This window comes from Melanerpes formicivorus, unplaced genomic scaffold, assembly GCF_026170545.1.
Source record: "Melanerpes formicivorus ecotype bairdi unplaced genomic scaffold, bMelFor1.0.p_v2 SCAF_29, whole genome shotgun sequence".
Taxonomy (NCBI): domain Eukaryota; kingdom Metazoa; phylum Chordata; class Aves; order Piciformes; family Picidae; genus Melanerpes; species Melanerpes formicivorus.
The window spans coordinates 9,731,791-10,010,407 of record NW_027142381.1 but is presented as its reverse complement, the minus strand read 5'-3'; the positions used below and the strand labels follow the sequence as shown (position 1 = coordinate 10,010,407).

General features: G+C 55.7%; 3 protein-coding genes across 8 annotated transcripts; 2 read left to right on the top strand and 1 right to left on the bottom strand.

The window, feature by feature from the left end:
* The first annotated feature begins 100,747 nt into the window (after positions 1–100,747).
* LHX1 (LIM homeobox 1) lies at positions 100,748–107,425 on the top strand. Its single transcript, XM_068154981.1, has 5 exons — positions 100,748–102,028; positions 103,273–103,499; positions 103,938–104,215; positions 104,887–105,052; positions 105,498–107,425. The coding sequence occupies exons 1-5, from the start codon at positions 101,859–101,861 to the stop codon at positions 105,875–105,877; spliced, it is 1,221 nt and encodes a 406-aa protein (XP_068011082.1). The 5' UTR covers positions 100,748–101,858; the 3' UTR covers positions 105,878–107,425.
* Positions 107,426–114,592: 7,167 nt separating this feature from the next.
* On the top strand, positions 114,593–162,312 carry AATF (apoptosis antagonizing transcription factor). The gene is made up of 12 exons (XM_068154980.1): positions 114,593–114,688; positions 116,844–117,032; positions 117,602–118,018; positions 118,649–118,786; positions 133,416–133,530; positions 133,814–134,018; positions 134,698–134,862; positions 135,618–135,701; positions 149,240–149,307; positions 150,705–150,785; positions 152,745–152,816; positions 159,992–162,312. The coding sequence occupies exons 1-12, from the start codon at positions 114,604–114,606 to the stop codon at positions 160,050–160,052; spliced, it is 1,680 nt and encodes a 559-aa protein (XP_068011081.1). The 5' UTR covers positions 114,593–114,603; the 3' UTR covers positions 160,053–162,312.
* Positions 162,313–164,859: 2,547 nt separating this feature from the next.
* Positions 164,860–270,539, bottom strand: ACACA (acetyl-CoA carboxylase alpha). Of its 6 annotated transcripts, none has more exons than XM_068154963.1 (56): positions 270,412–270,539; positions 266,860–266,969; positions 265,190–265,442; positions 257,325–257,457; positions 256,460–256,598; positions 255,854–255,963; positions 255,340–255,421; positions 254,634–254,732; positions 253,676–253,782; positions 252,887–252,997; positions 252,190–252,399; positions 250,812–250,982; positions 248,753–248,914; positions 248,349–248,512; positions 247,403–247,553; positions 246,874–246,977; positions 246,358–246,439; positions 245,122–245,267; positions 243,946–244,096; positions 242,665–242,799; positions 242,389–242,535; positions 241,707–241,895; positions 241,058–241,158; positions 240,441–240,529; positions 239,618–239,742; positions 235,685–235,798; positions 234,060–234,173; positions 233,290–233,379; positions 232,705–232,823; positions 225,420–225,443; positions 222,796–222,939; positions 221,530–221,626; positions 220,238–220,345; positions 217,003–217,059; positions 216,633–216,677; positions 214,369–214,410; positions 213,596–213,811; positions 212,879–213,034; positions 212,023–212,226; positions 211,481–211,636; positions 210,763–210,909; positions 200,914–201,183; positions 200,499–200,596; positions 199,863–199,983; positions 199,311–199,421; positions 190,230–190,373; positions 189,756–189,876; positions 187,344–187,440; positions 184,872–184,968; positions 184,096–184,231; positions 181,452–181,629; positions 180,616–180,728; positions 170,953–171,107; positions 170,148–170,318; positions 167,339–167,475; positions 164,860–166,966 (listed from the first exon to the last, which is right to left on the bottom strand). In XM_068154963.1, the coding sequence occupies exons 3-56, from the start codon at positions 265,414–265,416 to the stop codon at positions 166,840–166,842; spliced, it is 7,044 nt and encodes a 2,347-aa protein (XP_068011064.1). In that variant the 5' UTR covers positions 265,417–265,442; positions 266,860–266,969; positions 270,412–270,539; the 3' UTR covers positions 164,860–166,839. The 6 variants fall into 6 exon arrangements, with proteins under 6 accessions (XP_068011064.1, XP_068011065.1, XP_068011068.1 ...); XM_068154964.1 differs by having other exon boundaries at positions 266,923–266,969; XM_068154967.1 differs by lacking the exon at positions 216,633–216,677.
* Positions 270,540–278,617: the final 8,078 nt, after the last annotated feature.

The window sequence follows — 278,617 nt, the reverse complement described above, 5'->3', positions numbered from 1 at the left end:
CAGCAGTCATATAATGGCCTTTCATCCAATCACTTCTCCACTCGGGATCCGGGCTTGAAATGAGGTTTGTTGAAAACATCATTTCAGGGATTATTGACCACAGCAAAACCTTGTTGTACATGGTCTTTGTGTGTGCTGAAAATAGCAGGAGCTACAAAGGTAATGGCTGGTGTTGTGCCAGGGAGCTGGACACTGCTCCAGGGCTCTGCAGGAGGTGGGAGGCTCCCGGGGGGGAGGACACATTCAGGCTCTCTTCTCCCTCCAGAAGAAGATAGGAGGTGGGGGCTTAGAGCTCCAGCAATGAGGGTCACTGGGAAACAGGCTGCAGCCTGCTTTGGATGGCTTCTGGGTTCAGAGGGTGGGGAGTGCTGTGCTTAGCAAGAGAGGACTCATTTAGCCCAGTTGTGTGACCAGCAGGCATAGTGTGGGGGATGGTTTGGTAGCTTTGGCTTCTCAGCCATGACCTTCTGTGTGTTCAAACGAAGGGGCAAGGACATGCAGGCAGCATAGACATGAGGAGTGGGCTGTGCAGGTTTATCTTTAAGGCTTGGTTGCCCTTCTTGTGCATGTGCAGCCCCTCATGGCTGCAGGCCTTGTATCTGAAGTGCAGAAGTGCAGCTGGATCACCTCGTACCAGGTGCCAAAGAGTTCCAACTCATCCTAGTGAGAAAAGACAAACATGGTCATCATCTGCAAGCACCAGCGTGGGGAGGAGGGAAAGACAAGAAAATACTCTAAGGCTGATCAGGAGAAAAAGAGAGAATTAATCAAACCACATTCCATGGCTGGAAACCTATGGCAGAGGAATTCCAGTGAGGACTGCAGGTTGTGTTTTGACAGGCACAGCAGTTAGGCACTGGAGGCCATGGCCAGGGGCAGGGTAGTGTTCTACCACTCACAGGCTGGTAAATAAAATGGTGAAGGTCTTTGTCAATGCCATTTCTTGGGCAGAAAAGAAAGACGTGGGTGAGCCACAGGAGCTCTGCATATTAAATTCTGAACTCGAGCTCAGCTTGGAGGCCAGCCAAGGAGGAGCTCAGCAGCTCACCACCATTTAAACCCAAGGACCTGGGTTTGGAGCCCCAGCTCTTGGGCTGTCCAACCCCTGCTGCTGCCTTGTGCTCCTTCAGTCGTTCTTTACGCTTGCAAGAGTTCAGGGACTGGGCAGCTCTGGGCTGAAAACAAAGTCCTGATTGAGGAACAAAACAGATCCCAGCAAAGCTGAGCTGGTCATGGAGCACTTGTGACAGAGAGTGGAGCAGCCCTGATGGAAGAATTGATCATCTGCTTGACTAAGGATCAAAGCACCTGAAAGTCGCTCCCCCGGCTGCCGTAGCATGCCCTGGAACGATCAATTCTTCCAAAGCAGTCCTGGCCATTTATATTCCTGACTCCCTTCCCCACTTATTTCAATCTAGCATAAAGCCCTGACAGCTCAGAGGCCTGTGTGACCGTCCTGGAGCAGCCACCATGAACTTCTGGAGTTTTCTAAAGCAAGCTAAAGGGATTTTGACACCCAGCCTCGCCGAGGGCTGAATGGGAATGAGCTTGGCCAAACTCCTGAGCAGCCTGGGAAGCTGCAGCTCTTCTCTTTCTCTTTCACTGTTTAACTTCTGGCACTTGGAGAAGCTCCCTGAGCTCCTGCCTGCTGAGGCCAAGGGGGAAGAGCCTGCCCAGGTGCTCATGTATTTGCATTTGGTCCTGGTGACAGTCTTGTGGAGGGCTGCAGGCTGGGAGGAGGCAGGCTATGCTGTGCTGGGGGACAGCTTTGGACTCCATTGGCCAAAGGGAAAACATCTTCATCCCCTGCAGTGCTCCCAGGGCGGTCAGGTAACAGGAACAGACCATGGGCGCTGGCCAGACTTTGTCAGCTCTGGAGTAACAAACCATGCTTTGTTCATTGCCTCCACGAGGAGATCAGGGAGGAGATAGGGTCCAGCTGTCCAGCCATCTAGGAGACTAATTAGTGCAATTAATTAAGAAGTTGCTTCATGTTTCCCCAGTGTCAGGCGGGGCTCTGAGAGGGTGTGGAGAGCAGGAGGTCATGGGGAAAGCTGAATGTCTGTTGGGGTAGAGCCTCAGTAATTGAGTGACAATAGGCAGGAACTTTGCTGCTGAAGAGTGCTAATTAAAACCTGTTGGGTATGCAGCACGTGCCCCTATACCCCACTGGCACAGCTGGCACCAATCCAGCGAGGAGCAGGCTGCTGCTTGTACACCAGTGAGCCTTTGCCCTTGTACAGGTGCAACGGACGTGCCCAGGAGCTCAGGACCTTAGCTCCACTTTATGGATGGTAATGCTGGAAGGGTTTGGGCTGGAAGAGACCTCCATGGTGTATTAGATGCTCAGGGAGTGCTTCTGTGTGCTTCTCCTCTCGCGTGCGTAGCTGCATGGCTCAGCTCGGTCTCATGGCCCGGGAAGATGCCATGCTCACTGCAGGTCTTCATGGTCTGAGAGGTCTTCTGGGCTCACCGGGCAAGAGAGACAAGGAAATACTAGAGAGAGGATGATGCAGGGACTGGAACATCTGCCTGTGAGGAAAGGCTGAGAGCCCTGGGGCTGCTGAACCTGGAGAAGAGAAGGCTGAGAGGGGACCTTACAAATCTTGTTTAATATCTGAGGGGTGGGGGTCAAGTAAAGGGGCCAGGCTCTTTGCAGTTATGTTCTGGGCAACAGACACAAACTCCAGGGGCTGCAGTGGAGTCCCCTGCACCAGGCAGTTTGGAGCCTCAGCTTGGCAGGCTGCTGTGCCAGCTCATCTCAACCACACCATCACCTAGAAAGGTTGGAGCAGATGATCCCTGGAGTCTCATAGTTTCATAGTTTCATAGTTTCATTCAGGGTTGGAAGGGACCACAAGGATCATCTAGTTCCAACCCCCCTGCCATGGGCAGGGACAGCCCACACTAGATCAGGCTGGACAGAGCCTCATCCAGCCTGCTCTTAAACACCCCCAGGGACGGGGCCTCGACCACCTCCCTGCACAACCCATTCCAGGGTTTCACCACTCTCATGGGGAAGAACCTCCTCCTCACATCCAGCCTGAATCTCCCCACCTCCAGCTTCATTCCATTCCCCCTAGTCCTATCATTACCTGATATCCTGAGAAGTCCTTCCCCAGCCTTCCTGTAGGCCCCCTTCAGATACTGGAAGGCCACAATGAGGTCACCTGGGAGCCTTCTCTTCTGCACACTGAACAGCCCCAACTCCTTCAGTCTGTCCTCATAGGAGAGGTGCTCCAGCCCTCTGATCATCCTTGTGGCCCTTCTCTGGACACCTTCCAGCACCTCCACATCCCTCTTGTAATAGGGGCTCCAGAACTGGAGGCAGTACTCCAGGTGGGGTCTCACCAGGGCTGAGTAGAGGGGGAGGATCACCTCCCTCGACCTGCTAGCCACACTTCTCCTGATGCAGCCCAGGATCTGATTGGCTTTGCGGGCTGCAAGTGCACACTGAGAGCTCATGTTGAGCTTTTTGTCCACCAGCACCCCCAAGTCTCTCCTCAGGGCTACTTTCCAGCCAGTCACTGCCCAGCCTGTATTTGTGCCTGGGATTGCCTCGACCCAGATGCAGGACCCTGCACTTGCTCTTATTGAACTTCATGAGGTTGGCTTGTGCCCACCTCTCCAGCCTGTCAAGGTCCCTCTGGATGGCCTCCCTTCCCTCCAGCGTGCCTGCTGCACCACACAGCTTGGTGTCATCAGCAAACTTGCTGAGGGTGCACTCAATGCCACTGTCCATGTCCCTTCTAACCTGGCACTCTGGGACTCTGAGTGTGGTCCCCCCAGGCTCTGGGCAGCCTGAGCAGACCCAAGGGACCCCAGCAGCCTCCTTGCTTTGCTGCTGTCCCTGCGCTCCTCCTGCTGTCTGCCTGCAGCAGGGAGATCTGTCCCTGGCTGAGAGCTAAGTGACAAAACCTTAACATTTCCTTTCCAAAGCTCAGTGACAAATGTCAGCATTTCCTCTTCAGAGCTCACCCAGCCCCCTTGGCCATCCAGCCATGGCTCCTGGCCAGGCTGCTGCTGGATAGTCTCTGGGCACCGTGGCCGCATGCCCTGGCAGCTCGCACAGCACACCCCGGGGCTGAGCCGAGGCTCCAGCAATGTCCCTCCCTGCAGGGCCTTCCTGGGGCTCCACTGACAAACCTGCTGCATTAGGAGATACTGCCATAAAACTGAATGGCACCCTGTAAACCTGAATCACTCCTCTCCTCCTTGGAGCTGGGAATTGGGTGTTCTGGCTCCTGTCCTGGCTTTATTTCATGCCTGCAATATGCAAGAGACTCCATAAGCTGCTGCTTTATTGTGCTTAAAGCACTGTGAGCAAGGCTGCTGCTGTATAAATACCTGTTTTATGTACTTTGATGATTTCTGTCTCACTCTCTGCTGGGGAACTCCCCTGACTTCCACACAGGGCATTTGGGGTTTACATCTCGCTGGACAGAGCAGGGTTTTGCCCCTTGCTTTTCTGCAGGGAGAGGAGAGATCACAACTGAGATTCTGTGACTTTGTGTCCTGTGATTCTCTGAGCTGCTGCTGCTGTGTAGCTCAGCACAGAGATGAGCCTTTTCCTGTTGCAATCCCAGGATACAGATGTGCAAGAGGCACTTTGCCAGGGCTGTGTACCCATGCCAGGGGGACACCTGCAGTGCTCACACACAGCTCTGCTTAGACCAGTTTTGGCCCTTTCCCTCTCTTGCTGCTTGAGCTACAAGTCAAAAAATAGAGCAGAGAGGACCCAGGGATGGAGACAGCTCTGTGCCTAGGGATGCTTGGGGAAGGTCTTTGCTGATAGAGGTGGCAAACCAGAAACACGCTCTTGACTGGACAAGGGGCAGTGGTTTGAAACTAGAGCAGGGTAGATCTAGGCTGGACATTAGGAGAAAGTTTTTCACTATGAGAGGGGTGAGGCACTGTAACAGATTTTCCAGAGAAGTTATGGACACTGCATCCCTGGAAGCATTAAATACCAGGCTGGATGAGGCTTTGAGCAACTGTGAGGTTGAGGGAGGTTCAGGTTGGATATTAGGAACAATTTCTTCCCAGGAAGGGCTCTCAGGCCCTGGAAGAGGCTGCCCAGGGAGGTGGTGGAGTCATCATCTCTGGAGGGATTTAAAAGAAGTGGATGTGGTGCTGAGGGAGGTGGTTTAGTGGTAATGGCTGAGCAGTAGTGCAGGGGTTCAGTGGTTGGACTTGATCTGAAAGGTCTCTTCCAGCTTCAGCAGTTCTGTGGATCTATGATTCCAGTCTGTCCTAGTGGAAGCTGTCCCTGCTCATGGCAGGGCTTTGGAACTGGATGATCTTTAAGGTCCCTTCCAACCCAAACCACTCTGATTCTTTCTTCCCCCTGCAGACGTGTCTGTTTCCCATCCCTCCCTCCCCACCCTGTGAAATCTCCCACTTTGCCAGACCCCATCCCGCACGGTGGGATGGCTGAGGCTTGGTGGCTTTCCCTGGGGGAGCAGTGGGCTGGGTGGCTCCACAGCAGGTCGATGAAGAAGGCAGAGCAGCTCGGTGGCCCCTGCCCTGCTCCCTGCTGGGCAGCACGGGCAACGGACAGCCACTTCTGCCCAGCTCTGCCCCCTCCCCGGGCTGGGGATTAAGCAGGAAGTGATACAAAAGGCACATATGCTGCTGTGTCCAGTCCTGTCTATTCACATGTGTGTTACTTAGCCTAATAAGGATTAGACTTAATGAATTGGAAGGAGTTAACAATATAAAGAGGCAATAGAAAAGGGCCTAAGTAGTCATAATTCCATTTCATGTAGCTTTGGTGTTGCTCTGCTTTCAGCAATAGGTGTAATCCTCTTTGAAATCAAAGGTGGTACAAAGTATGAATTTAAATTTGACATTTACAGCTCCTGTAAGATTTAGTATTCCAGAAAGGTTTCTCTTCAGCAAGAAGCCCACAGCAGCCCAGCAGACGAGGCACGCCATCTGCTCGCCAGGACCAGCCCTCCACACGGCTCCGACACAGAAGTTCTGCAGCAGTGAGGATTTTCCAGCAGGAGAAGTGCTGAGGCCTGGGGATGGGCAGCATCTGGGAGCTGCACCTCCCACCCTGTGCCTCTGAGCATCCCAGCAGCGCTGGGCTCTGCTTTAACTGGATTAGCTTGCACAGTGCTGTGTGCTGTGGGGTCCTGGGGAGCTGTGGCTGGAGCCTGTGTCTCACTCTGCCCTGCTCCTTGGCTGGGATGTGCCTAGAGCGGCCACAGGCACTCACTCCTTTCTCCCAGCACCATCCCCAGCTGCTCAGGAGCTGCAAGCCTGGCTGATGACACCCACCTCCCATCTCTCCAGGAGCATGATTCCACGGTTCCATGAGGAGCAGCAGCCATATCCCAGTTTCAGTTTGCCTGATGCTGGGTGCCAGTGGGACAAGGCTGCTCCACCGCACGAGCACAGCCCCAAGGATGGGCACTGGGTACTGAGAATCACAGAATGTTAGGGGTTGGAAGAGACCTCCAGAGATCATCCAGTCCAACCCCCTGCCAGAGCAGGGTGGCCCAGGGCAGGGCACACAGGAACACATCCAGGAGGGTCTCAAAAGTCTCCAGAGAAGGAGACTCCACAACCTCTCTGGGCAGCTTGCTGCAGGGCTCCAGCACCTGAGAATGGTGCAGGACTGGCCCTTTTCCCTCACCTCTGCTGAGACAAGCAGTGAAAGTGCCTCTCTGGTGGCCCCTGAGCTGAACTCCAAACACGTCTGTAAATAGAGCTGCATTTTCCCCACTGCTAGACAAGATGTTTGGTTTGATGTGAGCGTGGGAGGTGCTGGCTGGCCCTGCTGGAGGGACCAGCTGGCATCCTGCCCCCAGCTTGTGCCAAATGGAGCTGCCACAGCTGAGGCTGCTTGGTTGCAGCCTGGCTGGGAACACAGCACCTGGTAGCATTGGAGGCACCTTGGCCACGTTTGCCCCATGGGCAGCACTCTGGCTCCTCACACAGCTGATTCTTCTTGTCAGTCAGACAGGAAGCTGCTGGCCCCAGGTCATCCCAAGGTGCTGTGTGCCACAAACACTGCTGCTGAGGAGTGGGTATGAAACCAGCCCAACCAGAAAAAAGCCCCAGGACCCCTGCAGATGCCTTCTGCTGTAAAAGCACAGATTCAGAGAATGGGTTGGGCTGGAAGGGATCTTAAAGAGCATCTGTCTACCGTGGGCAGGGACACCTCCCATTAGCCCAGGCAGCTCAAGGCCTCATCCAGCCTGGCCGTGAGCACCTCCATCGAGGGGGCAACGGATGGAGCTGTCATCACCTGTGTTAAGGGATGCCTGGAATGAACCTGAAGCTGTGGGCCAGGACTTGGCTGAGCCCAGGCAGATGCAGAGCACCAGGCTTTTGTCCTCCAAAATACACAGCAGAAAACATCTCTGACTGCTCTAACAAGCATGGCTCCCATTTAGACCTTCCAGCGTCCAGAGACCTTCCAGGCCGTGCTGTGTGCTCAGACTCAGGACACATCAGGCTCTCCTGGGGAGCAGCAGCCCCAGGGAAGCCCAAACTGGTGGATGGAGAATGAAAAATAAAGTGAGGGAGTTCTGGGGGTCTGATCTGGCAGAGATCAATGGTTTGGGGGTGGCAGCCTCGCCGCTCCTCCCGGTCCCCCCTCTATGGTTTGCATCAGAGCTGTCCTCAAAGATTTCATTCCTGCTTGCTGCTGCCAGCAGACAGGCTGTGTGGAGGTGTCATTTGCTGCCTGTCCCTTCTGTCATTGATTTTTAAGTCGTTAATTAACGCTAGGTGTCAGCCTGGAAGATGAATTCTGGCCTCACTCTCCTTTCCCTTTTGTTTTTTGGATTGTAAATGTTATAGATCTCCCATGATGGAGGGATGAGAGGTCAAAGGACATGAGAGCATCTCTGCATATGTGCACACAGCCCTCCCGGACTGCCCATCTGTATCACTCAATAGCTGGGGACGGGTGGCAGGGGCCCTCCCTTGTGTTGGCTGTGTCACTTGAGATAGAGATGTAGCAGGGCTGGGTGGGTGGGGTGGCTGTGCCTGCTCACACCTGCGTGTGCTGGGTGTAGAGGAATGGGCTTGGGGCAGGGCTGCTTCATTTTGCCATCTCTGGTGTTCCACTGGCAGTGAGAGACTGGGAAGGGTCACCTGTGCAAGACAAGAAAGAGCTTTGCTCCCAGCCATGCTCTTCATGCTCTGTTGGTTGCAGACTGGCTGCACAACACCAGGGAGGGAGGAGGAGGAGAAGGAGGAGGAGGAGGGAGTAGATTTTCTTCTGCAGATGTGTTTGGAGCCCTTCACAGTTGTCAGTAGCTGTGCTCTGTCCCCCTTTAGCAGCAGCTGGAATGGAAGCTGCTGTGGGCTTTCTACAGCACAGCAAGGTGGGATCAGTTTGTCCTTCTTAGGACAGTTGAGTGGAAAAAGTTTGCCATGTCCCCTGGGGCTTGTCCTCTTCTGATGCTGCTGCCATGGCTCCGTGTGCCTGGGAGGAAGAGGAACCCTTGGTCCCATGGTTCACAGACTGATGTGGTCTGGGCCACTTTGCCTTGGTGTCACAGATTTCTGCTCTGTGAGGAGCAGCAGAACTCAGTAGCAATGGTTCATAGAATGGATTTGCTTGGAAGAAAGCTTAAAGATCAAGTCCAACCCCTACCCCAGCACTGCCAGGTCACCACTAAACCATGTCCCTCAGCACCACATCGCCATGGTTTTGAAACCCCTCCAGGGATGGGGACTCCACCACTGCCCTGGGCTTGACAGTTCTTAGGGGCAGAAATGTTTATTGTCCTCCCAGTACCCATTTCAAACTGTGTGTATCTGGAAGTGGGAATCCAGATCACATCCACCATCCTTGTTTTCCTAGTGCTCATGGAGTGGCAGTGCACCCATGTTCTCAGCAGCACACAGGGCTGCTGAGCAGCCTCTCACGCTCTTCCTCCTTCCCCTCTCCACTAACCGTGGCAAGGTCACACGCTGGAGTCCACTGCCTGCTGCCTTCTTCCTCTGGCCTCTTGGGAACACATCTACCCGTGGCAGTAACACAAACAAGGGGTGAGTGGGAGGGGAACCCATGCTGCCCTGGGGAACTTGGCAGTGTTTGACTTGCTGGAGCTGATGGACTGCTTGCTGCTGCTGAAACCTCCACCTCTGGGAGTGCCAATTGCAAATGAGCTTTGGGGAAGGTGCTGCTCAATTTTCCCACGCACGGATCTGAAGCAGCCTGAGCTTGTTTTCCACCTTGGAAGCTGATCCAGCTGCACACACTCTTAATCCACTGTCCCCTCACTCTGTTGTAAATCAATGGGCAGGTCACACACCAACTGTGCTCCTGCACCAGGGTTAAGAGAGTCTCAGACCTGCTGCCTTCAGGTCACTGCAGTGCTGCAGACTGAAGCTTGATGCTATCAGTGGTGGGATTTTGGGGTAAGCTTTGGTTAAGTGGGAGAATATCTTCTGTGGTCAAAAAGGGTTTAGTGGGAGAGGTTTGGGTTGTGTAATTAACCATTAACTGTGTTTTACTCCTTTTTCCTCTTCCCTGGAGGACGCAGTGAGCAGAGAGCTAAGGTCATGGAAAGTCCTGTTTCCACCAGCCCGCTCCTGGCTGTCATTCATCCTCTGCTCTTTGGCAGCCTGAGACTTTTTCTGTAGTTCTGAGAGTTTGTTTTGGTGGTGGTTTGTTTTTTCTCTTCCTGTATGATTTTCCTCCTGAGAATTTCCCACTTTCTGCATATTTTCTACTCCTCTCTCTCTCTCTCTGTGTCACCCTGAAACAGCATGGGAGTAGGGTGATGGGGGACTGGAACAGCTCTGTGATGAGGAAGGCCTGAGAGAATTGGAGCTGTTTGTTTAGTCTGGAGAAGAGCAGCCTGAGGGGGATCTGATCAATGCTGGTTAATACTCAAAGGGTGGGTGGCAGGAGGATGGCACCAGGCTTTGTTCAGTGGTGCCCAGTGCCAGGACAAGGGGCAGTGGGCACAAACTGGCACAGAAGAAGTTTCAGCTGAACATGAGGAGGAACTTCTTTAATGTAAGGCTGCTGGAGCCCTGGAGCTAAAGGGTCAGTCCTGTGAATAAATCTGTACAAGATCAGAGCTTTGCTGCCTCCCAGCACAGAAATACCTCTGGGGACATTGATCTGAGCCACAGGGTGACCCCAGGTACCTAAGTCCCATCCTGCTGTGAGCATCCCTGGCTTGATCTACCCTCCTCTGCTTGCCCCCATTGTGAGCTGCTGTGGAAGAGAGGATTTCTTATGAGGACAGAAAAGAGAGCAGCAAGTTGCTCATTACTTCTTGTAGATAGCCATGAGATCTCCTCTCAGCCTCTTCTCCAGGCTGAACACCTCCAGCTCCCTCAGCAGCTCCTCCCCAGCCCTGTTCTCCAGACCCTTCCCCAGCTTTGTTGCCCTTCTCTGGACCTGCTCTAGCTCTCGATGTCGTTCTTGGAGTAGGGGGGCCCAAAAGTGACCCCAGAGTCTTTTAATGTGCTGCAGGACCAGTTCTTCCCACACAGAGGCTGATTCGGCCCCTTTTACCAGCTCCAGAGTAAATTAAGTGATATAAATAATAATTAACAATAACAAGCCTGGAGATTTAGGAGGGACATGCAGGAGCAGCACTGGAGGGGTGGAAGGGCATCTTTCACAGGCTGTGCTAACGAGGCAGACATTGATTGCAGGGCGTGTGGGACGGACACACTTCCCTCCACAAATGCCTTTTCCAGGGGCTGTGGTGGTGTGGAAGCAGCTCCCTGCCCTTCCTTGTCCTGGCTCTTCTGAACAAGTGTTTTGTTTAAAAATCAGCTGTTAGAGTGCGTGAAGTGATGTAAGCAAACAGCACTTGGGTCGTCTGGAGATCCTTCATGCTGCTGGCTCCTGGCTGCTTTGCATACTGATTTGTAGCTCTGCCTTGGCTGCTGCTGGCACCTGATCTCTCTTGCAAATGAGGCTGCTTTGCCTCAAGGGTTCTCCACCGATTAAGTAATAAATAAATAAGGGTGAAATGAACCCAACCTTGGGCAGGAAGAATTTGGGAGGTTGAAAAAAAACAAAGGGAGAGAAAAGTTGGAGGAGAGGGAGGGATGAAATGGTGATAGGTTTGGTGAATCACAGAACTGTTTTGGTTGGAAGAGACCTTTAAGATCATCAAGGCCAACCTTCAGCCTAAGGCCACCATGGCCTCTAAACCATGTCCCCAGGTGCCATGACTGCACTGTCTCTTGAACACCTGCAGGGATGGGGACTCCACCACCCCCTTGGGCAGCCTGTGCCAGTGCCTGACCACTCTTGCAGGAGACAAGATTTCGCTCGTGTCCAAGCTACCCCTCCCCTGGCACAAATTCAGGCCATTTCCTCTCCTTCTATCTCATACTAGGGAGAGGAGACCAACCCCACCTCACTGCGACCTCCTTTCAGGGAGCTGCAGAGGGAATGGAGAGAAAATGACAGATCACCAGGGTGGATGAGGTTAGAGGGGTTATGTGCTGATGGAGGACTGGTCTGGACTGGTTTGGTGTTTTTCTGGCTCTTCCTTTCTGCCACCCAGAGTTGTGCTGGCAGGAGAGCAGCAGCCTTTCCCCAAGCTGATTTCCCCAATGAATGCTGCTTTTACATCGGGCTTGCAGAAGTTTATTTTTGGAAGCCCGGAGAGGAATCCAGCCCTAAATCCCTCTCTTCTTAAGCTCTCAGATTGCAAGGTCTGGCAGGCCAAGCACGCAGGGTTGTCTGATGCATTAAACCTGACACTCTCTTACCTAATCTCCCTCAGATGGTCCCTGTGATAGCCCTTGAGATAAGCCCTTGGGGCTGGGCTCGCTGCTGCTTTTCTTCCAGCCCTTGCACCTTGGCAGAGCTTGTCCACCGCTGAGAGCAGCAGACACCTTCCCCTGACATGGATGAGCAACCAGGAGCCTTCAGAGCTCCCCCCACATCGTTATTAGAGGGGAGGTGGCACGACACAGTGGGCACAAACTGGAACCCAGGGGGTTTCACTTAAGCTTGAGGGAAAACGTCTTTGGTATGAGGGTGCTGAGCCCTGGAGCAGGCTGCCCACAGAGGTTGTGGAGTCTCCTGCTCTGGAAACTTTTGAAACCCACCTGGGTGTGGCCCTGGGTAACCTGATCCAGGTCTCCAGAGGTCCCTCCCAACCCTCACCCTTCCAGGATTCCATGAAACCCTGGGCTCCTTTCTTTGGGCCTGGGTTCAGGCTTAAGGCATTTTTCATTAAGCCTCAGATCTAAAAGCAGAAGCCAGGCTGTGCCTTCTAGCAAGCTTCTGGTTAAGAGCTCAGAGCTGGAGCCCCCCAGCTTGTCAGGCAGGTGCCTAGAACCAGTTTATGCTGGGATCCAGGAGGCTGTGTAGGAATTTGGATTTTTTCAGCGTTTTGCTGTGTCTGAGACGTGGAAGTCATTGCTTCATCTGGCTCACATGGAAGGAAGCTCAGGCATGGAGCAGGTCCAGTGGTGTATGGTGGCTCATAGACCTCAGCTCCTTCCCCACCTTCCCTGTGCCCATCCCTGTGGCCTTCCTCTCCTCTGTGGCACCTGGCTGTGTCAACTTGGGCTGCAGAAATAAGTGCAAAGGGCTGGCAGTGCTGGCTGTGGTCTGTGCTGGGAAAATAAAAGGAGCCTGAACTCTGTAATATTTTATAGCTACTGCCATAGAGGTGTCAGCCCTGCTGTAGGACAGCACAGTACCTGCTCTATGCGAAGGGTAAGCCAAGGGCAGGCAGGGGAAAAACAGTCCCTGGGTTTCAATATGATCAGACTTCAAGTGTTGTGAGTTGCTAGAACTAATAAAGGGTAAATTCAAAAGGGACTGTGAAAAATGGGGCAATGAACATGGGTGCTGTGTTGATTTATCCAGGGGACACCAGTAGGAGTGGAGGCAGGAGCAGGGAGTGCATTTGAACCCCCAGCCTGGGCTGCCTGAGCCTCTGGACTCAATGGCTGTGCTGGGCAGAGAAGTGCTGGCAGCAGGACAGTGCCTGGCCTGAGTGACAGGCCATGTGCTGGGAGCCAGGCAGCAGACAGGCCTGGCCAAGTGGGGAGGGACACAGCCAGGTTTGCTCCTTGCATGTAAAACTTCCAGCACTTGGCAGGAGCCCAGCAACAATTAATCATCAGGAGCCTTTTGGAAAGCCTCTTCCTAGGAAATAAGGGGACAGAAAACCCCCCTAAATTAAACATAATTTAAACCAGTTGTGTGTCAGTAGGGGAGGTGGTGGGGGAAAGGGAGAGTGGATTTATAACAAATACAGATGACTGGTATGAAAGCAGCAGGCTTGATCCCGGGTAACCCATCTGTGGCACCCCATCTCTCCTGGCATCCCACTTCTGCACAGGGCAGAGCAGGATGGTAGCACCTGGAGGGGGTACCCCTGAAGGCCTGTGGGCATCAAGAGCTGGAGAGCATTCTCCAGGAGACCCCAGCTCCATCACCTCCATCCCTGGGACCTCCATCCTCATCCTTGCTGGAGGAGCAGGGCTCTCACCATGCAGCAGTGAGCAGGAGAAATGCTGCCATGGGGAGGGAGAGCAGGAGGAGGAGATCAGATTTCTAAGCACCCTTGAAACCAAAGCTGCAGTGTTTATAAACTTCCATAAATATTAATTGATATTTAATAAGGTAGGCAAACACAGGGGAAAGTATTGTTTTGGCCAGCTCCTACACAGCGATCCCAGCCGAGCGTGAAAGAGTTTGTGTAACTTTCCTCGCGGGTTAAGAGCAGGTCATGGAAGGTCCTTTTTCCTGGCTGGTATCCCAGCTTTTTAAGCTATAAGGGAACATAGGAGGCTCCTGGGAATCGAACCCAAATACCTGCTGTCTGCAGGGTGAAACCGCCTGGCTGTGCCGAGCCCAGCGCAGCGCCTGGGGCACGGCCAGCGCTGCCCCGCTCCCGGCCCCGGCCGAGGCTTTCCGGGGGGATTAGTCTGGAAAGGGGGTGACTGTTTTGTCAGATGGGAAGTCTGATGAGCTAATCAGGGCCGTTAATTGATATGCTTTCCCACATAGCTTGACAGTTCCAACAGGTGGTGAATAGCCCCTCGCAGCAATCCACATCGGGCTGGCTGCCCGTGCCCAGGCTCCGACTCGTGCAGATGAGAGAGAAACGGGGCAGGGAAAGGGGAAGCTTTGCACTCACCAGGGCTCCTCGATTCCCACCAACCCTACTCTGCAATACAAGTCCCTTCCATGGCTTCTTTCCATAATCTGTGCTACCAAAGGGTGGAGCAAAATTCAAGGGAATGCTGTTCCTCCACGGCTTTCCAGGGGCTTGCTGAGATTTTGCTGCCAGCTCCAAAAAAAAAGAACCATAAAAACTAATTTGCTTTGGTTTGTTCCTCCTTCTCCTCTCCTGCATGGGCTGAGTCCTGGGTCTGCACTGAGACTGGGAGGGAAAAGCAATGTCAGATAGAATGGAGGCGAGGCTGGTGTTAGAAAATTAAGATCTCAGATTTTCTGGCCATAGAGCTGCGCTCAGACTCAATCTCTTAGAGAGCCTGAGCCTGAAGTGTGTTCAGGGGGGGCAGATGCAGGCCTGCTTCTCACCACCTCCTCTCCCTGCAAGGTGGGAATGTTTCTGACCCTGGTGAGGCTGAGCTTCCGAAAGCACTGATCCTGCAGATGTTTGATTACTCTTCTGCACAAGTTCTTTAGAGAAGGCCCCCGCGCTGCTGGCTGGGGTGCAGGGGCTCTGCTGCACGAGAGAGCTCAGCAAACAGACACAGCAGCTCTTGTGGTGCTGGTGATTTCACCCTGCTGCTGGGGTTTGTCCCCTCACAGTGAGGTGGGGGACATGGTGCATTGGCTGCCTGCTGGAACTCCCTGCCCGAGTCTCCTCCAGCCGTGAGAGCAGCCAGGACCCTTCTCCCTCCTCTGGGTAGAATGATTGGAGTGAAGGGGGAATTAGATCTGTTTGAAGACAGCCCTGAGTGTCAGAGCTGCAGATTTCACAGTGTGGGATGAGGTTCTTGTTTGCCTTTCCTTCTTCTTTCCTATTTCCTTTTTCTTTCCTATTTCCATTTTCTTTATTGTTTCGTTTTCCTTCTTCATTCCTGTATTTCCTTTCCCATTCCCTTTTCCTTTCCCGTATTTCCTTTCCCTTTCCTTCCATTGCCTGTTTTTTGGGAGGGAGGCGTGTCCTCATGATTAACTTCTCAGCTGCTGAGCATCACTCCAAGCCTCGGCTCCTTTGCGAAGTGCTCGGCATCCCAAAGCAAGCCCTGACTGCAGAGCTGAACACCGCTGCCGGTATTCAAGTGGCAGACAAAGAGAGCTTGACAAGAGCTGCCTGCCTGTACGAGTTCCCCACTTTTAATTACAACACCCATCGTAGCCAGTGCACAAAACACTTTACCGATGTGTAAAGCTGTAATTAACCAAGCAGGGCCCGCGGGAGGCGGCACGGGGCCGGCGGGGCAGGGTGCTCCCCGCTCCTGCCCGCGGGCCGTGTGCTGCCAGGGGGTTACCTTTGATGCAATGCAGATGGGAACCGAAATGTGGGGATTAATCCTCTCTCTGCAGACTATGCAGAAGTGTGAGCAGGTGGCAGGGGAGGCCAAGCCCTTTCCATTCCCCATGATGTGGCAGTGCTGGTGTCTGCAGCCTCTGGCAGCGTGCTGTGTGACGTGGTTGTGAGATGGAGCAGAGTGAGGCAACTTTTCCTTGGTGTTCAAGCCCATGGTGCCACCTTTATTGGACAAAGGAATTGGGTTATGCTCTAATCTCCACACTTGGAGATGTTTTATTAGTCTAGAAAACACTTCCTTAAAAGTGTCTTTGCTGCCACGAGCAGGGTGTGAAATACCCCTGGGGGGCAAGCTGAGGCCACATTGGCCAGGACTGGCCAGGTAGTGAGGCCAGGCTGGAAGACTTGAGGCTGCTTAACCTGGAAAAGAGAAGACTGAGAGGGCATCTGCTCAATGTCTATAAAGATCTGAGGGGTGGGGGACAAGAAGGGGCCAGGCTCTGTTCAGTGGTGCCCTGTGACAGGACAAGGAGCAGTGGACACAAACTGGCACCCAGAAGGTTCCACCCCAGCATGAGGAGAAACCTTTTTGGTGTGAGGCTGCTGAGCCCTGGAGCAGGCTGCCCACAGAGGTTGTGGAGTCTCCTGTGGAGAGCTTCCAGCCCCACCTGGCTGTGTTCCTGTGTGCCCTGCCCTGGGTGACCCTGCTCTGGCAGGGAGCTTGGACTCGGTGATCTGCAGAGGTCCCTTCCAACCCTCACCCTTCCAGGATTCCATGAAACCCTGGGCTCCTTTCTTTGGGCCTGGGTTCAGGCTTAAGGCGTTTTTCATTAAGCCTCAGATCTAAAAGCAGAAGCCAGGCTGTGCCTTCTAGCAAGCTTCTGATTAAGATCCTAGAGCTGGAGCCCCCCAGCTTGTCAGGCAGGTGCCTAGAACCAGTTTATGCTGGGATCCAGGAGGCTGTGTAGGAATTTGGATTCTTCTACAATGAATAATACAGACATGAAATGTGAGCTCTGCAGCTTCGGGGAAGCAGCTGTGGAGCTGGCCAGGAGGAGAGAGCCATGAGCACAGCACAGCTCCCATTGTCTTGGGAACTTCCTTTGGCACCGGTGTGGGACACACTTCACCGATCCACATCAAAGCTGAGAGGGGAGGAGAGGAATGATGTGGCCAGGGAGTGGCTTCCATCATTTGTAATGCCATGGTGGGCATGTCAGCTGGGAGCTGAACACTCCCAGACCTCAGCAGGCTCGGGATCAAAATATCAGGTTTTGGAGGAAAATGGTTCAAACAACATCAGGTTCACAGGATCACAGCATGGAAGGGGTTGGAAGGGACCTCTGGAGGTCATTGAGTCCAATGCCCCTGCCCAGGTAGGGTCAACTAGAGAGGGTCACACAGGAACACATCCGGGTGGGGCTTGAATGTCTCCAGGCTGGAGGCTCCACCACCTCCCTGGGCAGCCTGCTGCAGGGTTCCAGCAGCCTTACATTAAAGAAGTTCCTCCTCATGTTCAGATGGAACTTCTTCTGTGCCAGTCTGTGCCCACTGCCCCTTCTCCCGGCACTGGGCACCACTGAACAAAGCCTCCTGCCACCCACCCTTTGAGTATTGATCAGCATTGATCAGATCCCACTCAGGCTGCTCTTCTCCAGACTAAACAACAGCTCCAATTCTCTCAGGCCTTCCTCATCACAGAGCTGTTCCAGTCCCCTCAGCATCTTTGCAGCCCTTTGCTGTCCCCTCTGCAGCAAGTCCCTGTCCTTGGACTGGGGAGCCCAGAACTGGACATGGTATCCTGTCACTGGGGCAGAGCAGAGGAGGAGAAGCTCCTTCAAGCTGCTTGCCACACTCTTTCTGATGCATCCCAAGTTGTCCAAACACACCCAGGAAATGTGCTCAGAGGTGCAGGTGGGGTCCTGTTCAGGGCCCGAGCTTTTGTGTTCTTCACGTCCTCACAGCAGAGGTGCCCCCAAGTGCTGTCTCATCTCAGCAGTCAAAGCTCCTGAGCAAGAGGAGCTGCTGTGCTTTGTGGCTCATGCAGATCAGCCACGCTGGCAGGAGAAGCCTCCTTCACCCCAGCCAGCTCCAACCTTTCAAGCCAAGGAAGTCCCTTCCCTGGAGCCAGGCCTTGTGCTGCTGAAACCAGAGCCCTCTGCCCCCAGGCAGGCATCCATCACTACCTGAGGGCTGGGCAAGGGTCACTGAACTTCAAGCAAGGCTGGGACTGGGTGGGAGCTGGGAGAAACTCTCTGGTTTCATCTGAGTTTTGAAACTTCTTTTGGCCATCAAGCTGAGTGTTGTCAAGCTTTGAGGAGGAAAGGTGTGGTGGGAATCTGCTCCATGCTGGGGCTGGACCCAGCTCAGCAGCCTTCTGCTGCCCTCACACCAGTATCTGCCCAAGAGCTCTCCTTGGCTTCAGAGAGCTGGACTGAGAGCTTCTCATCTCTGCTTTTCCTCAAGGTGAGATTAGCCTGGTGATCCTTATCTCTGGAGCTCAGCCTGCTCTGGGTCTCCCCATCTTTAAATCCCCTTCAAAGATCAGTTGTGGTGCCAGGCTGCAGGTTGCTGTGCTCCTCACCAAGCCTGTGCTCTGTGGGGTCCAGAGGGCAGTGGGGATCCTGCTTGTTTGGGAAAGTCAACTTTCTGCTGGGAGACAAATCTATAATCACAATTCCACTGGAGGGACCCATTCTGGGGTGGGGTGTGGCTGTGAGGGAGGGTGTGAGGATAAGTCCATGGGCTGAAGGTTGGCCTCCACGATCAGTGATCTTAAAGGTCTCTTCCAACAGAAACACTTCTGTGATTCCCAGTACCATGCTGACCTCTCCTGTGGTGGAAGCCTGGCTCCTTGTTTCTCTGCTACTCAGCAAACATCATTTAGAGTGCACCTGTGAGGAGAGAAATTGTTCCCCAGAAAGGCTGAGGTTCAGAGGTTCAGAAGATCCCTGTGGTTTAGAGGCTGATCTGCTGTGGTTTGGCAGAGAGGATTATCAGGGGCCTTGCAGAGAGGTTGGCCATGGAGATGTTCCTGCACAGCTCTGAACCTGCTGCCACCTCTACAGGGGGCACGTCCCTGTCTAAACCACAGCCACGTTGCCCTCCTGGGAATGAGCAGGTTTAGCTCTTTCTCTACTTTCCTTGGAGCAGGTCCAGAGAAAGAAAACAAAGCTGGGGAAGGGTCTGGAGAACAGGGCTGGGGAGGAGCAGCTGAGGGAGCTGGAGATGTCCAGCCTGGAGAAGAGGAGACTGAGAGGAGACCTCGTTGCTCTCTGCAGCTCCCTGAGAGGAGGTTGCAGTGAGGTGGGGGTTGGCCTCTTCTCCCTAGTCTCAGATGATAGGATGAGAGGAAATGGCCTGGGATTGTGCCAGGGGAGGCTTAGGTTGGAGATGAGGAAAATTTTCTTTACTGCCAGAGTGGTCAGGGGCTGGCAGAGGCTGCCCAGGGAGGTGGTGGAGTCCCCATCCCTGCAGGTGTTCCAGAGACCTGTGGCCATGGCCCTTGGGGACAGAGCTTGGTGGCCATGGGTGGGCTCTGTGATCTCAGAGACCTTTTCCAAAGCCACTGATTCTGTCATCCTCTGATAATTCAGAAGGGCCTCATTTCTTTCCAGTCCTCAAAGCTTTCCCCCCACTCCCCTGAGCTCTCTGCCTGCCTGGGAGATGCAAGACATCTCCTGCCTGAGCAGTGGCCAACAGGCAGAGAAGCATTTGTTCCTGAGGCTGATATTCCACTACCCAAACACTTCTTCTTCTGTGTTTTTTTTAATAAGGAGAAATGGGTGGAAATTGCAGTGGGCTTAGCAGGCAGGCTCGAGCAGCTGGCTGAGGCAGCTCTCGGTGCTTACATGCAGGAGCTGATCTAATCGTTGTGCTCCAGGAAGCTTTTTGCTGCATTTTAGCACACAAAGCTTTTCGTTTTCTCTTTTGTGGCTTGAGCCGCTATTTAAGAAAGCAAAAATCAATAAACCTTTCCAGCTTTCAATCTTTTGCCCCAAAAGGTGTTTTTTTGGGTAGTGTTTTGTCATTCATAAGCTGTGGCGACAAATCCTTGACATCATTCGTGGCTAATATCGATCAGCTCTTCCGCTGCGCCAGAGGACAAATAGAAATCATTTATCTGTCTGGACTCCAAAACAGCAAAAGACAAAGGGCTCTGCCAGCCACCCATGACAATCAGCAGCTGAAGGTATTAGCAAGGGGTCAAGTTCAGAGGTCAGTGGTCAAACAGGTTGTCATCAGTTTCTCACAGCTATCAGAGTGGAAAAACCCAGCTGGTTCCTATTAGCCAAGCCCCGGGCAGGCTGCTGCTGGCGCTGGGTGCATCTGGGATGCACCCAGGGTGCATCTGCCCCAGGGTGCTGCTGTGGGGAACGAGGCCACTGCTGCTTCCTCCCAGAGGAGGTGTTGCAGGCTTGGGCCTGCTTCTTGCAAATATGAGGTCTTAGCCCCACTCACCCCCAGCCCAGCTCCATTTCTTCCCTTTCACACTGAGGGAAGGCATCAGTTCTGCCTCCCTGTCTTTGTTCCTCTGCATCAGTGCCACCAAATTAGCATTAACAGAGCTTTCCATCAGGCTTAAATGTGATGCTGTATGAACTCAGGCCCCAGAGGGAGAGCTCCTCTTGTCTTATCTCCCCAGAGCTTCGAGGAGGCCACTGCCAGTGCTCTGCCTCTGCCGCACGTGCGAAATCCTCTGGCCCTGGTGTCAATGATGAGCCTTGAGGCTGCGAGCTGGAAGGAGCAGCTAAAGACAAGTGGCTCTCTTTGTATCTGTCTGCAGCTGCAGCCCACACCTCTGCAGCCCTCCTAGCTCCAGGGCTGCCCTGGCTGTTACAGGAAACCCTTGCTCCATGGTTCAGGCAGGACAGTGCGGCCACTGAGAGGAGTCCCTGAGGAAGCCAAAAGGGAAGGAGTGCTTTGAAAGTCACCAGAGAAGAAGTCTCCACAACCTCTCTGCTCCAGGGCTCCAGCACCCTGACAGTGAAGAAGTTTCTCCTTAAGTTCAAGTGAAACCTCCTGGGTTTGTACCTGTTGCCCCTTGTCCTGTCACTGGCCACCACTGGGAAGAGCCCAGTTCCATCCTCATGGCCTTTAGCTGAGCACTGGGAAGATCCTCTCTCAGCCTGCTCTTTTCTGTGCTAAAGAGCCCCGGGTCTCATCCTCTCCTCTAAGGATTCCCCAAGGGCTCTGTCCCCCTCTCCCATCTTCACCTCCCCACAGTTGCTCTCCACGTTTGTGTTTTAAGGGGGTGGCAAGCAGAGATCCAGCTCCTGTTTAACCAGCAGCACCTCAATGGGGAGCTGCTTGGAGGTGATCCTCTCGCAGCCTGGCCAGACACAGGCTGTGGTGCTGGGTTGGTGCCTGGACTCCATGATCTTAGAGGCCAGAACCATTCTGGGGTTCTCTAAGTTCTTTTCTATTCATCAGCAACTAAGTGAAGCCTCAGAGACTTTCTTACAAGGGGCAGCTGGCAGCGTGGTTGCAGGGCTCTCTGCCTTGGAGATGGGAGCTGGAGAAGTGCTTGTGCAAACAGAAATTCCCTCTGGGTAGATGTGCTGGAGCCAGCCTGGCCCCTTCCTGCTGCAGAGCCTGTGGTAAATGTGGCTCTGTGCTTGAATTTCTTCTCACAGATAGAAATTCTCCCTTTTCTTTCCTTTCATTCTATTCTCCCAAGGACACTGTCAAGGTCACCACGAATCCTGATGCTCCAAAGAGTGTATCAGGGATACAAACCCATTTCACCAGGCTATTGTTGTCTGTATCCTCCTGTGCATCCAACTTCATTTCCACTTCAATTTTATCAACCTTCCGCTGGAGACTCAAGGAGATAGGAAACAAGAACTGACACGAATTAGCCCAGAGATTGACTGATAGAGCTCAGCCCAGGGAACCCTGGGTAAAGCCTGCGCTGGGCTCCTTCTCTCTTCCCCTCTCACTTTCTTGTGGTTTGCTTTTTGTTGTTCTTGTTGTTGGGGGGCTATTTTTTTCCCCTTTTTATTTTTATTCCCTTTTTCCTCCCTTCCCCCTCCACCCCCACTTACCCCCTCCCCCCTAAAATTCTCTTTGTCAGTCACCTGCCAGAGATGTCTCCAGTCCAGGCCAGGATGACAGGCAGGGTGGGAAGGTTTTTGATGGAGCAATTTGACAAGGAATACCCAAAGTGGTGTATTAAAGGTGGCAGCAGGAGGCAGAGGCTGCAGGGAGCAGATTGCTTAAAGCAACCCCAGGTACTGAAACCAGCTCCCTCCTCTCAGACTGAATTGCTGCCAGCCCCAGAGGTGCTCAGCCTCTTGCTTTGGGAGGGCTCTGAGAACCTCTTGATGTGCACGGGGTTGCCTGTGATGAGACCTCAGTGTCCCCCTCTGCACCTGCCTTGTGCTTGCAGCCTCTCCCCCCTCACCGTGGGTCTTGGGGGGGCTGGGAAGCCTCCAGGATGAGTGAAGGCAGTGGGAGAGGCTCTCCTTGGTGACACCTGCTGTGGTCACCAGGGTGCTGCGGTGGCTTCTCTTGTGCAGTGCACACAGGCTGTGCAGCAGAGCACCAGCAGTGCTGCTGGTTCTGTCTGTTGGTTGTAGCTGCTCTCAGCAGGGAGGTCCCACCAGAGGCAGGGGAGTTCCACAGCAGCTGGTCAGAGCTCCCAGTGGGGAGCACATGGCTCAAGCACGGTGTGGAGGGAGGATGTGGTTCCCTTGCAGCGCAGAATCCCAGAATCCCATCATGAGGGCTGCTGGAAGGGACCTCTGGAGATCCCCCAGTCCAACCCTCTGCTCCAGCAGGGCAGCCACAGCAGCTTGCCTGGGACCACAATGGCCAGAGGGGGCTGGAATCTCTCCGGAGGAAGAGACTCCACAGCCTCTCTGGGCAGCCTGCTCCGGGGATCTGGAAGTCTTTGAGGCCAGGGACGCTCCACTGCCTGCCCCCTTTGCAAACTTCACCCTCTTCTTCCTCAGAGCAAAGCAGCAGGAAATTTATGCCCTTTGGGTTCAAAAAAGGCTGCTGGAGGAAAAGAGAGAGAGAGAAAGAGAATGAAAATGATTTTAATTTTTTTTTTGGCGTAGAAATGAAGCTGATATTGAAAGTGAGTAAATTTTAATGAAACGGTGCAAAAATGACATCATTTACTCAGAAATCATTAATTTGTCAGCATTAATATTTCAGCTACAACATTGCCTGTCACTCTGTGCCAGCAATGACTGATAAATCTATAAAAGTGTGCTGCTAATTTACTGAATATTTATGTGCAGTGTCATTTGCAGAGCAGGATCTGAATTTATTTCGCTCAGCATTCAGCTGGAGAACATTTTGAGCAAGCCTGAAATGAGCAGCACCAGGCTGGCAAAACTTCCCAAGCCCCTCTGAGAGCGGGGGAGCCCTGGCAGGAGCTGCGCCCTGCCCCTCGGCTCAGCCTGTCCCACGGTGGGACCCCAGTGGGCACCACCTGGGTGGCTTGGGACAGGGCACAGCAGCTGCCAGCCCTGGGGCTGAGATGACTGTGTCACTTGTAGGGCATTTGTCATCTCCAGACCTCCTCTGAGGTGTCAGCTTCTCTGCTCCATCTCCCTGGGGGGACACAGGTGTGCTAGGCAGGAGCCAGCGTTCCCTGAGCAGAGGCTTGGGGGCACCTTGTGTGGCATGGAATCACAGGAGCTGGAAGGGGCATGGAAGATACATGGAATGGTTTGGGTTGGAAAGGCCCTCAAAGATCATCCAGTTCCCATCCCCCTGCCATGAGCCCCCTGCTCAAAGCCTCATCCAGCTGTGCTTTAGTGGCCGTGGTGGTGCTGGGTCAGTGGTTGGACTCAGTGACCTCGGAGGCCAATGCTGTGGCTCTGTGGTTCTGTGTCCTGCTCCCTGCTGGGGATGTCAGACCAGATGACCTTTAAAAGTCGCTTCCAAACCAATGCATGCCATGATTCTTCTCAGGTAGATGGTGGCCCTTCTGCTCAGCTTGGTTCCTGTCTGCCCAGACTCCTCATTTCTGCCCATCTCAGACACCTGCCTCTGTCCAGCTCTCGTGCGTGGCACCAGGCAAAAGCAGTGCAGGAGGCACTGGGGAGACCCTGCAGTTGTAGAACTTTATTGGCTTGCCTAGAGGTGCTGAGCTGGTACAGTAAAAACCTGTCCCAGGAGAGGGGAACTCCTGGTCTTCAGCTTAGCCATTAATAAAAAATGACTTCCTAGGGTGTTAAAGATCTAATTGGTCCAATCAAAAGGCAAATTAATTATGGCTCATTGGAAAGAAATCTCTGTGTGTGTCCTGGCTCCTGTGCAGAGGCTGCACGTAGGAAACACAGAGAGCCAGAGCTCACAGTATCACAGTATAACTTAGGTTGGAGGGATCTTAGTGCTGGCTGGGCAGGAGGAGGCTGAGGGGGGCCTCTACAATGCTCATAAATATCTGAGGGGTGGTGCCACGAAGAGGGGGCCAGGCTCTTCTTAGTGGTGCCCAGGGACAGGACAGGAGATAATGGGCACAAACCAGAGCAGAAGTTCCATTTAAATATGAGGAGGACCTTCTTTACCTTGAGGGTGGCAGAGCCCTGGAGCAGGCTGCCCAGAGAGGCTGTGGAGTCTCTTCTGGAGACTTTTGAGACCCATCTGGATGTGTTCCTGTGTGACCTGCCCTGGGTGATCCTGCTCTGGAAGGCAGGTTTGACTTGATGGTCTCCAGAGGTCCTTTCCAACTCCTACCATTCTCCATTTCTGGATCACCCTCCCTGGAGGTGTCCAAGGCCAGGCTGGATGAGGCCTTGAGCAACCTGGGCTGGTGGAGGTGTCCCTGCCCATGGCAGGGGGCTGGAGCTGGATGAGCTTTGAGGTTCCTTCCAAGCCAATCCATTCTGCGATCCTGTAAGTCTCCTCCTGCAGGGCTTCCCCACCCAGAACCAGAACCACCTTTGTGCTTCAGCCCAGCCTTTGCTCCAATGTTTTTCCTTCCACAAGGTTCCTTGCCTGAAGCTGAAGCAGCCCAAGCGGTGTCTCCTTCCCCCCCAGCTCTGATAGATGCTGCCCTCCCCACGCCCCTCCATCGGTCAGAGGCTGCAACCTCTTCCAGGGGTCCTCTCTTGATGGGGATTCCAGCAGCAAGGCTCCCAGTCCACACCAGCCCAGCCCTCCGCTTCCCCACCCACCACATTAGCCTCTGAATGCTCTCATTATCCCATTACTAATTAGAAACTCGCTCAAATTGGCGCCTGCACTGGAAGAAGGCAAAAGGCAGAGTGCTGAGCATATGGCATCATCTCCTATTAATGAACACTCTAAATTCAACCGCGGGGCAGCTGCTCATTTCTTGCTCCTGACACCCAGGCACGGGGGGAAGCAGGAAAGCAGAAACCTGCTCTTTCTTGCCTTTTTGGTTTACATTGCTCTTTTTTATTTTTATTTTCCCTCTCCCCTTCTTTTTTCCTCTTTTTCCTCCTCCTTTTTCTTTGTTCCTCTCTCTTTTTTCCCCCTTGGTTTTCCTGTGCCCTAAAAGGCACGATCCTGCTGGGGATGCAGCAATGCCTTGGGCTGTTGCTTTGTTTTGTTTGGTTAATTTCTGTGGCCAAAACCAATGCCCTCAAATGCACACACAGAGCTGCAGGAGCCCAGAGCTGGGTTGGACAGGGCACTGCTGTGTCCCCACGGTCCTGCCAAGCTCTGCTGCCAGCCCAACTGCTCTCTGTGAGCTGCTGCAGTGCATTGCTGAGGAGATGTGGTGTGAAAGATGTGCATCTGGAGACAGGCAGAGGGTATCTCCCCAGGCAGGATTTCATTGGGATTCTTTAATGCCATGAAATCTGCAGTCCAGTAAAACAGCAAATCCTTCTGCCTTGCTCTTCCCCAGGCAGAGGAGCTGCCAGGGCTTCAGGTCTCATCAGTTATGTTGTCACTGGGGTTTATAAAAGCACCACTGATATGATGTCAGCTGATTCCTTAATGGGATAATCATTAGCCAAGACCTGAGTAAGGTTTTTTTTGCCATCACTAATTTCACCTCAAGGTGAACAGCAGGCAGAACCCTCCAGGCTGGCTGTGATGTCTGCACTTGCTTCACTCCATCCAATGGCTCCAGGTCCTGCCTCTCCTCCCAGTACAGACCCCGTGCCCTGCACAGCTCTGCCTCTCTGCTGAGACCTCACCTGGAGCACCTCTCCTATGGAGCAGGCTGGGATTGCTGGGGCTGTTCAGCCTGGACAAGAGAAGGCTCCAGGGAGATGTTAGAGCAGCCTTCCAGTACCTGAAGGGGCTCCAGGAAAGCTGAGCAGGGACTTTGGACAAGGGCTGGGAGTGCCAGGATGAGGGACAATGGCTTTGAGCTGGAAGAGGAAAGATTGAGAGTGGAGGAAGAAACTCTTGACACCGAGGGTGGTGAGACACTGGCACAGGTTGCCCAGGGAGGTGGTAAAGGCCCCATCCCTCAAACACTCATGGTCAGGCTTGGGGAAGCTCTGATCAACCTGATCTAGTAGGGGATGTCCCTGCTGACTGCAAAGGGATTGGACTGGATGACCTTTAAAGGTCCCTTCCAATCCAGCCCAAACCATTCAATGGCTCTGTGGTGTTTGTCACAGCAGGGTGTCACAGCATGCAGGCTGTGACCATCACCCCTGTAGAGACTGCAGTGGGTGTCAGAGGGCTTCTGGTTCCCTTGCACACACTCCAACAATCTGCAGCTGCAGCAGCACAGGGGCTGGTGAGTCTGGAGAAGGGCAGCCTGAGGGGGATCTCATCAGTGCTAATCCATACCCAGGAGGATGGCACCAGGCTGTGTTCAGTGGTGCCCAGTGGCAGGACAAGGGAAAAGGGCACAAACTAGAACATAGGAAATTCCATCTGAACATGAGGAGGAAGTTCTTTACTGTGAGGGTGCTGGAGCCCTGGAGCAGGATGCACAGAGAGGTCTCCTCTGGAGTCTCCTCTGGAGTCTCCTCTGGAGACTTTCCAAACCCACCTGGCTGTGCTCCTGTGTGGCCTTCTCTAGGTGACCCTGCTCTGGTAGGGGAGTGGGACTCGATCATCTCCAGAGATCCCTTCCAAGCCCTGCATTCTGTGTCTCTGTGGAAGGGCCACATCTCCATCACAGAGTTTGACCTTTCAGTACAAAAGTTGTGGCTTTCCCACAAAGTGCAGCTTTGAAAATGAATATTTTGCCTCGTGGAGAATCCAATTTTCTGTCAAAAGAGTTTTCATTAAATATTTCCAAGCAGCCCCAGGTCAGTATTGATTTAAACCTGGTACCAGAGAGAGAAGAATGAGGCTTTGTCTCTGCTAAGGCCAGCTTTGCCCACTCAGTACAGCTGCAGTGGAAGTGAGAGGGGTTGGTTAATGGACCCTGAGCCATGCCCCTGCTCCCTCTCGTCCTGCTGCGTCCCCTCCGGCCGGGGCTCGGGACCCCGCCTGGCAGCAGGGCCAAGAGGTCTGCAGAGCTTCACGAAGGGATGCCAAGGAAGGGAGGACTTCTTCTGGGGCTCTGCTCCTGAGAGGTTCATGCTGCTCTGGAGGGGACATGGAAGAAGATCTGCTCTTTGAGCAGCTAGCCATGGGACAAGAGCAAACAGCCCCAGGCTGCACCTGGCTTGGAGACCAGGAACAGTTTCTTGACTTCTGTGATTTTTCCACCTGGGTCTGTGACAAATCCTGTGTGTTGTAAAGGGACAAACCCTTCACATCGATGTTTAGAGGTGCAGGGACAGCTTGCAGAGCTTATCATCCATCTGTTCCCCACATCCAAAGTGACCACCGCTGCGGGTGGGCGCCTGGGGGGTGCTGGGCCAGAGCTGCTCCCCTGGCCGGGTCAGGAGCAGGCTGCTGTCAGGTCGGATGCAGGTGCTGGCTGTAGTGCTCCCCAAAATGGCTTTGGTTTTCTCAACAACGCCTGCAGAATCTCCCTGCCTGAGCAAATATCCCTGCAGGGTAGCACATGCTTTGTAAATAATTTTCATTGTAACCCCTCTTCCTAGCAGGGTGGAGAGCTGAGAGCATTCATCAAGTCTCACATTAAGAAAATCATTTTCTTGTCCCTAATTTGTGCAATAAATAAAGTCCACAATTTCTGGCTCCTGCAGCAAGGAAATGCAAAGATCTCAGATGGGGGGGGTTGACACCAAGGCTCTTCCTGATGGCCTTCCCCTGCTCAGGCTTCCCTGAGACCAGTGGCCAACCAGAAGCATTGGGGCCCAGCATCTTCTGGGCAGTCCAGCATAGGGTGACTTGAAGGAGCTGTAATTGCCAGGAGGGGGATGAAAACCTCCTTTGCTGTGCACCCCAGGTACCAACACTCCCATCCATAGCCTGGAACCAAACATCTTGGCTTGGGCAAAGTGATTCACCCAGCTGCAAGGGCTCTGCCCCTCCTGCCAGTGTGCTCCTGGCCCCAGGTAAAGGTCACTAGGGAACTTGGAGAGGTTTGCTTGTTTGCAGCCTGCACTCCTGACTGACTGCAGAGCTGGAGGGGAGCATGGGGGTTTCAGCCCAAATTACCTCTAGAGATGGAGCCTTGCCTGTCTGCCTTTTCCTTTTGGTGCCATGAAAGGCTCACCCAAAAGCAGCTCCAGCAAAAGCATGACCTTGCTTCTGCCATCTGTCCCCAGGCTTTGCCACAAAACCCAGCAGAGGCAGCACTCCTCTCTGATGGCCTCACTTGCCTCTGGTTCAGGCTGTGCTCTGTACCTTCAGGAGTCACCTTCACTGCTCCTGCCCCTCAGGCTCTGCTACTGAGCAGCTCTGGCCAGGCACGTGGCAAACCCACAGGACAGGGCTCGGTGGCTGGGCAGGGAAAGTGGGGGACAGGGAGGAATTCTGGCATCTAATGAGCTGCCCCTCGGGTGAGCAGAGTCCCAGGTCCCTTCTTATCGATCCTGTATCTGGTTGGAGACCTGGAGGGCAGGTTTGTCAGAGCAGCACGAAGGGAGCAGAGCTCTGTGGCTTTCCCTTGCAGAAATGTAAATCTGTTATTTATATATCTTTTATGGCTGGCATGTTCCTATCCCCAGGCATTCTGCATTGGAATTCACCTCATTGCAAGCCTATTACATGTTCACTAACTATAAACCAGCTGATTTATATTCATTAACCAGTCAGAGGCAGCAGCAGCAGAGTACCCTCAGCACTGGACATGCCTCAGTCGGCGGCACAACTAAATTTCAGCTAATTAAGGTGCCGTAATTGTTGTCCAGTACAAGAGTCTTCAGGGCATTCACTTTGTAAATAATTTTTCACCCCAGCCTTTCCTGCATACTTGGTTGCTGCTCTGCAACTTTGTTCAAGCCATAAATTATTAGGAAATCAGCTCTGCTGCCATTCTGGCTCCATTCCTGCTCCTTCACAGAGTCACAGGATGGGTTAGCTTGGAAGGGACCTTAAAGATCACCCAGTCCCAACCCCCTGCCATGGGCAGGGAGACCTCCACCAGCCCAGGTTGCTCAAGGCCTCATCCAACCCAGCCTTGGACACCTCCAGGGAGAGGACATCCACAGCCTCCCTGGGCAGCCTGCTCCAGTGTCTCCCCACCCTCACTGTACAGAATTTGTTCCTCATCTCCAGTCTCAACCTGCCCTCCTCCAGCTTCACACCATTCTCTCTCATCCTGTCACTCCCAGCCCTTGTAAAAAGTCCCTCCCCAGATCTCCTGTAGCCCCCTTCAGGTACTGGAAGCCTGCTCTAAGGTCTCCCCAGAACCTTCTCTCCTGCAGGTATTCAGGTGCTGGTGGTTCTTTCCCTGTGAAACCTGAGGAGATCCAGGAGAACCTTTTGCAGCATCAGTCTAGAGCAAGCAGGGATGGAGAAATTCCTGTTCCATCTGTCCCAGGCACCTGAGAGCCCCAGGGGTACCCACCGTGGGGACCATCCCTTCTCCTTCCCTCTCTCTAGGGAGGACTGACCCCGCTGTCCGCTCAGACGAGCAGGGCAGGCAGGTCTGGTGGTGCCCTCGAGGCAGCACCAGGCTGTGCAACACCCTGGGAGAGGTCTGTGGGGTATTTAATGGGCCCAGAGCAAGCAGTTGGTAATGAGGAGCTGAGGAGTGATCAGTGTGAGCAAGATCCAAGCCCCTGCTGCTGTGGAGTCTGCGTGCACCAACCGCGGGGCAGTAATGAGGTGGAAGCTGGAGCTGGAGCTGTAATTATGAGCTGCTAGATGCCACTGCAAGGCAGCCTTCAGCTGTCTCCTCTTGCTGCCTGCCTGGGATTTTAATCCTTTTTTGGCTTCCTTTTTTTGCCCCTCTGGGTTAATAGCTGCTTTGGTTTGTTTCCTCAGAAGCTGCTATCTGGAGGGGAGCCCTGGGGAAAGGGGCAGCTCCCACCCCCCACTCACAGACCCAGTGCGCTGAAGCCTGAGATGCAAAGCGGTTTCTTGTCCTTGCTGTCACAGAGTGGTAGGGCTTGGAAGGGATCTCTGGAGATCCCCTGCTGAAACAGGGTCACCCACAGCAGGTTGCCCAGGATCACAGTGTCAGGAGTGTTATGAAAGTCTCCAGAGAAGGAGACTCCAGAGCCTCTCTGGGCAGCCTGCTCTGGAGCTCCAGCACCCTCAAAGGAAAGTTCTTCCTTAAGTTCAAGTGAAACTTGTGTTCCAGTTTGCAGCCATTGCCCCTTGTCCTTCCCTGGCCACCACTGGAAAGAGTTGATGACCTGAGAGGTTTTCTCCACCTGAAACAATTCTGTGGTTTCCAGAGGTCCCTTCCAGCCCCTGCTGTGCTGTGGCTCTGTGACAGCAGCAGGCATCCCTCGTGCCCATCCCCTGTGTTTCAGCAGCGAAGCCTGAGCAAGGGGCAGGATTTTACATGTGCTTAGGCAATGGAGCAGAAGCTGAAGCTCCCCTGGGTACTTCCACCCTCACACCTCAGTCTGTGTTGGAGATGAGGCAGCTTTTGCCTTCTTAGCTGTCCTGTGAGGCAGTAAAGCCTCCCCCACTGAGCCTTCACTGAATGCTGGCAGACACCTTCTGCAGCGTGAGAAGAGGGCACTGTAGCTTCTCCATTTGTCTGCTCGAGTTCCCCACGGATCTGACAGCTCCTCTGCCCAGCTGCAGACACGTGCCAGCCTCTCTGATCATGTTCACAGATTAATAGAAAGATTCAGCTTGGCACTCACTGGAGGAAGCCTTGCGTGGTGCCTCTGACAGCAATTCACTTGTAGCCTCAATCGGATGCTGCATCTCCAGGCCATGCCTATCCCGTGGCCTTTTCCAATTTTTCACTACATTGGTCATGAATAAATCACCAAAACACATCAGATTGCTGAAAATGGAAATACCAGAGGCAGCCCCCACTTCAGCAGCCCGAGAGCATCCCCTTCCTGCAGCAAGCTCTGTACCGCCTTGTCTGCTCATCGCAGCCTGGCCATCATCCCGAGGCTCCTGAATATCTGAGAACCACCAGTGTGCATCCCCCTGCCTCCTCTGCACTTCCATCCCTCCTCATGTGGCTGCTGGCCAAGGAGAGGAGGTTTCTGTGCTCCAGACACGTTGCCAGACAAGCCATCAGTAGTCCCCAGCTGCTCCGGGAGCAGGCTCTGCCCTCTCAGGCATGCGAGGGACCAGCCCTGCTCGTTTGCAGCAGAAAAAGCCACACAACGCTTGGGCTTCCCAGGGCTTCTCCCTGCCCTCAGCAAAATGCACTTTGCACAGGGCAGCTCTGGGTGATGTGACCACAGCAGCCCTGAGCCCTGGGCAGGAGGCTCCTCCAGAGACAGCTGTTGTGTCCCACCACCCACACCTGACTCTAAACCCCATACCTCCATCCACTGAATGGTGTAAGTCACCCCCGCCCCTGGAGGTGTTCAAGAAATGTGTGGACATGGCACGTGGGGACATGGTTGTGTGGCTATGGTGGTCTTAGGCTGGTGCTTGGACCTCTCAGAGGACTTTCCCAGCCAAAACAATTCTGTGATTCTGTGACTTGGAACATGACCCAAAGGAGAAACCTTGGTTATGTCCCAGATTGTGGGACATGGGCAGGGCTGGGGTCTTCTCACCCCGATCTGCCCACTGGGAACGGAGACTCTGCCATGCAGCTGAAGTCCTCTAGCACAGCTATGGCAGAACCACAGAAAAAAGGGACTGCAAACTGGTGTTATGTAGATCATTTCAGGTCAGAATATCACCTAGAACTTCAAAAAAGAGGAAAAACAATAAAAAGTCCAGGTCACCACTCATAAAACAAATCAATGTCTTCAGAATTAGCCTCCTTAATCTTGACACCAATTCCATCCCTGTGAGCTCTGTGCCCTGTGCAGCTTTGTTGGTCTTCTTCATCTGTGCTGTTGTATTAAAACCCCTGCTTAATAAAGTGTCAAATTAAGGCCCAAATTAGTCCCCCCTGGCTCTGCAGCAAACCAGTAAAGTAAAAACCTTTACAAGAGGAGCACAGAGAGACTTTGCCTCACTCTGTCCTTAAGCAGAGCCCAGGGCTCAGGGTTGGGAGTCACATCAGGGTGGAGCAGGATGGCAGTGCAGCCTGCACAGCCCCTGCCCAGGCTGGGCTGAGCTGTGGAGCTCACACAGTGCATGCAGGCTGGCTGCTGGGGACTGCTTCATCCACAGCCACATTTCACACCCTGGGCCTTCTGCTGCTTGCTGTCTCCACAGTGAGCTCTGCACGGTGCCACACCACACGAAGCAGTTTGAAGCCCCAGCTCTCAAAGTGACTTCCAGTTGAGCATGACAAGGATCAAGGGAGGTCCCTGCTGGTAATTGTGTTCCTTGTAGTGTTGCTTGTGGACAACCAGCTTCAGGTTGCTCAGGAACCCTCAAGTAGGCAAGCAGTGATGGAGGGAGACCATGTTAATGCTCTCCTGGGAAGCCTGGAGACTCTCAGCTGCCTGGTCTGGTCTGCCTTGGTGCTGGAGGCTCTCAGGGTTGGTGTCTGGGTGTCTTCCTGAAGATGTGTTCCCAGGCTGTGGTTACAAACCAGTGCTGCTCTGGCACAGGTGCTCTGTGGGACCTCTGTTTGTTGGGTGTGGAGCCAGGCCAGGGTCTGACACCACTGCTGGGGACTGTGTGGGGACGCTCACCTGGCTGGGACAGCCACCTGCTTGTCACCACAGGGGTGGTTTCCTGCCCAGGAGGGGAGTGGGAGAGCTGTGCTCATGTCCCAGCCACTGGATGCTGTCCTCTGGGTCTCCACACAGCAAAGCTACCAGGATCTAATTTTGAGATGAGACATCTCATCTGTCAGAAGGTGGCTGAATTAGAATAACAGGATGGGTTTTTTTTCTTCCCTCCCTTAAAGCAGCCCAAAGTTTTTATCAAGATGCCATTTATCAGCAGCTCTACCAGCCACTAGCAGTAGGCATCCTGCCAATCATTTTATGGAAATAGGGAAGGACTTTAATGTTTGGATGCCCATCTGAATCGACTCTTGTTCATGTCAGCAGATCTGATGTGAAAGCAAAGGTGCCCCCATGCAGCCTAGTTACCATCAGAGCTGTGAGTGTCAGCATTTTAAAGGCAAGGAGCACAGAGCTGAGGGTGGCCAATGTCACTGCTGTAACCTGTTTCAAAGACAGGAGCACCTGCAGGCTCTCCCTGCTCTTTGTCTCTCAAGGATTAGTTCTGCCCCAAGTGCAGCAGCTTGGTTAATCTCTGCAGATAACTCTGGAGATAACTGCTCAGCACCACCTTCTGCTCCTAATAACTTCATCTGCTCAGCTCAGCTGGTTAGTTGCACACACAGCCAACAGCTCTCTAGCCTGGTCTCTAAGCTTGCTCCATTAAGGCAGTGTTGTGATGGAGCAGCTGAAGTTACCATCCTGCTGCAGAGGGGTTTGGTCAGCAACTCTCCCAAACTGCCTGCACTGGCCTGGGGCACAGACACCAGCAGATCCTGCAGGAGCAAGATCCAGGGACAAGCTCCTCACAGAGCATTGTGAGGAGTCTTGAACACAAGTGCTACAAGGAGCTGAGGGAGCTGGGGAAGAGGAGGATGAGGGTGACCTCATTGCTCTCTCAGCCCCCTGAAAGGAGGCTGGAGCCAGGTGGGGAGAGGCCTCTTCTCCCATGGAACAAGTGACAGCACAAGAGGTAAATGGCCTCAAGTTGTACCAGGGGAGGTTTAGGCTGGACATGAGGAACCATTTCTTCCCCAAAAGGGTTGCCAAGCTCTGGCCCAGGTTGCCCAGGGCAGGGATGGGATTCCCTGTCCCTGCAGGGGTTTCAAAGCTGTGGAGATGTGGTGCTGAGGACTGGATCTTTGAGATCTCTTCTGACCAAACCAATTCTGCAATCCTTTGGTTGCTTCCTTGTGTTCATTCTTTCCCTGGTCTCTTTGAGGTGTGCACGGTTTGGAGCAGGGCTTTCTGGCAGTGCCTAACACTACAGTGCCACACAAGCAGAATTTTGTCCTCCTGACTGTTTCCACAACCATCCTGGGGACGCAGAAGGCAGAGCCAGGCTCTGCTGCCAGCCAGGCGTAGGGCTGTGCCTCCCTGGCACCATCCCTCTGCTCCACAGGCATCTCCATTCCCTTCCTGCCCTCTATTTGCATAGCACTTCCATCAGCTTTTGAAGGTCGTGCCGGTTTGGAGGTGACCCTAAGGGGGGGTGGTGGTGGCAGGTGGGCAGCACGCAGAGGCAGGGAGCAGGGTGCAGGCAGCTCAGGCAGCACCGGTGTCCTCTCACGGTGCCGCCGGCACCGCGGCTGCCGGGGCTGTTGACACTAGAAGTGATTAACATGGGCAGGACAGGGAGAGGGAAATAAATAACATCCTAATCTCTGGCACCATCGTGCCTTTGATGAGGACAAAAAATATGAAGACTGGGAGATCAAAATAACTGTATTAGAGCATGAAAAGGGAAATGCTCTTTTAACCGCCGCCGCCGCGCTCTATCTGCTCCCATCTGACACGTGTAATGTGTGTGTAACGCAGGCAGGCATTAGGGCAAAGCTGCTGATTAATTTGCTCTACCCCTTCAGCCCATGTACAGAAACCCTACATTAGCAGAATTAGCATTTTACCTGTCTTTGAAGATCTTTGCTTTGAAATGCACCAAGTGGTGTCGATTTTGTGTCTCTCAGAAGAACAAGAGTTGGGTTTTGTGGAGCTTTCTTCCCCCCTCTCCCCAGCACACCTCCTCCTCCTGCCTGCTCCGTGTGCCTGGCGCAGGCAGAGCTGCTCCAGGTTTTGTCTCTAATTACTGCATCACCACCCTCCAGGGCATTGCTTTAGCCGCGGCCCATATTCACCCCTCTTGACTCGTAATTGCTGTTGAAGCTTCTGAGACCAGAGATCAAAGTACTGGTGTCAGTCCTGTTTCTGTACTAGGTCTCATCCTCAGAGCACCAACTGTACTTGGAGAGAGGACTTGGCTCTGCCTGGTTTTTCCCTTTTCCTCCTCATTGCCAGGAAGTGTGGGGGCATGGAGGAGGAAGGCAGCAAGGAGGCTGCCCAGGCTTCTTCTGGCCATCCCCCCAACCCTGCTTCCCTGGTGGTTTAGTTATTGATTGTAAAAGAGCATCATGCCAACCAAAATCGAGCAGCTGAGTGAGCTGGGGGTGTGTAGTGTGAAGAAGAGGAGGCTGAAGGGAGACCTCATTGCTTTCTGCAGTTGCCTGAAAGGAGGCTGGAGCCAGGTGGGGGTTGGATTCTTCTCCCTAGCCTCAGGTGACAGAAGGAGAGGAAATGACCTGGAATGTGCCAGGGGAGGCTTAGGCAGGAGATGAGGGAAAATGTCTTTGCTGCAAGAGCTGTCAGGGATTGGCACAGGCTGCCCAGGCAGGTGGTGGAGTCCCCAGCCCTGGGGGTGTTCAAGAAATGTATGGCCATGGCACCTGGGGTCAGGCTTTAGCAGCCACGGTGGTGGTGGTTCGATGCTGGACTTGACTCCAGAGAGCTTTCCTGCCTGAAGCAGGTCTGTGACTCCATGTGGAGAAGCAGAGCAGCTCCACTCCCTGCCCACCCCAGCAACTTCTGATGAGTTTCCCTCTCAGAGTCCTCAGAATTGGGAGCGGGAGAAGAACTTTCTAAAGCGGTGCAGGGGCGGCGGAGCGGAACCTATCTGCTCACAACGCAATTAGCAGCACCAACATTTACAAAATATGATTACAAGCACTTGGGGTAAGTGCAGGAAGGATATTAGATAGCAGCGAGGGGTTGAGCTTAATGTGCACTTTTTCCAGAGACTTGCATTTTCTTTGTGCAAATAAAGAGGCCCTAAATTCTCCATAGGCACTAAAATCAATGCAGTGGAACCATGATAACAAACACAGGCTCCACTTTTTGCTACATCCCCCAATTAATTAAGCCTTTCACGGGCATGTAATTAGGAACATTAGCAAGTCATAAAATTGCCGTGAGTCTCTAAATTATGTGCTGGCCCTCAGCAATTTGTTTTTAATTCCTTTTGAAGACAATGGCACTGCGGGGTCCCATAGATCTTCATAGCAGCCTACTGTTTACTTCTTTATGGCTCTATGAAGATCTAACTGTTTTCTACTGCTCCCAGATGCACCCACACCATTTTCTCCTGCGTGTTCATTACCTGAGTTAGATTTAAGGGGAGAGGGCCCCGGCGCGCCCCGCGGCCGCCCCGCCGGCGTCGGCGGAGGAGCGCGGCGAAGGCGCTCCCGGGGAGCCCGGGCCGCGGCCGGCCGGCAGCTGCCACCGCCGATGCGCTGTGGTGTGGGCTGCAGAGGAGCTGCAGAAAGAAATAAATAAAAGGGGAACTGTTCCTAGGGAAGGTTTATTTCCCTGTTACTGTGATTTACTCCTCCTTGATGAGAGCGGCTCCTCGGCAGCGGAGGCGCGGAGCGGCGTTCGTGCGCTCGCAAGGGTCAAGAACGGCAGAAAGAAGCAAATAGAGGCAGCAAATTGGTTCTGCCTGCAAACATCCTGAGGCATTTACAGCTGGAGGGTCACCGTGATGGTACCTGGGCATTGTTCTAATAGCAGGGTGATAGCCTGATGGATACATGGAATGCCAGAACTGGTCTGGTTGGAAGAGAGCTTTCAGGTCCTCCAGTCCAACCCTTACCCCAGCGCTGCCAGGCCAGCACTAAACCATGGCCCTCAGCACCACATCTCCACAGCTCCCAATCCCCTCTGGGAATGAGGACTCCACCACTGCCCTGGGAAGCCCAGGCCAGGGCTTGACAACTGTTTTGAGGAAGAAATTGTTCCTCGAGTCCAACGTCAACCTGCCCTGGTGCAACTTGAGGCCATTTCCTCTTGTCCAGTCACTCCACCTCTGAGCAAGAGCTGTAGAATTGTCTCTGATGGGCAGAGCAAGTTCCCATGCCTGGGAATTAGAGGATCACAGAATGGGTTGGGTTGGAAGGGGCCTTAAAGATCATCCAGTTCCAATTCCCCTATCATGGGGAAGGAGACCTCTCCCTAGACCAGGCTGCTGAAGGCCTCATCCACCCAGTTCCCTGGGGGTTGCAGAAGTAGGAAAAGATCAGGATTTGATGGGCTACCAAAGCCTCTCCATGACCCAAACAGGGGCTCAGGCACAGCTGCTGGTTGTCCCTGCCAGGACTTTGCTGCCAGTGCAGGGACCTTGGGCTTCGCTGGCAGCGCCCAGGGCCGTTCATCACCATCACCTCCCCGTGCCTCAGCTCAGCCCCCAGCCCCTGCTCCAGGTTCATTGGCATGCAGAGTCCAGCAGGAACAGAGGCACAGAGAAGGATTCTGCCTCATCTCTGCAAGTCCAGAAGTGAAGTGGAGTCTGCCTTGTTCCGCGGCCGCAGTCCCCCAGGAGGTGGGGAATGGTTATTAAACAGCCCAGGGAGCAGTGTCTAACCTTGAGTAAGTGTTTGCTTGTTGTCATCCACGATCTAAAGGAAATCCTGGGGAGAATACATGGTGAAGACATATATTATAGCTGGAGCCCTTTATCTCACACATGTGACTCTGCCTATCATGAAGTGCAGGGTTTTATTCTCACTAGTGGGACCAGCCCATCTCCCAGCGCCGCATATATCACGGCCAGCAGCTCTGCTCCTCCTCTGCATTCATACAAATAGCTGCTTAGGACTGATGCCTGGGCCAGATACCACCAGCTCACCTGTCCTTTATCTCAGATATTTGGCATCTAGCTCAAGTTTGCTTTATTTAGAGGCAGGATGCAGCAGCTTTTACATATTAAAGGTGCATTTTAAAGGAGCATTTTCCATTCTAATTTGGGGGAATGGAGCTCCTCAGGGCGCTGGGGAGCGATGTCCACCTGATTTACATCTCCCTTGCTGGAGCGGAGCTGCGGCCGCATATTAGAGTGTAAATAACAGTGATGGATCCAGGTGTCTCCAGCAGATCCATTTCACTTTTGACTGAGGCTTCCAGGAGAGGAGGGGGGATGCAGATCACCTTTAGAGGTGGGAGATCAATCTTCTGAGATGATGTACATGACACAGGAGGCAGCTCCTCCCTTCCCAGGGACTCGGTGCCGGGGTAAGGTTTGCCAAGTTCTGAAGAGGTCACTTCTAGCATCTGAGGGATGATGACTGCTGGTGATTTCCTTCACCTCTGCTCTCCTGGGTGCTCAACACCCAGCACTGCCAGCACGCTCCAGCGTGGTGGTGAATGAGCCCCTCCTGAAGGGTCCCATCCTGGCTGGCTGAGCTGGAAAGGGAATCAGTGAACAGCCAGTAAAAACCACAACTTGTAACTAGGGGCAGGCTAAGTTGCTGTTTCTGTTGTTCCCCTGCCATGGAGGTTTGGCTCTCAGCCACATGCAGTGTGAGAAACACAAATGTGAAGCTCAGGTGTCACAGGAAGGAGATGAAGCTTGCTGTGTGCTGCAGCTTTGGGGGAAGGTTGAAACTGAGCACTCAGCTGTGCCCTGGCTCCCTGCTTTCCCCTGTGTCCTGCAGCAGGTAGCTTCAAGGACAGAATTAGGATTCCTCCTTCACATTGGCATTTTGAAGCTGGCAACATGAGCCTGGTAGCCAAGAGCTGTTGGGTTGCTCTGCTAGGGGATGCCTGTGTTGTGCTCTGACACTGTTGTAACGCTGACCCAAACGGGGAGCACGGATTCTCCTGTCAGGTTTGCTGCCTGTAAAACTCTGGGGCACCCTGCAGGGGTTGGGTCTGATTGCAGAAGCAGAAGGTGGCTGGCAAGCAGTGACCAGCCCAAGCCAGGCTGGGCTGGCAGCACTCCTGCTGCTGCACTGGATTGCCCCAGGAACTCCTGCAATAAAACCTGCCCTGGCAAGGGTGATTTGTGATGAAATCCTGAGCCCCCAGTGAACCTTCCCATTTGTCTTTGGCTCTGGCTAAATTCCCTCCAGCTTCAGAGGTACCCAAAAAGGAAAAAAAAAATAATACTGAAGTCCCTTGATCATCTCAAGGGGAAATTAAACTTCTGGGCTTAGCCCTCATTTCCCTCAGCCTGTCCAGTGAGGGGAGCAAAGCTCATTTCCTCCGGGGTCCCCTTGTCAGCTGTTTGCTCCAAACTGGTGGAGCAGGGGAGGGACTTTGTGTGAGTAATTGCCTGCAGGAAGGAGATGAGCTCAGATACTGGTCTTGTTTCAGAGGAGCATGAAATTAAGCAATCAGCACTTGGGGGAAATTGGGGTGGTTTGCAGACCCAGACAAACAAACTTTCCGCTCTGGAGGAGGGGGCAGGAGCAGAGCCCAGGGACTCTTTCATCTTCCTCACTGCTGAGAGCAAGACCAGCCTCCACCGGAGAAGGAGCCCTTCCAGCTTGGGTAGGGGAATGGGTGAAGGTCTCCCTGGTGTCTGCTTCAGAACATACCTTTCAGCAGCTCTTGGTCAGAAAGGGCTTCTTCCACCTCCCTGTCTCCCTCTGCCTCTTTGCCCACACCTGCTTCCAGGGGCTGGTGACACTTTTTGCTCTGATATTGTGACAGAGCCCCATGGGGACTCTTCCTGCATGTGTGCAGTGACAACATCTCCTGCAGGCCCTGGCCTCAGCTACATGGGTGCTGCTCCTCTGGCAGAGCACCATCTGCTTGGAGTGAGGAGCAGAGGCACTGTGGGGCTACGCAGACCCTGGCCTCACCTGGCAGGACCATTCTTGCTTCTCCTCTTTACCCAGGGAAAGATGTTCTGGTAGTACTTATTGGCTTCTCTCCATCTTCCTTTCATTTTTGAGTAGCTTCTGTCATCACAGAGGCCTCACAGGCTTGCATCTGGTCTCCATTACCTGTCTGAGCATTACTGTGTGCCACCTCTAGCTATGAGAACTGATCCTTGCCTCATTGCCCTCTCCAAGCCTGATTTTGGCAGCCCTCAGAGCACCCTGTGTGGAATGGTTAATGGGTGGGGGTTGGATGAACAAGTGAGTGCTGCAGCCAAGATGCTCTTCCAGCTCTGTTTGAATGTAATTGGTCTGATTATATATTTTTCTTGATGGTGCCCCAGTGGACACTTAAAACACAAACAGGCAGCCCCTCCACCTGGCTTCTGAAACCCAGGCTCAGCAGCATGGCTGTTCTGCAGGTAGCTCCTCAAACCAGGACGTGGGAGGGAGTCAGCCATGGGCATGGGCACAGGCTGCCCAGGGAGTGCTGGAGTTCCCATCTCTGGAGGTGTTCCAGAAACCTGTGGCCATGGCACCTGGGGGACACAGAGTAGTGGCCATGGTGGTTGGACTCAGTGATCTTAGATAACTTTTCAAACCCAGACAGCTCTATGATTCCATGATTCTGTGGTTCTGCTGCCAGAAGTGAGGGCAAATGTACCTCCCCAGTAAGCAAGGCCACTGCTAGAGCCTGGTGGGAGGGGATGAGCTTGGGTGAAGCAGGAGCAGCCCAGCCCTGGCCCGGGCCAGCCCTGTGTGCAGGCAATGAGTGACCCAGGCAAGGGAAGGCTTCTCAGGGGCTGTCTGACAACAGGAATGAAGCAGCTCCGTGTCAGGCACAGGCAGTGGCTCTGCTCTGCTCAGATCTCAGCCATACACTGGCTCTGAATCATGAGGCTTGCAACCAGCAGGCATAAATTTCTGCTATACAGATGAGAACTGTGCCTGGGAGACAGAACATCTATCTCCTTTGCACTTATCTGCCACCGTGACACAAACAATCAGAGATGATTCTCTGGCACAACAAACAGCAAAGTGTCTTCTTTGTCTTTGCCTCAAAGGAAAACACTATAACACATCTTTTTTTTTTCCTTTGGCCCCTGCTTTTATCACTTACTTCTGTTCAATAATCTCCCTGCCCAATATACAGGACTTGGCTCCCTGTGTGTAATGGGAAACCTGCCCTGCTCCCAGCGCCGAGCGTGGGGAGGAGATCAATGCCCTGTCAGCAGGGCTCTGCGTGCTGTGCAGCAGCCCCTGGCTTAACCCCACAGCTCCACACCCGTGCTGGGTTTTCTTTACTGCCACAGAGCCTTGGCTGGCTGGGGATGGGGAAGAATGAACCTTGGCTGGCACAGAGGAGCCTGCTTTGGGTCTGTGAATAACCTCAGCTGCATGCTGCAAACTGGGCTGGGGGTCTTACCAGGCTATATGGAAAGGTTAAATCCTGATATCCAGCAGGGTCCCTGTGGCACAGCAAAGGGAATCAAAAGAGCATCACATCTGCATCTTAGCCCCTGTTTGGGTCAGGGTGTTAATTCTGGAACCTCCTGGCAAGCAGCAGCATGATTTCTTCCCCAAAAGGCTTGTCAAGCCCTGGCTAGGTTGCCCAGGACATAGTGGAGTCCCCATCCCTGGAGGGGTCTTAAAACCATGGAGATGTGATGCTGAGGGCCATGGTTCAGTGGTGACCTGGCGTAAGGCTTGGACTCTTAAAGCTTTCTTCCAGCCAAAACCATTCCATGGTGCTAAGGTCTCTTCCAACCCACACAGTGCAGCGGTTCTGTAGGGGTGAATTCCTCAGACAGGTAGATGGAGACAGTCAGAAACATCTCAGCCTCTGGCTCAGCTGGCACAGCCTCCCCATCGTGCTGAGGCAGCCTGGCCCTCCCTGCCTGCCTGCTGCTTGGACATGACTCTCCAGGAGCCAGCAATACACTGCTGGGCCCTATTTCAAAAGGAAAAATGGGATCCAATTGCACCTCAGATGCAGACAGTCCCTGGCACAATATTTCCTCCTCCTCCTCCTCCTCCCCAGATAAGCCCCCTGAAGATGATGTATGGTACCACTTACCTTTTACAGTGCTGCACCTAGGAAGGCCTGGGCAGAGCTGCTGTGGTTAAGCACCCACAGACCCATCATTTATACACCAGGGTAGGTGGATGGGGTGGAGGGAAGCAGGGGCCAGCCACTTCTTGGAATAGTGTTGCAGGGAGGGCCCAGCCAGGAGTTGGTGGTGGGAGGTGGGGGGGCTTGGTTTGCTTTGGCATATTGCTGTCAACATGGTGTGATGGTACCCTGGGGAAGCTGAGCCCTTGGGCCTCTGTGCTGGGAGTTAGTTCTTTTATTGATTTGTTGGGCACTGGGCTCAGCACTGCTCAACATCTCCAGCCCTGGAATCTGCATCCCAATCTGCAGCTGGAGAGATTCTCTCTCTTTCCATCCAACCCAAATCACAGAATAATAAACTCACAGCTTCATGGAGTGGGTTGGGTTGGAAGGGACCTTAAAGATCACCCAGTTCCCGCCCCCTGCCTTGGGCAGGGACACCTCCACCAAGCCCAGGTTGCTCAAGGCCTCATCCAGCCTGGTGCTGAACCCCTCCAGGGAGGGCACATCCACAGCCTCCCTGGGCAACCTGTTCCGGTGGCTCCCCACCCTCACTGTCTGTCTCCTCTTCCAGCTCCAATCCATTCCCTCTCATCCTGGCACTACAAGCCCTTGTCAAAAGTCCCTCCCTGTCTGTGTGCTGTCCAAGGCTCCTCTTCCAGCACAGGTTGGGGAGCACAGATGCAAATCACCTCTGCATCCTCTGCTGACCCAAAACTGTGTTGCTTTGCTGTCAGTTTCAGCCCTTGCAGAGTCTGTTGGGCAGTGCAAGAGGGGAAGGGGAGAGTTTCAGCACTGCCCCTGCACGCTGCAGCCCTCACAGCCGGGGGTCACCCAGTGAGCAACAACCACCCCCAAATCCCAGGCTAAGGCACACAAATGAAGCATCATTTCCTGACCTCTCTGAATCGATACCTGCTTGATGGTGACTTAAAACCAGCAGACAGCTTCGCTAGAGCGAAGCCTGTGGATAAATGAAGTTGTCATTGACTTCTGGTGTATCTGGTCTGTGTGAGATCCTAATTAGGACAGGATCACAGCAACGGGGGGAGATAATAGACCTATTGGATCAAGTCTGTCTGCCTGCACTTGCAGCACTTCATCCCGTGGTGCAGGCTGTACCCAGTGTTAAGGAAGAAATTGCTCAGATCTCGTGGCTTGTGATTAAAAAATGCACAAAAGGAATGGAAGCATTGCCTGGGAATTTATCAGGAGGGTGTTTGGTTTCCCTTCTGGCATTTGTCTTCCCTGCTCCAGGAAAGGAAAAGCTTTCTGCTGAAAAATCCAAGGCTCTGAGTAAAACTGTAAATATTTTTCCACTGCAGAGTGGGCAAATCATAATGAAGAGACACCAATGGGCAGAGGCTTGGAGACCTCAGGCCTCTGAAATGAGCAAAGTCTGTGAGCCACGGAACCCAGAATGGGTTGGGTTGGAAGGGACCTTAGAGACCACCCAGCTCCAACCCCCTGCCATGGGCAGGCACACCTCCACCAGCCCAGGCTGCTCAAGGTTTCATCCAGCCTGGCCTTGAGCACCTATCCTGGCAGCAGACAGAGTGCCCTCTGAGGAGCTCTCTCTGCATGGCCAGAGGGCCAGCTTGGTCCTGCCTGTGCTTAGGACTGACCAGCTCTTTACCCTCTGGTTCCAGTGAGGTGGGGGTTGGACTCTTCTCCCTAGTCTCAGGTGATAGGAGAGAGAATGGCCTGAAATGGTGCCCGGGGAGGCTTAGGCTGGAGATGAGGAAAAATTCCATTCCTGCAGGAGTGGTCAGGGACTGGCACAGGCTGCCCAGGTGGAGTCCCCATCCCTGGAGGTGTTCCAGAAACCTGTGGCCATGGCACTTGGGGCCATGGTTTAGTGGCCATGGTGGGGTTGGATTGATGCTTGGACTGGATGTTCTTAGAGCCCAACATTTCCTGCCCTGCCCCCCAGAGGTGGCAGCCATGGGGTCTGGGGGCACTGTGCCCCTTGCTCTGCTCTCACCCCTCCTGTGTCTCTGGGCTGCCCTGCTGAATCTGGAGCTTTAAGCAGACAGAGATATGGGGACACTGGTGGCAGCAGAAGCTCTTCACCTGCTCTGTGGGTGCAGGAGGCCCCGGCCCCAGGGAGAAGACTGTGATTAACGTGGGCAGCACCTGGCACACAGGGCAGGGAGCCTGCAGTGTGTGCTGAAGGGGCCTCAATTTCACAGCGCTTACTCCTGAGTGAGCCCTGCATAAAGGGATTAAGCAGAGAGGAAGTGCCGAGGCAATGGGATGTCAGACACCTCGTTAACAGGGCTGTCAGGACTTCTGGAGCGTTCATTCCAACTCTATTCTGCTCTGCATGGAGGGCAGAGCAGGGGCTCCGCTCTGCCCGCGGCCAGGAGCACCTTCTGGAGAGGGCAGCAGAGGCAGGGGTGGAAGCAGCAGTGGGGGTGGGGGGGTGCTGGTGGAGTTATTTTGCCCTGGTTGTGTCTCTGCAGGGGGCAGAATCTGAGCTGCCATTAGCAGGAGCTGCAGGTAGTGAACCTTCCGCTGCCTCCCCCCGTTGAGTTCAGTTACTGGAAGACTGACTGGGAGCAAAGTGGGAAAGCCCTGAGGGAAGGCTCCAAGGGTCAGGTTAGGAGGGGAGGTGCTGTGTGGCATGGCCAGGCACTGACCCAAGGAGGGCACCACAGCACCCTGGGGAAGGGTCTGGAGAACAGGGCTGGGGAGAGGGAGCTGGGGGTGTTCAGCCTGGAGAAGAGGAGGCTGAGGGAGACCTCATTGCTCTCTGCAGCTCCCTGAAAGGAGGCTGCAGTGAGGTGGGGGTCAGTCTCTTCTCCCTGGTCTGAAATGATAGAAGGAGAGGAAATGGCCTGAAATTGTGCTAGGGGAGGCTCAGGTTGGAGAGGAGGAAAAGTTTGTTGGCTTCAAGAGTGATCAGGGATTGGCACAGGCTGCCCAGGGAGGTGGTGGAGTCTCCATCCCTGGAGGTGTTCAAGAGACCTGTGGCCATGGCCCTTGGGATATGGTTTGATGGCCATGGTGGTGTTGAGTTGAAGGTTGGACTGGATGATTTTAGAGGCCTTGTCCAACCCAAACAACTCTATGATTCCCTGATTCTATCTCCAGCCCCAGGCTGTGCCCACAGGAGGCAGGGATGGAGCTACCACAGCTCACCTGCCCAAGTGTGGCCCAGGACTTCTCAGGGGGGATATGCAGGGGGGGGTGGAATTCAAGTCAAGTTTGTAAGTAATGCAGCTTCACATCAGGTTGTTTCCTGGAAGTCAGATCCATTTTAAGTGCAGTGATGAAACAGGGCTTCAGAATCCACTCTATGAGCATCCAAATTAAAAGCTAAATGGGATGCAGCTCTCAGTCTGGCTGCGTCTTCGTATGTCAGCACTCATTATGCTCACCTGGCACTGCTCTGCAGCTCCCCCCCGAGCCTCACAGGCTGGGGGGCTCCTCCCTGCTGCATGCAGAGAGGGCTTCCTCCATCTGCATCCCTGCTGGCCTGGGCTGCACCCAGTGCTGGGAGAGGTGTCTGCTGGGCAGGTACTGGTGTCTGTTTGGACACTGGCACGGTCAAGTGCGCCCCTCTGGGGACCAGAATTCCCCCTTCTGCCAGCACTGACCTCGGGGAGCTGTTTTACCCTTCCTGTATCAGCCCTGGCATCCTGCAGAGCTCTCTGCACTGAGGGCTACAAGCTCTGCCATGCAGTGTCCTGTGTTGGGATAAACTCCAGCCTTGGGTTGGGCTTCTCAGAAACATCATCAGGAGGGGTGCTGGAGATGTGGGGCCAGTGGGGGGATCATGGGCAGGAGACCCACCTGTCACCTCCTTTTGTTCCGTCCTTTTAGGCCTGGGATTTTATATAGAACACTGAGTTTTGCAGTGGTGAATAAGGGGCAGTAACATGGCAGCAGCCTTTGCATGGCCTCATGGATGGCTCTCACTGACAGTGTCCAGCAGGCAGGAGGTCCTGGATCTCCATCCTGCGGCTTTCCCCACCACACCATCCCCCCTCTCCCCCATGCCATCTTCTACACCACCCTCCTTCCTCTCCACCACACCATCCTCCTTCCTCTCCACCACACCATCCTCCTTCCTCTCCATCCTCCTTCCCCTCAGTCCCAGCTCTCTGCAGTTGCAAGTGAGGGTTTGCTTGAGAGGAGGAAGGGGAACAGTCACAGGGGGGATTTAGGGCAGCCAAGAGGAACTCTGCCTTTGGCTGAGCTGCCAGTGTCTCTGGAGAGAGGCAGGGACTTATCCCTTCTGCATGGATTTAGGAATGGGATACAACCAGACAGGACATTCTGTGTAAGAGGTGATGTCATGTGTAGCATGTCAGTGCAGTAGAAAGGGTCAAACCTCCTCAGCTGCCCCCCATACTGCCCTGGCAGTGAGGAGAGGGGACAGCTAGGGTGTAGGACATCCTTAGGACACTGGCTGGGGCCTCCTCCAGCACCCCAGCACTGCTCCCCGCCACAGCTCCCCAAGTGCTGTGCTCCCCACCGCAGAACCCTGGCAGCCTGGGTGGGAAGAGGGAGAGTCTGGAGGAAATTGTCGTCAGGGACTTACAACTGGGAGTGGGGATGAAGCAGGTTTGGCCATAAATAATCCCACACCTGGCCTTTTAATTCACTTATCTCCTGGTCAGGAGAGTGGGATCTGCTGTGTGCTGTGGTGGTGCCAAGTTAATTACTTGAAAATGAGTGCCTGGGGTTGGACCAAGAATTCCTCATCAGCATTCAGCACCAGTGCCATGGCCTGAAGGAGAGCCCAGCGCATGCTCGCTGCCGGGAGCAGGGGGGGAAGGAGAGGGACACTCGGTGGCTTTGCTTTGCTTTTGAGCAGGCTGGAGCCTGTTTTAACTGCAACAGCACCAAACGTGGCCGGTGGTGGTTTTGGTGTCTGCAGCCTGCCCCCGGGACAGGCGTTAGCACGGGGGAGGATCATGTCCCAGCATGGAGCTGAAGGGCTTGGGGTCAGCAGGGCTGGGCACCTCCTGGCCAGATGCCAAGGCTGGGGGTGCTGAGACCATGAGCAGCAGCAGCCCAAGAAACAAGAAAGGGGAGCATGTCCAAGCCACACAGCTGAGATGCTGCTTCTGCCCTGGACTCCCCCCTCCAGCAGGGAATTCCACTTCTGCTGCCTTTAGCGAGAAGTTTTGCCGCGGGTTGGGGATTTGCTACCCCCGCAGAGCCTGGCAGAGCTGCTGGGACGCTGCTCAGGCCACTGGCAATGGCCAACCCTGCCCTTCCTCGCCCGACACTGTCGGGAGCATCCGTGTGCCCCTGTCCCCAAGCCAGCAGCGGCGCTGGCAGCAGGATGAGGACAGCCTGTGAAATCCGCAGCCTCTCCCTCCCCCTTCCCATCCCACCGGCGCTCGCCAGCTGAATACAAATGCAGATATTACAGGGCAGAGAAGGAGGGAAGGGAGAAGGTGCAGCTCCAATACTAAATAGCTGGGCCCTTTAAGCTGTTTGGCCAGACCTTATCGGGGAAAAGGAGGGGGGAAAAGAGAAATAGTCTCTGTAGGGTTTGTGAGTCATTGCTTCTGATGTGTAAACAGAGGGCGGCAGCTTACACAGCAAACTCAGCCTGGAATAGCTTGAGGTGATTAACAGTTGTTTGATTCCTCCCAGATTTCCACATGCTTATGCCAATCCAACTGGGAAAGGCAGAATAAATATTTTGAAATATGCCCCCTTCTTTTGTAAATGAGGCATGATGAGTGGCTGCTTAGCCACTTAGCGCCGGCTCGCAGCCTGCTTTGTTCGGCAAACAGCAGCAGAAGGACAGAGCCGGCTGCGAGATGGAGCTGCAGGGGTGGTGGTGCCCCGGTAGCCCCCCGCATCCCACCGGGGCTCTGCCAGGAACGCCCCCCACAGCCGGCTGTCTTCACCCCCATTTACCGGAGCGGGAGAAGCACTCCAGCCGTTCACAGGAGACAAAGCAGTTCAGCAGCCTCCCGCTTCCCAGCCCTGGCATTCTCACCTTAATCCCTCTGATTCCCTCTCCCTCAGCCCGTCTGGGTGCCAGCTCTGCTGGAGGCTGTCTCTAAACCAGAATCACAGAATGGCAGGGTTGGAAGGGACCTCTGGAGATCATTGAGTGCAAGCCCCTGCCAAGGCAGGGGCACCACAGAACACATTTTGCCTCCACCAGATAAAGGCACAAAGGTGAGCAAGTACCAACTTTGCTCTCCAGTGCTAAACTGGGCTGGACCATCAAAGAGCTGCTGGCAGCTGCATCTCCACACAGCCAGCACCATGGCTTCACCACTAGGAAGGGCTTGGTTACTGAAAGCCTTTCCTGGGTTAACAGCTGGAATTACAGAATCATTCAGGTTGGAAAAGCCCTCAGGGATCACCCAGTCCAACACCAACCCAGCCCCACCATGGCCACTAAACCATGCCCCCAGGTGCCATGGCCACAGGTTTCTGGAACACCTCCAGGGATGGGGACTCCACCACCTCCCTGGGCAGCCTGTGCCAGGCCCTGACCACTCTGGCAGCACAGAAGTAGTGGTGACCTCCAACCAAAATGATTCTGTGATGTTATGAAAGGAGGCTTTGGGGATTTCAGGCATGCCAGGACATAGGAATAGGAGAGTCAGGATGGCAGCCTGTCCAGTGATGGGATGCAAGTCCCAGGGGCTGTGGGGCCATAGCATGTGGCAGCCTCTGTCCCCCTTCCCCAGGAGCTTCTCCAGCTCACACCTAGCCAACTAAACACGAGGAAGAACTTCTTTAACTGAAGGGTGCTGGAGCCCTGGGGCAGGCTGCCCAGAGAGGCTATGGAGTCTGCTTCTCTGGAGCCTTCCAAGACCCACCTGCACGTGTTCCTGTGTGCCCTGTTCTAGATGATCCTGCTGAGGGTTTGGGTTGGGTGGTCTCCAGAGGTCCCTTCCAACCCCCAGCACTCTGGGATCTCTGATTCTGTAACCAGAGCGAAAACTCACAACTTTTTGTTTTCCCTTTCAGATGAGTTGCAGCACCCAGAGCTTGGCTTCCCTTCCTTTACTCCTGAGTGAGGGGCAGTAAACCAGGAAGAAATACTGGATCACTTGAACCAGAGAGGGTCTGCTCAGCAGTTCCTCTGTTCATTCCCATTACAGGCAAGGAGAAGAATATCTCAGATTTAGTTCCCAGTTTTATAACCACACTTCCCAACCCACCTGGGGACCACAAAAGTGCTTTCCATGCATTAATGAAACAAACAGTGCCACCTCCAACGGGACAGTTAGCTTTTATCTCCCCTCTGCACGTGGCCAGACTGTGAATCACCTCCTCAATGTCACAGTCTGGGTTCTACCCAGTGACCAGGATCTGTTGGTGTCTCAGACTTCAGGCACCAGTCCCAGTGTGCCCCAAGCCCCTCTCATTCACTTTGATTTCACACAAGAGAGGATCTTCTCCTCTTCCACCTGGACAAGCTGGCACAAGCATTTATCCTTGCCCAGAGGAAAGGCTGAGCTGGAGCCCAGCTGCTGTTACCCCACCCCCCCCATCCCTTGTTGTTCTGGCTGGGGGCTCATTTTGCTGCAGTCTGCCTGCTCCCAGCCACTGGCCAGCTCTCCCTTTCCCCAGAACTGCACTTTCTGTGCAAAACTGACTTTAAAAAAATGGCAGAACTTGTGGACCATACTGCAGCAGGAATATTAAGGCTGAAGGGAAGTGCTTTATTTGCCAGATAAATAGGCCTGGTGACACTTTGGATATGTAGAAGGTAGTGAGTAATTTCTTCTGCTTGGGCTATATATCCTTAGAGGACTCAATGAATTTTTCATTCTGGAAGATGTGTTCGGGTCATTAATTGCAGTTTGCCACAGGTCTGTTCCACTTTTGCCTGGGTAAAGCCCATCTCCTTCCACACACAACTCATTTACCCCTGGTAATCTCTGTAACATTTGCATTGTAGATTGGGTAGCTGCCCTCCGTGCAGGAGCCACCCTGGGAAGCCTCGTCAAGGGTTTGACAGCAGCTTGTCCTGGGGCTTGGGCTTCCCCCTCCCCTCCAGCTCGGGTCTCCAGCAGTGTTTGAGCCCCACTGGCCACCTCCAGCCTCACCACAGGGTCAAGGTGGTTTCCAGTGAGATAGGAAGCTGTCAGTGTTTGCTCTGGGGCAGGGAGTCCCAGAGCCATGGGATGGCAGGGAGCTCCTGAGATCATCTTGCCCAGCCTGGGAAGGGGCTGTGGTTTTCCTTTGCTGGTGTGGGGTCCACTGCAACTGCAACAGTGAGGACTTCAGCCAAGGGCTGAGGGGTGCAAGGTCCCAGTTCTGCTCATGGCAGCCAGAGCAAACAAACCCCCCAAGCTCAGGCAAGTGGTTCCTGTCCTTCCTGGAGACACCCCAGAATCTGACCCCAGTCACACATGGTGCAGCCCCAGCTCTGCTCACAGCTCCTCTCAAAGCTGTGCTTGGGAACCCATTGCTGGGAATTGTCTTCTAAGCCCTGCAAAGTTGGTGCCTACAGGCAGTACCACGGCTCTGGGCTCCTGCACTCAAGGCCTTCTGTCAGGGTGGCACCATGCCCAGGCTGCAGTTTTGCTGGAGCTCTGCCCTAGGGCACAGGTGCCAAGAAGTGAGGGCTTGTGAGAAGAAAGGCTGCACCCCCCCATCCTATCTCCCTGGCAAGGATGGAAGTCCCTACTGCCAGGTTGCTCCCCAGGCATTGCTGTCCCAACGTGACAGGTCCCTTCCATTGCCCCATCCACCACCTACCCTCCAGCAGCTTCTCTTTGCACAGAATGAACCCAAATCATTTCCTCTGCTCTGGGGCTGAGTGTTAGAAACTCCTTGAAGAACAGCTCTGGGGTTCCTGGAAGCAGGGCAGAGAGGAGCAAGACACAATAAGTACAAACTGAACAAACTCCAGAGGCTGGAAGGAGAGCTGTGAAACCTTGCTCCAGGCCCAGGGAGTTGCCTTCAACCCATTTCCAGAGCTAGCTGAGGGAGCCAGGCTCTGGCTGACAGCAGTGAGTGGCACCTGCAGTCCCAGCACTTCTGGCCTCCTTGGAGTCAGGAGGTGTCTGAAAGTTTCTTTTCATGATGTTTTCTGCCCCACTTTTTAAACAGCAGTGGCTGGAGGAATTCAGCCAGGCATTTGTCCCTGCTTGCTGCAAGGAGGTTGGACCAGATGACCTTTAAAGGTCCCTTCCAACTCAGTGCACTCAATGGCTCTGGGATCTGACAGCTCTCCCCTGCAAGAGGAGATGGATTACATTAGGGTAGATTTAGACATCAGGAAGAAGTTCTTGGCTATGAGGGTGTGAGACACTGGCACAGGCTGCCCAGGGAACTTGTGGATGCCCCTCCCTGGAAGTGTTCAGGGCCAGGCTGGATGAGGCCTTGAGCAGCCCAGGGGTGGAGGTGTCCCTGCCCATGGCAGGGGGCTGGAGTTGGATGATCTTTTAGGTCCCTTCCATCCCAAACCATTCAATGAATCTATGAGCTGGCAGCAGCATGAGGTGATTTGCCATCAGTCCATACAGCAGCAGGACAGCAGATCCTCAGCCCATGGCCCCTCCTGGCCATCAACAGCCCTGTACCATCCCAACTTGCCAGTCCCAAGGGGCTTGGTGCCACTGGCACTGCTCAAAGCTTCCCTGTGTGGGCCTTGCTGTAGGATAGGAAGGCAAAAGGGCCAGGCAACGAGTCTGGCTCCTCTAGATTCCATCTGGATAACAACTGCAGAGGAAAGCTGCTGCCTGCCACATGTGGCTGTGGTGGCTGATAGCTGGGCAGTGCCACAGCCAGCACCGGAGGTGTGCTGTGTATTTGCCCACATCAGGGTGACCCAGCTTGTGTGTTTTAGCAGACAAACAATCAGGTGAGGATTAGCACCTCCGTGGCAATCAGCACCTCCAGCTTCCAGGGGAGCTTCCCTGAGCACGGCAGGGTTTTAATCTCCTCAAGAAGAGAAGATAAAGGGATGGAGGAGCTGATCTGGTGGACCCAGGGATAATGGTTTGCATTCTCTGCTTAGATAACAGCTTGGGGTAAAGAAAATGATCTCTGCAGGAGGAGGAGTTGAGTGCTGAGCACTGGGGACATGTCTGCTGTGATTGCCCGGTCCTGTGGGCTCATCCTGGGCAGCTCCTGCCTTTTCTGCTGGTGCCCTCTGCTCTGCAAGGTCCCTCCTGGTGCTGACCCCCAGCAAGGGCTCCTCTGTCTCAGCCTGAACAGGAGGAGGGCTGACAAACTCACTTCTCTGATGAGCTTGCACGGTTCCCAGTTTGCTGCTGACTCTTGATGAGGTTTGGCTTTGCCATGGTGCACAAGATTCATGAGGATGCAGCCCCTCTGCTGTGAGGCCAGGCTGAGGCAGTTGGGCTTGGTCAGCCTGGAGACAAGAAGGCTCCAGAAGACCTTCTGGTGGCCTTTCAGTGCTGAAAGGGCTGAGCAGAAAGATGAGGACAGACTTTTGAGCAGGGCCTGTTGTAACAGGACAGGGGGTGATGGCTTGGACTCAGAGGGAGGTTGACAGTGGAGAGAAGGGAGAAATGTTTTATGCAGAGGGTGGTGAGAGCCCAGGCTGCCCAGAGAGATCATGGATGCCCCATCCCTGGAACCATTCCAGGTCAGGTTGTGTGGGACTGTGAGCAACCTGCTCTAGTTGCAGGTGCCCCTGCCCATGGCAGGGGGTTGGAACCAGGTGATCTCTAAGGTCCCTTCCAACCCAACCCATTCTGTGAGCCTGATTCTCAGGCATGAGCAGCAGCCTATCCTGTGGGAGTTCTGCCACACTGGTGACCAAAGGGCAGGAAGGTTGTGCCTGAACATGTAGGACTTGGAGGGTTATTGAGTTCCAGAGATCTCTGCCTCCCCATGCAGACAAGGCAGGCCTGTGGGGTCTGTGGTAGGACTGGGGTGGGACTGAGTGTCTGGAAGGTGTCAAGGAGAGGAGAACATCTGTGAAGAAGTTGCTGTGTAAATCAGAGAGGCTGCCAGCAGCCCGCCACGGCAGCCCTGCAGCCCTGCATGTGAAATCAGATCAGATCTGCAGCAACAGGCAGGGTTTGACGGTAGGGGCTTGTCTGCTCCACACCATGAACAGAGACGTGAGCCCTTCGCGGTGAGAACATCTGCGGACCGGGCAGGAGGTGTCAGAAGCTGGATCTAACGTGCAGGGCTTCTCTTCTGTGGCCAATTAAACAAATTGCAGCAAACCAGCATTTTATTGGTGTTTGCCCACAGCAGTCGCTGGCTGCCGTAAATTTCCTCCGGCAGGCTGGAGGGAGGGAACCGGCAGAGAGCGGCGCAGAGCTGGCCAGGGCTGAGCCTCTGCGGCTGCCTGCCTCCAAACACCACTGCGCCGCTTTGTCGCTCGCTGAGCTGCGGGGGGCTGCGAACAATCGTCGTGAGCAGGAGGCGGGAGCGGAGGAGGCTTCCCCTGCGCCCTGGGGAGGACAGGAGATGTGAGCAGAGCTGAGCCCAGAGCTTCTCCTCTCCCCATCTGCTTCATTACAACTTTAATTCTTCAAGAAGTCATCCTTGCATGTTGACCCTGAGCCTACCCTGTCCTCTTATTCCCCTGTCCTCTTATTCCCCTGTCCTCCTGCTTGGAGCAGCTTCTATCATTTTTATCTTTTATTCCCCCTTTTATTACTGCTGCTGTGGTGGAAGACCCTGACCTGGGGGTTTCCCCCCGTTGGGGGATGCAAAGTCAGCAAAGTCCATCCCCAGCATCCTTTCACTGGCATGGAATCAGAGAATCACAGAACTGTTTGGGTTGGAAAAAGCCTCTAAGATCATCCAGGCCATCCAGCACCACTGGCCACCAAACCCTGTCCCCAGGGGCCATGGCCACAGGTTTCTGAACACCTCCAGGCATGGCCATTTTCTGTTGTCCTGCCCCTTGTTCCTTGGGACAAGATCAATAACTCTGAGCTGCTCACCTGATTGACAAAAATGAATGTTCAACAATTGCCTCCTTCCAGCTGCTCCATTTCAGACTGCCTGAAAATGTTGGGTTGCTCCTTTGTTGTTTTTCCTTTCTCAAGAGCAACAAACTGAAGGCAGCAGGTTATGGCTGGACATTAATTATCCATCTGTGATGAAGCAGCTGAGTGGATTGGCTGCTGGTGGCTCATGGCACTGCGCTGCTGGTCGTACCCAGGATGTGTTTAGCTGGCATCAGCCTTTTGACTTGAGTGTGGATTTGATTTATACCTCATCACCATAATTCCTAACACACAGCTTCTTGGAGAAAGAAAATGAGTGTCTAGGCAGGAGCCAACAAGTTTAATGGCTTGCTTGAAGGGAAACAGAAGCATTGGCTGTGAATAAGCAACCAGAGGCATTCAGTTGTTGTTGTTGTTGCTCCTCTTGGGTTTGAGTCTGTGTTTGGCAGAGGGGTGCAAGGTGCTGCTGGGAGAGCTGGGCTGGGTCAGGCAGTTCCTTAAGGAGAAACTTCTTTGGTGTGAGGGTGCTGGAGCCCTGGAGCAGGCTGCCCAGAGGGGTTGTGGAGTCTCCTTCTCTGATGCCTTCGTAATCCACCTGGATGCCGTCCTGTGCAACATGATGTAGGTGACCCTGCTCTACCAGGGAGCTGGACTGGATGATGCTGCCAGAGTGGTCAGGGACTGGCACAGGCTGCCCAGGAAGGTGGAGGAGTCACCATCCACGGAGGTGTTCAGAAGCCTGTGGCCATGGCACTTGGGGACAGGGTTTGGTGGCCATGGTGGGGTTGTGTTGAGTGTTGGACTGGATGACCTTGGAGGCCTTTTCCAGCCTTGTGTTTCTAGGATTTTATTGCTCAGATTGGGTTTGTCCTCCAAGTTAAAAAAAAATCAGGCACTTGCTCAATGAGGCCTTGAGCAACCTGATCCAGCGAGAGGAGTCCCTGCCCTCAGCAGGGGCATTGGAACTGGGTGATCTTTAGGGTCCCTTCCAGCCCAACCCATTCCCTGATTCCATGAATCCATGATCACCCTGGCAGGAGGAGGGCAGCCAAAGGCATCCCCCTTCTGCTTTTCAAACTCCCCTCTGCTAAGAGGGCTGCTGGTTTACCACCAGGCATCCTTTAGCTCCTTTGCATGACCGAGGCAAACACCACAGTAATTTATCCTGTCCTCCCAGATCAGCTTCGCCCTCTCTTTACATCTTGCCTTGCAAATCACAAGGCAGCCCACCAGGCCATTTGTTTCCTAATGACAGGGGTTTCCATAGTGAGCAGATTAAGGAGGAGGAGATTAGAAGATTATACACCAGGCAGGATTCACAGGTTCACAGCTTTATGGGGCTTTGGAGATCCAGTGATGAATGATTTCAGAAATGAAACTTTCTTTAGCACCAGGTAGAAGGGAGGGAACCAGGTGGTTTAACTGGCAGAATTTATTCAGCAGTTTTCACTGATGTTGCTCAGAGCCCCCAGGAAAGGGCTGCAGTTACCAGGTGCTGCTGCTCCAGCGCTGAGAAGGGTTGGAAGATCTCTGTGGAAGCTACCTCAGATGAATGTTAGGAGCAGTGCTGTGATCTGTCTGCCCAGGCTGAGCCCTGCACCCCTTCCTGCTGAGGCCATGGGCCTGTTCAGTCAGGAGAAGAGGAGGCTGAGGGGAGACCTCTACAGCCCCCTGAGAGGAGGCTGCAGTGAGGTCAGGTTGGTCTCTTCTCCCAAGTTACTAGAGGTAAGATGAGAGGAAATGGCCTTGGCTTGTGCCAGGAGAGGAAACAACTGCAGGTTGCAACCAATATCAGGCTGGAGAGGAGGGAAAATTGCTGCAACAGTGGTCAGGGATTGGCAGAGGCTGCCCAGGGAGGTGGTGGAGTCCCCATGCCTGGAGGTGTTCCAGAAACCTGTGCCCATGGCACCTGGGGACAGGGCTTGGTGGCCGTGGTGGGGTTGGGTTGCTGGTTGGACTGGATGATCCTGGAGGCCTTTTCCATGACTCTGTTCTGCTCTGTGCTGCCAGGGTGCTGGGTGAGCATTGCTGTTTTCTGTCTCCAGAGGAGGAAGGAGCACAAAGCTGATTTTCCATCAGGGCCACACGTGCCAGCCATGCTGCTGTCACTCATGGTGGCACTGACAGCAGCCCAGCGGCTCCGTGCCAGACAAGGAGTGCACACAACTCCTCTGCATGTGATAAGGAATAGCAGAGGAGGAAACAGAGATAGTGTCCAGGACATGGATTGTGGCAAACAGCTTCAGTGGAAGGATGAGGAGAATCAGGAAGCCTGAAATCCACTCAGACCCCGTGGGAAGGGATGGAGATGCCCAGGCTCTGGGAGAGTGAAAACCACAACGTGTCTGCATCCTGAACACGAGGGCTGTGGGAGCCCAGGAAGGGTTTGGGGGGAGAGGAGTGGGGGTTGGCATTGGGTTGAATTCCTGACACAGAATCCTTGGTTTGCATTAGGAAGCTGAACATAAGAAACCTGAAAAACTGTGGGAGGGACCAAACTATCTTTTATACCCTTTGGGCAAAAGAGGCTTGAAAAGGAAAAGCTTGGGAAAGAAACTGTGCCAGTGTTGTTCTCTTTAATTTGCTGATGAAAACTCCCAGCAGCAGGAAGAGGCAGCACTTGCTGTCACCCTGCTGCAAACCCAATTTTCCACAAAAAGTAGGTTTCAGTGGAAAATTTCCTCCTCTCCCTTGGGTGCTGCTTTAATGCTGGCTGCCTCCTCCCTGTTAAAGCCCGGGAGAGCTGCCTTGCTCAGAGGGACACCTCGGGGCTGGAGAAGGATGCAAGGAGCCATTTCAAATGACCCAAGACAATTCCTCATTAGGGACCCCAAAGGGGCTGTGCAGCCTTTGCTTTCTGGCAGGCTGGCCCACATGCTGCTGAGGCCAAGGGCCTGGCTTGGTGTCTGTGCTGTGGGGGGAGCAGCTCCTTGCCCCACCAGCTTGCAAAGCTCTGTGCTGAGGGCAATGTCCTGGTCTGGCTGTGGCTGAGGGAGAGCTGAGGCTCAGGGAAATCAGGACCTCACCCAGCATCAGCCCAGCTCTACCAAGCCCCTCTCAGCACCGTGGGTGAAATATGGGGAAGGGCTCAGGGTGTCTCTAAGAGAGATGGATGTCCATCTCCTTGCTCAGGTGACTCACTCCTTGCTCACCTGCTCAGAGAAGCTGCCTTCCCCTCTCCCTGCAGGTGCTTCCTGCAGCTCAGTGCCTGCCTGTGCCAGGCAGGGACCTTCTCTGAGACCATGCATCTGGCTCCTTTCCCCTAAAGTTGTTTTCAGTGTTTTAAATGAGCAACAAGGCCTTAAAACAGGCCAGGCTGGGCTTTGGTGAGCCCCAGGGCTTGCTGACACCCAGGAGGGCAGTGGGAGCCTGAGCTCCAGTGTTGGGGCTTCAGGTCGTCCTGCCAAGATGACTCAACCAACTTTGGCTCCTGAGACGATAGCCCTGGCCTGCCAGAAGAGACCATGCAGCAGGAGTCCTGGGCCAGGGGCTGGGGGAGCCCTCTCAGCCTGGACTGCAGGAATGCCTCAGAGTTAATTAAATTACAATTTGCTGTGCTGCCTGTTCACATGAAACTGCAACATCTGTGGGTGGATGGAGGGATGGGAGGGAGCTGGGCAGAGCCATGCTGTCCTGCCTCTGGGGCTGCAGATCTCCACCTGCTCTTTGACAGTGCTGCACTGCAGCCAGGCAGGGAAGGCTTCAGAGCCATCAGGAGAACCTGACTTGGATGCAACCTCATCAGTGCCCAGTGCCTGTGTCTGCAGAAATCTCCAGGTGAAGGGGAGCCCAGGACTGTGTCTGTTTTCCTGTCTGCAGCCCAGAGAGTGAAGGCTGAGAGCAGGAGCAGTGCTGCAGCAAGGGCAGGGCCATGCTCACACCTGGGCAGTAGCAGAGCACTTCAGCAGCCAGGGGCTGCATGCTGTGCTCAAAAGGGCACTTAATTTGTCATTCTTAAACGCTGTGATGTTCTTGTCTTCTGGCCTCACCAAAACTCCTCCGTGGAGATGGATGGGCCATGCAGAACACAGTTATCAGAGAGATTAGGCCAGGACTTGTCATTTTTTATACCAGCCAGCAGTCAGCCTGACGAGTGATGTCCTCTTAGCTCCTGGGATGCGTCCGGCACCTTTAGTGCCAGTAGTAAAAAGGACTATAAAAAATACCATAGAAGAAAGGGTAATGATGAAATTTAACTGCTCCCTAGCACACACCTGGGGTCTGCTCATCTGGAAATGGGGGGTTCAGGTGCTTCATCTTTTACTGCCTTGTCCTTGTCTGTAAGTTTAAGGTCCTTCCACTGAACCGTAACATATTGTGGTCAGCGCAGAGCCGGTCCCTGGCCCCTGCACGGCCTGTGGAGACAGGCAGGGAGCTCCTGCTGTGGGCAGGGTGATGCTGAGAGCCTTTGCCTCTGTCAGGCTGGAGGAACATGAGGCTTGGAGTTCCTCCCTCTGCTGTGACACTGGCAGCAGGGACATCACAGCACAGGTTTTTCCCTCTTGCTTGCTGCTTGTGCACGTCAGAGGCTGTGGGGGGTGGGGGGTGCTGCCAGCTCTGGCTCTGGTGCCAGGGTCCCACAGGCACCCCAGGGCTGAGTGTTTTTACTGCCTCAGGCAATGGCTTGAGGAGGGCAGGTTTAGACTAGAGATGGGGAAGAAATGGAATGTAGGGAGACACTGGCACAGGCTGCCCAGGGAGGCTGTGGATGTCCTCTCCCTGGAGGTGTTCAAGGCCAGGCTGGATAAGGCCTTGAGCAAGCTGAGCTGGTGGAGGTGTCCCTGCCCATGGCAGGGCGTTGGAGCTGGATGGTCTCCAAGGTCCCTTCCAACCCAACCCATTCTGTGAATCTCTGAACATCTATCAAAGGGCCAGCGTGATGCAGGCAGCACAGCCCGTGTGGCTCAGGACCGCTCAGCATCACTGCACGCAGCTGGAGGCTTGCATCCCACCTCTGTGCTGAGAACCCCCCAGACAGCTGGCACTAAATGATCAGCTGCATTAAATGTACAGAGCCTTGCTCAGAGCTGCTCTTGGTCGTTCTGCAAGCATCATGACCATGTGTTGGGGTGCAGATGGCAGCACGCTCCCCACCACTCCGGCACTGCTGCTTAGACTTCTCATCCGAGGGGCGGCGGCGGGCGGTGTGCCTGCGGGCAGGGAGAGCCTGCCCGCATCATTTGTGCTTTAATCACCAGGAGGTGGAGAGAGCTTCACCAGCAGAGGAGGAGGGAAGAGCAATCGCCTCGCTTTTTTCCCCAAGTTGCCTTTTTCCCTCCTCTCCCTGTCACTTTCCCTTCGCTTTCCCTACACATCTTCTGCCTATCCAAAGAAGCATCTCTCAAGGGCAGCAGTGGATTCCCCTGCATCGGGCAGTTGGAAGTCTCAGCTTGGCAGGCTGCTGTGCCAGCTCATCTCACCTGTACCATCACCCAGAAAGGTTGGAGCAGATGGTCCTTGGGGTCCCTTCCAGCCTGGCACTCTGGAATTCAAAGCAAGGCATTGGTGCATTTGCTCTTCACCCTGAGGACCACATTCCTGATCCAGCCCTGCTGCTCACAGCACCAGCAGCACACTGGTCAGGGACTGGAGCAGGCTGCCCAGGGAGGTGGTGGAGTCCCCATCCCTGGAGGTGTTCCAGAAACATGTGGCCATGGCCCTTGGGGACAGGGCTTGGTGGCTGTGGTGGTGTTGGGTTGAAGTTTGGACTGGATGATCCCAGAGGGCTTTTCCAACCTTAATGCTTGTGTGATTCTGTAGCAGAGCTGGGGGCTTCACTGACAGGAATCAAGTGGGTCCAGGGGAGCAGCCTAAAGTGCTGCTGGGCCTCTTCTGTGGTCTCAGGCACTGCCACACTGCTGGGGCTCTGCGCTGGCCAAAGGTACACGGCTCCATGCATGGCACCGGGTGGCACGGGCTACACAGATGCTCTGGGACAAGGCTACCCACTGCTCATCAGCACCTGGAGGCAATACCCAGACCCTCAGGCACTGCTGTGATGCAGCCAGGGAGTGGGGAGCTGCAAACCATCCTTCAGCATCGCCTGGAACAACTTATATCCTAGAGCCATCTAGGGGCGAAATCCCAGCTCCAGGAAGGCAAGGGGAGTTCTGCTGTCGAGTTCAGAGGGGTCAGGGCTTGGGAAGCAGCAATGTGACACTTTTGCAGCCTTGCAGCTCCCCCAGACCCAGGCTACAACAATTGGTGTAATCAATATCTGTCTATTGATGCCTCTGCTCCAGCAGTGCCATCAGGGAGCAGTGGCACCTGGCACCAGGGCTTAGCCAAAGCTGTGCTGAACAAAGGCTGTGGACAATCAGCTGAAAACCTTTTGGCTGTCTCCATTCTGCTGATCATTTGTGATGGTTTTTCAAGCTCAGATCAAGAAATCCATGCTTGAAAGCGCCTCAGCAGGGAGCCAGGTGCAAATCCCAGGATCTGCATCCAAAGGGACGTGTAAAAAATGTCTACATTTAGAAACAGGAGCAGCCCCTGGCTGAGCTCTGCTGCACAAACCCCTCAGGTACTCCTTGCTGTGGCTGGGAAGCCAGGGGAGCAGCAGGGGCTGGACCTGCCCTGGGGACGTGGATCACTGCCAGCAAGTGAGCTGCCTGACTGCTCTCTCCTGCTCTTCCTGCCACTGTGGCTCTCTTCCCTGTAAATGCCCCAGGAGCCTGAGCTCAAGGCTCTGTGGCACCATCTCGTTGCTGTATGACTCAGCTCCCCCTCTGCAGAACAGGGTCAGTAATGATCTGCAAAGCAGCTGGAGAACGTTGGTGAGATGTCAGAGAATCACAGAACCACAGAATGGGTTGGACTGGAAGGGACCTCAAAGCTCATCCAGCTCCAACCCCCTGCCATGGGCAGGGACCCCTCCCATGGGCAGGGACCCCTCCCACCAGCCCAGGCTGCTCAAGGCCTCATCCAGCCTGGCCTGGAACACCTCCAGGGAGGAGGCAGCCACAGCCTCCCTGGGCAGCCTGCTCCAGTGTCTCCCCACCCTCACTGTACAGAATTTCTTCCCCACCTCCAGTCTTGTCTCACGACCCTTGTCCAGGAGGAGCCAGCAGCATGCCCAGCTACTCTCTGACAATTCCACTGGTGATGGGAGAGAGGGGATAGCTGGTGAGCAGTACAATACCCTCCTCTAAATTATTCCTCCTCCTCCTCAAATGTCATAGCAGAGATTAGCCATCATGTGTCCTTAAGTATCCCATTTATCCCAAATGACTCTGAGCATGTTAACTGCATTTAGATTGAAATGAGCCTGCAGACCCACAGCATCTTCTGCTCTGGCCCAGCCCCTGCATGGCCTCTTCCAGGAGCTGAAGATGTGGGAGCAGCCCCAGCTGTGGCACAGGGAATGCATCCCTCAGCATGACAATTCCATTTTCCCAGGTAAGCATTTCCCTCCCTCCCCTTTCAGGACATCTTTAATCCCTACCAAATTCCCTTCATTTTGCTTTGCCAATCATGGATTCCTTTTCAATTAACCTCCCAAAACACCAATTATGGAGAAGAGTGAAGCACAGAAGGACAGGGTCCACCAAAGCCTCTCAAAGTGTTTTAGCACCACAAAAAAATTAATGATAAAGGTCAACATCAGGTTGCAGGGCAGAGCTGGCTCTGAATGGGAAGCCCAGGATTAATGGCAGCACAGCCCACAACGTCTGGGGGCAGTTTGGGGTAGACTTAAGCTTCTCATTATGCAGCCAAGTTTCCCTCTGATAGGTACAAAGAGCTTCCAACACATTGGAGCCTCAAGCTGGAGTAAGGGAGAAGTCTGGCTCTGCACATGGGACCCCAGCACTGCAGGTCCCTGGGCAGGGACATGGTGGGACAGCAGAGTGGAAGCCTCTTGGTATCCTCATCCTCAGCAGTGGAAGGACAGAGGCAGCAGGGGAAATATGAGCTGATTCTGGGCACTTTGGAGCCACACAGTCTGAAAAGTGAGCAGATGGCATTAACCAGCAGAACAAATCCCTCAGGGCTTGGCAGCACCAAGGTGAGGAGAGGACAAGCCTGGCTGTGTCCCCTGGACCCGTGTCAGCTTGAGCACAGCACAGCCCAGCCCAGCTCACCTGCTCTGTGAGGTGGTGCAGGGCAGAGGTGAGTCCCCATCCTGCCTGCTGCATGTGGGAACAGCTGTGACTGCTTCCTAACTCCTCTGGGATGGGGTTTGGTGGCTGTGCAGTGAAGGAGAGCAGCGGTCTTGTGGCTGTGGTGTGAGGAGAGAGGCCAAGAGGGCTCTGGGAGAGATTGGAGTGAGGATGACTCCGGTGCTGGCACAGAGAAGAGAGGCACAGGAGGCTATGAGAGCTATAGGAAAGGACAGAGTGGAGGTGGCTCCAGTGCTGAGATGAACTGGTGGCACTGCTGCTGGAGCCACTGGGACTGGGGAGGTCACTGCTGGAGCCACTGGGACTGGGGAGGTCGCTGGTGGAGCCACTGGGACTGGGGAGGTCACTGCTGGAGCCACTGGGACTGGGGAGGTCGCTGCTGGAGCCACTGGGACTGGGGAGGTCGCTGCTGGAGGCAGTGGGACTGGGGAGGTCGCTGCTGGAGGCAGTGGGACTGGGGAGGTCACTGCTGGAGGCAGTGGGACTGGGGAGGTCACTGCTGGAGCCACTGGGACTGGGGAGGTCGCTGCTGGAGCCACTGGGACTGGGGAGGTCGCTGCTGGAGCCACTGGGACTGGGGAGGTCGCTGGTGGAGGCAGTGGGACTGGGGAGGTCACTGCTGGAGGCGGTGGGACTGGGGAGGTCGCTGCTGGAGCCACTGGGACTGGGGAGGTCGCTGGTGGAGGCAGTGGGACTGGGGAGGTCACTGCTGGAGCCACTGGGACTGGGGATGTCGCTGGTGGAGGCAGTGGGACTGGGGAGGTCACTGCTGGAGGCAAGTGGGACTGGGGAGGTCGCTGGTGGAGCCACTGGGACTGGGGAGGTCGCTGGTGGAGCCACTGGGACTGGGGAGGTCACTGCTGGAGCCACTGGGACTGGGGAGGTCGCTGGTGGAGGCAGTGGGACTGGGGAGGTCACTGCTGGAGCCACTGGGATTGGGGAGGTCGCTGCTGGAGCCACTGGGATTGGGGAGGTCGCTGGTGGAGCCACTGGGATTGGGGAGGTCGCTGCTGGAGGTGGTGGGACTGGGGAGGTCGCTGGTGGAGCCACTGGGACTGGGGAGGTCGCTGCTGGAGCCACTGGGATTGGGGAGGTCGCTGGTGGAGCCACTGGGATTGGGGAGGTCGCTGCTGGAGGTGGTGGGACTGGGGAGGTCGCTGCTGGAGGCAGTGGGATTGGGGAGGTTGTTGCTGGAGGCAGTGGGACTGGGGAGGTCGCTGCTGGAGGCAGTGGGACTGGGGAGGTCACTGGTGGAGGCAGTGGGACTGGTGACACTGGCACTGGAGGTGGCAGAGTGGCTCTGGCAGTGCTCTCCTCGCCCAGCTGAGTCTCCAGCACTGCAGCAGCAGTGAGGCAGCAGCAGGTCAGCACATGGTGGCCCGAGAGGACTTCCGGGGCCGGTGCTGCTTCTCTCCTCTCCTCAGCGTCCCCCGGGGCCGTGGTCTCTTTAGTGCTAACACGGTAACGAAGGCCACAGCCTATTAATTGCGGTGACAATGACAAAGGAAGAGGCAGAAGCAGCTATTTGTCTTTCATGTAACCTCGTGCATCATCACAAGATAAATGAAAACTCATTTTCTGCTTTGATTCAGTCTAATTTTTCAGGGCCCCCGAGGCAGGCTGCAGGAGCAGTGCTGCCTCATCCCCATAAAAGTGCTGGCCCCAAGGCTGAGGGTCAGGGAAAGTGCAAGGCGGCCGTGAAAGCTGCTGCCCCCCAGCCTCCCAGGGGTGACGTAAAAGCAGGAAGGGGACTGCTGCTCATCATCATTAAATCCCCATTGAAAGGTGTTGGCCAGGCCCTGAGAGATGTTCCACGTGGTAAAGCTGCTCCTTGTCCCCACTGCCCCTGGTCACTGTCCCAGGGGACCTCCACTAGAGCAGCCATTTGTGCACAAGGGTGGGTGAGGAGAGGAAATGGCCCAGGGCAGGGTTAGGCTGGAGATGAGGAACAATTTCTTTGCTGCAGGAGTGGTCAGGGACTGGCACAGGCTGCCCAGGGAGGTGGTGGAGTCCCCATCCCTGGAGGTGTTCAGAAGCCTGTGGCCATGGCACTTGGGGACAGGGTTTGGTGGCCATGGTGGGGTTGGGTTGAGGCTTGGACTGGATGAGCTTGGAGGCCTTTTCCAACCCAGATGTGATTCTCTGAAGGGCCCCAAGTGAGTCTGTCAGAGCTGCAGAAGTGACAAAGCAGCTGACTGGAGTCTAAAGGAGAGCTGAGGAGAAGGTGACCACATCTGTCCAGGGCTGCACCACTCATCATCCTGCCAGGCACAATGGCACAGCCCCCACAGGGGCACTGCTGCTGGGCTGGGAGGAGCAGTGCTGTGGTGGAACGATGCTGGCTGCTGCCTGGAGCTTGGCAGGACCCTGCCATGTGCAGGGTTGGGGTGCAGCTGATGATACTGTTTGCTTCCCAAATGCTGGGTAAGAAAGCATCTCCAGGACATCTCCCAGCACTGATTTAGTAGTGTCTGCTCCAGCTGAGGCCAGTGACAAACCTAATCTGGGGAGATTTGGGTGCTGCTGGAATTCATGCATTTTCACTCTGTTGTTATTTCAGCTTTTTGTTTAAGGCAAAGCCAAAACTTTCACAAAATTTAAACTCAGCTGGGAGTGTTCTGTAGCCTAGAAGCTGGGGACAGGCAGTCAGCCTGAAGGTCACCTTCTCCATCAGATGCAGGTAGGATTCCTGCCCCGGCACAGCCATGAGCAGTTCCCCACGTGGCTCCTGAAGCACAAACACAGCCTCTTGCTGCAGCGTGGGCAGAAGACTCCATGCTGTGGGTTACTGGATGGACAAAGGGACAAGGTAGAGGTTCTTGGTCAGCAGGCTCAGGTGGAGCAATGGCAGATGGGAGGCACAAAGGTGGGAGATGTGCAGGGACAGTTTTGGCCTCCAAGGGGGTGGTGCTGCATGTGGCATTGGGAAGGCAAGAGCATGACAGCAGGGATGGCTTCTCCCATCCTGAGGACAAGCTCAGGTGAAAACCCATCCCTGCTGGTGGCTTTTTCTGGGGCTGGGATGTCACCATCCACCTCCTGGGCATTTCTCCTCCTGTAGCCTTGGGCCCAACCCCACAGGAGGGTGTGTGAGGAGATTTTCAGGAGGTCAGGAGTCAGACTGGGAGGAGGAGCAGGGTCAGAGTCAGTCAGACCTTCTTCAGCATCCTTCACCACTCAGAGCAATGCAGCAGGCTGGGCTGAAGCCCAGGTGCTGGTGGGAGGCTCAGAGGAGCAGTGATAGGGCTGTGCATGAGGTTTGTTGCTACCAAAAGCCCCCAGGAGCCTGAAGGAGAACGGATGATTTGCTTGCCCACCCGGTCCCGAGGGGATGGTGCCTCAGTTTAAGGGCTTCTTGGCTTTGCTTTTCACCCTTGAGAAGTTAGTTATCATCAAGGTGCTGCAGTTCCTTCATTCTTCCTCTCAGAAGCAGGGAGTGAAAGGAGCATTTTGCATCTGAAAGTACAGGCAGAGCTGCTGCTGGTTGGGGTCTCTCTGTTTTTATTAATTTCTAGTTAAGGAAGAAGGGAGAGGGAAGAAGCAGGGCAACAAAAAAGGGAATCAGAGAGCAAGATGAGACACAAAGACCGAAACCCACACACGAATTCTTCAGCACCAGGCTAGGAGATGTGCATTCCTCTTTGGTTTTCTCCTGTTGGGGAGGGAGGGGGAAGGCTTTGCTAACACATTCAAATGAATTTGATATTCAATCAATGAAGATTAACTTGCCCAAGGTAAGATGGTTTTTACATTCATAAGGAAGTCAAATACGATTATGCATATGAGGAAATTATACAGAGATGAGTAGAGCATAATGTATGGTAATTATTTGAAAGGATATACTTACACACTGATTAGCATATCTTGGAGACCAGACAGAGATGGAAGAATAGAAGGTAAAGAGATTCCTCAAGATGAACAAACTGCATAAAACTCCCTGCCCCAAAAAATCCTGAAGTGAGTTGGAAATAGCATTTCTGAAGGGGGAAAAAATCCTTCCCAAGCTCACCTCCTGGTTTGAGATGTTAAAAGAATAAACACACTCCAGCCAAGTGTGTGGAACTGTGCTGGGAACAGCCTTCTGCAGAGGAAGGGTGGGCACAAAGGTGAAAGGGGAGAGCCCTGGTTTAGTGCTGGGCTAAGGGCTGGGCTCCGTGAGCTGAAAGGCCTCTTCCAACCAAAGCAGCTCTAAGATTCTATGGCTCTGTGGTTCCACAGCTCTGTGCTGCCATGGCTCTGAGCTGCCACGGCTCTGTGGTGCCATGGCTCTGTGGTGCCACAGCTCTGTGCTGCCATGACTCTGTGGTGCCACAGCTCTGTGCTGCCATGGCTCTGTGGTTCCATGGCTCTGTGCTGCCACGGCTCTGAGTTTCCATGGCTCTGTGGTTCCATGGCTCTGTGGTTCCATGGCTCTGTGGTTCCATGGCTCTGTGTTTCCATGACTCTGTGCTGCCATGGCTCTGTGCTGCCACGGCTCTGTGCTGCCATGGCTCTGTGCTGCCACGGCTCTGTGGTGCCACAGCTCTGTGGTTCCATGGCTCTGTGGTGCCACAGCTCTGTGCTGCCATGGCTCTGTGCTGCCATGACTCTGTGGTTCCATGGCTCTGTGGTTCCATGGCTCTGTGCTGCCATGGCTCTGTGGTTCCATGGCTCTGTGGTTCCATGGCTCTGTACTGCCATGGCTCTGTGGTGCATTGGCTCTGTGGTGCATTGGCTCTGTGGTGCATTGGCTCTGTGATGCCATGGCTCTGTGGCTCCATGGCTCTGTGGTGCCACAGCTCTGTGGTGCCATGGCTCTGTGGTGCATTGGCTCTATGCTGCCATGGCTCTGTGGTGCATTGGCTCTGTGGTGCATTGGCTCTGTGGTGCATTGGCTCTGTGGCTCCATGGCTCTGTGGTGCCATGGCTCTGCGCTGCCATGGAAGAAGCTTTTCCACAGCCAAAATATTTATCTGTTCTCAAAACAAGAAGCCACAGAGCCAATCAAATCCAAATGTGTTCAGCAGGACCCTTGGTGTGCCTGCGTGTGGGGAGAGCAGCTGAGCTGGGTTTGCATTAAACACAGCAGCAGTGTTGTGGCTGCTCCAGCGAGGGCAAAGCAATGAGCACAGCTCAGCTAATGAGCGGGGGAGCTCCTGCCGTGCAGCAGCGATTAGGCTGCGCCGGCCCCGCTGCGGCGCTGCTGAGGGTCTTACAGCGAGAGGATTCTCCAGGCAAGAGGCAAAGGACCTTTGAACCTTTCCACCTCTCTAGGGCAGGGCAGGACACGGTGACCTGGAATAAATGCAGGGCTCTGGCCGCACCACGACTCGACCTGGTGTTCTTAGTGTTGAGCAATGTCCAGCAGCGGGAAGCAGCTTGGGTTAGGGCTGTGCTTCCCTCTGGAGGGAGATGGTCCACGCCTGGTGGGACAGGGGCAGGACAGACAGTGGGTGAGGCACCAAAGGCCTTTGGGTTCAGGAGGCTGGTGCAAGTTTAGTTTCAGAATCAAACCCCACGGAGCACTGGGGGAATGTGGAGGTGCTGCCCGAGGCAGGCTGAGGGACCAGGCAGCCTGCAGCACCAGGGTGGTGCTGAGCAGAGTCCACCCGGGACAGGGAGCCCAGCCTCTCTGCTGCCTCAGGGTGGTGCTCCAGGGGGACTGGGTGAGCTCCATCAGCAGATAATTGTTTCGTTGCCAAAGCAGCCCAGGCCATGGGGAATGGGACTCCCTTCCCAAAGAGCAGTTGGGCAAGGGTTGGGAAGGGGACCCCTCCTGTCTCTGGGCAACTTGGGCCAGTGTCTCACCACCCTCAGAGTACCAAACTTCTTCCTTCTCTCTACTCTGAATCTCCCTCTTGTAGTTCAGATGATCACCCCTTGTCCTGCCACAGCAGGCCCTGCTTTCTTAGTGGCCCTTTAAGTCCTAGAGGCCACAATTTGCTGTCATGCCTGTCCTGTGGTGATGGCAAGAGCTTGAGTCTCGCTGGCTGCCACTGTGCAGCACCAAACCTGCTCTGGGAGCTGAAAAAACAGTGCTCATTGCACCATCTAAACCTTCTGGCGGTGTGAGGTGTCTGCTTGTGAGGCTTTTAGCACACAGGTGCGCAGAGAGGTGTCCCAGGGCAGCCTGGGCTGTGGCACCCCGAGAAGAAAGGCAGCACAAAGTCAGCTGGCTCCTGGCCCAGGCTGGCAGCAGCAGCCAAGGCACCACAAAGGCAGCGGAGGGCCTGCAGCCAAGGCAGGGGGTGGGGAGGGAAAAGGTGATTTTATGGAAGCTGAATACATTTGTCTGGCAGCCGTTTCCTGGATCCTGCTTCAGCTTTTAAGAGCAGCACTGTAAATTCATCAACACCACATGATTTTGTCAATGCTGACAGCTAACTTCACTGTTAGGACAAATCTGGCCCCAGAGGATATTAAGCAAAGACACATGAGCCTATAATTTTCTGCTTCCACGTGTGAGATGCTATAATGATCAAAAGAAAATGACTTTCTAACTACCACATCTCTTTGTGCTGTTTTCTTCATGCCTGCTGCACTAATTGAATCACCCCAGAGCCACTGTATCAATTCTAACTTCAGTATTAGGATGTAATCAGGCATGTGGCCAGACCAGCTTGGAGAGGTGAGGGGCTTTGTGAGGTGCCCATCTGCCTCCCACATTAGAGCTGCTTCCATTCAGCTCGGCCTGAGCAGCTTCAGGGACATCAGGCTGGGGACACCGCGGAGGCGCTGGGAGCATGGCTGGGCAGCGGGCACCTGGGGAGGCCTCTGTGGGCACACAGCACCCAGCTGCCAGCTTGCCCAGCATGCAAGTGGAAAGTTGGTGCTGCAGGTCTGGAAGTTCAGCCAGGTGGGATGTGCTCTGCTCTGCTCAGCATCCCTGGCCAGCCATATCCCTTCCTGCTCCACAGAGTCACAGAATGGTTGGAATTGGAAGGGACCTCTGGAGAACACCGAGGCCAACACTCCCCCTACCCCCAGGAGCAAGTTCCCCTTGGGCAGGTCACACAGGAACATGTCCAGACAGGCCCTGGAAGTCTCCAGAGAAGGAGACACTTCCCTTGCCCTCCACATCCCTTCCTGCTCCCGGGACACGGCAGGGCTGGGCAGGCTGTAGTGAAACCAGAGCAGGGACGGCTGGGAAGGGCTGCTGGGGAAGGGCAGAGGAGGCTGCTGCAGGGCTCAGAGGGGTGGGGGTGATGGGGGATGAGACAATGTCCCCACAGCCACTGCCAGACAGTGTCTAGAAGGTTTGTTCCCCCAACTGCCACAGCAGCTGCAGGGATGCTGCTGAGTCTTGATGTGGTCTCTGCCCACCCACTCCTGCCCCACTGAACCAGTGTGGCCATGGCTCAGTGTGGGGTGTGTGACAGCCACGGGTGTGCCAAGCTGGGAAGCTGCTGGGTGTGCTCTGCAGCTCTGGGACACTCTGGTGAAGCCCATCCTCACCCCAGCAGCTCCCTCCTTGGGCAGGGTCTGGCAGGGGAGGTGAAGGGTTCGGAGGGGCAGCCTCTTGGTGTCCTTTTGTCACCCAAGTGCAGAGGCAGGGGCAGCTGCCCACTCATTCTCCCAGGGCTGGAGAACCATTGGAGTGGTGCTTTGGGATCTGCTCTCTTGAGCTTCTGGGTAGCAGGGCATGCGTGAGGCTGAGGGGACACCCAATGCCCTGCCCCTCCCTGCACCCTCCAGCCCCACTGCCCACCCAGGCCAGTCCTCTGCCTTCAGGTGGCATTCAGGAGCTGCTGTGGAAGCAATCACAGCCAGAACCAGGGCAAGCACAGCTTTATCAGGGCCAGCTGTGGGGTGAGAAGCAGGTCCATGAGGCTCCCTGCTGATGTTCTAGTGTTGGCCCTTCCTACAAGCTCTGTGACATGGCAGGAGGGTTTGTGACATCGCTGCTGCTAGAGCAGAGTTACAGCAGGACAGACAAGGGTGGGGGTGGGCATGGGGATAGAATCATGGAGTGGTTTCAGATGGAAAGGACCCAAAATCATCGAGTCCAGCTGGTGACCTGCCACCACCATGGCCACTAAAGCATGTCCCCAAGTGCCACAGCCACACATCTCTTGAACACCTGCAGGGATGAGGACTCCACCACCTCCCTGAGCAGCCTGTGCCAGTGTCTGACCCCTCTGGCAGGACAGAAATAGTTCCTAATCTCCAGTCTGAGGTGGGGATGAGAATGGAGACAGAGATGGAGGAGGATGTGGAGATGGAGGAGGATGTGGAGATGGAGGAGGATGTGGAGATGGAGGAGGATGTGGAGATGGAGGAGGATGTGGAGATGGAGATGTGTGTGAGTCACTGAGGGGGTGGCAAAGGACACTTGGCAAGTCACAGCCCTCACAGGGAGACACAGCTCTTCCCATGCCTGGGGTCTCAGGTGAAGATAAGCAGGAGCCACTGGAGCCTGGTGTGCTGGGGTCTGCTGGAGGACCTGTCTGGAGCTCTCCCCCTCCTTCCCTCACACACTGACTGCTGAGGCCTCCCAAGCCCACAAAGGGGCTGCAGCCACTCACAAAACAGAGCCTGAACCACCTGATTAAATCTGCTCAGCTAAGCCATGCAGGCCCTAATTTGAGGGTGGGTCCCAAACTGGGGATTGCTTGGTTGCTCTGTTTAAACCCCCTGATGAATAGAGGCAGGGGAGGAGGGTGATTATATCTGCCTGCTTGGGATGGAGAAAGGAGCTGGGAGTCTCAGACCCCAGAGACATCAAAGCCAGAACAAAAAAGAAACTCTCTGAGAGCTGAAAGCCTTCTGCTCCTGAAAGGGCTTTGAGTGGTGGCTCTTCATAGTTCTTTGATGCCAGCAGCATTTCTGCTTGTAAAAGGGCAGCTTTGAGGCCAGCAACAAGCCCTGGCTAAAGGATGGACTGAGGGAGAAGGAGGGCAGCCCATCAAAATGGGAGAGGGCTCCTGGAAACAAGGAGTGCCAGGGGGGACTGTGCCCAGCCACTCTCCCTGGCAGTTTTTTGGGGCTGGAGAAGCCTGGAGAAGGGAAGGCTCCAGGGAGACCTTAGAGATGCAATTCAATATCTGAAGGGGACCTACAGGAAGGCTGGGGAAGGACTGCTCAGAAGGGCCTGTGGGGATAGGATGAGGAGCAAAGGTTTGAAAGTGGAGCAGGAGAGGGTTAGGTTGGACCCCAGGAGGAAGTTCTGCACAGGGAGGATGGTGAGACACAAGCTGCCCAGGGAGGTAGCTGAGGCCCCATCCCTGGAGACATTCAAGATCAGCTGAGTGCAGGGGGTTGGACAGGATGAGCTTTGAGCATCCCCCGCAGCCCACAGCTGTGTGCCTGCGGGGACACCAGGGCTCCTGCGCGCAGCCGGCGGAGAAATCCCGAGAGCAGCAGGGTAAAGGCAGCGTCCGTGCTGGGCTGGCTGGGTGTCAGATGGAGTGGGAGCAGCAGTAGGGACACCCTGTGCCCCTCTCCTCCTCCCCAGCCGGCCTCTGGGAGCAGACAGGCCACGAAGGGAGGGTGCGGGAGCCGCGGCTGCGGGTCCCTGAGTGACAGCCTCTCAAGTGCGGCACCATATGCCGGCTCCTGCCCCCAGCAGCAGCTTTTTCAGCGGGTGCTGGCTGCACAAATTGGTACAATTCAGCTCCCCAGCTCCTCAGCTGGTCTCCACACCCCACTTGACATGGCAGCGACCTCTCCTTTGTGGGTCCCTGCGAGGGGGGAGGAGGGACCCCAGGGTGGTGGTGACTGAATCAGAGGCTGCTCCCCCCTCGCATTCAGCCAGCCCTCGGAGAAGGAGAGGGGGGAGAGGGAGCAAAGGTGCCCAATTAAATGCAGGTTTGGAGCTGATTGCACACATGGGGCTGGGCAGGGGGGCCCCACCCAGCACGTGGGCACCAGCACCAGCTTTGGCTGCTGTGCTGGGACATGCCAACTGCCACCTTTGCCATAGGGAATGTTGGCACCGATGTCGTTTCTTTCTTCGGTCATCCCTGTCCAAGGGGATGGTGAGGCTGGGCAGGGGGCAGGGGGCAGGGGCAGGCTGTTGTCTTGTCTGCCACAGAGTGATTTAGGTTGGAAGGGACCTTAAAGATCATCCAGTTCCAATCCCCTGCCATGGGCAGGGACACCTCCACCAGCCCAGGTCCTTTCAGGCTGCATTTGTTCTGCAGCAGGCAGAGCTTTTAGCAAAGCCCAACACCCTGCAGTAGGAAAACTTTCATCTGAGAGGTTTTGACTTCTCTTTCTGGCCCAGACAACTCCCCTCCTTGTGCCCACAGCCCCTTGCTATTAGCTTACAGCTAGGAGTGTGTAGCTGTTGCAGTGTGTACCAACAGTGTTTAAAGGTGGTGAAAATGCAGGAAGGGGGTTGATTGATTGATTGATTGATTGACTGATTGATTGATGAAGAGCAAAACATCTCTGGCCGTGCAGAGCATTCTCCCTGCTGCAGCCCCTGCTGAGTGGGGTGGGTGGGGGGACCCTTTGGAGCTGCTCCCTGCCCAGGTACTGCTGGTAGCTGTCTACAGGCAGATCACTTCTGAGGCTCTGTGGAGGTTATCTGAGCGAATCCACTGCATAGCTCAACCTCTTTGGTCAGGGAGGTTTCCAAGCTGTGTAGGGGTGGTGCTGAGGGCCATGGTCTAGTGGTGACCTGGCACTGCTGGGTTCATGCTTGGGCTGGGTGCCCTGAAAGGTCTCTTCCAACCCAAATGGTTCTGTGATCTGCAGTGAGGTGGAGGATGCTGTGGTGCTGCTAGGGAAGGGTTTTCCATTCCAGCTGCTCCTGCCATCTGGGGAAATCAAAGGGAGGGGATTGGATCAGCTGGTCGAATTAAAAGATGTGCAACTTGTTTCAGATGAGTTGTGATGGATTCAGCACGAGGTGGCTCAGGCTCTGCTTTCGCTTTGGAGGGGAAACAGTTTTTAATCTGCTGCACAATGGCAGTGCCCCGCGGGGGCTGATAAGTCTTGTCATTTAATTATCCTTTGGGCTCCTGTGTGTTGGTTAAAAACTCTCTTCATTTGCTTCTTCACTGTATTGTCCTTGCCCATCTAGCGTGGCAGGGCGATAAGTCCAAGGAAATAGAAATGTTGAGAGGAGGAAGAGAAAGGCTGCTGGGTGGTGAGTGGAGGGGCTGGTTTCTGCCTCAGCTTCTTCATTGTGCCATGGGAGAGTGGCTGGAAGGGTCTGCTGGCAGAGAAGTGCTGCAGGTGCTGGATGGGTCCTCATCACTGTGGATCTTCAGATGAGTACCAGAAAAAAGCCAGGAAGGGACTTTACTGGGTGGGATGGAGAGAGTTGGAGAAGGGAATTGCTGGCATGGCCACAACTCCTGCATGCTGCTGCCTGCAGAGGGCTGGCTGCCAGCCAGCCCCTGGCAGGAGCCAAAGGGACCAGGGCAAGGGAGAGTGGGAAGAGGATGGTCCCAAGCACCAGGTTTAGCACCCAGCTAAGTGCTTGTGCGGACAAGAGGGAGCTCGCCCTGGGGGCACGGCCCGCTCCGTGCTCTGCATGGGGTCAGCTTTAGGCTGGAGCTGTGGTGCAGCCAGCCCCTGGAGCTGCATCTCTGCTGGCAGCAGGGAAGGGGCCAGGAGCGAGCCCACTGCTCCTGCTCAGCCCCATCGGGTGTGGGAGCTGCGGGCTGCAGCCCTGTACCCTGACAGCTCAGCCAGCCCTTGGTGTTCTGACCAGACAAAGGCTGCTGCTAGATCCGTGGCATCTGTTAACAGACTAGTGCTGTCATTAGCTGCAACCAGGCATCTGCTGCTCCAACCCAACACGGAACAGATGCCAGTTTGGAAGCAGTGGGGGCAGGGAAAGCCCCAAGCTCCAATATTTCACTTTTCTACCATCAGCCCTTCACAGTTGGCAGCAGGGCTGGATGCAGCTCGGCAACCACAGTGCTCAGACAAAATCTGCCCCTCTTGGAAACGCCTTCCCATGCCCCTGCCCCAAGCAGTCCCTCTGTCCCACCCCCCAGCTCTATCTGTAGCTGATTCCCCACTTGCAGGGCTCCTTCATGTGGCCACATCCAAATCCCCGAGGTGCTTTGAGCATGTGGTGCTCAGCATTGGTGCTGGCACAGCCAGCTCAAACCTGCAGCCATGGAGCCAGCATCACCCTGGCTCGCTCAGGCTGGGGCAAGACAGCTGCCCTGGAGGCCATGGGTGCTCATGGGCAGTGTCCACCCCCACAGCTTTGGGGTGAGACATTAATGTACAAAATAATGAAGATGTGCAAGGGATCATGGAATCACAGAATGGGTTGGGTGGGAAGGGACCTTAAAGATCACCCAGTCCCAGCCCCCTGCCATGGGCAGGGACACCTCCACCAGCCCAGGTTGCTCAAGGCCTCATCCAGCCTGGTGCTGAACACCTCCAGGGAGGGCACATCCACAGCCTCCCTGGGCAACCTGTCCCAGTGTCTCCCCACCCTCACTGTACAGAGTTTCTTCCTCATCTCCAGACTAAGGAGGGGTAGGAGGACTCTGCATCAGCCCAGCCTTCACGTTCAGGTTTTCCAGACATGTTCTGGGATGGATGAGGAGAAAAGGGGAAAGTGTTTGTCCTGTGGGGCTCCTGCCCTGCTCCCCCGCGAAAGGGAAGCCAAGGAGCCTGTGCTGAAGGGTAATGAGACAATGTCCATGTGCTGTGCTGTTAGGACCCTACCAAATAGGCTTTTAATTTTCTGGGGAGGTGTGGTGCTGCAGTGCCAGCATCAATCATCGTCACCGGGGCCGGGGCTCGGCTCTCCCGGGGGCCCTTCATGGTAAAGGATTCCCCTGCCTCTGACTGGGGGCTGCTCGCCCTCCGTGGCGATGCCTCTCGCAGCCTAATTGCTGATTTGTTCTCTTATGATGATAGAGCTCTTGTCACCACAGCACAGGACATTAGGATAAAGTCTTTAAAGTGGCCATGCATCTGGAAAACTAATTTATAGACCCTCTGCTTAAAGGGGAAAACATCAAACAGTGGTGTGGGGAGCGAGGACTTTACTGTGGCCATTAGTGGCTGGAAATGAGTGTGGGTTTGGGCATGAGCTGCCCAGTACCCAGCTGGGCATTTGCTCAGCTCTTTCTCCTCCTTTTTCCCCACATCTTTGTCATCAACTTTCCTTTTGGTTGCCCCTGGTTCCTCGTGGAGCTGGAGGTGCTCAGGGTATTTCTTTCTGTGCTGGAGGGCAGGAGCTCAGCTTGCAGAGATGGGAAACACCTCCTGATTCCTGGCCCCCGAGCCCCTCAGCTTCAGCCCAGCTCTCCTTCTCCACTGTCTCTTTTGTTGTTCTGGCTCCTGAAGTGCAGCAAGGAGATGTTGCCAAAGGCACAGAGGATGTCAAGATGTGTAGCTGTTGTTGGACATGGGAATGGCCTCTGTCTTGCATGGGGACCATTAGGACATCTGGCCCTGACAGCTTTGGAGCCAGGCCCCATTTCCCAAACAGTTTTGGCACATAAGAGCCATAGCCTGGGAAAGGAGGGGGCTGGGCTCCGTGGTCCTGCAGGGGGAGGGAGTTTGGGAAGTGTTGGAACACCCAAGGCACACTGATGTTGTGTAGGCTCAGGCCTTTCTTCCTGCCCTCCGAGAGCCTGGGAACCCCCAGGTTATGACGATGTCTCCTCAGCTGCTGCTCCCCCAGCACAGGGATTTGGGGTCTGCTCTCCAAGCCTGAGGTTGCTCAGGAGGGTTAAATCCCTTTTCCTGCAGAGAAGCATGGAGAGGGGCACCCAGCTCCAGCTCCCTGGCTCAGCATCACATCTCCCTCTTGGCTGGCAGGAGGGACAGAGCAGCGCAGAGGGGGAAGGGGCAACGAGGGAAAATGTTTTCTCCAAGAAGCTACTTGGGGGGAAAAAAAAAGTCTGTTTAAGAGCAGAAGGTGGCAGAGCGGTCGCTGCGGCCCCTTCCCCAGATGCAATTCCCACTCCTGTAATTTCTGGGGGAATTGGTTCATCTTGGGTGCAGATATATTTGTGTCAAGGTGCAGCTGCACAGATAGCCTGACTCTATGCATAGTAAGAGGCTTTCAGAGAGAGAGGTTATGCCCAGAGCAAGGCCTTATCAGAGCAAGCTGCCTGCCATTTATCTGCTTCCCTATCAAATATGAAAACAGGCCTCAATCTGCTGCTTCTATTTTCCTTGTGAAGGCTATGGGTGGAATAATAATTCAGCCCAGGGTTTTTGTTTCCCATGCTCACCTCCTGCCCAGCTCTGCTCTTCCCAACTTCTCCGGCAGCCGCCGCACCGGGGAGCCCCGCGGGCTCCTCCAGCTCCCCGTGGGTGCTGCTGGCCAAAAGCCCACCCAGACCTCCAGGGGAAGAGGGCTCTGTGCTCTGCAGGGGGGTTTGCACATGTGCAGTGTGAGCAGCATCCAACAGTGCCGGGTTAATTGCTGTGATTATTCATTATTGGTACTGCAGTAGCCCCTAGAGGACTCCAGGCACTCCAGGGCTGGGTCCCCATGCAGTGGCATGAGGATGGATGCAGCCCTCACCCCACGGCCCTCCCACATGGGCACTGGGGACAGGAATGTCCCAAAGATGTGAGGGGACGTGTGCCAACCCCCAGGCTGCACCCAGACCCTCTGTGCTCCCACACTTTGCAAAGCAGCTACTTACTTTGGGCCAAAGCTGGCCGTGTCCTTAGAGCCACCCTAAGTGAGGGGGCACCCTCAGGTACTGCAACAGGAGGGATGGAGCCATGCAGAACGTCCCACATGGCACAGGACCTACAGGGCAGAGCCTGGGGCTGGTTGCCCGGAGCCATGGAGCTGTCCTGGGGCTCCTCATTCACCTCCAGCCTCATGTAGCTGGCACTCCACCAGCCCAGCTATGCCCTGCACCCTCAGCTGGAAACAGTGCTGCCAGCAGGAGCAGGGCAGGGATTGTCCTCCTGTAGTGGACACTGGTGAGGCCACAGCTCAAATCCTGGAGTCAGTTTTGGGCCCCTCACTCCAAGAAGGATGTTGAGAGGCTGGAGCAGGTCCAGAGAAGGACAACAAAGCTGGGGAAGAGTCTGGAGAACAGGGCTGGGGAGGAGCAGCTGAGGGACTGGGGCGGGAGGCTGGAGAAGAGGAGGCTGAGGGAGACCTCATTGCTCTCTGCAGCTCCCTGAAGTGAGTTTGGAGCCAGGTGGGGTAGGTCTCTTCTCCCAAGGAAGTAGTGGTACATCAAGAGGAAAAGGCCTCAAGCTGTGCCAGGGCAGGCTTAGGTTGGACATTGGGAACAATTTCTTCCCTGAATGGTTTGTCAAGCCCTGGCCCAGGCTGCCCAGGGCAGCAGTGGAGTCCCCATCCCTGGAGGGGTTTTAAAGCTGTGGGGATGTGGTGCTGGGGACCATGGTTCAGTGGTGACCTGGCAGTGCTGGGGTAAGGGTTGGACTGGAGGATCTTAAAGGTCTCTTCCAAGCAGGCTGTGGTAGCTCCACTTAGCCAGGGGAGGAGGTGGCAACAGGAGAGGAAAGGTGCAGGACCAAACCCCCTGGCTGTGCTGTGCCACTCCCTGCCTGGCTATGCTCCTGCAGGGCCTCCCTGCTGCAGCACTGCACGCTGCAAAGCCACTGCTTACATTTTTAATGCCATATCTGTGTCTAACTGCTGCTGCTAAACTCCCAGCTGCAGCTTCTGAGGGCAATGCCAGCCACTTGTTAATATTTTAAGCCAGCCACTAATGTTTTTATGTGGGAAATCGAGATTCTCTACGGTTGCTGGATGAGCAGCCTGTGTCTGCACACTGCAGCAGCAAACTTGTAGCTGGGGAGAGCATACCTTTACACTAACCCATGGCCCACAGAGCCATGGCCACAGGCCTCTCGAGCACTTCTGGGGATGGGGACTCCACCACCTCCCTGGGCAGCCTGTGCCAGTCCCTGACCACTCTGGCAGCAAAGAAATTTTCCCTCATCTCTAACCTAAGCCTCCCCTGGCACAATTTCAGGCCATTTCCTCTCCTCCTATCACCTGAGACTGGGGAGAAAAGACCAACCCCCACCTGGCTGCCATCTCCTCTCAGGGAGCTGCAGAGAGCAATGAGGTCTCTCCTCAGCCTTCTCCAGACTAAGCATTCCCAACTCCCTCAGCTGCCCCTCCCCAGCCCTGTTCTCCAGACCCTTCCCCAGCTTTGTTGCCCTTCTCTGGGTTTCTCCTCAGACCCTGCTTTGTACCTTTAAATACCCAACGGCAGGAACCTGTTTATAGAACTCCAGCTCCTCTTGACAGGTGGCAAACCCCAGCCAACAGCTAGTTAGGAAGCCAAGGGAGGTGGGCAGTGCCCTGGTCACCTGAGTGCCACCCGAGCCCGTCGCTGAGTGGCAGACAGTCCATCTGGTGTGAGAGGCACTGCCTGTCCCTCCGGGCTGTCCATAAATCACCTTTATGGGCTGCAGTCGTGGTCCAGGCAGCAGTGGCTGGACAAAGTGTTTGGCAGCACTGCCACCAGGGTCACAGGGGGCTGTAAATTGTCACCTAAACGTGGGGAAGCCAAAGCTGCTCTGCAGTCAGCACCAGGACAGGGCATGGACACAGAGGGAGGTGCACACACACGGTGTGCATGTCCCCAGCTGATCACTCCAGCTCCAGGGCTGCTGACACACTGCGTTATCCAAATCTGGGACTGGGCTTTGGAGCTCAGCCACCCCCTGGCAGCTCAACATTTAACCCAGTCCCTTGTCTGTGTTCCCCTGCCATGCTCTGTGCCTCAGCAGTCAGGGGCTTTACAAGGTGGGGTGGAGGTGGCCCAGTACTACAGATCAAAGCTGCTCTCCAGTTCAGCTGGAGAATGGAGGTGAATCTTTAAGGTCCCTTCCAGCCCAACCCATCATAGGGTTCTGTGAGTGACCTGCTCCTTGGGCACAGGGCAGGATGACCAAGTATTTGAGAATTAAACTCTGGGAGATGCTCTCCACTGCAGGAAGTGGCCTCCTGCTGCCAAAAATTGGAAGCATTCTTGGGTTGTAGGCAGATTCCAGATGGAGGTGGACAAACAGTGAGACAGATGCACCTCAGAGCCTTCCCAGCAGCCAAGGTGCATTTCGTGTGGATGGGCTCTGAGGAGTGCTCAGAGACTTTGCCCTGCTGGTATGGATTACTGTGAGAGAACCTGCCAGGCCCACATCATTGTGTGAGACAAGTCCATGATGCAAATTGGCAGACAAAGCAGTGAGCAGTCAATACAGATTAGAATTAAGTCTCTCCTCTTGTCCACAACCAGGGGCCCTGCATTGATCGCTCTGGGAACGCCAGAAGCCTGGGCTCTGCCCAAAGTGCCAGGGAGGGAGCCGGAGCCCGTGCCCAGCTGGGAAGGTGCCATCTCCTGGTTTTCCTTCCTGGTGCCAGCCCTCAGCATCTGCAGAAAGCAGCTGCCAGCCAAGCAGGTTGATGCTGGGGCACTTCAAGAAACCCAGGAAGGGGAGTGCAGAGAGGGTCAAAGCTGTGATCTCACACAGGTTGAAGATTAAACACACATTGAAGCATGTCCTGCACAGAGGCCTCTTCCAGCTACACTGGAGCTGGCAGAAACATGCAAGCACAGAATGGTTTGGGCTCGAAGGGACCATAAAGATCATCTAGTTCCAACCCCACATCCACTAACATTTTCTTCTCCCATCATTTTCCAGGATGACTCTGCTCACACCCTGCGGTGCCTCTTCCACCGTGCTGACATCAGTGGCATTGCTGCCTTCGCAAACGGTGGTAACAGGGCTGGTTTGGGGAGACCCCCACCCATAGGTGCTGGGAAGCTGGACACACATCACTGCCAGCTCAGGAAGGGTTTGCCCTGCCCAGTGACCAGAGGCAACTGCACCTTCCCCAGGTGCCAGCCCCACCATGGATCATGGCCACTTCAGGACAGCTGGTCTGTGGGGAGCACCCTCAGAAAAACTGCTTCAGTGCTCAGGAGCAGCGACTGCAGTCACACAAAACAAAGTCTGCTCCCTGCACTTTGCCTCAGGGCATGAGAGGCCATTTCTGTTGGGTCAGACATTCCCTGTAAGGACTTTGCCTGGCTGTGACTTCAGCTCTGGTTCAGCATCTACCTGGCACTGCCAGCTTGAGTGAACAGCAAATCTCTCCTGCATCACAGAACCATTAAGGCTGGAAAAGGCCTCCAGGGTCACCCAGTCCAACCATCAACTCCACACCACCATGCCCATGAAACCATGTCCCAAAGTGCCACTTCTGCAAGTCTCTAAACCCCCCCAGGGCTGGTGACCCCCACTGCATGCTTGGCTTTAGGTGCCACCAAAACTGAAGGCAGTTGGTGCTAGGGACATGACATTGGCCATGCTTGGTTTGCAGAGGGGCAAAGGGATTTGGCTTAATGACTTCTTGTTTGGCTTCTGCTGAGGATCCCTGGTGCCTTGCAGTGCTGTGATAGCAGATTTCCTCCTGCTGCAGAATGACCCCATAAATGCAAATATCTGTCCGTCAGGATCCAGAGTGGGAAACCTCAGCCCTGAGTGAGGCCCAGCCCTCCTGCTCATGTTCTTGATCTCTGCTACAGTTTCTCCTCAAAATACTTTCTCAGAGGCTGCAGGAAATAATCTGGCTTTTATTTTCTCCCCACCATTTGCCCTCTCATGCAAATGAATCCCTAGCAACTTTTATTTTATTTCCCAGATGTCATGCAGAACTCATCTCTCTCAGATGTATCTCCTCTTCACTTCTTTCTCTTCTCCCCAAGGAAGGTCCCTCTCTCACGGCCAAGGGCAGAGCTTGGCTGTGTTTCTGCTGCTGAGGTGTTTCAGCAGAAGGCCAGGAGCCCTTCTCCTCCCAGCAGGGTCAGTGGAGAGAACAGCTCTCAGCCCCTGCTGGCTGAGAAGCCTGCAGACGTTAGAAGTCTTGCACAAACAGCCACAAGAGGCAGGAGCTACCCAGGAGCCAAGCCAGGTCCAGCCTGACAGCAACAATCATCTCCAGAGCTGGGCTCAGTCAAACACCTGGACTTAACCCAGCTGGGATGTGTTTGAGGGGTGCTGGCACAGCTGGGTTTAAGTTACAGACCCTAGCACTGTGGTGGGCTTGGCCACTGAGCCATCCCTGCTCTTCACTGCTCAGCACCAGCCTGGTCACTTGTATGGGACATGGTTTGCTCAGCCCAGATATTCAGCCTTGACCAGCAGCAGTGCTGGCCACAGAGCCTCATCCCCTGAACAGAGGTTTGTGTGTGCAAAGGGTCTGAGCAGTGTTAGGACACATCTGCATCACTGGAATGTTTGGATGCCCTCTCCCTGGCAGTGCCCAAGGCCAGGGTGGATAAGGCTTTGAACAACCTGGGCTGGTAGGAGGTGTCCCTGCCCATGGCAGGGGGTTGGAACAAGATGATCTTCAAGGCCCCTCCCAACCCAAACCCTTCTATGAATCTATGATGAGAGTGGAAAACATGCAATTACTGGGTTGGGTTTTGGTTGGGGTCTTTTGGTAGCTGGGGCCAAAAAAATGGAGGTGAAGAAAGCTCCCAGCAGGCGACATGGTGCATGTGGAGCTAAACCATGGGCTGCTGCCTATGACCCCCCCAGCAGCTCGGTGCCCTTTGTTCCTGCTCCCTCACCCCACGGAGCTGCCTGCCTCCCCTCTCCCAGGCAAGCCTTTGAATTTTGATGCCTTTCTTTGCATTGACCAGAGTTTATCACATATCTCTGGTTGGGATCCTGCCTAGCTTAGCATAAGACAAAAAATAAGGGGGGGGGGGGGGGGGGAGGGGGCAAAGGGGAGGGGAGGCAAGGGGGGGAAGGAAAAAAATCAGTTGAATAATAGGAGGGATTTGTAGCAGCTGAGGATTTGCATTCAAATGTTCGGCAGCCTCCTCTGAGCTCGAGTTTTATCATGTCTTTACAGCCAACAGCTTGTTTATGAATAAAAAATGTGGCATGAAACCAGAGGAGTGAGTTGTCTTTGTTTTGTCAAGTGTGTGCAGACAAAATGCTCGCTTCTCACAAGTCTTCACTTCATACAAGTCTTCTGGGACGGGGGCAGCTGGCCGCGGGCTGCTACCTGCGCGTTGCCATGGCCGGCGGCACCTCCAGCGCCCTCCATATGCATGAGCCCCGAGCGGGACCCGCCGGGCGCCTATGCAAAGCAGCCCCGGCTTTGACAGGCAGCCACTTTATTAACTCATTAAGCTCATCTTGTTCCTTTAAATGCAGTATAATTACAAATAAAGCTGTCACACTTTGTTTGCAGTTATATAATTTAGCTAAGTGCTGCTACGACCTGGCTGCCAGGATGGGAAACGAAGGTTTCGAGCCGGGGGCAGCCACGGAGAGTGGCATGGAGGGAAGAGATGGAGAACCGGCCCTCAAGTTGCATCAGAGCAGATTTAGGTTGGAGATGAGGAAAAATTTGTTTGCTGCAAGAGTGATCAGGGACTGGCACAGGCTGCCCAGGGAGGTGATGGAGTCCCCATCCCTGGAGGTGCTCAAGAACGGTGTGGCCAGGACCCTTGGGGCCAGGGTGTTGTGAGCATGGTTGGTTGCCTTGATGATCTTGGAGGCCTTTTCCAAATGAAATAATTCTGTGAGTCTACGATAAGTTTGAGGGTGGATGTTGATGCCTGTGGGCTAAACCATCACAGGGGAGGGGAAAGATGGAGAAGTCTGAGGCCATTCTATCAGTGGGGACAGGTCTCGATGGCAAACCAAAGGGTGAAGCTGCAATAACCTCTTGAGCTCGGGTGCGCTGCAGAGCCCCTGGCTCTGCCCTGCGCGGGTCGGGCCCCGGCTGCTGCCGCGCAGCTGGCGAAGCTCTGGTTCCACGCTCAGCAGGGAGGACAGCGCCGGTCCCTGTGCGGCAGGTGAGGGGCTGGGGAGCGGAGCAGGGCTGGCCCCGACCGCTGCCTGCCGCCGGCGAGTGGGGACGGGCCGGGAGCGGCGTCGGCAGGCAGCACGCAGGGCTGGGACGCGGGGCGGCGGAGGGGAGGAGAAGCAAACCAGGCGGCGGCATTCGGAGCTCAGGGAAAACAGAGGGGTAAGGAAGGGTCGGGAGGGAAACTCGGAAGCAAGAGGCTGCGAGCCCTCTGCTTCATCTGCCAAGGAGGCAGTGACAGCCAGCAAGGACCTGGAGTAGCTGGCAGGGCTGGTGGGGGATATATCCCACTGGGATATTGGGTTGTGGAGGAAAAGACTGTTGGGAAGTGGGGCAGTGCTGTCTGAGGGAGGAAAAAGAAGAGGGATCAGGTTGGTGCGAGTCCAGCCACAAAAGGTTACACAGAATGGTGTGCGTGGGCATCCCTGACTGCTCTACACAGAAAGGACTCTGCTGGGTGCTGGGGAAGGAGCATAAAGCCTGGTGTCTGCTTCTAGAGATGGCATGGAGCCCTTCCGTGCTATGCTTGGGCAGGGAGGAGCTGACCAAACACCGCAGGGGTCCTGGAAGCTTTGCTCTGCCTTCCCAAATGCTCGCAGGATGCGATCCTGCATCAGCAGAAATTCAGGCTGCTGTCTCCACAGGGGCTGAACAAATTAGCACCTGATTAAGGTCCCAAATGCCTTTGGACCTGCTGGATAAGGCCACTCTGATGCCATTAAACGATGATGGGTTGGTGCTGATAGCTGATACAGCCCAGCAGGGCCACTTTGGAGCTGGAGGGGGTTCTATAGCCCCATGGCATCCACACAGGGCCAGCAGTAGCAGCTCCTGCTCACCTCCTCATGGCACAGCCGCCCATGCTGCCTTTCTGTAGGTGTGGTTGGGGCAAAACCTGACCTGATCCAAACGGGAGCAAGAGAGCCCTGCTCTGACTGGCACATGTCCTGGGAGGGCACTGTGACAAAGAGCAGCCCATGGCAAAGCCCAGGCACGACAGACAATGGGCTGCAGCTCATCCTCCTGGTGTTGCAGAAACTCCTCCAAGGCCATGTCCTAGATTTAGCAGAGGTTCTGATAAGGCTGAGAGAGATAAGTCCCAGATTGTACTGCTGTGCCCAACAGACTGGTTACATCGTGCATGATGACACCAGCCCCCTTGTCGTGACCCCATATAATCCAGCATCCTGGACCATCTGACACACATTTACACTTAACATTTTGTTAGAGACTCTATAAATGAGATCTCTTTGACCTTCAATCCTTGGCTAATTGCTAGCTTCATGTACCAGCCCAGCCTAATTTTACGTGATAATTACCTGGAAGTGGCAGCACAGGAGGCACTGCCTGTGTGAAATGCCAGAGCTGGGGAAGTGGCTGGAGCCCTGGGCACAGGGAGGGAGCAGAGGGGTCAGAACAATACACTCCACTGCTCAGGTGATGAAGGGCAACTGTAGATCACCAGGACCTTGCAAGCAGTGCACAGCTGTACTAAATCCTGTGCATGATGTTTGTGGGAGAGGGTTGTGTCCATGTGTGGCTGGGTGCTAAGACAGCCATAAACCAAAGAGAGATCTTGAGTTTGCCACTGGTTGTGTCATTCTTCAACTGGTTTCTCTTCACCAAGGGATCTGTGCTCCATACAGTGCCCAGTAATCCTGAATTTCTCCAACCACACTGGCACAAACCTCCCACTATGGGCAGTGGGTTGAGGAACAGCAATGGGCTGGTGCTGGGCAGCCATCAGAGGGGTGTTTGAATGAAGCTTTTCGTGTTTGGAGGAGTCCCAGAGGGATAAAATACCCAGCTGGTGCAGCTGAATGGCTGCTGGGTGGCCACGCAGGGCCTGGCAGGGAAGCAGGAGTGGGATGGAGTGGTAAGAGCAGCAGATAGACATCACCCCAAGGACACCCCACCTACACCCCACCCGTGGGAGGATCCACCTGGAGCTGGTGACCCAGATCACAGAGCCATAGAATCAAAGGATAGCTCAGGTTGGAAGGGATCTTAGAGATCATCTACTCCTGCCACGAGCAGGGACACCTCCCACTAGCCCAGGCTGCTCCAGGCCTCGTCCTACCTTCCCCAGGGAGGGGACATCCACAGCCTCCCTGGGCAGCCCATTCCAGAGGCTCCTCCCTAGCTGCTGGTTTGCTTTGCTGGAAGTCTGATTATGCTGCTTGTTTGCTTAGCAGGGTGTAACCACCAAAACAATGTCACATCCTCTGTTTGGAGTTAATTAATTGGTTAATAAGATTATAATTAATGAAAATACATTAAAATCACTTCAGTAATTAATTCACTGTAAGCATTATTGACAAGGCTTCCTAAATACTGTACACTCAGGTTTAAAGCCTGGTTACAGGAGTACAGCAGGGCTCTGGGATCCCTGTAAGCAGAGGTGGAACAGACCTGCTGGTTAGTGAGCACATCCTGGTGGAGGGACACCTGGTGTGCCCTGCTGTGTGGTTATGCTCTTGGAGCTTTTAGCCCCTCAGCTTCCTGCTGCTGCTGCCACTGTGTCCGTGACGCTCCTCTCTGGCACACGGGGAGGTGTTCCAGACACGTGTGGCCGTGGCACTGGAGGACGTGGTTTGGTGGCCGTGGTGGGGTTGGGCTGACGGTTGGGCTCCATCTCGGAGGTCTTTCTCAACCTCAGTGGTTCCATGATTCGATGACTTGGGCTGAAGCATCTCTCCATGTCCCTTTCCCATCCATCACCCTGTCGTGTGGCACTCTGGGGTGTAAAGAGTGAAGAGGGGCCCCAGCCCCAGCCCCAGCCCCAGCCACTGTGTTTAATCACAGCCCCCAGGTAATGGGGGAGCTTTGCAACTGGGGGCAGAGCTTATTGTGTCCCCTTGCCCCTGCAAGCAGTGTCTGTGGGAGCTGGGGAAGGAAAGCTCCAGGACGTGCCACCACATCTGCTGGCACCTGGTGCTTCCTGCTCTACTAACAAAGCTCATTTTGTAGCCAAACAACAAAACTCCAGGCATTAGTAGGGTGTCTTCTCCTGGTGGTGTCTCAAGACTCTGTGTTCTCAGTGTGAGAAGCTAATCCCTTCAGACAGGTGTGAACTGCGGAGGGGAGCTGGGGCTGGCCCCAAGCGCAGCCCCTCCGCCTGTTTGCTCAGATGAAGCAGTGGTGATAAGCAGTTGTGGTATCAGTGCAGTGGCAAACAGCAGAGGAGGCAGGAGGGCAATCACCTCAGTGTAAAAGCTATAGGGGAGCTAAACACCTCTGTGTTGGAACTTCAGCCCCCTGTGACTGACTCAGTCGCGTCTGGACCCCTCCCCAGGTTGTTCATCTCCGCTAAAGGTTGAATCCAGGGTTTCCACCATTCACTGTGATGCAAGGGCTGTCCCTGGATGACGTGGCACCTTGGCACACGGCTTAGTGGGCATGGTGGTGCTGGGTTGATGGCTGGACTCAATGGTCCTAAAGGTCTCTTCCAACCAAAGGCCTTCTGGGGTGGCTGGGGTGCGTCGTGCTTGGGTGCCAACAGAGACCAGCCAGCACCTAGTGGACACAGCAGACCTGGAGGCTTAGCTCTTGCTGTGAATGCTGGGGCTCCCCTTTCACAGACCTGCTCATCAGCAGCTGCTGATCTTCCCTGGAGACCCAGGGAAGGGTTGTGCTTGCTTGGGGCAGCAACAGCTGGGGTTGGCTTTGTGGTGTTTGGGGCTCTTTTCTAACTCTATAAAATCATAGAACAGTTTCAATTCAGAGACCTTTCAGATCATCCAGATTGCCCCAGCACTGCCAGGTCACCACCAAACCATGGCCCTCAGCACTGCATCTCCACAGCTCTTAGGCCCCTCGGGGATGTGGGTTCCAGCCCTGCCCTGGGCAGCCTGTCTCAGGACTTGACAACTCTTTTGGGGAAGAAATTGTTCCTCATGTCCAACCTAAACCTCCCCTGGTGCAGCTTGAGGCCATTTCCTCTCATCCTGTCACTTGTTCTTTGGGAGCAGAGCCCAACACCCAGCTGGCTCCAGCCTCCTCTCAGGGAGCTGCAGAGAGCAATGAGGTCTCCCTCAGCCTCCTCTGCTCCAGGCTGAACACTGCCAGCTCCCTCATCTACTCCTCCACAGCCCTGTTCTCCAGACCCTTCCCCAGCTTCTTTGCCCTTCTCTGGACCTGCTCCAGCTCCTCAGTGTCCTTCTTGGAGTGAGGCGCCCAAAGCTGACCCCAGCACTTGAGCTGTGGCCTCACTCAGGGTCCACTACAGGAGGACAATCCCTGCCCTGGTCCTGTACCTCTCCATTTTGGAGCTGCATTTTCTCTCCTATCACATCTGTGAGCATGGGGCAGGGCCCACGGTGGGTCCAGGCTGCTGTCCTCCCTGTGCTGTGCCTGCAGAGTGCTGAAGCTGTGGTGTGGGTGGTGAGAGGCTCGACTGTGCCCCAGGTGCCACCCGTGCCCAGCCAGGCACAGCCCAGACGCTGCCTTATGCCGGCTCCCCTCTCCTGGAGCACTTGCAGCAGGCATCATATTTTGTGCTGACTTAATGCAACATGGAGAGTTCTACTTTCCAAGTAGCTGGCAACCCTTAATCAATGTTAATTGGCTCTAATTAGCATATGTTAATTAATGATATTTACTACAAATTAAAGGTATGAGTGCTCCCAGAGGGTTTTCTGTTCATCCAATTAGTGCCAATTAGTTGCAATTAACACGTGTAAATGAGATGCCATTGAACCCAAAACAAACAGCACAGAGCCTGCCGCACACCGGCGCCTTGAACTTGGGCAAGGCAGTGCCAGGGGGAGGGGAGGGAGGCTGCAGAGGGCTTTTGGAGGAGGGAAGGTCCCTAACATCTCTTCAAGCTGCACTTTCTGCCTTGTTCCATCCCTCCCTCTCTGCGAGCAGGGTGGAGGAAAGTCGACCTGAATAAAAGCCCTTGGCAGAGTAAACAGAGCCTGCTTGCTTGTCCTGCCGGGCACCACCTTGCCTCAGCTGCTGCGTTTGCACTCAGCAGGGGGAGTGCACAGCCCCCAACCCGGGGTCTTCCTGCACCCCTTGGGACTGCAGGAGCCTCTCTTAGGAGGAAAGACTGAGGGCCCTGAGAGCTTAGCCTGGAGAAGAGCAGCCTGAGAGGAGATCTGATCAACATCTAGGCTAGAAAAGGGCAAATTGGGACTGCAGATAAGGAAGAAATTCTTTCCACGGAGGGTAGGGAGACACTGGACAGGTTGCCCAGGGAGGCTGTGGATGCCTCCTCCCTGGAGGTGTTCAAGGCCAGGCTGGATGAGGCTTTGAGGTCTAGTGGGAGGTGGGGGTGGGACTTTAAGGTCCTTTCCAACCCAAACCATTCTGTGATTCTGTGTTCTAAGGATGCCCTTTCAGTAACCACAGCCAGAGGGGTTCCCTGCCCTGGGCTGGGGCTGCAGATGCTGGCTGGCAGCAGAACAAGTGGTTGTGATTGTGTTTCATTACAAAGCACAAGGGGATGCTCCTCAGGTGAGGATGATGGATTTAACTGATCAGTCTGACCACAGACAGCAGTCTGGAGATGGAAGTCATCTGGGGAAATGGGTAATTCCTTTTCCCTCCAGCCCCCAAGTAAAGCAGGATTTTAGCCCAAGGCCCAGCCTAGGGAGAGGGGTTAAGCCAAGTGCAGGACCCTTCATCCTCAGGGGTGGTTTTGAGCATCCTCTCACTCCACCTCATGCACTGCAGCTCCTCCTCCCCTTTCCCTTCCCAATTTCAGATGAAAGCAGCTGCCTGGACCCATTTTTCGCCTGGTTTGTGCTATGGGCTCGGTCCTGGGCTCCACAGACACAGAACCTCTCACCCTGTAAGTTTGGGGGTTTGGGGAAGAGTAATCCTCAGTGGGATGGAGCCAGCAACACCCCTGCCACCATTCCTGCAGCACAGGGGTGTGTGGTTCAGATGCTGAGCACAAGGCCTGGCACAAGAGATGCCAAATGAGGATGATTAATTGACCATCTGCTTGAAAAGCCACAGGTTGGGTGGCACTGGAGGGTGACTGCCATGTTGCTGGAGTACCTCTGGAGGTTTGGTGCTTTGGATGCTTCTCTTGGACCTCCTGAGCATTCCTCTGGTTTTGTGACTGCTCTGGTGGAGGTGCTTTATGGGGGGCGTGCAAGGAGAACAAACAAGGGGAAGGTGCCAGCCCACACCTGAGGCCTTTGCAGACCTCAGTCCTCCCCTAGTGCACAGCTCCCTTGTTGTGGTTATGTGTTTGGGGAATTATTTGAAGACATTCCGACATGAGCTGGGAAATAAGGCACCTGTGGTGTTTTCTGCTATTGCTAAGAAAATTCTCCTTGTCTTTAATAGGTGGTGTTTAATAAAAATGAAAATGAGCTTATCCTGGGCAGGCATGCATGCCCAAAGCTGGCATTTAAATTGGAAATTATGATTTAATAACTTGTCAGGAAACTCAGCCATCTACCAGCGTGAGAAGGACTGAGAGCAGCCTGCAGAAGCACTGGGGTGCTGTGGCCCGCCAGGAGGGCTCACAGGAGCCACATGGTCTCTGCCCAGGGCTGGGGGCAAAGTGGAGGGCACTGGGGCCAGGGAAGGGTGTGACAGACAGGGCTGGAGAGCCCACGGAGCCTGCGCCGAGGGCAGGGAGGCACTGCCCAGGGGAAGGAGACCATGGCCCAAGGATGCTGTTGAGTGTCCAGCTCTGCTGTGCTGAGCGTGGCTCTGCTGGCTGCAGCCTCTTAGGTGCTGGGCACTCCTCAGGTCTGTGACTCTCTTCAAGTTCTGTGGCTCTGTGCCTCTAAATCATCTGACAGCCAAACGTATTTATAGTCTTGGGAGGTCACAACTTGTCCTCGGCACCCCCTGAGCCTCCTCTAAGCCCTTGACTGATTTGCTGGGAAAAGCTCTCTTTGGTGGGGCCTTACTGCTTGGAAGCAGTCCCAGCTCTTCAGCTCGGAGAGCGCTGGCAGAGGGCTGGGGAATGCACACACTTTAAATCACAGCCCGGGCTGGCTGCTGCCGGCCGCCGCGCGCGGCTCAGCTGGGAGGCCAGGGCTTGGGCTGTGATTTACAAAGCAGTTAAACTGAAACCTCTGCAATAAATATTGAAGCATAATCATAGATAATTCCATCCATTTAAATGTGACAGACCCCTTGGCACGGCAGCCGCCTGGCAAGAGGGTGTGAAAAGCCCGGACAGGAGCAACTGGCAGGCTCAGGGCTTGGTTTCTGGCTCAGGCCTGCGTCGTGGTGGGCAGCTGGGCACTGAGTACCTCAGTGAGGATCATGAATCTGCAACATGAATGTAGGAGGTTCCATCTGAACATGAGGAGAAACCTCTTTGGTGGGAGGGTGCTGGAGCCCTGGAGCAGGCTGCCCAGAGAGGCTGTGGAGTCTCCTGCTCTGGAGAGCTTCCAAACCCCCCTGGACGTGTTCCTCTGTGACCTGCCCTGGGTGACCCTGCTCTGGCAGGGTTGGACTCGGTGATCTCCACAGGTCCCTTCCAACCCCTGCATTCTGTGACCACCCCAGGTGGAGCCTCAGGACCCTGATGTTGTGCAAATACCCTAACTGCTCCTCAGCAAATGGCACTCTGGAGCAGCCTGTGGTTCCCAAGCTCTTGAGAATCCAGGCTGCTCTGGCCAGGAGGGTGTTAGGAGAGAGTCTCCCTCCTTGTTGATGCAGCCAGCCAGGAAAGCATGTGTGGAGCTGCCGTGGTTTGTGCTGGCCCCTTCCCTTCAACTGCTGCTCCTAATCCCATTTACACCCTCGGAATCCGGATTAACCCACTGGCTTCACCCCTCCAGCCTGGGGTTACAGCACCAGGACCAGGCCTTCCCTGCTCACCAGCAAGTTTGGCACAGGTGCATCTCACACTCCAGCAAAGTTGGGTTTCTTCCAGCTGTGTTCACATCTGAACAGCTGGAACCACAGTGATGTTCCCCAGCCCTTTTGTGACTGTGAGTGGCCATCCTGGAGCAAACTCCTGGGGATGAGTAGAGAGAGGGAAGGGAAAATAACAGCTATGGAAGTACTGGGGGCAAATTGCTCTCCTGTTCCCCCTAAACCAAGAAAATGTCAAGGAAAGGCCTTCACCCAGATTTTTCCAGTAGATCTTACTGAAAAATGTTTCCTCTGAGGAATTTTGGGTCATTCCATGACTAAATGGTGACTCTGGGCATGACTCTGGCTGCTGCTCCAGGGGGTTGTTAATGAATTTTTTTGAATGAAAACAAGAGAGAGAAGAATCTCTTGATCCTAACAGCCAATGAGTGTGCTTGGAGGTGCCTGGACAGGCCTGGAGGGGGGAAAACAAAGTTCTTAGCTGATAATTTTGAGTTCTGAAATGACCACTGTGCCAGGAGAGCGGGACCAGGGTGGTGACCACGAGCGCTGGGCTGAGTACAAGGGACAGACAGGGAGCACCTCCCAACCACGGTGCCACCTTCCTCATCCTCATCATCACTTCCACACCTCCCACCAGCCCAGGTTGCTCAAGGCCTCATCCAGCCTGGCCTTGAGCACCTCCAGGGAGGGGACATCCACAGCCTCCCTGGGCAGCCTGTGCCAGTGTCTCCCCACCCTCATTCTAAAGAATTTCTTCCTCTTCTCCAGCCTCAATCTCCTCTCTCCCAGCTCAAAGCCAGCGCCCCTCTTTCTGTCACTACAGGCTCCAGTATCCCTCTCCAAGCCCCACTGAAAAGCTGCTCCCTTGCCTAGCTGGCTCTGGCAGGACTGGAGTTGTCGGCTTGTGAGGCCCTGGGGCCAGCCCAGCCAAGCCTGGAGCCCAACTCCATCTTCTACTCCTTTCTTTAAGAAAAAAAAACAACAACTTTTTGGGGGGTTTTCCTTATTTTTGCTTTTCCCTCCCCTCTCTTTGCCCTCGAGGGGAGGTGAGGTACCACACCCTCGTTACTAAGCATCAGTGCCACGGCCCGAAGCATTCCAAGCCTTCGGGCAGCTGTGCCCAGCAGGTCCTGCTTGCAGCCTGCCCTCCCCCCATGTCACCTCCTTCATCCCAAGGAACACCAACAGTTGTTGCCGGCTCTGACCAGGCTGCCGCATCTCTCACCTCCCCTCCCCATCAAATGTGAGGCACGGAGAAAGGTTAAATTCAGGTCAGCCCTCCCGGGTGTCACACTGCTGGGAGCATCCCTTGGAGAGCCGCGGGGATGCCGCCGGCGGTGCCCAGGGCTCCGGCAGCTCGCAGTCAAGGTGAGAAGAGCGGCAGGCGCGGGGGGGGGTTCACAGCTCCACGCTTCCTGCACCTCGGCCCCTCCAAACAAACAGAGCTGTGCCGAGCTGGGGCCGGGGCTGCACGGTAAACAGATGTGCCTTTGAAGAGTGACAATGGAATAAATCACCCAGGTCCTTGTGGGTACACCTGATAAAGGCCTCAGCATAAGGGAGGGGTGTCAGGGACCATAGAATCATGGAATTGTTTGGGTTGGAAGAAACCTTTCAGATCATCCAGCCCACCCATTAACCCAGCACTGCCAGGGCACCACCAAACCATCACCCTCCCCACACCTCCACAGCTTTGGTACCCTTCCAGGGATGGGAACTCCACCACTGCCCTGAGCAGCCTGGTAGAGGACCTGTTCCGGTGTCTCACCCGGTTCACTGTCAAGAGTTTCTTCCTCGTCTCCAGTCTCAATCTCTCCTCTTCCAGCTCAAAGCCATTGTCCCTTATCCTGTTGCTCCCAGCCCTTGTCCAGAAGTCCCTCCCCAGTTCTCCTGGAGCCCCTTTCAGGTACTCGAAGGCTGCTCTAAGGTCTCCCTGGAGCTTTCTCTTCCAAGCTGAGCAGCCCCAACTCCCCAGCCTGTCCCCACACGGGAAGTGCTCCAGTCTCTGACCATGCTTGTGGCCTACTCTGGTCCTGCTAAAGAGAAGGGCCACAAAGCTGATGACCAAGCTGATCCAAGACGTGGAGATCCATCCAGGGATTCCCTGCAAAGCTTGGGTTGAGATGAGAGCAAGCACCCAAGCTCTTTCACAGGGGTTAAGTGATCCTTTGGCAAACCCCTCTGGCTGGCTGCCAGGTCAGGACAACAGGTTTTGACATCTACTGTGATGGAGGGGAAGGAGAGCTCCTCCTCATAACCAACAGGGCAAGCATGAAGGGGGAACCTGAGAGAGGGGAGAAGAGCAAGACCTTGCTGTGCCTGGAGAAACTTCTCTGCTGTGACCTTCACCAGCTGCATTTCTTGCAGCCATTTCTTGCAGCATCTTGCAGGCTTTACAAACATTCATTAATTACAGCAATGAAGATTTTATTGCAACAACTGGCAAAAAACAAACCACACTGGTAGGGAACTCTGCAGGCTCAGAGCTCCTGAGCTGGACCACCCCAGGCAGTTTTCATGTCCGTGGGCATGTGGCACCACTGCGGTCCTGGTGTGAGGATGCTCAGCACAGAACAGAGAATCACTGAAGTGCTGAGGTTGGAAGGGACCTTTGAGAGCATCATCCTCCTCCTCAGGTAACTGTGATCAGGGCAGAGTGCAATTCCTGTACTTTGTGAAACTCTTCACTAGGGCTGGGGCATGCTCCTGAAGGAAGCATGGACAGAATCACAGAACTCTGGAACCATGAATCATTCTGGTTGCAGATCTTCAAGATCATCAAGCCCAACCATTGCCTGACTCTACCAAGGTAGCTGGTAGCTAAACTAAACTGAAGCTGGTAGCTGCTGCTAACCCACATCCCTCAGCACATCTCTGCATCTTTTAAACCCCTCCAGGGATGGGGATTCAGCCACCTCCCTGGGCAGCCTGTGCCGGGCTTTGAGAACCCTCTCAGGGAAGAGGTTTCCTCTGATGTCCAACCTAAACCTCCCCTGGCTAAACGAGGGATTCTCTGATGGAAACAAAGGAGAGCAGCTCCCTGCCCTCCTGTGGGGCTGGGTGCATCAGCTTCTGCTCTCCAGAGCCAGCCTCACCTGTGGGTGCAGAGATGAGAAGAGCACAGAGGACCTGGCTGCCATGGAGCTCTCAGCACTCGGTGTGAGTGCCACAGCAACAGGTTCTGAAGGGCCATCAGAGGGCAGGAGCAGGTGGTGTCTCCTGATTAGCTGTTGTGGGTTTGTAGCACCATTTGTGCCTGTTCCTGGGAGCAGCTGACGTGAGAGGCTGGCAGGGGAGATGGTCACAGCCTGCTGCTGGGCATCCAGAAAATAGCCCTGCAAGTACTGAAGCCCAGCACAGCCCATGGTGCAGCAAAGCCAGGGCTGAACAGCCTGACACCACACATTCCTGTCTCTCTGCCATGATAATGCCACCATGGGGCTGTGTTTCCAGGGCAGGTGATGCCCTGCAGAGTGAGATGGAGGCTCTGGAGCTGCCAGACTTCAGAGCCTCATCCAGCCTTTTGCAGCAGCCCTTGGGAGGTCAACAGAAATGGGATCTGGAGGGGGTTTTGTCTCTGTCCCCACAGAACACAATAAGGGAACTGAGAGGTGATGGAGTCTGAACAGTGCAGTGCACATGGGAGTTGGAAGGTGAGGTTGTGCCCATCTCTGGGTGACCCTCAAGGAGATGCTCCCCACCCAGTGCCCTCCTCTGCTGCCTCACCAACAGTGGTTCTGGCAGAGGCCTGCAGGCCCAGCTGGAACAGGAGTGACAATGGTGCTGAGCAATGGTTTGCTTTGGGCCAGTACAGGGCTTTTAAGTGAGCTTCTGAAGGTGGAGGTCCTTGGTACTGTTGGGGTGTGTGTGGCTCTGCCCTGCATGAAGGGCTTGTCCTGGGGCACAGCAGGGTATAATCAGGCAGCCTCTTGTGGGGATGGAGCTCTACCCCTGGCTGAAACTACTGAAATTTCTCATCCTGGAACAAAAGTCTCTGTTTCATCTTGAAAACTATGTCTTGAGGAACAGCACCATGCATACCATACCCTATAGTGCTGAAGTAAGGGGGGCATGGGTACAGCCAAACCCAGAGCATCACTTCCTGTGCAAAGGGAAGGCAACAGGGCTGGAAATGTGCCACGCTTGGCCATGTCTCCACTGCAGTGCTCCTGTTTCATGCCAGGGCAGTGGTGACCCTACAGAAATGAGCTGCTCAGTTAGTAACTGAGGTGTTGGGAGCAGCACAGTGCTAACAAGCCCTGCCAGCAGTGTGGCAGGGACTGCTTCAACTGCTCCATGCTTGCAGGGCAGGGTTGGGAGAGACCTTTGAGCCACAGACCCTTACATGGTGTGACGTAGGATGCTGCATAGCAATGTGCTCTCCAGCTACTGACCAGATTTAGCAGGTTAGTCAGAGGTCAGGACTAAGCAGGCAGATACAACAGGAGCTCTGGGAACCAAGGGCAGGTTGTGGTGGTGCAGGACCTGGTCCAGGTGATGCTGTTTGATCATCTCCAACCCAGACCTGCTCCTCTGAGTGAAGCAAGCAGGCAGGGGAAGGGCTGCTTTATCCTCAAGGGAAAGTCCTGCTTGTTTTGGTTCCAGGCATGGTGCTGGTATCAGAGACCAAAAGCTGACTTCTGCTGATGACCACAGAACCCCTCTGACACTGGGAACCCCTTCTCCAGCGGCTTGCCAAGGGCTCGTAAAGCAGCAGCCCTTTTGCTGTCTGCATGTGGGAAGCCAGTGCCAGTATTCACCAGAGGAAAACCTGTGTGGCTGCACCTTGCTAGGCAGGATGTGTGTTCCTGTTGGGCAGGAAGGTGCTGTGCACTCTCCAGAAGTGAGAAAAATGAAGGATTTGCCCCGAGTCGTGCAGCAGGTCGCTGGCAGGAGCAGGGGGAGAGGGTCTGGAGCCCTCTCCCCTCCAGCAGCGCCGCCAGAGCCGCTGCCTCTGCACGGAGCGGCGTCGAGGCGCTGCGATGGGCGGACGAGATCGACTCTGACGCCCAGGGAAGTTCAGCCACTGTGAAATTAGTAAATTACACAGGCCCACAGAACTTAGCAAAACAATATAATCCTGGGGGGACTGGGATAATTAATTTGCTAATCAACTACACTTTGCCTTTTTTTTAATTTGCAACCAGCACTCTGGTTTGTTTCCCACTGCCTCCAGAAGAGTGAGATTTGGGGCAGCAAAGGCAGAGGGGCCCAGGGGGCTGCAGGGCACCTTGGTGACCCCAGCAAGAGGTGAGAGGGGAGCTTGCTGTGCTCTAGATGCAGCCCCCCCTCAACTTGCCAGGGAAGAGCAGGAGCTGCAGGGCTCCTGCAGATGTTTTGTGCCGGTTTGTCCTCCTGCTCTCGCCGCGCTGTTGTTTGCTTTAAATCATTGCGAATGCAGAGGCTGTCAGACAAGACAATTAACATGGGGAAGGGGGAAAGTATTACCATCCATTATTTGCCATAACATGAATTTAAGCCCAGGAAGTCAAATGATGAAATATGTGGTGAAAAGTGGTGGTGGTGGTGGGAGTGCCTCAATGAGTAATAGCCTTGGGCTTCTGAGCCTTGAACTTAACACGCTAAGTAAATCCCCGAGGTCAAAAAAAGTAGGAAAATTGTTGCAGCTTGGGGAGATATATTTTAAACTTTGCAAAAGGTCCTTTGCAAGATCCACCGCGGGGCTGCGGGGCAGAGGCAGCTGTGGAGCAGCTGCAGAGACGACTGCAGGCGAGCTGCAGGGCTCAGAGCGGGGCTAGTGGCTTGGGTTTGTTTTGTTTGTGGGGTGAATAATACCAAACAAGGTGAAGAGTGTGCTGAAGTGGAGCGATGAGTGAGCACAGACGGGGCTGGATGAGCCAGGCATGCTTCGTGCTGCTGGGAGCGAGCGCAGCGCGGAGAGGAGCGCTGGGAAGCGGCAGGGTAAACCCCCCCAGGCCACAAAACTGAGGCTAAAGGAGGGCTGAGGGCTTCCCCGCTCTGCTCTGCCGCGCTTCCAAGTCTTCCCCTTTAAAAGTCTTTCTCCCTTCCGAGCTGGCCATGCAGCTGAATTTATGGAGAGAGATGTTTTAGCAGAAATCCCCCCGAGTCTCCCATCAGCCCTAAATCCCCAGCCTGCTCTCCCTGGGAGACCTCATGACACAGAGCATGCCAAAACAGCTTCGTTTTGCCTATGCATTAGCAATCTATTTTACCTTTTTGACATCTCTCACACATAAAACCGTAAGAGAGAAATAAAATATCTGTCTCTGGGCGAAAATAAAGCTTTGCCTCCCTCCTGATCTATAGGATATAAAATAAAGCCATGGCTTTGATAGTGGCTTTTCCTTCTACTGGAGTTGCTTTTGCACACACGGAGACAATGAAGATGGATGAGCCAGGATCGCTGCATCCTCCTGGGGTTTGTTTCACCCTCTTTTTTTATCGTCTCCCCCCAGCCCCCACCCCGCCCCCGCTCCCTCTTTACTTTTTTTCTTTCTTTTCTCTTTTACTCGTCTTTTATCTGCCCTTTTCTCTCTTTAACAACGCGAAGAATCCCCTTCAGCTCTCACCCAACCGAGTTCTCCTTACCTCGGCCAGTTCCCCACCTCGGGACCAGGCTCCGGCATCCCCCCACCCACCCCGCAGCCCTTTTCTCATCCCCACAGGCATCTCTCAGTCAAAGCCAGAGAAGCACAGCTCGGATTTGTAATTATTTATTAACTGTGTTTCCCATCAACAATGCATGAGGTTGGGCTGTAAGTGACAGCATTTAGCAACGTGGAGAGAGAATCCAGGAGGAGTGGGGCAAGGGGGAACGACCAAAAAAAAAGGGGGGGAAAGGGTGCAGGAATTAGGGATGGATGGATCCTGTCCTGCACCGGGTTTATTTCATGGGGATCTTCTCCAGGCTTAATTACATCTGAACTTCAATATTTGTTGAGTGCATGAGTCAGATATATATTTAATCAAGCGGAGATGTTCTTCCTGAGGGGGAGAATTTTTAAGGAGGGGAGACATCCCATCCTCTCCATCGATCCTCTCCACCAGCGCTGCCCGGGACGGCGGGGCATGGTCTGATCCGCTCCGACTCTCCCGCTCCAGGAGCGCCGGGGCGGATGGGAGCATCCCCTGCCGTCGCAGGCGGCGTTTTTTGGGGATGCAGAGGGGGTTTAGCGCTGCCTCCTTCGCCCCCAGCAGAGCATAGAGAAGCCCGGCAGCGTCCTTGATCCCGGATGCAGTCATTGAGAAGGAAGGGGGTGGAGGGATTCAAATTAAATTGAAAATAGTCACATCTTAGGGCAAAAACGGCAGAAAAAGAGACTGTGCCAGGGCAGGAAGGAAGTTTTTGGCTTTTGGGGGGAAGATGATGGGGATGAGGGGGATGTCCCCGGTGTTGGGTGAGGGGGCTCCGGTGTTTCTACAGCACCGGTGCCCGGTAAAGGAGAGCAAAATCCCATTACCGAGCGCAGCGGTGTAGAAAAAACCCGGCTGCTGATAAACAGGAGGATGTTTAACTGAAAAAGACGGGAACGACACCAATAAAATGCAAATTCAAACTCGACTGGAAAGGGACTCCCCCCCCCCCCCTCCGCCCCTCCGACCTCCTTTTATCTATCAGACGTAAATAAATTTGAGGTCTTTAAATTATTGTTATTTTTATGTCTTTTTAAAAACACCACCCCCACACCCTTTTTTAAACCCCTTTCATTTTCCTGTTACTCTTTTAATCTCTCTCTTTTTCAGTACCGGCTCTGAAACTCCCCGGCCCCGCTTTCCCCCGGGTTCCTCTCTCCTCGGGGGCTGGGAACCGGGAAGGGACCTGGATGAATTGCAAAATACAATGAAACTCCCCCCAAAATAACTGCAACCCAGAGCCAGTGCCCTGGGAGGGGGTCACGGCAGGTCGGGGGCTGCCGTGCTGGTTATTTCCATGGCAGGGGGTCGGTGTTTTGTGGGGTTTTTTTTGCCCCATCCCCTCAAGCTCCGTGGATTCCCTGACCCGTGGGTGCCCCATGCCGGGACAGGCCGGTCCCGCCGGGCAGAGGCGGATCGGGGGAGCCCGGGGATTTTGCTTTTCGGAGCGCGCTGCAATCAGCGCTGACATTTTCACCCCACGGAGTTGGTGTCCCTGGAGAGGGGAGAGGTAGGAGAGGTGGATTTAGGGCACCCCACGGTCCCAGTCACCCGGGGGGACATCCCCCCAGGGTCCTCCCGAGCGGAGTTTGGGGGGTTTCCTTGGCGGGGCAGATAGGGAACCCCGCCGTTAAATGAGCGGCGGACCCCGGGCCGAGGTGCTACACTCCCCCTCCATAGACCTGGGGATGGCGGGGAGGGGACACAGTGTTCCTGTCCCCACGGATCTGGCAGGGTGGGAGGGGGGCAGAGACAACCAGATGCTTTCGCTACTGACTGGGGAAAAAAATAAAAACAAAACAACAACAACAACAAAAACCCCAAACCAACCCAAATCGCTGTGAAAAACTGGTGCTTGCTGGACATAAGATGTTCATCTCCTTCCCCTCATTCATCCCCAGCACCACATGTCACTTGGGGGCCCGCAGTCAAAGGGAAGCTGTCCCTTGACGGCAGCTCACAGCTGTCGCTTTCCCGGGCGGCGGAGCGGGGCCGTCCGCACCTCCCCGGCCTCTCCGCTCCGCATGAGAAGCGGCCCATATGCGGGGGGACCGGGCAGGGAGGGTGGAGGGGGATGGAGGGGGGGGTGCCCGGGGTTCTATTGATCCGCGCAACCGGCGGCCAAGCAGAGCAACAGCTGGGCAGGAGGGGCCGGGACGCAGAGAGCCCGGCACGGCCCCGACGGGGCGGCGATGGCCGGCTCCGAGCAAAAGGGAGATTTGGGGGGCGGAGGGGGAGCAAATCGAGGACGCCGCCTCGAGGCTTTTGAACACCCGCAGGAGCACCGAGGGACAACCTCAGGAATTGCCCCGCAGGCTCCGCACCCCCTGCCGGCCACGTCCGCCCCTGCCGGGCACGACGCGGAGCACCGGGGCGGCTTTCCTGCCTTTTTACTTACTGGTTTACAATTTTTAACTCCCTCTCTCTCTTCCTTTTTGTTGTTTGTTTGTTTATTGTTGTGGGGTTTCGTGGTTTTGGAGGGGGGGGTTGTTTGTTTGGGGGAGGATGGGTTGGTCGGTGAGGAGTTTTGGGGGTGTTTGGAGGGTTGGTTTGGGTTTTGGTTTTTTTTTGTTGTTGGGTGGGTTTCTCTTCTTTTATTTTTTTTGGGGGGTGGGTGTTGGTAAATCTGAAGGATGAGGAAGGCAGGTGGAGAGGAGCGCGGGCGGTGCGTGAGGGCGCGGGATGCTGTGGGGTCTGAGGCTTCCGCCATCCCCCGGACCCGGTTCTCAGCCGTGTCCGTAACCCTGGGCCGTTTAATCCGGTGCTCCCCTCCCAATTCACTGCCAGTTGGAATTCCGAATTCCCCCCCAGTCGGGAAAGGTGGGAGTGAGGGCTCCGCCGCGGAGGGGCCAGGGGAGTCCCGGGGCCCTGCCCGCGTCCACCGGAAGGTAACACCTCCCCGGAGCGGCAGCTCCCTCCGGGCGGCAAAGAGAAATCACATCCCTCTAAACGCCCCGGTACCGACCGACCCCCTGGAAGGCAAAAGCAAATCGGTTTTTATTTGCCCCCCCCCCCCCCCAAAAAAAAGGAGAAAATCCTAGAAGAGCATCAGCGGCGGTTGGAATCGATCTGCCCCGGACGGGTGCAGCGAGTGCCAGTAACGGAATCGCGACGGAGTGACCGCCGCTTTCCCTCTGATCGGAACGGCTGGACAGTCCCGAGACCCGCCGCCTCCTCCCCACCGGCACAGCCCAGCCTGGACCCGTCTGAGCCCCTCTAGGGCCCCGGGCTCGGCCTTTCTGGTCCTTTTCTCCCGGGAAAGGTGAACCGTCGGCGACTCGCTCCGCACCTTCCAGCGGGATACTCCGCGCCCCCCACCCTCATCTGCCACCGTTAGTAACGGGAAGGAAACCTCCGCTCAGCTGGGAACTCGTTGGACGGCGCTTCCTAGCGGTGCCGCAGAGACCAAGGGGTCCCTATAACGGATTCTCAACCCTATGGGGGTGGTCCCAGACCCCTGACGAACGGTCCCGTTACCGAGCACAGTCACATCGCACCGACACAACCTACCCGCTGCACCGGGCCGGGGTGGGGGACGGTGCGTCCGTCGGTCCGTTTGTGCGGGGCATCAGGCCATCTGTCTGTCGGTCTGTCGGTGCAGTGCGGGCCTGGTGCAGTCTGTCCATCGGTCGGCCGGTCTGTCCGTTGCTCTGTTGGTGTACTGTGGGCCGACTGCGGTCTGTCCATCGGTCTGTCCGTCGGTCTGTCAGTGTACTGCGGGCCGTTTCGGTTTGTCTGTAGGTCGTTCTGTCCGTCGTAGGTTGGTGCGGGTCGTGCGGTCTGTCCGTCGGCCTGTCGTTCTGTCACTCTGTCGGTTCAAGTGCAAGCCGACGTCTGCTATCTGTCGGTCTGTCTGTCGATCGGCCCGTCTGTCGGTCCGTTCGTGGCGGGTGCAGAGCGGCGGCGCCCCGGCGGCTCTATAAAGGGGCGCGGACGCCCCGTCCGGTGCTCGGCGCTCGGCGGGCGCTGTCGGAGGGGTGGGGTGGGGATGGGTGGGGGTGTGTTGGAGAGATGGGGGGGGGGGGGAATGGCAGCATCGGCGCCGCTGATTGGCCGTGGCGGGCGGTGACGTGGACGCGCGGTGCATAAGGCTGCCGGCGCGGGGCTGCCGGGAACATGCAGAGCGCCCAGCGCGGCCGGGACGGCGCGGGCAGCGCCGCGATCCTGCCCTCCGCCCGCCCTCCCCTCCCGCCCTCCCCCTCCGCTCCCGGCACGGCACCACACGCCACACCGACACCGATACCGAGGGAGGTGGAACAAAAGCCGGTAGAGCCGGGCGATGCCGCGCCGGCTCGGTGGGAAAGCGGCCGGCCGCCGCGGGTAACGCGAGGGGGGTAGGCAGGAACCGGGCGCGACCGTATCGCCGAGACGTCGAGGGAAAGAGGAGAGGAGAGAGAAAGAAAGAGAGGACGGAGCGAGGAGCCGCGCAGCGCCTGAGCCCCCCCTCCATCCATCCACCCACCGCACACACACCCCCACCCACCCGCGGAAGGACGGCGGCCCGCTCCGTGGTGCGTAGGGCCATGTCGCGACGGCGACAGGCAGAGCCCCTCTGACCGCTCTCGGGGCTCCATGTCCCCTTTTGTTATTTATTTTTATTATTTTTATTTTTGGGGTTTTTTTCCCCCTCCTTTCACTTCTCTTTGGGAAAAAGCACTTTGACTCCTGACTGCTCTACCTCAGACCTGAGAAAAACTCATCACGCTCGCTTTTTTTCGGCGGTTTTGTCTTTTCCTTTGATTTTTTCCTTTTTTAATTTTTAAATTTATAGTGGTTGTTGGTTTATTGTTGCTATTATTATTATTATTAATATTATTATTATTATCGTTGCTGTCGCGATTGGTAGCGGCCGGGACTCTGTGGTGGTGTGAAGCTCTGATCTCCTCGGGCTTCTGGGGTGGTTTCTCCTCTGTATCCCTCTAGGACACTCCAGCGAAGATTTTTTTTCTTCTTCTTCTTCCTCCCTTTCCCCCTCCTTTGCTTCTCCAAGGCTTTTAAAAACAAACACACACACACACAAATAATAATCAAACAAACAAAACAAAAGCAAATCAACGCCGGTGTCGTCGTCTTTTTCAAAACGATTTTGTTGGTTTTAATTAATTTTTTGGGGGTGGTTTCGGTTTGTTTTGTTTTTGCTTGACACCTGGGAACCAACATCCCCCCACCCTCAGAAATAACCAAAGACAATGGTTCACTGTGCAGGCTGCAAAAGGCCAATCTTGGACCGGTTTTTGTTGAATGTACTGGACAGGGCTTGGCATGTGAAGTGTGTTCAGTGCTGTGAATGTAAATGCAATTTGACAGAGAAATGCTTTTCGCGAGAAGGCAAGCTTTACTGCAAAAACGACTTCTTTCGGTGAGTACCGGCCCGCCCTGCCCGCAGCCCTGCATCCTTTCCATCCATTTCTCTTTTCTTTGCTTTCTGTTTTTTTTCTTCTTTTTGGTCTTTTTTTTCCCCCGTGTGTGTGTTTCCCCCCCATTTCTCACACTGACCCACAAACGCCTCTTTCCCCGCTCCGTGAGAACACTCTCGAACACCCCGTTACTCCTCCGGGAGACCTCCCAGAGAAGGGGCCCCCGGGCACCCTGTCGAGGCGCGGCCGCTCTCCGCAGGCACCAGAGGAGCTTGAGTTCCCCAAAGTTGCCTTGAAACTATCGACCGGGGCGGTGCGGGCCGGGCCCCACTGCTGGCGAGCGGGCGGGGGCTGTCCCGGCTCCGGTGCTGCAACACTTTGCCAGGGCTTCTCGGCCCGGATTTCCGCGACCGTGAGCGGACCGGTGCACAGTGATGCTCCCAACATGCCTGGAGCCCGCTGCCGTCCTGGCGGGGAAGGCCCAGTGCGGCGGGGGTGCGCGGCTCGGTGGGCCCAGCGCTTCTTTTAAGCCGAGCCGAGGCTGCTCCCAGTGACAATGCCACCCCCTCGGACTGATGGAGAAGGGAGCGGGTACCGATACCCATGCATCCCGACGGGCCCTGGAGTAAATCCCGGGCTGGGAGCGGGCCCCGGCCCGCCGGTACGGGCAATAACGGGCCCGAGATGCCCACGGAGCCCTTCCCAGCGCATGCCGGAACGCTACCCAGAGCCCCGTCTCCCCTCTTCGGACACGATGACCGGCGCTACACCGGGTCCGCCTGCCGGGAGCCCGGTCCTGCGGGGAGCGCGCTGGAGGCACCGGTGCCCCATGCGGGCCCGGGGCTCCCCACCACCGGCCGAGCCTGGAGCGGCGGCTCCTCCGTCCGAGGCGCGGCCGTGGGCGATTAATAACGGCCAAGAATTTCTGCTTAATGTTCATTAGCGCGGCGTGAACCGATGAGTCGGGCGTGAAGGGGAAGCCCTGGTGTTTAAGCCATCCCGCAGCGCTTCATCTCCTGCCCGCATGGCGTCCTTTCTCTTTTGATATATTTAATTTCGGGCGTTCTCTAGTCAACAGCGAGAGCGCTCGCTGGGAATGCGCCGGTTCATCCCGTTCCATTGCGGGGCGGGCGGAGGCTACGGGGAAAGGAGCTGGGCCCGGCGGCAGCGGGCTGCGGTTGGTTCCCGGTGAGATCCCGCGGCTCTGATCCCCTCTCCCCGGCCTCTTCCTCCCCCCACCTCGCAGGTGTTTCGGGACCAAGTGTGCGGGCTGTGCCCAGGGCATCTCCCCCAGCGACCTGGTCCGCAGGGCGCGGAGCAAAGTGTTCCACTTGAACTGTTTTACGTGTATGATGTGTAACAAGCAACTCTCCACCGGCGAGGAGCTCTACATCATCGACGAAAACAAGTTCGTCTGCAAAGAAGATTACCTAAACAACAGCAATACTGCCAAAGAAAACAGCCTGCATTCAGGTGAGGGAGCGCAGCGGGCGGGTGCGGAGCGGGGATGAGCCCAGCCGCAGCTTCTCCCGAGGTCAGCCTGGCCCCCTTCTCTCCTCACTCCTCTTTATTTCTTCTCTACCTTATTTCTCCTTTCTTTCCTTTCTACTCTCCTTTCTCTTATCCTGTCTTTTTCCCTCTCTCTAGTCTGTCCTTTCTCCTCGCTACTGTCTTCCCTTTCCTTCCCTTCTCTCCCTTCTCTCATTTTCCTCTTCCTTCTCCTCTGCTTTCCCTCTCGTTTTCTTTCCTTTCCCTCTTCATCTCCCTTCCCTTCTTCTCCCTTCTCCTTTTTACTTCCCTTCCCCATGCACTCTCCCCTCTCCCCAGATCACTCCTCAGCCTGCCCCCCGCGATTGCTATTTCCCCCGGGCTGCCCTCAGGCTAACCGTGACCCGGTTTACTCTCCCATAGCCACCACCGGCAGTGACCCCAGCCTGTCCCCTGACTCCCAAGACCCTTCCCAAGACGACGCCAAGGACTCGGAAAGCGCCAACGTGTCCGACAAGGAAACGGGCAGCAACGAAAACGACGACCAGAACCTGGGGGCCAAGCGAAGGGGCCCCCGCACTACCATCAAAGCCAAACAGCTAGAGACTCTGAAAGCCGCCTTCGCGGCCACCCCGAAACCCACCCGGCACATCAGGGAGCAGCTGGCGCAGGAGACCGGCCTCAACATGCGGGTCATCCAGGTACCGAACCCCCATCCCGGGGACACCGAGCACGGCTCCGCACGCTGCGGGGGACGCGTAATCGAGGAGGGACCGACCCCCGGCAGCCCCCGCACCTCAGGACCGGGGGAAGCTCTGTCGTCGTTTTAAATCGTGATTTATGGGGCCGGCCCGGTCGGCGGGGCAGAGCTGCGGGTTTCCTATAGAAAGTCCTAAAGAAGCTGGAAATGGCATCGAAATTAATAACCAGAAATGTGAGGGGTTAATGGAGAAATCAGGGGGGCAAGGCGCGGGAATTGCGGGGAGGTTTATAAACCCGCGGCGCTGAGGGTAATGGGGGGTTAAAGGACCATTAAGGACGAGGTTAGATTGGAGAGGCTCAGTGTGAGGGTAATTAGGAGTAAGATCGTCAGGGTAATCAGAATTAACTCAATCATTCTTGACCTGCAGTCGGCGGGCGCCGGGGAACCGGGTTCACGTGTCGGGGTCCAGTCCCGTTTGAAACGAGGCGGAGGGGGGCACGGCATGCACCGGTCGGGGCCTGCCGAACAACAGAGATCCTGCGGAGTGCTGAGGGGGGACGTTGAGGCGGGGGGGGTTGTTGTTGCACGGTGGGACCCGAGCTGCCGTGAGCGAGACCCCCACGGCCGCGACTCCCTTTAAGCGCCGGTTTTCTCCCGCCGCTGGCCTAGGTCTGGTTCCAGAACCGGCGCTCCAAGGAGCGGCGCATGAAGCAGCTGAGCGCGCTGGGTGCGCGGCGCCATGCCTTCTTCCGCAGCCCGCGCAGGATGCGGCCGCTGGTCGACCGGCTGGAACCCGGAGAGCTCATCCCCAACGGGCCCTTCTCCTTTTACGGAGGTGGGTAACGTGCGCCACATCCCCGCTCCATCCTCCCCTTCCTCATGCTCGGGCTCTTCACTCCATCGCCTGGGCCGTGCCTCTGCCGCCCAAACCCACCAAGCCCTTCCCGGGGTCGGATTTCCTGGCTCCTCGAGGGTCGCTTGCTCCGGGGTTATTTCTTTGCTCCCGGGGGTTCCTGGAGGGATCTCGTTCCTTTCATGGAATCAGAGAATCGTTTGGGTCGGGAAAAAACCTTTAAGAGCATGGACACCGTGGCAGTGTTCCCCCGCTGCTGCAATAAGGGATGCTTGGGAATGAGCCAGAGCCCGGCCGAGCCGTCAGCTCGGTCCCTTCTTGGGGTCAGCCAGCTCTGGGTGAGGCTTTGTGGCACCCCGTCAAAACGCTCTCCACCCGCTTCCTTCGCCCGTGCGTCACCTTCCCTCTGTCTCTCCTTGTCCTCCAGATTATCAGAGCGAGTATTATGGCCCTGGAAGCAACTACGATTTCTTCCCACAAGGACCTCCTTCATCTCAAGCGCAGACCCCCGTGGACCTCCCGTTCGTGCCCTCCTCGGGGCCGTCAGGCACTCCCCTGGGGGCCATGGACCACCCCCTGCCCGGACATCACCCCTCCAGTGAGGCTCAGCGCTTCACTGACATCATGTCGCACCCCCCAGGAGACTCACCCAGCCCCGAACCCAACCTGCCCGGGTCCTTGCACTCCATGTCTGCAGAAGTCTTTGGCCCCAGCCCTCCTTTTTCTTCGATATCCGTCAACGGTGGTGCTAACTATGGCAATCACTTGTCACATCCACCCGAAATGAATGAAGCAGCTGTGTGGTAGCTTTAAAACAAACTGGGTCTAAGTAAGTGATGATCATCTAGTCTGCTTATTGTTATGGTGTACAGAAATGAATAAATATAACATCTCTCCTGCCCTAAGACACTATTTCCTTGGGAATGAACTGAATCCAAATCGCTCCAAGGCAAGCTTTGCTCTAGACCAGGACAATCTTCATGTTATGGTTGTATCAGACAAGCAAGGGGACTCTTTTTTGTACCATTGACAAAGGAACTGGTGAAGCTGTACAGTACAGTGCTGCCAATGCCGTAGGATGGCGTTCGGTTTGATTGCCCTGCTCGGATGTCATCCTAAAGAGCCACAATCCGTAGAAACTTCTCATTTTAAAAGCAAACAAACAAAATTAATAATTGAATGAAGGAAAGGTCAAAGGAAAGGGGGATAAAAAGCCTCAAGAACTCTAGCAGCCCCGGTTAAGGATGGTTCTGGCATTCTGAATCTGTTTGTTCATTTTGTCTCTCAGAAAGCTCGACAACAAGAAACTCTTTTTAGCTGCAGCCATCTCAGCCTGCTGACGATCAGGTGGGACAACTTTCCTTTCGGTTTTGGTTTTTTTTTTTGGGGTTTGTTTGTCTCCTTTGTTTCTCTTTTGTTTTCCAAAAAAAATATAGCAAATACTAAATGTTAAAGCCCTCAGCGCCAACTCTTCTACCTTCACAAAGCTACACGTACAAAAACCTCCTCCTCATAGCAAGGGTCACCGCCCAGACCTCTAACGAAAAATGACTTGAAAAAATAAAAACAAAACACAAAAAAAAAAAAAGAAACACAAAGTATTCTACCTTCACAGAGAGAGAAAAGCTAAACAAAAAGACTCTATTGAACTAAAAAGCAGTCAACTGTTTACGTCTAACGTTAAATTCAGGAGCTCAGTGTTTTACTAACGAATCCTGTTTTAGAACCTCTTGTTCAAACAAAAACAAAAACAAAAACAAAAAAAAAAAAAAAGAAAAAAAAAAAGCAAAATATTTTGAGCAACCAACCAAAAGAGTTCGTTTTTCCTTTTCTGTCGACGTTCTAACAGATTGCAGGGCTCGTGGTTCACTGTGCTAGCTCGTAAAAGGTGTTGTTTACAGAAGGCAAAGAAAAAGACAAGAACCCCGCAGAACCCAGACAGTCGCCAAATAAAGCAAACCTATAGCACAACTCCTGTAAGGTGCTTCGCACCAGCAGCCCCGGAAGGTGTTTAAAAAGTGTTACAAAGGTTAAACCACAAACAAACAAACAAACAAACATCTTTGCTAATTTTTAGTCCTGTTGAACATTCATGGAATTGTTAATATGACTTATATAGACCCACACAGGTTTTATTTTTGTGTCTTTAAAATAAAAGTCCAAAATATTTAAATTTTATGGTCAAATATGCAGTCGACAGCTGCTACTTTTTTTCTTTATATATTAAATTTCTCATATGTCTTTTATTGTTCTAATAAACCTAAGCTTGTGTGACCTCCAGTGCATATTAGACCATTCACTGTATGAAAGAAAACATGTTGGATAAAATTTGTGCGTTTTTAATAAAATTAGAAAATCTGATGTTTAGATAACTCGTGTTTCATTTGATGTTTTAAGCGAGTTTTCCTCTGGGTCCCCTTGAGTCAAAACAGCCCCGGGAAAGGCCAGTCCCGCGCTGCTGCTGGCCCCGGGTCGCTCTCTTCCCTCGGAGGAAGCCTAAACCCTGCTGCCGCTGCAGCTCGCGGTCAGGGGCAGCTCCGCCGCACTTCCCGCCCGCAGCCTGGGCTGCGGCAGTGCAAACGATCCCTGCCCTTTAAATTCTGAGAGGGGAGAACGATCCGAGTGCCAAACGGCTCAACTGTTTGTGCTCTGTGCGGAGAGAAAAACCTTCTCCGCAGGCTGATTTCATGCCCAAACCAAACCGCGCTGCAAATGTGCAACACTTGCAGAGGTACCGGCTTGGATCGATCTGGTTTTACTGAAATTAATTCTCCGAAGGTAATTTATTTATATTCCCCACCCCACCCCCCCCCCGCCCCCGTTGGATGGTTTTGAAGAGAGCATAACCTCAGTGTCATCAGAGTAATTTTAATCCTTTTATTTCAAGCTGATGCAAAGTCAATTGTTTAATAGCTTCTGCAATAGATGAAGTTCTCTGAAGGGCAGCGGGGGCGAATGCTTTGCTTTGCTCTAGACTGAGAGTAATTTTCTTGGTGAGAAATGAAACAAAACCAGGTCTAGAGCCTCCTGAAATGAGCGGCTTAATGTTTTCATTCTAAATGATCGCAGCATCCCAAATATTCAGCTCTTTAAAAGCAGAAGCCTCGCTGATTCTGACAGGACCTGGCTTAGAAGCAAAGAATTCGGTTTGGCTCTGGAAAGTCGAATCCTGATCTCAATGTTTCCCACCTGAGCTGATAGGATGGGATGGGCCAGCCCTGCCCCGCTCCCCTTCATCCCTCAGCTGCCCGACTCCGGCTGCCTTTTCATTCGATGCAGACGCAGAAACTGACGCTGGAACACTGCCGCGCTCCCGGCCGCTCCCGCGTTCATCTCTTTGCTCTGAGAGGGGGAAACAATCCAAACGCTTTAAACTTGTCTGAGTTGTGATTTTCAGTGGTGATTTCTTATTTTGCTGTCGACCTGGTTTCTCTGCCCAGCAGAGGCCACCTCGATGAAGCAATAGTTCACTTGAAACGCAAAACGTCTTACCTAATAATCTAAAGATTATTAACTCTCTGCAAGGGACCTGGTCGTGTTCCTACCAAAAATGCTTCATGCTTTATTAAATACCGGGGAGGCTTCTCGGGCTCCTGGACTCTGTGCGGGACTCCTTTATTTGTCTTCTGCGTGGCTCTGATGTTTTGTTGCCGCGTTTTTGCATTTATAGAAGCACAGTAAAGGCTGAGCTGTTTATGGCAAACTTTTACTCATCTGGGTGAGTGCTGTTGATAAATTCTGCTTGTTTGTGCTCCCTCTCCGAGCTGCTGCTTTATTGTGGAATCAATTATTTAAATTTTAATGAGCATTTCACCAGACGGCCTGGTGTTGGAGACAACATCTCTGCCAAGTGCCTTTGCTTTCGCCTTTTTTCCCCTGTCCTTTTTCCTTTCTTTTGTTTATTTCCCTCTCATTTTGATCCTTTCATTTTTGCTTCCTTTGTTTCCTTTCAGTTATTTATTTCAGGTTTTTTTATTCCATTTTTCCTTTATTTTGCCTTTTTTTTTCTTTCAGGTTTTTGTTTATTTTTTTTAGTTCTCCTCATCCTTTTTTTTTTGTTTTTGTTTTTTGTTTAAATATGTTGAGGTTTTTTTTGGTGTTTGTTTCCGTACCAGGGTGTTTGCGCAGTTTATTCTGTGTTCTGATGTGATATGGTTCAGTTTAGGTCAGTGGCTTGAAAAAGGGAGGGAGAGGAGCCCGTGCCTGCTCCCAGCGCCCATCCTTTCCACTTGCCCCTCTGCGGGCAGCCCGGGAGCCGTTCCCGTGCTGAATGCCGAGCGTATCCTTCTGTGCTTCCCGGGAGCCGCTCCGGAGGCCCCAGCACTCCGCAGATTTGAATTCTGTGCTCTTCAGAGCCGCTCAGCGTTTCTGAAGACCCTAATCCAGCAACAATTGCACAGTCAAAACTCCTTTTGAAATCATTGTCACGTTGGGTTCTTGTAAGCCCTTGTTTACAAGAGCGTTTCCATTGACTTCAGCAGCACGACTTGGGTGAATAGGGGTCTGCAGAGCAGGGCCTCGGAAAAATCTGTGCTGCTTGGGTGGGTTTGGCCTGAGGTTGCCGATGCTGGAGCTGCAGAGGCACGGCTGTGCCATGTGTGTGACTCCACAGCTGGGCACAGAACTGCAGAGGTGTTTTTAGGAGGAATTACTCTCTTCAGCCTTTTCTTCCCTTGGCTGCTGCTGGTTCTGATGACCTTCACCTTGTTGCTGTGTCCCAGCAGAAGATGCAGCCCAGTGGCATTGCAGCCCAGGCCTGCCCACACAGTGTGGGATGGCACCCACGGCCGTAGCCAGGGTGAGTGGCACGGATGGAGGGAGGCTCCATGGTCCACTGCACGAGGCTGGGGACTTGTGCAAAGCCCTTTGCTGTCTGCTAGGGAACAGGCACAGGGCAGACAATGAGAGTATCGTTCACGTTGAGCTAATCCATGCGGAAGGTTCCTCCTGCTCACCGGGGTTAAAGCCTCCTGAGCTTCCAGCCCCCAAGCAACTCTGCTTTTGGCCCAGACCGGCTGTGTGCCGTGTCTGGCCGCACCGTCCCTGGGCTCTGCCTTTGCCTGCGTCCCTGGTCACTGCTGCTGGTTATTTGCTCAGGCCTTTGCTGGCAGAACAGGAGACTGGTGAAGATTTGCATCCCAGGAGTAAGAATTTCCTTAACTGCTAATTTGCAGACAAGTGCTGTGCATTATTGCACTGTGTGAGCTCCGTGCTGAGCAGTGCTGCAAGATACAAATCTATCAGGAAAGACAATTGCAAAATGCTGGTGGTGATGGGCATGCCTCTGCCATCCTGGGAACTGGCACATGCTGCAGTGCCCTCTCAGGAAAGGTTCCTTTTGCCACAGTCTGGTTTTGTTTTGAAGGAACAAGAGTGTTGTGTTTAAGCTTTGCTTGGTCTCCCAATGTTAGACATAAGTGTTTGCAGCCTCCCTTTCTGCTCCTACCCCTAGCAGATAAATTCACATCTATTAAGATTAAGTAATTGATACATATTTAAATTCTTCCAGTGCTGTGGAGCTGGGAGTAAGGAATCGTGATGCTGGAGCAGGTTCTGGAAGGTCTTTTGATGATAAATCTTTGTGGGATTGCTGTCTTCTGTCTCTTTCTCAGTAACATTTGTGGTGCTTTTAGGGGCAGAGCAGGGGTCATGCTTAGAAAGTGGAGTTGGTTGTGTTCTGGAGAGTTTTTATTTGTTAAATGCAGAATCATAACAGAAATGGGAGAGTTAAGTGGCCTGGCAGGTAGCTGACCTTCAAATGTTGAAATCTCCATACTTGGGGTTGCTGGAGCTGGCATGGCAAGGGTGCTCCTAAGGCAGCTGCTCCTCCTGCAGCCTTTGCAGCCGTTGTGCTGGGGCTGCTGAATGTGCTGCTCGGGGCTGCTTTTGTTGTGTGCATCATAGGCTGGCTTCAGGGAATCCCCCTGCCCCTCTGCATCACCCTTCTGGGGCTGAGCAGCACAACTGCTCTCTCTTCAGGCTCCTGTTACAAGCTGCCTTCAAATCCAGGGACAGCTCTGCTTTGGTGACATTTGGGGCATTTTTTTAGGGAGCATTTTGACAACCACAAGGAGTAGAGTTTTATTTTCCTGCCTGGGTTTTACACAAACTTCCTTCCTGTCCACTCTGACCACGTAAAGAGGCTGATGGTGTCTCACGTGGTTTGGCATGAGCCCTCAGCTCTGCTGCTTGAGGGAGCCCAGGTTTGCAGGGCAGGCCCAGTTTGGACAGGGGGCACAAGCATTGCTGTGCACAACAGACCTGAGCTGGGAACTCTCCCCCAGCCCCACAGGCGTGGGAGGGTTGCTGGCAGCAAATGCTGGGTGCAAGAACCCCTGAGGGGGAGCACAGGGAGGCCTTCCTGGGCATAAAAAATAGCATTTTGTGCTCTGCCTAAACAAAGTCTTTTTGTTTTCAAATTGTAGCTGGGTGGCCTTTAGAATGCTCATCTGCTGGAAGCCTCTTCGGGCTGCGTGTCGGTTCCCCCATTATATTTTTAGAGGGAGGAACCATGAATGGTTGATTAAATCTTTAAAACAATTGTGGTTTGGGGAGGAGTGAAGGGTGAGGAGCAGCAGAAAGACTCAAGTAAATAAAAACCTGGAAGAAAATAGTAATAAATATTTATGAGGAGCGTGGGGGTTTTATGTCCATCACCTGAATTCCTTGTTATGTAATTCCCTTAGTGAGCAGGTTTGACCTGTGCTCTTTCCTGCTTCTCCTCAAGCATTTGTTTTTCTCCTCTTTTCTTTCTTTTTTTTTTTTGGTGTGCTGCTGATTTAAGAAGAAAAATCTTAAAATAGAATGCCATGAAATGGAAAAGGTTGGCTTGGGAAGCGACATTTGCTGGCCAAAGTGTGGGGCAGAGGAGCTGAGCTCCGGCTCGTTGCTATTTTTGCCCTCGCTATGTGGGTCAAATCCTGCCTCTGATAATGCAATTCAATTAAATTCAGCAGACACTGCTCTGGCATTGTAATTCCCGTGGATCTCTCTGGGAATGCCGTCGTAGCTCAGTGCCTGCAGCCCACCTCCTTCCACCACTCTGCTCCCCGAGGGAAGGACCCAGCCCCCGGTGCTGCTGGGTGCAGGTTTGGCAGCCGCTTCCTCGCTGCTGGTGCTGTGAGCTGCTTGGCATTTCCCACACGTTTCTTTATTTGTATATTTAGGCAAAGAAATGCTCTGAGAAATGGATTTGTGTTAATAAGCTGTAATTCCACAGACACAGGAGGAGGATGAGGTCTCTCTCTCTGCCAAAGGCGCCCTCGTATCTGACAATTTCCTCTCGGATGACACAAGCTCCACGAGCGCAGGGAGAAGCTGAGTGGTAGGAAGGAAAAGTGCTCCTCGTAGTGCAAAAATCCACTTGTTCGTCATCTGCTCTGCTCAGGCTGCTGTTGCCATTTTAGCAAACAAGCATGCAAATACAAAGGTGAAGTTGAGAGAGAAAATGCCAGAGGAGTGATGCCAGGCTGGTGACTCCTGCGTGGGGTTGGGCAGCAGGAGGAGGGTTTCGCAGAGCACGCCCTGGCGCGTCGCAAGGCTCTCCTGAGCTTCCTCAGTGAGGATGCTTTGATGATGTATTTTTTTGTGCAGATATTTTCTCTGCATGATTATGAGGCCAAAGCACGGCAGCATGGTTTGAGGGCATGTGAACCAGAAATTAAAACCAAGCCCGAGACTCTGATTTAATTACTCTGCTAAGTGAAAGGCAAAACCGAGAGGATAAACAGCAAAGGATGGAGAGTGGTGGTGGAAATGTTTTAACAGCCACGACCTCCACACACTGCATTGTCTCTTTGCTGTTGCTTTATAGTGGCTGAACCTCCTTAGCAGAAAGTTTGAATCTCCAGCTCCTGCAGCTGTGCTGATCAGTGGGGCTGGGGTAACCTGAGTGAGTCCCAGTGTGAGGGTCTCCCCGTGCTCCCTTGGCACTGGTCCTGTGCAGTGCTCCAGTTTGAGCGGAGGAGGCTTTTCTCCTTCACATTTGCTTTGCACTGAGGGAAGTGAGGATGCAGGACACAGCAGAAGGAGGTCTATGAACCCTTCAAGCTTCCAGCTGTGCCAATGTGAATTTTGCTGTGTGATGTGCTGGATGAAGGGTTCACATCCAGCAATTGCCCTGTTCCTCACTGGCTGCAATCCTGCCCTCGCTGCTGTGGGTGACAAAAATGCTATCAACTTCAAGCCCATTTTTTTCCCCCAAAGGACTAATGCAGCTCTGAGTATTTTATATGAATCATATTGGGTGTATTTCCTTTAACCATCACTAGAATCCTCTCTCCTTTTATTAACAGTTAGGTTAGAGACCATCCCTTGTTCACAGAGGTTTGAAAATGTATTTCTGCAGGAGGCTTGGCACTGGGTTTTGTTAGGCAAGTGAGCTGCTCAGGTAAGCACTTGCTTCTGCTGCTTCATGTTCCATAGATTTATTCCCCCAGGCTCCTCCCTTTGTTTATGATGGCATTTTTAACTCTGGAAACAAAACACCTGCAAAGGAAAGGTGAACAAACCAGCTGGAAGGAAAGGCAGGGGAGGCACACAGTGCACATCTCCTGGGTCATGACTTTTCCTGCTCTTAGTTAAAAACCAGCCCCAAACCAGCAGTGCTTCATTGCACATTGCTGGAGCAATGGCAAACCTACATAGCACAGAGTGCAGAGCAGAGTAGCTGTCAGTCGAGCTGTGATTGAAAAAAACAAAACCAAACACAGACTACAAAACAAAGTTGAAACAGGCTTGAAATGCTCAGCAGCACAGAACCTGAGTACAAATGTGCATTTCCAGTGAACGCTGGGGGCTGGAGAATCTGAACTGTGCAGTGGCCTGCCCCGTGCTCAGTGCCTGCACCGTGCTCAGAGTCACACAGTGTGATAGCGAGAGATTTGAGAAGGGAGAAGGTGTATGGGGTTTTTGCAGTTGCCTCTTTCCTCGGTGCCTTCGAGGATCCCAAGCCCCATCCCAGGTTGTGGGGAGCAGCAAACCCCCGGGGCTGGAGGCCAGTGGTAATTAATGATATTCCTCTGCCCTCTGTAGGAGAATTCCTGCATGGACACTGCTGCTGCTGCGGGATGTAGCTGCATCCCGGAGTGTTGCTGCTGCTGCTTGGCCTCGACAATCCTGCATCCTAACTAGAAAGCACGGGTGGATTAATTTTTATGGCGTTTAATAGCAGATAAGGGGTGGGGGAGAGTCTTGTCCTGACAAGAGGAGCAAGCAGCTCGCACACCTCCGAGCTAGGGCTGGAGCTGGTACCGAGCTGTAATCAGACTTCGTTTTCATAGCGCCGCTACGGCCGTGCTGCTAGGCTTCAGAGCACCGGGCGGGCACCAGCCCTCACTGCTTCCACGGACACGGTTAGCGCTAGTCCCTCTTCCCTTCCCTCCGGGCCGCTGCTGCCCCGGAGTCAGCACGGGCTCTGGCCTGGCGGGCGCTAGGACCCCGCGGGACCCGTCCCGTGCCCGCCGTCCCGGGCCGCTGGCCCCGCCCCGCGCCCCGTGCCAGGCCCCGCCCCGCGCCCCTCCTTCCCTGCCAAGATGGCGGCGCCCTTAGCGCAGCAGCTGCAGGAGCTGCTCGACCCCCGGCCCAGCTTCCACGACCCCGAGGACGATGCGGAGGAAGGTGAGGCAGGGCCGGGAGGAGGAGGGTTCGATACCCGCGGCCGGCGGGGGCGGTCGGGGCCGGGCCGGGCGCTGCCGGACAGGCCGCACGTGGTGCCGCCGCTGCGGGGGAGGGGGCGCGGCCCGAGCGTGGAGCCAGGGCTCGGCGGTGCCGCTCCGTGTCCCTCAGCCGCGGGCGGCGATCGATCACCCCGCTGTGCCCCCAGCTCCGGCCCCGCCGGCATCAGCTGCACTGTGCCCGCGTGGGCCGCGACCGGCACCGGGCCGGGACCGCGTCGGGGATAGCCAGGGAATCCCCTCGGGGTTCGGGGCTTCCCCGGGGGTTGAAATCACCTCAGGGATCGTCTCCGGGGTCAGAGTTAGCGCAGGGATCGAGGTTACCTTAGGGATCACCTCGGCGACAGGGTTACTTCAGGAATCGCCACGTGGATCTCCGGCAGACAAAGGTCTTCTTGCCCGAGTCGTGGGTTTGGAGACCCTCGCCCCTTGCCCCGTGCATGTAGGTAGCAACATCACCTTCTCGAGCCGCTGCTGCTACTTCCTTGACTTACCCTCTCCAGAGCAGCTTCCCCGCCGAGCGGCCGAGCCACGGGGCAGGACCCATCCCGGGCACGTCTCACCCAGGCGCTGCTGCAGCTCCGCAGACCGCGAGAGCCCTGCCACACGCTGCCAGCCTCGGGGGGCAGCAGGCATGGCAAACGCTGTGCCAGCCGGCATGGCAAACGCTGTGCCAGCAGGTATGGCAAACGCTGTGCCAGCCGGCCTGGCTCCTCCGTAGTGTGAGGGCAGTGGTGGCTTGCAATCAACACCTTAGTCACCACTGAGGAGATCCCTGCAGTCAGCAGAAGCGTTCTCCCGGGTCTGGTGCTCAGGCTGTAGTTTCAGGCTTCATGTTTTAGTGATGCCAAGACTGGGAGGATCCATCGAGTGCCACAGGTCATTCTGTATCTGCCCTTCTTGCCCATCCATTCCTTGGTGATGAGCATCTTGCCACCCTCTTCTCTCTGGAGTGACTCTTCTGTCCTCTCCCTGCATTTAGACCAGGTCTTGCTGCTTTGAGTACGAGCCGGAGATGATTATGGTTTTGCCTCCCTCCTGCCTGAAGTGAACGCCGGTGAGGCATTAACATCGCCAAGCACACATTAGCAGAGCACTCAGCAATGCTCAGCCAGTTGGATCACTCAGCTGGCTGGACAAAGCTAACCCTGTAATTTTGCATACAGGGAGCCTTGCACATGAATGAGAACAGGGAGGGGGTGGATGCTGTGATGTGTTCTCTTTGCTGCACTGCTCCCTTCCTGTGCCCTGGGGAAGGTGGGTGTGAAAGAGGGCAATGAGCACAGCACCATCACTTTCTCTGCTTAGCCATTCCCCAAGGTTTACATATTTATGTAGCACATATACAGAGCAAGAGGCCAAAGTGCACCTGAGTTGCAGTTGTCTTCATTTAATCTGCAAGCAAGTGTGAGCAAAGACATTCCAGCAGAGTCCTCCACCCAGAGGACTGCCCTTCTCATGGGAGCCTCATCCATCGGTGGCAGAGCTTGGAGAGACTTTGTCTGGAGCTTTGTCCAGCTTCTCTAAAGTAAGGAAGAGGCAGGGAACAAGATGTGAATGGGGGCAGCACCCCCTCAGACAGGGAAGAGTACTCAGCAGAGTTTCTGGTGTTTGTGGCAGGTGAGCCCTCTGGTACCTAACCCATGCATGGAGAAGTCCAGAGTGCTGGGGGGGGGCTGGAATTGTTCTTCCCACAGCTCTCTTCCTCCTGCAAAGGTTCACCTGGCTGCAGAGAGGTCACAGGATGTTTTCTGACAAACAGCCTTGGAGCTGTCTTGTCTCTTCTGCTGGATCTTTTGTAGGCAGAACTGGTGCTGGTGTGCACTGATCCCACATCTGAGGCTTTTCCTCTGCTGCCCCAGCAGCTTTCCCTCTGTGCAGAAAATGTGTGCTGGCTTTGCTTCACCAGGCAGGGAAGAGCCTTGCTCCCTCCAAGTCAGACTCCTGCTTGAGTCCCTGTTGCCTCCAGCTCACCTTGTAGTACAGTTTTGGTTGTGGAGCACCAGGAGTTTCCATGGCTCCTTCCTGCAGCTGCTCCGTCTCCTCTGAGACTCAGTTCAGTTTAGACATCTCTCCTCCTTGTTCTTTTCCCCCCACAGCTACAGCTGCTAAAGTGATTGACAGATTTGAGGATGAAACTGCAGATGACCTTTTGCCTGTTGGTGACATAAGGAAAGAAGCTTCAGCCTCTCTCTTGGAGGCTGATAAAAGGTACAGAGGAAAAGCTACGTCTCGCAAGGCCTTGCAAGAAGAGCTCTGGGGAGATGCTCTGTCTGAAGAAGGGTCTGGTAAGAAATCTCCCTCCTTTTCCCTGCACTGCTGAGAGTTTGATGTCAGCACATTAGCTGAGCTAGAGCCATCTGAACTGAGGTGACAAACTTGAGGTCCCTGTTACAGGGCAACAAATGGATTTTGGCCTGAGGGAAGGGGAAATCCCAGAGGAGGTCACTGACAGAGGCTGAGGGCAGAGTGGGACTGATTCAGGTTCTGTGACTGAGTGCTGTGTGGAGGGAAGGAAACAGCTCCCATTTTTAAGCCAATGTATCCTGAGAGCTGGGAAATTTGTACAGATTCTTGTTTTCAAAGTGCACAGAGCAGATTCTAACCACCTGCTCTGCTTCCCATGTCTCTGCTTCATGGGAGGGCTGAGCCATGGACCAGCAGATTGCTGCAGAAAATGTGACCTGGGAACTTTCAGTCACCATGGCCTTGTGTGTTTCCAGCCTTCATCCAAAGCAAAGAGTAACAGCAGACAGGGCTAAAGTCTGGGGCTGGGACAGCCCAGACCTGCAGCTGCTGCATGCTGCAGCATGGTCTCCTGTGCTGTTAACTAACTGTTTTCTCTTCTAATTTTTAGCTGAAGAAGCATTAGAGGAGTGGTACAGTGGCAGTGAGGATTCAGAAGAGAACGGCAGCTTAGGCAGTAAAACAGAGGAGAAGCCCAGCAGTGCTGGCAGTGAGCAGGAGGATGGCTTGGAAGATGATGAAGAGGCAGATGTGTCTGTCAAGGCCAAGGCACCAAAGTTCAGCTTCCAGAGTATCACAGACTTTGAGAAGTTCACAGAGGGGATGGATGATGCAGGGAGCAGCGAGGGGGAAGAGGAAGGTGATGCCAGCGTGGAAGAAGGAAGCGATGAGGAGGAACGTGAGAGCGAGCCCCACGCCGGCGTCAAGGAGAGCAAGGACTCGGAGCATGATGAGGGGATAATGACATTCTCAAAGAGAGAAGAGGCTGAAGAAGTAGAGAAGGGAAGAGCTGTGAAGAACCAGCTAGGTTTGTGCATGTTTGCTTTGTGTTTCACAAGGCTTTCACCTTGCTGACGCTCCAAGAGCTGCCTGGGTTAGTTAGGAAGCTCTCCAGCATGTTAACCTGCTGGTGTGCAGCATCCTGCCTGTGTGCTACAGCAGCCCTGGTGATGTGCAAATGTTCTGTGAAATCTGCTGTGCAAGCTGGTGGCACTGCTGCTGCAGAGCATCCCCTTCTGAGGTGCATTCAGCCACTGGCTTCATTCCACCAGCACTGAAGCTGCTTGCAGCGTTGGTGGGGATGGGCACTTCCGACCCCGTGGTGCTGCGCAGTGGTGGGGATGCAGCTTTGTTTCTGTTCCAAGTGTCAGTGCCAAATGCCATTTCTTCCTATCCTACTGAGCACTCTTTGCAGAGTGTCCTTTTAGATAGGGCAGCCAGGGGGTGATGTTTGTGTGGATCACAGAGTTGCACTCAGGGTCACAGGATGGGATTTGGGATGCTGCTTTGCGGTACCAGCTCTGTGCCGAGTCAGTGCACGCAAAGATTTTCTCCACCCAGGAGTAATGTAGCCCAAAGGAAAGGGCCTGTGCTGTGAAATCAGCAGCAAGGGCTGTGGCTTGCAGAATAATTGCCTTGTTTTCTCTCTGTCCTGAAGCACTCTGGGACCAGCTGCTGGAAGGGAGAATCAAGATGCAGAAGGCACTGGTGACAGCCAACCGGCTCCCACAGCCGGATTCCTTCCCGCTCTTCAGGAAGGAGGGAGGACAGGAGTTTGACAACGCTGTTGAGAGCTGTAAGGACTTTCCAGTCTTTCTACTTGGGGTAAACTCTCTAGCCTGGGTGGGGAAATGCTAATGGCAAAAAGAGGGCTTGGAGTGGTGTGTGTCTGTAGTGTTAGCTCCTGGCTTGCCTTAGCCATTGTCAGGTGCAAACAGAAACCAGAAGGTGTTTCCTACCCCAGCAGCCTTGTCTGCAAAGTCTGGTTGATCTCTGCTAGTGGCCTCTTGTCACTTAGGGAGTGTTGGAAAGCCTCAGCTCAGGTCCTGCTGCTGTTTCTGGTTCATGTGGGAGTTGAGGTTTTCTTATCAGTTTGGTTTCATCCCTGCTTTGGTTATTGCTGTCCAGGAGCCCCAGCTCTGTGCTGGGTCAGCGAACACAAAGGTTTGCCCTGACCAGGAGAGAGGCTGTGCTGCTGAATCAACAGCAAATCACTTTTCAGCTTGGAGCTGCTTCATCTGTTCATTTCTTAGGGTCCCTGTTAATGATCTGATGAGATCTGGAGTATCTCCAGTGTGCTTAGTGCAAAGTACTTCAGGCTGTTGTGGGTCTCTTTCATTTTTAGACTTGGAAGCCTTTTTTTTACTGGCCTCAAGGTAAGTGCACAGGGAGAGAGATCAATGCCTGGGATGTTCCCCTTAACTAGTGCAGATATCAGCTGGTGTCCATTTCTCCCTGATGTGTTTATTGTCTTCTCTCCAAGCCCAGACAGGTGACAGTGTTTGTACACAGGTGGTTCTGGTTTCTAATCCTGCCAGGCAGAAACTAATGAACTTCACAAGATACTCTCCCAGGGATTTTCAGTGATAAAGCTGAGCCCAGGAGCATGTGAAGCTTGCCAGGCTGCTTGTCCCTTTCACTTCTGTGTCTTCTTTCCCAGCCTTGAGACAGTGCACACTTCCCAGAGGGTTTTAGCTTTGTAGGTGCTCAGGGAGGACCCCTGGAAGCCCCATGGCATGAACCAGCTGGGTGGGAATGCTGTAGTGGTGTATGTAGCCTTTCATCCTGAGCATCACATCTGAACCTGCACATTGAGAACATTCAGCCTGGCCTGGCACAAGGCAGCCTAAAACTGGATTAGTTTTCACCATCATCAAACTTCACCCTGAGCCTTGCCCCTCAGTTTATGGCTCACACCTGAGCTGAATGTGACAGCTGAGTTACAGCTTGACTTACAGCAGGTGAGATGCTTCATGTTTAAAAGTTAGCTCTGCTGCTTTCAATTAAGTGATTAAGGGGGAAAAGGCAAACTCCCAACAATACTAAGCTGACCTTTCAGTGAAATAGGTGTTATTAATGTCTTTAATGAGATGCATTACAAACTGCAGCCAGCCCTGTGTTTCATTACAGGTCTAAAATGCAATATCATTAAAGACCTTTAACAGAAACAATGGTTGACATTTTGATATTTCCCATAAGCAAAATAGGTCCCAGAGCATGGAGCTGGGTACTGTACCTGCAGTGTGACACTGCACACAGCGCAGCAGGCAGCCTGAGCTTGCAGTTCCCCAGAGCACTAAAGGAAATTCCACTCTTGGTAACTGCTCAGTGGTTCCCTCCCCACCCTCTGCTCGTGGTCTGAGCTGTGGAGCTGCTGTGGGACACTCTGATGTCCCTGGTGGCCTGGCTTCATGTCCTGCTTTATCTGAAAACAGCAAGGAGGTAAAGCTGGGGTCAGCAGGGGAAGAGCTCTGTCAGATGAAAGTGAAGAGCTTAGGAACATTCTGCTGCCCTTGGTTGGTGTCTGCTGGTGTTCTCCAAGGGACCAAAGCTGTTCCTTTTAAAAACATTCTGTTTTTCTAGCTGCAGAGTGGAATTGTACAGTCAAGCAGGCTAGAGGAGACAGAGACTCCTGATGAGCTGCACTCTTTCCCAGTGCAGCCCTGCAGATGCTCCTTCCCAAAGCTGCAAAGGTTCATGGAATCACAGCATGGGTTGGGCTGGAAAGGACCTTAAACATCATCCAGTTCCTGCCCCCTACCATGGGCAGGGAGACCTCCACCAGCCCAGGTTGCTCAAGGCCTCATCCAGCCTGGCCCTGAACACCTCCAGGGAGGGGACAGCCACAGCCTCCTTGGGCAGCCTGCTCCAGTGTCTGCCTGCCCTCACTCTAAATAATTTCCTCCTGATCTCCAGTCTCAACCTGCCCTCCCCACCCTCATGAAATTCCTGGTCTGTGCTCACAGAAAGGGTGAATTTTTTTGAGTGGAAAATGATCCTTTGTGTATTTGCCTCTCTGGTGTCTCCTGCTCATGCCAGCCTCTGTGCAGCCAGTGGTGGTGGTGAAACCTCTCAGGGCTGGAGCAGGGTTGTGCTGAAGGGCTGGCAGCAGAGCTCTGTGCCTTGGCAGTGTCAGAGCCAAACCTGAGGGAGAATGCCCAGGTGATGGTTGGCTTCCAGATGTGGAGATGGGAGGTTAGAAGCCCTCCCCTCTTGTAGTTGTGGTTTCTGTGCTATTTCCTGAGGTAGTGTGGGGTGTTCCTACAGGAGAGGATACAACCTGCCTTGGACAGTCCTGAGTTCCTGAGATCTCAGGTTCTGGTGGATGATTTACTGCAAAATTGCTTATAAATTGAAGTAGAAAATGTTTTGCAGACCTGGCAGCTTTCAGGCTTCACACCCATTTGTCACCCAGCATTTCCCTTTGTGTATAGAACAAGAATTAATTAGGCTGCACTGCAGGAAAAGTTTATGGCCATAATTTATATAGGATGAATTTCTGTTTAAAGAGACAGCATTGCTTTGTCTGCACTGCTTGACTTTTTTCTTCCCTTTTTTAATCTTTAATTATATTCTTCCCCCCGCCCCCCCCCCCCCCCGTCATCCTCTTTACATACAAATTGGAGACCAAGCTGTGGGCCTGGAGCTCAGCTTTATTCCTGTGCTGCTTCCCTGGCAGAAGTCAGAGTGGGCTTTAGTGCTGCTCTCAGAGTGGCTGTGCTGGATGCAGTGCAGATGTGTGAGGGCTGCTGCACTGCACAGCTGGTGAGGCTGAGCTGCTGCTGCTGCCTGCAGTGGGCTGCTCCAGGGTACATTTGTATTCCCTCACAGCCTGCCTTCCAGCCTGGTCCAGGGCTGGAGCTGTTGCCTCTATTTGGGGTCCTGCACGTTCAATTAATGTTTTTCATAATCAATGTGAGTCAGAATTTGCAATCTGCTCCTGATTTGCACATTAAAGAGATCCATTAATTAACAATTCCAATCCCTGGCATGTTCCCCCAGGATCCTTGCAGTATTTACATAGAAAAGAGTGCAAGGTGCAAGTTTCTGTGCTGGGTCTGCCTGCAGACTGCATGCCTGCCATTCACAGCTTGGCTTCCTTGCAAGGGGGAGGGAGCTTAGGAGCAAATCTGCTGAAAATGTGGCCAGAAATCCCCTCAAGGGCAAGAAAGAGCCAGGGGAGAGGTGGAAGTGACGTCAGGGAGGCCGCATCCAGTGTCAGGGATTAAGCAGCCCCTGGGTTTGGGGCTTGTTGTGTTAAATCTTGGTGCAGTGGCAGGAGCCCACAATGAGGTGGGGGCAAGAGGAGTGTAGGAACTGCTGTGTCTCAGTCACCAGCAGCTGCTGCTGAGTGTGCCCTGGTGGCTCCCCAGCAGGGCCAGGCAGCTCTGCTCTTGCTGCTTTAGCTCCTGTAGAATTCTGGTTAAAAGTGCTACACTGAGAGGGTTTCAGTGCCTGCTCCTTGGTGCTGCACAGAGCTGGGAGCTCTGGCTCTGAAACCATGAAGTGCTCATGGCAGTTTTTAGCTGGTGGGAAGAGTTAAATCACAGAGACCCAGGTGAGGCTCTTGCAGAAGCAAGAAGCTGATGGGAGCTGCAAGGCTTTAAGTAGCCAAACACTTGTAGATGTTTTCATCTGGAGCTTGGTTCACTTCCCCACAGTTCAGGAGGCTCCTGAAGTGTCAGCTGCTGGCTGAATTGCTGTGGCTTTGCTTTCTTTTAGTTTGACTTCATCTGTCACAGAATCATTTGGGTTGGGAAAGACCTTTAAGGTCAATGAGTCCAACTGTGAGCCCAGCACTACAACTGCCCCACTAAGCCATGTCCCTCAGCACCACATCTACAGGTCTTTTAAATCCCTCTGGTGATGCCATGAGAGGGGATGGATTTAAGCTGGAAGAGGGCAGATTTAGAATGGAGATGAGGAAGAAATTGTGTACAGTGAGGGTGGGGAGACTCTGGCACAGGTTGCCCAGGGAGGCTGTGGCTGCCTTCTCCCTGGAGGTGTTCCAGGCCAGGCTGCATGAGGCCTTGAGCAGCCTGGGCTGGTGGGAGGTGTCCCTGCCCATGGCAGGGGGTTGGAACTGGATGATGTTTGGGGTCCCTTCCAACCCAAACCATCCTGTGATGATTCAGCCACTTCCCTGGGCAGCCTGTTCAGTGCTGTCAGTAGATTAGGAGAAAATTCTGGAACCCCACATTTGTGTTCCTCAGCCTGAGCTCAGGAGTTGGTGTGGAGCAGTGGTGCAAATGCTGGGTTTGGTGAAAGGGCAGAGGTGCAGGCTCTGTGAGAATGGATTTGCTGACTGCGGGGTCAGAAGGGAGCCACAACTGTTCAGTGCCATTTGCTCCTTGTGGAGCTGTGGAGAGGTGACACAGAGGCTTGTCTGTGTGTGTGAGCTTTAAAGGTCTCTTCCAGCTTGGAAGAGTTCTGTGATTCTGTGATCCTCAGTGGGTGTCTTACAGGGGGTGCTGTGAAGGAGCTTTATTCAAAAGCCAGGGCAAGGAGGGTGTGAGTGAACCTGCAGCTGCAGGAAGCAGCCTACTGCTCATAACCTCTCCCTGGGCTGTTTCCTCAGCTCAGAGGCAGTTGCTGGAGAGCTTCTATTAGACATTGATTAGTTATTCCCTTAAGATGCTGTAAGTCTCAGGTGCAGCAGGCCAGTGGCTGCTGTCCAACTGTTTTCTTGGGAGGCAGAGCTAAGAGGAGCACTGCTAAAGCGTGGCAGGACTGGCCTGGGGCTGCATGAGGCTGGGTGCTTGGTGCCCTCTGGGAAATGAAGGAGATGTTGGCTCTTAGCTCCTAAAATTGCAGTCCAGTCCAGACACTTGGACCCAGAAGTGTCCGTGTCTGGGGTGGGAATCAGAGCATCTGTAAGGAGTGTGCTGGCAAGGGGCTGTGCTGCTGCCTGGGGCTGTGCTGCTGCCTGGGGCTGTGTGGACCCTCGCAGCAGCTGCCTGAGCTAGGCTCTTGGTACAGCAGGTTGGTTAACTGCTCTCATGACAGATCTCTGTGGCTTGTGACTAAACAGCAGATTTGTGGCCAAGGCTCTTAAGGATGTGATTAAGAATCCCACTTACATTCATTGCCAGCAGGAGACCTGGGAAGGTGCCATGTGTTCCCTGCTCTTACATTCCTGCATATTAAACATTTCTGTGGCAGTGCTCAGGAGCTGCAGCTTCTCCTGGGCTGGTTCTGGAGTATTTCACTGAAAAGGGACTCAGGACAGGGGAAAAGGTTTCTGTAGTGTCTGTTTAGTGCATAGAGTCATGGAGTTGTTTAGCTGGAGAGGACCTTTATGATCATGTCTGTTTGGATGTTCTCCTTTAAGAGAGGGGTTTGGGTTTGGGTTTTATTCTGGCTTTTTTCTACTCTGATTCTTGATCTTGGAGAAAACAGAATTCTGTACACCACCCAGGGAAGGGTCTGGTGAGGAGCAGCTGAAGGAGCTGGGGCTGTTCAGCCTGGAGAAGAGGAGGCTGAGAGGAGACCTCCTTGCTCTCTACAGCTCCCTGAGAGGAGGTTGGAGCCAGGTGTGGGTTGGGCTCTTCTCCCAAGGAACAAGGGACAGGACAAGAGGAGACAACCAGAATGAGTCTCTAGTTCTATGAGTCATGAGGAAGAAGCTGGTTGAGCACTGCCTGACTGGGGATAAGATCAAGTCTGCTTTAGGTGCTGGAGAGCTGCTGTGGCTGCCTTTCTCTTTGTGGCTCACTCTGAAGCTCAAGGTGCATCTGGAGATGTTGATGTGCTAATGCAGGGCAGGTGTCACGGGGGGGTGGGCATGCACCCAAGGCATAGGCAGATTACACAGCTCCAGAGGCACAGAGCAGCTGCAGGATTAATTGGTGCTAGGCAAGATCATGGACTTAAAGACATCCCTGCTTTGAAGATTTTCCTGGGAGCCTGCACAGATGTGTGCCAGCAGAACTGGGCTTGCAGCCCGGGTGGAAATGACTGTGATCAGATCTAGCCCACTTAAAACTGGTAGCTCATTTTAATTGAATTGTATTAGTGCAGACACTTTATGAATACAGAAGGCATGGTGCCTGGCACTGCAGGCAGGCCTGGATTTGGTTCAAGTGGCTGTGGGTGCAGGTGTCCCCACATTTCACCTCTCGGATCTGTTGAAGAGTCTCTTCAGCTCTTTTGGGGCCTGAGCCAAAGCCTGTTGACATTAATGAAGACTTCTCTTGACTAACACAAAAGAATGAGCCAGCCCCTGCTTTGTGAATTTTGTTGTGATGATCCTGTGCTGTGGAGAGCCTTTGGTGAGGGCTGGGGTCAGGAGGGATGCTCAGCTCCCGGGCCTATGGGTGGCTGCTCTGTGTGTGTGCCAGCAAGCAGGAGGGGAGGGGGCTGGAGTGAGAGGCTTGAGGCAGAGGTCTTGGTTTGAGGGTGTTTGGTTAGTTGGGTGGGTGGGGGTGTGCAGAACTTGGGCTATGTGAGGTACCATGAAAGCATTTTGTGGCTTTGTACTGTCTGAATGGGTTGGAAATGCTGTGCTGGGGGTGGGGAAGTGTAGGGTATCTAACATGGGCTTTTGAGAGGCTTTGTCAGGAAAAAACCCTCTTGCCCTTCCTCAGTGAGTGCCAAGACACTTAGCTTGTGGGTTTAGTCTTTCTGAGCAGAGTTTGTGCCTGCTTCTGCTGTGTTCTCTTGTAAAATGTCACTGCTCCTGGTTTATAGCTATCTCCATAACCATGGCTTGGACACTGCTGCTGTTTGAGGTTTATTTTAAAGCTGCCTTAAATTTTAGTGCAGGAGATGCTAGGAGAGTCTGTCATTGTTGACCTGGTACACACAGACTGCAGCCTGTGAGGTTCCACCCCACATGGCTTTGCCCACACTGAACTTTCTCAGGGCAATGGAGTTCAGGCCTGTGCTGGTCTGGGTACTCCCCAGGCAAGATCTGGGCACACAAAGGCAGGCAGAGCATCCAGACAAGCCATGTGCAAGTGTCAGCTAACGGGGATTAATTGGCAATTGGTTACCTTGAGATGGAGACTGGGGGCTTGTCATGATGAATGTAATTAATGGCCTGGTGTTCTGTGGGGAGGTCAGCAGAGGGGCTGGTGTTGCCTCCTGGCCTCAGTACCTCAGGAGCTAGGAAATCCCCCTCCTGTGCAGGGGGTTCCTGCCTGGCAGGCAGGGGTGCATGCTGCCAGCTTCTTTACGCTTCCTGTAGTGCAAACCAGCAGGTTTTACCAGTCTACAAGCCCCTTGTCCTCCCTGCTTTGGGCTGACACCAGAAGATGAGGGTTGAGGTGAAGCAGCAGAGCATGAACTTCATGGAAGTGTTTCTCTTTCTTTCCCCCTCCCCCAGACCCCACTAACAAACTCCTGGGATGCCAGTGCCTTTGATTCTGTCGTTGCATCCAGTTACTGTCTTTGCTTCCAGCTAACTCCTCTAGGTCTGATCCTGTTGTCCTTACTGTCAGATGCAGTCAGGTTGGAGTGAAAGGGCTAAATGGAGTCCCTCCTGTAACTCTCTGGGAGTCAGCTGAGCTGCCTGTGTGAAAGGGGCTTGCAGCCCTGGCTCCTTTGTGCTGGGGGATACAATTTTCTCTCTGCAAAGGCTTTTGCATCCTTTGCACTCCAGTGGAACCAAGCAGCAGATTTGGCCTTTGCTGGGGAGCAGACCCTTTGTTACTGCCATCAGCAGAAGGAAACAGTTTTCCTACCAGCCTTTGAAATTCCACAGACTCGGTGTTTTGGGCAGTGAGAAGGGAATGGTACTCCATGATTTCCTAAAGTGAGCTGGAGAGATTTGCAGGAGCCTTGGTGCCCAGGAGGGAGGCACAGAGCCGTGGTGGTCTGCCCCAGCTGTTCTCCTGCAGCTTGCTCGCTGCTGGGCCCCGTGCTGAACCCTCCTGACGCTGCCTGTGCTTCCCGGGGGGCTGTTTGCAGTTTGGGTTTCAGTGCTACCCAGAGTGGGTAGGAATTGGTGGCACCCAGCATCGCTAGCACCATACTGTGGCTGCCAGAGAGGCCGTGGAGTCTCCTCTGGAGGCTGGTGAAACCTGCCTGGATGTGTTCCTGTGCGACCTGCCGTGGGTGGCTTGCCTGGCAGGGCCGGTCCGGATCGACTCCAGAGTGCCCTCCCACCCGCGCCGCGCCGGGGTCCTGTGGCAGGAGGTGCAGCGAAGCCCTCGTCCAAAGCCTGGCGTTGCAGGGGTGGTACCTGGAGGGATTCCCTCCTTCCCCTGGCTGCCAGCATCGGCGCTGCGGGCGCGGGGCAGGGAGCAGGCTGCGGGCTCGGCGGGCAGGGAGCAGGCTGCGGGCTCGGCGGGCAGGGAGCAGGCTGCGGGCTCGGCGGGCAGGGAGCAGGCTGCGGGCTCGGCTGGCAGGGAGCAGGCTGCGGGCTCGGCGGGCAGGGAGCAGGCTGCGGGCGCGGGGCAGGGAGCAGGCTGCGGGCTCGGCGGGCAGGGAGCAGGCTGCGGGCTCGGGGCAGGGAGCAGGCTGCGAGCGCGGGACAGGGAGCAGGCTGCGGGCTCGGCTGGCAGGGAGCAGGCTGCGGGCGCGGGGCAGGGAGCAGGCTGCGGGCGCGGGGCAGGGAGCAGGCTGCGGGCTCGGCGGGCAGGGAGCAGGCTGCGGGCTCGGCGGGCAGGGAGCAGGCTGCGGGCTCGGCGGGCAGGGAGCAGGCTGCGGGCTCGGCTGGCAGGGAGCAGGCTGCGGGCTCGGCGGGCAGGGAGCAGGCTGCGGGCGCGGGGCAGGGAGCAGGCTGCGGGCTCGGCGGGCAGGGAGCAGGCTGCGGGCTCGGGGCAGGGAGCAGGCTGCGAGCGCGGGGCAGGGAGCAGGCTGCGGGCTCGGCTGGCAGGGAGCAGGCTGCGGGCGCGGGGCAGGGAGCAGGCTGCGGGCGCGGGGCAGGGAGCAGGCTGCGGGCTCGGCGGGCAGGGAGCAGGCTGCGGGCTCGGCGGGCAGGGAGCAGGCTGCGGGCTCGGCGGGCAGGGAGCAGGCTGCGGGCTCGGCTGGCAGGGAGCAGGCTGCGGGCTCGGCGGGCAGGGAGCAGGCTGCGGGCGCGGGGCAGGGAGCAGGCTGCGGGCTCGGCGGGCAGGGAGCAGGCTGCGGGCTCGGGGCAGGGAGCAGGCTGCGAGCGCGGGGCAGGGAGCAGGCTGCGGGCTCGGCTGGCAGGGAGCAGGCTGCGGGCGCGGGGCAGGGAGCAGGCTGCGGGCGCGGGGCAGGGAGCAGGCTGCGGGCTCGGCGGGCAGGGAGCAGGCTGCGGGCGCGGGGCAGGGAGCAGGCTGCGGGCGCGGCGGGCAGGGAGCAGGCTGCGGGCGCGGGGCAGGGAGCAGGCTGCGGGCTCGGGGCAGGGAGCAGGCTGCGGGCTCGGCTGGCAGGGAGCAGGCTGCGGGCTCGGGGCAGGGAGCAGGCTGCGGGCTCGGCTGGCAGGGAGCAGGCTGCGGGCTCGGCTGGCAGGGAGCAGGCTGCGGGCGCGGGGCAGGGAGCAGGCTGCGGGCTCGGCTGGCAGGGAGCAGGCTGCGGGCTCGGGGCAGGGAGCAGGCTGCGGGCTCGGGGCAGGGAGCAGGCTGCGGGCTCGGCTGGCAGGGAGCAGGCTGCGGGCGCGGGGCAGGGAGCAGGCTGCGGGCTCGGCTGGCAGGGAGCAGGCTGCGGGCTCGGCTGGCAGGGAGCAGGCTGCGGGCTCGGCGGGCAGGGAGCAGGCTGCGGGCGCGGCGGGCAGCCCGGGGCCGGCGGCGGGGCCGGGGCGGCACTCTTTGTCGGGGAAGTTAGGGGCCTAAAACGTTAGAGCTTATTGTTATTCCGAGTTGATAATCTCTGCCTTGCTTTAATAATTTCCCCTCATGCCTGGGTAGCCTGCGAGTTGCACAATAATCACTCACACGGCTTTGTAATCAATGCCCACAGTAATAGGATTCCGCTGGCCAACGGCAATTAATAAATTTGTGTCTTTTTTAAAACACTGGCAAGCCAGGGCTGAAATACGACTGACTGCCTCTGCTCATTTGCATATTTATTGCAGTGGAAAAATTCCTGCCGAATGATTGATGCCGAGCCTGCCTCTTGAATTCCAAGCAGCACATTATTATGAAATGAAAAATGCCGGCCCTACAGTTGATTAAAGCTGAAGACAGTGGGATCGGTGTTTTTTAAGATTGGGGGAGAATTAAAGGCATATTTTAATAGATGTTGACAAGAAGTGAACTAACAAAAGCAAAGCGAAGGATTTGCTTGAAGAGATTTAATCAAACGTGTTCCGGGGGGGGATTAATTGCTGGGGATGCCTGGGGCCAGGGGCTGGCTGCCGGGCGTCGAGGAGAGGGACGCGCGGTGCCGCCCTGACCCGCGGCTCAACCCCTGCCCCTCGGCCCTTTGAAGCGCTGCCCCTCTTCCTCCGGCCGTGGGGATGGCTGCCTGTACCTGGGGAAGGTGCTCCCCACCCCCTCCAGCTGCTCAGGGAGAGCTGATCCCTCTCCTCCTCTCCGTTTGCCTGCCGGGGCCGGAGTCTGTGCCCTGCTGAGCTGGGGACTCTCCTGGGTGGCAGGGGAAGCTCTCCCGGTGTTTGGCATCTCGGCTGTGGCTTTGCATCCTGTGGTTCAAAGGCTTCCAGCTCTTCTGCCTCAGCACCTCCTACAGCCTGCGGAGGCACAGGGAAAATGAAAGGCTTGCATGCCGATGATACTCGGCCATGCCAGAGCCTGACGTTTAATTGAGGGGAAAAGGAGCTCATTTCCAGGGAATTTCCAGCCTGGGCTCTTCAATTTCAGCCAGAATTCATTCTGCATCTCCAGCATGGGCTCTGAATTTCGGTCTGAATTACCAGCTTGGAGTCTGAATTGCATTCTGCATTTCCAGTGTGGGCTCTGAATGTTCTTCTGCATTTCCATCTTGGACTCTTGAATTTCAGTCTGAATGACCAGCTTGGAAACTGGATTTCAGTCTGAGTGTCATGGTGGGCTCTGAGTGTCAGCCTGTCCTGCACATGTGCTGTTTGGTGCTGGTACCCCCAGCAGCGATGCTCCTGTCTCTGTCCACGTGCCCTGTGCACACAGCAGCAGGCAGGCACTGTGCTGGAGGGCAGCCCTGCCCCAGCCTGCCCTGTAAGGTGCCATGAACACAGTGGCAGAGAAAATCCTGGGGGCCTGCCCTAGTGTGTAGTTTCCCATCCCTATCCCTTGCACTCTGGGTGGATTCCCCAGGGCCAGGCCAGGAGGAGGTTGCCTGTGGAGCAGTTTTGGGAGTCCTTCTGCTTGGCCTCTGAAAGCCTGGCCTTCAGGCTCTGGCTTTTTTTTCCTCATCAACTTCAAGTGTCTCTGCATGAGGCTGCTCCACACCAGCTGCTGCTCTCTGCAGCTGCTTGGGAAGATGCAAGGAGACCTCATTTTTAGAGGTCATGAGGAAGAGTGCAGATATTTCCCTGTGCAGGAAGCTGTAAAACGCTGAGCTTAGAGCACAGGAACCATCGTGCCTGCAGCGTCCCAGCACAGCAGTGCTGGGTTTGGGTGGCAGCAGAGGCATGGCAGCAGCAGAGGCTGGTGGAGGGGTTGGCACCCTGCAGCCAGGAGCCACCCTGCACAGAGGGGGATGCCAGCAGCACAACCAGCTTGTCCCTGACCACTGGCACTGACAGAGTGCAATGGTGTGGTCTGAGAGCAGGACAGAGTTCATCTCTGGTGGGTCTCCTGCCATGCTGATACATGGCAGTGCTATCCTGAATGGAGCTGAGTACTCCAGGGCTACCTAGTGACTGGGTGAAGGGTGTATAAAAGGAGAGGCTAGGGGAGAGGATTACCAGAAGGGCTCACTGTGATTTACTGGGGCTGGCTCCCAGCTTCCTTGGTGGATTGCTAAGCTGCCTGCTGGATCTGGAACAGCTGTTTCACTCCTGTACACCAAACAAAGGGGCTCCCATGGCCTCTGAAAAGTGACTCTAACAGGTCAGCATCTCACCACAGACACTGTGACTCCCAGCTGGGCTGGAAGCCACATCCAAAGGGCTCCTGCTCTCTTCTGGGAGCAGCTGCAGATGGATCCCACTCCGCATCCTTCTTTCTTCCTCCAGGGGCAGCTATAGAAAGGGGCTGGTGGAAGGAGGGTTTGTGTGTTGTCCTGGGCTTAGCCGGCTTCTCCTGCACTCAGAGTGTGAGTTGGTGTTTTGGGGAGCGCAGTGGCTCACACGGAGATGCCATGAAGGGACCCAGTTGTGGGTTTTTGGTTTTAAGGCAGGGCTGAGCCACCTGGTCCTCCCCTCAGGCTGGGCATGCAGAAGTGACTCAGCCCTAGAGAAGGTTTTTTTGTCAGCTGGGACAGTGATGTTGATAGAAGGTGGAATGTTTACCCCAGCACGTTGCAGAGAGTGGGACAGGAAGGGTGGGAGGGGTGCAGGCTGGGGTTAACTGGGGTGCTGGCTGTGCCTGCAGGGGGGCTCTGAGAATGAGCTGTTGGCATCAGGATCTTCCCAACGGTGACCAAGTTGAGGGGAGTGGTCCTCAAACAGCCCCAGCCCACTCGTGGTGCCTGTGAAGGCCACAGTGGTGTTACCTGCTAGGTCCTGAAAGCTTTAGGCACTGAAAATCAGCGGGGACTGGCTAGGGCCAGGCACAGCTGATGGCAGGGGGAGACCCCTGCAGCGCTGCTGTGCTCTTGGGGGTGCTGCTGGCTTTGTTCTGTGAGCAGAGCAGGGGAGGGAGCAGGGGTACAAACCTGGTGGTTATCACAAGTAAAGCTGCTCCTTGGCTGCCTGGCTGCTGCAAAGCTCCGCGTTTGGGACTCTCTTTACTTGTCTGTTTCAGGCGAGGAGCAGCCCTAAGACCCCGGGCTGGGGGAGCAGGGGGGCAGCATCCAGCTTGCTTTCCAAATGGCACCGTTTGCATCTGTGAACAGTTCTGGTTCGTGCTGCCTGCGTGCAGAATGGGCTCAGCGTTCCCCCAGCAGGCTGTGGAAAGGCAAATGAGGGCATTGGAAGGAAGAGAAGAGAGGAGTCTGGGAAGCCAAGGGTCCCTTTGGAATTAAACATGGAATGGATAGGGCAGAGCAGGGGGAGGGGGCAGGGGGGTGGCACTCGGCTTCTGCAGTTGAGTTTGCAGCACACCGGTAACAATGAGAATGCCATCCCATAATGCCATTAACTACCCGAGAAGAGAGGGAAATGACCCAGCTGTAAGAGGCTCGGGATGGAGCCGGGCTGCAGTAATTAGCCCTGCCACGAGCTCGGGCATTGTCTTCCCTGCCCTCTCCATCTCCTTCCCTCCAGGTGAAGCTGCTCCCCATCCCCACCTCCGCTGGGGTCCCTCTCTCCCAGCCTGGGGGGCTCCAGCCCGCTGCCGAGTGCGGCTCCAGCGGTAATTGAGGGGCGCGGCGCCGCCCGGGGGACAGCGGCAGGGCTGCGGGAGGCAGAACCTAAAGAGTTTGGGAGCGCTGGGGTCGTTCAGCTGTGCTGCAGGCAGCGGGGAAGGCTTTGCTGTTGTAAGCTGTGCGCCGAGGCTGGGGTGGGGGCACCTCCCTTCGGCAAGCGATGCTTCAGCTGCAGACACACAACAAATGCATTTTTAAGGGCTTTTGTCTGTTTGTCTGCTGGAATTGTTTTGATGCTAACACAGGACTGGGTTTACAAGCAGGGCAAACCTAATCCCTTAATAGGTTTATACAGAGGAGTTGTCAGAACGTATCTATAATGAACAGCAGGCTGGGGGAGGCTGAGCCCAGCAGCTGATCTGCAACAGAAATCTTAAAGCATCTTCTCCTTGACACTGCTGTTACTGAGGTCAGGCTGTAATTTATCTGAAGATGGTGACAACTGAGCAGTATCACAGGGGAAACAAGCATGGGATTGAGACCTCTGAGTGCCTGGGCTGATTTCTGCCTGCACTCTCGGGCTGGCTGATGAAGATTTGCTGTGCACTCTCTCTGTATCTCTGCATTCTCCATTAAAAATACAGAACACTAGGCAAAAGCTGGGGTGAGAAGTCCTCTGCGTTCTGTTGTGCTCACTGCAAAGACAGAACAGGACTGGCAGTTAAGCAGAGCAGCCCCAGTGACTTCACATCAGAGGAGCTAGCAGGGGAAGGCCTGGGGAGCATCTGACCAGCACAGTGCTCCTCCTGCCCTGTGCACAGATGCCAGCGCTCTGCCAGCCAGCGCTGCTGCTGCCCATCAGGGTAGGGCCTGCCTGGAGATGAGGAAGGCATTCTTGACAGTGAGGGGGGGAGGTGCTGGGACAGGCTACCCAGGGAGGTTGTGGATGTCCCTGGTGGTGTTCAAGGCCAGGTTGGACCAGCCTGGTCTGGCAGGAGGTGTTTCAACCCTGTGATTCTGCTGGGTGTGTGAGGGGGGGAGCCAAGCCTGTGTGCCATGGGATGTGCAGCAGCTGTGACAGGAGGTCAGATTCAGGATGAGAAACTAAGCACTGCCAAGCACCAGGAGCAAGGACCAGTGGGAAATTGTCTCTTGTGTCTCTTGTTCTGCAGGTTACAAAGCCTTGGAGGCATTGCTGAGAGTGTTAGTGGACCTTCAGGATGAGCTGCTCTATCAGTACCCAGGCACGAGGCATCTGGTGGATGGCAAGCAGTCAGAGCCTGCCAGGTGAGTGCCAAGGGAGCCCAGAGCTCCCTGAGGGAACTGTGCTCACTCCCTGCTGCTCTCTCAGGTGCTGCTCTGTCTGGGTGACGGACCCTCTGGCCAGGTGACCATCTGCATTCCTTCTGCCAGTGTGGGAAGTGTGTTCTGTGGCTAAGGAAGGAGGCTCTGAGCCACGGATGGTCTCTCGCCGTGAAGATCACCGCGGTGCGGGAGGCCTGAGCGTGGCGGAGGGGCTGGCAGGAGTTCACACATGCTGCCTTGTTCAGTCTGTGCCTTCTTGTTGTAGTGATGAGGAAATCCCCAGCAGCAGTGATGAAGAGCAGGCGAAGAAGGCCCAGGAGAAGAGGAGGAGGCTCCCCAAGCGGAAGCTGAAGATGGAGGAGTACCCGGAGTTCCTAGCCAAGCGCTACGCCGACTTCAGGACCTATCGCAACAGCGTCCTGCAGAAGTGGCACGAGAAGACCAAGCTGGCAGCTGGCAAAATGGGCAAGGCAAGTCCTGCTTTCTGTGTTCTCAGATGCTTGTTGTGTAGCAGAGGTGTGTGATGGATGTTCTGAGTTAGGCCGAGGTTAGAGCAGTAGGAATTAAATACACAGCTGGGTGCTTGTCCCCAGCCTTAAAGGAGTTTGGAAGGAAGCTCAGCCCTCATTCCAAAGCCATTCCTGTTTTGAACAGGAAAAATAATTTCGAGGCCAAAACCTCCTGGATGGTGTTGGTGTTCCCCCAGCCAGACACCTCCTCAGAGCCAGGCTCTGGCAGCAGGTAGCTGTGTGGAAATGGCAGTGCGGCTGGTTGTGGTTTATAGCAGACCCAGAGGCTTCTGTGGCTCTCCTCCTCCCTGAGGAGTGCTCTTTAATACAATGGGCAATCATTTTGCTGAAGATCCAGGGTCTCCTAACATCCCTGAGCTGGTATTAATCATGGAGCAGTTCATCTGAACCAGAACAGCAGAGGCATTTTGTTAAGCCAGGCGTCAGGTCGCCTCGGGTTGGGAAGGGAGAGGGGAGAGAGAAACAAATAAGAAATCCCAGCAGAAATCCCGGCCAGGAAACCCAGCCCCCTCCTCTTGGAATGCTGTCTACTTAGCCACTGACAGGGAAAGATGGAGGAGCAGTGCTGCCTGGAGGAGAAGCTCTCTGCATTATCTGACACTGGTTGATGCTGTGGCAGGGGTTCGGTGCCTTCGAGCGCTCCATCCTGGCTCAGATCGATCACATCCTGCTGGACAAGGAGAGGCTGCTCCGGCGCACGCAGACCAAGCGCTCCGTCTACACCGTGCTGGGGAAGCAGGAGCAGGAGCCCCCTCCCCTCCCTCAGCCTGTGCCTGGAGACCTGGTAAGGGAGCTTTGTCTGACTCTTCTCTAGCAGCAGCAGCGAAACTTCTCTGCAAAACAATGAGCTGGAGCCCTCAGCAGCAGGAGATGTTCTTGTTGGGGAGAGATTTATGGAGGGGATAGCTCAGTGCTGATTCCTGGAATGGCCAAGGAGGAGATGTAGATGTTTCAATTCCAGCTTTATAGTGTTTGCATTATCTCCTGTGCTGGCTCCTGACAAGGAAAACAAGGTTTGGGCTGTGATTTTTCTCCTCCTGTGCTCCTGACGCTTACTGAATCTGCTCTCTGAGGCAACAAAACTTTGTTTTCGCTCTGGAGGTTAGAATCTTTAACCCAGAAAGTCACTTCCAAAACCATACTGCATACAACCTGCAGAATATCTGAGCAGGAAGTCTGTTATTAATTTAGGATTTAAGAATGAATAAATACTCAATTCTGGGAGATCATGTAGAATTACTGCACTTGCAAGATGTATTTTTGCCATTACATTAAAAATATCTGCACTGTTTTGCCAGAAAGGCTTTGCTCAGCCCTATTTATTTCCCAGTAAAGGGCTCATAAATCTCTGGTGGCATTGGCAGCGTTTCTGCCTTGCCTTTAAATGTATTCCTAGTCCTTAAGAGCTTGTTATATCAGGAGCTTTTCCCCCTTCCTCATATCCTCAAGTGTGTTTACAAGCTGCTGCACGTGATGTCATCAGAGTTAGGGACAGCAATACACAGCCGGGAGCTTGCAGTCTTTCCTTTATGCTTCTAGGAAGTCCTCCCTCCCTCAGATTCCAACAGGCACCTGAAGGACATAGATGAGGAGATATTTGATGATGATGACTTCTATCACGAGGTAGGTGATGCTGAATCTGTGTTGGGATGACAGCTGTTAATGCTTCCAGAGGTGATGTGGTTGGTTCGGGCTCTAAATTCCTCTCACCAGTGAAACTCAGCTGCCTGTTGTAACATTCCAAATCTCTGTGGATGCCTCAGAGGACTTTAATGTAGGGCAGTGCAAGTTTAAACTTCCTGCCATTACTGGCCCTGAGACAGGGCTGCAGGGTAAGGTCTGTGCCTGTTGCCCTCCCTGGTGAGCACTGCCACACAAGAGGGAAGGGACTGCATCCCTCCAGTGACTGCTCTCAGTGGGTGGAGTCCCCCAGCAGATCTTCAGAGCCCCTGAGTTGCTCTCACCTCAGCTGAAATCGTCTCATCCAGCTGCTGAATGGAAAAGCTGCAGGGCTGCTCTGGTGCTTGTCTTGGAGTGCTGCCAGCTTGGATTCAGGCCAGGTCTGCTTTGTGTTTGCAAAACTCTCAGAAGCAGGGAATCTGCACCCAGAGTGTGGAGGCTGCAGCTGAGGGAAGCCTCGTGGTTGTGATTGATTTAACAAGCAGCAGTGCCAGCTCCATGGGATGCTGACATTGCCACGTACTGAGGAGTCTGATTCACTCCCAGTCCCTCCCCAGCACACAACATCTTGGTTTTGCTCTGATGATCCACAGAGAGATTTAGCTTCAGGACTAACCAGGTCCCATTGTATCGTTGGACAGGCAGAGATTCCTGACCTGAGCAGTCCTTAGAGTGGGCAGGAAAGTGCCAGAGCAGAGGAGCAGAGCTGTTGCCTTGTGGCTGTGCTCTGAGAACTGAGTTAACCAGAAGTATTGGAATACCTCTAAAGTTTGGGGGTTCCTGTCCAGAGCCAGGACTAAAGGTGAATAAAAAGCTGCATTAAATGAGCAGTTCCTCTCCCTGATTTATGGAGAGAAAATACAGGGAGCTGTGATGTTGCCCTCCAAGAAGGTTTCCAGCACACTTCCAACTCTGCTGCTGTGGATGTCCAAGCAGATGTTTGCCTCGTGCAGGACTGGGACTGCCTGAACAGTTCATGTTTGTGAGGGCTCTACTCAGAGGATCATAGACTCAGAACTGTCTGGGCTGGGAAGACCCTGCAAGGTCACACAGTCCAACCTGACACCCCCGTGGCCATTAAACCCTGTCCCAGAGTGCCATGGCCACACATTTCTTACTCAAGGCAGCCTGCCTCAGACCCAGGATTCTGTTCCAGGTAGCTCATCTCTAGGCTGTGGATTTATTGTGAGACCTTCCCTGCTGTGAACTGAGCAAGCCTCTCTTGGGCAGCTGGAGCTGCTGGGTTCCTCTGTGAGGGCTCTAACAAGGGGATTGGAGAGTGCCTGTCTTGTGGCTGGGGCCAGATCTGTGTGACACTGGGGTGATGCTGTGGTGGAGCTCGGGCTCTGAGTGGACCAGCAGCCCAGCTTTGGGGGCCAAGTGAGCCCTAAGAGCACAGAACAAATGGAGTTAGTACGACAAAATCATGTGAAGTGGTCAAGGAGAAGGGCCAAGGATGTGGCTGAGGCCCTGTCCCTGGGGACATTCGAGGTCAGCATGGCTGTGTCCCTGGGCAGCTGCTCTAGTTGGAGGTGTCCCTGCTGAGCGCAGGGGGCTTGGGCAAGATGCCCTTGGAGACTCCAACCTGCTGTAATTTGTGAATCTGTGCAGAGCTGTGACTGGCAGCCTGTGGGCATGTGCAGAGCAGGGCATGAAGGGCTCCACTGTGGAGGGAGTGGCTCCTCTGCCCTGCTGCTCACTGCAGCTCCTGTAAGTGGTGAGCTCAGGAAAGTGTCGAGGCACAGCTTAGCTTTTCCCCTCGCTGGTTAATTGGGGTGCTGGGGTTAATCTAAATTAAAACTTAAAGTAATAGAGGTCATTGAGGGAAGAGAATCACCTGAGTAAAACAAATGGGGCTGCCAGGCACAACTGTACCTTGGCCATTTCCCAGGAGGGAAGTGGCAGCAAATTGGAGCTGTTTGAGCGCTGGGCAGAGGTGAAGGATGGGTGGCACCGCCGGAACCCCTCCAGATTGTGCTCCTTGCTCCACCAACTGCTGCCTCCTGCGCACAGCCAACCAGCCAGCAGCATCTGGCAGCACAGCAAGGGATGGGTGCAGCTTGGAAACCCCATGGACCCTAAATCTGCTGCTGAGGCTGGGGGAGGCTTGCAGCAGCAGCACTGCCTGGCAGCAGGCTCCGGCAGCTTCCCCCAGCCTCGTACATCACACAGACATCTGCTGAGCCGCCGGCAGCCACACATTCATTTTCCTTTCTTGCTTGGGGGTTTTGTTTGGGGTTTTTGTTTGTTTTTTTCATCCTTCCCTCCCTCCCTCTCTTCCTCCCTCCCTTCCTCCCTCCCTCTTTCGCACCCTACTCCTCTTCTCCAGTGTGCTTCTTGGGTGAGGTGATCTGTACAGGTTCCTGCTGCACTGCGTGCAGGTGGTTGTAGGGTGCCAGCCCCTTGCCAGCCACCGTGCAGCACCTCTTCTGTTGCCCTGGTTCATGTCTTCTGTGGAGTGGGGCTGGGCAGAGGTTGGAGCTGAAGCCACCTCGGTGCCAAGGCAGAAGGAGATGGCTGTGTGTTTTCTGTCACCCCAGTTTAGCTGGTTCCATGAAGTGCTCTCTGTGCTGGCCGGGGTGGTGACTGCAGCTGGGCTGCGCTTGGCAGGGGCAGGCTGCGCTTCGCTGGGGCTCTGACAGGCCACAGAATGTGTTTGCCTTCCAGTGGGTCAGAGCTGGGCAGTGCCTTTGTGTGCCTGGATGTGCACAGGGAAATAAATCAGAAAGGGAGCTGCTGCTTCAGGGCCAGCCAGCAGCAGCAGCTCTGCTTGTTGGAGCAGTTTAGAAGCTGCCCTCTGTGCATGGCAGTTCAGGTGAGTGAGGACCTCTCGGTGGCTGCTGAGGTTTTGCTTGGTGCTTCACTGTAGGTCCAGACCTTTTCCTTTTGTGTTTTGGTATCACTTTCATGTTTCTAAATACCATTTTGTAGTGATTATTGTGTTTGCTGCCTATGGCTTATGGAAGGGAAACATCCAGTAAAGGAGGACACTGGAAACAAAGTTCCTGTGCATTTCAATGTGATTTAAGCAGGTCATAATGACTGAGGGCTGCTGGCTGTGCCTGAGTTAAAGACAGCAGAATAAGTAGCTGCACTGTTTGGTTATGATCTATAACACTCTGCTCTGAATCTGCTTTTCTTGTCCAGGTCTTGGTGTTCAGTGAACTCAGCAGGTGGGGCTGGTGGAACTGCACAGTGCAGGATTTGGTTCCCTTCCCTCTGCTCGTCCCACTTTGCCTTCTCTCACACTCTGCTTTTCTGAACAGTGACATTCTCCCCTGTGCTGGCCCATGCTGGATGGTGATGTAAAGCAGAGCTGAAGAGTGCAAGTGGAAAGGTTTTGTTTAGGTTGCACTGGGTGGGGATAGTTAGACTGCTTCAGAAGGATCCTCATCACTGAGAGCAGGGAGAGGCTAGACCTGGACCCCATCTCCTTCTCCTTTAAACTCTCTGTCATACATGGACCTGGTGCTTAGGACATGGCTTAGTGCTGACCTTGCAGTGCTGGGGCAGAGGCTGGACTGGATGATCTTGAAGGTCTCTTCCACCCAAAGAGCTTCTGTGATTCTGTTTCAAGGGAAGCAAAAGGAAAAAGTCTTTTTCAGAAGTCATCTTCAGGTGGAATTCATTACAGCTGGTACTGCAGCATTAAGACTTAAAATTCCAGCCTGCTACCAGGGAGCTGCTGGTTTGACATGCTACAGTGGAGATTTTATTATTAGGTTGAAATACTCCTCTAGTAAAGGAGAGAATGGAAATTGGTTTATTTCCAACAGGAATTAGGTTAGTTTTCAAATAGCTTGTCAGGCAGCTTCCCAAAGAAAATAAACCTTTAGAATAAACCAAACCAGGTTGGAAGAGACCTTCAAGATCATCGTGTCCAACCCATCAACCAATCCAACCCACCCAAACAGCTAACCCATGGCACCAAGCACCCCATCAAGTCTCCTTCTGAACACCTTCAATGACGGCGACTCCACCACCTCCCCGGGCAACCCGTTCCATAGCGCAATCACTCTTTCTGTATAGAACTTCTTCCTAACATCCAACCTGAACCTCCCCTGGCGCAGCTTGAGACTGTGTCCTCTTGTTCTGGTACTGGGTGCCTGGGAGAAGAGACCATCATCAGCCTGTCTACAACCTCCCTTCAGGTAGTTGTAGAGAGTGATAAGGTCACCCCTAAGTCTCCTCTTCTCCAGGCTAAGCAGCCCCAGCTCCCTCAGCCTCTCCTCATAGGGCTTGTGTTCCAAACCCCTCACCAACTTTGTTGCTCTTCTCTGGACTCGTTCCAGCAAGTCAACATCCTTCCTAAACTGAGGGGCCCAGAACTGGACACAGTACTCGAGGTGTGGCCTAACCAGTGCAGTGTACAGGGGCAGAATGACCTCCCTGCTCCTGCTGGCCACACTGTTCTTGATGCAGGCCAGGATGCCATTGGCCCTCTTGGCTGCCTGGGCACACTGCAGGCTCATGTTAAGCCTACCATCAACCAGCACCCCCAGATCCCTCTCTGCCTGGCTGCTCTCTAGCCACTCTGACCCCAGCCTGTAGCACTGCATGGGGTTGTTGTGGCCAATGTGCAGAACCCGGCATTTGGATGTGTTAAATCTCATGCCGTTGGATTCTGCCCATCTGTCCAGCCTGTCCAGGTCTCTCTGCAGAGCCTCTCTACCCTCCAGCAGATCAACTCTTGCCCCCAACTTGGTGTCGTCAGCAAATTTACTGATGATGGACTCAATGCCCTCATCCAGATCATCAATAAAGATGTTAAAGAGCACAGGGCCCAGCACTGATCCTTGGGGCACACCACTAGTGACTGGTTGCCAGCTGGATGTGGCACCATTCACCACCACTCTCTGGGCTCGGCCCTCCAGCCAGTTCCTAACCCATCGCAGTGTGCTCCCGTCCAAGCCATGGGCTGACAGCTTGGCCAGCAGTTTGCTATGGGGGACGGTGTCAAAGGCCTTGCTGAGGTCCAGGTAGACTACATCAACAGGCCTCCCCACATCCACCAGGCGGGTCACCTGATCATAGAAGGAGATCAGGTTGGTCAGGCAGGACCTGCCCTTCCTAAATCCATGCTGGCTAGGCCTGATCCCTTGGCCATCCTGTAAGTGTTGTGTTATTGAACTCAGGATGACCTGTTCCATGATCTTGCCTGGCACTGAGGTCAGGCTGACAGGCCTGTAATTCCCTGGCTCATCCAACCGGCCCTTCTTATGGATGGGCACCACGTTGGCCAGCTTCCAGTCCTCTGGGACCTCGCCAGTGAGCCAGGACTGCTGGAAAATTATGGAGAGTGGCTTGGCCAGCTCATCTGCCAGCTCTCTCAGCACCCTAGGATGAATCCCATCTGGTCCCATGGACTTGTGGGGATCCAAGCTGCTAAGGAGAGTTCCAACTACCGCCTCATGGAACATAGGGAAACTGTGCAGCTCCCTGGCTCCTTCTGCTAGCTCTGCAGACCAGCTGTCAGGAAGACGTTCTGCCCTTCTAGTAAAAATTGAGGCAAAGAAGGTGTTAAGTATCTCTGCCTTTTCCTTATCCTTGGTTACAATGTTCCCCTCCGTATCCACCAAGGAGTGGAGGTTTTCCTTCCCCTTCCTCTTACTATTAATGTATTTATAGAAGGACTTTTTGTTGTCCTTCACAGTAGAGGCCAGTTTAAGTTCCAAGTGTGCTTTTGCCTCCCTAATTCTCTTCCTACAAGACCTAGCAACATCCTTAAACATTCTGTGGGTTGCCTCCCCTCGCTTCCAAAGGTGATACACCCTCTTTTTTTCCCTCAGTTCCATTAAAAGTTCATGAACCATCCAGGCTGGCCGTCTGCCCCGGCGGCTCATCTTCTGGCACATTGGCACAGCCTGTCCCTGAGCCTTCAACAATTCTTCATTGAAGTAGGTCCAGCTCTCCTGGACCCCTTTGTTTTTAAGGACTTTATCCCAAGGAACCCTCTGAATTAGTTCCTTGAGTAACCCAAAGTCTGCCCTCCGGAAGTCCAGAGTGGAGGTCTTCTTGCCGCCCCTCTTGGCTTGACCAAAAACCGAGAATTCAATTATCTCGTGGTCACTGGACCCCAAACACCCTCCAACCACCACATCACCCACCAGTCCTTCCCTGTTGGTGAAGAGGAGGTCAAGCATAGCCTTGCCCCTGGTAGGCTCTCGCAGCACCTGGGATAAGAAGCTGTCCTCCATGCATTCTAAAAACCTTCTAGACTGTCTCCTCTCTGCCGTGTTGAGTTCCCAGCAGATGTCAGGCAGGTTGAAGTCACCCATGAGAACAAGGTCCGGAGATCTTGAGACAGCCCTAAGCTGCCTATAGAATGCTTCGTCAACATCTTCCTCCTGGTTGGGTGGTCTATAACAGACTCCAACCAGGGTGTCTGCCCTGCTGGTCTTCCCTCTAATTCTTATCCACAAGCATTCAACCCGATCATCCCTAATCTCCATCTCAATGGCATCTAGTGTCTTTCTGATGTACAGGGCCACCCCTCCACCCCTTCTTCCTCGCCTGTCTCTCCTGAAGAGCTTGTAACCGTCAATTGCAGCGCTCCAGTCGTGTGAGTCGTCCCACCACGTCTCTGTGATGGCAACTATATCATAATTTTCCTGCTGCATCAAGGCTTCCAGCTCCTCCTGTTTGTTACCCATGCTTCGTGCATTAGTGTACATGCACTTCAGCTGGGCTGCTGGTTTCACCTCCAACTCTAGCTTGTCGCCCCCAGACTCTTGTCTGAGAGGACTCTCTTCAGCCCCTTCCCCCTTCGAAACTAGTTTAAAGCCCTGTCTATGAGACCCGCCAATTCCCTACCCAGGATTTTTTTATCTTTGGGGGACAGTCCGTTCTCATATACAGTGATCTTTCCCCTTCTCTGGGACAGATGTTCTCTATCTGTTGTCAGCTGGCCTGGTGCAGTGGAAAGTTTCCCAATATCAAAAAACCCAAAATTCTTTTGACTGCACCAGCCTCTAAGCCACTTGTTAACTATAGCTGCTGACCTGTTCCTTACTGTATTCCCTCCTGCAGTTAAAGGTATTGATGAAAAAATTATTTGTGCCCCTGACCCCTCAACCAGGTCTCCCAGGGCCCTGAAGTCATCTTTGATAGCCCTGGGAGTTCTGGTTGCAACATCATCATTCCCTAACTGCATAACTAGTAAGGGGTAGTAGTCAGAGGGCTGTACCAGTTTAGGCAGCCTACTGGTAACATCATTAACTTGGGCTCCTGGCAGACAACAGAGTTCCCTATGAGATGGGTCAGGCCGACATATAGGGCCCTCCATTCCCCTCAGAAGGGAATCACCAATAACAACTACCCTCCTCTTTTTATTGAGGGAACAGGTCCTGATGCCAGAAGAAGACTGTTTGACCTTAGGCTGCTTTGCCTTAGGCTGTTTAATCTTAGGCTGCTTAGCTTTAGGGAGAACCCCAGATGGTGTGTCCTCCGGCATCAGGACCACCTCACCCTCAATTTCCAGTGCTCCATATCTGTTTTCTAAGAGCAGTGGGGAAGGTGAGGGGAGGCAAGGAGGTTTAACTTTGCGTCTTTTGAGAGTAACCTGCGTCCATTCACCTCTGCTTTTTGAATAACCAGCCTCTGCTGGGGGAGCCTGCAGAGCCTGCTTACTCCCATTCAACTCTTTCCTCTTCTGATTCTGATTCACCTCTTTCCTCTTTTGGTCCATCTCCTTCCTCCTCTGGTTCATCTCTTTCCTCCTCTGGTTCATCTCTTTCCTACATTTCCTTACATTTCTAAGGCTAGCAAACTTATCCCTCAGTCTGGCCACCATATTAAGTAGATAGTCAACCTGCTCACACCTTATACAAGAGTTGCCCCCACTACCCTGCGTCTCAAGGGCCAGGCTCCAGCATTCTCTACAGCCAGATACCTGGACAGCTACCTGCTTCTGTTCTACCTCCGTCTGGGTCGACACTGATTTTTTAAGGGAGATTTTGCTGCGAGTTACAACCATGGCTGTCCCTGGCCACAGCACCTACTGCCAATTTAAAAACAAAAACAAAAACAAAAAAAAAAAAAAAAATAAAAAAAAAATGGGCGGCGCGTGAGCGTACAGGAGAACACGGGCTGCCCGACGAAGTGAACCCCCCGAGCCGCAGCAGAGCCTTTTAAATTCAGCCGCTCCCGCCGCTGGGACCACGAGTCTGACCACGTGAAAGAGCGGCTGCTCCTTCCCCGCGGCTAAAAACTCGGCAGCGATGGCGATTCCCGCAGCCCGAAAAGGAGAGCAGCGGCTGGTCCCCGGCGGTTGCTGGTCTGGGTGCTGTCTCGAGGAAGCTGCCCGACGAAGTGAACCCCCCGAGCCGCAGCAGAGCCTTTTAAATTCAGCCGCTCCCGCCGCTGGGACCACGAGTCTGACCACGTGAAAGAGCGGCTGCTCCTTCCCCGCGGCTAAAAACTCGGCAGCGATGGCGATTCCCGCAGCCCGAAAAGGAGAGCAGCGGCTGGTCCCCGGCGGTTGCTGGTCTGGGTGCTGTCTCGAGGAAGCTGCCCGACGAAGTGAACCCCCCGAGCCGCAGCAGAGCCTTTTAAATTCAGCCGCTCCCGCCGCTGGGACCACGAGTCTGACCACGTGAAAGAGCGGCTGCTCCTTCCCCGCGGCTAAAAACTCGGCAGCGATGGCGATTCCCGCAGCCCGAAAAGGAGAGCAGCGGCTGGTCCCCGGCGGTTGCTGGTCTGGGTGCTGTCTCGAGGAGTGTTCATATGCTAAGCGTTCCACTGGTAGCAGCTCTTCCCAGAACAAATGTTCATCATTGATGGCAGCAGGTATGCCCAAGGAGAATTAGGAATATACATAATCCCCTTTTTTCCCTTCTCTGCTCTCCTGCTCCCTCCTCCCCCTGGTTTGGTTCTGTTGCATGCCATCACACTTTATAACAGGCCTTGATAATCAGTCCTGGCTGGGAGCAGCTCAGCCCCAGGAGCTGAGCAGAGCCTGGCTGGGTGGAGAACGTTGAATAAAACACTGAAGCCTTCAAAGGGGGCTGGCAGCAGCTTGCTGGGCAGGCTGCCTGTGGGTGAGAGGACTGTCCTCCCTCAGCTGCTGAGACACTGAACTGAGCTGTTACTACCTGGGTTTCCTCCCATTCCAGGGGGTTCCACCTCAACATGAGGAGAAACTTCCTAGGTGTGAGGCTGCTGGAGCCTGGAGCAGGCTGCCCAGAGAGGTTCTGGAGTCTCCTTCTCTGGAGACTTTCAAGGCCCACCTGGATGTGTTCCTGTGATCTGCCCTGGTGACCCTGCTCTGGCAGGGGGTTGGACTGGATGATCTGCAGAGGTCCCTTCCAGCCCCTGCCATGTTGTGTGACAGTGTCCTGGCAAGGGTGAGCAGCTGCTGGTAAGCCCCAGGTCTGGATTCTGCTGCTTTCAGCAAGTGACTCAAGATGGCAGAAGCAGGCTGAGGCTCTGCTTGTCCCTTGTTCTGCACAGCTGGTTCAGAATGAACCTTGGCAGCCCCTTGTTTGATGTTTTATTGGCACAGAGAGCCTGGCAGGTCCGTTTCAAGTTGCCTGTGTGACCACCAGCACTGAGGCTGCTTCTCACCTCCTCGTGTACCTGGCTGATGAATCAAAGGCAGCAGTGCCCCTCAAGACAGAGCAGGTGGCTTTGATGCACTGTGGCAGAAGTGACCCCTGCTTTTGCTGGCTCTGTCTGAAGATTTGAGTAACATCAGAGGGAAAGTGTTCTTTTTGTTCTGCTTACACTTCCAGGCTCTCTAAACCCAACTGTTTGCTGTGATACAGCCTGGATCAGCTTTGCCAGGGGTTAATTGGAGTTGATTGCACGGTCTGGGACAAGTGAGCCTTTGTCACCAGGCTGCCTGCAGCTTTCTGCCCTCTTTGTCTCAACTGGAAATTCCTGGGGGTCTGCAAATCAGAAAGGTCAGCACCTGTGGTATTAGAAACACTGGCAGACAGTGCATGGCCAAAGAGAAATGCTTGTGTGCTGAGGAGGCAGGCGATGCCCAGCTGCTCCCAGCTCTGTGAACGTGGCCTTGGCAAACCATGCAGCATCCCTCTGCCTTCTTCAGCCATGGGGCTGGTAGTCATTGAACCATGGAATCATTGGGGTTGGAAAAGACCTGTAAGGATGAGAGGGAATGGATTGAGGTTTGAGGAAGGGAGATTGAGACTGGAGATTAGAGAGAAACTCTTTACAGTGGGGGTGGGGAGACACTGGAACAGGCTGCCCAGGGAGGCTGTGGATGTGCCCTCCCTGGAGGTGTTCCAGGCCAGGCTGGATGAGGCCTTGAGCAGCCTGGGCTGGTGGGAGGTGTCCCTGCCCATGGCAGGGGGTTGGGACTGGATGATCTGTAAGGTCTCTTCCAACCCAACCCATTCTGTGACTCTCTGAAGCTCTGGTTCTGACTGGGGAAGCCTGATGGGGTTGGTTCTGGTAGCAAAGCTTTGCCTGAGGACAACTTTTGGCATCCTCACATGGTTCCAAAGGCAAAGCAAACAGCTCAGCAGCTTTCTTCTGCTTGCTGTTGCCTGTTGGCTGGTTCCAGCTCTTGGCACGGGCAGCTTGGAGCTGGCTGCTGAGCTGCAGGCCCTGGGAGACTGAGCTCAGGCTTGTGGAGCTCAGGGCAGAGTGAGGAGCTCAGGGTGGGGAGGCAGAACCAGGACATGTTTCAGATCCAAGCCTTTTGGTGCTGGAATTGCCTGTATCAGACTCTGCTCTTCACACATCAGGGCTTAGTGCTGATCATGATTTACTCACACTTCCTAGTTAATAATTAGCCATTGGGAGACACATTTATCACTGCTGATGGAACCTGGGGGGTCTGAGGAGAGTTTTCTGTTTTGACTAATAAATTCTAAGCAGAATCACCAAGCTTAATGAAATATTATAGCTTGGGAAGTGTTTTAAGTCTTGTGCTGTGAAAACAGTGTTGCCTTCTGCAGTAAATGAATTTATCATTGCTGCTGTACCCGGAGCCCTGGCTGGCGCTGGAGCAGGGCTGAGTGCAAGGCTCTGAACTAGAAAGCGGAAAAACTAATCAAATCCTTAAAGACCAAAGGCAGTGAGGCAGGCCCAGCCTGACTTTTTTTCAGTGGTAGCCTCTGGCTACATCACTTTTATTCTAGTAACCATTGTTAGCATGATTTATAACTCCAGCTTTCAGACAAACACTGTTTGGATGGAATAAGATGCTTCGCAGCTTTGATTTCTGTTCCCTAATTTCCCTCCTGTCCCTGCCCCTTTGTTACTTCCCCCCCATCTCTGCCTCTCCTCTCCCCAGCAGTGTCCCCACTCCTGCAGCTGATGCTGAGCTGAGGAACATTTCCCTGTCAGCCCCAAGGTCAAGCAAAGTGTTCCTGCCTCGACTAATGGCTGTCGGCTGGTGGCCTGCTCAGTGCAGAGGAGACAACTGTGGGCAGGGTTTAGTCTCCTGCTGCACAAAGCTCTTCCTTACTAATTCCATCCACAGAGGAGGGGATGTGCCCCCCAGCAAATAATGGGATCCCTGCTAAGCAGCATGCAGTGGAGCTCCCTGCCCTTCACAGCATCATGGGAAGCTCTGCCTCCCCAGCAGGAGAGGGATCTTCTCCAGCAGGATCCTGCCCACCTCCTGGGTGCAGTGCTAGGAACCTGCCCCCAAAAGGCATCTTGTTCTAACCAGTGTGGTCAGGTGGAGACTGAGAGCCCTGGGGCAGATGAGCCCAGAGAAGAGTAAGAGGACATCTGCTCAATGTCTGTAAAGATCTGAGGGGTGGGGGGCAAGAAGGGGCCAGGCTCTGTTCAGTGGTGCCCTGTGACAGGACAAGGAGCAGTGGACACAAACTGGCACCCAGGAGGTTCCACCCCAACATGAGGAGAAACCTCTTTGGTGTGAGGCTGCTGAGCCCTGGAGCAGGCTGCCCACAGAGGCTGTGGAGCCTCCTTCTGTGGAGAGCTTCCAGCCCCACCTGGCTGTGTTCCTGTGTGCCCTGCCCTGGGTGACCCTGCTCTGGCAGGGGGCTTGGCCTCAGTGATCTGCAGAGGTCCCTTCCAGCCCCTAGCATCCTGTGACTCTGTGATTCCATGGTCTTGGCAGCACTGTCTAGCAGTCTGTGTTTGGTGGGCCACCAGGCAGACCAGGTCCTGCAGGGGTCCTGCTGCTTGGCTCTGCAGGGCCCGGGGGCTCTGCAGTGCTGTGTGCCTGGGCCTCTGCCGTGGCTGCCCCACAGGCTCTTAAGGAGCACTGTGCCGAGGCAGTGAGTGCACCCTGCTGTGCTACAGGAGGAGCCCCTGAGCCCTTGCTGCACCATTCCCTGCTGCTGTTCAGAGCCTGCCTCCAGCCTTGCTTTTGACAGAGTATTGACTGGGAGCCCAGCTCCCATTCCTGCGTCGCCTGCAGGGCAGCTGTGCAGAGAGCAGCAGTGCTACACAGGTTTACTGTGTCGTGTCTCTGTGTAACACTGGATTTGGATCTTGTATTTAGCTGCCAGGAGTGACTGTGATGAAGTGGGAGAGATAAACTGATAGATTGTGTGCCAGAGAGATGTTGGGAATCAATCAGATAAACAGGGCAGAGAAGTAGCTTGCTGTTTGCTGGAGATAATCAAGCAGTGGCCTCTCTCCTGGAATTTTCAGCTGTAATTGCTGCAGTGATAATCTCCACAAATAAGCAAATAGGAAACCCAGGAAAGCGATGGCAGGTTTTTAATTATGCTTGAATTGCTCTTTTTGTGAGATCTGATGTGTGCCTGCAGGAGAGGAAGGCTGGGGACAGGTATAAATATTCTCTCTGTTGCTTGAGTGTCTCTTGTTTGAGGGTCATAAAGTGCTGCCCATCTCTGCCTGATGGCATTCTGCTCCCCTGGGGTGCACATCTTTCCTCTCCCTCCCTCCCTGCAGCAGTGTATGAATGATCAGGAGCTACAGGGATCGGCAGCTCTCTCACATGACTGTGCCTGGGACAGCTTCTGGTGCCAGCTGTGCTTGGAGGGGCAGCACTGGTGCTGGGGGGCTGTCTGGGGGCCAATGCTGTGAGCACAGCATGGGTCAGGAGCTAAGCTGTGCTCAGCACTGCTGCTGTCTCACCTCAGCTGGTTGTCTCTTCTGACTCTGTAGCCTTCTAGATCCTGCTCAGGTGTCTGACAGGTACCAGCTGTCCCTGGGTAGGCCCTGGCACGCTGCAGGGCAGATCCCTCTCAAATGCTATGCAGAAGCACTTTGTAGTGGCTCTGGTGCTGTGCTCCTGGCAGAGGTTCTCTGGAGACCTTCCTGGAAGGGCCATGATGCAGAGTGGCTTCAGCCATCAGCCCCCATCAGCCCCCATCAGCCTCCCCTGTGGAGGTGCCCTGCACACATCTGAACAAAGGAACCGAAGCTTGGGCTTGGGTTGTGCTGGGGAGCCTGCAGGTCCCCGTGGGGGTTTGGCAGCCAGTTCCTTCAGCCTTCTGAGAGAGCTGTGAGCTGCTTTGCACCCCATGGCCTGGCCTGGCTCTCACCTGGGGCTGTTGTCTTTCCTGCAGCTCCTGCGGGAATTCATCGAACGTAAAACCACTTCCTGGGACCCCAACGACCAGGTGGCGATGGGCAGGTAAGGAGCAGAGCCTCGAGGAGAGCCAGCACTGGGTGCACAGGGCCCTGAGGCCCTTCCCAGCCCTTCTGCCTGTTGCACTTAGACAAGTGGAGGAGGCCAGGACCCCAGGAAGGTAACTGAAAGTTCAGGTGCCCATGGTGCTGCCTCAGGCCATGGCCAGGACATTGGAGCAAGGATTTCCCCTGGCTCAGAGGGACATGCAGAGCAGAGCAGAGCTGCTGTCCAGGGAGAACATTCCAGGTGCAGGGAAAGCCATGGAGGCCACAGGCTTGGTCCAGCTTTTCATTCTTTCTTGGTCCCTGAGCACTGTCAGGAATCTTTACCAAACAGAGCTGCTGACACCTGTGAGAGGGCTCTTGGCAGACCCTGCTTCTGGCCCAGCCTGGAGCTCCAGAGGGGCTTCCTTTTGAATACAGAATCATAGACTCATTAAGGATGGAAAAGGTCTCCAAGGCCTCCAGCCTTCTACTCAGCACCTCCATGACCACTAGACCATGTCAGAAGAAAGCCTATAGCAAGAGCAGGGGGTCTGCCACATCCTCAGCTGGTCTGGTACAGGACACAGCTTCATGCACAGAGTCAGCATGGGGCTGGAGGTGCTCTGAATTTACTTCCTGCTTCAGATTTGCAAAGGATGTTACAAATTGTATTTTCTCCCCACCACCTCCACTTAAACCTGACCAAGAAGCCCTAAATAATGCTCCAGCTGTTACTACACCAAAGAAGGAGGAGCACTGGACACTTGCAGGAGCTCTGTCTGGTGCCTGGATGTGTTTGGAAGGGGGAGCTGAGCTCCACCGAGGCAGAGGAGGTTCCAGCAGGGGAAGACCTCCTAGTTATAAATGTATTCATTTCTTCTCCACAAAACTGAGTGTCATCTTACCTGACTCATACAATGAAAGCTCAACATCAGGGGAAAGGATCTAGCAAGATCTCATTACTGCAATCTTAATCTAATCTTAATGGCTGTAATCTATTTCATTGTAAAGTCAGATAGCTGTGCAGAGCAGTCAGCCTCCATGGGGCTTTGTCTGCATCCTGCTCAGTTCCAGGGGGGAGCTTGCCACAGGGGCTCAGACACACCCAGGGAGTCTGACACAGGGCACTCAAACCTGGGGCTGGTTGGATGTGGGCAAAAGTTTCTTTCACCATCACAACCTTTCCTGATGGATTTTCTGCCCCTCCCCAGAGCCCTTTCTCAGTGGCCAGCCCCACTCAGGTGTTTTCAGCCTTCCTCTGCTGTTAGCTGCTCAGTGAGTGGTGTTGGGAGGGTTCCTCATCTCCTCGCTCTGGAGTCAAGCGTAGCAACCTGAGCTCCCCTGCATGGAGCTGTGGTTTGCCTCAGCAGGCCTGCAGGTGCCAGCAGGCTGTCTCATGGTGTTCTGCCCCCTCAGGCAGTGGTTGGCCATCCAGAAGCTCCGGAGCAAGATCAAGAAGAAAGTGGACAGAAAAGCCAGCAAAGGAAGGAGGATCAGGTGGGTCACAGCTGCTGCAAGCAGGCAGAGCTGCTGGGGCTGCCAGGCACTGTGCTGGGCTGGCTTTGGGGTGGATTGGTAGCCCTACTCCTTCCTGTTAGGGCAGGATGTCTTCTGGGGCATCCACTGGGGAAGCTCAGTGTTCTTGGAGCGTAGCATAAGGGCTTGGGTGGCTGCAGGCTGTGGGCAGTGCCCAGAGCAGCCTTGGCAGGAGTGCTCAGCGGTCTCAGAGAGCACTGGAGAGAGTTGGTCAAATGTCCCTGAGTGATCTGGAGCTGAGATCTCCAGGGAAAGCAAATCAGCTCCTCCTGTGCAGTGTAATGGAGCCACAGGAGCACAATGGAAAACTTTGTGCCTGTGAGGGTGCTGCAGCCCTGGGGCAGGCTGCCCAGAGAGGCTGTGGAGTCTCCCTCTCTGGGGACTTTCAAACCCACCTGGATGTGTTCCTGGGTGACCCTGCTCTGGCAGGGGGTTGGACTGGATGATCTCTGGAGGTCCCTTCCAACCCCTAACATTCTGTGATTCTGTCATTTGGGTTGGAAGAGACCTTAGAGGTCATCCAGTGCCACCCCTCTGCCATGGGCAGGGACACCTCCACCAGCCCAGGCTGCTCAAGGCCTCATCCAGCCTGGCCTGGAACACCTCCAGGGAGGGGACATCCACAGCCTCCCTGGGCAGCCTGTGCCAGTCTCTCCCCACCCTCACTGGCAAGAATTTCTTCCTCATCTCCAGTCTCAGTCTCCCTGCTCCAGCTTCCACACAGTAAGGTGGGAAGGGAAGGAGTCTGGAGAGGCTGGGGTTGGGTCTTCCCCCTCTGTGCAGAGCAGACAGATGTTATCCTGGGAGGGTTTAGCATGAGTGCATGATTTGTGGTGGAGGAGGTGTGTGTGGCAGGGAGGCACTGCAGAGCTGCACTGCTGAGCAATCTGCAGCATTAACCATCCTTTTGTGAGTAAACTATAAATCCTGAGCTGAGATGGCATCTGATAGGGAGTCAGTGGAGTCAGCCTGGGTCAGGCCTGCCAGAGCAATTTTTAAGATAGATGTCATAAGATAATTTATTAAAAGAGGGAAGAGCTACTTTGCTGGCCTGAAAAGCCTGTAATTATTGCCTATCAATATTCTTTTCTGTCAGCATCACCCATAATTGGATGTATTCATGAGTCAGTCAAAACTCCTGACAACATCACACCACTGAGGCAGCCTCGTAAAGCTCCAGGAGTGATGGGGAAGGCTCTCCCTGTGTGCAGTCCCTGAGCTGCAGCATCCCTCACACAGGGCTGCAGCATCCCTCACACAGAGCTGCCTGCCCAAGGCAGTTGCCTCTTGCATCCTTCCTGCCTTTCCTGCTTGAAATAGAAGTTGCCCTGGCCCTGCAGGGGGAGAGGCCCGACAAGAACTGTGATGGCTGTGGCTCAGGATCAGCCTGCACTTGAGCTGCAGCTTCTCTCAGTGCTCCAGCTAGGCCCAGTGCTTCCAAAAGCAGCTGCTCTTCCCTTTGGCATGAGTGCTGTGCCTTCAGAGAGGAGGAAATGGGGCGCCAAGAGGCACAGTGAGCTGACCCCAGACATCCACAGCTGAGCCTGAGCTTGGACACCAGGCAGCCCTGCTGCCCCTCCCTGGGACAGGGCTTTCTTCAGGTGCCATGGAGGGCTCCTGTGGGCACACCTGATCTTCCTGCCAGGGACTCCTGGTCCTGTGCTGCTGCAGCAAGGAGTGGAATCTTTTCCCTGTGCTAAACTGGGGTTCTTAGGGTCCTGATTTGAGAAGTGGGACAGTAACACAGCTTGTCATAGGAGAGGAGGAGGAGGGAGGGGAGGGGGAATTGCCAGCTCCAAGCAGTGACTCATTGGATCCCAGCACAGCCACTGCCTTGCACTGCAGGCACAGTTTGTGTGCAGCAGCAGCCTTTGCATTGAGTCACTGATGTGCTGCCTGCCTCTGTGCTGTGCTCCTCAGGTACCACGTCCACAGCAAGCTGGTGAGCTTCATGGCACCTATTGACCACTGTGCAATGAATGATGATGCCAGGTGAGTAACAGATTAATTATGCTTCTCAAATGGCTCCATGGCAGTGTGCTATTGACCTGTTCTTCAGGCTGTCTCCCCCTCCCTTTCTCCTTATCAGTTACCCATTTGTCACTGGCATCCTGGCCTGGTGTCTTGGTCACATCTGGCCAGGCAGCCTGGCTGAGCATTCACTCTGTGGTTGCTGGGACACCAAACAAGGCATTTTCATACACCTCAGCACCTGCATCTTGATCCCTGCCTTCAGACTCCTCCACTTTCAGAATCTGGTTGTGTGGAAGCATTTTGGAAGCAGGCAGGTGAGCTGCTGTCTCCAGGTGCTGCCCAGGCTTAGGGTCTCCTTGGGACAGAAATGGCAGTGGCTGCAGGATCCTGGCTCTTGCCTTCAGCTGGTTGGGCACTTTGGAGAGCCTGCTGATGGCAGCTCAGTCACTCAGCTGCTGCTGTGGCTGCAGCCAGACCGGCCTTGATGTGCTGAGGGTCAGACCATGTGGGCAGCTGTGCCCCATTCCACCCAGCTCAGGCTTTCCAGCAAATCCTGGGCAGGTTGTTCTTAGTGCTGCTGGTGGCTTTGTGGCTGACCTGAGCAGGTCACTGTGCTTCTATGACTCTGATTCCCTTCCTGTGCAGCAGAGGTCTGCCTGCAAGCAGCAGAGGTCTGCCTGCAAACACCAGAGGTCTGCCTGCAAACACCAGAGGTCTGCCTGCAAACACCAGAGGTTTAGTTAGAGTGCTGTGGTTGTGCCCTGCCTGTGCCTGTTGCAGGCTTTCTGTCCTCCTGCAGCTTCCTCCCCACAGGCTGTGCTGTGGCATGGTTTAGGCCTAATGTTGAGCTCCAGTTTCCCTCAGCTGCAATCTGTTCTCCTCCTGTTCAGTGTGGGCTTTAAGTCCAGGCTCTTGTTTGCTCTTTGCAGCAGCCTCTGTCTGGGGGGGGCACTGCTGCTCTGCACACTGCAGACCTGGCAGCTCTTTAGCTCAGCTTCCTTTCCTCTCCAGTCTGCACCACTGCTGTTTGAGTACAGACAAAAACACACTCAAAGTACTGGAGTGCCCAGGCTCTAGAAATTAGCCCTCTGTAGGTGCTTTGGTGCAGCTCTCTCCAAATGAAGATCTCTGCTGCTGGAAATCACAGCCACTCCCTGGGGATCACTTTCCAGCCCTCTTCCAAATGCCCCTGCACTGCCATGGGCCATAATAGCTCTGCAGCAGCAGAGCCACAGCAGGCTAGGCAAGGAGAATTCAGCAGCTGCTTTAAACTGGAGGGGAATTAAGCAGAAAGGACCAAGGTTGTCCACAGGAGAGGGGAGCAGTAGTGCTCAGAGCTGCCTCTGTGCCAGGAGATTTTACTGTTTGCAAGTGTGAGTTACTAGACTGGAAATGCAGGGATCCATTTGCAGTGATGTGGTCATGCTCCAGGCCCTCTGGGTTTTTTCTGGCCAGGCCCTTACAAGGCATGACCTGAGGAAGGGGGCTCTGCACAGCAGTGTGAGGTGCTGGGAGGGGTCCCTGAGCTGGGGGCAGCACTCAGCACAGACCCTCCAGCAGCAGCTGTGCCAGCAGAGCTCTGCCGGGGCCGAGCGAGGGCATCCAGGCAGCTCTGGAGCAGAGGCCTTCTGTAAGGACACAGATGTTTGGTGCAGGCATCTTTATCTCCCAGGAGGACTCAGGTTCTTCTGCCAGGTAAAACAAGATTGCAGATGTGCAGCAGTGATCTAATCAGCTGGAACAGCAGCAGGGCTTTCACTGCGCTACCTTCGGCAGCGTCATTAGGGCTCTCATTACTCTTTTATTAGAGGCTGCCTCTCTTCCTTATCAGATTACAGAATGAACATAACTCATGGCACTGATCTGATCTCTTGCTAAAGAGGATTACAGCTCTGCATTAGCTGGGCCTGACACGGTGTGTAATGTGCTGTGGCTGCTGGCAGTGTCACACGTGTGAGCCCCGCCGGCGCCGCACAGAGCGGGCAGGGGCCTGGCACCACCAGGGGCCTGGCTGCAGCAGGGGTCCTCAGGCTGAAACTGGGGGAAGGTGGGGGAAAGGCCCCAGCTCTTAGGTTGGGTTAGCCTCAGCAAGGGGTCTGCATTACAGAGGTCTTTGTGTCTGTTGTGAGCCACACAAGAGGGAGGAAGGTGGCCACGGACTGATGGAACCCAGAGCGGGCACCTGCCAGGGGGTCTGGGTTTGGAGCATCTCCCCTGGGGCCAGGCAGGCTGCTGTGCTCTCCCCCTGCTGCTGTGCTCTCCCTCGGCTGCTGTGCTCTCCCTCGGCTGCTGTGCTCTCCCTCGGCTGCTGTGCTCTCCCCCGGCTGCTGTGCTCTCCCTCGGCTGCTGTGCTCTCCCCCGGCTGCTGTGCTCTCCCTCGGCTGCTGTGCTCTCCCCCTGCTGCTGTGCTCTCCCCCTGCTGCTGTGCTCTCCCCCTGCTGCTGTGCTCTCCCCCTGCTGCTGTGCTCTCCCCCTGCTGCTGTGCTCTCCCCCTGCTGCTGTGCTCTCCCTCTGCTGCTGTGCTCTCCCTCTGCTGCTGTGCTCTCCCTCTGCTGCTGTGCTCTCCCCCGGCTGCTGTGCTCTCCCCCGGCTGCTGTGCTCTCCCCCTGCTGCTGTGCTCTCCCCCTGCTGCTGTGCTCTCCCTGCTGCTGTGCTCTCCCCCGGCTGCTGTGCTCTCCCCCTGCTGCTGTGCTCTCCCCCTGCTGCTGTGCTCTCCCTCTGCTGCTGTGCTCTCCCTCTGCTGCTGTGCTCTCCCTGCTGCTGTGCTCTCCCCCTGCTGCTGTGCTCTCCCTGCTGCTGTGCTCTCCCTGCTGCTGTGCTCTCCCCCGGCTGCTGTGCTCTCCCCCTGCTGCTGTGCTCTCCCCCTGCTGCTGTGCTCTCCCCCTGCTGCTGTGCTCTCCCCCTGCTGCTGTGCTCTCCCCCTGCTGCTGTGCTCTCCCCCTGCTGCTGTGCTCTCCCCCTGCTGCTGTGCTCTCCCCCTGCTGCTGTGCTCTCCCCCTGCTGCTGTGCTCTCCCCCTGCTGCTGTGCTCTCCCTCTGCTGCTGTGCTCTCCCTCTGCTGCTGTGCTCTCCCTCTGCTGCTGTGCTCTCCCTGCTGCTGTGCTCTCCCTGCTGCTGTGTCACTGGGAGCCTCTGCAGGCAGGGGGAATGTGGTAGGAAATCCTGGCATTAAAAGATTAATTTACTTATGTGACAGAAGAGTTTAATATTAAATACAGAAAATAAAAGGTTGGAGAGATCCCAGCCTCTGACTTCACTCACTTTGTGCTTTGGGTATTAAACCTCCATGGGAGGAGATTAGTGGAGGAATTTGGGCTCTGCAGTTGTCAATCCAGCACAGCCACCCCGCAGCAGGTCCTGCACAGCCCCTTCCTGCTGCAGCTTCTGTGCTGCTGGCACAGACCTTGGCTGCTGGTGTGTGAGAAGAGTTCTCCTGAGTTAGTATAGACACAGCCTGGAGGAGGAAAGGTTGGCCTGGTTTTATTGGCTCTGTTTAGGGAACCCAAGGCAGTCCCATGGAGGGCAGTGCCTCAGCATGCAGTGCTCTGATGTGTTAGGGGAAATGACTGTTCCTCTGGAAGAGGCTCCTGGTGTGGCCAAGAGCCTCTGGGGTCCCTCAGGGCCTCAGGACTGCTCAGTGCAGGTGCTGTGTGCTGTGTGCTGTGCTGCACTCCTGAGCTGGCTTGGTCAGGGGCTTGGTGCTGAGTGCAGGGAGACCTGAGGCACCCTGGCTTTGGTGCCATCCTGCCCTTTGCCTCAGCCACCAGCCCAGGCAGATGTGGTGCAGGATCCCAGGTGGCTTTTAAGCAGCTGTCAGAGGGTTGGAGCAAGGAGGTTTTGTGTCCCTGGAAGCTGGCAGTAGTGCAGTGGTGGAGCTGACCCTGGCTGGTGCCAGCTGGGGGTTTGACATCCCTGAGCAGGCAGCCAGACCTCTGTTATGGAAATGTCTCTGCTCAAAGGGGAGAAAGGACCTGCTAAGGGCTGCAAGATGATTTGTTGTCCTACCTTCCCCAGACAATTTGTCTTCTCCTGCATCAAATCTGTTACAAAACAGGCAAGCTGTGAAAGAGGGAAATCATCCCAGGCCTATGGGATGCTAAGGTACACAGAGGATGGTCCCCTCCTCATGCAGGGCTGCAGGCACTTGGCAGGCAGCTGTGGCTGCTCTGCTCAGAGCCCTCTGAAACAGAGAGGCAGAAAGCAGCAGTTTGGGAACTTCAGAGGGGGATGAAAGCTGCATTGGAGCAGGAGGGAGGCTTCCTGCCCCTGGAGCAGGAGGGAGGCTTCTCCAGCCACCTGTGCACAGCTTTTATGCTTTGTGCTCCCAGGGAAGAATCAAAACCTGGTATGAAAATGTCTCTGCTGCTGGCACCACAGCCAGGGGAGAGAGGGGCACCTCTGCTCCATTCATGCCTTGAGCCTGTGGCTGGTCAGTAGGCAGATGGCTGTGGGCTGGTGTGAGGGGGAAACGTTTCACAGCTTGCATCAGGTTGGGAGGGACCCTCCAAGGTCATCTTGTCCAAGCCCTGCAGGCAGCAGGGATGCCTCCAGCTAGAGCAGGCTGCCCAGGGACACAGCAAGGCTGATCTTGAATGTCTCTAGGGATGGAGCCTCAACCACCTCCCTGAGCAACCTGTTCCAGTGTCTCACCACCCTCACTGCAGAACTTCCTCCTGATGTCCAACCTAACCCTTCCCTGCTCCAGTTTCCCAAGTCTAGTCTGGAGGAGGCTGAAGGGAGACAGGAAGAGCTTTTCACAGCTCCCTGGAAGGAGGCTGGAGTGAGGTGGGGACAAGAGGAAATGGACTCAGGTTGCACCAAGGGATGTTGGACACTGGAAGAAACTTCCTCCCTAAGAGGGTTCTCAAGCCCTGGTCCAGGCAGCCCAGGGAGGTGGCTGACTGCACATCCCTGGAGGGGTTCCAGAGAGGCAGAGATGTGGTGCTGAGGGCCATGGGTTAGCAGCAGCCTGGCAGGAGTCAATGGCTGGGCTCTGACCTTGAAGGTCTCTTGCAGCCCAAATGGTTCTGTGATTTTGGGACCTCCTTCCTGGCTCTTCCCACAATTAGCACAGCCAGAACCACGCTGTGCCAAGCCAGGCTGCTTCTGAGAGCAGGAGAGAACCTCTCTCACCAAACCTTGTGCCTCAGGCTGCTGGTGCATGGCAGACTCTGGAGGTGGCTGTGGCCCAGCCCTGGTGCTGGGCAGGGCTGAGCCTGGGCACATGGAGCCACCCACACTGTCCTCAGAAGGGCTGCACCAGGCCTGAGGCCAGGGCACCTCCACAGCTGTGCTATGGCAGTGGCTGTCAGCTCCCTGGCCAGCTTCTTCCAGAAGCAGGTTTATGATATTAGAGGAGAAGTATTAAATGAGCAAATGCCTCAGTAAGGGTGGTAAAGGCTCCCTGCAGTGGCAGGAGGCAATTATCCCTCTGCAGCCTATGGCAGGTTAAAAGCCAAACTGTTAGTGCTCATTACTTGGCTTGTGGTGGCAGTAAGGGAGAGTGGAATGCTGGTGCCAGGCTGCCCTGCAGGCCCTGCTGCTGGCACACTCTGCACCCCAGCAGGGTCCTGCTGCCCAGGCCAGGGCCCTCTCTGTGCTGCAGTCACCTTCCCTGCCTCTGGAGGAGGTAGACTTGCAGGGGGGTGGTTTCAACCCAGTGGCTCAAGTCTGATGTTTGATAGCTGCAGGTGGAGGGGAGGAATCTGATGTTTTTGAACCAAAATCCAAGTTCATTATGCATAGCCTGAAGGGGGCTGAAAGTATTAAAATCCACACTTACCCTGGTGGATTGAAACAGAGACAAGGTTAAACCTGGAGGATTGATGAGTTTTACTCTCTGCATGGTTAGAGCCTGCTGAGGGGAGATGCTGGAGAAGAAAGGCAGCCTGGTGATGAGGGCAGGGGAGAAGAAAAGGCTGGGTCGTGGCATGGCTTCAGCAGGTGAAATTGGGGGGTGGGGGCCCTCAGGTGCCTGCTCCTGGCACTGCCAGGGGGTGTGCTGTGCTCTCAGCCAGCCTCCTTCAGCAGGGCTTGCCAGCATCGTGCCCAGCAGGAGGGGAGCTGTGGGGGTGCTGGGCTCAGCACTGCAGGGCCAGCCTGCCCCTGCCCCCCTGAAACTGAGGTGTGAGCATCCTCCAAAGGAGGATTCCTTCAGCCCAAGTGGCTCAGCAGCCAGAGGAGTCACAGAGGCCCTGGCTGTAAGCTCACTCTCCAGTTCTTCCACTAGGAGAAACTTCTCTGCTGTGAGGATGACAGAGCCCTGGAGCAGGCTGCCCAGAGAGGCTGTGGAGTGCACTTCCCTGGAGACTTTCTGAGCCCCCTGGCTGCATTCCTTGTGCCCTGCCCTGGGTGATGCTGCTCTGGCAGGGGGCTGGACTGGATGCTCTCCAGAGGGCCCTTCCCACCCCACCACGGTGATTCTCAGCAGGTGGTGTCCCAGACACTGGCCCAAGTAAAGCACTGGGACACTGAGCCATGGCAGTGAGAGCATTTGGTCACTGCTTCAGTAAGTGGTGCTCCAGAGGGGAGAATCCCACCCTGCACCCCCCCTCCTCTGCAGCCCAGCCCCACACCCCCCAGGCTGTGCCTTACAAAGTGCCTGTGAGAAAGCAGAGCTCTGCTGCTGCTCTTCCTCTGGTTTCTAGCAGTGTGTGGTCTGTGACAGGGCTCTCTCCTTCCCCATCTCTCCTCCCAGGCTCCTTTGGTTCTAAGGTTAAAGCCACCAGGGCTGTTTTGCAGGGGCTCTTGCTGCTGGCAGAGCTGCTGCTGTGTGTTTTGCCTGGCACCCTTTGCCAGTCCCATTCTTTCTCAAGTACCACCAGGTCCAAGGAGATGCATGAAAACTAAATCACAGCCCCTCCCAGGCTGCCTGATTGAGTCCTCCTGATGGCTCCCTGGCCTCAGACAGCCTATTAAAATACGCAACCTTGTTTCCTTCCTTTCAGAGCTTGCCTGGCAAGGGCAGGGTGCAGGCAGCCTCCTGGTGCAGAGCTGTGGGATCAGAGCCACACAGCAGCAGCTACCTGTTCCTGGCAGGGGTCTCAGGTTCTCCCCTTTGTCTGTGTTTATTAATGAAGACTGTTAGATGCATTTTTAATTACAGCAGGCCCTTTCCTTCTGGGGAGTGGCAGCCTCCTTGCTTCCATTTTGACCTTGGAGGGTAACTTCTGCCCCTCCTCTGTCTCTTCCCAGGACGGAGCTGTATCGGTCGCTGTTTGGAACCATCAGGAGTGAAGAACCCACCCAGAGCTAGGCCAGCACTGGCCCCACCAGCCCCCTGCCACCCTGGCTCCTCACATCTCTGCCTGGGCAGCCTCCTGCTGAGACCCCACAAAGGGTTTGCTCCTCCAAGCCTCACTGAGGGACCATCAACATCACTCCAGCTCAGGAAGAGGAGTGGGGGCTCAGTGCCCTTCTCTCCACTCCTGGGGCACCTCTGCTTCCTGCCACACTCAGCCCATCTGTGGCAGTCCCTGCCCTGGATCCTGCAGCACAGAGCTCTGCCAGGGGAGGGCCACACAGGTCAGAGCAGCAGGGACCCCCCCAGCCCTGCAATCAGGTCACCCACATTTGTGTGACAGCCTCAGGAGAGCTCTGGCTGGGAGGCTGGGCTGGGGGCTGAGTGTGTTCTGCTGCTTGGCTGCAGAGCTGGAATGTGGGACTTTATTTTCCACCCAGCCAAGAGGATTTAAATGTCATTTACATAATTACCATGGCCTTAAAACAGAGCTCTGCAGCTCCCAGCTCACACTGCCTGTGCCAGGGGCATTTGCTGGCTGGGGGGAGCACAGCACTGGGGACACCTGGAGGGCTCTCTGCAGTTAAACCTTGGTGAGGTCCCAGTCCAGCACTGATCTTTGCTGCTGGTCTTGACTCTCAGCCCTCCTGGCTTCACCATCACACTGCTGAGGCATTCCAGCACCAGTGCACTGCTGGCCAGAGGAGGGGGCTCAGCTGAGGGCTTGGTGGGGCTTTGGTAGCCAAAGGTCAGAAGCCAGGAGTGAAATCCCCAGGAGGATCTTTGTTACCCTGCTGTGCTCAGTCTGTGTCAAGGATAGGTGCAGCTGGCTGTGGCTGGGGACCACTCAGGCCTTGCTGTGTGGCTTACATTAAAACCTGTCAGCTGCTTGCCACCAGAGCCCTGGCTGTCAGCCCCACCAGCACTGTGCTGCTGGGGGCCTGGGTGGCTTTGAGCAGCAACAACCAAGGCCAGGATGAGGTTGCAGGAGCAGTGTGGGGCTGGGGTGGACACTTGTGCAGGGGAAGCTTAGACTGTGCAGCCCTTGGCTGCATTGCTGCACTCCCTGTGTCCCTGGAGCTGTTTGCACAGCTGCTGGTAGTTAATCACGTTTGCACCTCACCATTACAGAGCTAAGTCTCCCTTCCAGTCACCTGCTTCCAATAATGAGCCTCCACCACCCTCAGCGTTGCAGGGAGCAGAGGCCCCCACAGCCAGGGAGAGCCTGCTCAGCTGCAGGGACTTGAGCTGTGATTGGGGCTGTTTAAAAGCAGGGAAGAGGAGGTGGAATAATATCACTAAGTCCAGCTTCTCTGAGCAGCTCAGCCAAGGTCACTGCTGGGATCCTGCCTGTTCTTTAGGCTGCTGTGGGCCTGGGGCCTCCCCAGGAGCTGCCAGCTTTTCCTTAGAGCTTTTCCTTACCCTGTTCCTGCTGGTGCTGCTCCTCAGCCCTCTCAATCAGCACAGGGAGAGGCAGCAGAGGAGGGCCAGGTCCCTGCCCTGTGGAGGAACTGTGGCACTTCCCTTGGCCTTGGAGAGGTGAGCACTGGGTGTGGGTGGCAGACAGGAGTGCCAGGGGTGGGCAGGTCTTGGTGCTCATGAAGCAGCTCTCAGGGAAGGGCATGGATCTGTGCTGGCCCAGCAGTGACAGCCCTCCTGTGAGGCTCACCCAAGCTGCCAGTGTCTGGGGAGCTGTGGGGAGCAAAGCCCAGGGGCTGCAGGGTCCAGGGCTGGTTTTCAGAGCCCTGAGGCAAGCTGTGGTGAGCATCCTGTGCTCCTTAGTGAGCCAGATCCTTCAGCTCAATGTGGAGCCTCGCAGCAGGCTGCTCTGGTGCAGAGGGCTGTCCCCACAGACCTCCCTGGCTGCTGTGCTCCTCTGGCTGGGAGCAGCTCTTCGGTTTTCCAGCATCATTTCCCAAGCTCCTGGTTTGGCAGCCAGGCTCTGGAAGGCAGCCAGGGGAGGCACTTGGCTGCTGCAAGGCTGCTGTGGGTGGAATGGTTCCCACTGCAGCCAGGGTCTGCTGTGCTGGCTGCTCTCGGGGCTGCTGGAAAGCTGCTGCAGCTGTGCCACCCCTTCCCCGTTTGACTCCTGTGTCCTTCCCCGCTGGAGCAGCAGGGCAGGTTGGGTTTTGGTCGGGCTCCCCCCTCCCCTTTTTCCTGGGAGCTGCCGGCTGTATGTTGAAAGGGTAATGTGAAACACTTCAAATGTGATAACTTCTCGTTGGTATTGTTTGAAGAGATAAGAGGGAAAGCCGTGCTAAGCAAGCTTTTGAATTCACTTATCAGTGTTTAAGCAGGCTTGCCGCCCTGCCCCCACCTGCCGGGGCCCTGCAGGGGGAGCCGGGGCCGGCAGCCGCAGCGCCGCAGGCTCCGGTTCAGCTCTGACCTTGCCGCTGAGGGCAGCGCTCTGCTCCGGGCAGCGGCAGGGTCCCCGGCCCCGGATTTGCAGGAGCTGCGGCACCGGAGCCGCCTGTGTAAGCCCCGAGTAACAACTCACCGGGCACCGCTCCTGCTGCCCGGGCACCCCCGGGCACCGCTCCTGCTGCCCGGGCACCCCCGGGCACCGCTCCTGCTGCCCGCACGGCCCCGGGCACCGCTCCTGCTGCCCGGGCACTGCTCCTGCTGCCCGGGCACCCCGCACGGCCCCGCGGACACCCCCAGCGCCCGCCGAGGAGGGCACTTGGCTGGGGAAGGGGCTGCGTGTGTGGGAGGAGGCTGCAGGGTATTGCACCCCCAGGCTGGGTGAATGGGGGCACACTGTGCCCCAAGCCCAGCAGCAGCTCCAGCAGGCTCAGGGTGGTGGTGGCCGTGGCACAGGAGGGGCTCTGAGTGCTCCTCGGTGAGGGCAGAGGGCCCAGGGTGCTGCTCACGGAGCCTTAGGAACAACTTCTCTGCTGCAGGAGGGCTCTGCCCAGGGAGGTGGTGAGAAGCCTGTGGCCATGGCACCCGGGGACAGGGTTTGGTGGCTGCTGTCTGGGCTGGATGCTCTTGGAGGCCCTTTCTAGCCAGAACAGTTCTGTGGGTCTAGGTTTCCACTGACAGTAACAGGAGAGATCCCCATATGTAATCTTAATTCCTTGCTAATTCCTGGCACATTAATGAGCACCCCCCCAAGTGACCCCTGCCCCTCTGCAGACCCCTGCATGGCCGCTGGCAGGGGGCTGGGCACCCCCGGGGGCACAGAGCTGGGGGGGGACAGTGGCTGCCTCGATCCCCTGCTGTGTGTCCCCCCCAACAGCCAAGAATTTCAACTTCCAGACAAACAACTTCATTTACAAGTGCCTCTAATTAGCTGCAGAATTAGCAAAGCAGAGCCCCCCAGCTCGGGCAGGGCCCTGGGGGCGGCAGGGAGTGGAGGGAATCGCATTTCCAATTATTGTCTTGAATTGCTAATTTGGTTATTGTGCCTGGGTAATTGTGAAGGGGATTGGGGGTGCCAGCCAATTTGCTTTAAATATTTGTGGGAAGGCTGAGCAGAAATGGAGCTCTGACCTATTTCATGGCCCAAATTGAGAGGAGAGGCTGAAACAAAACAAAAGCCACAACAAGGCAGCCGCAGAGCCCCGCTCTGCCTCTGGTTTTATTTTGATGTCTCTCAGCCCTCCCCAGGCTGTTGGAGCAACAAAAGGTTTGCATTAAAGGAGGATGGGACTTTGATCTGGGGCTGGGGAGAGCTTGCAGCTTTGCTCCTGCCTTTGCTTGGCATTTTAATGTGCAGATATCTCTGGCTGAAGAGTCTCAGAGGCGCTTCTGGGGTTCAGCAGGGTCTGTCCCTCACCCCCACCCCCCCCCCCCCCGGTCTGCTCTGCTTGAGGTGATTCAGGGCTTGAACTGGCAGGAGGCTGGGTGCAGAAACCTGTGCCCAAGAACTGCCATGGGCCAGCTGGACAGAGAACCACAGACCTGGTGTGGTTGGCAAAGCCCTCCAAGATCAACCCAGCCATAACCCAGCACCACTGTGGCTGCTGCAGTGTCCCCAGCTGCCATGGCCACAGGTTTGCATGGGACAGTCACTGACCTCTAACGTGGGGGACAGCTGAGAGGTGCTGGTGTGGTGCTGAGCTCCCTGGGGACAGCCTTCAGCGGGGTCCCTGCTGTGGAACAGCTCTGGAGGAGCCCAGCCCCACACAGAACCACAGAATGGGTTGGGTTGGAAGGGACCTTGAAGATCATCCAACCCTGTGCCCTGGGCAGGACACCTCCACCAGCCCAGGCTGCTCCAGGTCTCATCTAACCAGACCTTGGACACCTCCAGGGAGGGGACATCCCCAGGGTTCAGGGATGATCTCCCACCCCACCCAGGGCCAAGCTGGGGCTGGCTTTTTCCTCTCTGTTTCAATCACTGTAACATGAAAGAAATAAATCCAGGGGGAGGAATAGGACCCCAGGTGGCTCCCTGGGATGGCAGCTCTGGGCTGGGAGTTATGCCCAGAGACCAGAGCCTGTGGTGGGAGAAGGAGCTGATCCCCCTTCAGCAGCAGCCATCCAGCTCCTCCTGCTACTGAGGATGAAGCCTGGAGAAAGGCAAAGCCTCTGCCTGCTTTGTGGGGTTCACCTTGGCTCTGGCTGGCCAAGGTGCCAGGGTGGCCTTTGGGGGTTAATTTCAAACAGCAGCAGAACCTGAGCAGGGGTAGTGCCCAGGCCCTGGCAAGAGGCAGTGTTGTGTGGTGAGCCCAAGCAGCAGGAGGGGACACAGCCAAGGCCAGGAGGGAGTTTGCCTCCATCCTCCTGGCATCAGCCGCCCCCAGCCCCCCTCCAAGGGCTGCCACAGCAGACTCCTGGCTGTTGCCCTGAAGAACAGCAGAGCTCCCCAGGCCAGGGATGAAATTCATTGTTTTTATTAAAAGAATCTGAGGTAAGTGAAATTCTTCAGCACCAGCAGGGCCCAGGGGGCTCCCTGCCCCCCCTGCCCCACTGCGGAGCCCACCCGCGGGCACCGCCGCTGCAGCCAGGCTCAGGGGGCAGTGCCATGGTGACACTGCCAGGGTGTTTGTGCAGGCCCAGGGCTCCCAGGGCTGCTGCCAGCCCTTGCCTCCAGCCCAGCTCCCAGGCCACAGCTGCAGTCTGCAGCAGTGGAGCCTGAGCAGGGGCACAGGGGAGCTGCTCTCGCCCAGCAGCCACAAGGCTCTGGCAGCAGCAGCTCCCACCCCGAGCAGTGGGCACTGGGCACCCCTGCAGGTGTGGCACCAGCACACAGGGGGTCCTGGTGACAGCAGAGAAGGAGTCCAACGAGGTGCCCCTGCCCCCTGCCTGGCTGAGACATTTCTGTCCCGTGTCCTGCTGCTGCCCCCATCTCGGGGGTGGTTCTGGGCTCTAGCGGGGACACAAAGTCTTTGAAATCAACTGAGGGCTCTTAACGATTAAGAAGCAGCTGCTCCCTCCCCAGCTCCACGGGCAGCAGGGCTCTGGCACGGTGGGCAGGGAGGGGCTGCACTGCCCTGGGGAAGGGGCAGGGCAGTGTGAGGCACTGGCATCATCAGTGAGCAGTGGGCTCCACAGAGCCTCCCTGCTGAGTCCTGCCCTGAAGGAGGAACTGAACCGGAGATGACTTTAAGACACTCATTGGTGTGAGCTCCCCAGCACTGTAACAGCATCCATGGGGTGGGGGCTGGCTGGAGGCAGAGCTTCCCTCACCTGCTCTTGTGGCCAGGAGAGCCCTGGGACCAGCCTGGGGGGAGCTGTGCTGCCACCTCCCCCTGGCTGGGGCAGCCAGGCTCAGTGCCTGCCATGGGGACACCAGGTCCTGACTGCCTGCAGAGAGGAACCACTGCTGCTTCTGTCTCCCTCTCCTCACATCAACCACCACAGCCCCCTGCCCAGCCCCACACCAGGGCCAGCCATGCCAGGCAGCTCTGCTCCAGCCAGCACCAGGGCAAGGTGGGGAATGGAAGGGAAACTCTGCTCAGAAGCATTGGGCTGAGATTGCCCTTCCAGGTCTGACCCCACTGCTGAATCTAGCTCCAACCTTTCCCCTCCCTCACCCAGGCAGCCTGGGTCTGTGTCCTGCTTCAGTGACCTGCAGCAGCTGCAGCAGAGGAGCTGCCAGTGCCCATTCTCCCTCACTGGGTGTGGAAGGAAGAGTGGCAGTGGCTGGGCAGCTGCCTTTTGGGCTCCTCTCATCCTGGTTTGTTGACCTGTTCTAAAGGACCTGGGCACAAAGGCAGTGGGGGGCATTTAAAGCCTCCCAAGAGCCTGCCCTGGGCTCAGGGACAGCCCTGCCCAGCCTGGCTGAAGTGCTGCTGCTTGTCCTCTGCTGCTAACAATGTGGGCAATGGAAACAAACCACCAGGGGCTGTCAGAGCCAAAAGGGCTGACTCAGGGCTGGGCTCCACTGCCCCCCAGGATGCCAGGCAGGAGGATCTTGGGCTCCCACCCTCTCCTCCTAGGGGGCAAAGCCCATCCTCAGCTGCAGCAACGCTCTGGCAGGGGGGACATTGGCACTTGACAGCACAAAGCTGGCGCTGCCAGGCTGGGGAGGGGAGGAGGAGCAGGGGGTGTCAGGGGAGGAGCCCTGCCGTGCCGTGCCAAGGGCTCAGGGTGCCACAGCGCCCTTCATCGCCTGGCCCTGGCTGTGCTCAGGCTCTTGAATAAATAAGGTGGAGCCAGGGCTGCCCGGGGCCCTGGCCAGCAGCTCCTCTGCGTGGGCTGGTTGGGGGAAGGGAAGTGTCCCTCCTGCAGCCTTCCCCGAGCCTCCCTGCCGGTGCGGTGGCCACAGCCGAGCGGCCCCCGGGCGGCTCCGGGCTCGTCCTGGCCCTGCGCTGCGGGCAGGGGGCGCAGGAGGGGGCGCAGGAGGTCGCTGCTCTTACGTGGAGGAAGGAGAGTCCATGGTGGAGAGGATCCGCACCACCTCGGCCCGCTGGGTGGGGGAGATGTGCTGGGTCATGTGCACGATGGAATCCATGGCCACCTCGGGGTTGGCCTGCACCAGGCTGCAGAGAGGGCACAGGTCAGTGCCAGCAGCCAGCCCGCGGCACCCAGGGCCCACCAGCAGCACCTTCAGAGGCTGCCAAATGCACCCAGCCCAGCCCCAGCCCCCCAGGGCACCCAGAGCCACATCTGGAGGCAGGGCTGGAGAAAGTGATGGAAATGAGCAGCAGCCTGCTGTGGCTGGAGCTGGCCCAGCACCCTGGCAAGCTGAGCCTTCGACCTGCCAGTGCTGCCTGGGGGCTGATTCCAGGCACTGTCTGCCCCACAACCAGCCCCAGGAGCCCGGCTTCCTCAGCTGGGGAGGACATGGCCCAGCTGGGAGGCTTGGCTGCTGGCAGTGCCTGTGCCCCAGGGCAGGCTGTGGCAGTCCCTACCTGCGGATCTGCTTGAGGATGTAGTCCCTGGAGATGTATTTGATGTTCTCCTCCACCACCGAGCGCACTCCCTCCTCCTCCGTCAGCTGCTTCTCCAGCCACTCCACCAGGTCCTTGTTGCTGTCCCACAGGTAGGCCTGTGGGCAAACCACAGCTGTCACCTGCTCTGCACCCTCTGCTGCTCCAGCACCAGCCCCAGCCTTGGACTCCCAGGTCTTGACAGTGAGGCTGCCCAGGGAGGCTGTGGCTGCCTCCTCCCTGGGGGTGTTCAGGGCCAGGCTGGATGAGGCCTTGAGCAGCCTGGGCTGGTGGGAGGTGGTGTGGGTCACAGCACCTGTGGGATGCCAGCTCCAGCCCACAGCTGAATGAGTCCCTTCAGAAGGTGAGTGCACAGCAGTGCTGAGCTGCCCCCAGCCCTGGGAAGCCTCAGCAACCCCCCCCCCCACACTTTTTATCTCTTGCAAGCTCATTTCACCTGGCACTTCCTAGGTGGTTGGGTCCATAACAACCCAGGAGGGTGTCAGCCTCCTAATGGCCTCCTGGCTCCTCTCCTCTCCTCTCATTTTCCTTACAGATCACTCCAGACTGGTTCTGTTAATGGCTTCCAGAGGAGCAGGCCCCACATTAGCTCTCATTCATATTTATGTCATTTTATTTGGGTAATTAAACACAGAGCTCCTCAGCCAGAGCTGCCCCAGCCTCCTCTGATAGCTCTACCCAGGTCCAAGGCAGAATGACAATGAGCTCAGTGCCATGGGGCAGCAGAGCTGCCACTGCTCCACCCAGCCACAGCCTCACTGCCTGCTCTAGAGCCCCATGGAGCTGGCTGGGTGGGGAAAGGCCTCCAAGACATCCACTCCAACCAGCAACCCAACCCCACCATGGCCACTAAACCATTGCCCCAAGGGCCATGGCCACAGTTTCTTGGACACCTGCAGGGATGGGGACTCCACCACCTCCCTGGGCAGCCTCTTCCTTTAAAGGTCACCCCTGGGACCTGCCTGGGAGCAGTGGCTGCAAGGGCTGCCCAGGCTAGAGGAGTGCACCTAAAGGTGAAGCTGTGATGTGGGAGCAGCAAAGGTCCTGGAAGCCCTCAGAGCAGTAGCAGTGAGGCCAGCAGAAGACTTCTGTGCTAAAGCAGGTCCAGAGAAGGGTCTGGAGAACAGGGCTGGTGAGGAGCAGCTGAGGGAGCTGGGGGTGCTGAGCCTGGAGAGGAGGAGGCTGAGGGAGACCTCCTTGCTCTCTGCAGCTCCCTGAGAGGAGGCTGCAGCCAGGTGGGGTTGGTCTCTTCTCCCAGGGAACAAGTCACAGGGTAAAAGGAAATAGCCTGAAGTTGTCCCAGGGGAGGTTTAGGTTGGCCATGAGGAACAATTTCTTCCTCTAAAGGGTTGCCAAGGCCTGGCCCAGGCTGCCCAGGGCCGTGGTGGAGTCCCCATCCCTGCAGGGGTTTCAAAGCTGTGGTGCTGAGGGCCACAGTTTAGTGCTGGGTTGGGCCCAGTGACCTCTGAAGGTCTCTTGCAACCTACCAAGCTCTGTCACTGCAGGAAGGTGTTGCTGCAGCACAGGGGAGAGGCAGCAGGGCCACGAAGCAGCCCCAAGTGCAGCCCAGCAGTGCTGGTCCTGCCTGGCAGTCTGTTTTCAGCCTGCAGCTGAGTGGCAGTGACCCTCCTCAGCCTCCAGCTTGTGCTTGCTGCATTGTTTTGTCTTACTGCAGCCTCCTTAGGCTCTGCTCCTTGGCTCTGCCCCCAGCCACGAGGGGAGGTGCTCCCTGGGTACCAGGGGGCACTTGGGAAGCTTTCAAGGCAGAGGAGGGAGCCCAAGGAGCTGCCCTGGGCTGCAGGCCTGCAGCAGGCTGGAGTGAGCCAGGGAGCCAAAGCCTTCCCTTAGCAGAATATTTAATACTCTTATTAATCATTTTTAATCCGTTTGCTTTTAATTAAGAAACAGCAGGATGCTTTCCTATCAACATATGCCAGGGAGCAGATTAATTGTGGCTTAAGATAACTCTCCTTGATTGGTGTAATGTATTAGCTAACGAGCTGCCTGCTTCTAAAGGCGCTCAGACAGCACCTTGCAAAGCTGCTGCCCCCCCGCCCTGCCCCCCTGCCCTGCACCCCCTGAGTGTTTGGGACTTCAAAAATAGAACAGAAAAAACCCTCAAATCCTTCACACAAAATAACCCCCAGGCCCTGGGAGTGGAGGGCTGTGGCAGGAACCAGCCAGGAGCAGCGCTGGGGATGGCTCCTTCCCAGCTGGGCACAACTGGAAACGAAATCCTCAGCACACCATCAGGTGGGGCCTGGGGATGGTGCTGGGGTGACAGCCCCCCACCAAGGTACATCCTACAGCTGGCTCAGGGCCCTGCCCCTGACAGCCTGTCCACAGGGCATCCAAGGGAGCAGCCCAGGGCATGGCTGAGAGGTGCCAGTGGTGAGAGCTGGACCGAGAGAGGCCATGGTCTGCTCTGGAGGCAGGACAGGAGGGTGAGGAAGGCTGAGTGCATCTGCAGAGCAGCAGGGAATCTCCACACCCTCCTCAGTGCCCCTGGGATGGAGCTCTGGGCAGCCTCCTTCCCAGCACTGCCCTGCCTTGCCCTTTGTCTTTGCCAGGTGCCCAGGTTCTCCTCTCAGTGGTGCTACCTGCCCGGACAATGCCCATCTGGGCTTCCTGGGCACAATCACCACCCAAGCACACCAGCCCAGGGCCTGGGACGCTACCCAGGGCTTTGCTTTCATCACCTAAAGGCTCTCTGTGGCTGTCAGGGCTCAGACTGCAGCTGGAGGGCAGGAGCAGGCCAGGGCCCCTTTACCTTGACGGTGCCCTCCACCTCCACGAACCAGCGGCGCAGCATGGCCTGGATCTGGCCGTCGGTCAGGTCGGGGTTGGCAGCGTGGATCTTCCTCTTCACCACATCCTCCAGCAGCAGGCGCCGCAGCCGCCAGTAGAAGAAGCTCCGGGAGGTCTTCCAGTCCAGGATGTCCTGCCAGGGAGAGGTGCCCCAGAGCTGAGGGAGAGACCTCCACACCCTGCTCCAGCAGCCAGCCCCAGGCTGTGCCCAAGCTCCACTGCTTGCACGAGAGAAACGCAAAGGCTTCCAGGGCTGAGCTCGGGAGCCTTCCTCCCCGTGGCACCAGAGCCCTGCTCAGTCACCAGAAGCTACACCCAGGCTCCTCTGCCCCACAGAGCCCTGCTCCCTGCCCAGGTGAGCAGCAGGGCCCAGGAGGGAACCAGGGAAGTCTGATGGGTGAGGCTCAAACCCTGGCTGTCAGCCATGCCATCACTGCCAGCTTCCCAAGGTCCCCTGCCAGGGTCCCCATGGGTACAGGGTCCCCATGGGTACAGGCTCCCCACCCTCCCTGGGCCCCCTTCTTGCAGGGCAGCCTGCACTGTGCCCCTGCACTGTGCCCCTGGGCTCTGCTGTGGTCCCTGCTGAGCACAGGCAGGTAGGGGCTCCACAGGACACAGCGCTGCACTCTGGGGCCAGGGAACGGCTGTGGCAGAGCCTCTGGGGCAGGGCTTTAGCTGGGGGCCCAAAGGCTGCCCCCAGGCTGCAGGCAGCCCTGGGCAGCTGCAGGGGGCTCCTGCAGGGGGCTCCTGCAGGGGCAGCCACTCACGGTGATGACTCCCTTCTCCTGCATGCGGCCCGGCGTGTCGTGCAGGTCTGCGAACTGCATGGCCACCTGATGGTAGATGGGGATCAGGAACTCCTCCCTCTCCTTCAGCTTGCTCTCCAGCTCCTTCCTCTCAGCAGGGCTCAGCTCGGGGGTGCCTGCAACCAGGGACAGCCACACCTCACACACCTTCACCTCACCATGGCCCTCTGCAGCCTGCTCTGGCTGCCCCTGCAGGAGCAAGGGGGCTGCACTAGGCGATGCCCAGGGTCCCCCCCACACCCCCCCGTGCTGGGGTGCTCTGACAGGGCAAAGCAAAGGGCTGCTGTGCTCATGAAACCTCTGCCCATGGATTAGTGGCCATGGTGTTGGGTTGATGGTTGGGCTGGGTGATCTCAGAGGCCTTTTCCAACCCAAACAGTTGTGTGGCTCCATGGGGGAAGGGGGAAGCTCTGACAACAGAGGGAGAGTGAAGGTTTCCTCAGCTCCTGCACACAGGTGAAGCCCAGACTGCTTTTGGCCAGGACAAACATCAGACCATCAGCTCCCAGCACCCCCAGGCAGAGTCTGGAGTCAAACATCAGCCCAGGCTCCTGCCACTGCTCTTCAGGCAGGAGCTCCACAGGAGTTTTCACCATGGAAACTCCATCCCATTTAAATGCCAATGAGCTGAGCCATCAATTAAGTGACATTTACTGGACTTCCTCCTAAAAAAGAGTAATGTCCTCACATGCAGTTCATTTAGCAAGAAAGATGGACAATGTAAAAGCAGCTCCACAATTACAGCTTCTCCTGCAGGCTGCTTCCTGCCAGGGGCTGCAGAGCCTTGGCCTCATCAAGGAAAACACAGAGAGAGCTCCCCAGGCTGCTGCCCCCCAAGCAGCACAGCCCAGGCTCAGTCACAGACTGGCAGGATGGACAAGACTGAAGCTGTGTCCAGCAGATAATGTCCTGTGGAGTCCACAAGCCTTCATTCATTAGGCAACATCAGCTCTGGTGAAATGAACTGATTGAAGCCAGGCCCTGTGTGGAACAGCCTCTGGCTGCCCAGGCACAGCTCCTGCCCTGTCCTGCAGGGCACCAGGGGCTCCTTGCCCACTGCTCCTGCTCTTGCCATCAGCACCCATGGCTGACCTCCCACCACCACCACGAGCCAGGGCTGCTGGACTGAGGGACCAAGCCCCCCACGGGCTGCCACTGGTGGGTGCAGCACTGCAGCAGCTCTCACACAGCACCACGACACCAGGCCTAGCTTCCCACCGGCAGCTGTCCATGGCCTGCAGGCTCTGCTCTGGTCTCCTTTGCTCTACAGCTTCACAGACTGCACTGGGTCGGCAGGGACCCTCAGAGGGCATCTTGTCCAACCCCCCTGCAGGCAGCAGGGAACCTGCAGCTAGAGCAGGCTGCCCAGGGACACAGCCAGGCTGACCTCGAATGTCTGCAGGGATGGAGCCTCCACCAGATCTGTTCCTATGTTATCTCCTACCATCAGCTCCCTAGGTTCTTATCTCTTTCTAGAGCTGCTCTTGAATCCAGGCCAGGGGGGAGCACACCCCCACCCCATCTCCAAAGCAGGAGGAGGCCTTGTTCAGGGGAGGGATGCTGCCAGGTGCCTGCCAATACAAATGCCTCCCAGTGCCAGCAAGGAGGTTTTAACGGAGAGCAGCACTTCCAGCATAAAAACCTCTGCCTCTTCATCCCCAGGAAGCATCCCAGGCTCCCCCAGCCCCCCACGGCCACCCAGGCTCTCGGGGGCGTGCAGGCAGCCCAGCCAGGCCCAGCCATGATTTAGGTGAGATTAACAAATATGTCAATGTCTATTTTCTGCTTAATTTAAAAGCAGCCTCTATAAAGATTTTTGACTTCTGAACCCTGTTCTGCTGGAAGAAAGAAGGCAACAATGAGGAGGGGGATCAGGAGTGATTATCCCATCATCGATCCTTTGTCAGCAGCATTCCTTATTCACTGCACCATTGTAAAAAGCTAAGCTCTCGATCAATCCTCTAAGCCCCCTGCACAATTAAATATCTGGCAATGGCTTTTCTTTCCTCCCCACCCAGACCTGGAGGCCTCAAGGCCTCGGTGCTGCTTTATTTATTTATTTGTGTGCTCCTTCCCGGGCAAGGGAAGCCTCCTGCCACAAATCTTGCACTGGCAAGGAGAGGGGAAGCTAAGATATGGGATTCCTCTGCTCTGAAGGCACTTGACAGCTAATGAAACTGTGCAAGTTTAAATCATAGGAGCATTATAGACCCGGGGTATGGATCAGCTGCTGATCAATAGGGAAACAAAAGCAGCAGCAGCAGCACTCTGTGCAGTCCCCAGGCTTGCTTCTGGCACCCCAGCTCTGCCCTGGGCAGCAGAGCCCAGCTCAGTGCCTCCATTCTGCTCCCATGAGGCTGCCCAGGGAGGCTGAGGAGTCTCCAAACCCACCTGGGCATTGTGCTCCTGGGCAAGCTGCTGTGGGTGCCCTGCTTTAGCAGGGGGTTGGACTGGGTGGTCTCCAGAGGCCACTTCCAGCCCCTCCACGCTGGGATTTTGTCATACAAGGACTGGCAAAGCCAGCCCTTGGGACCCCTCCCTGCTGCCAGCAGGGCCATGGCCCCTTGCTGCCCTGAAAGGCTGCAGGAGCTGCCTCGAAGCCAGCAGACAGAGCCACACAGGGACCCCTCCTGTGATGGGCATCAATTCCTCCTCTCCAAAAGTCAGGGAAAGCATCATGGCAGGGGCAGCACCACCTGAGCCACTTAGCCTGTGCCCCATGACACCACCCAGGCCCCTGCCAGGCCGGGGCTCAGTGCCTGGCCGTGCCCTGCCGGGCTGCGCTGGCAGGACCGGGGCTGCCGCTAATGAAGTTGCTGCCAGCTGGAAGTGGCTCAGCAGGGCCATGAATCACAGCCTCCCATAACATTTAGCAGCAAAGTGCTGTGTTTAAATATGACCAGTTTAACAGGTTAGACAAAATGACTTCAAGAAATGTTATTGTAGGCTCCCTCTGATTGCAGGGAGCTGGGCAGCTGCTGAATCAATTTGATGGTTTACAGCTTCAGAGCTGTTAAACTGTGGGAGCTGCTCCCTCACACAGCCCCAGCACACTGCCCCAGCACACTGCCCCAGCGCACTGCCCCTCTCCATTTGCTTGCCTCTTCCTCAGACAAGCACTCCAAGCATCAAGGTCTCTGACCCCACAGCTCTGCTGGGACGGTCCCCAGGCCTCCTGCCCTGCTTTGCATGCTGACAGCTGGACAAAGGAGAGGGCTTCAACCCAGGCTCAGCTCAGCACACCCAAGAGGCAGAGACCTCCTTGGCTGCAGCCCTCCTCTGAATGAGCCAAGGCCATGCCAGGGCTCACCAGGGCAGAGACAGCTGTGACCCTGCCTCTGGTGCCCCTGCTGCTCAGACACACCTTGGGGCAAGTTGCTCCTCAGCTCTGATCTTCAGAGGTGGCAGCAGCTGTCCCTGCAGGCCACAAAGGAGCCTCAGTAACAACTGAGTACCTGAAAGGTACAACTACTCCAGGCCAACCTGGGGGGCTGGGTGACACCAAACTCACCCCACACCGAGTTCCACCTATCTTATCTTCTGCTGAGCAGAGCAGTTAAATCCCACCTCAGTGTGTGCTGGAGGAGTCCTCTGCAGAAGCACACCCCTTGCTCTGCCTCCCTGGCAGCACCAGATCTCCATTTTAAGCCTGGTTAGGACACCCCCCCCCCCAATTCCCACAGCTCCAACAACAATCCTCCACCATGAATCTCACCTTCTCGCCTGCCAGACAGAAAATCAGCAAAGGCAGCAAGAATGCCAACAGCATCCAGGCTGCCCAGGTGACAGCTGGGGGGAGCTGCTCCAGAGGGGACAAGGAAGGTCACCCCCAGCCACTCACCTCCCTGGAGAGAGCTCTTTTGGGGCTGTTGCTTGTTTCTTTAAATGAGACTGCTTGTAATTGCTTCACTAAATATTCAGCAGGATTTATGTGGTAGAGGAGCAAGAGGGAAGAGCAGTGAAGGTCACACCAGCTCCTGACACAGGCTCCAGAGGCTCCTGTGCAGCTCCACCGCCTGATCTTCTACCCTAGTCCTTTCCAACACTCTGCTCCTGAGGTCTCAACACGGGCATCAAAGTGCAGCAGGTACCCAGTTCCCCAAACCCCCTCTTGATGGGGAACATCTGCAGCCCTCTGGGAGGGCATTCAGGATGGCAGTTGTCAGGCAGGAGCTGACAGAAGGCAGTGCTTGCTCCCCAGGACTCGACAGTGAATTAAGAACAATTACCTGCAGCAGCTCCTGCAGCCAGGAGCAGCCCCTGGAGATCAGCAGCACCTCAACAACCAAAGTCACAGCCACAGACTGCACCTGCCCAAGGCCCCACAGCAGCAGCAGCTCTCCTTAGGTGCTGCTGAAGCAAACACTCAGCACTCTGATTAATTACAGCACTGAAGACACAACCCCTGCAATCTGCAATCTGACTTCCCAAACCACAGCCTGGAACAGGACAGGTCACAGGGTGCAGTGCAGCAAGCAAGCTGCCAGGGCTGTCCCTAGGCCACCAGCACAGCCCTCACCAGGGGGCATGGCTGGGGCCAAGAGGCAGCTGCAGGCTCCTGCTGGCACCACTCCCCTGCACATCTCCCTGCAGAGAGGAGCAGCTCTGCCCAGGGGCAGTCCTGGCTTCCTGGTTTGGAGACTTCAGAAAGGTTTTGCACACTCTTGAGCCAAACAGAGTGATCCAGCACTCCACTCAGGAGCTTGTGCAGAGGAGCTCCACAGTGCTCTGCCCCAGCGTGCTGCTGTGCACAGAATCCTAGGATGGCTCAGGCTGGAAGGGACCTCAGAGATCATCCAGCTCCAACCCCCTGCCTTGGGCAGGGACACCTCCACCAGCCCAGGCTGCTCAAGGCCTCATCCAGCCTGGCCTTGAACACCTCCAGGGAGGGGACATCCACAGCCTCCCTGGGCAGCCTGTGCCAGAGCCTTCTCACTCTCCTGTTGCAGAACTTCTTCCTCAGCTCCAGTCTAACCCTGCCCTCCCTCAGCTTCAAACCATTCCCCTGCTCCTGTCTCTAGGCAGCCTCATGTGGAGCACAGTGCTCCTCCTCCTGCACCTCAGACACTGCTTAGGGAAACACCAAAATGATTTCAAGCAACTTTCAAGATGCTTCCTGCCCATGGCAGCTCCCTTCCAGCCCAAACCCTTCTCTGGTTCTGTGCATGCCAGGACCTGTGCAGCTGCATGGGCTCAGCTGGAGAGGCACTGACACTGTTAGAGCATTGCTCAGGGCACAGACAGCTGCTGCCTTTCACCACCAGATAAACACCTGATGTGCAATGCAAGAGCCACCCCCACCCTGCCCACAGCCATTTTGCCTCCTTCCACTCCTATTCCACCCATTTTCCTGTGCACCTGCCACAGGCTGTGCCCAGACCCTGCATGGCAAGGCTCTAATTGCCAGAAATAAAGCAAGCTACCGTGGCTCCCCACGTGTTTAGCAGCAGCCTGAGGCCCGCAGCCAGCGCTGCTCCTGCACTTCCAGGCAGTCCCTGCTCCCCCTGCAGCTCCTCCTGCTCCCGGGCCGGGCCGGGCGCAGTTCCCTCCCTGCCCTCTGCTCCTCAGCGTTTGTTGGCTTCCAACAGCCCCGCTCCTGAGTGACACTGTAATAAAGCACAGGGCTAATCAACACCGCAGCAACAGTGCTGGAGAATTGATAATGAACAGATTTGTGTCAAATTATTCAATATCTGCCAGCCTCCCCTGCTCTGCCTCTCCCCAGCCGCAAGCCCAACCCCAGCGCCCCCGGCCCCGCGGCTGCCTCCTTCCCCACCCCTCCGCAACAGGCGGCGGCGGAGAGCATCTCCCTCTCCCCGGCAGCTCCGGGGAGGGATGACAGCCACTCAGGGGTTAAAGAGAGGCAGTGAACCCCCAGCTAATGAGCAAGAATTCAGCAGGCAGTGTAAGATAAATGGAGCTTTCTCCGCTTCTGCTGGAGTCAGCATGAACCGCGGCCCCGCGGCTTGTTTGTGGCAAATGGAGTGCGCGAAATATCAAAGGGCAGTGATCCAGAAGAGGACCGGCTCTGACAAATTTTAAATTGGCCAGAAAGAAAACCGGCGGAAAAAAATTAAATAATATTAAAAAAGAGAGAGAGAGAGAGAGAGAATCCAAACCAATTCTGCAATCGGCTGCGGCGGCAATCTGGGCTGTGCTGCTCCGCGCCCGGAACCGGAGGCAGAGCCGCAGCGGCGGCAGCGCCGAGCGCCGACGCCGGCAGCAATTACCAGCAGCTAAGTGAGATGCTTATCGCTGACTGAAGCTTTTAGAGCTCTCTCCATGTACCGTCGGAAGCGACTCCTCTTGTGTTGCAGTCATTTTAATTAAAGTGTATGGACTTTGCTGGCAGTAATTACCCTGAGCTGCGAGAGGGGATAAAAAAGCCCTGAAGAGGCTGCTGCCTCCTGGCAGAGCCCAGGGGTGGACTTCTGAGCCTTTCGACCTGGGGCTTTTCTGTGCAGGTCTCACTGCTCTGGTCCTGTTCAGCCTCGAGAAGAGAAGGCTGCAAGGAGACCTTAGAGCTGCATTCAGTATCTGAAGGGGGCTAGAGGAAAGCTGGGGAGGGTCTGTGCAGAAGGGCTGTGGGGATAGACCAGCGGTTTGAAACTGGAGTAGGGGAGGTTTGGGTTGGACATCAGGAGGAGGTTCTGCACAGTGAGGGTGGTGAGACACTGGCACAGGCTGGCCCTGAACACCTCCAGGGAGGGGGCACCCACAGGCTCCCTGGACAACCTGTGCCAGGGTCTCCCCACCCTCACTGTACAGAATTTCTTCCTCATCTCCAGTCTCAGTCTGCCCTCTTCCAGCTCAAAGCCATTGTCCTTCAGTTCTACACCACAAGCCCCTGTAAAAAGTCCCTCCAAAGCCTTCTTGTAGCCTCTCCTCAGGTACTGCAAGGCCACCACGAGGTCTCCCCAGAGCCTTCTCTTCTCCCTTCCTTATTCCCTTCCAACCCAAACCATTCTATGTATCCATGACCCTACATGAGCAAGGTCTGAACTGGGATAAAGCTGCTGCCTTGTGCTGGTCTGCAAAACTCACACATCTGCCAAGCAGCTCCTGGCCCAGGAAGCAATCAGCACAGTGAGAGGAAACAAAGAGTAGCAAAACACTGCCACTGAAAACCACAGAGCTGTGCTGGATGCTATCAAAGCCAACCCTGATTCTCAACACTCCCTGCACCCTTCACAGCTGTTTCTCTCCTCCCAAGGCTGTCAGGAGGGTGGTTTGTACAGAAATTGTTGCACTGCCATAAATTAACCAAGAAAAGCCCAAGCCTGGAGTGCAAGAGCAGCCACAGCCAGGATTTATCAGCTGCTTGCAGAACACTTTCCCTCCTGAAGGGTCCCAAGAGGCTTTATACATTCCAGCCATCCCCACACGTGTCCTGCTTCCTCCTCTAGTGGAATGCAGGCAGTTTGGGAGGCAAGAGAGGCTCTGTGAGATGAGACCCTTACAGTGAGAGCCAGTTGAGAACCACCCAGAGCAGCCCCCGAGGCAGCACAGGGCTGAGTGCATTCTGCTCTGCTGGGCTGCTGGGTGTGCACCAGAGATCACCTGTTTCATAGTTTCATAGTTTCATAGTTTCATTCAGGGTTGGAAGGGACCACAAGGATCATCTAGTTCCAACCCCCCTGCCATGGGCAGGGACACCCCACACTAGATCAGGCTGGACAGAGCCTCATCCAGCCTGCTCTTAAACACCCCCAGGGACGGGGCCTCGACCACCTCCCTGGACAACCCATTCCAGGGTTTCACCACTCTCATGGTGAAGAACCTCCTCCTCACATCCAGCCTGAATCTCCCCACCTCCAGCTTCATTCCATTCCCCCTAGTCCTATCACTACCTGAGATCCTGAGAAGTCCTTCCCCTGCCTTCCTGTAGGCCCCCTTCAGATACTGGAAGGCGACAATTAGGTCACCTCGGAGCCTTCTCTTCTGCAGACTGAACAGCCCCAACTCCTTCAGTCTGTCCTCACAGGAGAGGTGCTCCAGCCCTCTGATCATCCTCGTGGCCCTTCTCTGGACACGTTCCAGCACCTCCACATCCCTCTTGTCATAGGGGCTCCAGAACTGGACACAGTACTCCAGGTGGGGTCTCACCAGGGCTGAGTAGAGGGGGAGGATCACCTCCCTCGACCTGCTAGCCACACTTCTCCTGATGCAGCCCAGGATCTGATTGGCTTTGCGGGCTGCAAGTGCACACTGAGAGCTCCTGGTGAGCTTTTTGTCCACCAGCACCCCCAAGTCTCTCTCCTCAGGGCTATCCTCCAGCCAGTCACTGCCCAGCCTGTATTTGTGCCTGGGATTGCCTCGACCCAGATGCAGGACCCTGCACTTGCTCTTATTGAACTTCATGAGGTTGGCTTGTGCCCACCTCTCCAGCCTGTCAAGGTCCCTCTGGATGGCCTCCCTTCCCTCCAGCGTGTCTGCTGCACCACACAGCTTGGTGTCATCAGCAAACTTGCTGAGGGTGCACTCAATGCCACTGTCCATGTCCCCCACAAAGATGTTGAATAAGATAGGTCCCAGGACTGATCCCTGAGGGACTCCACTTGTCACTGGCCTCCACTGGGACATGGAGCCATTGACAGCCACTCTTTGGGTGCGGCCATCAAGCCAGTTCCTTATCCATCTAGTGGTCACCCATCACACCCATGTGTCACCAGTTTGGAGACCAGGATGTGGTGCGGGACAGTGTCGAAGGCTTTGCTCAGGTCCAGGTAAATGACATCAGTTGCTCGCCCCTCATCTATTAATTTTGTCACCTGCTCATAGAAGGCCACCAGGTTGGTCAGGCAGGATTTGCCCTTGGCAAAGCCATGCTGACTGTTCCCAATCACCTCTTCACTATTCTTTTGAGCGAGTAGTGACTCCAGGAGGATCTGCTCCATGATCTTTCCAGGCACAAAGGTGAGACTGACTGGCCTGTAGTTCCCTGGTTCCTCCTTCTTGCCCTTTTTGAAGATGGGGGCAATGTTTCCCCTTTTCCAGTCTGTGGGGACTTCACCAGACTGCCAGGACTTTTGAAATATAATAGAGAGGGGTTTAGCAACCTCATCTGCCAGTTCTCTCAGCACCCGTGGGTGCTGGAGGACAATCACAACCCCCACAGGCACACCAGGGACAGGGGAGGCTCTGAGCACTGCAGGTCACCCCCTCCCCACCCAGGGGGAAAGAATCTTTTGTCTTCTCTGCAGGCTGAGGAGCAGACAGGTACCCCTGCCCACAACTGCCTCAGGCACTGTGACACTCCAGCAGCCCAGGGGGTCCTGCACCCAGCTCAGTTACACCAAATGACACCAGCTGAGGGCTTGGCTCAGATCTTTCAGAGAGCTGAGCAGTGCCTGCGGTGGAAGCTAGATTCTAGCACCTGCAGTAAGTCTCATTCAATAGAGAAAGAATCCTAAGAGAAGCCATCAGCTCCCAGGGGCACTGCCAGGGGCACACAGCTGTGCCCCCTCACAGCTGCTCTCAGCCCCTTGGCTGCCCGGCTTAGAGGACAGCAAATAACACAGCATGAACTGGACAGAAGGTCCCAGGGCCCCTTCCTGAGGTCCCTGAACACACTGCTCAGCCCCCAGGTGGAGGCTGGCTGCCCCCAGCCCCGTGCAGGCCTACCCAGCCTCTCTGCCAGGCGGATGTAGACAGGGTCCACCCTCCGCATGGTCTTCACCAGGTCCTTCCTGCGGAACTTGATTTCCACCGTCCCCTCCGGCTCCAGGATCCCTCCTCTGAACAGTGGTGGGGAAAGAGAAAAGAAAGGCACTTTCAGCTCATCAGACAAGGGGAACACGAACTGGAATGGCTCAGTGTCAGCTAGCAAGTGTGTGACAAAAAGGAGAGAGACAGAACAGAGAGAGAAGAAAGGCAGAATCTTGGCCGTGGTTTATGCTTCCTCTGCCCAGCAGCCTGAGGCACAGCCTGGCACCAGCCATGCTCTTCAGCAGTCTCTGTAAAGCTGTGGTCTGACAGCTCTCTCAGGGGGTGGGTAAGCTGTGTGACAAACCAGCTAGCAGCACCTTCATCAGAGAGCCTGCCCAGGCCAAAGCTGGAGTGACTTGAAACTTGGTGCATAAAGTCACTTCAGCCTCTACCTGCGAGGGCCGGAGCAGGGCTGAGGAGGAAGGGCAGTGCTGAGGGCTATGGAACAGCAGCAGCAGGGACAATTATTTTCCCCATCTCCAAGCTAAGCCTCCCCTGGCACATCCCAGGTCATTTCCTCTCCTTCTACCACCTGCGACTAGGGAGAAGAGGCCAACCCCCACCTGGTTCCAGCCTCCTCTCAGGGAGCTGCAGAGAGCAATGAGGTCTCTCCTCAGCCTCCTCTCCTCCAGGCTGAACACCCCCAGCCCCCTCAGCTGCTCCTCCCCAGCCCTGTTCTGCAGAGCCCCCAGCAGCTGTGCTGCCCCAGCTCTGGAGCTGGAGCTGCCCAGCAGGGTGGGCAGGTGCTGTACCTGCTCTCCCGGTCTGCATACATCTCCATGTGCCGGGGGTTGATGGTAGGGTCAATCACCACCCAGGAGCCTCCTCTCAGCTCTGCTTGGGGGGGGATGTAGACAAGCACAGGCTGGTGGTACTCCCTCAGGCCATCCACGATGTAGGCACCGAACTTGAGCACTTGGTCATACATGTCTGCAGAAAGAGCAAGCCAGAGCGTGGCAGAGCCCCAGGGCTGTGCTGGGGTGCCTGCAGGTCGCCTGCGAGGTCACTGTCCCATGACTCAGCCATGGCAGATGCTGAGCAAGAGGAGGACAACTCACTCCTTCCAGCCCTAAACTCTTGGCAGAGACAGTGAGGACTGAGAACCAAACAAAACTCCCAACCTTCCCCTTTGTCCTGGGTGCAGAAAGAGACCTCAAAAGGGGTGACAAATTTATTACTAATTGCACAATGATTTTATTATGTAGTGCCAGTCATAAACCACTTGAAGCACCTTCAGCTAATTCCAGAGCTAAGAAAATAATTGCTTGATTCAAATTATTTTAACTGAATTAATTCTTTCCTGGACATTTTTTACTGGTGCTACATAATAAAATAATTGTGTAATTAGCAGCACATTCCTCACTGCTGCCACGGGGGTGTATTTCAGTCAGGTTAAGTGCACCACTTCTGTGAACAAGGCAGAGGGAGAAGGAGCACAGAACTTGAGAGAAACTCAGCATTTTCTGTGCCTGTCTCCAAATCTCCTTCAGGTTTGGCATCAGCAAGCTCAGGTTGGGAAGGTGGAGCCCAGGGACAGCACAAGAGGCAATGAGTGTGCTCTTGTGGTGGGTAAGGCTGGGGGGGGGCACCTCTGAAGACCACCAAGTCCAGGCTCCTGCTAAAGCAGGGTCCCCTAGAGAGGGCCACACAGCACAGCCAGATGGGCCTTGAAAGTCTCCAGAGATGGAGGCTCCACCACCCCGTGGGCAGCCTGCTCCAGGGGGTGCCACCCTCAAGGTAAAGAAGCTCCTCCTCATGTTCAGATGGAGCTTCTTCTGTTCCAGTCTGTGCCCACTGCCCCTTGTCCTGCCACTGGGCACCACTGGTGCCACCTTTCAAGTATTTATAACCACTGAGAAGCTCTCCCTTCAGTCCCCTCCCCCCTAGGCCACCAGCCCCAAGTCTCTCAGCCTTCCTTCACAGCAGATTTCTCTTCTCCCCAGTACAGAAGGTGTGGCCATGGCCCCTGGGGACAGGGTTTGACAGCTGTGGTGGTGTGGGGCTGAGGGGTGGGCTGGATGACCTCAGAGGGCTGCTCCAGCCTGAAGCATTCTGTGGTTCTGTGGAGGGGTCCTCTGAGGAGGGCAGAGGTGTCCCCCAGCCAGGTTCCTACAGCCTCTGCTGTTGCCTGCTCGGCTGCAGAGCACAGCAGTGCTGGCTGCACACAGACAGGAGCCCACTGGAGCCTCCTCTCATGCCCCTGTGGGTGCAAATGCTGGCAGCCAGCTGGGAAAGGCTGCAGACAGCCTTCTGCATTTCCATCGTGCTGGGCAGCCTGCCCTGAGCCTCCCTGCCCAGAGCAGAGCTGACCAGGCTTGGCTGGGCTGTCAGACAGGACCTGGAGCTGACCACCAGGCACAGGCTGGCTGCAGACACAGGGATGTCCCTCCCAGACAAGCCAGGCTGGCATGCAGCACCCAGGGGGCAGAGATTTAAAGCAGCCTTTTTGTGCTGCTGAGCTGGGGGTTCTTTAATGCCTTTTTTTATTGTTATTTATAACCCATCCTAGGGAAGAACCAACAGCAGCAGTGCTGAGTGAAAGCTGAGAACCCTCTGGGACTGCCACCTACCTCCTTTTCCCCTCTGCCTTTCCTCTTTCCCCCCTTTTGTTTTCCTTCCACCCCCTTCTTTTCCTTTTCCCCCTTTCCTTTCCCCTTCCCTCCTTTCCCCTTTCCCCTTTCTCATTTTTCTCTCCCTTTTTTCTTTTTCTCTCCCTTTTTCCCTTTGCCTTTTTTTCTCCCCCCTCTCTTTTTTCCCCTCCACTAATGTCAATTTTCAGCATAGCAAGAGCTGTCTCTAATCTTTTCCTACTCATTACACACAATTTTGGAGTCATTTTACCCACGGTGCAGCCTGCTCCTGGCAGTGTGTTTGTGTGCACTGAGGGGTGGCATAATTGTTTATTTTCCCTCCCCTGCATAATCCCCCAGCCAGCACTGAAACCCAAACTGCAAACAGCCCCCCAGGGAGCATGGAGAGAGGCAGGAGGGTTCAGCACAGGGCCCAGCAGTGAGCGAGGTGCAGGAGAACAGCTGGACTGAGGTGCTGACCACCATGGCTCTGTGCCTCCCTCCTGGGCACCAGGCTCCCTCCTCCTCCTGCTGCCAGCTGGGCTGGAGCACGTGGGACACACAACCACAGAGCTGTTTGGGTTGGAAAAGGCCTCCAAGAGCATCCAGTCCAACCAGCAACCCAACGCCACCACTGCCACCAAGCCCTGTCCCCAAGGGCCATGGCCACATGTTTCTGAACACCTCCAGGGATGGGGACTCCACCACCTCCCTGGGCAGCCTCCCTGACCACTCTTGCAGCAAAGAAATTGTTCCTCATCTCCACCTAACTCTCCCCTGGCACAATTTCAGATGGCACCAAAAGTGGATCCAAACTGCTGGTTACCTTTCATTCCTCCAGAGAAGCCTCTCCAGTTAGCAAAGACCATCAGAGGCAGCCCCTCTCTGTTGAAGTCCTTGATAGCTTGTGCAGTCTTGAAGGCAGAGTCAGGGAACCACACCTGCCCAGCCTGCTGGATTATCTGGTGGGAATGAAAACAGCCTGGTAGGGCTTGGAAGACATCAAGATAAGAGCTGGCAGAAACCCACAGAAATGGATGCAGCAAGAGCTGGGCTGTGGAGCTGACAAGGAGGAGCCCAGCACCTTGAATGCTTAGCAGCTGCTTGCCCACAGCAGAATCAGGACAATCCTCTTGTCACCAGCACCAGCAGGAGGGTTCCCACTGATTCAGCTAAGGAGAGGGAGAGCATGGAAAGGCTGCCTGCAGTGAGGAGGTGAAGGAGAGGAGAGAGAAGGATGTGCCAGGGAGAAAACCCCAACCAGGTGATGCTGGGCTAGAGCTGTGAAAGCAGGCAGAGGAAAGGCAAAGCATCAGAGCAGAGCCCACCAAACCCTGACACTCTGTGATCACAGCAAGAGAACAGGGAAATCTCCTCTGCTGGGCAGACCTCCTGGCCCTGGGCCCTGCAGCTCCCCCAAGCCACAGGAGAAGCAGCACTGCAGGGGCCTCAGCTGCCCAGACGCTGCTCCAGCAGCAGCCACTGCGAGCAGCTCACCAAGGGAGGGCTGTGCTTTGGTCCCTCGTTTGGGGGGTGGAATCCTACCAAAGAAGGAGTTCACCTGCAGAGGACAAACAAGCAGCTGAGCACATCTCAACCTACCTTGGCCTCAGAGTCCAGGTTTGCAGGATCAGCAGGGATGCTGAGCTCCACCGTCCGCGTTTCTACGGCAACCACTCCTACAGGTATCCCTCCCAGCCTGGTGACACAGGAGACAAAGCAGGATCCCTGCTGCTACACAGCGGCATCAAAACACTCCAGAGAGACAAAGGAGGCAAGCAGATGGCAGAGAAGCCTTCTGGGCCCTCTGAAGAGTTTAGGCACCTGGCTGGAGAACTTCAGAGCAGAAGTCAGAGCTGCAAAAGCCAAATCTGCTACACCTAGCAGATAGCCCCTGGAGACCAAACAGGGCAGAGCAAAGCCCAGCTCTGGAGTGAGCCAGCCACATCCCCACCACTGCCACCTGCCACCCCTCACACTGTGCCACTGCTGCTCCTGCCCATGAGCAACAAATGTGAAGAGCCAAGAGCTTCCCCAGCACTGTCCCGTGGTGAAATGCACCCACAGGCTGCAGGACCAAGCAAGGCTGATGCCCTCCCTCTCCCAGGAGGCTGGGGCAAACGATGGGTAAAGGTCTGGGTTTGTCTGTGTCCTCCCTCTGCTGCAGAATGGCAATGGGTCAGTGACAAGAGGGCAGTGGACAGAAACTGGAACTCAGGAGGTGCCACTTGAACGTGAGGAACACAAGGAGAAACTTCTTTGGTGTGAGGCTGCTGAGCCCTGGAGCAGGCTGCCCACAGAGGCTGTGGAGTCTCCTTCTGTGGAGAGCTTTCAGCCCCACCTGGATGTGTTCCTGTGTGCCCTGCCCTGGGTGCCCCTGCTGTGGCAGGGGGCTTGGACTGGAGGGTCTTTAAAGGTCCCTTCCACCTCCTGACACTCAGTGATTCTGTGACTGCAGGGGTGGGAAGCAGGCAGCAGAGGAGCGCAGGCAGCAGGAGGATGCACACAAAAGGCATCTTGCTGACAACTGCTCACTCCCAGGACAGAGTCCCAGCAGAGCCTCAGCCCCACGTGCTGCAGGCAGGAGGGGACAGGGCCCATGAGCAGACAGGGCCCATGAGCAGGAGGGGCTGAGCAGCTCCCCACTGCCCGTGATGAAGAGGCTGCCCAGCAGCTGTAATTGCAGAGCCGTCTGCGATGGTAACTTACAGCTGGGGTGTGCAGGCCCAGGTGACCTAATAAAGAACATCTTTATCCAAGTATTACAGTTATTTATTGAACTGGAAAACAGCTCAAAACAACTTCTGTTTTCCATTATACTTCATATAAATTTTATCAGGCCAGCACATGAAGATGCTCCATCTTGTTTTATGGTGTGTCCCTGGACAAGTTGCCATCGAATAATAAAAGACAATTTACAGCCACCAGCAGACAGATTCCAAACATCCATACAAGAGATGAGTTTTGGCAGCACTTACAGTAACAATCCCAGAGGAGTACATCCCTCCTTGGCTGGGTTTGTGTTTTCCCACTGCCACTGCTCCTGACTGAAGTCCCTTTCCTTTCTATTACAGATACCTGGATGGGAGAGCTTGAAGCAGCTTGGAATTTGGCAGGAGGAAAAGGAACTGCAAGTGAAGCTGAGCAGGGACCTGAGCAGAGATCTTCCAGCTTGGCCAAGCCACTGATTCCAACCCTGCCCCCTGGAGCACTGCTTAACATAAAGCCTTGAAACAACTCCCAGATGTTGTGAGATGAAACTGATACAAGGGATAAGAGACTGAGCCCCCCCCAACTCCAGCCCCTCTCAGGCAGGTGAAGCAGCCTCAGCTTTGCTGTTTCACAGCATGACCTCTGCTCTGCAGCCCTCATGAGGGCTCTGGGGAGCTATGGCTTTAAATTGGAACAGAAGCTGCCAGAGCCAACGGTTCTGGGGCAGGTGTGCCAGCACCAGGAGGAGCTGAGAGCAGCTGGGAGCCTGGCTGGCTGTGCCAGCTGTGCTGTGGGGGTGTCTGGCAGTGAAACACAGCATCACCAGGGCTGTCCTGCTGCTAGGGTCAGGCCCTGAGTCAGCAGTTGGGTGAGGCCAGAGCTGATGGAGTCAGACCCCAGGGGTGGCCAGAGGATTCCCAGAGGCTGTAAGGCTCAGCAGGGCACTTGGCTCTGGACTGCTGGCACTGTGGCACAGCCCTCAAAGATCAGCTCCTGCCCTCTGCCATTTCCTTTAGTTTTAGCTGAACTTCCCTTGCAAGTCAAAGGAAATGCAAAGCCATCAGCTGCCTGATGTGCCTGCAGCAGTCAGGGCTGCAGGAAGGCCTCACTGTGCCACCAGCTGCCTGGGGAAGCAGACAATTGTTTAACAGCTTCTCTTTCGGTGCATGTTGAAGCTGCCAGCTCCAAGCCAGACAGGAGAAACCATCAGACCATGCTTCACTCCTGGGGCAGAGCCCTACCCCACTCAGGTGATGACTTGGTTTTACTTACAGCCATCAGCTTGCAAAGCATCTGCCAGGGAAGTGCAAAGCACAACAGGAATTTGACTTCTACAAAGGTCCAAACCCCCTCAGAATTTACCTGGCTCTGCCCACCACAACAGTCTGTGCCCAGGGCTGCATGATCTCCAGGAACGAGCCATGGTCAAAGAAGCCACTCTGCCACTGTCCTTTTTGATCTGGAGAGAAGGGGAAAACATGGGAATGTCAGAGGCAGGGAAGAAGGTTGAGAGAACAGCAAAAGGAGCACCCCAGACCCGCTCAGAAGTGCCAGGGGGGAAGGTGCCAGTGGCTGGTTCTCCGCTTCCAGCTAGGTTATAACAGAGGGGAACGGCAGACAGCTGAACATTAGTCTGCCTTCAGCCACCAGCTCCCATTTCATTTGCCAGTCTGCATAAAGGCAGCAATTGATCAGCCACAGCATCATTTATTGGCAGAGGATGGGGCTCGGGGAGCAGAGCACTTGGCACCTCTCAATAAATGACTCTGCTTTGCTCAAGCCCCTGCAGAGAGCTGTCCAAAGGCAGCACAGCCACTGGAGATGTTCCTCCAAGTGCCCATTCCCCGCTGCAGCCTGCCTCACATCTGGACTCTTGCCTAACTTTGCTGTCAAAGAAAGGAACTGGAGAAAGACAGGACCTGAACACAAACACTTCTGGGCTGGTCTAGAACCCCTGAGCCTGCTCCACACCCCCGAGCCCACCCCACGCCCCCGAGCCTGCCCCGCGCCGCCCCGCCGCACATTCACAGCTTCACAGATGGCACTGGGCTGGAAGGGACCCTCCAAGGGCATCTTGTCCAACCCCTGCAGGCAGCAGGGACACCTCCAGCTAGAGCAGGCTGCCCAGGGACACAGCCATGCTGATCTTGCATGTCTGCAGGGCTGGAGCCTCAACCCCATCCCTGTTCAGTGTCTCTCCACCCTGACTTTCTCCTGATGTCCAACCTAACTCTGCCCTGCTCCAGTTTCAAACCACTGCCCCTGGGCCTATCCCCCACAGGCCCTTCTGAACAGTCCCTCCCCAGCTGAAATGCAGCTCTAAGGTCTTCCTGGAGCCTTCTCTTCTCCAGGCTGAACAGTCCCAACTCTTTCAGCCTGAAAGGAAGCATTCTGACACCAGAAGCCTCCTTGCTCACAGCAGAGCCAGAGGATGATGCTTCTCTCCATAAACCAAAGCTTGCTTTGAGAGTCACCACCCTGGAGCAGACCATGAAGCTTCATGGAGCTCTGCAAAAACACCCAACCCCAACCCAAATCCCTCCCAGCTCTCCCCCTTGGCACCCAGCTTCTGAGGGCTGCTGCAGTCTGAGCCCCTCTGCTTCTGCAAACCCAAGTCCAAAACCAATTAAAAGTGGAGATCCAAGCAAGCTAACCTCTGCTGACTTAAAGAGGATAGAGAGTGTTTTATCAAGCCCAAACTTGTAATTACTGTGTTCTACATTCCCTGCCTCTGTGGCCCCACTGTAAGATGTGACCATCCATCCCCACGTTATCTCTCCATCGTGGGCCCAGAGCTGATGGTTTAGATTCCGGCCTCGTGTCGGGCGTCACTTTGAAGAATATCAGGGCAATATCTCCTCTAATAAATGGCTTTAACTTTTCACCCAGCAGATATCTGCTTTAACTTATCTCAGGGAATCATCTGCTTGCCTTAACGCTTCCACTAAATTAAAACCTGAAGGCAGAGTGCTGGGGAGGCAGCGAGAGCTGCAGCGCAGGCAGCTCGATGGATGACTGGGGACAGGCTGCAGAAGCATTATCCAAGCCCAGAAAACTTCAGCTTCCCACAGGCCTCCCCTCAGCACCCCCCAGGCTCCTTACTGACAGTGGGCACAACACCCACCCTGCCTGCAGCTTGGGGTGGGCACAGGCTGTGCAACCCCAAGGGCTTGCAGCAGGGCTCAGTGTTTGCAGCGCTCCAGAACAGTCATCCTCCAGGATCTGCTGTGACCCCTGCAGCCTCCAGGCCCTTGCCTGGGGACTTTCCTCTCAACCACACACAAAAATCATCTGCAGAAGCAGCTAACAACTGCAGGTGTCCTCAAGCACTCAGGTTTCATAGACTGACAGGAGGGGTTGGGTTGGGCAGGGACACCTCCACCAGCCCAGGCTGCTCAAGGCCTCATCCAGCCTGGCCTTGAACACCTCCAGGCAGGAGGCAGCCACAGCCTCCCTGGGCAGCCTGTGCCAGTGTCTCACACCCTCACTGGCAAGAATTTCTTCCCCATCTCCAGTCTCAGCCTCTCCTCTTCCAGCTCCAGTCCATTCCCTCTCACCCTGGCACTGCCAGCCCTTGTCAGAAGCCCCTCCCCAGCTCTCCTGGACCCCTGCAGGAAGTATTTTTCTATGCTATGTTTTTCTACACTATATTGAAATTGTTTAGAGCTAATTACTGCCTGAGCTCTGTAGGACACTTGATGGCAGACAGAGAGCCCTGACACAGCTTCAAACAAGGTCCACCTTGTGCACCTTGGCCACCAAAGCTCAACCTACTTGGGTGTGGGCGCCCGGCCAGCATCCAGCGAGGGTCATAGGGAGTCTTGGTGGGAACAAAGTCTATGGTCCTGTCGATGGGATCCTTCACTTTGAGGATAGGAACAGGGCTGAGCACATTCTAGGGGAAAAAGAAAAGCACTGAAGGATTCATTTCTGAAGGTGACCAGGCCACCTGGCTCGTTCTCCAGGCTCCTTCCTCCAGGGGCAGCTTGCACCACACATCAGCTGCTGCAAACTGCTGCCTCAGAGGGGAACTGCTAGAGGCTTCTCAGCAAGAGACAATCCACTGCCTGGCAGCAGGGCAGGGTGGCCATGTGAGAGGACCCAAGGCAGTGCCAGGCCACCCCACAGCCCAGGTCCTGCAGTGCTTTACTCCAGTAGCCTGACAACAGCCACATAAGCACACAGGAAGCCCAGAGAGAGCCTCCAGCCCCTGTGAGCAAAGAGCTAGGCACTGGGGGTGGCACTCACCTTTGGCATGTAGGAAAGCCACTGCAGGATGGTGTAGACCCCCTCAAAGTCATCACAGACAGTGCTGTGTGTCACCCCATTGTTGTGCATGATCTGGATCCCACCCAGCTGGTTGTTGGAGGTGTAAACCTCCCGGCCCAGCACCTGTGGGAGAAGACAAAGGGGAAGCTGTCAGTGGCTGGGATGTGAGGAGGGCTTGGCTCAGGAGGCAAACACGAGGCCACCCCTGCAGCAGGTCACCAGCACTTCAACACCAAAGGATGGAGCAAGCCACTCACAACAGACCTCCCCCAGCCCTCTGTGCAGGTGAGACCTTAGGGACAGTGATCTCAAGGGCAAGAGGACAGAGAGGGTATCTGAGGCAGAGGGCAGCTGAGGAAGGGCAGGAAGCTGGCCCTGCCCCCAGCTGATATGTGGCCAAGTCCCCTGGGTGCTGCCTGGGCTCAGCTCATGAATTCAGAGCTGCTGCAAGATGAGTGGCAGGGGGGTGCCACTTAAATTTGTAACTGGGGAAGAACACCACAAGACTGCCCAGGAGGATGAGCACAGCAAAGACAAAGCCCCAGCAGCTCCCTGGAGAGAGCAGAAGCAGCAAGACTCCGGCTGCTGGGCCTCACACCGCTCGGTCTCCAATCTCAGCCCAGGCACAGCAGCTCCTTTCTCATTCCCCTGCTGTCTCTTCCCATTTGCCCTCTCCCTGACTGATGCCCTGAGCTCTCGGTCACTCAGCTCTCTGCTCCACTGAGCCCATATTACTAATAACACCTCTGCCACGGCCAGTTTACCTCATGAAGGCAGGAGCACATCATTACAGAATAAACTCATAACTTTGACACTCCAGCAAGCCCAGGCCCTTTGTTATCTTTATGGGCTGAGCCTTGCCAACAGGCAGAGGGCATCGCCCACCTGCCTCATTTAGCTCTTAAACCCCCTCCCAAACACACAGACACGCTGCCCTCCGCCTCCCAGCGCCCAGGGAAGAAGAGATGCCCCAAGGGAGGAGCAGCCTGGAGCCCAAGTCTGCTGCAGATGACACCAAAATAAGTGGGGAGGTTGGCACTGCAGAAGGGAGAAGCCACCCCCCAGGAAGACCTGGACAGGCTGCAGGAACCCTGTGCAGTTCAACAGGGCAAGGGTAGGGTCTTGCACCCGGGAACATGTAAGCCAGGGGTGCAACTCAGACTGGGATCCACCTGGCTGGAGAGCAGCAGCAGGGGCATGGCAGACAAGAGCTCTGCAGCACACCCTGACTTCAGCACAGGTCAAAGGCAACACAAAGTGCTCCACAACCTGGTGTGGAATCAGAGACCTTAAGAGCAGCCTTCCAGTACCAAAGAGGCTATGGGAGAGCTGGGGAGGGACTTCTGACAAGGGCTGGGAGTGACAGGATGAGAGGGAATGGATTGAAGCTGGAAGAAGGGAGACTGAGATGAGGAAGAAATTCTTGAGGGTGAGGGTGGGAAGACACTGGCACAGGTTGCCCAGGGAGGCTGTGGCTGTCCCCTCCCTGGAGGTGTTCAAGGCCAGGCTGGATGAGGCCTTGAGCAGCCTGGGAGCTGCCCCTGCCCATCTTCAAGGTCCCTTCCATCCCAAACCATTCCCCAATTCTCTGACCAGCTGCCTTCTCCATGCTGCTTTTCAGGAGCAGAGCTGCAGGTAGCTGAGACACTGCCTGCAAGGCTGCAGACCTGACTGGCTCCTGTGCTTCATCAGAGATGAAAGATCTGCAGCAAGGAGAGCAGGGGGCTGGAGTGGGGCTCATTATGCCCCCTAAGTGCTGTCATTACTGCGAGCACATCTCCTGTGTGTATCAGACACAAGTGCCAGGCTCCAGCCTGATCATTTCAGTAATTGCACTGCTGTGCTCTGCCAGGGAGCTGCAGCAGCCAAGGCAGCAGCACTCTGACAGCCTTCTGCAAGCAGGGACGGGCAGGAGGAAGTCTCATCAGAAACACAACACAGGGACTGCAAACCCCACTGCTGCTACCTGCAGCCAAGCCCCAGCCGCTCCTGCAGCCCTCACTGCTGAGACTCAGCTCTTCCCACACACCCCTCCTGCCATCAGAGGCTGAGACAGCAGCCAGAAGGGCCAGGCTGAGGTGGGATGGCAGCTCCCAGCACAGCCAGTGCCCAGGTCCTCCTGCATCTCTCGGCCCTGGAGGTGTGCAGCTCCTGCACTCCTAATTTATGAGCCCTCACTGGGGGACCCTCCTGGCTTGGGAACAGATTGGCTCAGTCTAATGCCTGGAGATTATTAAAGGCAGAGCTGCACTGCACTATCAAGTCTACAGATCTTTTATTTAGAAGATATGGTGCTCTAAATGCACAAAGAGCTCCCTGGCACCTTCACATTAAAGCCCCTAGTGCCTGGTAAATGGAATTATATAGCTGTCATCTCCTTTCCCCAAAGTTTTAAGAGTACAATGGGCTCATTTTTTCACACTCCATCCCAGCTTCAGAACTAAGAGACCTACTTTGTATTGATTTAAAGTCTCAGAAATAAATAAACCTGCTTCACCAATGTGATTCACAAGAAATTCATGATACACTATTGCATGATATATTTCAAGCTGTGGCTCCAGCTCTTTTTTCCCTTTGGTGAGTGATGGGGGAGGTGGGAGGCAGGGGGAGGTGGGGGGAAGCTGACAGCCTGATGGTTATTGGAGATGGCTACTGACTGCAAATCCAGAAGCAGGTCTTGCTGGTGGAGTCTTTTTCTTGCTTTAATTTGGGGGAGCCAGAGGGGGAAGGGGGAAAAGCAACTGAAGTGCACCTTGGAGGCAGCAAGATGCATCCAGATGCACTGCAGCTGCCCTTTCTACAGCACCTTCTGCCTCCAGGTCCCAGAACACCTTGCCAGCACAAAGGGAGCAGGACTCCACTGCTGGTCAGATCCCTGCAGGTGGCAAGGTGCAGTGTCACTGGGAGGAAAGAGTTTGTCCACCTGGCAGGACTGGGTGAGGATTTGTGAACACTTCTGGACTGCAGCAGGATTTCAGATTTGGCAGTCTTGAGATCTGAATAAATACCAGACAGGGGCAAGATGTTTGCTTCTGACTCTGAAGCCTTTGCTGTAGGTATGAGAAATAAAAACTAATTGGGGAGAAGTCAGTTTGGAAAACAAAGCAGCAACAAAGCCCCAGACTCTTCACCTGGCCCCAGAGACTCCAAACCTCACCCAGGCTGACCTCTGTTCCTGGAGAGAGCAGTTCCAGTGAGCTGGCATTTTCCTGTGACAAATGTCTTGTCAAGAAATTCCTGCCTGGCTCCCCTTCCAGAGTGCAGGGAGCCTGCATGTTTGGCTCAAGGTCACTCCATCAGTCAGTGGTAAATCAAAAGGATTCAAAACACTCTGCAAGCTCACAGCCTCCTGCTCTAGAGGAGTAAACATTCACAAAGCCCTCCTCAGGTGGGGCTTCCCTGGTCCCCACACCAGCCCTGACACCACCAGCAGTACCTAAAGGTCTTGGTTTGGTCACTCCTTTGGTAACCTTCCAGACCCCATTCAGAGACCAAGGGCACAGGCTGCAGGGCAGTGAAGCTCTGCTCACTTTGCAGTGTGGGTTTAGGCTCAATCATGAAGGACCTGGGGGTGTTTAGTCTGGAAAAGAGAAGGCTAAGGGGAAACCTGATTGCTCTCTACAGCTCCCTCAGAGGGGGCTGCAGTGAGGTGGGGTCAGACTCTTCTCCCCAGCTACAAACAACAAGACTAGAGGAAATGGCCTCAGATTGCCCCAGGGGAGGTTCAGGTTGGACATGAAGAACAATTTCTTCCCCCAAAGGGCTGTCAGGCCCTGGCCCAGGCTGCCCAGGACACTGGTGGAGTCCCCATCCCTGGAGGGGTTTCAGAGCTGTGCAGATGTGGTGCTGAGGGCCATGCAAGGCAGGGCAGTGCAGCCCCTCCTGCTTGCCCCAGCACTGGAGCCAAGAGCAGGGTACCCTTGGTGAGGTCCATGGGAGGAAGCACTGATGGCCAAAACTGCTGTGGGACATTCCCCAGCCCCTCTGATCAGCATCTCCAAGGCCCTGCACCCACAGGGCCCTTGCTGTGCCACTAGAGGAGATTCCTATCATGCATTAATAATGAGAGTGCTCTGTGAGTGACAGGGCTGGCACTTGCTGCTCTAACTCACATGATTGCTCTCACATGATTGCTTTGATCTAATCCCAGGACTGGAGTCATCTTCAGCAGATATGGAGCTATGCCTGCCTGGAATCTCAAAGGAAAAGGAGCTCTCCACAGCCTGCATTCTACAGCCCCAGCCCCAAAGGCACCAGAACCACAGGGCTGTTGTTTGTACTGCTGCTGAGCCTGCAGGCTGACACCAGGGCAGGCTGACAACCGGGCAGGCTGATGCCGGGCAGCCTGACACCAGGGCAGGCTGATGCCAGGGCAGGCTGACACCAGGGCGGGCTGACAGCCTCTGGAGGCTTCCTGCTGCTCACACCAGCTTCTCTGCCCAGCTTCACACCTGAGCCAGCAGTCTGAGCATCTCTGCCTGCTCCTCCCAAGCCCTCACCTCTTGTCTTGCCATTCTCATTCCAGTCTCAGGGCAACCAACAAGCTCTGCAGCTTCCCTCAGCTGTGCCCTGCAACCCTCAGGTCAGTGCCAGGCTGCTTCAGCACCAAGACCAAACAACATCCCAACAGGCAGCCAGGGTATGTCCACATCTGTCAGAAGACACTGAAGAGCAACCAGCCTCAGAGAGCCACACTGGCTGAGTGCCTCAAAACAGACCAGGAACAGCTCAGACTGGAACATCAAGGTTCCACCTAAACATGAGGAGGAGCTCCTTCAATGTAAGGCTGCTGGAGCCCTGGAGCAGGCTGCCCAGGGAGGTGGGGGAGTCCCTGCAGAGATTCAAAACCCACCTGGATGTGTCCCTGAGTGACCCTCTCTAGGTGGCCCCTTCCATTCTGTGACAATCCAGGCCAACAGCACAGTGCCAGGGGATCCCAGGGACCAGCACACCAGAGGACAGCTGGAGGGCCTGATTCAGGCAGGCCAAGCCTGGGAGAGATGAAGCTAAACAGAAGGGAGGGGAAAGAGGACAGCCTGCTGGTTAGAGCCCTCCCTTCACCTGCAGGGAAGGCCACTTCAGATGTCCTGCAGTGAGGTGCAGTGTGTGGGGCACCTCCTCATCACCACTCAGAGAATGACCTGTTTGAGACACCAGGATCTCCAGAGCAAGGTGATGGTCTGAGGTCAGGAGCAGCTCCTGAGCCCCTCTGCCAAAGCTGGCAGCCTGCAGGGAGAGCCTGGAAGGTCTCTGTGGAGAAAGGGAGCTGAAAGCCCCCTGAGGTGACACAAACACAACAGTCCCAAAGCCAGGACCCCTGAACCACAACAGACAGCCAGGGGCAAACCAACTAAAAATAGGTCAGCAACAGGCTTAGGAACATCCTAGTGAGGCCTGAAATGAAGATGTGGTCCAGGAAGCTGGCACCACCCAAGCTCTGCAGAAACTGGGGGTGCTGGGCTCCTGCCCTGCCTCTATTCAAGAGTACAAACAGCAATTAACCTCTTAGTGCCTGGCAGCTGCACAGCCCCTCCCAGATGGAACTGCAAAGGCTTTGAGCTGGAAGAAGGGAGATTGAGATTGGAGGTGAGGAAGAAATTATTGCCAGGGAGGGTAGGGAGAGACTGGCACAGGCTGCCCAGGAAGGCTGTGGATGTCCCCTCCCTGGAGGTGTCCAAGGCCAGGCTGGATGAGGCCCTGAGCAGCCTGGGCTGGTGGAGGTGTCCCTGCCCATGGCAGGGGTTGGAGCAGATGATCTCTGAGGTGCCTTCCAACCCAACCCATTCTAGGAGTCTCCGATTGTGTGCTCAGCCTGTGATGAGCACGGGGAGTTGAGGGAGGTGGTGGCAGGTGCAGGGCTGGGAGGGAGGAGGAGGAGGGGGAGGGGGAAGGAGGAAGAAGGGGGGGAGGAGGAGGAGGAAGGGGGTGGGGGGAGGAGGGGGGGGAGGAGGAGGCAGGGGAAGTTAAAAAAAATGCAAAAAATAAAAGGCTGTGCCTCAGCAAAAGTTTTCATTACAATTTTAGACAAATGGCCTCGGTGTCCTTCCCCCGTGCTGCCTGGGGCTCCATGCTATTTCTATGCAAATAACAACCTCGTGGTTTATATCTTATTATTTCCACCGGAGCTGCGGCGACGTGACCCGAGACGTGCGGGGAGAGGGAGAGAGGAGGGAGGGAGATGGAGTGGAGTGGAGTGGAGTGGAGGGGCTGCTCGCTGGGGTGTGAAAAAATACTGTCAGGAGCGAGCAGCGAGAGCACACCGAGAAAGCAAGCAGCAGGCAAATGAAAGGAATCGCAGGGCTAACGTGTTCATCCCAGCCCGGCCCCGCGGCAGCGCCGCATCCAGCGGGCACCGGGCGAGCAGGCAGCATCCATCTGCTGCCCCCCATCATTTGCATTTCATGCCTCCTGGCTCTGGATGTGCCGAGCCTTTGATGCAGCCGCGCATTATCATCATTTCAATTTGCAGGGGGGTCAGCGGGCGCGGCTCGGGCGCACACGCTCCGGCACCGCCAGGAAATGGCATTTCCACCTCCCCACCCCCTGCTGCAGCGCAGGGGAGGGGGGAAAGACAAAAGGGGTACGGCTGAAACGCAGCCCCGCCGCTGCCCGGGGCTCCGCCGCGCCTGCCGGGCCGGGCTGGAGACAAAGAGCTTCGGCAGGAGCGGAGGGGAACCCCCCGCGGCCCCCGGTGCGGCCGAGGGAATCCTGCAGCCCTCCTCACGGTGCGGAGCCCCTGCTCACAAAGCGCCCCACAGCCAGCCCGGGATGAGCCCACCCGGACCCCGCCGCGGGCTCCAGCTCACCCTGGCACTGAGCTACGGGTGCCAGGCTGGCCGGGGCACAGCACCCTTCCCTGCTCACCTCCCCCCGGGCTGGGGATGAAGGAAGGCAGCAGCAGCTCTGCCGGCACACCAGGGCTGCACAGTCCCCTCTGCTCCCCTGTAAATGAACAGGAACCCAGCACTGCACGGGGGAAAACCAGCCCCAAGTTCCCCGAGGAAAGCTCCCTCACAGCCTCCTCGCCTCCTCTGCTGCAGACCCTCTGCACAGCACATCCCCTGCCTGGGCAGTCCTGCAGGCAGACACAAGCCCAGGGGTGAGCCTTGCCCCCGGGGATGCCCTGGCACTTCATCAGGAGCAGCCACTGAACATTCCCTTCCAACTGTCACACGAGGCAGCAGCTTCACAGAATGCCAGCCTGGAAGGGACCCCAAAGATCATCTGCCCCAACCTGTCTGGGTGATACTGCAGCTGAAGTGAGCTGATTCCATCCTGAATCTTTGTTTCAGCCATCACCTTTGCCCTAAGGCCCCACCAGCTGGCTGGGTCATTCCCCATCAGCACTGGGCATCATTTCTCTACTCCAGACACACCTCTGGGGCACAGCTATGGCATTCAAGCAGCTCTGGCCAGAGCTGCAGGGACTGCACAGCAAGGCACACAGGAAGCAGCACCCGAGCACGAGTCGGGGCTCCAGGTCTTCCCAGGTCCAGGGACAGGTGGTCTGGGCTTAGTCTCCCTGGGGAAGCTGGGTAGGATGCAAGAGGTTCTCCCTTTGCCTGACCTTTAGCCAGGTGGAGGGTCAGTGCCTCCCCAGATAGCTATGGAGAGGGGAGGGGAAAGCACACATGGGACTATGCAGCCCAGTGGAGCTCCTGGGATGGGCACATCACCCTCAGGAAGCAACTCCTCCTGCTGACACCTACTGACAGATGTCAGGTGCTTAATTCAGACCAAATCCTTTCTTTCTTAAGTGCCTCAAATTCAGTGAGATTACTCCAGCCATGTAAAACCAAAGAGGGACTCCCGTGGCAGAGAGTGCAGCTAAACCTGGAGAGAAGAGAGCAGAAGAGGAGGACTGAACAGCCTGGCCCTGCCATCTGGGAGACTCTGCAGGGCCCCGATCCCAACAAATGACAGCTGGAACCAGGCAACTTACTCCACTTCAGCAGGCACTAAACTGACTCCATTTCTCTTTAGAGCACGGATCTTCAAATGCCTCTTCTCCTCCCATTCATGCAGGTGTGTGTGATGTGTGTAAGAGATCTAACTGAGGGTGCTGATGGAATCAATGCCTCATTCTCTGCAAGCCCCCTCGTTCAGGGGAATCATTCAACAAGAGACTATTTTCCTTTTATCTCCCATTGTCAGGCAGGCTCTCCTCCAGGCGCAGCTTGTGCTGAAGCACAACCACCCCAGGTGCTGGAGAGTGCCTGAGAACAAAGCTGCACAATGGGAAGGGCACTCGTGCCCACACACTCCCCACTCCCAGGGAAACAAAGCCCTCAGCCAGAGGGACAAGAGCCCAGTCGGCTGCAAGCTGCAGACAAGGGCTGGAGCCTGGGATATTAATGAGCTTGGGGCAGCAAGGGAAGAACTGCCTCTGCCTGGGGGGGGGAACAGGAGAGCCACTTCAGTGGTGAAAGCAGGGAAGTTTCTGACAGCCTGAGTTATTCCTCCCTGCCCCCACAGCTGAGCTCTGCAGCAGGTCTGACCCCTGAAAATCACCATCCACACAACCTCCTCAGGCTGCAGCCTCCCCCAGCGCTCAGGCAGGGCTGTGGGTGGCTGAAAGCTCAGGAAGATCCACACCTGCATGTTCTGGAATGGTCTTCCAGACACTGGGAGCTGCCTTCTTCCCTCTATCACAGGGGGTGGGAGGAGATGCTGCCCAGTCAATGAGCTTCTCTACTCCTGCCATTTGGTCACTGCACACAGCCTGTGTTAAAAGCTGCTTCTCCTTCTCCCCTTCACCCGGTTCACACCCAGGGCCTTAACTCTGCACTAGTGCCTGGGTCTCCTGCCAATCTCCAGCAGGATGCCTGGCTGGCTGTCAGTGTGATGCTCTTGTCAAGAAAAACAGGTGGGTGAAAGGGCTGCTTCCTGAGCAGGGAGCAAAGCAACAAGGCCGCAGGGGCACGAAGGGCTCACAGCTGCAGCCCAGGGTCAGGAAGAGCTCCAGAAGGGACCACAACGAGCAGTGGCAGCTCCGTGAGGGACTCAGAGAAACACCACCATGACTGCCCCAGCTCTGAAGGCTGAAATGCAGAGACTCACTTTGTTGAGGGCTCCACAGCCAGTCAGGATTATGTGAGAGTTCTCCACCTGGATCGTCCTCTGGCCCAGCCGCACCAGGTACGCCCCGATCCCGATGGCCCGGCAGGAAACCTGAGGAGAGACACAGGGAAGGAAGCAATCCCCTTGGTCTCTGTCCTGCCACACAGCCCAAGCCCAGCCACCCCAACACTTGGCAGAAGCTGGCTGTGTTTGCAGTACAGGGCTGTAAAACCCACTCTTGGTGCACAGCTGCAGGGTGTGGGGTTTGGCAGCACAGCAGCTGCACACACCTGGACTGCACCTGAGCAAAGAGCAGCAGGGACCTGCAGACTGAGCAAACGTGAGGCCAAATGACTCCTCCAAGAGTGGTTTCACTTTAGCCTGAAAGGGCCCCAGCCCTGTGCTGGTGCCAGTGGTGCTGCTCAGAGCCTACAGAAGCCAATTTGCATCCAGCCCCAAGCTGATCCCAGCTGTATCTTCTGGGCATCACTGCAGCATTTGTAGCTGCAGCAGACACCAGAGCCTGAAGGACAGAAAGCAGTGGGGCATTACCAGGTTGATGGTGATGATACTGTCATAGGCTAAGGATGACTCTCCAGCAATCATGCCAGACCCTCTGAGGTTCTCTGTTCCAAGCCCATCTTCCTTCCCAATGATATCTGTTATCTTGTACCTGAGGGAGACACACACAGAGTCATGAGAGCCAGTGATCTGCTGAGAAGAAAATGAGAACTGACTAAATATCCTTGAGGAGTGTGCACAAAAGCCAGCCAGGACCTCTGCATGGGGCTGCTGCTGCAGCCTTGCTGAACACCATGGAATAGCCTACATGTGAGCAGCCAAAGCTGCTCTGCAAAGAGCAGAGACATTCAAGAGCAGCCTTGCTGTGGCCCTGGGCAGCCTGCTCCAGCTGGAGGTGTTCCTGCTGCCTGCAGGGGCTCAGGCAGGATGACCTCTGAGAGTCCCTTCCAACCTGATGCACTCTGTGAAGCTGTGAAGTGCCAAGGGAAAGGAATGCCCATGAAAAGGGTTCCTCTGGCAGTCTCCATGCTCTCACCACACACAGCTGTGGCTTGCTGCATACCTGGGTCCCACACAATGTCCTGGCTGAGGACCAGGCTGTGACATGCATCACCTTGTACAGAGAAGGGTCAGCAGAGGGCTTTCCCACCTGACCTCTCTGCTCACCTGGACTCTCCATTGTCCTCCACATGCTCACAGTGAACTGAGTTCAGGGCACTGACTTTCTTGTAGTCTTGAGGAGTCAGGTACAAATATTTGTATCCCTGCAGGGAAAAACACTTCAGTCACCGTGCCCCCAGCTGCAGCCCCCTCCCAGTGCCCAGGAAGAGCAAGCTGTGCGGGAGCAGAACTTGGCTCCAGCTAGCAAGAACATCTCCTAGCATCAGAGCCCCAGCTGTGGTCACCGGCAGCCAGGGATGCTCTCCACATCCAGCACCAGCTCTGGCTGCCAGCCCTGCAGCCCCAGAGAGCCAAACCTGACGGCCTGGCAGAGCCTCAGCCTCCCCTCTGGCACAGGAGGTGGTGTGCAAAGCAGGATCCTGCTGCCAGTCTCTGCAGCTCCACCCGCCATGCCCCTCACCTTGTAGGGGTCGTCGGGGTCCTCCCAGGCGACGTGGAACATGTGGCGGATCTCCTCGGCCAGGCCGATGCGGGCGCCGCTGTTGGCAGCCACGTAGAGGCGAGGGATGCCCTGGGCCCGGGCCAGCTCCGAGGCCCTCAGGAAGAGCAGATCCTCCTGCGGCCCGAAGGAGCCGATCTGGTAGGTGATGTCGTTGCCGATCACGATGATGTCCCGGCCCTCGGGGTGCTCGGGGGTCTTCAGGGTCATCTTCCAGGCCACCATCCCGATCTGCAGCCACAGGGCAGAGCACCACCTCAGGCCTGCGCTGCGCTCCGGGTGCTGCCTGCAGGAGCTCTGAGCTGCAGGGCAGAGCACAGCCGGCAGGGCTCGATCCTTCCCACGCCCACTGGAGCGCATCCTCCATCCCTCCCCACCCCAGACGCTAATCCTGGCCCTGCCTGCCCCCGCTCAGGCATCGGTCTCGGGTCCAGAACACGTCCTGCAAGTGCCCCTCGCAGGGGTGCTGCGGCTGCTCTGCGGGTGGGCAGGGACGTGCTGCTGCACAGGACCCCTGACCACCTGCACTGCAACAAGCACAGAAAGAGGGAATTGTTTCAGCTGGAAGAGGCCTCTGAGATCATCCAGTCCAAACCTCAACCCAACCCCACCATGGCCACCAGGCCCTGTCCCCAGCAGCCATGGCCACAGGTCTCTTGAACACCTCCAGGGGTGGGGACTCCACCAGCTCCCTGGGCAGCCTGTGCCAGTCCCTGTCCACTCTTGCAGCAAACAAATTTCTCCTGACCTCCAACCTAAGCCTCCCCTGGCACAATCCCAGGCCATTTCCTCTCCTATCACCTGTGACTAGGGAGCAGAGCCCAACCCCAGCTCACTGCAGCCTCCTCTCAGGGAGCTGTAGAGAGCAATGAGGTCTCCCTTCAGCCTCTTCTTCTCCAGACTGAACACCCCCAGCTCCTCCTGCTCACAGCCTGCTTCTCTCTCTCCCCCTGCCCTCTCCTTAATGACCCTTTCATTCCATAACTGCTTCCATTTATGTTTTGTTCTGCCCTTCCTTTAATTTCTTTGGCTCTTCCCTTTCTGCTTCCCCAGCACTGCAGCAGTCTCCCCCCGGGCCTGCCCGGGGTAAGGAAGGCTTTTGCCTGGGTATTTTTCTCTGTGAAATCAGCAGATGATCTCCTCTGGCCCCCCGATGGAGATCAGCAGCATCTGTCCCCGGCACCTCCCATCCCTCAGCCGCGGCGTGCGGGGAGCTGTCCAGCGCGGAATGCCATTAACAGATGGAAATCGCAGCGTCCCTTGAAAGCCACATGCATCACCCCGTCTGCGCTCGCCCAAGGATCATAAGCTCTGAGTACACATTCCTCAAGCCAATTGCACATCCCCTGCAATCAGGAGGCTTGAAACTCTCATTGTGGAGCCTCTGAATTCCGAACGTGATGAACTGAAGCAGGAGGGGGGAGAGGGGAGAGGCGGCAGACAGCAATGTGCCATTTAATCCAAATCAAAATGGCACAATACACAGTTGAGATCCAATCAGCAGCTGCAGGAAGATGTGCCATAATAGGTTCATTACAGAAACCAAAAAAGGCAGAGGAATTAATCAAAGGGTCACTGGAAGTAAGGCAGGCAGCGATCCAAAGACGTTCCAGCCCGGTGGATCCTTCCCTGCCACCTCCCTCCCGCAGCTGAGGCTGCAAGTCAGCAGTGCTGCTGTTCCAGCTCACCTTCCCCTGCTCCCAGCTCCAGCCACTGCTCTTCCTACTCACACCTCAGAAGGGCTTGACTGTGTCTGCAGATTTACAGCTACACCTCAGCAGGGGCTGGGAGAGCCTGCAGCAGGCTCAGGGAGAGCAGCACAGACCCCTCCCAGGCAGCAGGGTGCTCTGCCTGAACACCACTGGTGTGTCACCACCCAAGGGAGAGGCTGCAGCACCAGGGGCTGTAGCTGCTGCTCAGGCTCAGACCCAGAGTGTGTGCAAAGAGACCAGGGGCACAGAGACAAACAGCCCAGGAGCAACCCAGTCCACCCCAAACCAACCCACACAGCCAGAGGGGCTCCCTGGCCTTCTGCTCCTCTACCACTGGACTTCCACAGCAGAAAAAGAAGAATAAAGGTGAAATAAAACAGAAACAGTAAGTTTTGTCCTTCTGATCTGACTGCTGCAGGAAAAGAGGCAGCTGGGGCTGGGGGCTGTGTGCCTGTTGTAGCTCTCAGCTGTGGGCAGGCAGCAGGTCAGAAGGTCTGCAGATCCCAGTGAAAGGTGCCAAGGTCAGCCCCCAAGCAACAGGGGAGGCCAGGCTGGGCCCTGTCACCTACTGAGGCTCAGTTCTTCACCAGATTCTAGCAGCTGCCAGAACTCAAATCCTGGACTGTCTCCAGTATTTCCCTGTGCCTCTTGAACTGGGAAGCCCAGAACAGGACATGCTACTCCAGATGCAGTCTCACCAGGGCAGAGCAGAGAGGGAGGGGAACCTAATCCAAGGTCCTGTGTCCTAAACAAACCTTTTGTTAATGCTCCCTAGAAGAGGAAGAGCTACCCAGCAGGGCACAGCACACAGCAGCTCCTGGAAGCAGTTTCTAGCTGATAAATATGGAGCAAGCAGTCTGCAGTCTGGGAAAAGCAAAACTGGAGTGCCCCAATTTATTAACTTCTTGTCTCTTGGCCTCCCTCACGATGCCTGGCGCCACTGCTCCAGCAAGGGAACTCACAGCCAGGGACTGGGCTTCTTGCTATGAACAGTGCAGATTCTGTTTACATTTATGGGCACTGGAGGGTAAAAAATGAATAAATCAGAGATGAGATTTGGAAGTTAACAGCAGCATGGCAAAGCTGGAGAGTTCAGAGGTTAATTAGGCAGGCTGAGCTAATCACCTAGGAGCACTGCCAGGACGACAATGGTGCTGGTGAGCTGCTGGCTTCCAAACAGGCTCTGGGCTCTGCTGAAGAGGCACAGGGCTTGGAAGCACTGCCCCTGCCCCAGCCCTGCTCCTGCCCCTGCCCCAGCCCTGCCCCCAGAGTGAGGAGGCCAGGGAGGGAAAAACAAAACCAGGAGCTGCCTTATTTAACAGTTTCTGCTGGCAGCATGCTTGGCACCTCCCTCAGAAGAAGGCCACTCTGCTGCTGCAGGGGCAGGCTGGTCTGGGAAGCAGCAGGGGCAGCAGTGCAGGAGCCACAGCAGATGCATTATTCAGCAGCCCCGACCAGGACTGAGGATTATTTCCCACGGCCCAAGCTGTGACTGGGATTTGGCACTCAGGCATTGTTTGCTCCCTGGCTGGCACCCCAGCAATGCAGACCTGCACCCCCCACGCCCCCCACAGCCCCCACACCCCTCACACCCCCCCAGCGGCTCTGTGCCGGCAGCAGGCAGCAAGCCCCGGCCAGGACCCAGCGCAGCTCTGCGCAGCCGGCCCTGGCCTGACACAGTGTCAACACTAATCACAGCCTCAAATTAACAGCAGCATTGACTGCAACATTAATTGTGCTATCGATGTGAGCAGGAACACACACACTGATGCACTCACAAATTGACTGCTAGTGGCAGCAGGAGCTGTTGACAACAGGCACCGGGGGGAACGGGGAGGGCAAACGATCCCAGTCCTGCCCCTGGAGCCCAACAGGCTGCCAAGGAAGGGAAAGCAGCAGGGCTGGTGGCTGCTGGCCAGAGGGAGCTCTCCATCACTGCATGCAGCGTGGTTGGTAGAAATTGAGTCCAACTCCCCAGCCAGAGCAGGGTTGATGGCTGCACTCGATGACCTTGAAGGTCTTTTCCAAGCAGAATGATTCAGTGACCCAGGCCTGAGCCATGCCAAGTGCTTGACTTGTTCTGCCCCTCGCACAAGGGCAGTGCCTGGGCCCAGGCACCTTGTGCCATGCTTCATTTTATTCATCTGCATCCAAATCTGGAGACCTGAACATGGGTCTAGAAGTCTCTGGAGCAGGAGAACTGAACTTGGAGAGGGCTGACAACCACTCTGCCTTGTTCCTGTCCTGCTGCACCCCTGCCACCACCTGTACCACACCTACCTGAGCTCTCTGTGCAAAGACCTCTGGGGACCCTGCACCCATTTGCACAACAGCATCTACTGCACACAGAAGCTGCAAGGAGAAGGGAACTGCCCCAGCTGTGGTGGTGCAGCATGTGAGCACTGGCACTGCCAAAGCTGAGAGCCAATGAAACCCACTGCTGCTGTGCACTGTGGCCCCCAGGAGCATCCTCCCTGCACCACCTCTGCCTGCTCTGGAGGTGGAGCAGTGAGCACTGCCCCCAGCACGCTGCACAGCCCTGCACAAGCTGTGTTTTAGACAGGGACCATCCCCAGGAACTGCACTTGGTGCAGATGTAGCAGCTCAGGGCCTTCATCTGCTGGCCAGAACTCCAGAGCTGAGCAACTCTGCGCTTGAGCTGTGGCCAGGAGCTGCAGAAGTCTTATCCTCAGTGGGGTCCAGCCCCCAGAAAGGGCCTGGTGGTGCACATGGCTTGCCAGAGGCAGGCAGCCCTCAGGCCTCACCGAGGCTGCAGTGCCAGGAGGCAGGAGTCCTGCTCCTGGCTCTCAGGAAGGTGCTGTGCAGCCAAGCACAGGCTGGCAGGGGCTCCGGCACGGCACGCGGCCAGGGGATGGCTGCAGGCCTGCCCAGGAAGAGGGCTGCAGGAGAAGGAACTTGCACTGTCCTGGTTCCTTCTGCTAGCCCCAGGGGCACCTGGCTGGCTAGGCAGGAAGCAAAGCAGCTACAGGCTGGCTGCTGGCCAGGGCAAGTGCACAGGGAGTACCAAAGGGAAAGGAGCAAAAGCAGCTTCACTGCACACAGCAGTGCTGCAGGTGGGAGGCCTGCAGAGTGCTCCTGGGGACAGCACCACCACTGACAGCTCTGACCTACTAACCTGCAGTTGAGGCTTTTAAAACCCCTCAAGAAATGTGGAGCTCTGGTTGCTCTTTGGGCCAGACACAACTTGGGCAGTCACAGAACTGAATCAGAGATTGGTTCAGATGGAAAAGGCCTTCCAGATGCTCCAGTCCCACCAGCAGCCAAGTCTGCTGCTAATCCATGTCCCTCAGCACCACAGCTGTGCTTCCTGCACCCTCTGAGAGCCTCACCTCTGAGCTGTGGGGCTAACTCCTGCCCCAGAACTTAGCTGCTGTAGAGTTAACCAATCTCACCACCCCCCCTTGGAGGGTGATCTAAACCTGGAGATTTGATGCAAGTCAGAGTCACAGAAGCAGCAACATTAAAACCCTGGAACTGTTTGGCAGCCTTTTGGAATTCAACAGAGCTGACTGTATCAAACTTCACCACAGAGAGAGATCTACTTAAACCCTTCCCAAACCATAGTTTAACTGATTCTGGATAAATTCTCACTCAGGTTTCTGGTAGAGTCTCACAAGTTATGGTTCTGTAAGCAAAGCTTCAAATCTTGGATCTGTGGCACTGCTATAGCAAAACCCAGGCCAGGGGAGCTGCTGCTGCAGCACACTGAAGGGACTGCTCTGCAGGAACCCTTCAGAGCACAGCTTCAGAGATAGCAGAGAGCTGGAAGGGACCCTCAAAGCTCATCCCATCCAACCCCCCTGCAGTCAGCTAGAGCTGGCTGCCCAGGAACACATCCAGGCTGACCTTGAATGTCTCCTGCTAAAGTGTGCAGCCAAGGGGTGCTCCATGCAGACCATGCCATGCATCCATTCCCAGCTCCAAATAGTCACAAAGATCCTCCAGCAATGCCCCCTCCCCTGCTCTTCTGAGGAGTCACACTACATGATCCAGGCACATCAGTGAGAGAAAACACATCAACCAGCTTTCAGTGGTGCCTCAGGGAGCCTCCTTTCATTTGCATTCTCTTGCACTTGGCAGCAGACATTCCACCCTCTGCTAAAAACAGCTCTCCCAGCCCATGCCAGGGACCTGCTGCCCTGAGCCCCCCCCATGTCCTGGGGTGACCTCCCAGCATCTGAGAGGGGCTGAGAGGCTTCTGCCAAGGGAGGAGGATCCCCTCCTGCAGTTGCATCACCCCTGCTCCAGAGCAGAGACACCTCTAACAGCTGCCCAGGCATTCAAAGCCATTCCTCCCACCCCAGAGCCTGCAGGTCAGGATTGCTCCAGCAGCTCACCAGGCAGGGCTGGCAACCCAAAGCTGTTTTTTGTTGGTCTCTGGGGAATTGTCCTCATGCAGTGCTGGGGCTGGAGCAGGGGGAGAGGATGTGGGGACCTTCTCCTTCAGCTCCATACAATTCTCTCACTTGACCACCACCCACTCCCTGCTCTTTCTCCAGTCCTCACCACCCAGAAGTAACCCAGAGGATATTTAATAGCCTGCCCCTGTCCTCAAAGGCAGCAGTGGGGGTGACAAAGCAGAACATGCAGCTCAGCTGCACAGAATCCATTAGCTACAGCCTGCAGCCCCAGGGAGCTGCCAGAGCCCAGTTCCAGCAGCCCTCTGCCCACTGCTGTCCTGAATTTCACCTGGCCAAACCTCTCCACCTTCCCAAGCTGCAGCTCCCAGCTCTGAGAAGGAAAAACTGTGACATCTAGTGCCAGGAGGGAAATCAGCACATTGCACATGGCCACTGAGGGGATGCAGGGCAGCAGGGGTGCTGCAGGCACTGCCACACTCACTCTCCTTGTCCCTGCAGAGCAGCTGGGGCTTGGTGCACCCCAGAGCCACAGGATGAGAGTAAATTGTAGTTACACACAGCAAGTGAAGAGAGCAGGCTCAGAATGCCCAGCTCAGGCTGAGGGAATCACCTTTGCCCCCCCAGCTTGCAGCCAAGACAGACACTGATCCTCAGTGCCAGGCTGCAGGGCACCCCAAGGATCAGCTGCTCCAAGCCTTCTGGGTGATGGTGGAGCTGGAATAAGCTGTTCCAGCACCCTGCCAAGCTGAGCCTTCGAGCTGCCCAACGCAGAGGCCTCCACTGCTGCCTTGGAGATGGTTGCAAGAGGATGCTGCTGCACCACAGGTGGTACCTCCAGCAGAGCTGCTGCAGCCAGCTCATGTCCAAGCACCCTGCAAGCTGCCACACTCCTCTGAACCCCAACCCTGCCCACACCATCCCTACCTCTTTCAGAGGTTTCCCCAGTTTAGCACAGCCACAAACCTACAGAGCAACATCAGAGGCTTGGGTGACAGGCAGGACAGAGGTGAGCTGCTGGGGCAAGAGGCTCCCAGAGGAGCAGCCACCAGCTCCTCTTACACTAACAGTGCTGCAGCCTCCCAAACCCAGTCCCAATATGCAGTCACAGACTGCAGTGGCCTGGAAGGGACCCTCAAAGCTCATCTGGTCCCAGCCCCCTGCAGTGACACCTGAGTGCCCTGACTGTGACTGCTGTACAAGATCCTATCCAGCACTCAGGGAGCACAAAGACTCTTGGAACACAGCTGTCCTCCCAACACCCCAAGGCAGTGCTGTCTCACTGGGATATGAACCAAGAGCAGCCCTGAAAGCTCTGACCAAGGCCACCAAGCAAAGCCACTGCAAAGCCTGGGGACTCAGCTGTGCTCATTTCCTTACACCTCCCTGTACCACCCTCCTCTCTCCTCTGGCATTTTGAGGTCAAACACATCTGCCTGAGGACAAAACTCTTCTTTAATGAACTCAGGCAAGCTCAGAGAGCCCAGGAAATGGGCCATGACTCGAGAGTGGTTCCAGCACTGCCCACAGGAAGAGGTGCAGAAGCAGTTCACACTTGCCTACCATCTCCTCTCCCTGTGCAGTGCTCCCAGCTGCTGCCACATAGATGGATTACCCCAGGACCTCTGCTGCCTGCAGACAAGATGCTGCCTCTCTCTGCCCAGATGCTGCACAGACTGATCCTCAAGGAACAGCAGGATGGATCCACTCAGAGCCCTAACAAAGCCAAGGGGTTTGCTCTGCATTTATCTAGCCTCCCATCTCCTCTTTCTCCACCCCTGCAGCCATCTTCTTTGGCAAGAGAAACCTGAGCCTGCCTGTGTGAAGATTTGTTCCCTCAGCTGAACAGAATTAAAGCAGAAAAGCCTAAAGTCAGCTCAGGCAGATAAAGGAGGTGCAGCAGGGAGGAATGAATCTCTTCAGCAGCTCAGTGCCTCCTGAATGTCACCTGTCCTTCAGGCTGCAGCTGCAGCCTCTTGCCCAGACTGTCCCTCTCACCTGTCAATGAGCTCTATTGTGTGCCCTGGCTATAGCTAACAGAACTCAATAGCACAGCCTCAAACCTCATTCCAGCTGCAAATGGTCCTGCAGCCACTGCCCAGCTGCTGACAGGCTGTGCTGACAGCTCAGCACGGCCAGCTGTGAGCTGCAGCTCGCTGGGGGGCACAGAGCATGGCCTGGGGGGGCACAGAGCATGGCCTGGGGGGGGCATCAGGTACCAGCACCACACACACCCCAAGGGCTACCTAATTTCTTCACAGCCTGAGCACAACAAAGTCTGCCAAGGGTTAAAAAAAACTCCTAATGTTTTTGGTGGTCTTTGGGTACAGAATCTCTTATAATAAGACTATTTGTATTCATACTGGCAGAGCAAACACTACATGCTCATGCCCAGGCAGCTCTGTGCTTGTAATTTCAGCAAGAACAGAGCTACGTCCCTCAGGGACTGTGCTATTTCCCCAGCCACCATCCACTCAAATGCTGAATGAGAGCAGAGAGAAGAGAGAAAGATGATGGCATAAACCTGCACAGAGCACAGCCCCAGCTTTCCCAGCAATGCAGGGAAGAGCTCATTGCAGCTTTAATTACACTAGTTAGAACACTTCTCCTGCAGGCCAGCAGAAGACAAGGATGCAGGGCTCCTGCAGTCAGCAGGTACTGACTGTGTGCAGCTGGAGAGCAGCAGACCCCAAAGCCTTCCCTGGCAGGACACCAGGCCCTAAAGCAGAGATGGAAACCCCCCCTGCCTCTCATCACCACACCTGATGCCCTCTGAACAGAGCTTTGCAAACCTGAGGTCATAGCTGTGGCACAAGGAGGGGGCTGGCTCAGTGGCCAAGAAGAAACAAATGAGCCCACAGCTTCAGACTGCTCCAGGGGAATTCAGCTGCTGAATCCCACCAAGCCTGGGCAAAAAACATCAACACTTCCTGTCCTGGTTAGCCTCAGTCTCCAGAGCTTCACAGCATGGGTTGGGTTGGAAAGGACCTTCAAGACCATCCAGCTCCAACCCCCTGCCATGGGCAGGGACACCTCCACCAGCCGAGGCTGCTCAAGGCCTCATCCAGCCTGGCCTTGAGCAGCTCCAGGGAGGAGGCAGCCACAGCCTCCCTGGGCAGCCTGTGCCAGTTCTCTCCACCCTCACTGTCAAGAATTTCTCCCTCATCTCCAGAGGTGATGACCCCAGGAGAAGCTCCCCACAGCAGGACAACCTCCTCCTGCTTGAGCTGAGCGAGGAACTCTCTCACAGTGCCCAGCAGGAGCAGGCTGCTGGTCTCCAGTGCATCCTGCACTAGGTGGGGATGTTGCACACAGCTTGCAGCCTGCTCACCAGCACTGCAATGGGAGGCACTGGATTGCTTTTGCAGGGGCTTGGCTTTTCTAGGCAAGTGAAAACATTTCCATTTAGTCTTGTAGAACACATACTGCTCAAACCCAAACCCCAGCCACCTGGAGTAGCTGAATGAGCACTTTTTAATTAGGAAGGTAAACCAGCCCAGGCACAGCTTGGAAATGGAATGATCACTTACTCTGGGGGCTCAAATACCTGCTGCATGGAGGGGATTAATTTTTAATGAAACAAAAATCTCATTTTCGAGAGAGATTTCATCTCTGAGAGTCTGAAGGCACAGATTCTGTGCCTGGCTGGGAGATGTCCCTGACCACTGCCAAGCCCAGCCCAGAACACAGTGCACAGCACTGAAGGAAGTGGCACTTGCCTCGTTTCCTCCTGGCAGCCTGTTCATGTGCACCAGCTGGCCCTGATCGTCCAGCACCAGCTCGGTGTAGGTGAGGATGTCGGAGGGCAGCGGCGGCGTGGGCAGCAGTGCCAGCTCCTTCATGGAGCTCCAGAGCTTGATCAGGGACTAGGCAACAAGGAGAGAGAGACTGGTTGAGGACATCACTGAAAGGCTTCCATCCAGCCCACTGTGACTGCGTGTTCAAGACACAACACCCTGGAACATCCCTCCCCAGGGCTGGCTGTGCCCAGTGGGCATCCCCGAGGCTGGCATTTCAGCCACCACACCCAGCACACCCTGAGTGAGGGCACTCCCATGAGGGGCTCAGGACAGAGCCAAGTCAGCAGCACCAGTCCTGCCCAGGAGCCATCACCCCTGCGCTGCCTAACCCCCTAGGGAGGCTGGGCAGCAGGGGGAGCAAAGAGGGAGGGAAGGAAAGCAGTGAGAAGGAGGAGGAAAACCAACCCCAGAGCAGGGAAAGGAGAGGCATGGACAAGAAACAGAAGATGGTTTATGGTTCACATTTCAGCTTCTGCTGCTGGAATGAATGGAACCACAGCAGCAGGGTATCAGAGTCCTCCTTGCCTCCCAGGTACCCTCAGCCCAGCTGTACAGAGATTGGGGGACCACCATTAGCCAGAGCAGGCCACTTGGCTCCCTGCCAGGCGAGGAGGGGAGCAGGGACCGCCCCCCGTACCTGCCGGAACATCTCAGGGATGTCATAGACGTAGGAGGTCCCCAGAGACTGTGCCTGGAACCTCTTGGACTGCAGCAGGTCCTTGGTGACGTATGGGGTATTGATCAGCATCCCGTGGAGAGGCCCCTGTTTGTCTCCATAGGCCTGGAACATGATCTGCAGCACAGAAAGCAACCAGTGTCTGCTGCTGCCCACTCACCTCACCCACATCAGCAGCACAGCGCAGGCTGCTCAGCCCTGCTGCTGCTCAGCCCTGCTGCTGCTCCCTGCAGATCTGCTCCTCTCAGCCAGCCAGAGCTGTCCCTGCTGGCTGCAGGGGGCCGGACAAGATGAACTTCCCAAGGCTCCCTTCCACCCTGATGCAGCCTGTGAATCTGTGACACTCCTATGTCCTGCAACCCCTCTGCTTCCACTCTGCAGCTCAACAACTGAGCTCGAGCTCTCCACAGCTCCCTGAAAGGAGGCTGGAGCTAGGTGGGGGTGCAGGGGAGCTCACCAAGTACCACGAGTCCCCCCAGACCCAGGGCCACAGGGCACCATACCTGCGCTGTCCTGGGGTCAGTCACTTCCTTGTAGAGGCTGATGTCCAGGTAGTACCCTGACTCGTTGGTGAGGAAGAGGCGGATGGGGATGGCCTTGCCCGTGGGCGTCAGGCGGATGTTGATCTTCAGCTCGGCCTGCAGCACCCTCAGCTTCCAGAGGCGGCTGCCGTAGCGCATCACCATGGAGCGCACCGACTCCTCGATCTGCCGGCACAGGCAGCCTCGGTGCTGCAGGCAGCCTCCCCTCGGTGCTGCCGGCAGCCTCCCCTCGGTGCTGCAGGCAGCCTCCCCTCGGTGCTGCCGGCAGCCTCCCCTCTGCCCCCCGCCGGCAGCCTCCCCTCGGTGCTGCCGGCAGCCTCCCCTCGGTGCTGCCGGCAGCCTCCCCTCGGTGCTGCCGGCAGCCTCCCCTCTGCCCCCCCGCCGGCAGCCTCCCCTCTGCCCCCCCGCCGTCAGCCTCCCCTCTGCCCCCCCGCCGTCAATGCCCCCCACACACACCACTGCCAAGAGCACAGCCCAGCATGAAGAGGAACATCCCAGAAGAGGAGAGATGGAAGCCCCAAAGGGCAGCACACAGCCAGAGCTGCTCTGGGACCCTGACAAGCAGCCCTGCTGTGCACAGCAGCCAAGCCCCAAGCACAAGGGGCTGGGAGCCTTAACTTCCTCCACTGGAAAGCAGAGCTCCAGCATTCGTGGTGGTTGGTCTGTTACCCCTGTGGCACTGGTGCCCAGCCCCCTGTGCTTCAGCAGCAGCAGCCATGTGCCACTCTCCTCCCCAGCAGGGGCATCCAAGGCAACCAGAGGGCACCAAGTCAAGGCCAAGCCAAACAAAGAGCTGAGAGCTGGGGAGAGCACAAACCTTGGAGGGGTCCATGATGACAGTGGGCACGAAGTTGAGGAAGATGTGGTTGCAGTCGGTGCGGACGTTGGTGTTGTTGAAGGCCACCTCCAGCTCGTCCATGGCCTCCAGCAGCAAGCGCTCGCCCTCGTTCTGCAGGTACTCGAAGGAGGCTTCCTGCCAGGTGTGGGCAACATTACTCACTGGCTACACAAACACCACAGCCCAAAGCTACAGTGTCTGAAGAACTGCAGGAGGACTTGACTGAGAAACCAGAGAGCGACCCTGAAACAGATCCATCACAGTCCCAGGGCCAGCAGCCTGCATCTGCATCCCTGGCTGACTCGTGTCCCCGTCCAGGTCAGCAGGGATGCCAGAGCAGCCAGGGCAAAGCAGCCAGAGGCTGTGGCGCTATTCTGCCAGAGCAGCCAGGGCAAAGCAGCCAGGCCACACCGCCAGAGGCTGTGGTGCTATGCTTTACAGTGCTGTTGTGTCTCCAGCTGTGGTCTCTGGCTTTGGCTGATGGTGTTTTTCATCCTGCACTCCACCCACCCTGCACAGCTTTGTTTAATGACAGGAAAATGCAGACCTTTAAAGGTCCCTTCTAACCCAAAGTGTTCTGTGATCCATGTAGATGATCTTTAAGGTCCCTTCCAACCCAACCCAGTCCATGACTCCAGAAGACCTTCAGCTTTTCCCCTGTGGCTCAGGAAGAGCTCTGGTCTGGGTGACACTCACCTTGGTAACCAGGTCTGAATGCCTTATAATAGCCCTCACGAAGAACCTGTAGTCTGTCACCTCTGTTCCCACTTCAACTTTAGCTGCTCCCAGGTAGAGATGCATCTTGTGGTTGGCACAGGGGATGGCAGTGAGGTCAAAGTTCCTCATGCGGTTGAGCTCCAGCTGGAAGGCCAGGGCCGGCTCCAGGTGCCGGTAGATCCTGTCCTCCTCGAACTGCAGGCACCCAGCACCGGGCAGAGGAGGGGGAAGAGGGAGGGGAGATTAGGAAGCTGAAACAGTGAGGAGGTGAAGAGCCAGGCCACACCTGGCCACACCCATGGTGACATTTCATTATTAATTAAAACCCTAAAATCCCCAAAAGGATCCAACCCACAACCTCCTGTCTGAAGCAGCCACTGGCACCAGGAGCTGTGCTGCAACTGCTGAAGCACTGAGAGCAGATGAGTTACAAGGCAGCAAGTCCTCCAGCCCCTCCCAACCCCTCTGCTTCCCAGAAGGCAGAACCTTTGGTGCCCTCTGTGATGCTTTCAGTGCTCCCCTGTTCCACCGGGACTGAAGTCTGCAGGAGCAGAAGCTCCAAGCCAGGCTTCCAAATTGTCATCCCCACCTCACAAGGGCTCATCCTGGTTACTGCCAGCAGTGGCTGTGCCTGTGGGTAACTGCCCTAGCAAGGAGCTGAAAGCAGCAGGGCAGGCAGGGGAGCTGGGCTGAAGGAGCAGCTGCAAGGACAAAGCCAACGCTTAGGGAAGCATTAAGAAGACAGAACCTACCTTATCCCGGGCACGGAAGGTGAAGAACTTGGGGAACTCCCTCTGTGTGGAAACAAAAGCAGCGCTGTTAGCCCCTGAAAGGAGGAGATTCCATCGAGCCAGAGCGCTCACAGGGGCAGCCCACAGCAGAGCAGAGGACAGGAGCTGGCTCAAGCTATTTTCTCAGCACCACAAAGGGTGCTGCAAATCAGAGAAGGCAGCAGCCGCTGCAACCTGCCTGCACTGCCGGTGCCAGAGGCTATCGATTGCCTTCTGGTTACTGCTGGCAATTACTAACAGAGAAGAGCATGGAACTGGACAGGCAGCAGCAGGAAACTTCTTCTAGCTCTGTGGTGATTATGATGACTGTGGAAATGTTTGGGAGCCACACAACGATCCCAGCAGTCCCTTGGGGAAGCAGATGTGCACCAACAATGATCTCTGTTCCACAGCTCTCTCCATGCTGTTACTGCTAGAAATTCTCTCTTCCCAAGGCAAACCAGGGATTGACATCAAATAACTTTATCCTCATCTGTGGAATCTATCCAAACCCCCTTGCACAGATGAAGTCCTAGCAATGGGCAAGGGCCTGGAAGTTCAGGCAATGGGCCTAGGAGCATCAGCTGTGCTCTAAGGAACAGCCACCTCCATCCTTCCTCACTTCTCTTCCAGCTCCTTCCCACCTGTCCCCCTCTGCAGGCTGCCAATTCCTCCTCACCCCATCCAGGCTCATTCCACCACTGATGTGATTGCTTCCAAGGCATCTGACCAGTGGTGTGGGCAATGTAATCAGCAGATGTGCAGACACACACAGGCCCTCAGAGCTCTGGTACCAACAGCCAGAGGAGTGCCCCATTGCCTAGGCAGAAGAATTATACCCCTGCTGTGTTCTAATCAACCAACCATCATCAAGACAATCAAAATAATTTGCCTAAATTAGCCAATCAAGACACCCTGCAAACTGCAGAATGTGGAAAGCTCCAACAGAAATCATCAGAGTTGATTATTATACTAATAATCATGTTAAAAACCTAATGAGATGAGGAAATTGGAAGCTTGCTGGAGCAACTCTCTATTACTTCAACATGCTGGGAACTAATTATATAGACTGTAATTAAAACAAAAACAAACCCAAGCCCAGGCCCTGGCTAAGTTGAGAGTTGGTCCAGTCACAAGGGGGGGAGAGTCAGAGGTGGTAACCAAGGCTGGCACTCAGAGAGGACCCCAGAGGTACTCTACAGACTTTGCAAGCAGATGACAACCACACTGCCTCCTGCACCCCAGCAGCTTCCCAGCAGTCCCTGGCTCTCAACAGCAGCTCAGGGAAAGCCTCCTCTAATGACTCCTTTCATCCTCTGCCTCCCTTACCACTGCCCCATGCTTCAGTGCTTATTGATGGACTCTGAGCTTCCACTCCCCAAGTATCAATTCAGTTAATGAAGTTCCCTAACACTTGCTTTTTATTTCCAGAGCTGGAGCCTGGGCTCTCTTGTCCAAGGTCCCAACAGCTCTCAGAGAGTTCCCTGCCATGGACCTGCACTGGCCTGTGGGCACTGATTCCAGGTGGGGATACCCACAGCTGTCCAAATGCTGTTCTCCCCTTTCATGGAGCTTGCCAGAGCAGAGCTGCTGGATGTGTTTCTTGCTGCTGGGCCATTCACATCTACAATCTCACCCAGACAGCTTGGACCAGCTGATCCCTGGGGTCCCTTCCAACCTGACACTCTGGGATTCTATGATCCTTGCACTTCCAAGACTCCTAACAACTTCCAGAGCTGTAAAGGAGATAGACAAGGGATAAAAAAGTCTGGTTTGTACCTCACATTGCCACCTTGAAAACAAGGCTAAAGCTGCCCCCACTGATGCCCAAGCCCTGGGGAGAGAAGCAATTCCTCAGCAGTAAGAGCAGCAAACATTCTCCACATCACTAAGCTATTATGCAAAACTCATCAGATGACTTCAATCACTCCTCAAAGTTACTTTAAAAAGCAGTGAGAAGCCTCAAGGAATCACCAGACCAGAGAGGAACCACCAAAAGGGAACTGCACAGTTACACCTGAGGGTGACACCGACAAGAGCTCTGTCGGGGTGCAGCCCTGAGCTCAGCCAGCAGGCAGCAGAGGCTCCAGCACGAGGGCTGCCCAGGGCCAGCTGCTTGCTCAGCACTTCCCTTCACTCTGGCACCACTGCTGGCACTGACTAAGGGCCAAAGCAGGGGCCTAGAGTCCCTGCTGTGCCCTGGGCTCAGGTCAGCAGTACCACCACGCTCCAGCCCCGTTACTTACGTGGAATCTCTGATCCACCTCATAGTTGACCTGTTTCCTGAAGTCCTGACAAGCCAAACGTGCCAACACAGGCAGACAAGGGGAGAAAAAGCAGAAGAGAGCTAGCAATTAGGATGAAAATCAACACTGAATTAATTGCAGAACACAAGAGGGGCACCATTGGCTACCATTGGCTACCATTGGCTACCACTGGCTACCATTCTCAGCTCATCTTAAGCCCATTCGTCCAAACTCAGTTTACAGAACACAGTGAAGAGAGAACCAAATGTAGCTACCACAGCACTTCACCTGGGGGAACTATGCCAAGGGGCAATGCCAACGTCAGCAAGGAGCCACAGAGCCCTGAGCAGCGTGACAGGGATCAAAGTACCTTCTGTGCCACCAGGAAGGTCAGGCGCCGGATGCCGTGCTCCATCAGGACCGACTTCTGCAGAGAGGCAAGGCTGGGGTGGGTGACTGCCCCCACCCAGCACCCACCCAGTGCCCAGGCTGGGGTGGGTGACTGCCCCCACCCAGCACCCACACAGCACCCACCCAGCACCCAGAGCCCAGCCTGGGGTGGGTGACTGCCCCCACCCAGCACCCACCCAGCACCCAGTGCCCAGGCTGGGGTGGGTGACTGCCTCCACCCAGCACCCAGTGCCCAGGCTGGGGTGGGTGACTGCCCCCACCCAGCACCCAGAGCCCAGCCTGGGTGGGTGACTGCCCCCACAGCACACAGCCAGGGCCAAGGCTTGCAGGAGCTGCAGCAGCCCTACAAAGCTGCTGTAGCCCTGCTGCAGGGCTGAGCCCACTTCAGTCCACTCCTAGCCAAGACTTCTCATCTGCTGATCATCCAGCAGCACAAACAAAGCCATTCAGCCTGGAGAGCTGAGCACCCAGGGCACCACAACACAACATTCCAGCTGAGCCCTGCCAGCCAGCAGAGCACCAGAGCCAGGGACAGCCTGGCAGGAGAGGAAATGGCCTGGAATTGTGCCAGGGGAGGCTTAGGTTGGAGAGGAGGAAGAATTTCTTTGCTGCAGGAGTGGTCAGGGACTGGCAGAGGCTGCCCAGGGAGGTGGTGGAGTCCCCACCCTTGGAGGTGTTCCAGAAACCTGTGGCCATGGCCCTTGGGACATGGCTCAGTGGCCATGGTGGGGTTGGGCTGCTGGTTGGACTCAGTCTTGGAGGTCTCCCCAGCCACAACAGTTCCATGGCTCTGTGGTTTCTGGCCCAACAAGCACACAGCCAGCCCAGGGCCAGGGCAGCTGTGTCAGCAGCTCAGCAGTGCAGGGGCTGCTCAGGGCTTTCAGCAGATGGCAGAACATCCACCCTGGCTGCTTCCTGACCCAGCTCCACCGAGCCACGCTTGAAATGAGTGCTGCCCACCAGGGTCTGCCAGAACCACAGAATGTCAGAGGCTGGGAGGGACCTCTGGAGGTGGGAGTCCAAGCCCCCTGCCAGAGCAGGGTCCCCCAGGGCAGGGCACGCAGGAACACAGCCAGAGAAGGAGGCTCCACAAGCTCTCTGGGCAGCCTGCTCCAGGGCTCAGCAGCCTCACACCAAAGAGGTTTCTCCTCATGCTGAGGTGGAGCCTCCTGGGTGCCAGCCTGTGGCCATTGCTCCTTCGCTGTGTTAAGATCTTTCCCTTTCTCCTCCTTTCCCCAGTTTTAAAGCAAAGAGAAAGGGGGGGGAAAAAGAAGAGAAAAGCAAGAAGCTGTCATCCAGAGCAGGAGCAAAACCAAGCCACCTCCTCCAGCACAGACTGCAATGTTTCACTAAGGTTAAGCCCCCTGAGAACGAGCAGCAGTGCCTGCATTCATGGCAAGGGGAAAGAAAATAACTTTAATAATGCCATGATTTAAAAAGCAAAAATTGTTATTGCCTTTGAAATTCCACAAGTGGCAGACAATAAGAGCAGAGCAACAGGATCCTGATTACATGGTAATGATGTGGGCCTCACAGCACGGCCACAGCTATTAGAGAGCGATTAGCCATCAGCACCTGGAGGAACTCCATTTCCAGTGCCTGCCTCAATCTCCTCCACAAGTCATTTACAAGTATATGATCCTAATTTCTATCACCAAAAACACACACAACATGCTGGGACCAGAAGATTATTTGGACAATTTGGATCAACCTATTTGATAGTTTAATGTCTTTGGGAATTTTCCCTCCCCTCCCCCCCTTCCTCTCCCTTTTCCCCCCTCCCACAAAATGCCTGCAGCAGGAGCCAGCAGATGAGAGCAGAGCTGCTCTTAATTTGGGTATTTGATGACGGTTTTCCTTCTGCTTAAAGAGACAGGAAGCTGCTGAACTTGTGTTCAGAGCAGCTCCATCTGGAGCCCTTTGTTTCTGCAGAATGGATTTGCCACCCCCCAGCCTGGCAGCAGCTAGAAACTCCAGAATCTCAGTATTGTTTGGTTGGGAAAGGCCTCATCCAGTCCAGCCATCAACCCAGCACCACCATGGCCACCAAACCCTGTCCCCAAGTGCCACAGCCACAGGCTTCCTCAACACCTCCAGGGGTGGGGACCTCACCACCTCCCCATGCCACTGCAGGTACCAAAGGGTCCCAGCACCTGCTGGGCTCCTCACAGCCACCAGCCCCCAACCAGAAAGGCAAGAGCAGGCAGTGGAGGGCAGAGTGGATGTGAGGAGGCTCATCCCAGCACATCTCACAGCTGAGCACAGGACTTGCAGTTGGAGCTCCAATGTTAGAGCTGAGGGGGCTGGGGCTGGTTAGCCTGGAGAAGAGGAGCCTGAGGGAGACCTCATTGCTCTCTACAGCTCCCTTCAGGGAGGCTGAAGCCAGGTGAGCATTGGGCTCCTCTCCCAAGTAACAAGAGACAGGACAAGAGGAAATGGCCTCAAGGTGCACCAGGGGAGGTTCAGGTTGGACATGAGAAGAAACAACTCCCCTGAAAGGGTTCTCAAAGCCTGGCACAGGCTGCCCAGGGAGGTGGTTGAATGTCCATCCCTGGAGAGGTTTAGAAGAGGCAGAGGTGTGGTGCTGAGGGGCATGGGTTAGCACCAGACTGGTAGCTAGATAAAGGTTGGACTCCATGACCTCAAAGGTCTTTTCCAAGCCAACTCTGTGACTCTGAGACTCTAAAGTGCTTAGGAAGAGGCAGCACAGCACAGCAGCTCAGCTCCACCTCACAGCAGGAGCATCACACCGGGTGGATGTCCTGCATGCCAGCACTGAGAGCAAACTTCACTGAAGGCTGTGGTGGTACAGGAGCAGAGGCCATCTGAGTGCCCCTTGCCATGCCCCTGGCACTCAGGTAACAACCTCACCGTGGGGGAGAGGCTCACAGCAGTCTAACAGAGCATCTGCAGGTACTGAAGATGACCCTGACAGGGGAAAGACCTTCAAGGTTTTAACCACATCAAAACTCAAAGGGAAGAGGTCCTGACCTGCTGGATGAGCAGCAATGACCTGGAGGTGCTGGAAAGGTGCAGCTGCACCCCAAGCAGAGGCAGGGCTTTGGATGGGACAGGAGGGAACTGCTGTGCTTATTTGGGTTGGAAACAAAAGGACAGCTGAGGAACAGGCTGAGAGTTCCCAAAGCAGACAGAACTGTCCTGCACCCATCTCCAGAGGGTCCAAGGCTACTTACCTTGCTCTGTGTGAACTCCCTGAACATGGCAGCCAGGCCATCGTCATCCACATCGCTGTCGGTCTTAATGGCCACGTTAAGGATGTGAATGGGCTCCTCCCGGGCAGCCTGCAAGGCACAGCAGACAGCCCCCCACGGACACAGCTACAGCTTGAGTCCTCCAAAGAGGCTCCTCAAAGGCAGCTCTGAAGCAGAGATGCTCCAGGGGAAACAGGCCTCGGCAGAGCACAGGGGAACCCAGAAATGCTGAGGGAAGTCCCTGCCCATCAGCCCCAGGAACGTGCAGCTCTGCAGAGGGAAGAGTTAATGTCCCCAAACAGGAGCTCCCCTTGGAGAATCCCACCCTGAGGGTCACATCTGCCTTGGCTAACTCAAGTGTGCTTCATTTGGATGCAGAGAGAATGCAGGGTCAGGCCCCCTCATTATGGGCAAGCCATCAGAGGACTCTGGCATCAAGAAAGGTAATGGAATTAAGCAAATTGCCAGGCTAAGAGCAAAGCAGTGAGGGTCTGCACAGCTGCACCAAGCACTGTCCTGTGGAGGCACCAGGGGAGCTCTGAGAAGTGACAATTGACCATCTGAGAGCCTGTGGCAACTGGGAAAAGCTGAGTGTGAACAGGACATGATCCTTGGAGGGGCAGGGAGGAGGCAGTGAGATGTGAGCACACTCAGGAGCACGGCCCTAGCACTCACACATCTCCAGGTCCCTTGGGGCAGTGCAGCCCCAGCCCTGCTCGGGACACTGCACTGCAACAGAGCTGCTCACTGCTGAGGGCAGGACACAGCTGGGCAGCAGCTCCCTGTGGCTCCAAGGGAACCTGGGCTTTTGTCACAAGGATAGCAAAGTGTAGAACTGGGGGCTCCTCTCATCTTTCCCCTCAAAAAACAGTTCTAAGGGGTAGAACAGAGGAGGGATCAGAGTGCAGGGTGCCTAGGAAGGGTGGAAGCAGAAAACAAGGCAAGGCAGGCTGCAGGTGAAGGCAGCTGAGTGTGCAGTTCCACACCCCGGGAGCTCAGTGATGAGTTGAACCTCCCAGTTACACTGCTGAGCATCCAGAAACTGCTGGAAGCTACAAACTAAACTTCCATGGAGAGAAGAGCCTTCTCCCTGGGTTCACAGCAGTCAGAGAGTGGCCACCTGCTGCAAACAAACCCCCCACAGAAACACTCCCAGCTCTCAGCTCCTGCTTCCAGCCCTGGCACTGCTGAGCAGCACCCAGCCTGCAGCCACCCCCTGCACACCTCTCACCCCCGACCTGAGAGCAGCCCCAAGAGAAAAGAAACCACTGTACCTTGTCCTCATCGTAGAGGGAGGCATGGCCAGCCTCAGGGAAGGTTGGGCTCTGGGGAGGGGAGTCACAGAAGCAACCCATCACCTCATCAAAGATTCTGCAACACAGCAGGGCAGGGTTAGTCATCAGCACCTGCTGCCAGCCCACCCCCAGCACCTGCTGCCAGCCCACCCCCAGCACCTGGCACTGAAACCACAGATCACCTTCTGGGGGGGCAGGGAGAGGAAAAAACTCCCTCACGGGGGGACTGGGGCCTGAAAGGTGAGGAGGCAATGCCTCCTCCAGCCCTCACACCAGAGCACAGCCTGGGTCTGCTCCTATTTGCCACAGATCTAATTGTGGCAGGGCCCTCACAACTGCTGGGGGCTTTGTCTACCCTGTGAAGGCTGAAGGCACCAAGCAGACATCCTGCCACAGCTGCCCGTGTGAAGAGGAGCAGAGGGGAGAGCAGCCAGGTGCAAGTGATCCCAATCAGCAGAGACCCCAGCTGCTGAGCCCCCCTGGCTGCCAGCTGCTGAGCCCCCTGGCTGCCAGCTGCTGAGCCCCCTGGCTGCCAGCTGCTGAGCCCCCCTGGCTGCCAGCTGCTGAGCCCCCCTGGCTGCCAGCTGCTCTCACAGCACTCTGAAACCTGCAGGTACCTCAGGAGACAGACAAGGGGATTCAAACTGCCCCTGAAACCCCAGCAGCTCAGCAAACAAGCTCAGGACCACCTGAAACCTGACTCGAGACAGGGCAGAGATTTTATCCAGGGACCTGAACATCTCCCCTCTGAAGAAAGACTGAGAGCCCTGGGGTCTTGAGAAGGCTGAGAGAGGATCTGCAAAGATCTGCAGGGTGGGTGGCAGGATGAGGGGGCCAGGCTCTGTTTGGGGGTGCCCAGTGGCAGGACAAGGAGCAGTGGTGTGAGGGTGATGAGCCCTGGAGCAGCCCAGGGAGGCTGTGGAGCCTTCTCTGGACACTTCCCAACCCCACCTGCACGTGTTCCTGTGTGACCTGCCCTGGCAGGGGGCTGGGCCCAATCCCCAGAGGTCCCTTCCAACCCCAGCCCCCTGAGTCCAGGTGTGCCCAGCCGGGCAGGGGGCGGCAGGGCCGGGCAGGGCCGGGCGCGGCAGGGGGCGGCAGGGGGCGGCAGGGGGCGGCAGGGGGCGGCAGGGGGCGGCAGGGGGCGGCAGGGGGCGGCAGGGGGCGGCAGGGGGCGGCAGGGGGCGGCAGGGCCGGGCAGGGGGCGGCAGGGGGCGGCAGGGCCGGGCAGGGGGCAGCAGGTACCTGACGAAGTCGTCGAAGGTGCGGAAGGAGACCATGCCGCCCATGCGCTGGCACGGGGGCGTGAAGGAGTTGTCCAGCAGCACGTCGCTGACGCTGGCCACGTGCACCATGCCGTAGTGGTTGAGGTTGGAGGAGAAGGACATCCTAGACGGCAGTGCAACAAGGCCACAGTTAGGGACGAGGGGGAGGAGAGCGTGGCTGGTGGGAGCCCAAGCCTCGCGGCTGCTCCCATCCCACTGCTGCCTGCTCCCCAGACCCTCGGCGGCCCAGACCTGCTCTGCCGCCTGCTCCGAAGCCCCTGCGCTGCTGCAAGCCTCTGCTGCCTTGAATGCCCTTACCTGGGTCCTGGCCCAGGGGACAGGAGCAGCTAAAAGCTAGAGAAGAAGGCTCTGGCCCTTCCAGGAGCCACTCCTCGGGAGCTCCCGCAGGCGACGCCAGCTGGTGGCTTCCCCTCCTCCCGCACGTGTTGCTTTACCGGGGGAACTGAGGCGAGCAACAACAATGGGAAGCTGAGACTTGAGAGGTTTGGCCAGTTGTAACAGATGAAGTTCCTGCAGCCTTTGTGGCCATACTCTGCTTGCTGCTGCTCAAATGCAGCGTGGTACAGACACCTCCCAGAGCCTCTGCTGGAGCCAGGGGCTTCGACAGCCTCACGCTGGCGTGCCCACCCTAAGTAAAGTCCTGTCACAGTGCCTTCCCCTCCAACTGCTGAGCAAATTCTCCCTCGGCTTTAATCCACACTTCAGAACCACTGCAGCCCCTCCCACTCATTTCTGGTGCTCAGCTTTGATTGCTAAGAAGTGGCAGCTGCTAAGCACAAGCAGCTGGCCGCAGAGCACAGCTGTCTGAAGGAGGAGGGCAGGCAGAGCTCCAGACACTCACTGCTGTCATCCTGCTGTCTGCTGAGCCACAAGCAGCACTCAGGAGTGTTCCCTTCCTGAAGTGAGGAGGACTGGGACAGGTTTGCACCAGCTCAGAGGAAGGCACTGAGAGAGAGACTTCTCTGGCAAGCAGGAGCAATGGTCACTAAAGGTCTGCATCCCTGCCTGGCAGAGGCCAAGATCCTGACTGAAGCAGCTCTGAGTTCTCTCACAGCTCCCTGCTACAGCAGCAGGCAGCAGCTGTCACAGTTTGTGTTACTTGGGGGTTTTGTTTGGTTTTTAAGAAGGCCCAGAGTGTCCCAGCCAAGGCCAGCAGAGGAAGCTTCTCCCAGGGTGAACAGAGAGCATCCAACTAAGGAGACAGCCTTGCCCCGGCCGCTAGAAGGGGGACTGCCTGCTCTGCAGCAATTACTGCTGATGTCTGACCTCTGCTACAGAGTCTTCTTGATTCACTGAGGGACCTACTTCAGAAGCTCCCTGCAACACAGTGAGACCTCCAAGCTTGCTCTGAGGAGTCAGAAAAGCCAAGCTGGCAGCCAGCAGTGCTCTGTGCCACTCAACAACAGGGCACTCACACTCCCTCTGCTCTCCCTGGGCCTTGGGATGACTTGAACAAAGTGAAGCTGCTGCTCTGCTCTCCCCAGCTGCTGCCACAACAGGAGGCAAGAGGCAATGGGAAAAACCCCAAACCAAGAGCCCAGGGTGCTGAGTCAGCACAGCACATCCTTGACTTACAGCTTGTGAAGTCAGGGAGACGCTGGACAGCCGAGCAGGACCAGACCCTGGTGGCACAGGAGGTGAGGCAGGGCCCAGCTGAGCTGGCCACAGCACCAGACCGAGCTGGGGACTGCTGACTGCTGCTCACCAGCTGCACTGTGACTGCCCCCCTGCCATGCACAGAACCCCAGGCTGCTGGCAAGCCTCGAGCAGCAGTGATGAATAGCTGCCTGTGCCTGAAGCCACTCTGTGCTTTGGAATTTATCTCTGATTGAGAGCCATGAGACTTCCAGCCCATTTTTAGCAGTTTTCCCTAAACAGGCTTGTAAGCAGTAATAAATAACAGGGATTCAGGCTTGGGAAGGGGAGAATTTGTCAGGACATGCCTTGGGTACACTTCTTACAGCTCATACAGAAACTGCCACAGAACAGGACCTGAACAAAGAGACAGCAGACATTCCTCGAGTGCTATTCCAAACAAGAAATGCTTTTCAGCTGAGACACAGGAGGGGGGAATCAGCATCCAAAACACACCAAAACATGCTGCCAACTGGCTGAGATGGAGATTCATCTATGGGGTGAGGGAGGTGAAACAGCCTCGACAAGCTCTAAGCCAGGTGCAGGAAACCAGAGCAGCAGCAGCTCTGCCACGGGCCAGGTGGAACTGCTGCTGTTTCCCTGGGACACCCCAGCAGAGGGGCACCAGCTGGGAACCCCCTTCCAAAGAAGAGCCCCTAGGAGCAGCATCCTGCTGGAAGTTTGCTGTGTACCATACTGCAGATGAGCTGAGTCACCTGGCACACCACATGTCCAAGGGTGCTGCATGCAAAGCTGCTGTCAGAGGGGGAGGGAAGGGCTGGAAACGTGTGTTTAGACACAGGGAGAGGAAAAGGGAAGGCAGAAAGGGGAGTTATGTTTGGGAGCTTCCCAAGTAAGGGCACTAAAACAAACCAGGTTAAAACATTCAGTGTTAGGCTACTGCTTTCTAGACTCTTTGGAAGCTGTAGAAGATGACAAGTACCATACCTGTTGAGCGTGGGGATGTTCCCTCTGCAATCAAACAACCACAGTTAGTCACAGACTGGTTAGTGAGAGGCATTGTACACAACTGTCATCAAGCTGATACACAGACCAGCAACAACTTTACCCTTTGCTAACCCAAAACCTCTCAGCCACCAGGTATCAGGCAGGGCTCAGTGCCACTGACCCTGGGGAGGCATCCACCACCTGACCTCGCTTGCCACAGCTGCCAGGGAGCGAGCACAGCCATGCACAGGACACCCCAGGGGAGCACAGCTGGGAGGTGCCCTCCAGCTCTGCACCACCTTCCATCAGACCCACTGCGAGGCCTCTGCATGCACCATCAGCTTCAGAAGCGAGGCCAGCTGAGGGGCTGTGTACTCCCTGACAGAGGAGCAGACAGCACAGGCACAGACAGTGACCACATCCTGCAGGGTGGCCACAGAAGGGGCCAGGGGCAGGGCGGCCGCGGCAGGGGCAGGGCGGCCAGCCAGATCCTCCCTGCCAAAGCTCTAGGCTAGGCTGCTGCACACTCAGTGGCTCCCACAGCAATGCAGAGACAAAGCAACCACACAACCACCAGGTCACACTTTGGATTTTCAGCATTCAAGGCCTTGACCAAGAACAAGCAGAACTTAAGGGCTGATTCTGCAGCATGAGTGCAGCTCTTCACAGATGTGCGTGCAGAGCGGTGCAGAGCGGTGCAGAGCGGTGCAGAGTGGTGCAGAGCGGTGCAGAGTGGTGCAGAGTGGTGCAGAGCGGTGCAGAGTGGTGCAGAGCGGTGCAGAGCGGTGCAGAGCGGTGCAGAGCGGTGCAGAGCGGTGCAGAGTGGTGCAGAGCGGTGCAGAGTGGTGCAGAGCGGTGCAGAGTGGTGCAGAGCGGTGCAGAGTGGTGCAGAGCGGTGCAGAGCGGTGCAGAGCGGTGCAGAAGGCAGGTGAGGGGCACATTTCCACAGCAGTGCAAGAACAGCACATCCCAGCCCATGCCAGCTGCAGCCATGAGAGCACAGGGCAGCACAGTGCTCCATGCAAGAATCATTAAGACCTTTACCATCACCCAGTCCAAGCACCAGAGATGCAGCCAGGCAAGCTGCAGCCAGGCAAGCTGCAGCCAGGCAAGCTGCAGCCAGGCAAGCTCCTGCCATGCCAGGATGGAAAGGTTGAAACTGCTGCGATCTGGCATTCAAAACAGTGAAGACTAAACTGAAAGCAGCCAGGCAGATGCACACAGGAGGCTTGTGCAAAGAGATCAGCAAATGTGACACGGCTGAAACCCGAGCCCCAGGGAGCCTGTGACCAGACACTGACCCTCCCCTTCCCTGCGGGAGATCAGACCGCAGCCTCCTTTAACATCCTTGGCCCTAGGCAAGACCCCAGGTTCCCGGGCACAAGGCTCAGTACTTAATGGCCAGGCATCACCCTGGGCACACTGCTGAGCACACTGACTGCCCCCAGTCCTGTTCTCAAAGTGCTTTTGTCACAGCAGAGTTGGATTCACCACAAGGTTCTATCAGGTAAAGCACAAGAAGTTCCCAGGAGCTCCTGCAGCCATACAGGGGAGAGCAGCAAGTGGCCTGGAGACAAACAGCACAAGGATCTAATCTCCCTTGCAGACAGTGCTGCAGAGCCTGTGGTGGAGACCCAAAGGGCCAGCAGGACTCACAGGCTGGAGAGTATTGTTTTAGCAGAGCTGCATGGGATCTGCTTGAGCTGGGGAAAAAAGGTCTGGAGAGGCCTGGCAGCTCCTACACCTGCTGGGGGAGCAGTCCCTGAAGGCTTTCAGAGAGCAGCACAAGCCCAGCTGACAAATGCTCCCTCCTGCCTCCAAAGGGCAGCCTGGTGCCTTGCTCCAGGAGCTGTCCTGCAGCCACGCAGCAGAGAGCTGAGGAGCCACAGGAAGAATTGCAGTGAGGCAAAGAGGAGAGCCAGGGGCTGGAGGTGTCAGGAGGGAGCAGAGCAACAGCTCCAAGCTCTGCAGCCACAGGTCGTGGTGGAAGGGGAGGGCATTCTGCCTCGGGAGCTGGGCTGTCACTTGCCACTGAAATGCATCAAGAGGTGAAGCTTTGGTATTTGCAGCACAGGCCTTGTGAAAAGGACCTGGCTGAGCTGCAGCCCTCAGCAGTGCCACAGCAGCTGCCAGCCAGCCTGCTCAGCTCACAGCCAGCCCAGTGCCAGCGGCAGCACCACGGCTTGGCAGCTGCAGGCTCAGCTGATGGAGCTCAAGCCAGCAGGGTGCTGCTCCACAGCCAGCCCCAGGAGCTGACCACAGGACCAGAGGCCTCCTCACCACACCAACCCCAGCCCTTCTCTTGCCAACTTCCAGAAAGGCCCTTCTGGAGCAGGGAAGCCAACCTGACCGGGGCTGGACAGGAGGGGGTGGATGGAAGCTTCAGGAGGGCAGAGACTGAGACTGGAGATGAGGGAGAAGTTCTGTACAGCTGGGGAGACACTGGCACAGGCTGCCCGGGAAGGCTGTGGATGTGCCCTCCCTGGAGGTGTTCAGCACCAGGCTGGATGAGGCCTTGAGCAACCTGGGCTGGTGGAGGTGTCCCTGCCCATGGCAGGGGCCTGGAGCTGGGTGATCTTCAAGGTCCCTTCCAACCCATTCTGTGATTCTATGAACCTATAAACCTGCTCCACGCCATGCAAGCTCCACTGTCACAATTCCTCCTTCTGCTCCAGCAACCAAAACCCCCCAGCTCCCCTTCCACACCACCTGGATGAATGTGAATTTGTTCCCCTCTGCCCTTCCCCTCCTGTTTTCTCTCCTTTACCCAGGAGCACTCCCCTATGGAAATGCTGCAGGCATGCAAAGCACCAGTGGTTAGCTCAAGCTGTGACTGAGTGCCAGCACAGGGCAGAGCTCTGGAAATCAGGCAGCAAAGCAGAATCAGCAGAGGTCAGCTGAGTAACCCACTTGTAGTTATTAAGAGAGTGCCACAGGAGAAGGAGCAATTCCACTGCCTGTGACCACTGGCACTCCTCTTATGTTCCTCCATTTCTGCAGAAGAATCTAAACAGAGGGCTGTGAAACCTGCCTCCAACCACACATTTTGATTGGGTTTTTCCTCTCCCTCTTTCTTTCCTTATTCTCCTGCTCCCTCTGTGATTCAGCCAAGCTGAATCTGCTACTGAACTCCAATTTGCATACAATTATCCTCGTTCCATTCAGCTTGCTGCCCCTTCCACAGCCTCCTCCTTGCTCTGCTGGAAGATTTTGCCCTTTCTGAGACAGGCAAGCCAGGGGAACTGCAACACATTACTGCTGCCTGCTGGCTAATTAACATCAAACCCTCAGCACGAACCTGCAGGGATTTACAGGTGTCCTGGAATCGTTTCCCCTCCTCCCCTGATTCCAGCCTGTCTCCTGCAGCAAGCAGGGGACCTCAGGCTACCTAATGACAGCCTGTGAGCAGCACACTCAGGTCTCCAGGCTCCTGCAGCTGGAGTCCAAAGCAGCAGAGCTGACTGGGTGCTGGCAATCCAAAGCCTGATCAAGAGGCTGCTGTAGCAGCTACTTTAGCCCACAGAGAAGGCTTCCACGGTGTCAGAAACCCAAACCCTCCCATTCTGTCCCTGTAAAATGGTAGTGGGAAGGAACCTGCCAGCCCTGCTCTAAGTGTGAGGGAGCTTGGGGCTCTCCTGTGAAAAGCTCTGTGTGAAACAGCAATGTTTCAGTTGGCTCTCAGCCTTCACAAAGGGGTTCCAGCTGCACACCACAGGAGAGGCTGACACAAAAGGCACCACCAAAGTACTCCATAGATGATGAAACACCAAGAGACAGCAAAGGAGAGATCATGCACCACTGGTAAGCCTTGAGATCAGCAACATCAGAGGCCAGGTAGGGCACCAACAAACATCCACAAGCACAGAAGGAGGAGAAACTGGGCAAAACCAAGCACAAGGTAGCTGAGACATTTATCTTGACACCCCTAGAAATCCACAGCAGCTAATGACCAGGCCTGAATTCCAACCCTGGAAGCAGCATGGATGGCAGGATGCAATGCCAAGAATGAATTTAACCCAGACAAGCCTAAGGAAGGCCTTTGGCTGTGTGCCCATGCTTGCCAAGCTGTGTGCACACCAGCTGGCACCAGCCAGCCTGTGTAAGGTTCCAAAGCAAACCTTGCTCTGAGCCAGTTACCCAAACCTAAAGTCTTCATCTGCCACCCTAAAACCTCCCTTCTCTTCCACCCTCCACGGGTAGATCCTGACTCAGGACACCCCAGGATGGGTCAAGGCCAAGTGTGGCAGTTAGGGATGGCTCATGGGCCAGAAGGAGAGCATGGGCTCAGTGCAGGTGGACTGGGAAGGCATCTGAGTGAGCAACTTCCCCTTCCTTTGGTGCTCAACACAGTCAGGAAGCAGAGCCCTGTGGTGTCACTGCCATGGCACACGAAGACACAGCTCTGTCACCCCTGTCAGCAACTGTCTCAGCATCTGACAGGGGGAACACATTTCCCTCTGGGTTCTTCCCTTCTGATCCTGCAGCACATCTGCTGCTGGGGAAGCAAAGATCAAGAGAGCAGCTGAACAGCCTGGCTGGGGGCAGGCAGCGAGCTGGAGGGAAGGGGATGCTGGAGGAGGAGCAGTACAGCAGCACCACTCTGCAGCAGGCTCCAGAGGCTGCCTACAGCAGACAATGTCCCAGGTTAATTTAAACCTTACAGCTTCAGACAGAAGAAAGGCTGCTGGGAAGCAGGAGAGGAGGATTATTAGAGGAAAGAAAGCCCTCTCCTGTTGCAAAAGCACAGTAATTCCCTCTCCCTGTAGCAGCCACACAATGTTGCTTTGAACAGAAGATTTGAACAGAAGATTAGGCCAGCACTGCTTCCTGTGCTCAACACCTCAGAAAGGCCTTTCAGTGCCTGGCCCCTGGCCTGCCATTGTCACAAAGGAGCCTGAACTCTCTGCACACCAGGCAGTATTCCACCTGCTTCCCATCTCAGCAGGGCAGGCTGCACAAGAGGGAAGCAAAGAAGAACTGGGAAGGGGCTCATTTCCTGCTCAGCCCCTCTCTCTCCAGGCTCCCAGGGACTGAAGGAGGCAGGTTATGCACACACAAGAGCTCTCTGCCCTCTGCAGCATCCCATGGGCAGCCTGGTATCACCCCTCCAGGCTGGACTGCTGCAACACCCCCACATGGAGAGGGCTTGGGAACCCCACTTGCTGCAAGGGCACCAGATGGTTTCACTGAGCTCCTCATCTGCCCTGTGCTGGGCAGTAAGGAGTCCTGGGGTTCATCTGCAAAGCCCTCCACGGCCCCAGCCCCCAGCAGTTTCTCTCCTGTGCTCCCCTCGCAGTCAGGACCCTTACAGCAGGATGGTTTCTGTTCCTTTCAACAGGTAATTCCCCAGGCAGTTTTCCTGCCCACAGACCCCACCAGGAGCAGGCTGTGTGGCTAGCACTTTGTTAGCTGATTGGTGACTTTTCCTTTGCTCTCTGCTTCCATGTGCAGCTTTCCTGGGGGGAGCTGAAGGCAGTCACTCAGTGGCCAAAAGCCAGCAAGTCTGAGGCCTGGCTGGATCAGTCAGCTCAAAAGTGGCAACTGAGATTGCTGCTGTCACAGCCAAGTCAGGGCACAGCAGAGTTAAACACCACCACCAAGGAATTTCAGGAGGGCAGCCAGTATCAGGCTGCATTTTCTCTACATGAATATTGGCTGCAGTAAAACTCAGGCCTTGAGTGTTCACAGCAATCAAACACCAAAGGGAGCAGGGCTCAGGGGTATCTGATAGTGCTAACAGCAGCTCCAGAAGAGAAGCTCTCCTGAGGGCTCTCTGGGACCTACTGCTGCTTCACCAGCACCCAGGAGAGGTTTTGCTAGGCCAGCCTGGGGTATCTTGGCTCTGGGCTTTGTCCTTGGAATGCATTTTCAGCTCCTCAGTCTAAAGGTTCATGCTGCAGAAGGGAGAGGAAAGCAAACGATGGACGTGGGACGCGGCCAGGAACGACAAGGAAGCCTGAAGCAAGACAAGGTCAGAGGCTGGGGATTCCTGTGTCCTGGGTTCACAAGATCTGCCTTTACAGCTTAAACCTACACCCTCAGGGCTGCCTTAAGCCCCTCTCAGTATCCTGCTCCTGGCTGTGCTTCAGCAGCCAGCCATACAATAGCCACACAAGCAGGGATGCACTGTGAGAAGCTGCAACCAGAGCCACATTCATCACCCGCAGGGGAGGTGCACCCCGAAGGAGCTGAACCTGCCTATGCAGGCAGTGCATTTGTCCCCAGGCCTCCTCTCCTCCACCCAAGGACTGTGCTGCAGCCAACCATCAGCAGTGCTGATGGCTGAGAAGCAGAAGGGAGCTTCAGAACATTGCCCCAGCAAATTCAGCGTAAAGGAGAGAGGAGATTTCAGGACAAAGAGGCTGCTCCCCAGCAGGTAAGAGTTGTCCTCTTCCAGCTGACCTTGGCCAATTAAGCTTGCACACAGCAATAGAGCAGTGCTCAGCATGGGCAGGCCAAACAGCCCCCAAGCAGCAGAGGGAACTGAGATCAGCAAAGGGAAGAAATGGAGGAAGAACAGGGTGGGGGCAGAGAACATCACCAAGGGGCAGCAAAAATAGTGTGTAATTATTGACAACTATTCCAGAAATGCAGGGACCAGATGAGCCCAGGTGCAGCTCCCTCTTGGCTCCTGGTGTGTGCTGCTGGCTGAGGACAGGCACTCATTTCTAGCAAGCCAGCTTCTGGAAACCATCTGATGAAATGTACTGATGGATTCTCAATGAAGCGAGACTGGGCCCCACCGCGGCCCCACCGCCCGGCCCCACCGCCCAGGCAAGGAGGAAGAAGATGCTGGGAAAACAAAGGAGAAAAGCAGCGCCGGTACCACGCTCCGGAGCAGCGCAGCCCAACAGTGGCACCCGGCGGCCACGGAGACTCACTGCTCTCTGGGACAAAACCGAAGCGGCTGAAGCACCCTCCCGAGCTCCTGCTGCAGGGGAAGGAACGCAGCAACTGCCCTGCCAGACAATGAAGCGCTGACAACACCGCGGGTTTGCTTTGGCTTTCAAAGGATTCAGCCAGAGCTCGAGCTCTAGAGCACAGGAGCTGAACTTCAAAACGGCAGGAAAGCTCTCTGCTGGTTAAAGGAATCCAGGCTGCAGAAGCTCCTGCCCACAGCCCCTGAGGTTTGAAACAACCTAGGGCAGAGCAGCAGGCAGGGCAGAGCTGTGCCTGACACACTGCAGGAGCTGCAACTCTCCCTCTCTCCACCACCTCCACTGCAAGTTTCCTTTGCCAAGACAGGATGCAGCCCCTCACAGATCTCCTGAACACGAGGTCTGACCTGTTGGGATGGGAGGTAGGCAGCATGAACTGGAACTCCACCACACAAGTGTTGTCCTTCAGCTGGCGGTGCTGGACGCTGTTCAGCTCGTAGGCGATGTATGCCCTGCGGACGTACACCTGGGGAGACACCGACACCCTCAGCAGGGAGCTGCAGGGAGACAAACATCCACACCAGACAGACACCTCCACAGCAGCCTCTAGACAGGACTCCACTTCAAGCAGAATCTAAAGCTGTTCTCTGAGGAGGACCCATCTGGCAGGACACAGCCCTCAGCACCAGGCACACAAGGCAGGCTGGCCACATCCCCTGGCAGCAGCTCCACTTTCAATCCTTTCAGCCACCTACATCTTCTTCAGGCACAGGAGATAACCTGCAGCTGACATTTCAGTCAATGATGAATATTAATGCTGGCAAATGCCAGGCTCCAAGGATGCCTCATTCCACACAGCCCACAGCCCTCTTAGCCTTGCTGGGAAACAGTGCTCCAAAAGCTCACAAGGCCCCAAAGAAACCAACCAACAACCAGGGAAAAATCAACATCTGTGCTGTGCTTGTGGTTCTTCCCAGCAAGGAGAGACTCACCTCCAAAGCTGCCATCCTTACCACCTGGTTACTGTGGTAGAAGAAGTTGGGAAGCACGTCGAAGATGGAGGTCTCGGACAGAATGAGTTTCTAGAAGAGACCACACCAGGCAGAGGTTGGAAGGGGAACTGCCTGGCTTGTGACCACGGCCAGGCAAGGCCTCAAAGCCAGCCTGACCAGCTCTGATTTCCATGCTGCTCCTGTTCTTCATCAGAGGTTATGACCTTCTGCTCTTAAATCAGAGAGTCATCTCAAGTTGGAAGGGACCTATGAGCATCACTGAGTCCAGCACCCTGCTCCTCGCAGGGCAGCCTAAAGCTGAGCCATAGGACTAAGAGCATTGCCCAGAGACTCCCTGAACTCTGGCAGCCTTGGTGCTGTGGCCACCTCCCCGGAGAGCCTGTCCCAGCACCTGACCACCCTCTCAGCGTAGAGCCTCTTCCTCACAGCCAGTCTGAACTTCCCTCAGGCAGCTACATCCCATTTCCTCATGCCCTGTCTCTGGCCACCAGAGAGAGGAGAGAAAGACATCTCCCTCCACTGACCCCCTTGGGGAAGCTGCAGCCTGGGATGAGGTCATTCTGATGACTGGACTGGATGGCCTTAAGAGGACTTTTCCAACCAAAACAACTCCATGGCTATAGGACAGTGGTGTCAGAAGGAGAACCAAAATGGGGGAGAAGCCAGGACTCAGAACAGGGCCATTTCAATCCAGAGCTACTGAGGTCAGTGAGAGGGCAGCAGGGGCAGGAGAGAGGTCTGGCAGCTACCTGCAGGTTCTCGATGCAGAACTGGTGTCCGTACATGTCGATGGCAGACAGGAAGATGGACTCCACCTGGTTGTGGCGCAGCTCGTAGGAGGGCAGGTGGGAGGCAATGAGAACCTGCAGAGAGCACACAGGGGAGGGGGAGTCAGGGAAGGAGCTGTGCTGGGCTGCAGCAGCAGGCTGCTCCCTGCAGGCAGCCACGGGGCCGCCCCAGCCCGGAAGAACCGGATCCTTTCCCCTGTGAATTCGGTGGCACCTGGGTGAGGCTGCAAAGTGCCTCCCCAGCCTCATTTGTGTATCTGCTCCGTTTGTGTTGCTGGCAGCTCCCCAGGGAGGGCAGGAGCAGCCTCAATCAAGTTCCATCAGTGCATGTGATTTAGCTCTGCAGAGCTGCTGGGGCTGGGGATTGCCTGCCCGGCTGTTAATTGGAAAGCAGAGCTGGCAGGCAGCAGCTGTGGGGAGGCCAGCAGCAGAGCCTGTCCTGCACAGCCTCCCAGCAGAGGAAGCCACAGACACTGGTGCCAGGAATTAAATGCCCAACGTGAAGGATGCAGAGAGAGGGAGAGGAAGCAGCTTGCAGAGGAAAACAAAGTGAAAGAACAAGATAAAGACAAACACAAGGACAGCAGCACCGTCCCCAGCAGGCTGCTGAGAGGCTCAGCAACTGAGTGGTTCAAGGACAGAAACACAATCCTAAAGGAAACAGAAAGGTCACTGAGCAGCTTCAAACACCACATTCATTTCCAGCAGCCAAGCTCTGAAATTAAAGGAGAGATTCCCAAAGTGTCAGCTTCCCAGGGGAAGCCTGCATGGAGACAGGGAGCAGGGAGTGAGAGGAGGCACCAGGGGTAGCATCCCCACGGCAGCACCGTGCCCTCTCGCTCCTTCCTGGCGACAGACTCGCTGCTGGAGAGGAAGCTCATGGCAATACCTGGGTGGATAGCCTGGCCTCAAATGCTTAGCTGTACCTGGGCTCCTGGAACCCACAGCACCAGGAGCTCCTCCCAATTTTTTACAGGTTAAAAAGAAATTAACCAAATGCAACCCAAAACCTTGAGGAAATCCAGCAAAAGCCAACATCATTCTTTGCAGTGCCTCCTGAGCAGCTGCAGAGAACATCTGGCTCCTGGGCAAGTAAATCCCTCTCCCTGCTCCCTGCACACACAGCTCTGCAGCTCTAGGGTGACTGGGAAGAGGCAGAGCTCGTCCTGGCTGTTCCCTCTGCAGCTGCCTGCGAGTTCCAGGCTTGTCTGCTTCAGATTCTAAATGCCAGAAGGAGCCACAGCGACCACGGATTTCAGCTCCCTCCTTCACACAGACTCAGGCTACCCTCAGTTAACTCCTGCTGGAGCCAGGCAAAACTTTCTGGAGGAGCAGGGACACAGGAATGTCACCTCAACGACAGAGGTACAGCGCCCGGGCAAGCGGTGCTGGGCTGTCACAATGGTTAATCAGTGGTTAATTAGCTCCATTGTCGCTGCTCACAGTAATCTGCTCTTGCCATTTGCATAGTCATCAAAATCGCCGTCAGGAGACGCAGCCTTTCCACAAGAGCCAGCCCCAGGTGGGAGCAGTCCGTGTGGATCGGCTCAGCACCGGCAGAGCCTGGCCCCGGCGCACTGCCCTACCTGCCGCGCCCGCAGGGCCACTTTGGCGTTGGTCGTCTTGCTGAGCTGGGTCAGCTCCGTCAGAATATTAATCAGCTCATCTGTCAAGGTGGGGTCACGGCCACAGAGCTGGTCCTGAAAATAAAGAGAGTGGAGAATGTTTAGAGCAGGGGAAACCACCTCCCAGCCCCCTGCAAGAGAGCCAGGGCTGCGCTGGGCTGCTGGCACAGCCCCTCCTGGGGGGCTGCTCTGCATTACTCTGTGAGCCTGTGCTGACAGGGCACAAGAATTGGGCCTGCAGGAGCTCCACACACAAATAAAGCCACGGAGGAGAGGGGGGGCTGACAGCATCACCCATTCCCTCATTTGTAGCACATCTTGGCATCCAAACACAGGAGAAAGCCTGACTCCTCCAGAGGCTCCAGCACAACCTCTCCCCATCAGCCAGCTTCAGCTCTGGGCCAGAGTTCTCCCCCAGCAGCAAGGCACAACCCAAAGCACCTTTAATAGCAGCAAAATGCCTTACACAGCATGCAGAGGTCTGCCAACTCCCACAGTGAAAGGTGATCAAACTGCCAGGAGAACCTCCTGAAGACCACTACACCCCAAAACAGAATCAGAGAGTCCCAGACTGGGATGGAGAGGACCAGAACCCAACAGCCACAGCCCAAGCACCACCTGCTTGCTGCAGCCTCAGCCACTCCAGAACAACCAGATCCTGGCACTGCCCTGAGAAGGCCAAGCAAAGCCAACAAACCCCAGAGGTGGTATCATCTGTGTCCTGCCACAGCACAGCACTGACCCCATTGTATTCCTTCCAGTCCCGGCTTGCCTGGCTTACTCCACTGCCCAGACTCAGCAGCAGGATCTTCACTGTTAATGCTGCTTCAAACCCCTTTTCGATTCAGCCATTCACAGTACAGGGCAAAGAGCAAAGACTTCAATCTGCTTTGCTGCCAGAACACAGGAGGAGCACTCTGCTGCACACTTGCTTCCCAACATAGCTTCAATCCCCACAAACAACCCCACAGTCTTCAGCTACTCACACTGCCTTGGAGCTTCCTCCTCCTACTCCTGATGCCAGAAAACCCCTAGGAGCCTCTAATGTGTTTCTTCTCCACAGCACTCAGCAGCTTTCCTCTTGGTAAGTGAACCAGAGGAGGGAAATGTGAGATGAGACAGGGATTTGCACCAGGAAGGAGATGGTGCCTTAAAGCTTTAGGAGATTCTAAACAGCTATAGCCCAGGAGAGGCCCCCTGAACATCCAAGAAATAGAAAGGGAGCAAGGGAAGCCTCTGCACAGCAGGTGAGATGGAGAACCCTGCAGGAGAAATGGACAACCTAAACCAAACTGCTGCAGGTGCCAGGGGCTGGCTGCCCACAGCTCTTGCTGCACGGGAGCCCAGCCCCCAGACTGCTCCTGCCCCCAGGGAGCCCAGCCCCCAGACTGCTCCTGCCCCCCTCTCCCTGCCCCATGGGAGCCCAGCCCCCAGACTGCTCCTGCCCCCCTCTCCCTGCCCCATGGGAGCCCAGCCCCCAGACTGCTCCTGCCCCCCTCTCCCTGCCCCATGGGAGCCCAGCCCCCAGACTGCTCCTGCCCCCCTCTCCCTGCCCCCGGGGAGCCCAGCCCCTCAGACTGCTCCTGCCCCCAGGGAGCCCAGCCCCCAGACTGCTCCTGCCCCCCTCTCCCTGCCCCATGGGAGCCCAGCCCCTCAGACTGCTCCTGCCCCATGGGAGCCCAGCCCCCCAGACTGCTCCTGCCCCCCTCTCCCTGCCCCATGGGAGCCCAGCCCCTCAGACTGCTCCTGCCCCATGGGAGCCCAGCCCCCAGACTGCTCCTGCCCCCCCTCTCCCTGCCCCCGGGGAGCCCAGCCCCCAGACTGCTCCTGCCCCACTCTCCCTGCCCCATGGGAGCCCAGCCCCTCAGACTGCTCCTGCCCCACTCTCCCTGCCCCATGGGAGCCCAGCCCCTCAGACTGCTCCTGCCCCATGGGAGCCCAGCCCCCAGACTGCTCCTGCCCCACTCTCCCTGCCCCATGGGAGCCCAGCCCCTCAGACTGCTGCTGCCTCCCTGGCAGGATGAAGCAGTTCACCCTACAGAAGGTGAATGATGGCAGCACTGCACTGTTACTAAAACCATCCTCAGAGCCCCCTGCTAATAATGCAGCCCAGGGATACCTCCACAACAGCCACACAAGCTCCAGGGCACTGTCCATGGTGTTTGCCCCGGAGGACAGGCTCAGGCTGTCCCACACACACAGCCTGGCAGCCCAGGCAGTGCCCCAGCCCCTGCCACCATCACACCACATGTGCCAGCAGGCCTCTCAGACATGGAGAGAAATGGGAGGCAGAAGAAAGAGGGAGGATAGCCTGTGGGTACCAGAGTGGCCTGTACCACGGCACAAGGCAATGCCAAGCTGTGCCACAGGTGACACTGTGACCAAAGGCACCTCAGCCCCACCGAGCCCCAGTGACCCCCTCGGCCACAGAACTCCCTGCTCCCAGCACAGCCCTCACTCCCTAGACCAACATCCACAGAATCACAGAATGGGAGGGGTTGGAAGGGACCTCTGGGGATGGAGTCCACCCCCCCTGCCAGGGCAGGGTCCCCCAGGGCAGGGCACACAGGAACACAGCCAGAGAAGGAGGCTCCACAACCTCTCTGGGCAGCCTGCTCCAGGGCACCCTCACACTAACAAAGTTTCTCCTCCTGTTCAGGTGGAACCTTCTGTGCTCCAGTTGGTGTCCACTGCCCAGACCTGGCTACATGATCCCCTGGAGGCAATCACATCAGTTTCAACAGCTTGCCAACGGCCCAGTGCAAACCTGCTCCAGCTGAGGAAGTGGCCTGCAAGAGTGGTCAGGGACTGGCACCGGCTGCCCAGGGAGGTGGTGGAGTCCCCACCCCTGGAAGTGATCAGAACCCTGTGGTCATGGCACCTGGGGCCCTGGTTCAGTGGCCATGGTGGGGCTGGGTTGATGCTGGACTGGATGCTCTCGGAGGCCTTTTGTGTGATCCCAAGGCTGCCCCAAAGGCTGCGCCGGGAGGTGAGGACACAGCAAGGCTCTGCCCCCAAACCACAAACACAGACCAAAGAAGTTTCAGTCCCACTTCAGCAAGAACTAAGCAGGCTGACAAGCACCAGAGCAAGCAGGTAGCTGGGGCTGCCCTGGCTCTGCCTGCCCTGACTGGCAAAGGCAGGGAGCAGAGCTCCGAGCACTGCCTGCCCGGGCGCGGCACCGGCCGGCACCCCCTGTAATTACACACTTGAGTGCCTGGGCTCCCAGGGAAATTGAAGGCCTGAGCTGTGCCCAGCTGCCATTTTCTCTCTCCATCACAGCAGCATGATTACTTGAGAAATGAACAGCCCCAGCTCACAGCTCCTCCAGAATCCTCAGAGGAAATATGGCTCCGTGTTCAAATAATGAGATTCTTAAGGCAAGCCTTGCTCACAATCACAGCACACAGCAGCCAGGGAGAGGGGAGAGGAGAGGCAGAAAGAAAGAATGCCAGGCTCCTTACAGCTTACAAATGAGAATTTAAGGAACTCAGCCTCAGCCCAGGACAATTATGACTCCTCTGCTTCTGAGTTATTTGGTGAAGGGCTGCTTTGGATGGGTTTGGGGCAGTAACAGAACAGGTTGTGTCTGGGGAAAAAAAGGGGGGAAGAGGAGAAAAGGTGGGTGAGGAGAAAGAGAGAGAGCCCTCATTGCACTCTGATAGGCAATCAGTGCAGGCAGTGATGAAGCAGAAGGGGCAGGGACACTGAGCTGAGCAGTGTGCTCTGGGCCCCCCCTCGTTCGTGGCTTGCATGCCCCAGGAACACAGGAAGGAACTCCAGGCAGCGGCCACTGCCTCTGCAGCTCTCAGCTGTCAATTCAGTACCTCTCAGAGCACCAAACATACAAGCAGAAGCAGCAGCCAATGTCCAGAGCACCAACAGACAACTTACAATGAGCATTGTAACCAGCAGGTTCTTCTTGGTGACCTGGGCGTGTGAGAAGATGTAGTTGAGCACCGCGTTCATATCGCTCTTGTTCTCCTCCCGCAGGCTGAACACACACTTGTCATAGTGCCCTGCAGCAAAGGCACAGCTGGTCAGGCTCACAGCCCTCTGCCATGCAGGACAAGTTGTCAGATGTGTCTTTGCTCTCCTGCACTGATGCTCTCAGAGGCTGCCTTGCATAGCCCAGCTCTGGGCAGGAAGCATCCCTCCCACCAGCACCCCTCCAACTCCTGCTCTCCTCAAACCAGCTCCAACACCAAGCATCTCCCTACTGAGCAACAGAGAGAGCAATGGTGAGCTCAGCTCCACCAACCACCAAACTCAAGAGCACAAAGGCCTGCACCATCCTCTGCTGCCAGCAAAGTGAAGTGGAAATGGATCTGAAGTATTTTTAGGCTGGTGCAGGTATTGGGCCAGGATAAAAGAAGAGCAGAGCAAAATCTGAACTACTCCAGAGGCAGAGCTTCAAACTTCACCAGTGCTTCATTGCCATCTTGTGCCTGCACACAGCAGTGCAAGGGATTCACCTCAGCTCTCAGTCTCAGGCTGAGCTTCGAGGTTTGCTCCCGGCATTTTACAGCAGGGGCAAGCAGCTCAGGGGCTTTACTCCACCTGATTTTCTTACTGTAGAGTGTGGTGAACAGGCAAGATGGCATTCAGTAGTGTGGTGAATTAGAGCAGCTTGGTTCACTCTGCAGATGCTCAGAGATCAGGAGCCTCCTGGGAGCAGAGGAGGTTCTTTCAGCAACCCTGCTGCGCTGAGACTCACCGTGCTGGAACTGAGTCTCCACCTTCAGATACTGGCGCAGCAGATCCATCACCACTGCCTTCATGTGGCCCCGAATGCCACTCCGGTATCTGCAGAAGCAAACAAGTCCAAGCTGCAGTGGGACAGGCACAGCCCTGCTGCTGAGGACCTGCCAGTGAGGGACAGCCAGCAGCAGTGGCAGAGTGCTGCCAGCACCAGTGGCAGAGTGCTGCCAGGGAGAAGCGGCCCTGGCTCTGGGGACACCTAACCTCTGCTGTCACTGCCGTGGGGCAGCTCGGCTCCCTGTCCTGGGCACCAAGGTGTCCTTTCTCTTCTAAAAGTGCTCAGAACCCCAGACACTGATAGGCACAACCCCCCCAACAGGTTGGTGAAACAGCCAGGGTGTGAACAGGGTCAGGACAGAAGGGACAGCTCTCTTTCAGCTGGCAAAGGGGAGAAGAGGAAGGATCTGATGTGTGCTCCACACAGGCAGCCAGGAGCCAGACACACAGAGCCCTCCTCCGCTGCTGGCTCCCTGGGGGAAGCAGGGAGGGTCACTCCTAGGGCTCATCTGAGTGGAGACAAACAGGCTGAGGTCTCCCAGGGAGGAGCAGCAGAAGAGCCAAAGGCTCCCGCACCTCTGCACGAGCTGCACGATGCTCTGGGTGTTCATGAAGAAGACCTCTCGCTCCGACTTGCGGTTCAGGGTGGCCGCGTGGCTGTCCAGGATGTTGGCGATCTGCAAGAGAGCAGCCCCTGACAGCCCCAGCCCTGGATGGCTGACCCCAGCAGAGCAGCTCCAGGCACAGCACCTCCAGGCAGAGCAGAGCAGAGCTCCAGCAGAGGCCCAAGCCTTGAACTGCTAAGGAAGTGAACAAGCTGACAAGGATAGGAAGATCGAGGCACAGCCTCCTAGACTGCAGAACTCCTCCAGCACCTCTCAGCTGCTGAGGCCTCCCCTAGCTGCAGCCACACATTCTGAGGGGGATGCTGACCCCACAAGTGCCACTGCAGCATGTGGCCCAGGCAACAAAACCAATCAATAAATGCCCACAAGGCCACTTCCAGCCTGCCTGTTTAAAGCTGTCCTGAGCAGGGAACAGCTGCCCTTCAGCACAGGAAGGAGGCAAGCCCTACAGCTCAGGTGACACAGGCAGGGCTCTCTCAGCACAGACCCCACGTTCAGCCACACCTTGGAGGTGCAGCTGACCTCCAGATAACTGAAAGGAGCTTTTCTCTCTCTCCCCACACAAACCAGTTCTTATTCCCCCACGTGTGGCTGAGTACCTGCTGGCTGGGAAACTGGCAAAGCACTGAGGTGATGTTGCTGGCATACTGAGCCATCTCCTTCTTGATGGACTTCTCTACATTGGGTGGGATCCGGCCAGAAACGCTTGTCATGATGTCCTGCAGCTCCAGCAGGGGCAGGGAGGGGTCTCTCAGTGTCTTCATGAGTCGCTCAACCCAGCCCTTCACCTAGGGAGAGCCAAGCAGTGCAGGGGCAGGCATGAAGAATAAGCAGCAAGAAGGGAAAAGAGGAAAAGCCTTTCACTGAGGTGGTCTTCAGCACTGGTTTATCACACAGCCAGGGACTAAGAGAGAGAACTGAGGCAGATGACAAAGCTGCTGTGTCACCTTACACCAACAGCTGTCTCAGACTCATCCACCTTCAGTCCTCCTCCCTCTGGGACTGCCACCGCAGCTGGCTGTGCTCACAGCCTCCTAGCACAAGGCTGCAGGCACAAGCAGGAAAGACCAAGCTCAGCTCTTTGGTTTTGGTGGCAGAGATGGGACCCTTCCCTCTGCTCTCTGGTGAGGCTGTCAGGAAGCCAAAGGAGGCCAAATGGAGCTGGCACTAGCAGGGCAGTGCTGCGCTGGCTCTTGGTCCTCTGCCTGTGACACGCAAATTGGCCACCCCAACCTCGAGCTGAAAGGGTCCCTGTGCCCCTGCAGCAGCAGGGAGCAGTACCTTGCTGCTGAAGAAGGGCTCTGGCAGGCAGTAGCCGTTCATGATGTTCACCAGGTTGTCCAGGACGCAGTGGAAGATGCGGTGCAGCTTCTCTCCCTGCAGCGCAGTGCTCTGGATCTGCGGCAGGGTGCCCGTGTGCAGCTCTGCCTGCAAGCGCGAGGAGAGGGCAAAGTCACCACTGCAGCACTCTGCACACACCTGGCACTGCCTGGGCACAGTGGCCCACCAGGTACTCCCCTCTTGCAAAGACAGCAGACACCTCCTGCAGCTTCTCACCTGCTGAACCCTGCTGGGATCATCCAGCTGGAGCTTGGCAATCACACAGCCTGGATCCAGGACTGCTCCTGGGCGTTTGACGTAATGGATGCAGCCTGACTCTCCTGCTGTCAGTGTCATCACCATCTTCATCACCTGCAGCAAGGCAAACAGGTCACACACTCAGCTCCCATGCTCCCAACCGGCTCCAGCCAGCAGCCAGTGCCCTGCCACAGACAAGCCTGCAGCAGCACCTTTGGCATTCAAGCTTTCTCCAGAGCTTCCAAGCTCACAGTGGGATCCCAGGCACCAAAGTGAGCAGTGGAAGAAAAGTGCAGCAGGAAGCCTCCCTGGGGAGCATCACCTGCTCCACACAGCAGCAACTCAGGAAGGTCCCACAGGTATCACACTGCAGACACTGCTGCAGCTGCTGCTCTCTAAAGGCCAGAGGTGGACCTTCCAGCCTTCAGTGCAGCAGCCTTCCAGACAGGATTCTTTCTAGAGATCACAGATCTCAGGCTGCTACTCACTCAGATCAGCCATGGAAGCTCCTGCCTTTGGGGAAGGGCTGGGGATGAGGCAAGAGAGCCTCACTGTACCACTGCTGTACTACACACAACTGGGAACACAGGAATGGACTAGGTGGCTCCCTTAGCCCTTGCAGCATGAAGCACTTACAGCCAGTATCTGGATCTCTGCCTTGATACTTTTCTCCTACACATTGTCCCCAGCTGGTTTAATTGCCCCTCTGTCAACACACACCCTCCCCTCCCTCAGATCTGCTCTGAGCCTCTCACTCCTACACAATCCCTTGTGCTTTCCTCACAGGGATGCAGAAACTGGTCAGCCTCCTCCTCTCTAGGAGTTAAGTAACTGCCAAGGCAGGAGGGAGGGGTGCTGCTCATCCCATCAACCTGATAAATGATCAGGTAAGCAGGGAAGTCCTCATTTGTTACTTCATCTTGGCACAGAGCTCCTGAGTGAGCAGCGAGCAGCGGTCTGCGAGCAGGCAGCTTGGTCACCACAGCCGGGAAGCACAGCACACATGGGCCCCACAGCCAGATGGTCTCCTGGTCTCACTGCTGAGAAGTGGTGCTCAGCACTCACGTTTCAGCTCTGTCCCCACCCTGGCACTCTCACTGCTGCCTCCTGCCTTAGTCCAGGTCAAAACACAGACAACATTTGGGATCCTCTCCGGCGCAGCTCCCAGCTCCGGAGCGCTCAGCCGTCTGTTCCAAAGCACTGAACACTTCCTTCCCCAGCCCAGCCCGTGCCTGGGCGGCTCAGCCGAGGCTCTCTCACCTCTATTTCAGCAAAGCACTGGCCTGCAAACACGTGTCCCCCGTCCTCCACCACGTACTGGATGAGCTTGCCGGCGGAGGGCGAGCGCAGCAGGGAGGGGTCGTTCTCCTTCTCGAACACGCAGGTCTTGTTGCCGATGGTGATGCGGTACCTGCCCCAGACAGGGCCCCGCTCAGCCCCCGGGGCACGGCCAGCCCAGCCCACGACCCCTGCTCCCTCCCCTGCTGCACTGCAAAGCCAAACCACCGCCCCCAGCCCTGCTGAGCGGCAGGGCACAGCCCTGACCCACAGCTCAGAGCAATCGCAGCAGCAGGACTGTGGCAGCCAGGGATCCAACCCAGGAGGAAGAGCCCTGGCGAGGCTGCCCACGTGCTGCTTCATTCCAACAGCTATCATTCCCTGCCAGAACCACAGGGGTTCGAGACTCCTATGAGCAAAAGCTGATGTTAGAGGGGTGGCCCTGCCCTAACACTGCCACACAGGAGAGACAAACTGCCCAGCTCCTGCCAGATCCTCCTGTGCACAGAGCACAGCAGGATGCAGCCCTGCAGCAGGGCCTGAGATTTTTACAGCATTTCCCAGCCCCAGAAGTTCCCCAACCCTGCTTGTGCTCCTGACCAGATTCCTTATTCCACAGGAGAGAAACCTTTAGGGGGGCAGCAGGGCCCAGCCAGGGCTGGACATCTGCTGATCTATGATCCCTGCAGGGAATTCTGAGGGGAAGCACTGAGACTGAATCACAGAATCACAGAACAGGTTGGGCTGGAAGGGGCCCTAAAGGTCATCCAGTTCCAAGCCCTGCCATGTGCAGGGCCACCTCCTCCAGCCCAGGGCAGATGTGCAGTTTCCAGGGGTTTAAAGGTTTTCTTCTTTTCCTTTCTGTTTTTTGGGCATTTTTCTAGTGCAAGAGGGCACTTTTGAAGAACCATCAGGAAAATGAGGACTTCACAATGGTCCACATCCAGCCCTGCCCTTCTAACAGCAGCCCAGATCTGTTCCTCAGGTGCAGGTAACTCCTCCTAAACCACATCCATGAACTCTATCCATACTGCATCCAGAAACCTCCTCCCAGGAGAGAGTTCCACTCCCTGCTCATCACTGGGAAGCACAAAACTGCAACTACCCCTCGTTGTGGCTGGGGGTAAATGCTCAGCACCAGCCTGGAGAGGTTGCTACCTGTCCACTTCCTCTTTCATGTAGGTGGTGTAGCTGCTGCCGTCGTAGGAGAGCAGCAGGCCTCCGTCGCTCAGGCGGTGCACATCCACCTCCACGCAGGAGCTGTTCATGATCACCACGTAGGAGTTGGGAGACTGCCTGGTCACCTGCAGAGCCACAGCAATGTGGGCACCACACAAGGTAAGCACAGCCCTGGCAGTGCCTGGAGTGCCCCAGTGAGCTCCCCATGCACTGCCAGAGCAGGAGCCAAAGCAAGGGAACAGAGCCACTTGTCCTCATGGGAGGTGAGGAAAAGCGATGGCAAGAAAATGGGGATCACAAAGCCAAGCACTCAGCAGCCAAGAGATGGCAGAACTAATGCTGTCCGTGGGTCCTGGTTTAATCCCCTCACTTAAGCATTAATTGCACAGGTTTGACTATGCAATCAAGGACCATTTCTTCACCCTGATCTCCCTACAGGTCAGCCATGCACTGAAGCTGCAGAACAGATGAGTTGATCTGGAAGGAAAAAGCAGCTGAAGCTCTCCCAGGAAAAAGGCAGCCCAGCACAGTCTGTGCCACAGAGCTCCTGCCTGAGATGGGTAAATCACTTAAATCATGCTTCAGCTGCTGTTCAGTGCCTGTTTCTCATCCCAGGGGTGCCAAGATATGACCACGGAGGTGCAGGACACTTAGAGCTGCAAAAGCCAGCACATGGTCCTGCTGCTGGAAACCTCCCACAGCAGATTTGCCCCAGGAAGCTGATGGAGCTTGCACAGGCAACCTTCAGCCTATTATTTCCCAACCTCTGCATGCTTGGTTGTGCAATCTCTAAACAGGATTTCCAACACTGGTTTTTTGCACACAGCAAAGAAAAAGCACCACTGAAAGGCAGAATAAACCTGCCATGCTGATGGAGCTGGGCTCAGACACCCCCCAGTGGAGATCTGGTTATCCAGAAACGTCCCTGAAAGCTCTGCTCAACACACAGGCAGCAGCTTTTGCCTGTAACAAATTATTCCTCACCCCATTCAAAGCATTTCTTGACCCCAAAGGGTTCCAGTGTTTACAGACACTGCAGTGGAGAGATGTGATGGGAGACTGTGCTGCTTTCCGAGCCCCACCAAAGCAGAGCCAAACCCTGCACTGCTCTCACTCCCAGAGCCACACTCATTCCAAAGGTGAAGGCATAGCAGCCCCACAAGCAGCCACCGCCAGCCAGGGGCTGCAGCCCCTGCAGGGGCTGCAGCTGGGTACCTTCAGCACATATTTCCCTCCTTCGTAGATGAGTTCCACGTCCACAGTGTTCAGCAGAGTGTGAGCAGGCAGCACCTGGCCCCTGCAGAGAGAAGCACAAAACAAAACTGATCTTGCTGAAGCCACCAGGTGGCTCTCGGGGCCCCAGGCAGGTTCTAAGCATGCCAGACTCTGGAAAACACCGGCAGAGAGATGGGAGCAGGCTTTTGGAGTGTCTCCTTAGGAGGGACACAGCTAACCCCTCTCTGCAGCCACCCAGAGCAGCTCTTCTCTCCCTTCCACTCAGCCTCTGCTGCCTCAGAGAGGAGGCTGCAAAAGGAGCATCACAGCTTCAGATCTAGAACTGGAGCATGGCTCAGCCCAGGCACAAAGCAGCCTTTCCCCCTGGGGCTCTGCTTAAGTACAGAGTCAGCAACAGGACCCTGAGGGGAAGAGCTCCTGAGCAGCTCTGCCTTTGCAAACCCCAACCCATGGCTGTGTAGCAGCTACCTTAGCAGCTGTCTAAAGCAATTTTACCTTTCCAGAGAGTGCAGGAAGTTTGAGACACTGTTTCTGAGGCTCACATCAGCCACATGCAGAGCTCCACACACCACTCCCAGCATGGTGTCAGGCCTTTCAGCCTAGAAAGCAAACACACAGAGCACAGTCACATCTGCTTTAGCTTCAGGCCATTCTGGACACCCACTTGAAGCATCCAGCCTCAGCTCTCCTGCTGAGCTAACCTCTCTTTACAGTTAAGTTGCAAACACTACACAGAAGCAGCTCTCTCATACACATTTTTTTCTTGCTGGATCAACTCTTCAGGCTCCACCTACACTTCCACTGTCCCCTGCCCCAGCTCCAAACCAAAGGAGCAGCCTCCATTCACACACCACTAAGATGCTTTAGGACCACCTCTCCCTGACAGGGATGACCTTGATTTGAGGCCAGTGAAAAAGTTTATTCACTAACTGCCAATTCACCACTCTAAATCCTTGCCCCCTTGCAAGCAGCATGCACCAAGCCTGCCCCCCACTGCCCTCACTGCCTGGAGCCAGCAGCTGACCTGGACTTTCTCAGCTATGAGGCGGTCCAGCCAGCCCGTGTCGATGCGGTTCTGCTGGAAGCTTTCCGTCTCCAGCAGCTTGATCAAGTACTCCACCGTGGTGCGGAAGTCCCCGCGGATGGACAGCTCCTTCAGAGCCACCACCATGTTCCTGCAAGAGGAAGGGACACCTCTCACCCACCCCAGACTAGCAGTGACCTGCAGGTTGGTAGCTCCAGGTGGCTCCCCCTGAGCTGTCGGGAAAGAGCAGTCTGCAGGGGAGGGCAGAAGAGAGCCTCCAGCAGAGGCAGGCTCTGTGCTGTGCTGGGGAATGGAGTCACAGAATGGTTTGGGCTGGAAGGGACCTTTAAAGATCACCTGGTTCCAGCCCAAAGCCTCATCAACATTACCACCTTCTCTCTGCACCAGCTGTGGGACCAGCACTGCTCACTGTTACCATCACCCAGGCACCTACCACGTGGCAGAGCAGCCGTGGTCATGCCCCCCAGCATGGGACAGAGGAATGGCTGTGGATGAAGAGCAGCATGGACGAGAGGTCAGGCAGCCCTGCCCCACACCCTTGTGCTTTAGTGCTCCACACCAGGTAAGGACACCTCAGGGTTTATAAAGCATTGTAAGGCACTGGCATAACAAGCTCCAGTGTCTGTCCTGTCAGAAGCCTTCTGCCTGAGTGCTGTGACAGAGAGACTCCAGCACAGAGGCAGCTGTTTCACACCCCAGCAGCAGGTGTGCAAAGCAGGAATGGAACAGAAGAAGATAATCAAGAGAGTGAGGCAAGAAGTGCAGAAATGTAGGCACAACACAGTGGGACTGCAAAGCACAGCAGGGGGAGAAGCACAACAAAGTCAAGAGGGTCACTCCTTTCACAACTGGCAGCAGCCACCTTGGGTCAAACCACACCAGCTGAAGGAAGCTGCAAGGCTCCAGGCCTGCGCTGCCTACTCACGAGATGGCTTCCTCTCGGTTCTCTCCCCAGGAGAAGCAGTGACCGAACTGAGAGTCAGCAAACTCATGCAGCCCTCCTGCAGCAGCCACGCTGAAGTAGCCCCAGACATTCTTATTGCTGCGGAAGTTCAGCTCCTGCACCGTGCCAGAGCTGGGCTTAAACCCCTGTGAAGACAAACAGACACTGCTGTGCCCCCTAGAGAACAGGCAGGGGACCCAGAACCAGGGAGCCGGTTCCAGGTCTGGAGGCCACAGCAGCTCCTGCCGAGGCGGACGTGCGAGGGGGCTCAGGCTGCGCCTCACCAGAGGAAGGATCAGCTGAGTGAGACTGGGGAAGAGCCCTCCCAGCCTGCTGGCAGTGCTGAGGGCGAGCAGCAGGGCTCAGGCTCGGGCTGCAGCTCTCACCTCGTCGGGGTTCTCGCTGGTGATGCGTGCGGCGATGACGTGGCCGCGGGGGCAGGGCACGTGGGCTGAGTTCTCAAAGTCAATAGCTGCATCCCCCCAGGGAGAGACTCCATACATCACCCTGATGTCCTTGATCCTGTGCAGGGGAATCCCCATGGCAATCTGGGGAAGAAATGGCAACAACAGTAAAAACAATGAAAGCAGCTACTGCCGAGTAAGTTTCTCTCCCATTCCCACAGCAGAGCAGCTATGCCTCGAGGAATTCCTTCCCCAGTTCCCTGTGGGAACACACAGGCCTCTGCTCTGCTGGGAGCCTTCTCCATCAACACCCCTCCAACACTCCTGCTGCTCAGGCAGCTGAGCATGGGCACGATGAGGCCTGTTCAAAATACACTGAGGGGCAAGTGAGACAAAGTCCCAGTGAGGAAGAAGGCTCCTAAGTGGTTATAGGAAACTGGAGTTCTGCAATTACAAACTGGAGAGAGGACAACCTGCAGAAGTGGCTGCATCCCTGTGGAGTGAGGTCCTGCTTGCTCTGGTCATTAGCTGGGAGGTTTTTACAGCCCCAGCTCAGTAAGGCTGAGCTTTAACCACTGATCTCAGCTGGGTATTAGCCAGACACCCACAGGTGAAAGACCAAACTGGCTGCAACGTCCATGTGCTCCCATGAAATTGCATCTAGCAGCAGCAGCATGAAGAGCAGTGCCCAGACTGAGAGGAAAGCACCAAACCAGTTACCAGACTCCCAAAGCCTGGAAAATGCAGGCATGGAGCTGCTGCTGAGAGCAGGCTCAGGCCAAAGCCAAACAGCCTCCTGGCACAAGGAAGGTGATCCTGCTCCTGAGCAGCCTACAAGACACGACAGTTCAAATGCTTGGATCTCTCTACCACCCATCCAATAAACATCAAAATGCAAACAGCAGGGAGAAGAAAGAGCCCAGAAAGAGAGGAAGAGGATAAGAACAGGATGAGGCACAGCAGAAGCAACAACAGCTTTGTGAGGATCCTTGAAGGATCTCCTCCTCACTCTGGAGCTGAGCACAGCAAACAGCCAGAACTGCCACCCACTGCCATGACCTCCCCTTGAAAGAGCAATGAATCAGGACAAGCTCTTGTCCACTCTGCCACTTCCAGTGCCTGATCATCAGGCACAAGCCCTGGTTTGCAGAGGCTAAAAGCAGGGACCTTAGCCTGGTGGAGGAAGCATCTGCCACAACTGCTAGGGCCTGCTTCTCACAACTACAGAGCCCCAGGTTGCTGTCCTGACCTTCAAACAACTGCTGAACCTGCTGAAAGACAAACCCCCAACTGCCTGCTCCTTTCCCCCTCCCTGTCACCAGAGGCTGCTGTCCCTCAGAGGCAGAGTGGGCGATGCCCTGCTCACAGCTGGCACTGTGTTCATCTCACCACTGGCCTCAGAAGCTAATTTGTCTGACAAAGTAATCCCAGAGCTTAAAGCTGAGCTGCTCCTGGCTGAAGCTTGTTGGGACAGGCTCTCTGCACACAGCCTTGCCTTAACATTTCCCACCTCTGTGTTTTATTACTCTGTGGCTTCCCTTCACACTACCTGAGCAGTGCAGGGGGAACAAGCAGGAAGTATCCTCTCCTTGCTTCCCAAAGCAGGAAGAGCCAAGAGGCAGAGCTCTGCCTTAGTGAAACAGTCCCAGCAGGAGTCCATCTATGCTCTGCACTGCTGAATGGAGCTGTGCCTCAGCCACAGGAGACAGATCCCAAGATGAGGAAGTACCAAAACCTTGAGCTGTTGAGCAGGAGATGTGGGGGAGTCAAGTATCACCCATCCACAGACAGCCCTGCCCAGCAGAGCTCTCCAGCCCTTCTCTGCCTTCTGTCCTCTCTTACCACCAAGATCCAGCTGGCTGCACCGTGCCAGGATGTGATCCAGCCCCACACAGCCCCTGGCTGTGACTCAGGCAGGAGCCTGCCCCTCTGCTGTACCGAGGCCTCAGCAGAACAGGTTTTTCACGCTCAGGCTTCAACATATCACAGCCTGAGCACTTCTGAAAGCTTCAGGAGCACCAGGCCTGGGCACTTGACTCACCTGGAGCTGTGCTGCTGGCAGGTTGACATCAGCAACCATCTCTGTGCAGGGATGCTCCACTTGCAGGCGGGGATTCAGCTCCAGAAAGTAGAAGCTGCCGTCCTGGCTGTAGAGGTACTCCACGGTGCCGGCGCTCACGTACCCTACCATCTTGGCAAGCTTCACTGCACACTGGGACACAGGGCAAAGAGTGTGGGAATCCCAAGCTCAGATACCTCTGTGCTGCTCACCCACCCCTCTCTCTCCAGACATTTTTGCTGGCATTCTGAAACAACCAAAAGCTTGGTCCAGGCCCAAGAGCTGCTCAGGGCAAAGCAGGTGGCACAGGAGTTCTGCTTTCCACATTACTTCATTCACCACTCACAGAGGGCAGAGCTTGAAGCAGCTATTTATAGCATTCAGCATGAGACAGAGATACAGCCCCAGCAGCTTGCTTTTGATAAACAACAGACACTGGGGATCACAGAATCATTTTGGCTGGAAAAGCCTTTCAGGATCATCCAGTCCAACCACCCTCCAACTCTACCCAGGCTGTGCTAGACCATGGCACTCAGCACCACATCTCTGCATCTTCTAAACATCTCCAGGGACGGGGATCCAACCTCTGCCATGGGGAGCCTGGGCCAGGATTTGAGAACCCTTTTGGTCCTTCTAATGTCCAACCTAAACCTCCCCTGATACAACCTGAGGCAGTGTCCCTCCGTCCCACTACTTGCTGCTGGGGAGAAGAGACCAACCCCCACCTGGCTTTGACCTCCTTTCAAGGAGCTGCACGGAGCAAGGAGGCCTCCCCTCAGCATCCTCCTCTGCAGCAAACCCATTCAAAGCTAACCTCCCTTCTGGCTGTGGGGTGCCTGCACTCCCAAGGGAGCTCTGCGGCTGCTGGGCAGCACTTGCCGGACTCAGCTCGGGAAATGCTGAGATGCCCACACGCGGCAGCTCCCCACAGACAGCAGCTCCCCTCGCAGGGCAGCTCCCCACACACGGCAGCTCCTCACAGACAGCAGCTCCCCACAGACGGCAGCTCCCCACACACGGCAGCTCCCCTCGCAGGGCAGCTCCCCTCGCAGGGCAGCTCCCCACACACGGCAGCTCCCCACACACGGCAGCTCCCCACACACGGCAGCTCCCCTCGCAGGGCAGCTCCCCACACACGGCAGCTCCCCACACACGGCAGCTCCCCACACACGGCAGCTCCCCTCGCAGGGCAGCTCCCCACACACGGCAGCTCCCCACACACGGCAGCTCCCCACACACGGCAGCTCCCCTCGCAGGGCCCTGCCCTGCTGCCCCGCGGCACACAGCACTCCAGGTGACCCCAGGAACGAAGCCCTGCCTGGAGCCAGAGGGAAGGGAGAAGCCGCAGAGCTGCTCTCACCTGCTCCATGTGCTCAAAGACCACGGAGGTGGCGATGGAGGCCGGCGCCTCCTCGATGATCTTCTGGTGCCGGCGCTGCACGGAGCAGTCGCGGCCGAAGAGGGAGATGGCGTTGCCGTACTGGTCGGCCAGGATCTGCACCTCCAGGTGCCGCGACTGCTTGGCCAGGCGCATCACGAAGATGGGCGAGCCGGGCACCTCGGCCTGCACCTGCAGCAGGGGCACCCAATGGCACAGCCTGAGGCAGCGCCCGCGCCGGGCACGGCCGCCCAGCCTGCCCCCAGGCCGCTGCGCGCTGCCAGCAGCCCTCCTCAGGCTGGCAGACTGCGCCGGCTAGCGAGGGACCCCCGAAGGTCCTCGTGTGCACCCCGCTGCCGTCAGCAGGGACTCCTGCAGCTGGAGCAGAGGTGGCTGGGATGTGTTAGCCTCACTGGCACTCCTCTCAGCTCTGCCAGTCACACAGAAAACAAGGAGGCCTCCTGCCCCCTGCACTTTGGGGGCACACTGCAGATGTCCTCCAGCGGTGTTTGGCATTCTGGAGCCACAAATGCACTGGAACTCTAACAACATCCTGGGCAGGGCATGAGCTCACGAGCCAAAGGAGCTGAGTGTGTGCAGGCTTTCACAGGCAGTGGTCTCAGAAGCACCCAACCTGAACACTCTGAACAAGACAGCACAAAACAGCAGCAAAAGTTACCTGTCTGAAGAGGTTGGGGAAGTCATCTGCATTGTTAACTTTCCTAATTCCTTTTCCTCCTCCTCCTTCAGAAGCCTTGATCATGACAGGGTAGCCAACCTCCTCAGCAGCCTGAGCGAGATGCACAGACAAACAGGGGTGAGCAGAGAACCCAGCAGAGCCCAGTGAAAGGATCATTATCCCCTGCTGGTCTGTGTCCAACCTTCATGGCTGCCTCTGCTTAGCAACCAAGACATGAATGGAGCAGACACCGAATACTCCAGCCTCAGAGGGTGTCTGTACTCGGAATATCCAGCAGTGACTTTGTGCCCACAGAGAACTCAAAGCTCTCCAGGTGCTCACCACAGCCACAGAAAAGTTTCTGTGGAACACAGAAATCCCAGGGCTGGGTCATGTGCAAAAGCCACCTCCCCTGCCCCCTCTCTTCACAGGGAAGCCTCCCAAAGCCTGCTTGTGCCAGGACTCATTCTACAAACTGGATTCAAAAAGAAACTTAAACCCCTAAATCAATTGTGATGCCACAGGCCATCCCAGAATCACCTTCCTCCTGCACCAGAAACCTCCCATGAAACACACCTCTGGTCCCATATTTGCCCTCTCTCTCCTACGCCTCACCTAACTCTGCAGGCTGGGCCCAAAGCTGATGTGTGAAAGATCCCCACCCAGCCTCCAGGTCTCAGTGCTGTGAGGCTGACAGCCTGGCTCTGGCCTGCACTGCCATTAAAGGTGACTGGCAGCGCAGCTCTGCCCAGGGGTCGAGCAGACAGCAGCCCAGCAGCCCCTCCCTACCCGCAGCCCATCGTCTGCGTCCTTCACGTAGCCCTTCTCGTACAGCTCCTGGGGGACGTTCAGGATGCGCTTCTGGAGGTCATTCTCCTGCCAGTCCACACGGAGGCCTGAAACACAAACACCACCCAGCTGCTCCTCAGTCAGGCTCACACCTCAGGCACTGGTGAACAACGAGCAGCCACAGCTCCAGAATGCACCCAGAGGTGTCTACCTCTGGGGGTGTGGAGCAGAGCTGCTCACCCAGCAAATTCTCACCTCCTCCAGCTACCTCCTGCAGCTGTGAGGCACAGGCTGCTGCTGGAAGGGAGAGAGGTCTGCTGAGGAGCAGCTGAGGGAGCTGGGGGTCTTCAGCCTGGAGAAGAGGAGGCTCCTACAGCTCCCTGAGAGGAGGCTGCAGTGAGGTGGGGGTTGGTCTTTTCAGGAGAGGAAATGGCCTGGAATTGTGCCAGGGGAGGCTTAGGTTGGAGATGAGGAAAAATTTCTTTGCTGCCAGAGTGGTCAGGGACTGGCACAGGCTGCCCAGGGAGGTGGTGGAGTCCCCACCCCTGGAGGTGTTGCAGAAACTTATGGCCATGGCACCTGAGGACAGGGTTTGGTGGCCATGGTGGGGTTGGGTCGCTGGTTGGAGTGGATGATCTTGGAGGCCCTTTCCAACCAAAACAATTCTGTGATCTCCAATTTACAGCCTTCTGGAAGTGCAGAGAGCTCCTCTGGGTGTGTGCTCCAGACTGCACATGATGTGCAGGACCACTGCAGCTGCACTCTCAGCCTAGCAGCACCGTACACAACACCTGAACTTGGCTGACATCTCCATACCCATCACAGTCACCATGCCTAAGCCTCCAGGAACACAGAACTGCAAGTCTAAACTAAGGGAGCGTCTCCTGGAACACCTTTCTGTGCACAGACACAATCAAAGATCAGAATGGTGCTGACAAACACAGAGCCATTTCCTTACCACTGCCACTCCAAGGCAGAGTGGGAATGCCAGCAGTCTGAGCCACTATTGAAGAAGCAATTTTGTCTCCTAAGGCCCACATGGCTTGGCTTGGAGGACCTGCAAAGGGCAAAACCAGGGCATGAGGGACACGAGAGACCAGGCAGCAGGGAAACTTCCAGAAGTCTAACTAAGCTCCATGTAGGAGGGACAAACAGCCTCTGCAGGGCTGCTGCACAGCACATCCCCACTGGTGTGAATCATCACTTCTGAAGCAGAACTGAGAGCATTCTCTGGACCAGCCAGGAAACCACAGGCAACCAGACTGCAGGCCTCTTGTCCAGGAAGAACTGAAGCTACAGCAGCACCACAGGCACAGCACAGCCTGCTCAGTGCCCATCCAGTTAAAGAAGTCTTGGCACACTCAGTGTGTCTGTGTGTCCTGCAGCCTGGGAATTGGCATGGGTGTGCACACCACATGCTGTGCAATCAGAACTCAGTGCCCTCACACCCAACCCCCAGCCAGCTCCTTTAGCCTCCATCACTGGCAAGAGCCTGCACGGGCAGACAGCAGAGTCCTGCTCTGCCTGCTGGAAAGAACACAGCAGCCTTGCTCTTGCAAACCATACCTCAGCCCTGCACTTGCAGACCACACCTCAGGCCTCTCACTAAGCCTATTGATCTTAACACAAGGCCCAGCCAGCAGGCCAGCAGCACAGCTCCTCACCCATGAAAGCAATCCCGTTCTTGTGGAGCAGCTCTGGCAGTTTTGGGTTCTCAGATGCATGGCCCCAGCCAGCCCACACAGCCTGCAGAAGGAAATCACACACTTCACTCTTTGTCTGTGTGAAACAGGCCAGGGAGCAGAAATGGAAAGCATGCAGACCCTGCCAGCCTTCCCTCTGCTCACTGACAGCCACCCCACGACACAGACCAGAGCGGCCTCCGGAGCTGCTCGCTCTAAAGGGCTGGAGCCTGGCAGCTTGTAGACAGCTCAAAAGCTGTAGCAAGCTCTTGGAGAGGAGCTAAGCACAGGGAAGCGAAAGGGTGAAGGGAACCTCCATGGCCTGCAGACATTCCCACTGGGAAAAGCACTGCACTGGGACGTGCACTGCCTTGTGCTGCAGCTTTGTGCTTTCCATTTCCTTGACCTGCCTCTTTCCCCAGACACAACTCACTATCTGAGCAGAGACTGCTCAGGGCCTCCTCCTGTTTGCAGAACTCTCTTTGGCACTCCTCACCTGCACTGGAATCCTCTTGGCAATATCAAGAATGAGCTCCACATTTGCATAGTTGTTGTTGTTGGGTCCTCCTGGAACCGGGACGTAGTGATCTGCCATTTTGATGTACTCTGCAGGCACAAAGAAAGGCTCTTTCAAACTGCAGCTCTAACAAATGGCACTTGCTCTGCAGCTCCTAAGCCTACAGCACTGCAAGTACTTCACCTCCCCCCAAGAAAGTCCTCCTTGACAGGCTGGCAGCTAGCAATAGGATGGGAGGAAATAGACTGAGATTGTGCCTGGGGAGGGTTAGGTTGGAGAGGAGGAAAAATGTCTTTGCTGCAAGAGTGGGCAGGGATTGGAAGAGGCTGCCCAGGGAGGTGGTGGAGTCCCCATCCCTGGAGGTGTGCCAGAAGTGTGCAGATGTGATGCTTCAGGACCTTGTGCAGTGGTCATGGGAGCTGGCTCTGCCTGGACTCCAGGAGCTTAAAGGTCTTTTCCAACACTGCTGACCCTACGACTCCGTGATGAAATGGATGTGTGTCTGACTTCCTGCATCCCCGCAGGCAGGCACCCAGGTGTGTGCAAGGAGGAAGCTGTGCACCTTCCCTGCTCTTCCCAACTCACCTGCATTTGCCTTCAGATCCTCAGGAGTCACCATGACAACAAATCTGATGGCTCGCTCGTTGCGGAACATCTCGTAGGACCAGCGCCGGATGGACCTCATGCACTTCACTGCTGCGATGCCGTTGTTGGCTATCAGCACCTGGGGGATGAGAGGCAGGGATGAAGTTAAGTTCAGCCTGACAGCACCAAACATTCATGGGAGCAGCTTTTTCTCTGCACACTTCCTGTCCACTTTTGGGGCTGTGTGGTTTCATCAGCCTGGCACCGAGGGGCCCAGCCACCAGCTTCCAAATCAGCTCTTGCTCAGCCACACAGATTTAGGACTTCAGGGAGAAGTTCAGGCTTGCTGGGGCTCTGAGTGACCTGATCTAGCTGGAGATGTCCCTGCTGACTGCAGGGGGTTGGCCAAGGTGGCCTTTAGAGGTCCCTTCCCACCCACTGCATTCTAGGACTCTGCGATTTTCCTGCAAGATGCTTTGCCTGGATTAAGGAAGAGCAGATCCAAGGGCGGAGCAAGGATGAGTGGCTACAACTTCTGATACCTGGAAGGAAGCCACTTGCCCCATTAAATGACCATCTGTTTATCAACATTTTCCTTGGGGATGTTGCAGTCTACTTCTGTTGCATCTATCTCCCAACCCTTCTGTACCCCCAGGAGGGCTCTGGCCACGCTGCTGGTGTTTCCCTGCCACACCAACCCCAGCCAGCTGCGTGCTTGCTCACACCCACAAACCAAAACACAGGCAGGAGGGTTAAGGGCAGGACCACGACTTGGGAGCTCAGGAATGTCTGCAATGTAAAGCCCCAGAGAGAGAGGAGGCAGAGGCCAGGAGGGGGCAGAGTGGCAGCCAGGGCAGGGTCTCACCTTCTCGATGACTTTATTCCCTCCGAAGCGAGTGACGAACTCTGCTGGGGAGGCCACGGTGAAGTCCCTCTGCACGTCCACCTTCTTCCTGTCCCGCCCCTGCTTCACCAGGTGCAGGCCTGACATGCTGGGCCTGAGACACAAACATGCAACTTGGCAGTGCAGATGCACACAGAGAGAGGAGGAGATGACAGCAGTTTGCAAAGATCCCCTTGCCTGCACTCTCAGCCTCACAGATTGCCCTGGGCTGGAAGGGACCCTCCACAGGCATCTTGTCCAACCCCCTGCACTCAGCAGGGTCACCTCCAGCTAGAGCAGGCTGCCCAGGGACACATCCACTCTGATCTGGAGTGTCTCCAGGGACAGGCCTTCAACCACACCCCTGGACAACCTACTGCAGTGCTTTACCACTCCCACTGTGCAGAACTTCCTCCTGGTGCTCAGCCTAACTCTGCCCTGCTCCAGTTTCAAACCACTGCTCCTTGTCCCATCCCCCAGCAGACAAGCAGAGTAACTTCTGGCCTCCAGAGCACCACTGCCTTGGTCCTCAGCATTTACAGGGCTGCCTCTGGTTTCTGACTACCTTGCAGTCCTCCCTCCACATGCCAGGTTCTCTGCACAGATCCCACTCATGCTAATACAGAAATAGCTTCAAATCTATTCACTGTTTCTTGCTGCCCCAGACAGAACAAGGCTCCACCAGGCTGCTTTCAGCTCATCTAGGACAGCTGGGAGATGGCAGCACAGCTCTCTGGCTCTGGTAAAACAGACATCCACCATCAGGCTCCAGCAGCAAATCCTAATGGGAATCACAGCAAACAAATCTCCAGGCGCAGACTCTGCCACTGGCTACTGAAAATCACTTTCCAAGACCAATCATTTTGCACCACTCAGTCTGTAGCATCTTCCTCAAACGTTTTCAGAGCCAAAGTCATTCACATTCCTGCTGCTGTCCCCCTGAAAGCCAACCCTCTGTCTGCCCAGACCAGCTCCATGCTCTGCCACCCCCCTTCTGTGTGGGGCTGGAACCCTCACCCCCCTTCCTTCTGCTCCAGCTTCCACAGAACTAGCAGGGCTGCATCCCCCTTTGCTTTGCAGGCACCACAGGACCTGATCTGCCACAGCTTGCAAAGCTGAGCTGTGAGAGGAAGCTCACAGCCCAGCTCCTCACACAGCGCAACACGGCAGGGGAGCAAGATGCTTTTGATTTTCAAGCCCCTGCAGCTCTACCTCTCCAGGCACCCCACACCCCACCCACGTTTCTCACTGCATTTAGAGTGCACACAGGCTGTGCTGGCTGCCTGGCAGCCTTGGGAAGACCACCAGGAACCTCTGGCCTAATCAGCTGCTGAAGTGCTGCTGCCATTGAGCAACTCCAGTGGGAAACAGGATGGGATGCAGCAGAGAGTGACTGGAATTGCTGGGAGAGGGCAGGAAGGGAAAACCAACCCTGACCCTGTGAGGATTTCCAGAAGAGCAAGAGAACAGCTCCTGGAATTCAGCTCCTGTGCTGCTCACCCAGCTCCTTCTCTCCCACACATGAGGCACTCCCATGGCAAAGGGCCATGACCATGGAGAACTTCAGGGCTTGCAAACATTGCCTTGGAAGCAAAAACCTCTTCTGAGCACAGTGAAGGAAACTTTCAGGCCATGCATGAGGCCAAGAGTGGGAGAAGTAAAGGTAAGAGGACAAACAAGGTCAGTAGGGTGATTTAACAGCACACTAAGAGCCCAGATGTCCACCTCCCAGTGATCTGGGGACATCTGTGGCTGCAACTGGCTCAGTCCAAACCACATCCAGCCTGGAAACTTGTCTGAGGGACGAGCTGCTAGCTCAGATCCAGACCAGGAGCAAGTCAGGTGTGCAGAGGATCCTCCCCTCTGTACTTCCCCTTCCTCCAGCAAGCTGCACTTGCAGAGACAGGAGTGAGAGTTCCTCAGAAGCCAGAGCTCCTCAGAAACCAGAGTTCATGAACTGCTCTGTGACAACCTCAGCCCAGGAATTCCAGGACAGGAGCCAACAGGAGGAGAGAAGGTGCAGCTGAAGTTGAATTTCTACTAAATCTGTGTATCCAGAGGGTCAGAATCTGTGCTGTGGCAAGGAAGGCGCAGAGCCAAGTCCCCAGGTGAGGCAGGTTGGTTCACTGCAGGGTTACTAAAAGCAGCCCCCACAAAAACAGGGAAAAGCCCAAAATCTCCAGGTCAGGAGCTGTGTGTGTGGACCTGAGCCACCCCACAGGCTGGAACTCCCCACACAGAGATGCTGTGTGGATATAAAGGCTAAGCAAACCCAGAGGTTCATCATCCAGAGCAAGGCACCAACAGCTGTTCCTAAGCAAGTCCAGCTCAGTCTCACTCCTGACAGCAAGCACAGCCAGAGCATCCTTTGCCAGCAGCCAGGGGCTGCACAGGGGACCCAGGGCAGCAGAGAGCTTATTGCTGCAGGGTAAGATGAGGCCTCTGGGCAGCAGGGAAGACAGAACACCGAGCTCTAACCGGAACAGAGTCGCTGCTGAGCTGGTAACCCTCCCAGGCCCCAGCTGCAGTGCTTTTGTCAGTGACAGCTTCCCAAAAGCTCAGCCCTCCCTCAGACTGGATCCAGGCTAGAGCTGTGCAGCATCTCAAACTCCTGCAGCCCTGCTTGCCCACTGTGCTGCACCCTAGCATCCTTCCAGCACACTGCATGCACAGATACCACCAGCAGCTGCTGAGGCCTCAGAGGATAAAAGGGACATGGAACAAGAAGGGTTTGCATGTGCAGCACAGAGTGCCCAGCTGCCTGGGTGCCAGAGGCTGCTGCTGTGAGCAGACAATCACAGCTGTAGCTCTTACCTTTGCAGCATGTGGTATCTCATTTCCTGACCCTGCTCTGCAGAATCCTCCATGCTGTCTCAGGGAAGCAGTGCACAGATTTCAGGCTTGCTTACGACTCCTCTAGTGGAGCTGCTGCTATTTTTTGTTTCGATACTGCAGCTCAAAACCCAGCAGGAGAAAGCTGCAAGGAGCCTCTTGCACTCCTGCGGCTCTCCTTCAGGCAGAGGCACTTCTCAGATTGCTTCAGTCTTGTAACCTTTGTCCCCTGCTTTCCACCACCCCTCTCTCTGCCACTCTTCCTGTGACGCAGCATGCACAGGGAGGGCAGCAGCTTCCCTCTCCTGCATTCAGAGGAAAGCAGCTGATCGGGAAAGAGAGAAAACGATCTACAGGTTACGTAATCAGGCTTAGCACACACGGAGAGCGCTGCTGCAGCCCTGCCCGCAGCCGCGGCAGCCGCGGCGCCCACTCCTACCCCGGCGGTGCCCGCGGCGCTGCCCCGGGAGCAGCCCGGACACCCCCGCCGCCGGCTGCCCCGCTCCGCTCCGCTCTGCCAGGCTGCCCCGCTCCGCTCCGCTCTGCCAGGCTGCCCCGCTCCGCTCCGCTCTGCCAGGCTGCTCCTCGGCTCGCAGCGCCTGCCCGAGGAATTCCATCAGGTTGTCAGGAGGGGAGGTGACAAGGCAGCACGCCCGGGGGCAGGGTTTGTACGGCAGCACAAAGCACGGGGCTGAGCCAGGCGCGGACGAGAGGCTGCGCCGGACACCAGCCGGCGAGACCCGGCACAAGTCACCTCGCTGTGTTTCTCCGCACATGAAACAGAGATGAGATCACTCCCAGAGCCGTGGGGATAAGGAGCTCACAGGACAGGTGCCGCAGCACGGCAGGGTCCAGTGGCATCACTGGAGGAAGGAAGAATTGGTTGGACTCAATGACCTTAAAGGTCTTTTCCAACCTCGATGATCCCAGGGCTCTGTGAGTGTGGCCTCAGCATGAAGCGCTGCAAAACCAAACTGCAAGTCGAGGGGGAGGGCAAGGATAAAGGAGAGCAAGGACTGCAGCACTGCAGCGCTGGGCAGCGCTGGGCAGAGCTGGGCAGGCTCGGGGCACAGGAGGCACCGCAGCTCGCACCCTCAGCAGGCCAGCGACACATCCCCAGCGCTGCTGGGACCCGAGGCACGCTGCAACAGGCTGAGCCAAAGCCAAGCAGCCACCCCGGGGGGATCAGCCCAAAGAGAGTGTCACATTGGCATGGGGACAGTGTGCAGCCTTGAGCCCCGAGCGGCAAGGTGAGGGCCCCAAGAATAGCACAGGCGACAGGAGCAGCACCGCCAGCAGCCAGCACCAGCCGGTGCCATGTGTGGGAAAGTGCAGGCAGCCCTGCGGGCATGGCAGGGGGCACAGCGACACACGCTGGCAGTGCCACGGCAAGGCAGTGGCAATCCTCACGGGGCAGCAGAGAGGCACCAGGGAAAGAACGGAGCTTGACCAAACAAACCCCAGCCTTACAGATCTGCCCCCCCTGCCAGCCTGGGAAGGGCTCCCCAAGCCTCCAAGCTGCACAGCACAGCAGAAATCTCCCACTGAGCCACTTGCAAACAGAAGAATGGAGGAAAAGGGAACTTAACCTCAAGTGTTTTCTGGCACTGGCTCCACCTCGAGAAGCCTCCACTGCACCTCTTACCACATCAGGTACAGAGCCCTGCTCCCAGCCTGCTGGAGAGGGCTTGGGGTCCCTGCCTCCCACACCCCAGCTCAAAGCTCATGCCAGGCTGCTCCCCCAGGCTCTCCAGACTCCTGCTTCTCTTCAGCTCTGCAGGGAGGCTGCCACAAAGCCACCACTCCACCAGTGCCAACCAAACCATCACAGTGGTAGAGAATCCTGAACCTACACTCACCAGCTGCCAAGTGCCAAGTGCTGTGGTGCCACAGCCTTGCTGCACAGGCAGGCTGGTCTGTAGACTGCTGCCCAAGGGCATTTAGAGAGAAGTTTCTCATCTACCACTCCCAGATGAGGAGGGAGCACAGCTAACAGCTCACCACACAGCAAGCAACAACTCCCCCAGGGCTGCTGCTCTGGTGGGAGATCTCTGAGCCCAAAGCCAACACAACCATGGGAGCAGAAAGATGAAGAGCAAATGGCCAGCTTGGGGCCATCCCCCACAGCTGCAAAATGCAACAGAGTTCCCCTGGCTGCTGTGGGCTGTGCACAGGTTGAGGGCTTTCATAGGCTCACAGAATGGGATGGCTTGGAAGGAGCTTGGAGATCAGGGCCTGTCTTCAGGGCCACTTGTTCTCAGTGTTAGATGCTTTACATGGCTGCCACTGATGCTCTTTCTTTAAGGCACAAGCAGAAGCCAAGGGAGCACTGAGTGCCTCAGCCTGCAGGGGTCTCCTCCAGCACTGCATTTCAGGTCAGCACTGATGCTCTCCACACCAATTTAAAGTTCATTACCAGTGTGTGGCTTTCTCAACCCTCTGCAGCAGCAGCCAGCAGAGGTCTTCATAGCCCTCCAGTGGCATGGAAGCCTGTGTTGTACAACCTGTCCCAGCAGGACTGTCTTTAGCAAGAGCACAAAGCCTTACAGGATCAATAAGGTGGTGGATGGCACACACTCTCCACGTGCTCAGGTGATGAAACAGGAGCTGGCACACAGGGAGCCCACGGCTGGGGCAGGAGGCATCGATCCGACACCACAAGCCCAGGGGATGATTTCCAGCTCAGACACAAGACCTGCAAACCTCAGGTATGAGCAGATGCCAAAGAGCCAACTGCAGCACCTCTGCCTCGTGGACTGGCTGTGGGATGGCATTTTGGATGCTGGTCTAAGAGCAGGAGAGAAGCAGCAGGGCCTGGTGCTGCAGGGCCACCCCCACCCCCTGCTGCAGCTGGCTGAAGGCTGCAGAGGGACTTTCCATGAGGGTGGCTAGGGACAGGACAAGGGGGAATGGTTTGAAGCTGAGGCAGAGCAGGGTTGGACTGGAGCTGAAGAAGGAGTTCTGTAGTGTGAGGGTGCTGAGCCTCTGGCACAGGCTGCCCAGGGAGGCTGTGGCTGCCTCCTGCTTGGGGGTGTTCAAGGCCAGGCTGGATGAACCCTTGAGCAGCTGAGTTTAGTTGAGAGGTGTCCCTGTCCAGGACAGGGGGTGGGAGTAGATGACCTCTGAGGTCCCTTCCAACCTGAGCCAATCAATGATTCTATGGTCTTAGACATAATCATCCCCTGAGGACTTCTCTGGAGCTAAGTCCCTCGGCTCCAGCACCACCTCTCCTCTATCTGATCAGAATCTCCTGTGTCAAACTAACCAGCAAGTGGAAAGCTCTCTGGCATGCTCCCCTGGCCCTGCACCTTGTGTGCTGCACTAATCAAACTGTACACAGCTGTGGGTCCTCTGTGACTACCAAAAGGAAGCTGGCAGCTGGAGCCTGTGTGCCATCAACTCACTGGCACGGAGCAAGCTGTGGAGCTTGTCTTTGTCTCTCTTTCTCCATCTGCAAACATCATTGGGAAATGTTTTGGTGCAGGGCACTACCACCCTGGCAACCTCTTCCAATTCATCCCACTTCACCTTAGAAAAGCAGCCAAGGATGCTGTAACTCCTTCTGTTTGAACTGGCTTTTCTCTCCACTTCAGCTGCAAGCAAGAACCCCCAGGCAGTGCCAAGGTAAGCAGGTTACCACAGAGGTGCTCATGGCTGCACAGCTATTGCAGTACAGCTCTCTGATGCCAGGCAGTGTCCTGGAAGCTGATGGATTTTTGTTGTTGCTCTCCTATTGTCTGTTTCCACACCACTGGCTACATCTTCATCTGCTTGCTTCTGTTCCTAAAACATTTACACTTGCAGGCTTCAGGATTACCTTCTCTGCTGCCAAATCACTGCACCTTGCAGCCTTTGCAAAGGCAACCCCCTTGAAATTTGCTGTAAGAGTTCACATTCTGGTGCCAGCTGCCACACCTGGCCACCAGCACGGCCAGCACAGCCCTCTGAAGTAGAAAGTACAACAGCCTGGCCTGTAGCAGAGCAGCCCCAGGGGCACATCCCACCAGTGGGATGCAAATCAGCAACACTGCAGAAATAAAGGGGCCCTTTGACAAGCAAATACTAACAGCAAGACTAATCCCAACCTCAGACTTCATTTGAGCCAGGAAGAGTTAGCAGCAGGGCTGAAGCAGCTCTCTCCCAGATGGGAGGCCAACACCTCCCTGATCTGCAGGCAGCAGCTGCCCTATCCAGCCTTGGTTTGTCCTCACTGCAGCTCCCATGCCCAGCCTTGCTTTGTCCTCACTGCAGCTCCCAAGCCCGGCCTTGGTTTGTCCTCACTGCAGCTCCCAAGCCCAGCCTTGCTTTGTCCTCACTGCAGCTCCCATGCCCAGCCTTGGTTTGTCCTCACTGCAGCTCCCATGCCCAGCCTTGGTTTGTCCTCACTGCAGCTCCCATGCCCAGCCTTGGTTTGTCCTCACTGCAGCTCCCATGCCCAGCCTTGCTTTGTCCTCACTGCAGCTCCCAAGCCCAGCCTTGGTTTGTCCTCACTCTGCAGCTCCCAAGCCCAGCCTTGGTTTGTCCCCCACCTTGCAGCATCCTTTCTTGGACCACCCACAACATTTTCTCCATCCAAACCACAAAGCATTCCAAGCAATGAGGCACTGACCTCACCCAAGGCTCCTGCCAGTCCTTTGGCTACAAATAAAGCAGCAAACCCCACACAAAGATAAAGTTCCACACAGTCCCAGCCCAGCTCAAACACACAGGTGGCAGCTTTAGAGCTCTCAGCACCACACTTCCATGTTCTGAGAGGCAGGGCAGGAGGCAGGCAGTGCCAGCCAGGCCACCACGACTCTCAGCAGCTGAGAGGTCTGAAAGGTGCTCAGGGCACTCAGGCACAGACATTTCACCAGAAGGGTTTGATACAGACAAACACACAAGAGGTCAGTTAGAAACAAAGCCAGAAGCTGTCTGAGCACAGCCAGCACCTCTGAGGCCAGATCCAGACACCAAGGAGCACTTTGGATGCCCTCTGGCAGGCGAGGTGAGAGGCTGAGACGGCTCCCCCATACCTCATGTGGCTCGCGGGGCCATCCTGGGCGTTGGGAAGTCCGAGATCTGAAAGGGAATCTGAGCAGACAGATGCAGGGGACAAGGACCTCTCCTTCTCCTCCAGGAGGTCCAGCTTCACCAAGGAGCTTGTCTCATCTTCTGAGTTATCTTCTGACACAGAGCCAATGATGAAGCGAGAGTGGGGGCTCATCTCCAGGGGCTTAGTGGGTTGGGAAGACTCTTCCATGGCTCCTCCAAACTGGGCTCTCAGCACTGCAGGAGGCAAAAGAAAGCAAAAAACCAAACCCTGAGGTCAGTACCTGCTGCTGCTGGACAAAGAAGAGAACTTTTTGACAGGAAATAAGTTAACCCCCCTCAGATGCACCCAGACAGGAGCCCAGGAGCAGGAACAGCTACTGCTGCTGTCATCATTGCCTTCTCTGGCTGCACAGGGACCCAGGGATCCAAGCAGCTGCTGCCTCTGCTCTGTGCAGGACCTGCCCCTTCAGACCAAGCTGCAGGAGGCACTAAGAAATACAAGCCACATGCCAACACATGCCTCAGAGCCAAGATCCCTCTTTTCCTATTATCCTTTGCCTGTTGGTGCCATTTAAATCCTGTCTGGACATGGTCCTTGGCAAGCTGCTCTGCATGACCCTGCTTAAGCAGAGGGTTGGACTAGGTGGGCTTGGGAGGTCCCTTCCAACCTCAGGCACTCTGTATTTCAGCAGCATCTGAACACTGGGACTCCCTGTGCCAGGTACTGCATCCAAGTGCTGGATTTGATTAGCCAAAGCCTCTTTGCCCAGCCCTTGCCAGGCACAAGACCATCGACCCTTAAAGCTTTTCAGATGATCTCATGTTTCTCAGGAGCTGCTTTTCCAGTGGGGAGCAGAAGCAGCACTCTGGCCAGCAGTGCCAGCTGAGGCTAGGCAAGCCCTCAGATCTGCTCCCCACATGAGGCCACCTCCAGCTGTGGTCCCCCGCAGACACTTGGGCAAGAGAGAAGGCTGAACTCCCACAGTCTTGTCTCCCAAAACATGACCTCAGCTCCCCATGCCATAAGCTCAAGCACATCTCCAGCCAGAGCTGCTACCTCTGGGCTTGATGGCATGAAAAGCTTCAACTGAGGCAAGGGGATTCTGAAGTTTTCCCTGAGAGAAGCACCCAGAGGCCCTGAACACCTGCAGGGGTAACGGAGTACCCGGGGGCAAAGGACTCCCTGAGAGTTCCCCATGCATGGATCACTCTGATCTGATTGCACCAAGGCATCAGAACTGAGCAAGGATTTCCTGTGGGGACTGCAAGTGGAATCAGAGCAGCCAAGGGAGGGGATGGGCAGGTACCAATAAAGAATGCTGGGGACAGAGTCAAACCCTCCCCTCCCCGGCAGCAGGCTGCGGCTGAAGGTCCCAGACCACCCACGTCAATCAGGATCTGCTTTGAGCTATAGTACTGAAACTCAGCAGCTCAATTTGCAGGTGTCAGAGGAAAAGACCAAAGCTCAGGTCTCCATTTTCCATTTAAGAAATCCTTGCCCAGAGGGGGAAGAACCTCTCCAAGACCAAAAGTTCCAGCAGGCACTGAATGCATTTTCCTCACTATTAGAAAACCCTGAGAGAAAGAGCAGAGGACACAAAAGAGCACCTCCCAGCACCGGGGTAGGGAGTGAACATCTGGCACATCCTACCCTGGCTCTGATGGCTGCACACAGCTGGAAATCACCTCCCTGTAAAACCAGGAGTGCACCAACCTCTGCTGAGCCTGGCGATCTGAGCAGCGATCCACCGCCACAGCGAGCTGGAAGAGAAAGGAGCCAGCAGGTGAGCATGGTGGTGATGATGGTGATGGAAATCCCCAGCTGCACCAAGCTTTGAGCACTGCCATGTAAACCCCACAGGCACACAACAGCCTCAGTGTCTCGGTCAGGGCCACAGAGCACACTGGGAGTGGGAGCTGCAGTGTCCAGGCCAGCCAGGGCACCTCCCGGCAGTCCCCTGGCAGCGGCTGGGCAGGGTCAGCACCACCGGAGCACCACACCTGGCTTCAGCTCTGCAGGGGACTGCACTCTGTGCCATCCTCCCCACTTCTGCCCAGCTCAGTCTCTTCTGTCTGACCTCTTGCCTCTGCCACCGGACCTCAGCTGAAGTTGAAGGTCAGGAGAAAAGGCTGAAGCCCATTCCCAATCTCATGCAGCAGCTGCTGTGACAGCAAGAAAGAGCACAGCAGCTTGCTGCAGAGCACACTGTGACACAGCAACACACACTGTGATGAGACAGGAGGCCACATTTCCTCAGCAGGTTCTTAGGGAGGAGGGATGGTCAGAAGCCTGGACTCTCACACCACGCTGGCATCCTCAGCCTCCCTGCAGCCATTCAAGATCAGCCTTGCTGTGTCCCTGGGCAGCCTGCTCTAGCTGGAGGTGTCCCTGCTGCCTGCAGGGGGATTGGACAAGATGCCCTTGGAGGGTCCCTTCCAGCCCAATCTGTGCATCTCAGCCCTGCTGATCACAGCCAAGCTGTGCCAGAACAGGGATGGGACACAACTGGTTTGGTAGGAACAGGACAGCTTTCAGCCAGCACAGGACCATGTTCTGACAGGAGTGGGCCATGGTGGGGGCTTTAATTGGAGCCCAGAGAAGGAATCCACAGGCAGTGCAATCCCTAAGCACCATGCTCCTTCTTTTCATCCCTGAGTGAGAATTAAAAACTGACCCAACTGGCTTATGCACTTTTACCATGAATGTACTGCTCTGAATTATTCAGAGCCAGCCCTGTGTTGACATCACTACTCCCACAGACTCCAGTTTCACTGGGGCCACAGGCAGTTCACTTCACACAGATACTTCACCACTTCATGGCTGGCAAGCTACAAATATCAGCCTGGCACAGGGATCCACAGGGGCATTGATCTGCCTTTAGTCAGGGCACAGAAGGAGCAGAAGGGCAGCAGGGTGCACGGCCTCTGAAACAGCCACTCAGGAAGGCTCCTGCAGCCCAGGGGCTTGGGCAGCGGGCAGAGCCCAGGCAGCACAAAGCTTAATCACCTCTTGCTTGTGCCCACAAGCACAAAGACAACCTTCAGGTGTGTGCTCATCCACCCTGGCATCAGAGCACTCTGCACTGCTGCATCCAGAGGGATTTACCCCTGGCACGAGGAGCAGCACTGAGGAGTCTGGCGAGGGCCAAACTGACCTCAGTCCTTTCTTAGCAGAGACAAACTTCTCTCTGCAGGAACCTGGACAGTAACAAGCAAGTCTCAAAGGTTTTTTCATTGCTTGCCATGCAGAGGAGGAAACTGAGGCCCAGGCAGTGATGCATTTCACTCAAATACTCCCTGAAAAGCAGCACAGCAAAGCCAAGGCTGCTGACCCCCAAGGGCCACTCTCCAGCACCTTGTTTGCACAGCTCGGTTCAAAGCCAGGCACTCAGAGCAGGAGCCCCATTCAAGTCCATTTACCTGTGCACTTCCAGCCCCTGGGAGAGCAGCCCCAGAGCCATGGGTTCTGCTTGATTTGCAACCAGCTGGTAACTCAACACTGCAGTGAGCTAGAGGGCAGCTCAGCCTGTTCCTGGGTGCTGAAATCCATTATTCACATTGAAGCCAATGTCACAGATTGCATCAGGCTGCAAGGGACCCTCAGAGGTCATCTTGTCCAGCCCCCTGCACTCAGCAGGGACACCTCCAACTCCACCAGGCTGCACAGGGCCACATCAAGTCCAATCTTGGATGTCTCCAGGGTTGGGACCTCAAGCACATCCCTGGGCAGCCTGTTCCAGTATTTCACCACTCTTTTGCTTTTTCTGGGGTCAAATAAAACCTAAACTTTCTCAGAGATCTCCTCACAGAAGCCTTTTGGTTTTGATGCTGCAAGTGGCATGCACCAGTCCCACCAGCCCTCTGCCTGCTGGGTCATGGTGGGTAAGGACACAGCACCCAGCTGACCAATGTCCATGCACCACCAACCCCTGCAGATGTGCTCTCTGCTGCAGGGGTGTGGCATGAGACCCTAACCCCCAACACTGTCTGGCTCCTCAGCTATCTGCAGCCCCTTCTGCAGGTGTCAGTAGCCTCTCACACGAGCCAGCTTTTGAAGAGAGAGGTTTGCTTTAAACCCCTGAAAGTTCTGTGACTTACAGACTGAGACTTTGATCCTGCAAAGAGGAGGAAAGAGGCTTCAGTGGTACCAGGGGAAGGGTAAGCTGGACACTAGGAAAAACTTCTTTGCTGCCAGAGTGGTCAGGGATTGGCACAGGCTGCCCAGGGAGGTGGTGGAGTCCCCATCCCCAGAGGTGTTCAAGCAGATGCAGCTGTGGTGCTTCAGGCCATGGTTTAGTGGTCATGGTAGCTGGGTTGTGGCAGGACTTGATGACCTTAGAGGTCTCCTCCAACCCTACTGATTCTGTGATTCCATGCACTCCAAGGCTGTTCAGCTACACCACTCAGTTTAGCCACAGCTGACTCTTCACACAACCTGAGCCACACTGCCCTCCCTCCTCCCAAAGGAAGCAGCTCCCACCAGAGGTCTGCAGACAGACAGGCAGACAGCACTCCAGCTCTGCAGGCAGCAAGGCATTTAAGCCCCAACTCATGTCCATGCTACAAGCAATGAAATCTCTGCAACCCAAATTCAAGCAGCAACACCAGCTGCCTTTGCCTGAGGTGAAACTAAACCCCAAGCCACTTCCTCACAGCTCTGCTCCTATCATCAACACATTTTTCAGCCTGACAGTGAGCTGCACAAGGAAAGCTACCAGAGCTCTGAGCCTTCCATCTCAGTTTCACTTCAGGCTCCTGTTTATTGCTGTAAAACACACTCAGGCTAAACCTACCACTCACTAAGGTAGTGGAGCACGGAGCTAGGGATGCAACTCCCACTTCCTACAGAACATCCCATTCTGAAGGGGAAAAGCATCATTACTGCAGAGAAAATGAGCTGCAGGTTCCTTCAGGTAGTCAGAATGGGGCCCCTTAAAATGCTGCTGAGTCCTACAAGAAGGGGAATAACAACACTGGGTTTGGGTAGAGGCTTTCTGTTCAGAGCCCTGGGACATGTGGTGCTGCTAATCAACACAAAGAACCTTCAACCAACCAACTGGACTCTCAGCAGCCCTGCTGAATCAGCACAGGTAAAAGAAAACAGAGGAAGAAAGCAGGCAAAACCAAAGCAAAAAGAGATCTTGGAGTCTGAGCAGCAAGTTGGTAATTGCCTCTACTGCACAGCACTCATCCCCATGCTCACCTGTACCAGGGCTGGCCGTGAGCTTCCAGAGCAGGAGATGCCAAAGAGAGGATTTCTGCACCTCCAGTTCTTGCCAGGCTTCAAACCAGGCACCTGCAGACCTGCTGCTGTCCTGTCCCAGCAGCTGCACTGCAAGACTGCCAGGGTCTCAAGAACTTCCCAGTCTGTATCTCTGCCCAACCAGCACTGGGCCAGGACTCAGACAGCTCCACCTGGGCCATGCCTCCTGGTTAATCATTGGGCATTGCTTCACTTCCTATCCTAAAGTGCTCTCAGCAAACATCAAACACCCTGCCAAGAGCACAGCAAAAGGTTCTTCACAAGCTCTGTGTGCACAGGTTAGGAGCCCTGGTTAGTCTTCAGACTGACTCTCTCAACACCAGCCACAGAGAGCTAAACAGACAGCAGCAGATGCTTCCCAGGGCTCCTCAGGTCAGAGATTCCTGTGCCACTTCCACAAAGAACAGAAAGACAACCCCCAGCCTGTGTTTACAAACACCCTGCTCTGCCAAAAGGCTGCAGACTGCATCCAAATCCCTCTGTGTGTGAGAGACTCGAGCAGAACTCCAACCTTTTGCTGACTATTTACTGCCTGCTAAATGGGCACAGGCTGCAGTTTGGCCCTGGAGTATTTTCAAGGTAGCTTCTTTCATCTTCAAACTTTCTGAAGAGATTTAAGAGACACCACAGAGGCGAGAATGAGAATTTGGTTTCTTCTGCAAATCTGCTTTTACGACTTTACTCTTTTTAAGTGCCCCACAGCACCCCGCAGAAGGCTCCTGATGTTGGTCCCTCTGAAGAGTCAGGCCCCAGGCTCTCCCCTTCAGCCCCCGACACCCCCCCAGGGACGGCAGGGGGATGCCCAGGCAGCCGAGGGATGCTCAAGCTGGCACAGGGAGCGCCCCGCGCTCTGCTCCTGCGCCGAGCTGCTGGCTCCGAGCGGCTGGATGGGATTTTTTTGTGAATTAACTCCCTCCCACGAGGCTCGGCCACAACCGGCGCCTCGTCCCGTGCCGGAGCCGCCAGCAGCGGCTGCCGGGGCAGGCGGGAAGCGGGGAGGCCGCCGGAGTGACCAGCCCAGACGCAGCACGACCCGCCGCACGGCGGACCTCCGGCGGCCCGAGGCACCGGGAGGAAACCGACCGGCTCTTCCGGTCGGCTGCCCGCCACAGCTCCCCGCCGCTGGAAACCCTCCTCCCGCCCTCCTCATGCCGAGCATCCCCGAGCACGGCGCGGCGCGGACAAAGCCGGCGGCACCGCACGGCCCGGCCCGGCATGGCATGGCATGGCACGGCACGGCCCGGCATGGCACGGCACGGCACGGCACGGCACGGCTAAGCGCGGCGCTCCGCCGCCTCCCGCTGGCACGGCACGGCACGGCGCGGCGCGGCCCGCGCTCCCCCGGGCCCCGGCCCCGCCCAGCCCCGCTCCCGCTCGCCGCCCGCCCTCCCCGGCGGCGCGGATCCCGCTCCCCGCGGCGGGCGGGCCGCTCACCTCAGGGTGCCGGCTGCTGCGGAGGCGCGGCGGGCCCCCGGCCTGGCGCTGGGCAGCGGAGCTGGCGGGGGCGCGGCGCGGCCCCACCCCGTTCCCCCGCAGGCCCCGCCCCGCGGCCCGCCCCCGAGCCCGCCTCCCGCGCGGCCGCGCGCCGCGGTGGTGTGATGGGGGAGGTCACCTCAGGTCAGCGCCCCTGGCCCCGCCCCGCGACGGCCCGCTCCCATTGGCTGTCGAGGGGCACACGGCGGGAGGGGCGTGACCAATCAGGCGGCGCGCGTGGGGCGTGTCCAATGAGGAGATCCCTGAGCCGCCGCCTGCGCTGCCCCGGCCCCGGCCTGGCCTCTGCGCGCTCGGCCCCCGCGCCGGGAGCACCGGGGCCCGGCCCCGCCCCCCTGGACGCCGCCCAACTCTCCCGGAGATTACAGCAGCGACAGGCGGCGGGGCCCAGAGCACGCAACGGGCCGAACGTGGGCCCTGGCGTGGCACAAGCGGCAAGGCTCCCCCACGCAGCCAGACCCCAGAGCTGCACCACCCCGCACCGGGCCCGCGGGCAGCCCGCGCACGAGGGCACCGTGTGGAGCAGACGCTGCCCTCTCCCCGCCCGTGCCGGGCACAACACGTGGCTGCTGCGCTGCAAAGCAGGCCAGGTGCTGCCAGTCTCTCCTGCGGCTCCCGCGACCTTCAGCCACGTGTTCTGTGGCTGGACAAAGGCTTGGAGAGCTCCACCTGCTGCTCGTTGGACTTCCAGAGAGCTGCTGCGATGACCCTTGATGAGCAGTGTAAGCCTAACTCCCGGCGCTGCAGGACCAGCTCTCCTGTGCAGGCAGATCCTATAGGGACAGCGGTCCAGAGAGATATAAAAGCACAAATATCGACACAGATAACGTTCAGGCTGGGGTGCTCACCATGGGGACCTGCCTGTGACGTTGTGACAGGACCAGCACCCACACATCACTGCACCACCTTCACCTCAGGAGGGAACAGGGTTTTCTTGTCTAATTTCTCTGGTCACTGGGCTCTCTCTTCTTGCACTTAATCAAGGGTGATACCAAGCTTGAGAGAATACCCCCGCGAGCTTAGCCTGGCCCTGGCACAGCTGTCTCAGACTCAAAGTGACAACAGAGCAGTGAATTTCCTGAGCCCCAGGCCTCGGTTTAAAACTCCAGGCAGTTTCTCCTTAAGGTGACTGAAGACAAGGTTATGGGGGCTGTCAGACTCTGCTGCTGGGAGCATGTGCAGAGTGCTGGCAAGTGCTCCACAGCAGGAAAGCCTTCCGTGGGGCTTGGGGGTTAATGATAGCATTTGAGGGGACACAAAACGTTCTGCCCTCCACCAGGTGTCAAGCTGGGAGGCTGCTGCCAGCATGGACATTTATTTATGCCTCTTCTACACAGAATCCTCCTCAATGTAAATATTTCCATGGAGGAGAAGGCTGTCAGCTTAGGCACAGGGGGTGAGGGGGAGTGCCTGGCAGCTGAGGGGCTGTGTCCCAAGTGCCTGATAATAACCAGCTACAGGGCTTACAAAACCCAGAGATTACGACAGGTGCTTAGTTCATCCTCTCTGGGGCTCTGGGTGCTCTGGTCATGCCAAGACCTGCACACTGCTCCTCTGCCCTGCCCATTTCATCTCCTCAGTTAATAAACACTGTTCAAACACTGCTGGAGGAGTGATTGCTCCACAGAATGAAATCCTGCAGCAACTGTCCTGGTCAAGGGCGAGGAAGGAACAGGTGAAAGCAGCAAAGCAGATGCATTAACCTGAAAGTGAAGGATGGGTTTGGAAGGTGCAGTTTGAAATGTAACTAATGATGGCCCTGGGCCATGCTCAGCTTCATGGCCTCCCAGCAGCACTTCCTTTGTCCTTAGAACATGAATGGCTGGGTGTTTTCACAGCTGGACCATGGGGCATGCCATGCAGGACAGCTGTTCACAGCCCTTGTACAGCACAGGGTGGAGCCCAAAGTGCTCCACGATGGAATTTTACACAAATAGAAGCTTTGGGCCTTAGGTCTCCCTCAGTGAGGGCAGGGGGGAAATGCCACCTCCTGTGAACAAGTGCTGGTGGAACTCCTACCAGGACACACGCCGTGGGAGGAATGAGAGCAGTGATGTGGGCTGCAGGGCAGGGAATGCCCAGCAATCACTCCTGGCCATGCTGAATCACATCCTGCCTTGAGTGCACCCAGGGAATTTTGCTGACTTCTGTAGGAGCAGGAATGGGTTAAAATGTTGCCTCAGTGCTGAAGAGTTACAGAGGGTTAGTTAAAACCCAGCCTGTGGGCACAGACGCCTGTGCTGCTGCACAAAGTTCTGGCATACTCTCCTGCACTTCTCTCAGGGGCTGAGCTGTCTCTGCATTTCTGCTGGGGGGTTAAATGTGTGTCCTTTTCATCTTCTCTGCAGTGTGGCCACACCAGAGGGTTTATGCCCTGGCTGCTGAGGGCACACACCACCTACACATGCACTCCCCCCACCTTTGCTCAACAGAGCCTTAATAGTGCCAGAAAGCATTGCCCCCCAAGTACAGGGAAATGTTAGTACCACCTGGGGCACCACGAATCAGCCCCATGCTCTGCCAACACCACAGTGCAAACAGGGGAGAGGTCACCCTAGGTGAGAGGGGCTGCTGACACCACCCTCCCTGGCACAGCTCCTGGCCTGGCAGGCAAGGAGACAAAGGTCAGGTCACTTTTTAAAGCAAACCCCTGATGCAGCTGATACAAAACATTACAGAAGGCATCCCCCATGGGGGATGAGCTGTGAATCCTCACACAACTGACAGCAACCTGCTGTCAAGCCCAGTCACTGACACAATCCCTCCTTCCCTCCGTTCAGGGATTCACTCCAAGTAGCAGGTTCAAAGTGGAAGAAGCTGGATTTAGATCAGACCTTAGGAGGAAATTCTTCCCCATGAGGGTGGGGAGACGCTGGAACAAGTTGCCCAGAGAAGCTGTGGAGGCTCCAAGCCTGCAGGTGTTCCAGGCCAGGCTGGATGAGGCCTTGAGCAGCCTGGGCTGCTGGAGGTGTCCCTGCCCACGGCCGGGATTTGGAGCTGGATGCTCTGTCAGGTCCCTTCCAACCCAGCCGGTCCCCGGCTCCGATTCTGACTCAGCAGCGCACAGGCAGCAAACAGCGACTCCTGTCGCCACCTGGCGGCCAGTGCAGGCAGCGCCGGACCCCAAAGCGCAGCGGCCCAGGAGCTCTCCGCGGACGCTGCAGCCTCCTGATCATCTCCCAGCCGCTCGTTTGCTGCCGTCGCGGATGGCCTCAGAGCTGGCTGGGCGCAGCTTCCCCCAGAGCTGTTGCATTTCAGTCAGCGCCATGGCGGAGCTCAGCCTGGGCTCCCTCCTGACTCCTGGGGGTCACCTGCCCCAGGGCTAGCAGCCAAGCACAGGCTGCAGTCCTGAGCAGCTTTAGGCTTTACCGATGACCTGAAAAGCCCCAAACGGCCTGGGGCCAGCCTGCTCGGCATCACTTATCCCTGTGCCAGGGCTCTGGTGGACACCCCCCCGTGCTGGTGTCCCTTCCCACTGTGCATCAAGGTTTGCCCTTTACCTGCAGGTGGTATGGGGCTGGGGAGGTTCAAGACCCTCCAGGGACTCCCAGGAGGCTGCTGAGGACCCCTCCCTGAGGAAAAAGGTGTTAGGGTTCTGTTTGCTTCTCAAGAATGGGAGGGTTGCCATGGGACCCTGTTCTAGAAGTAGCTCAGCCCCATGGCAACCTCCAGTCCACAGCAGGAGCTCAGAGTGGCCAGGACCCCCCTCCCACCAGACACATTTGCTGTTCTGCTCATCTCTGTGCTTCACTCTGGGACTCGTGTTGGGGACCAGGATTCATTTGTGACATACCCACTGAGAGGGAGCTTGGCCAACAGGTGAGAGTCCCTTTTTTCACCAAATTCAACATTTCTCCTGGCTGGCTGAGATGAGCACAGCCTGCAGTGAATCCAGCCTCTAACTTGAAACCCTCCTTCTCTTGACCAGGGTAAAGGTGCAGGAGTCTCAAACAGGAGTATGTGATTGCAGAGGGATCTCTGCTATCAGCTTGGCATCTGCTCAAACACCTTTGCAACACGACTCAAAGGAAGCAGTAAAGATAAAAAGGCTTTGAGATTACCAACAGGAGGCAGAATTATGTTCAACATATTGATAGTTAGCTTAGTGCTGGCACACAACCACCTCAGCCACAAAGGTGAGTTGCTGACATGCTTCCAAGTTCCATCTGAATGAAATGAAGGATTTGCAAGGAGAGTAACTTGGGTGAAACTACAAATGGATCTGTCTTGGCACCTTCACCTCCTCCCGTCTGCCACATGCTGCACCCCCTCACCTCAAAGCCTCACATCCTTGCTGGCAGCAGAAGCCTGGCACTTACAGTGAGGTACTAAAGGTAGGTAGTAGTGACAGAATTGTGTGCTGGATTTCAAAGTGAGTCATCCTTCACCCCCTCAGCCCCCAGGACCTACAAATGTCATGCAGAAAATGGCTCTGGAGCACCTGGCAGCCTAGGAAGCCTGAACATCTCCCTGCAAGGTAAGCAGCCAGCAGAGGAGCTGCTGGGGCTCGGTGTGGTGAGCATTTCCAGCTGCCTCAGCTACTCCTCAGCCACCTGCAGAAGACCATGCAACATTTTAGCTCTGTTTTGCTGAAAGCCAAAGAGTCAGCAACACCTGGTAGGCTGCTGGCCCTTGCTGTTGGTCACTAACACAGACCTGAAACTGTCCAAGCCCAGCACTCAGCACCTCGCTTAAGGGCCCCAGCTCCCACCCCTACAGTCCCTGAGGGCAACAGAGACCCTGAACAGTCTGCCCACTCTTCAGGGAGCTGCCCATGGTGGTTGTGTTCCTGTACAGTTACAGTGTGAGTGTTCTCCTCCAGAGCACAACAACCTCCTGCCTGCTTGGGCATCAAGAGCAAAGCTGGTCAGACCAGAACGAGCCTCCAAAGGGAGCACTCACAGAGGACCTGCTTCATTGTCCCCAGGGTGGCACCCACAGCAAGCTGCCTCTGAGGGTCCTGTGCAGCAGAGTGTCCCTCACAGGTGGCTGGGACCCAAAGATGAAGAACTGCAGATACTTAAAACATCTCTCTAATCCTTTCCCAGCTCCTGGCACAGAAGCAAGCAAGTTAAACAGACCCCAAAAGGTCATCCCCCTGGAATGCCTCACTCCTGAACACTCCATGCCAGTGAACCTGCTGTATCTGGAGAAGATGCAGAGAGCCCTGGCACACCAGACAGTGGAGAGATGCACCCTGAGGAGCATCAGGGTCACAGCTGCCAGAGCTGCTGCCAGCCCTGCCTGTGTGCTGCTGACACACCACCGGGGAAACCTTCCAAGGAAGTTCATTCCTACAGAAAGAGGTAAAAAGCTGTGCAAGAAAAGTGCAGGGGAGGGCAGGCTGCAATTCCACACTGCTGCCAGGGCCTCAGCACTTAGGGAACAACCCTGTTTGCACCCTTCTGTTAAAAACACCCAAAAGCAACCCAAAATGCAGGAGGAGGAAAGTAATGATCCAGAACTGACCCCACCACCAGCTCCAGGTTTTGGAGCAATTCCCTCCTGATGTTTCCTTTGGGAGGGCAAAAAGAGCTTCCAGTGCCCATACCTTTAGAGGATTCTGCAGGCTGGGGACCTGCAGCCAAGCCAGGGAAGTGCCTCCAGCACTTGACTGCACATTGCCAGGCATGCTGCCAGCTGTGTGCAGCTCCAGCCTTCCACTGCTGCTGCTGCCTCAGTGCAGCACAGAAACAAACACCTGCCTTCAGAACCTCTTTTATTTCCAGTGCTTCTGGCAGGGATGAAAACCAGTGGTGTAAAAGAACAGCTGCCCAGGCTGAAGGTTTCTGAAGAGGCTTTCACTCCCCCTGCTGTGAACCAAGAAACCCAAGCTTTAGAGGGTAAGTCCCAGACCTCCCTCCAGGCACAGGAGATGGGAGGACAGAAGTGATCCTGGCTGTCACACACGAACCTTTGGCAAAGTTCTTCCAAACAGCAAGTTCTTTGGCTAGCAGGACCACACCTGCACTGGCCCAGGTGCCTTGGGGATCCATGGCCACAGTGAGAGAGCAGCAGTTCAGCAGTGACCTCCCCAGGCCGTTCCCCGTGCCGGTGTGCCCCACCAGGGCTCCTGCCCTCCCGACACAGCCTGGCTGCTGGGACTGGGCCCACAGCCCTCCCTCAGCTGGGCACCTGGCAGGAGCTGACAGATACTGGAAATGGTCTGAAGGAAAAGGTTTCTGAGAGTCTGAGATTTCTGAGCTGCTGAGCAGCTAGAGATTTACAGGGAAAGCCACAAAAGGCTCCAAAGATTCCTTGGCTCTGGTCCACCTAACATAGCCTGCCCCAACCAAAATGAACTAAACTTTGACCCATCAGAGCCTTAGCAAGACAACTGAAACATTCTTCTGTGTCTCACTGTAGAGGGGATTCCACCTACAGGTGGCCAGGAGATGCTGAACAGACTGAACCCAAGCTGTGTCTTCCTTTGCCTCCTGTTAGCCTCCTTCACAGCCTGGGCACTCTTTGTTGTGTTGGAGCTGCCCTGCCCGGTGAGTTCTGAGCAGGAGATCCTCTCACCTCAGTCTCCCACCCCTCCAGGACACAGCCCTGCAGGCTGGAATGTGCTCACCAAGCTCTCAAGCAGGGAGAAGTGTCCTTCCAGGCACTGAGAGGCTCTGTGCTCAGTGAAGTGAGACAAGAGAGAGTCTGA

What these genes read in the sequence shown, in the direction of transcription:
- AATF (XM_068154980.1), top strand. Translation starts at nt 114,604, where the DNA reads ATGGCGGCGCCCTTAGCGCAGCAGCTGCAGGAGCTGCTCGACCCCCGG. An exon ending in TGACAACGCTGTTGAGAGCT is followed by an intron (nt 118,787 to 133,415) that starts GTAAGGACTTTC and finishes CTTGTTCTGCAG; the next exon opens with GTTACAAAGCCTTGGAGGCA. An exon ending in CAGCTGGCAAAATGGGCAAG is followed by an intron (nt 134,019 to 134,697) that starts GCAAGTCCTGCT and finishes ATGCTGTGGCAG; the next exon opens with GGGTTCGGTGCCTTCGAGCG.
- ACACA (XM_068154963.1), bottom strand. Translation starts at nt 265,416, where the DNA reads ATGGAAGAGTCTTCCCAACCCACTAAGCCCCTGGAGATGAGCCCCCAC. An exon ending in AACCGAGAGGAAGCCATCTC is followed by an intron (nt 247,554 to 248,348) that starts GTGAGTAGGCAG and finishes TTCCTCTTGCAG; the next exon opens with GAACATGGTGGTGGCTCTGA. An exon ending in GGCTGCCAGGAGGAAACGAG is followed by an intron (nt 201,184 to 210,762) that starts GCAAGTGCCACT and finishes CTGTGGCTGCAG; the next exon opens with ATCGGGATGGTGGCCTGGAA.
- LHX1 (XM_068154981.1), top strand. Translation starts at nt 101,859, where the DNA reads ATGGTTCACTGTGCAGGCTGCAAAAGGCCAATCTTGGACCGGTTTTTG. An exon ending in TGCAAAAACGACTTCTTTCG is followed by an intron (nt 102,029 to 103,272) that starts GTGAGTACCGGC and finishes CCCACCTCGCAG; the next exon opens with GTGTTTCGGGACCAAGTGTG. An exon ending in GCCCTTCTCCTTTTACGGAG is followed by an intron (nt 105,053 to 105,497) that starts GTGGGTAACGTG and finishes CTTGTCCTCCAG; the next exon opens with ATTATCAGAGCGAGTATTAT.